This window comes from Talpa europaea (assembly GCF_964194135.1).
Source record: "Talpa europaea genome assembly, chromosome: 1".
NCBI classification, from domain to species: Eukaryota; Metazoa; Chordata; class Mammalia; order Eulipotyphla; family Talpidae; genus Talpa; species Talpa europaea.
The window spans coordinates 90,681,739-90,970,096 of record NC_140073.1 but is presented as its reverse complement, the minus strand read 5'-3'; the positions used below and the strand labels follow the sequence as shown (position 1 = coordinate 90,970,096).

Genomic DNA, 288,358 nt, shown 5'->3' with positions numbered 1-288,358 from the left:
ATTAACGTTCTGGAAAAAATTAAAAACAGAACTGATAGGATCCAGTATTCCCCTTTTTTATCCAAAAAAGAGAGAAAACATTAAATGCACACAAACACACACCATGTTCACTGCAGCATTATTCACAAGAACCAGAATTAGAAAGACCCTCAGTGCCCATTGATAAAGATGGCTAGATAAAGAGTACATGGTATATGACCATAATGGAATAGTACTTTGCCATAAAAAGAAGTTAAAATATTGATATTTGTAATAACATGGATGTAATTAAAGAGGTTTTTTTTTTTTTTTTTTTTTAAAGATTGATTTATTTACACAAGCACTGGGCAGAGTCAGAAGCGCAGGAAGGCAACAGAACCCACCAGAGCCAGAGTGGAGAGCAGAACAGGCAGAGTGACGAAACACATTGCTGAGGGGAGCAGCAGGAGGCATGAGAGGTCTGAGCAACATGTGGGACCCTTGCCCCACCTGGCGATTGAACCGGCGCGGCAGAGGCTGCGGGCAGCTTCGCAACCCAGTGCTCAACCACTGTGCCACCGGGGAGGCCCGGAACTAGAGAGTTTTATATGCAGTGAAAGAAGTCAGATGGAGAAAGACAAACATGGTATGATATGTGGCATATAAAGAAACAAAATAGGGCCTCCCCGGTGGCGCAGCGGTTGAGCGCTGGGTTGTGAAGCTGCCCGCAGCCTCTGCAGCGCCGGTTCCATCCCCAGCTTCTCCCCGGCCACAGGAGGAGGATCCCACATGGCGCACAGACCTCTCCTGCCGCCCGCTGCTCCCCTCAGCAGTGTACTTCGCTCCTTCTGCCTGCTCTGCCCCCCCACACCCCCGCTCTGGCTCTGGTGAATTCTCTCACCCTCCCATGCTTCTGACTGTACCCAGTGCATATATAAACAAAACAAACAAATAAATGAATAAATAAAAAAAATGCCTCTATAAAAAAAAAGAATTAAAAAAAAGAAACAAAATAAATGAATAAACTAAATCATACAAAAATAAACTTATAGCTGTAAGGACAAAATAGGGGTTACCAAAGAGCAGGAAGAATGGGGGTGCTAAATTGGGGTAAAGGGTTCAAGTAAACGATGATTAACAAAAACTATAATTCTGGTGATAAACATAATGTAGCATACACAGATGTTGATTTAAGGATGTACAACTAAAACCTTTATGTTGTAAACCAATATTCCTTCAATAAAATATATATAAGAGAATTACAATATGATCCAGTAATTAATTTTTGGGCATTTTGGCACTGAAGAGAAAAACACTAATTGAAGTGTTTTGCACTTGAATTCCAAGTTCACTGCAGCATTATTTACAATAGTCAAACATAGAAACAATCTCTTTGTCCAATGATGTGGAATAAAGAGATTGTGAAATAAATATAAATGATATATGGATAATTACAGATAGATGTAGAGGTGTTGGGGTGTGTGTTGAGAGAGAGAGGTATAATAGATTGATAATGTAATATTATTTTGTCAAAACGTGAAGGAAATCTTTTCATTTGCAACAACATGGATAGACCTGATATTTTACTGGCATTATGCTCAGTAAAGTAAGTCAGACAAAGACAAATGATATAACTTATCATAAGTGATACTATATGATATCACTTACACATGGACTCTAATAAATAGACAAACTCATAGATACAAAGAGCAGACTAGTGCTTGCCAGAGTGTCAGTGGGCATAATGAGAAAAGGTAGCAAAAAAGTACAAGCTTCCATTTATAAAATAAAAATATTATGTCTTTGGGACATAATATATATGGTGATTATGGTTAATAGTACTGTATTGTATATCTGAATATTACTGAGGGAGTAAATCTTAAAGTTCTCATCATAAGGAAAAAAATTTATAACAATGTGTAGTGATGAAAGTACACTTATTGTGATGATCATTTTGCAATATACACATACAATGAATCATTATACTGTACACCTGAAACCAATAATGTTATACATTAATTTTATCTCAATAGGACACTTGTAATAAAAATGTTTCTATAAATGCCAAAAGAATAAAAAAGAAACAAAAGCATTAATTAGCAAAAAGTAAAAAAGTAGTTTTTGCCAATCATTATATTTTATTCAATGAACTTTTATCAGTTTGACAGAATATGCTATTTTATAAGACTGCTTAGACAATCTACATTTAATATAATCATAGACTTGGATAAGTCTGCCATCTTGCTTATTCGTTTTCTACTTGGCCACATCTCTTCTTAAATGCTGTTCTTTTGAATGAGTTAAAATTTTCAGAACTCCACTTTCAATTCCATTGACTTATAAGCTATATCTCTTGGTTTTATGTCTTGAAAGGTTGTTACGAAGTTTAAATAATCATCATGAAACTTATCAAAGCTGACCTTGAACAGCATACCACTTCCTAATAGTGTAAAAATCTAAAGACATTACACTTCCATTTTTCCCTCCATTCTCTGCACTCTTGGCATACATTTTACTACTAAATATATTAGAAATCCACAATACTTTTGTACTTGCCTTTATTACTGTTTTTGATTTAAATAGGCAGTTATCTTTCCAAAAATTTAACTGATGAGAAAAAGTCTTGCATCTACCATTTCTGAGGTTCTTTATTCTGTGTAGAGGGTGTTCATTTAATATCACTTTTATTTTTGTCATAAGACTACATTTAATATTTCTTGTAACACACATATAATGCCAATGAATTCTTTGCTCTTGCTTTATCTGAAAATGTCATTATTTTAGATTTTTTTCTGAATACAGAATTTTTTGGCATTTTTTATTGAAGTAACATTGCATTGTAACATTATATAAGTTTTATGTACAGGAGTTTGCAGTTTCTTTTCTCAGTACCAATCTCATTCCAATGTTTTCTGATTTGCATTGTTTTTGATTAGAAATAATGCAAATATTTTACTGTCTTTTGTGTGTAATATCTCCTTTTAGTCTCTGCTTTTATAATTTTTCTTTCACTAGTGTTTAGAAATGATGTATCCTGGAAACACACACACACACACACTGTGTGTGTGTGTGTGTGTGTGTGTGTGTGTGTGTGTGTGTCTCCCCCTATTGGGAGTTAATTGAGTTCTTGGAATTTGTGAGTTGATATTTTTCATGAAATGTGGAAAATTTTTGGTCATCATTTTTTCAAATATTTCCTTCTTCTGGAAATTCCATTACCTATTTTTAGTGTATGTGATATCAGGACACTTGGGTACAGCTCTTTTTTTTCCATCATACTTTCTGTTTCATTTGGAGATAATTATGCAAGTCTACTTTTTATCTACAATGTCTAAAGCATCACTAAATCCATCCCATACATATTTATTTCAGATATGAGAATTTCTAGACCTAATGAACCTGTTTTTCAAGACTTTCCTAATAATTTTACTATTTTGCTTTTACCACTTTGAATATATGCCCAAACTGTGGCTGTTTTAGCATTTTTGCTATTTAATCACCCCACACTGTCATTTCTTAGTCTATATATATATTGGCTGTTTTTTTTTGTTTCTTTTAAACCACATGTTCCTAACACCATTATATTTTGTTAAATATTTAGATACAGTTATCTTTGATCCATTGTTAATTTGGGTAAGAATTCATAGGGGAAAAAAGGTAACTGACTTTTTTCCAAACCTCAAAAGCAAAATGATTCACCAATTAATTATCAGAAATCTCTATTTTAATTTGAGTCCATTTCTTTACCACTGTATTTGTTTTTCTTTACTCTTTGAAGACCATTCAATTTGGGTAATGTTCAGTAACCATAAATTATTTCCTCCATGATACTGCTATCAACCCTCTTGTTGACAATCTACATGGAAAAGTGGCCACTTCCATTTTGTTTCTTTCAGTTCATTCTTTACCCTATCTGACTTTCATTTCTTTCATACATCACTTAACAATGAGTATACATTCTGAGAAATGTCACCTAGGTGATTTTGTAATTGTGTGACCATCACAGACTGTAATTACACAAACCTAGATGATTTCACCTTTTATACTTCTAGGCTATATGGTATATAGCCTATTGGCATTGCCATTGAAGATGTGGTCCATTATTGACTGAAACATTGCTAATCAACACATGGCTATGTAGCAGTAAACTGAAACTAAACCAGTGATATAATTGCCAGATCTAATTATCCTTTCCCATTCCTAATTAGTCTATGTGTTATATGTATGAGCGTACATGATAAGTAAGTCCACTGCCTTATACATAAAGATGATAGAGTTAGAGACAAGAAAGTAAAATAAGTAAAATCAGTAAAATTAACTTATCACAATAATTAGTTGAAATTTACTTTGATAGAGCAATAGAAAACAATGCTAAATATCCACATGTAAGGATTACCTATGCAGTAAGTAAAAATAAATAAATAGTATAATCTACTATGATGTGTACTTTATGTTATACTGTCTGACAATTTAGATGAATTGTTTCCTTATTCTGATAATTCAATGAACATTATATATAGACCAGTAATATTTCTTTCTTCTTTAAATTCAAACTTAAAAAAGTCAAGTGAAATAATAGAGAGATCAAAGTAAATGCTTGGCACATCCAACCTACCAACCCCCATTTTACCTGTTGCTTATTTTATTAATACATATTTTATTTGCAAAATACATATTAAAATATGTATTTTAGAATACACAAGCAATATATGCTTGTTGTAGAAATTTAGGAAAGTGTAAAAAAGGACCAAAAATTAATTTATATTGAATTATTTTATAATTCATCATTTTTTACTAAAAGATAAACTCTGAACTTTGATAAATTCACTTTGATTTCTCAGGTAAGCCTGGGGGCTTTTTTACCTACTTCCCATTCTCTGAGTGTACTGAGAATGACTCGACCTGGGCATTGACCTTGCCCCAAATATAATGTCAGATAGAATAGCCATTATCCTCAGGGTAAAATGATCTTACAGGTTAAAATATCAAGACATGAGAAACACAACTATTTTTAAAGAGAAATAAAATACTGGCACACAGAATCTAAAAAGTACCGGAAAAATAAATTCTGAAGGCCCAAGAATTTAAGATTAACCTTATAAAATACTAAGAAAAATAAGGAGGGCCTCCCTGGTGGTGCAGGTGGTTGACCGCAGCGCTGTGACGCTGTTTGCAGCCTCTGCAGTGCCCATTCCATCCCCAGCAGTCACGGAGATGCTCACATGGCGTAGCAGGCCTCTCTTGTCTCACCTACTGCTTCCCTCAGCAGTGTATTTCGGTCAGTCTGTCTGTGCTGTTTCTCAGTCTCTTTCTGGTGAATCCTCTCACCCTCCCACACCTTTGGCCTGTGCCCCAGTTCTTGTATAAATAAATAAATCTTAAAAAAAAAAAGAAAAAAAAAGAAAAATAAGGAAAAGGTATTACCACATGTAATTAAGAATAAGAAAACAAAGATGTAAATAGAAATGTGAGGCATAAAAAATATTTCACCTGAAACATACTGACTGGAAGAACAGTAGACTTAAAATGAGGAATACATGATGAATTTGAAGATCAGCAGGAGGAAGTCTCAAGACTAAGGGAAGGACAGGGATATAGAAAATATAAAGAAAAGCCTAAGGGATGAACATTGAAAATATTTGGAAAATATGGACTGAGAGAAAAACAAAATATATAAAGAAAGATGTTTCTGAAGAAATGATAGAACAGGATAAAAGACCATGGATTTTCAAAGTACTGAAGAAACAAAATCTAGAATTTTATATATAACTCACAGTTATCCAAATATGAGGCTATGATAATAAATATTTTTTAGAATACAAGGCCTCAGAAATTTTTGATGAAATATAAAATGAAAAGGATACAAATATACTTAAAAGATGCATAAAGTATGCAATCAAACATCTTGGCTAAGTGTTCTTTTTTAAAAAAGATAGTTAATGGCAAAGGAAAAGAAAAACTGATTATATTAGCTTAGAATTTAAAGTAGGGAATAGCAACAAGATGGCAATGGGTAAGGTGAGGGAGACAAAGGTATGTCAGACTATTCAAGAATTATTTTGAAGTGATATATGATTATCAAGGTTATTTTAAGAAAAGAAGGATGAGCAATAAAGATATACAAAGTTCATGAGAAAAACTGAAGTGTGAGAAACACATTTAATTTTATAAAAAATTACAGTATCATTTAAAAATATTTTTTTGGCTAGTAAGTCTGTGGAGTTCCTGTTTATATTCTCTATACCTTTTCCTGTCCTTTCCTACCAGTAAGTATCTTTAATTGGAAAAATCTTTAATTTTGCTTCTGATAGATGGTTGCGGTAAAATTTCAAATGCATGGTGAAGGATTTTGGTGATGGACATGGTATAAAAACATACATTTAAAGAGGTTTATGCCTATAACCCCTGAAACAATGATGCAAAGCAACTTTATCCTGATAATCACAATTGGAAACAAAAATTTAAAACTCTAGAGGATAAAGTGACAATATTCTGGCATTAATACAACTTGGTTTATATTACAGAACACTAGACCAGATGATTGCTCATTATATTGCCAACGTTTACTTTCCTAAACATAAAGCTTTACTTATCCTTTTGTCAAAATGTTTACCTTTTACACAACCTTGACACAAGTGACCAGAAGTATGATAAGAATTTTAAGAGATGTAAGGAAGCTATCAGTATTAACCAAAATTTTTGGAAAATATAAAACTGTTGGAGTGCAGGATTAATTTAGGTATATGGCAGTGGGTGTATGAAGGTACATGTAGTACATGAAAGTACATGGGTATTTAGGTATATGAAGGAAGATTTGGAAGATCAGAGATCAGCGCTAAGGGTTAGTACATTGAATCCACAGTCAGTTCGAAAGAAGGGAGAACATTACATGGCTCAGATGTGGACACTGATACTATCTGCGTATTTCCTAACTCATAGGAAACTGGGTCTGGGTTATACATGCAAGTGAAGAGACCATTAGGTATCATGCCAGGATTCATGAGCGGGGAAGTGGAAGATGAGGAAAAACCCTGAATAGAAAGACGTAAAAAGCAGTCAAAGAAATCTTTTCAAAATCCTCAGAACCAGATAGTTCGATACATGAGTTTTAACAAACACTGAAGAAAAAGTAAACTCATATATTTTAATGTTGTTGCAGAAAACAGCAAAAGAGTAAGACTTCCCATTTCCTGTTATTAGGCTATTGTGGTCTTAAGTACAAAACCAGACAAGGAAATAAAGAAATGGACATTTGAGCACTATTCACTTAAGAATGTAGATTCCAAAATTCTAAATAAAATATTTGCTGACCCAATACAGTAACTAATTAAAAATACAGCATGATCAAGGAGAATGCAAGCTAGTAATGCAAGGACAGTTTAACATTGAAAATTCTTTCCACATAATTTGAAACTTTTATATACTGCAGGATAAATATGTTTATTTTTATTTAATATTCTTTCATATAATTTTAATAGATGCCAAAAAAGCAGTTTGTAGCTTTTTATAATTATGCTTTGCAAACAAGGAATAGAAGAACCTTTCTTAATTTGAAAAAGTTATATATTTGAAATTCTCTCCAAGTGTTAGTCTTAAGAAATTAGATGCATCTTCTTTAAGATTGGGCATAAAAGATACCCACTGTCACTACTATTGTCTAATATTCTTCCAGAAGAATGACCAAAGGTACTGAAAAAAAAAAAAAAAAAGAAGTACAAGTATAGGAAGGGTAGAAATAAGACTGCCATTATCTGTAATTAACAGACGATCATGTATCTAGGGAAAAAAGATAGCTCAGCAAAGTTGTTAGAAACAAGATCAAGTTGCTATGAATAAGTAATTTTTTGGTACTCTAGCAATAGACATCAAGAAAATATATATTTTTTTAAAGATTTATTTATTTATTATTTATACAAGCACTGGGTACAGTCAGAAGCGCGGGAGGGTGAGAGAATTCACCAGAGCCAGAGCGGGGAACAGAACAGGCAGAAGGGCCGAAGAACACTGCTGAGGGGAGCAGCGGGCGGCAGGAGAGGTCTGCACACCATGTGGGACCCTCGCCCAGTGGCTGGGGAGCAGCCGGGGATCGAACCGGCGCTGCAGAGGCTGCAGGCAGCTTCGCAACCCAGCGCTCAACCGCTGCACCACCAGGGAGGCCCAAGAAAATATTTTTAATCGCTATTAAGCATGGATGTCTACTTAGATAACATCATGCACAAAATTAAAAGTTGAAAAAACGCAAACAAATATTTTTTAATATCTAAGGCTGACAGGAAATGAATATCTACTTATATAACAAACTCTTTAAAAGCTGTAATAGAAACAGGAACCCAAATGAAAAAATAAAGAATATGAACAAGATCCAGAACAAAGTCAAAACGTCAGTAAGAATATTAGAGGGTTCAACTCACTAGTGATAAAACAATTTAAATTAAAACAACGAAAATATAAAATTACACACACTAGATTAAAAACATTAGAAAACTAGATAATGTTAAAAATTTAATGTATGGGGGTTACTGCTGGTGAAAAGTATAAACCACATTATTTATTTGGCAGAGTATCTACTAGGACTTGGTAATTAGCTATAAACACATATCATATTACTCAGCAATTCTGTTCCTGGGTATATGGCCACAAAGAGATCCTCACAGAGTTCCTGGATAGGACAAATATGAGGAAGCTCATCATAGCATTTTTCTTGTGAGAGAACTGAAAGCAATCAGGATGAAAATCATTGGTAAATATGTATAATCAAAATATGGCAGCTACTATCTATGGGATACTATGCAGTAATTAGAAGCAATGTGAAAATGGCAATGTAAACAAATCATTAAAACTTACAAAATGATTTCACTCCTATGGGATATAAAGAAAAAACAAAGAAAACTAAAACAAAAACTAACCCTTAGACAAACCACCAGAGAATGGTGTTTAACAAAAGGGAAAGCAGGGGGCATCGATAGAAGTGACCAGTTGGTTGGTAGTGGGTGGTGACTGGACATCTGGTGTGGTATTATATAAATAGTTGTGAAGTAACAAATTATATACCTGAAACCTATACAGTGTTATAAACTAATGCTATATCAATAAAAAACAAAATCAAAACATATGGTTAAATAAAAGAGTGAGAAACAGATTGAGATACACAGCACAGTACTATTAATGCATATTAAAATTTCACGCAACTACATGGGAAAAGGACAGGGTAGAGATATAGGTAAGACAAGAACAACCATGAGATATCTCTTGTGAGATGGACATATGAAGATTCATAATAACATTCTCCCTTTTTGTCTTTGAATTCTTTCATACAAAATATATTTAAAATACATGTTGTAGAAAACAATACTCAATATATTGCATACAAACAAAAGAGAAAAGTATAATAGATATTAGACTAACATTAGAATGATTTCTTAATGGTCAAAGTCAGGAGCATGGGAATAGCAAGAACAAGAGAAAATACATAAGTAAATGAGTGCCTTACATGGGCGAATGATGATAATGTACCATGAACAGAGGAATGTGATTAATTCCTTTTTCTCTATATATAAAAGGTATATTTTAAAAAAGTATGCTTTTTATTAAAATCAAAAGAATCTGTTTTAGACTGCAGAGATGAAAGAACTACAAAAATAATTATCTAATTGTTATAATTCACAAAACAATTGAATAGCTGTTCCAAGTAACTAACTCATTACATAAGGATAGAAACATATTAGAAATAAGTAATATCGTATATTTACAAGGGAATATCATTTCTGACAAGAATATTTATCACAGAAAACTAGCAAAATCACCAAGCTTCTAACCATAGGTTAAGGAGAAAAAATAGACTCCAAATACTTGTGCTCTAAAGGAATAAATAAAAGCAGAATAAAGGGGGAAAATTCTGTACCATAGGCTTTAACAGTTTTACTTGATTTACAGAGTGGGAAAAGCAGATTTTTCCACAGGTAAAATTTTATTCTAATAGTGAAAAATTAGGATATTTTCCAAAACATATTTTTCTGACTTCTTCTGAAAGGATCTTGTATGTCAAGAGAAATACTTGGGGAAATCAAGAATTAGTAAAGTTTGTTATTCAGAGCTAATACTCTGAGTACTTGATACTATGGTAGTGTTTTTGAGTGGCTAAGGAGCAAGTACTTAATATGATTAAGAAACTGATTAATGATTACACTAAAGAGAAAATAGTACATGAATAGTTTTTGTTTTCTTATTTCTTCAAGTTAAAACATTGAGTTGTGCTTCGTTTTGATGGAGCCTACTTAATTTCTTCATTTGTCTTAATTAGCTTACACTCTTCCAACACCTTGCTATAAATGAAATCTGACACTCCCTGTCAAGATGGAGCTAGGGCATGAATATTTGTGACTGACTATGAATTAATGTGATTGTGAGGTCATTTAGACAGGTCAGTGACAAAAAGCAAGCAAATTTAGCAAGTCTAATTATAACATGGCAACTCTAAACATACAAATGATATTATTTATAAGGCTGTAAATACTGCTTACCTTGAATGTCTATCTTTTAAAGATCTTGTCTGTAAACCATGTAACCTTCAATATTTACTTCCCACATGTAGAAGCTGACATCCTCAAAAAGCATCTAAAATAGAAATATAAGAAAATATAAATTTGAAGTTATAAACATTGTTTAATTTATTTAAAAAATAAAAGCAAATTTTGAAGTTATTCTTTATGATTTTTTAAATAAGTTTGGACAAAGGGGATGTGTGGAGGACACATATTATGTAAATAAACAGCAATAATACTGAGATTGTTCCCTTAAGAAGAATCAGAAAGTTCTGTGGAATATACATTTTGGTTTATGTTATAAATTTTAGTACTTTTTATAGTACTTATTTTATCTGACTACTTAGTTTCCATGAACTTTATTAAAAAATAAACAAATTGATTGTCTTAGATGAAAATTTACCCCACCCTAGAAATTTTTCCTTGTTCAAAATGGATAATTACAAAAACATCCTTGATTATATTTGAGTAGCCAATAAAAGCCCAAATTTTCTATCCTTATGAAAGGTAGGAAAAAAAAATGTCCCCTCATCGCTTAGACTGCCTAATTAGTACTTTACACAAACTTAGAAAAGCTCTACATAGATTTTTTTTAAGAGAAATTGCCACTCAAGAAAATTGAATTATCCAGAAGAAATGTTCTTTGCTTAATATAATTCTGACTTCTTTTGATTTTTAAGATCAGGTTGGACAAGCACACAGGGAAAGAGGATTTGACACATACAGTGTCATATCTTCAGTATATGTGGGTTTTGAGTACTATGGATTTCTGTCAAACATCAATAATTTTTGAATTACCAACTTCAGTGTTCTTCGTGGTTATCAGCATAGATCCCTGTTTCTCAGTTGTACACTAATACTCTTGAGATAGTTTCTAACATATTAAGATACAGCTTATTTCGTATTGTGGAGTAGGAAGTAGAGCTGGGGCCTAGATTTTTATTTTTGGAAAAACATTATGGAAAGGTATCTTCTGGCTAAGAGAAGTCTCACCGCAACTATCTTATTTAGTTTCTACAGATTAAGTAATAAGACACTAACTTCAAAAAAATACTGTCTACAGTATTTGTCCATGAAAACTACTAAGATACTTGCTAACCTGCCTATTAATTATTTAAAATTACTTCAAAGTTTCCATGACATACACATAAACACTCCCAAACCTGCATCAACAACTGAGTAATATATTAGATTACATGGATCAGGCACGCTGTAAATGATAGTTGGAATGAATCTCAAACTAAAAAGTTCTTTAGTTCCAAAGGTACCACTTTAAAAAGTAAATTTCCAGGTAGCATGCCTAGAGAGCTTGATTTTTAAAGGTATCCCTGTAATTATAATGCAAAATGTGCATATTCTGTGTAAAACAGTGCTCTAAGCATTTATGAATACTGACCATTAGACCTTTATCACTGGCTTTTGTCAAAATACCTACTGCATTTTATTCTAATATTATCTTTGAGACTCACTGCATAAGAATTTTAAATGTAGATTAAATCAGTATAGATAAATGAAAATAATGTTTATGGATTTTCTGTAATATAAGTTTTGCTATGTTCCTGAGTAAACTGTGTAGGTGGATCAATAAAATAATCATGGTAAAAAAATAAAATAAAATAAGGTTTAACCTAAAACCTCATATATAATTAGAAAGATGCCCTCAACATCTACAAGTTAAAACTTTTGGCCCCAAACTTAGTGGGGAAAAAAAAAAAAAAAAACAATCTCGGCATCATTTGCTTTTGTTTAAAAACAAAGCCAAAAATTTAAAGAAAAAATACTGACTCATTTCCCTCAAGGACACACACCACCAACATTACTTACTAAAAATACATGAAATAAGCTATGAACATTTTAGTTTTGAAAACTCTTATAAACAGGTTCAGAAACATAGTGCAATATAAATAATATATTCGTACATACTCTGTACAATTTTTCTGAAAAAGTAAAATAGAATAAGCAGAGGCAAACATCTGTGTCTCTGCTCTATTTAATAAGGATGGATGGTGAGCTCAACAACTACTAGACTTTTAAAGAAAACTATACTTATTTTCTTTTACCTACAGAGATTAGAAATGCTTCTAATAAAATATTCTTTCTACATGTATGCCATGTTAATAACTTCAGATTTTTCTGCAAGTTAACATTAATCTGTTTATGACTAAAACTGATTTTTTCACCCAGGCTTGTTACAGAGTAGCTGATAATTATGGACCTCCCACATGTATTTGCAAATAGGGAGTTATTCCATTTTTCAAGTCTGCAGGATTGGTTGCATTTCTGCCTCAGTGGTTTACCACATGAAAAGTATTTTTGATAGACTCTTGATCATTTACTATCTGACCCTAACTGCCTTTAGCTATTTATCTCTAACGTCATTGTCAATCATAATTTGGCTCAAATACTGTGTTCTTCTGAAGGAAATTCCCACCAACCTGACACCAAGGGCTCTTTTTCATATAACTTGCTACATTAAAATTGCAAATTACTTAGCTAATTAATCAAGTTCTCAGTTATGGTCCTATAATTCTATTTTTTGCTATTATTTAAGATTTGGCATGTTTCTCTTAATCCCTGAATTAGATTAAAACTTCCCAGTAAATACCAGCCTGAAAATATTTAACAGGCATGTGGAGGCTGTATTTGTGGGTCTTTTTAGTTATTTAGCATAACATTTTCCAGTGACTGTGTGAGGTATGCAGCTTTTCTACTTAATATACTTTATGGCTGTATAATATGGAAATTGTTATCTCTCTATGATGCGTGAACTTTCCCTCCCATCTGTTCTAAGACTAAAACACGTAACTCTCTAAATGGCTCATAACCAGGTAATTTTGGTTAGCTGAGTTACAGCATGATAACTGCTATTAATAACAATAGAACTAACAAGAACGAACTTTCATTTTTCAAAAAATCAAACTCTTTTTAACTATTTTTAATACAGAAGTCATGGGGAACATAGTTTAAAAGTTTCCTTAAGAAAACTACACATATCAATCAGAAACAATTGTAAATCACACAATACTCCATCAGAAAAGAACTTGTATATGTTAGTATTTAATGATTAAAGAATACTGGATTCTAGAGAACAGGCACTATTATGCATCTCCAACATTTGTCATATAAATTGCTAAAACTTCTTCCTGACATTAAAATAGAGGAATAGAGATAACATTCATAAAGTTTTAAATTCTAAGTAGCATTAATTAATTTAATCTCACAAAATCCCAAGAAGTAAGTGCATGATCATATATACTTTACAGATAAAGAAAACGAGGGACAGAGAGATTAACTTGCTCAAGGAAACACAGCAAGTTTACTGGCAGAGCTAGGATTCAAACTCCTGCAGTATACAATTTACTACTATTTCTTGAAGGTTCAATCTATTCATTAACATCTTCACTAATTCTGGAAGCCTTACCTAAAACATTTTCATATCAATTCCTGTCTTACATACTCAGAACCTTTTTAACAGGTTCCCTGCCTGAAAAACAAAAAAAGGTCATGGTGGTCTATTTCCACCTCTTCTTCACAAAAAGATAATTTCTAAGTCTTCACTTAGCTCTACATACTATTATTTCTATACAGTTTATATAATAAAGCTTCTGTGACACTAAGGGTTTATCTTAAAACTCTTAATCTTGCCTCCAAAAGTAATGTACTATATGCCCTAATTACATAAAGATTTTCATGTTCGGTTCAATAGTGAGATATGTTTGAAAACATTTTTTTTTTCAAATCTTTTACAAAAAACTGCTTCTTAAAATATTACTTCTCTCCAAAGTAAAAAATATGACTTTTTTTTAATAAAAAGAAAGCACCCTTTCCATATCCCTGAGCCATGGGACTATATATAACCAAAGATTTTATAGATTATATTCACAGCATTAACAATACGCAATTTTCAGAGCCATCAAGAGCCCCTTCATTGTGATAAGCAACCTTTAAAAAACAATTGTAATTTGCAAATTTTACATACAGCTGAATGAAAACAGACTATACCAAGAAATTAGAGAATGAGACCTCACTAAATCTTTTATTTCAACAGAAAACATTCAAAGACTGAAAAAATATTTTTAGTCTATGCTGACTTTTCTAAGGTTTCCAAACTTCTTCAGCATAACAACAGCTCTAATCAGAAAATCCATGGAAAATTTGCTTTCTGAATTGTTTTTATCACATTTAATAATCTTAGCCTTTGCATATTCAAAGTACCAGTTAGGTTTATCTTAGATGGTTTAGTGTTTCTTGCATTACTTTTATTTATGGTTTTAATGCAACTATTCTATGCTTGTGGTAAAGAGCATAGAGTTCTTTATTGGATATTGTCCTAGTTACTGTCAAAAACAAAAAACCACAGGTAATTCCAAAACCTGCCCATCAAATTAAGTCTTGTCTTTTGTTCTCTTGTAACTTGTCCAGATGATCTGGGTTCAGTAAGACACTCCATTTAAAGTCCAAAGCAACAGAAGTTCTCTCTGTGAAAATTTGTAATAACCAGGCTATTTGAGATATTGATAGTAAATGACACATTTTCATTAGAGAAAGAAAAAAAGGTCCTGTCCCCCCTCATTTTCCCCTGCCTACCAGTATTCTCTAAAAATGTCCTGATTTGTACTGGCTATCTTTTCAGCTGGAATAATCATTTGATTCTGGCAGAACACCTTAACTACATCTGTCATTTGGGGAACAAGAGTGATTAATTTTGGGGTACACTAATAAGCAAACACCTTGAAAGCTGACCATTTCTGAGAGAAAGAATCAAGCAGGATATTTTGGTAAATACAGTAGCATAACCATGCATAACAATATTCTAGCGATAATAGATAGGAACATAGTCTTGCTAATCTGTTGGACTTGCTGATATACAATTAATGAGTTAATAGGGTTGGTATGCAGTAAATGGGCTGGCAGGCAGCTCATTTACCACCCTAATGCTATGTAGTCTCTCAAACTCAAAAAACAGGTTGTTAAGAACTGCTATTAATTGAGAACTCATGGTTGAGAAAATGAGTATGCTCTAAAGGAAAAAAAAAAAGGATTGGGAGAGAGAAATAATGTAAATATGAAGATGAATGTTAACAGGATCAAATTCAATAAAACAAAAAGGGTAAAAAGAAATGATTTCCATTTAGCCTTCCATGTAGTAGAACTTTTCAAGGACTTCCTTAGTGGCAGTAATATAAAAATACACACTACAAAGCTGTTTTATATTGCTTTATTATATTTTATAGAGCTTTTGTACTTTTGGAAATAATATAGTAGTGACCTTGTTCTCTGCCTTCCTTCAAATTTTGACTCATTTTGAAGAACAGGATTGTGTTGATGCTGTATTCTTCGCATCTTCTTAAGTTCTGTCTCTTGCTTCTCCTAGTCCTGACTCAGTAGTATCTTACTTGTTTCCAGCAGTGTATTCCCTCTCTATCTTTTTCACAGCTACATTTAAAAATCACTACCATTGACATTACTTCCATTTCCTTTCTTCAAACATATTTCCCTTTTTTCTCATTACCATAACCAACAGGACTTGTTTACATTTCTGAATGATAGAAATAAAATATATTTCAATACTAGAATCATCTACAAAGGAGGAAAAAGGAAAAGAGAAGAAAAGCACAGTGACAACCATGGTTGATTTCAAGGTCAAGCTAAAAGTGTACATGGAGTTACTGGACAATAGACAAAGACATCAAAGAAAGAATCTCAGCATCAGATGGTATGCTTAAAATCCTTCTGAAATGGGATAATCTTGAAGGCCCCTTCTAATTCCATGAGTATCTGACTCTATGATTAGTAATCACAAAAAATTTTAAGAGCAAACAGGAGAAGAATGCTTTGACAAACGCACTCACTAAGTCAAATACTAGTTTTAATGCCCTTTTTGGAGGCAGAGAACAGAAATTCATAAGCAGTTATGATGATAACAACATTAATTCTTTAAAATTCTAATGCAATACAGCAATCTGTAAGTATTATTTGTAGTTATTAGCAATTTATTACCTAACATATTTAACTAAACCCAAGTTAAAGCAATTAGAATACTACACTGATGGAGGGCCAAGATAAAGAATAAAACAAAAACCCTGGGAGTGATGCTGAAACTCATACCACCAAATAAAAAAATTAGAAAAGACTTGGAATTTTGCCCAACAACAAATAATGTTCTTCTTATTGAAACAGAAAATGTGTGTGTATCTAAGAGAGAGAGAAGCACCATTGTTTCTGTGCACAAAATTTAGGTGGTCTTAAATAAGTTTCATGTATTTGCAATTACTTTAGTGATGCTATGATAAAAACTTTTGGGAATTTGACACATTTCCCACTATCATTCCAAAGAAAAACCCTACTAAAAAGATTTCATGAATATAATCATGAATCTACTTCAATGCAGGAAAAGAAATCCAGATCCAGAATATGAACCATAATGCTTTATTTACACAGTGGTAACATATAATAATAGGTCTAAAAGGGATTCCATTGTACTGAATTGAACAAATTACTGATGTGTTGTAGGAACTTAAACAGAAAAACTGAATCAGAACTCAGAAAAAGTCTTTTTAGAAGATGTTCAAACAAAAAAACAAAAGAAAAATTATGTAAGTCAAAAAATTATTAAGCTATGGTAGTCTCATGATGTAGTAGTTGTTAATTAAGATTAATTTGAGAGGAAACTAATTAAAGGGAAGATATATTTTAATTAATTTATAGAAAAATTTATATAAAAACAATTTTAAAGCATATGCTTTCAGACTAAAAACTACTCTGTTTGGCAAAGATTAAAAAAGCAAAACAAACAAACAGAACACCATCAAATTAAAAAGCTGCAGAACATTTCCCAGAGAGTAAGTGACAATGAGCATATTTTCATGTGCCTGTTGGCCATCTGTATGTCTTCTTAGGAGAAGTGCCATTTTTTTAAATTGTTACCAGAAAGAGAGGGTGCAGAGCACTCTGGAGAGAGGACACAGTGGAATATGGGTATCTTAGTGGTGGGTGTGATGTGGTAATAAACATCTAAAGGGTGTAATCCTTAAAAAAAAAAAAAACTTAAAAAAATAAAAGTCAGAACTTAAAAAAAAAAGCTATCATTAAAATGAAAAGTCACCCTACCAAATACAAGAAAATAATTGCACATCATATATCTACCAAGTATGGCTAAAATCCAAGATCTACAAAGAATTCATAAAATGCAAACAAAGACAACAAAAACCCAATAAAAAAATGAGCCTAAGAGATATACAGACCCTTCTCCAAAGAAGACATACAGATGACCAACAGGCACCTGGGAAAAATGCTCATCATCAATTATCATCAGGGAAATGCAAATCAAAACCACCTATACCCCTGAGGTACATATCAAAAAGTGGCTCACATCAAAAAGACCAGAAAAAACCTGTACTGGTGAGAGTGTGGAGAAAAAGAAATCTGTCACAAGCAGAAAGATAAATACTGGAAGGTATCACTAATATGTAGAATACAAAGTAACTAAATTAACAATCAGATAAAAATAAGTTGAAAAACTAACCCTTGATACCTGACTACAGAGCTGAGAGAGAGGGGAGAGGGGCTGGAAAAAGAGAAAGAAGGGAGGGAGGGAGGGAGGCATAATGGTCTGTGGTGGTAGAGCATGGGTGAGTTGGTGGTGGATGCATTATGGTGGTAACACTTGATGGGGATACCCCAGTATCACCTCAGTTAAAAATAAAAACATAAATTCAGGGCCTCCCGGGTGGCGCAGTGGGTTGAGCACAGCGCTTTGAAGCTGTCCGCAGCCTCTGCAGCGTGGTTTCAAATCCCGGCTGGCCAGGGAGTACCCACATGGCGCGGCAGACCTCTCCTGTCTCGCCCGCTGCTCCCCTCAGCAGTGTTTTTGGTCCCGTCTGCCTGTTCTGCTCCTCACTCTGTCTCTGGTGAATCCTCTCACCCTCACGTGCCTCTGATCTGTACCCCAGCTCTTATATAAATAAATAAATCTTCTAAAAAATTAATTACTTAATTAATTAAAACAAAAAAAGAAACCCTGGTACAATATTGATGGCACTGTACACTGGTTTAGCCTCTATGGGAAACATATAGATCTTTCTCAAAACATTAAAATAGATTTACCATATTATCCAGCAGTTCTATTCTGAGGTATCTACACAAAGAATGCAAAAACACTATCAAAGGGATATATACACAACTATGTACATTTCAGCTCTATTTACTATAGTCAAGTTATGGAAACATCTGAAGTGCTCAATAACATGAGTGGATTAAGAATGCTGAGGTATATATACACAGTATAATACTACTGAGCTATAAAACAAAAAGATGAAATCTTATCATTTTTAACACCGTGAATGGAACTAGAGGGGATGGTATAAACATAAGTCAGAAGGAGGAAGATAAATACTGGATGACTTTACTCTTATGTGAAACTTAAAGAAACAAAATAAGGAAACAAACAAAACTAAACCAAAACAAACCCTAGAAATGTGACTACAGAACCAGAGGGAAAGGTGGAGGATAGGTAGCACAGTGGGGAGGAGGCCCATTGTCTACTGGGAGAGGCCTCAAGGCAGCCATAGTGTAGTAACACACATCATAAGAGGTGAAAACCTATCATATACAGTGTTATAAACCAACATTACCTCAATAAAAATAATACAATCTAAAAAAAAAAAGATCCAGATTATTAAAATCAGCATATATACTGTGTTGGAAACATCAAACTTATGCTTTAAGAATTTTTAACTGTTCCATAAGTAAACACCCTCTTTCTAAGATTAATGACAATGATAATGTAAAGCATATTCTTTTCATATAATGTATACTTCACCCAGAGTGACTTCAAAATATCAAAACAAAACAACCCCCCCCAAAATGAAAAGTCCTTATTATGGAAATACTCAATGTATTAACCTAAGGGAAGAGATTTTAGCCAGTATAATCAACAAAAAGGCAAATAGTAGTTGCAACTCAGGAAAATATCAACAAGTTATACAAGAAAGAAATGGAGGGGGAAAAAACAAAATAAAAATTTCCTAAGTAACTGAAACAAATTCTACTGTAATTTCCAGTAGACAAAACATAGCAAGGAGAGGCCTTGGGACTCAGTGCAAAGATGTAGAGAAGTCCCCACATATCAATACACTGAAATACTAAAATGACAGCAGAGAAAATACAAGTAAATGCACAGAATATGGTAAAGCATATCTGAAAAGGAGATTAATGTGACTAGAGTTCAGTGTTTGAGGAAAGTCTAGGCTCTGACTTCCTGCAGAATTTTGGTGGGGGCACTCATAACAGCGAAAGAAGCCAAATTACAGGAGGAATTCTATGAACCAGCATTAATTCCTGATTTTATGATGTCTGAAAATAGCCATGTTTTACCAAAAGAGAAAAATATCCCAAATTCTACCAAGAATGTCTCAATATTACGTAAATCTGAAAAATAATGAAGGGTTTTGTTGAATAAAATAATATATTGACACAAGAACAAAATTCTTATAAACAGGAAAAGATTTCTGGATTGCACAAATTACCTCCAGGAATAAACAATTGCAGGGTCATTATGAACTAGATGAAAAATAATTGAGAAGTCAAAAACTGAATTCCAAATATTAGCATGTGTAACCAAAAGGAGCTTCTGAGTCATTCTTGTTTATTAGAGATTTTTTTCCAGGTTTAGAAGACTGTCTAATCCAAAATATCATTTTTTTGAGATGTATAAAAAATAAACGGAGTATCATTTTTAGATCTTTCAAAGGTGACAAGTCAGAAGCTATATAAACAAAGGTTAAATGTTTCCAGAAATTTGCTCCATCTTTTCTGTGTTTATAATGAACTGAAATGACTATGAAGAAAAATAGCTGCTTAAATGTTTAAATCAAAATTGTTGGCAATTTTGCTCATATGAATGAAGGAAGTCTTAATTCCATCTCTCATATATATTGCTTCAAAAGCTACTTAAAGTTAATCAAATACAGGATTTCCCCTATCTTGGTGGTATAGTAAGTGCTGTAGATACTAGCTTCTAGTATCTAGTGTCTTGTATTTAGGATCTTAATTTACCAGTTGGTTTTCAATTCTTTAGGTGTTCGAGGTACCTCGAGGCATTTATATTTGAGGATTTTTAAGAAATTGAGGCTTAGGGTTTTTTAAATTTAGATTCTAGATCTCAGTAAATCTTTTGTTAGAATTACATTAAATTTTTTGGTTAAAATTCATTTTTCCATATTTCCTGTGTTAAGACTTTACTATTTATAAAGATTTTCATATTTTTAAATTATGATTAGAATTTTAATAATATTCTTTTACTTTTAGTAAGATCAATTTACTTATACTACTAAATCCTAATTTGTACTGGTATTTATAGCTAGAAATTTTAAGATATTTGGGTCACAAAAAATAGAAGGGGATCTATCATACTAAATATTTTTAATCCCAAACAAATTCAAATACATCATCTTCATAACAGTCTATTCACTCTAAGAAATTTATTACAGCAGTATAAAATAAATATCAGCCTCAATGCAAAGGACCCTCATCTTTGGTTTGTTAGATAAGTAACCATCTTAATGTGGGTTCCTGAAAAGCAGATCCTGAGATTAGTCCTGAGCATACATTATTTATTTTGGAGGTTGAGTAATTGGCATAGGAGTGGAAAAGGTGAGAAGAGAAGGGCAGACAGCCAATATAGTCTACATTAATAAGCTGGCTATCAGATACCAATTGAAGCCTTAGCAAATGGTGTAAAATACATGTTTCAGAATTATCTAAGTTGGGGCCAACTAAGCTGATATTACCAGTCATTGCTTAAGATCTTCCCCCACAGTCCCCCAGATAATGGCTTAGATGCAGGTGTTGATATTTGGAATGTTGATGTGCAAGAAATGGCAAGAGGTTTCAAGAGAATAAATATAAACAGAGTATCACATTATTTCATTAGCATAATTGTTAGGTACCTTCAATCACCACAGGGATCATTCCTCAAAGTAAATTTAGCCCTGCATGTTGGTGAAATTTTTACAAACATGAAATTTTTACACTTTTACCTGGAAGGTGAAAGTATTCTGTCAGTAAGTACCATGAATAGTTAGGTAGTGTGTGACTTTAAATGCTGACAAAATAGGAGTATTTTACGAAGACACTAGGAAACATAATAAACTTAAGGAATAATATCAGTTCATGATTTAACTTTTCCAGGAAATAATCCTTACAGATTCAAGGTTCCAAACTATAACAAGGACAAGGGATGTGAAGCATTATCCTAAATAATCAGTCTGACTGTTGCTCTAGTAAATGGCTATATTCACAGTGAAACTTGAAGGCACAACTTGAAGTGATCAGTAGGATCTACACATATTTTCTCTCAGCAGACCATACGTCTTCTGACTAAGTAATATTTTTCTTATCCATTTTTGAAATCTAATTCAGTCTTAAAATCATTCTTATTTCCATCAATATTGGTTTGAGTAGCATCTTAGGGCATTTTTTTTTTGCCCCCAAATTATGTTTATTGAGGTAAAGAGGCTTTACATCTTTGTATTGACTGACTATTACAGGTTCAAACCCCTACAAATGTATACTTTCACACCCTGCCCTCCACCACTGTCCCAACAATCTTCCACCATGTTCCACCGGGTTCTTTTCTACCTTATTCCCCCTACCAACTTCCCTCTCTGGTCGCCTCAGTTTTCCAGTCAGATATTAAAAGTTTAATATGGGTTTAGTTTTGACTACTTTGCTATAAAAAAAAGTATAAACTCTTGCTATCTGTAACAACCTAGATAGAATTGGTGAAGATGATGCTAAGTGAAGTAAGTCAGGAGAAACACAAATACAGCATAGTCTCAAATGTGGAATACAGAGAAACATAACAAAAGGCGTTCTTCTGGAATATTTCATAGTATTTATATTCATAGTCAGGTAATAAGTGCTCAAGTCTACATCCCAACATAACTATAATGCCAGTGTGCCTATGGTCAATGAGCTGCCAAGACTCATGGATTATCATTTCTACATCTTCACCAAGCTCAATGTCTCATTCTCGATTAGAACTTATTGTCACTGGACAGGTAACACAGATTGGATGGATAAGCCTGGAGCCATGTGGGCCAGACAGGGGACCCTTTTGTCACCTACTACTCACTGATATGGGTTTATTAAAGAGTAGTAATCTTTCATAACTGTGAAAAAGTTAAGTGTATATAAACCAGGACCAATATTTGTAGCTGTGAAACTGATTCATAGTTTTGATTTTTTTTTTTTCAGACAACAGGGAAATAAATGTGAAAAATAAATGTGTATGAAAAAGTGATGAAATGATACTTTCGCTTAAACTGTGCTATAAGTCACACTATTTGTGACAATTTTAAAGGTATTTACTTCCTCTGAATTATATTTTCACAACACAGTTCCCAGGCACTGGCTTATTGCACACGGTAGTGTTCGAGTATTTGTCAGGGCAATTCTGTGGGTTCTGTGGCTATCAGTGTTGCTTTTAATGTGTCTATGTGTGGGTGGGGGAGGATACTAGCTATTTGAGGAGGAGGGTTGGGAGAGAGGAAGCAGGAATAAGAAGGGTAGGAGATTCTTACTTTCATCTAAGAAAATCATTAAATTTCTTCTCAAAATGAAGAAATCTGGCAAAAAAAAATCAGTATATAAATAAAGCAGTGAACATTTAGGAAAAAAGAATAAAATTGAACTTTTATATATTTTTAAAAGATTGGTTTGCATTATAAAATTATATACTACTCCTGAGTAAAAAAAAAAATCAATTTTTATATAGTATGACTAATTTGGTACCATCTCAAAGTTTAATGATAATAATAGAAATTTACAGCTGGAAACAAACTCAGCATACCCAATGCCCAAACTTTGCCTTTATTTTCAAGAATAAAACAGAGCTAAAAGCTTGAATTGTTGAAGGCAATAAATGAAAAGCTAGGATCCAGGTCTCCTCATTTCTTCTTAGATGTTCTTTTCAGAATTTAAAAATGTGTTTTCTTACTCAGAGAATAGTCAAGAAAAGATGTTCGTATATAGTTATCAAGAACTATGCCCTGACTGTTATTAATTCCATTAACATGAATTATAACTGAATTACTCAGTTTTTATTTAAATTTACATCAAGTCACCATTTCCAAAGATAGAGCCACTTTCTAAAAGGCTTATCTTCTAAAATTAAACAAAGTGTGGGAAAATGTTGAAGTAGATAAAATTATCTTTTTAAGAATTTCCAAACTCTGACCCAAAGTAATTTTTTCCCATTTTCCTCTAATGTTGTTTTTAGTTGTTTTTCACTACTCTCCAAAACTATAATTGCAAAACTACACATAGTATTACTAAACACTTCTAAGGCTATAATCAATCCATAAGGAATACTACTACTTCCTTAACAAGTCTTCTGTGGGGCCTCCCCTTGTGGTACAGCGGTTGAGTGCTGGGCTGCAAAGCCTCTGCAGCGCTGGTTCGATCCCTGGCCACCAGCGAGGTTCCCACATGGTGCGCAGACCTCTCCTGCCATGCCCGCTGCTCCCCCCAGCAGTGTATTTCGTTGGTCTGCTTGTTCTGTTCCCCTCTCTGGCTCTGGTGAATTCTCTCACCCGCCCACGCTTCTGACTGTACCCAGTGCTTGTATAAATAAATAAATAAATCTTTAAAAATAAACAAAAACAAAAACAAGTCTTCTGTGTACAGTGTTTTGACTAGGATATCATAGAAAAAGTTCCAGTTGTAAACAAAACACTAAAGAACATAAAAGTAGAGATGACAGGCCTCCATAAACTAATATAGAATCCAGCTAAGAGAATGGTCCACTTATAATAAGAAATATAGTGATTATAGTTATATTCTTATAAATACACAATTATCTAATTATGTTAAGAGTGAATTAGCTGTTAAGGTGAAACCACAACAAATTAATCGTATTTATAGGAGAGTTTCTATCAGAAAATGTGTTTTGGGTTCTTGTTTTGCAGCTGGGAGAACATTTTCCTCTTGCTAAGGATGGTGTCTACTAGCATAGACACCATTTGGATGCTCAAGGAATAAGGTTTCCTCTCTAGAGGGCGCTCCATGGGCACAGAGAAAATGCATCCTCAGGCTTTCAAAAATCAATTGCTAAGAATCCAGATTGTCTAGACTCATATTCCTAGTGAATAGAAGAAACTATAATAGTCACAGGAATTACAGGTATTAAAAGGACAAAAATCAAAGATTTTTTTCCCCCCAAACCTGTGCAAATCTGATCTGGATTCATTTAACATTTAAGTTTATAGTTTATGCCATGTATTTTCCAAAATATTATATAAAAATTCATGATTAAAATCTTAATATACAACTTTGACCCTCACTTAGCAGATGAAAAAACAGACTATGGGAGGCAAAGATCTAGCTCTGGAATGGAAAATTGCAGACCAAGAACCCAAATTCAAGTCCAGAGCTCCATTTCAGTTTTCCACATTGCTTTGATACTTCTCACAATGGCTTGTACTGTTTCAGAATTAAGATGTAGCACATTTAAAACTATTTGACTGTTTTATTAGAAAGTAATAGAGGTAAACTTATAGAATACCAGTACCATGTATAAAAATTGAAGTGAGTGAACCAGTACAAAAAAATTATGAGTGGGAAGTTAAGATTAAGAAAGAATTATAGGAAAATAAATTCTTATATATCATTATGATGACAACAGTATCTTAACTTAATACAAGATCTGCTTGAGCAATATAGTGCTTTCTTCAAAATAGCATTACCATAAGAGAAACAGCATGGGAGGCTCAACAATGTTGTAAGGTGTAAAATCTCTCCAGAATTCTCTTTTTTATGATTCTTCTAATTTCCAGTGATGTAATCAATAATGATTCTAAATCAGAGAAGGCGTCCCTTTTCCCAGGTGACTAGGCTGATGTGATCTTTAGGACCACTGTCCTAGAAACCTAGCTCCATTTACCACATAGTTTTCTAAGTTAGAAATATATTCCAAAATAGTAAATTACAAAGAAATTGTCTAACTTGGGGTTTGGGGTTTCAGTTATTTCCTATTTAATGAAGTAGTGTAGAATGCCTGTGTGAGAATAACTGCATGACCAAGAACATCTACACAGATGTTTCTGGCTCCTCACATATTACTATGAAGAAAGTTAATACAACCTTCTAAAAGGTAAACTGATCTAAAAGGTAAACTGTAAAGTGTGTCTGTCAATATTTAAATTCACTTGCCTCTGATATGAATGATCTATAAGGAAAGTACACAGGGAAAGAAATTTAACTCTGATATACTCAGATCAGCACAAAATTTGGTTTTCTGAGTTGTTATGGTTCTTTGTGGTTTACTGAAGGTTCTCTAATTCTAGACCTGTCAGTGTCAGATCTTGTGAAGGAACAGAATTACATATAAAGTATATTTTGAATTCTCTATTCTTCCCATCTACACATCTATCTCTTTTTTGTTCTGCCCTATTTCTTGCTTCAAAGATAGGAATATAGTATTCTTCCTTCTCCAAACAACTTATTGGAAATTAACTAGTTGAAATTCACATAGAAAATTCAAATATTGTAACTAAAACATACCTCTGAAGAAACAGTAATGCTCACTAACAAAGAGTATTTCATATATTGTTAATGAAAATTGACTCTGGAAGTTACAATTTATTAGCTCCAGTGGAGGTATCTCATATATTTATATACAGTTGGATTAATGTTTGTTATTTAGACTTTCATGTTGTTAGCATTTTAATACACATCATTGTTCATATACAGATAAACATTAAAGAAGCTAACTATGTCTCTTCCCTTAATTCAGTGCAGTAATGTTTTGAAACCTTACTATGAGCAAGACAGGTTTAAGGTGATCTTGGACATTTTAAGGATAACAAGGAATTAGGAAATATCAAATATGTGAAAATCATTGTAAAAGCAGAGGTACAGATGAAATACCATGCAAGCTAAAAGTAAGGAGAGAGAAATCACTTCTTTGTAATTCTTAAAGAACTGATAAAAGCAAATTAAATTATGGTGGACTAGAACTCAACACCTGATACTAAGTAGCTTGGATGCAAGCCTATCCCTAATTGTTACTTAAAAAAACAAACAAAAAACCAACCCTCTAACTCCTGAATTTCAGCCAGGGAATATATAGCTTCACAGATCATACTACCTACCAGTCAATAAACAAAACTACCTCACAAGATTTTTATGCAATTACATTAAAAACTCTTGAAAAAGGGCCTCCCCAGTAGTACAGCGGTTGAGCGCTGGGCTGCAAAGCTGCCTGCAGCCTCTGCAGCACCGGTTCGATCCCTGGCCACCGGCGAGGGTCCCACATGGCGCAGCAGACCTCTCCTGTCTCGCCCACTGCTCCCCTCAAAAGTGTACTTCATCAGCCTGCCTGTTCTTCCCTCTGCTCTGGCTCTGGTGAATCCTCTCACCTTCTTGCGCTTCTGACTGTACCCAGTGCTTGTATAAATAAATAAATAAAATCTTAAAAAAAAGTTAAAAAAAAAAACTCTTGAAGAAAAATACAGCTGGTGAACAAAAACAGGATTACAACAAAGAGAGAAAAAAGGGAAGCCTCAAACGGTAATAAAAATGTCTTAAAGAGGCCCATGACTGAACTAAAAAAAACAACATGAGAGGCTCTGTAGTAGACAAGCAGAAGTAGTGGACAGAATCAGCAAGTTTACATACACACCAATGGAAAATATACAAACAGACTAGGAGTAAACAAGTAAAAAGAGCAAAAACAGTGTTAAGACCTCCTTCGGACAAAATAAGGAGAAACAATATGCACATCAGAGGGGTACTAGACAGAGGAGAGACAAAAGGCACTGACTTTTTTTTTTTTTTAAAAGATTTATTTATTTATTTATACAAGCACTGGGTACAGTCAGAAGTGTGGGAGGATGACAGAATTCACCAGAGCTGGAGCAGGGAACAGAACAGGCAGACTGATGAAATACACTGCTGAGGGGAGCAGTGGGCAAGGCAGGAGAAGCCTGCGTGCCATGTGGGAACCTCGCTGGGGGCTGGGGATAGAACCAGCCTGCAGAGGCTGCAAGCAGCTTCGCAGCCCAGGGCTCAACCTCTGCACCACCAGGGGAGGACCCACTGACTATTTAAAGACTTACTAGCTCTGACTCTGTCTAATCTCAGAAAGTTATCTTGGTTTGTAAAAGAATGAAACTGGACCACTCTTTACATCTATAGACAAATAAATTCAAAATTTATTATAGATTTAGATATAAAATCTGAAAACATAAAATATATTCAAGAAAACATGAGTGATACATTCCAAGACTTATATGATAAAGGTATTTTGAAGGACTCAATTCCTATGGCAAGGGAATAAAGTAAAAATAGACAGTAGAGACTACATCAAATTAAAAAGCCATACACAGACAAACTAAAGTACTAGCAGGTTTAAAAGGCAAAGATTTAAATGTAAAACCTGACTTTAAACTTTGAGATAAGGAATTCTTTTACTTAATTGAGTTCACAGAACATTTATAATATCCTTTCCTTTTCTTTCTATATTATGTTTGTTTTATAAAACTTTCCAAATCTTTCATTTTTGGATTTAATAATCTCCATATGACATTTTCTCTTGAGCACTTCCCTATTTTAAAGACTTATTTTTTTTTTTAATTTATGTATGCATACAAGAGCTGGGGTGTAGGATAGAGGTGGGTGGTGGGTGGTGGTGAGAGTAAGTGAAACAACCTAAATGCCCAAAAAGGGATGACTGGATCAAGAAGAAATGGTATATATACATAATGGAATACCGCTCAGGAATTAAAAAAGATAAACTCAAGGTATTTGAACCAACATGGATTAAGCTTGAAGCAATTATGCTCAGTGAAATAAGTCAGAAGGAAAAAGAAAAATATCTGATGATATCACTTACAGGAGGAATATAGGGAAACTGAACATAGGGTTAAAAAAGAAAAAGACACAGCTTGTCGGCAACTATAGATCTGAGGCTTACAGTAGAGGAGGGAGAGGAAAAGGTATCAAAACAGGGGTGGGAAGAGCACAAGAGACAGTCGTGATGGTTCACAGGTGATGTGGTGGTGGGATATTTATGGGGACTACATGTGAGGGGGGAAATCAGATACTATAAAAAATATGAACAACAATGTAAAAAAATTAAGAATTAATGAAAGGAAAAAAATCACTTTTTATTGAACAATTATATTGCTTACATAATTGTTTTGATATTATAAATAATGCTGAACTGAATACCTCTACTCATTGATATTTGCATACTGTTTCCTTAGGATGAATATTTAAAAAATAATTTTTGAGGTGAAAAGTCATAAAACATAAAATCAACCATCTTAAAGTGAACATTTAGTACAGTGGCATTGAGTGCATCTACAATGTTGTACAAATAACCACCATCTCTACATACCTCTAAAACATTTCCATCAGGAGGAATATTTTAGGGCGTTAGTAAGTATGAACATTTTCAAATGTTCAAATGTTTCAAATCTTTCAAATGTTTTCATTACATACTATTAAGCTGATTTTCAATTTTAAAAAGACCAATTTTACATGTTCATCAGTAGTATCTGAGAGAACTCACTTCACAGCACAGATTTCTATGTGTATTGCTACTTTAAAAATAAATTCCTGACAGTAAATGAAGGAGGGGCTTCCCTGGTGGCACAGGGGTTAAAGCCTCAGAGCTATCAAGCTATCACCAGTCACTGCCACATGAACTCCATTCCCAGCCAGGGAGCTGACCCACATGGCTCAGCAGACTTCTCCTGTCTTAGCCACTGTTCCCTTTAGTAGTGTCTTTCAGAAACTGTGCAAGGCCATGGAATATACTGAGATTCCAGAAGGAAAGACCAGGTATCCATATTATATTTTTTCTTGAGTTGACAGAGGTGGGAGGAATTATGACTGACAAACTAGAGAGTAGTACTAAAATTTCCAGGGTCCTGAGAGATCTTAGCCTGTGTTAAAAGTAAGGGCATTGCCTCTGTGCACTGTCTTAGGAGTTCTGATTAATTTTGTGGACGATCATCCAAATAGACAAAAAAGATGATCAGAGTTGCTCTGTTTGTATTCCTAAATAGAACTTTAACCAAAATAATATTTCTTTTGCCTCAAAAAATGGCAAAGCTCCTTGTGAGTTAGCATATTATTTAAAGCTTACAGAGCTGAGAATGTTGGGACTCTCATCATTCAGGCTGCACAGAATCACTGTGCAAAGGAAGCAAAATATCCACAGAGGCCCAATAATCAGAGAGAGAATAAACAAACAGAATTCTGAGAACTGGGCAGCTTCTAGTGGAAAGAAATTGCTGGAAGAGAGGGAAAAAAATTAACAAAGTAATACAGAAGAATGATCAGCTTTAAAACAAATTCTACAACTTATAAATGATTTTTGAATTTTAAAACAGAAGAATTGAAATTATGCTCTTATTGAACCCACTCAGGACTACTGGCCTTGAGACCAAATGGAAGACGTATTTTAACATACAGAGGAAAAAAAAAAAAAGCAGAGGGAAAACAGACTAGAAAATAACTCCAAGAGAAATTTCAGGTGAGGAAGACAATAATCTTAAGAAAAAAAAAAAAGGAGGTTAGGAATAAAGTAATAATATAAATAAATATTCCTGTTTGAAGAAGAATTGGGTTTGCAAATGAAAGGGCTAAGTTCTAGGTATACTAAGTCATAAAGTAGACATATTTTAAGAGAAAACATTACACATTTCCAGAAAGAAGACGTTACTTTAAAAAAATCAGATTGAATCTTATTTCCTATTTGCAGTACTTAAATCTGAAAGATACAGAAATACTGGAAACAGAGATTTAAAAGATTACCAACAAACAATTCCATGATCAATAAAGTTAGCATTCATCTGGCAGCTTAAAGGAAATAATTGTGGATATGCAAAGATGAAAGGTAAAACTGCTATTCTACTTCATCTGATGAAAATACTTAAGAAAGTATTTGAATCAAACAATCCATGAATCAGAATAGAAATCTCAAGACAGAAGATGACGACTACAAAACGGTGCAAAAAGGTTTGCAATATACCTGTTAAAGTTAAATGGATAATGACTGTCTGACTGGGAGTTTGTAACATAACTGAGAAGGATTCTGAAAATAGAAGAGACATATGGCAAGCAAAAAATCTAATAAACCTGGAACCCAAAGTATTTGACTATGTTAGCTAAACTGAGTTTTAAGGGGGTATAGTAAAAGCACCCCAAAAATCTCATTTGGGAAAGGGAGTGGAATGGGGAATTAAAAAAATCTAGAACATTCACCTAGGAAAGTGAAACAGATTACATTGCGGAAAGTTTTATTTCTAGATTTCATGTAATTATGGAGATGTATTAGTAATGACTATCAAAATAAAAAAACCACAGGCTTTTCATGTTATCAAGAAACAAATGGAAATAATAACACATTTAAATAATAAACATAATGTGAAAAGACTGGTAAAAGTAAAAAAGAAAACAATAAAAATTACAATAATATGGAAGGAATATAGCATAGTAATATACTACTTAGTAATAAAATGAACTCTCTTATATAGAGGGAGTTTCAGATTGGGTTAGAAAAACAAAATCCAGTTGTATGATACTTTACAAAACAACATACTTGAAAGTAACCACCAAATGTTTCCCTTGTTTCAGTGTCAAGAATTTCAGGATAGGGCCTCCCCGGTGGCGCAGCGGTTGAGCGCTGGGTTGCGAAACCACGCGGCCTCTGCGGCGTCAGTTCGATCCCCGGCTGCTCCCCGGCCTCCGGAGGAGGGTCCCACATGGCGTGCAGACCTCTCCTGCCGCCCGCTGCTCCCCTCAGCAGTGTACTTCGGTCCTTCTGCCTGCTCTGCTCCCCGCTCTGGCTCTGGTGAATTCTCTCGCCCTCCCGCACTTCTGACTGTACCCAGTGCATGTATAAACAAAAACAAACAAACAAAACCAGCAAACAAATAAATAAAGCATGCCTCTATAAAAAAAAAAAAAAAAAAAAAAAAAAAAAAAAAAAGAATTTCAGGATATAAAAATCTATTTCCCTACTTCCTTCTTTTCTTCCTTCCTTCCTTCCTTCTTCCCTCCCTCCCTCTCACCCGCCCACCCATTTACCTGTCATCTATCTATCATATCAAAATTAAGATAAATTAAGAGCTGGTATGTGGGTATGAGAAGTAGTTGCTAAAATCAAATTTAGCAAAAGTTGGCTAATATACACTCATTTAGCAGAAAAATATTTTTTCACATTCCAGAAAATTCTAGGACTATTTCTTCATGAAATTGGTGGTAATTTGGATATGTACCCTCCTTACCATTCTCTGCAAATAAGTTTTCCTAAAGTAGTGTGAGGTTTGGAACATTTATTTTTCTTTTGAAAATGTTGAAAGTAGTGTGTTTAAACTTGCTTTATTCCTGAAAATAGTATGGTTTTATTTAAACATATTATTTTCTATATTTGACCACCAAAATGGCAAAAACAAAAAAAAAACAAAGAAGAGAGAAAAGTGGAGGTCAGGCTAGGAAAATTTATTCAACTAGAAATAAAAACTTGGGGAAACTCATACCTCAATAATCTATTGGGAATAATTTACTTGTCATGGTGTAAATTGTAAACCTAAGGTTTATAAACTACAATACCTAATCTCAAAATAAAAAAAAAAAAAAGAAAATGCACCCTACCACAAGTGATGATTAATTGTCCCAAGGTAAACTTGAAGATTGCTCTAAAAATACATTCATGTATCTTTAAGGGATTAAAACAAACAAACAAGCAAAAAACAAATTATAGTACCTCAAGAATACTTCTCATACCCACATACCCAATGATTGCATAATCCTTCAAAATTATATATTCTAAGACACTAACTGAATATGTTTCTCACATAACATTCTGGATAGTACTATCACAATTCCCACATTCCTACAAAAACTATGTTGCTGTTAAGCATGGCAGATACAACAGTATATATAGGTATAAGGAAATGTATGAACATGTAAGTTACACATTACTAAGTCATTCTTCAGATAAGAGTGAACTGTTTCATACATGTTACATGAATGAGCAAATATTCTTATGTAAATATATGCATATATGTAAAAAAGAAAGCAGCACAGAGGAGTTATTGTGAGGTTCTGGGCAAAAAGAAATTATATTAGATTTTAATATTTCAACAAAATCCAAAATATCTTAGAAAACTATATATGACTAATTTATCACTCTATCCTCACTGAACTAACTTAGATGAAGTGACTGATTAGAGTTGAAATCTCACTTTCACTCCTGAATAACTTTTCAAAGATTTGTTTGGGAACTGTCTCGTGTCATGCTTAGTCACCCTCCAAATATGATTTTTATGAGCAAAAGCAGTTAGCTATTTTTGTGTTATGCAAGATGGAAAAAGATGTATGAGTATTCCTTTTTAAGCAACATAATTTGACTTTTATGCTTATTCAATATTAAAAAAGCAGTTCATTTTCACATTTTGGAACTGCCATATGATGTACTTCAATGAAGATCCATTCCTATTGAAAGCCTGGAAAATTTTCTTTACAATAGGAGATAAAAGCAACATAGGATAATTTCTGAATTATCTATGTATACATGTACATTTTGTTTCCTTCCAGTTTTTAACAGTAAACTGAAGAGTAGATTTAGAAAAAAATCTTTAGAAAAATAAAATTGTTAAGAAGCAAATCCTAAAAAATTACAATGCATACAAAATTTCCTTTTTATCTTCTAGTAGTTCTGACTATTTATTGAATACTTTCAATGTGCCAGGCACATTGATAACTCTATGGGTTATCTAATTTAGTCTCTACACACAGGGGTCTATACAGCTAGTATAATTATTTCCATTTTACTAGAGAGGAAACAAAGTGGGAGATCACAAGGGTAGAATCTTAGTGCAAGGCTGACTTTAAAGCTCTTTCCTCTAAAATAATCTAAAGCTTATTTATCAGAAACATTAACCCCAAGCTAAGTGCAAAATAATCATTAGTGAATAGTAACTGCAATGGATTGTGTGCGTGCACACGATCACCCCACTCAGGTGAAGAGGTCATCATACTGAAAAGATACCATTAATATCTCACTCTTTCTGGAATTATCAAGGAATTAGAAACTTTAAGAACATTTTCCAGTTAATTAAAGCATAGCATACTATTTCTCATTTAAAATATTTAAGAACGTAACATAGCTAAACTAAATAATGAAAACCAGGAAAATGCCTCTTGAACATTTTTATAGTTATGATATAGAGCTTTTTTCAAGAAACATAATCTGAAGAACTAAAGTCATCTATAGGAACAGGCAAGACATACATATAAATGACACTAACTTAAAAACTTTTCACAAATTGAACATAGGTTTCTGAGTCACATGTTAACTTAATTTATAGGTGCTAGATATGTAGATTTAGATAAGTTTACTTGAATACTGACTAAGAGAAATATGTAGCACTATAAAAAATGCAAAAAACTGAGATTGAAATCAAGTTTTGAATGTTATTTTAAAAGAAATGCCTTCAAAATAAGCTGTACATGAGAAAAAGTATTTTGATTAGTTCATGCATAAATTATGTATATTTTAATAACAATAAGATGTATTGATGCTTTCAATGGGCCCAACTGAAATTATAATTTACTTGTAAATGGTCCAGTCTTCAGAAGGTCCTATAAAGTAGGTACTACAATCAATCAAACCCAATTTTGCAGATGAACAAATTCAAGTGCACAGAAGTTAGTTGTCTTAGTTCACATAACAATAAAGTAGAATCATTCTTTAATGGAAAGTAGATATTACTGAAGATTATTTTAGTTATTGCAATCTACATATGACGTGGAATCTAAAATATAAAATGTTGAATCCAGTATAAATAATGGGCCTACTGAATAATAAGAATTTTTAATTCAATAATTTAAAATAACTAAAACTAGAATGGAACTTCCTTAACCTGGTAAAGGGCATCAAAAAACCCAAAACTGCCCGCATACTTAATGGTGAGACAGCATGCTTTAACCCTAAGGCTAGGAACAAGACTCCTGCCACTTGCATTCAATAATGTACAGCAGTTTCTACTCAGGGCAATGAATCAAGAAAAAGGAAAAAAAGATGAGCAGATTTGAAAGGAAAAAGTAAATCAATCCTCATTTACAGAAGTCATGATCTTATGTACAAAAAATAATAAGAAATTCACTAAAAAAATTCAAACTAATAAACAGGATCAGTAACATATGTAGCAAGATTAAAAAATCCAATGTAGAACAATTGTATATAAATATCAATGAATATTTCAAAAATGAAATTAAGATAGCCATTCAAATTATAATTATGAACAAGAAAACACTCAGCAATACACTTTTTTTTTTTTTAAGTTTTATTTATTTATACAAGAACCGGGATACAGGCCAGATACAGTGGAGGGTGAAAGGATTCACCGGAGACAGAACGGGGAACAGAACAGGCAGACTGACAAAATGCACTGCTGAGGGGAGCAGCAGACGTGACAGGAGAGGTCTGCCGGGCCATGTGAGACCCTCGCTGGCCAGGATTAAACCTGCGCTGCAGAGGCTGCGGACGCACGGCACCCAACCGCCTGCGCCACCAGGGGAGGCCCAGCAATAAACTTCTTAAAACAAGTAAGACTTAATCTTTAAAAGTTGTAAGGTATTTTAAAAAAATCTACACAGATGAAAGGAAAGGCACAGATGAAAGGAAAGGATTTCCGAATCACAAAACAATATTGTTAAGACAATAATATTACTGAAACTGATATAGAGAGTGAATGCAATCTCTATCAAAATGCCAGGTGCAAATTTTGTAGAAATTGACAAACTTATTAGGATTTCACATGGAAATGCAAGGATAATTAAAACAATTTTGAAAAAGAACAAAGAAAACTGACACTTCATAGAATAAAATCAATATAGTCATAGCATAAGGACAGACATGTAGATTAATGAAACATAATTAACTGTCAAGAAATAAACCCCTACATTTATGGTCAATTAGTTTTCAACAAGGATGTTCAATGAGAAAGAATAATTTTTTCAACAAATGGTGCTGGAGTCAATTGGAGGTCCACTCAAAAAAAGGATGAAAGTTTACCCCCTTTCTTAAGTCATATACAAAAATTAACTCAAAACAGATCATACTTCTTAATATAAAATCTGAGATCAGGAAACCTTAAAAAAAAAAAACAGAAATAAATCTTTGTGACCTTAAGATAGGCAAGTCTTCTTGAGATATGACACCAAAATCATATGCAATAATAAAATAAAAAAACTGGACTTCATCAGAATAAAGAACCTTTGTGTTGTAAAGAATACAATAAAACAAAAGAAGTGACAAGATGACCCACAAGATGGGAGAAAATTTTTATATGTCATATATTTGATACAGGACAAACTAATGTCCAAAATTGATGAATAAACAAAATGATTGTCCAAATAAGAGAATATTATTCACCAAATAAAAGGAAAAAATTTAGGATTCATAAAATATCAATGGACATTCACTATGCTACATGAAAGAAGAGCAGATAATGTGTGATTCAATTTTTGTCAAATATCCAAGATAGGCAAATTTACGGAGAAAAACAGTAAATTAGTAATATCTTAGAACTTGGGGGATGTGTGAAAGAATAAGAGGTAATCTATAACTATATAGTGCTATTGGGGAATAATGAAGACATTCTAAAATTGATTGTTGTACAACTCTGAATACATTAAAACATCACTTTATTGTACTCTGAATGAGTGAATTATATGGTATAAATTATGTCTCAATAAAACTGTTAACTTTTTATCATTTTTAAATTTAATGTAAACTATTTGTGAATAAAGTCTACCTTAGGTGACTGGGTAAATGCTGCTTTGTGAAATACAATGACAAGGTTAAAATCCTTTTTGTCAAACACCGATGGTCTCACTCAAAGCAGGAATTTAGAAAACCTAAATAAGGGACCAGGAAAAAGACTAATCATAATAAAGTAAAAATTAAAATCAACAAGCAATTATAAACCAGAGACACACTGGGGGGGAAGCAGGGACGAGGGATTAGAGTCAAAATAGGGGGGGGTGGGAATTGAATGGGGAATATAACCAAGATGAAAATGCATACATTGTGCAAAAATGAAAAATGATGCAAAAATATATAAAATAAAAAAATAAAATATATAACATTGGTCAAATCCAGTTTGACCAATGCAGTTCCTGTACTGAAACTATTATCAGATATAATGATTTAACTTTAATCACAGTACAGCTAAAAGATTAATTTTTTTTTTTAAAGATTTATTTTTATTTATTTATTTATGAAAGCACTGGGTACAGTCAGAAGTGGGAGGGTAAGAGAATTCACCAGAGCCAGAGCGGGGAGCAGAGCAGGCAGAAGGACCGAAGTACACTGCTGAGGGGAGCAGCGGGCGGCAGGAGAGGTCTGCGCGCCATGTGGGACCCTCCTCTGGTGGCTGGGGAGCAGCCCGGGATCCAACTGGCGCTGCAGAGGCTGCGGGCAGCTTCGCAACCCAGCGCTCGCTCAACCGCTGCGCCACCGGAGAGGCCCCCAGATTAACTTTTTTTTTTTAAGGCTGAGGTCAGTTCCCTCAGTTCCCTTAAAAAAAAAAAGATTTATTTATTTTTATACAAGAGCTGGGGTACAGGCCAGAGGCACGGGAGGGTGAGAGGATTCACCAGAGACAGAGTAAGAAGCAGAACAGGCAAAGGGACCGAAATACACTGCTGAGGGGAGCAGAGAGCTGACAGGAGAGGTCTGCTGCGCTGTGTGGGAATCTCCCTGGCCAGCCAGGATCAAACCCACGCTGCAGAGGCTGTGGACAGCTTCACAGGGCTGTGCTCAACCCACTGCGCCACTTGGGGGGCCCTCCTTTTTTTTTTAAGATTTATTTATGCATACAAGAACTGGGGGGTACAGGCCAGAGGAGTTGGGGGGGGGTGAGAGTATTCACCAGAAACAGAGTGGGGCACAGAACAGGCTGAATGACTGAATACACTGCTGAGGGGAGCAGTGGGCGAGTCAGGAGAGGTCTGCTGCACCATGTGGGCTGCTCCCTGGCCACCGGGGATCGAACCTGTGCTGCAGTGGCTACGAACAGCTTCATAGGTTGCGTTTTAACCCCTTGCGCCACAAGGGAGGCCCTAAAAGATTAACTTTTAATAGTATTTCTTGAAAACACAACTGATTTGCCCCAATAATTTAATATGGCAAATTAACTCACTTTTGTAATTTGGGTTACATTTTGAAACTAATTTAGTAGGTAGAATAAGACATGCCACCCACTTTTTTTAGCGAATTATGGCAACATTACTACAAATGTCTACTCATTACCTATAAATATTTACTTTAAATATTTTACTGAGTAATGATTATGATTACAGAGCACTGTGGTGAGTACTATATATTAGTGGTGACCATTCTTTGGGGGCTAGAGTGAGAATAATGGTAATGCCAGTCCAGCAATAAAATAAGCAGGACAAAATGCTTAATAGTGGAGATTTCCCAGGACTCAGTCAACATTTTTTTTCCTCCCGTATATTGCAGAAGATCAAACTTTCAAAACTTTTGAAGGTGTAGCAAGCTGTTACTGTTTAACTCAGAAAACTCAGAACTTCATTTTTTTCCTTTTCCATGAGACATGGAACAAGTTACTTAGATTCTCTGTGCCTTAGTTCCTATGTCCACAAGCAAATTATAATGGTATCTACCTTACTGGATTATCAGATTAAATAAGATTATTTACTTAAAGTATACAGATTACTATTAACTACGTAACAGGCAATAAATATGTCAGTGACGATGATGTGATGAAGGTAGTGGCAGTGGTTGTTTACATATAGATGTTCAGAGGCAACTTTATGCACAGAAGCAACTTTTCCCTTCAGGTTTGTGTTTTGATTAGTTTCTCTAATTTTTAACAAGTACATGTCTTCTTACCTTTTGTTCAGCTGGATTTCAAAAAGACATGGCTATTTCCTGGATTGGCACTATAAATAAATGATTTCTACACAGTTTCTATTCTATATCTAGTTGCAAGAAATGATATGTAGGAAATTGTCCATTTTTTAATGTACTATAAGTACTACAGTTTAATAAAATATTACTCTCAAAAGGCTGTAAGAAATCTATTTATATAATTTATATAATGAAATTGTATAGACACTCTAGCTATGTACCTTTTCATAACCACCAAAGATGATTTCACATTTTGGAAATGCTTTTTTCCTCTTGCTTGGGTAAATAGTTTTTAAAAAATGATTTTATGGAAAATCATTTGTAAGCTATCTTTATCAAATCTCTTAGGTACTATTCTTAAATAAACTTTCACTATCAAAAGGCTACAAACAAATTATATTACCTACTTTACATAAAAAAGTATAAAGCCAAGGAATGACTTATTGGATCACTGTAATTGTATGGAAAGGAAAGAAGATCTATAAATTCATTATTTTTGGTAATCAAAATTCACTCTTTCCCAGTTCTGCCAGGGAACCCCTGCAGTTAGACTTATGCACGTGTTGAAGCAACAAAATTAAAGAAACCAACATAAATAAATATTATTATATATAAAAGGAGAATCAACAGATCAAAAGAGAAGATGGAAGTGAACCATCAGTGTAAATGACACCTAATAAAGAGAAATAATGCAAGAAAGAGGATTGGTAAATGATATTTTCTAATTTTGTTTTCAGTTACATTTGAGAATATTGTTTTGATGAATCAAGAATATACTACTATGGGAAATGAGCAATTAACAGTAAGATAAAAAAGTTGTACAAATACCCACTACCCCTGATATATGAAATTTAGAACTTCATATACTCAGGTGTTGTTACTTTTAAAATCAATTCATCTGAGAAGTAATACACAAATCATTTTTCCTTTAATTTATAATTCCTATATGTTTGGTTTTCAGATGCTTATCATTGGCACAAAGCTGTGGTAAGATTCAGGGGTCTGGCGGAATTTCCAAGTCAAGTAGAACTAAGGAATTCTGTTTTGAGAAACGTCCTAAGGCAGACATCCCCGGCCACTGACTACTGAATACCAGAAGTATCGTCTCAATAAAGGTAATAACCTAAAATGACCTTAGCATTTCCAAAATGGCCCTTGAGGGAGCTAAAAAGGGACAAGACTAGCCACAATTTCAAAAAGCAGAAGGCATGAAAAACTGGGGAAAATATTTATAACTTACAAAACAGACTAGCAAATATTCTTAAAATAATAAAAAAAAAATTCTCTTACACGTCAGTAAAAGAGAAATAATCCAACAGAAAAATGAACAGTACAAATGAATATGGGGCCTCCTCGGTGGCGCAGTGGGTTGAGCACAGTGCTGCGAGGCTGTCTGCAGCCTCTGCAGTGAGGGTTCGATTCCCGGCCAGCCAGGGAGAATCCCACATGGCGAGGCAGACCTCTCCTGCCTCGCCTGCTGCTCCCCTCAGCAGTGCTTTCGGTCTGTCTGCCTGTTCTACTCCACGCTCTGTCTCTGGTGAATCCTCTCACCCTCCCACGACTCTGGACCGTACCCCAGCTCTTGTATAAAAAAAAATAAATCTTTAAAACAACAACAACAACAACAACAAATGAATAGAAAATTCACTAAAGAAAATAAATTACAACAAGAGATATTTTAGCATTTAATGTGTGATAGGTGCCACAGGTACACAGGAATTGTATTTCATGAATTTCCTCATTAGCAGAGGGCAGAAATCTTAACTGTCCAAAAATTGACTTCCAGTATCACATCAATTTTATATTAAGGTCAATGAGCTTGCCAGATTTACACAGCATGTCAATAGTGAAGGCTGGGGATTTAAGTTCTATTACCAGAGCTCAGAGTCTCATTATTGTTCCCTACTAACAGCAAACATTTTCACCACTAAAAGTATACTGAAGTATTATTGAAATAATAGTGCATATAGATCTCTGTTTAAGATAATCAGCACTACTTGTAATAGAAAAGAATCATAAACAATCTAAAGAAGTACCAATGGGGAACTTATTAATAAAATAATATATCCATACCCTGTTATATCATGCAGGAGTTAAGAAGTTAAAAATGTAATAATACGGGAAGATGTTAGCAATACCCTGGCACATTTTTTTAAAAAGCTACTTGTATAGCAGAAAAGTATGCTCTCACTTACATAAATTTAACAAACTATATATTTTCATATATATAAACTTAACATTAGAGTATCTTTTAAGAATATGATTACTGATAGGAATTTTTACTTTCTGCTATTTTATATTTGTATACTATTAGATTTTTTAAAAGTAACTGAGACATTTTTGTTATTTAGAATAGGCCAAAAAAAAAAAAAAAAAAAAACAAAAACCCCACCACTTCAGTGAAAACTACATTAATCAAATAATTTCCTATAAAAAGCTTAGAGCCTATTTTATAGTGGTGGAATGTTCTAGCTGTTATGCAGATACAACTTTTACTTTATACTGAAAATTCCTAATATGTATAATGTTATTGCTAATGATAGTTGGTAGTAACTAACATATTCTCACCTCCAGAACATAAACCAACATTTTTACAGCCTGCTAAAAGATTTTCTAGAGGTCTCAGAAAGTACTTAAACCAGCCACCTTCCTTAATGATTTTCTCTAAAAACTCTATTAATCTATTTCAGTAAAGTGCTTTAAGTAGTTAAGCGATATAAAATAATTTAATTTTCAATATTCTTTGACCTAGCTTTATTTTTAATCATAAGAAACAGTGGCTTAAGATTTATTCCATTGAAGTCGTTAAAGCATGACTACAATAAAAATATTTAAATCAACAATAGGAAGCTGTTTAAATAAGTCATGTAGTAACTACTTAATATACAACCATAAAAAATAATAGTGCAGAAGAAAACTAAATAACCTGGAAAGATATCCACAATATATTGTCAGTGAGTACATTCAAGTAACAAAAGGGAATATACAATATTAACTCAGTAAAAAAAAATTAAAACCCCTAAAGAAAAAGATCTGGAAGTGTAAGCACCAAAATAATTATGCACGGTGCAATTATGTGTGATTTTCATTTTACTGTTTTTTGTTTTTTCCTTTATTACATTTCTTTTTTTTTTTTTTTAAGGAGATACACTGACTACACAAATCTTTTTATTTATTTATTTTTAAAGATTTTATTTATTTATATAAGAAGTGGGGTACAGGCCAGAGTTGCGGGAGGGTGAGAGGATTCATCAGAGACAGAGCAGGTTGCAGAACAGGCAGATGGACTGAAATACACTGCTGAGGGGAGTAGCAGGCGAGACAGGTGAGGTCTGCCCTGCCATGTGGGTTTCTCCCTGGTGGGCTGGAAATTGAACCCGCGCGCGGGGGCGCTGCAGAGGCTGTGGACAGCTTCACAGCACTGTGCTCAACCCACTGCACCACCGGGGAGGCCCTACTACATTTCTTAAAAGAAAAAAAAATATTACTTTGCAATAGCAAAATTAGTTTAAAAAATAGAATAGCAACAGTGAAGACTTGAAAAATAAACTGTCATAATGCAATTTACTTCGATTAACATAACAAAAAATCAAAATTTTGTGTTATATTACCCATGTGGTAAAGTTTCCTCATAGAAGAAAAAATGGGGTTAAAAAAGGAAATTAATGGAGATGTGTTTGTTAGATTACTCCTTTCTGTGGAGTAATCTACTAAGTGGATACTACTAAGTAAGCAGCAGAGTCTCCTCTTCCACTGCCCTCATTATGCGTATGTCAGAAATTCCCAATGAGTATTAGCGCCTGGGAAGCCAGTTTGAGCAACGGGGCAATGCTCACAGACTGTGTAGTTCTAAGAGTTTCAAACACCAAGTGATCCAGAGGCACTGGGTTTGTCATGTATGCCACCGTGGAGGTGGTGGATGCAGTCATGATTGCAAGGCCACAAAAGGTAGATGGAAGTATGGTATTACCAAAGAGGGGTGTATAAAATAATTGTCAAAAAGATATTTGTTGGTAGCATTAAAGAAGACACTAAAGAACATTACATAAGAGATTATTTTGAGCAGTACAAGAAAATTGAAATGATCAAAATCATAACTGATCAAGGCAGTGGCAAGCAGAGAAGTTTTGCTTTTGTAACCTTTGATGACCGTGATTCTACAGATAAAACTGTGATTCAGAAATACCATATTGTGAATGGCCACAGCTATGTGTAAGGAAAACCTTATCTAAGCAAGAGCTGGCTCCAGTTTCATCTAAACAAAAAGGATGACGTGGTTCTGAAAACTGGTGGTGGTAGTGGAGGTGGTTTTGGTGGCAGCCATGGTGGTGATGGATATGGTGGCAGTGGGGATGACTACACTGGGTTTGGTAATGATCAAAGCAGTTTTAGAGGTGGTGGAAACTACTGTGGTGGAAACTATTGGGCAAATACAACAATCTATTTTCACATTTTAGATCCATAAAAGGAGGAAATTTTTCAAGCAGAAGCTCTGGCCACTATGCTGATGGAGCTCACATGGAGCTCACTACTTTGCCAAACCATAAAACCAAGGTGGTTATGGTGGTTCCAGCAGCAGCAGTAGCTATGACCATGGTAGAAAGTTTCATTTTTTAAAATTTTTTATATTATTATTTTTTAATTTTTTACATCATTGTTCATTTTTAAGCAATGTTTGCTTCCTCCCACCCCCTCAGGTGTAGTCCCCATAGAATTTCCTTCACCAATGCACCCATGCACCATCACCTCAGTCCCTGTGCTCTTCCCTCCCTCCCTCCGATCCCTCTCCCTCCTCCCCTGCAGAATGTCTCTGATTTATAATTGTCTGTTTTTGCTTTGTTGTGTTTTGTACTGTTATTATTTTTTTACACTGATGTCTTATTTGGTTCCCCTATATTCCTGCTATAAATGAAACCATCTGATATTTTTCTATTTCCTCCTTGCTTATTTCACCGAGCATAATTCCTTCTAGTTCCATCCACATTGCTGTGAATGGCATGAGTTTATCTTTTTGATTGCTGAATAATATTCCACTGTGTATATATGTGTGGCAGAAAGTTTTAATTAACTTCTAGGAAACAAAGCTTAGCAGATGAGGAGAGCCAGACAAGTGACAGGGAAGCTACAGGCTATAAGAGATTTGTGAACTTAGCCAAGCACAGTGCTGGAAGGGCTAAGCTGATAAAAAGAAGACAAGTTTTAGAAGGGCCAAAAACTAGAGACCTAATTTTTTTTTTTTTTTTGTGGGACCCTTGCCGGTGGCCGGGGAACAAATTGGTGCTGCAGAGGCTGCGGGCAGCCTCGCAGCCCAGCGCTCAACCACTGGGCCACCAGGGGAGGTCCCCTAGAGGCCTAGTTTTTATTACTAACTGTATAACAGGTTACTTTAATTCCTGCTCTGTGAAAAGTGTAAAGAATTCCAACAATGTAGATGATAATTATATTTTTTGCACCCATGCTGCTGATTGCTAAATGTAACAGTTTGATCAAAATGCTGAAAAAATATGCCTAAAAAAAGGGGGAAAAGTGATGGACATGTAATCATCTTGTCCTCCTCTCCCTAGTAGCCCTTTCCATGATAAACACTGGCTGTTCATACAGACTAAGGCAGATAAGGCTACTCACATTCTTTCAAACAGTGGAGGTAGTGAAGTTTCCTCTAAGCATGTCATTTTAAGGTACTCTATACTCTGAGCAAAACTGGGGATGTCAACAACATTTAAATTAGAAACTAGAAACTAATAGCAAATGCCAAATATTAATAGCAAACTAATAGAAACTAATAGCAAATGCCAAAATATTAACAGTACAAGTTTGAGAGCAGGTACTGTAAATATGAAAGTATTCCACAAGGAAATATTCCCAGTAGATGAAACAAAATGTACCTGCCATTATCTAAGAATCGAAATTCATGTGCAAAAAAAGAAGCATCAATCACTAAATCATTGACAGAATTTTTATAAAAAAATGAGAATATATGGGGCCTCCCTGGTGGCAAAGGGGTTAAGGTCTCAGCGATACCAAGCTATCACCAGCCATTGCTGCATGAGTTCAATACCCTACCAGGGAGACTGAACATTATCTTACTGTGGGGCAACTTTTATTAAACCACAAAAAGGTACTTGACACATCATAACTTCAAAATTATTTCTATTTTTTAATTGATATCTTTGTCATTATAGATAAATGATGTCAAAAGGTGAATATTTAAATGATTAGATGAGAAAATATATTGTCTTAGTAATTAAACAAGACTATAATGTGGTAACCACATTAATAATTTTAAAACTAAATAAAGACAAGGAAAAATGTCAAAGAAAAGAAGCATATCACAAAACATGTACTGAATAATTTCAAATACATAAAAATACATATGCCTAAGCAGTAGAATTAAAAAGTCAATACATAAAAATGTAAGGAGTTATATTAAAGTATTAGCATTGTAAATTATTACAATTCTTACATACGAACTTATTTAATGGGATATTATCAGTTTTAAAATATAATCAGATCAATGTAAATACAAATCAAAAAAAGCATGTTTTAAAATCATCCAAAACCTAATTCCCAAAAGCTGTAACTATTCTTTTAGGATTATAGAGATACATATTCACATCATATTTAAAATTAAATTGAAAATTTTAGCTTGCAATCATTTGTTATCCCACAACAAATTATCATTCACTTCTAAGGCATAAATATACTTCAAAGAAATCTTTTAAAATTCCAATTTGCCATTTCATTATATGGATATTTCACACTCAGCTCAAAACCCATCATCTTACTGTGGGGCAATTACATGTTTCCAATATTTTAATCTTGCATAAAATGACATAATGGTAACTCTAAATTTCTGCACATTTTTCTATAAATTCAAATAAGTGACATTTAGTGTCACAAATAAAATATATATTAACTATTGGTACGTATTGCCAAAAAGCTCTGTACAGTAAGTGCAGCAATTAACATTTTTGCCAGTAAGAGATTATGAAGTTATCTGGATTCCTAATGTTTGTTAACTTGGGAATTCAAGTTCTGTACCCTTCTATGCTACTTTCCTTTCTTCCTTCCCTGCCTACTTCCTCCCCTTCTTCCTGCTCTTCTTTCCTTACCTAATTTGATAAGTAAGATGGTATTATATAGTTACTTCTATCTGTATTTCTTGGATTACTAATAATTTAAGATATTTGAAACATTTCTGTAAGAAAGTTCTCTTCATATATATATATATATATATTTAAGATTTATTTATTCATGCATACAAGATCTGGGATTCAGGCTAGATGTATGGAGGGTGAGATTTGCGGAGGGTAAGAGGATTCACCAGAGACAGAGCAGGGAGCAGAACAGGCAGACTGACTGAAATACACTGCTGAGAGGAGCAGCAGGCGAGACAGAAGTCTGCTGTGCCATGTGGGAATCTCCCTGGCAGGGCAGGACTCAAACCCATGCTCAGAGGCCGTGGACAGCTTCACAGTGCTGCGCTCAACCCACTGTGCCACCAGGGCAGACCCAGTTCTGTTCATATCGTTAATCCACTTATTTCTTGAAGCACATGCTCAAAATCAATTTGGAAAGTTAGTCTTAGCTTCTGCCATTGGTAAGCTGTGCAATGAAGTTGTAGTACTCCTGTAACATGAGTGCTACACTTTTCCTCTCTGAGAATTTGTAGCCACAAGCTAACCCTCACTGAAGTCTGCAATCTGATGCCTCACTACTCTTTTGTCCCACAAAACCTCAAACCAAGAATTTAAAGTGGCCTTATATTAATACCATCATACTAATAGTGTTCTCAGGTACCTGACAGAAACATATGTAAACCTTAGAAGTCCACTTTATCAAAGGTCTCAAAATATTTTCACAATAAATTCAAAAGAAAATGAGTAGCTCAACATTTTCTTTATTTTTTGACAAACTGCTTAAGTAATAATAATAATGATAAAAAAACTCAAAAGGTACTTTATATAAAGCAAACATAACAAATATATGGCAGAATTAGTCCTAAGTAGTTGCTGGGTATTAGAATTGTCACATACAAAATAAATATGTTTAATATATTTCAAGAAATAAAAAGTTTAATAATATTAAAAAAAACAAATTCTGAATAAGAAAACAATTTTAAGTACAAAGTAGAATAATCAAAACAAAAAATGAATTAATAAGTTAAATAGTAGCTTCCATATAACTGAAAAGAGAATGAGAGAACTAGGTTAGAGAACTGAATACATGATGCCAAATGCAGTCCTGAGAAGCAAAGAGGCATGGAAAATACAACATTTAAAATATAACTAAATTAGAATCAAACAGAAAAGGAGGTAGACACTATACTGGAAGAGATGATGGCTGCAAGCTTTCCATACCCATTTAAAAAATTAACTCATACAGTTAGGATTCCAAAAAAAAATGTAACCAATGTAAATACAAAGAATATGTACTGCACATAAGAGTAAAACTACAGAAAATACGAGAAAAAGAAATATCAAAAGTAGAGAAAAAATAAATTACATTCCAATAACTGAATTACACCAATAACTGAATCTTTGAAAGAAATAGAAGTTAGAAGACAGTGAAACAACTATCTTCAATACACTACAAAAAAATCACTAATGGAATTCTATACCCAATAAATTCTTTTAAGAAAGACAGTGGAGTAAGGTCATTAAAAAAAAAAAAAGACAAGGAAGGTTTATCATGCACATATTCTCACTGAATATATTTTAAGTAAAAAGAAATAATACCAGATGGAAGATCTGAAATTTCAGAGGAATTACAAGGGGGAAAAAGTGGTAAATATAAGCAATATTAAGATTATAAAATTTATATTTTTCTTATGAATTTAAAAATGACTAAATTAAGGCTAGAACACATATACATATTTGCACATACTTTTAATGTACAAACATCTTTAATGTATATATGTCTATACATACACATACATACAAATGGGGAAAAGTTGAACAGAGTTAAAATGTTCTCTTCCAGGGTATTTTTTTTGTATGAATAGAGTATATGTAAGTACATAATTTGACAAGCACACATGATAACATTCTAAGGTAACTTCCAAAAGTAGAGTATTGCACCCAAACTATGAGAAAAAAGACTGAGAAAAACAAATGAAGAATACAAAAAAGTAGGCAATAAATAAAGGAAAGGTGTAGAGGAGGCTGAAATGAGTATGTTGGTGGACTATGGTGTGGTAACTAACATACATCTGAAGAAGCATACACTTATACCACTGAATCACTGTTATAGACCAACATTAGCTCAATAAAAATAAAATTGCAAAAAAAAAAAAAGAAAGAAATGGTGCTAAAATAAAAACACAAAATAAAATGGCAGAAGTAACCCAAAATACATCAATAATTATAATCAATGTTAATGGACTGTATATTTCAGATAAGAAATAAAAGTTACCTGATTGGTTTCAATAATTTTTGGTTATATTGTTTTTCTTTCAAAGACACATACATGGCATTAAAAGAAATACAAGATGGAAAAATATTCCTGGAAATATTACCACAAATTATATTAATATTAGTCAAAACATGGTCACGGGCAAAAAGCATTACTAGGAATAAAGAGGATCATTTTGAAATGATAAAAGGCTTCATTCCTCAGGAAAACATAATACCCAATTTGTATGTAACTAATAATATAAAGACAAACACATAAAACAAAATTTGATAAGGAAAACAATGCAAACATCCCAAGTGTCAGATTTCTAATATAGATCAGTAATTAAAAGGTCAAGAAGACAATAGGCTTCCCTGGTGGCGCAAGCGGTTAAGACTCGAGCACTATGAAGCTATCCGCAGCCACTGCAGCACGAGTTTGAACCCAGGCCGGGGAGATAACACACAAGTTTGCAGCCATCATCTCTTCCAATATAGTATCTACCTCCTTTTCTGTTTTATTCTAACTCAGTTATATTTTAAATGTTATATTTTCTTTTTTTTTTAATAGAGGCATGTTTTTATTTATTTATTTATTTATGTATTTATTTGTTTGTTTGTTTGCTTGTTTGTTTGTTTATACATGCACTGGGTACAGTCAGAAGCGTGGGAGGGTGAGAGAATTCACCAGAGCTAGAGTGGGGAGCAGAGCAGGCAGAAGGACCAAAGTACACTGCTGAGGGGAGCAGCGGGCGGCAGGAGAGGTCTGCGCGCCATGTGGGACCCTCCTACGGTGGCCGGGGAGCAGTCAGGGATCGAACCGGTGCCGCAGAGGCCGCGGGCAGCTTCGCAACCCAGCGCTCAACCGCTGCGCCACTGGGGAGTCCCAAATGTTATATTTTCCATGCCTCTTTGCTAATCCACAATTGCCCGCTGCTGCCCTCAGCTGTGTATTTCAGTAGATCTTCCTGTTCTGCTCCCCTCTCTGTCTCTGGTGAATCCTCTCACCCCCCCCCTCACCTCTGGCCTACACCCCAGTTCTTGTATGCATAAATAAATAAATAAATCTCTTAAAAAAAAGGCAATGCTGTAAAAATACACAAGATATTAACAATTATCCTTATCTAACAGATATGTGTATGTGTAGGTTTGTATACCCAACAGCTGTAGATTACACAATGTTTTTAAGTGTGCCTTTCTAAAACAGAACATTTCAAAAACCTGGTTACACACAAAGGCCACAAAAGCAAGTCCAGCAGTTTTTAATTAACTGATATTATACAAATCACATTCTCTGACAACAGTAAGATTAAGATGGAACTGCGTAGCAAACAGATAACTACAAAAACTTTGTTTTATAAAATAAAAAGCATACTTCCAAATAACTGACAATGATTATTGGAACTATTCAGAATTAATTGACAACCAAAAATCTAATATTAAAATTTGTGGCATATAGCAAAAGCAATAATTAAAATGAATTATAAGAGTCTATAACCTTCTATGCCTACGACGGAACAGAAAGGTGAAAAACAGTGACCTGAGCAAGACCCCAAAAAGTAGTTTTGATAAGAAACAAAAAAATTAAACAGAGGACAAGAAAAAATTTTAATAAAGAACAGACACTAATGAAACAGAAAATAAAAATAAAACAGAAGTGACAGTAAAGCTAAAGTTTGACTTTCTGAAAAGCCTAATACAATTACAAACCTCTAGAGAGATTTAATGAATAGTAAGGAAAGTAAAAGGGAGAGTGAGGATGGGAGGAAAAGAAGGCAGGTATTCAGAAATGGCTAATAGAGAAAGTAGGTAACCATAAATGCTGCAGAGATTAAAGAGAATAAGAGGATACTGAAATCACTTCATGCCAATACACATGAAAACACAGACAAAATGCACAAATTCCTAGAAAAATATAGCTTACCGACAGCTTTAAGATTAAATAGAAAAATCTGAACGATCCTATTAAAGAAATCAAATCAATAGTAAAAATCTTCACACAGATAAAATTCCAGGCCCAGCGGTACAATCTAAGATCATATTTAATCTCTCTGATTCTTAGTTTATTTGTCGTAAAATGGGATATTATGGTATACCATTATATCGTGTCACAAGTATTATATTATTTCATCAGCATTTGATTTGAGGATTACATAACAAAGTGCATGAAAGCAATCTGTGAAGTCTAAAGTGTTATATAAAACTATAAATATTATTCACCCTATTTTAGATTTAAATCATAAAGTCATAACTTTGAAAATAGACACAATTCAAAGAATTAACCAAGATAGCAAGGTTTCACCATAAGGCAAATTCTTATTTTGCTATGGCATTCACTAAAAAACTAAGAACACATTCTTTGAGAGGAAAACTGGCCACAGAATAATACAAGTGTGCAAAGAATGCTGAAAAAAATTTAAACTCGGGCATCCCCTGGTGGCGCAGCGGTTGAGCGCTGGGCTGCGTTTGCGAAGCTGCCTGCAGCCTCTGCAGAGGGTCCCACATGGTGCAACAGACCTCTCCTGCCCCTGCCGTGCCCGTTGCTCCCCTCAGCAGTGTATTTCTTCAGTCTGCCTGTTTGTTCCCCGCTCTGGCTCTGGTGAATTCTCTCACCCTCCTGCGCTTCTGAATGTACCCAGTGCTTGTATAAATAAATAAAGAAATCTTTAAAAAAAAAAATTTAAACTCATTTTTAAGAAGTCAGTATTTCATGTTAACACCTTACTGAAAGTTGTAAAATAGAATATAAACAGCAACTATTTTTTTGTTTAATACAACAGGTTAAAGGTCAAAAAGAATATTGCAGGATGGGAAAAGAAAGCGTAACAAAACGCTGGTCTATTTTTTCATGGGTAATGAATAAATGGTAATTTCTTCACAAAAGACAATTATTGTATAAAAGTGTGTTTCATAAAATACCTGTAAATTCTATCATACACATTTTTGTCATGTATGCATTCATTCAACAACTGTTAGTGCCTGCTAACTATCTGGCTGCTGAGGATACAAAGATGACAAAAAGTGAAGCTTATATTTAACAGTAAGAGGAGGGTAGTGACAGATAAAGAGAAGGACCTGAGGATGCACAGTGTTTTAAAAATGTCCACAGAAGAGGTACACCTAATGCAAAATGAAAACACCTGATAATGTCTCCTGAAGGGATGGCTTTTAAGCTGTATATTAAAAAAGACATTAGAGTTACTTAGGAGAAAGATGGTCGTTTCAGGAGGAGGAAACTCAAGTCTCTATTCCCAAAACTACTCAAACTCCATCTTATAACCTCATAATACACATATGTTGTACTACATTGGTTAAGCACGGTGCATGGCATAAACATTATTTCATAAAGAGCATGATTTTTAACTTTCTACTGAATAACGGTAAAAATGAATTTTAAGTGAGTTTTATCATGTATTCAAATTATTCCAACTCTCACAAGATACCTTAAGTTCAATTTTAATCAAACATAAGCTAACCATGTCTGACAAAAATATAGTGAAATTTTTGAAACCATGCCCATCTTGTTTCAGTTTTCCACATACTGGCATAGCCAGAAATTATAAGTCAGGGGATATTATGATGGTATGGGAAATTGGGACATTGTTGTGGCCTGGAATAAAGAAAAGTGTATTATGTTTTTCTTTATTATATCAAATCCAAAGGCATCCCCAGCTGTGTTCTCACTGAATTTTTAACTTTCTACTGAATAATGGTAAAAATGAATTTTAATGGGTGAGTTATATGATGTATTCAAATTATTCACTCATTAAATTCTGAGGCTGACTTCTCAAAACCATTCTATATACTAGGGTGTCACCTTAGCATATAGCATGGGATATATTAGAACATCAATAGGCTGTATGGTTTCCTGTTGTCTCTGAACTTGAGGCCACTGTGCTGGTTCTTTCTCCAGCTATGATGGGATTTGGGGAGTTTCTTACACTACTTTTCTATGACTCCATGAGCGACTACCTTAAATATTAAAATATTTTCAAGGATAAATTGTATTCAATTACATTAATTTTGATCTGTGTAAGAAATGCAACCTCACCATTAGGAATATAAGTTACTCTGGAGAGGGAAAAAGTGTCACTGGTGGGATGCAAAATAATAGAAAGATCAAGCAGTAAGTCACAACACAGCTGGGGATGCATTTGGATTTGGTATAATACAGAAAAACATAATATACTTGGATAATGTACATTTTATTTTCTTCATGCTGCCTACATGGGTATGTTTAAAATTTATTCTAAGGCAACAGTTTGATTTCTCAAAGAATTAAGTTCTTATAGGTAATTTACATTCTGATTAAAATTTTCCATTTATCTTTGGTTAGTTGAAATGTTCTGTTCTTGTAAAACATACAATAAATTATAGTTTCTTTTGTGTACTTTTTGTTACAACAAAGATCTTAAGTTTTTTTTTAATTTTTCCAATAAACATAGGGTAAGTTCCTAATAAGCCCATGATCTTGTAAGTCTTCTAATGCTCCTGCAAATGCCTTATATTAAACAATCCTGATTTATATATACATCCAGATGAATAAAATAATTTATTTCTAACAATATTAAATCGAAAACATATTCAACTGAGAAATATTAGAGAAAAACAACATGTGCTGATAGTAAAATACAGAATTTGAAGCTAGATCTGGCTTGGAATTATACTATTATCACTTTGGTACAGCTGTACAGAGACAAGCTACTTCATTTCTTCCCTTAGACTTGTTCTCTGTGAAATAGAAGGAATAACATATAGGTGTCTGTGTTGTTGTGAGGACTAAGTTAAGTAACAAATGTATAATACCTGGCAAAATTAGTGGACACTACCATCTTTCATTCCTGCTTTTTACTGAAGTAGACCAGGAAGTCTTTTTCATGTCAGTGGCTCTCTGAGACTTGGCTGAAGTAGATGAAAGCAGTATCTTAACTTCATGCCCAGTTGAGCCTTGTTCCAACAATATTTTAAGGCAGGAAAAGAGAGGATGGGCTGGATTAGGACAGCATATTTGACTATCAAAAATAGATACATGACTTAAAAACACCCTTCCAATTTAATTCAGGTTCTCTCAGATCACTGTAAATCAAGGACGCAATGGATGGATTAAAATAGGCAAGTGAAAAAAGAAAGGACTCAATTTGAATTAATGGCTATGGATTATGTGTGTATGTATGTAATTATGTGTGCAAGTATATAATATTCAATATATTTGTGTATATATATACATACATGCATATGTCTGCACACATATTTTGTATAAATATAAACATAAAACAATTGAGAAAATCAGGGCCAATAAAAAAACAAACAGAAATGTAATGAGTTGTAATTTTAACTTTAACACCTATTTTTTTAAACACATCTTTAAAGATTTTTTTTAAATATTTATTTTTTATTTATACAAGAACTGAGGTACAGGCCAGAGGTGTGGGAAGGTGATAGGATGTGGGAAGGTGAGAGGAGCCATTCTGTGGCTCCACCACAGAGAGGGGAGCAGAACAGCAGATGGACTGAAGACACTGCTGAGGGGAGCAGTGAGTGAGACAGGAGAGGTCTGCTGCGCCATGTGGGTGTCTTCCCTGGCTGGCCAGGAATCAAACCTGCGCTACAGAGGCTGCAGACAGCTTCACAGCACTGAGCTCAAGCTGCTGTGCCATCAGGGAGGCCCTCTTTAACATCCATTTTTACTGAGAGAACACAGTAATATTTTTCTAGTTTAGTATTCTCTATATTTTAGTTGAGAATGGTATATGGTATAGTGTAACAGTGGGTTTACAAAAGTGACAAAGTAGTACTAAAGGTTCTTAAAATAACTGGTTCTGAAAAGATGTTCATTTAATTTCACTTATTTATTTCCCTAAAGAGACAAATATACAAGCAGTAGTTATAATTTTATAATTGCTTTAATTAAAAACTTTAGTTGATTTCCAATGGAATCACACCATTTTCTTAGTACCAGTTCTAGTCTTCTCTCTGCTTTTGTCCATAGGAAGAGCTATTACCATTTACAGAATATCTCAAAAGTAATGTCGAAGACATCATGGGTGAATGACAAACAGGTAAACTATAAAAGTACAATTAATGACTGTTAGTAGGGCAGTAGAACATAGATTTGTTTTTATTTGTGCATACTCTTGTGTGAGAAGTGTATCAAGATTGTACTTTCCAAAGATCTAATCAATCAATCAGTCCTCTCCGACGTTCTTCTTATAGTGGGAATGACACTCTTCCCTCTGAGAGTTAAGTTCTGTTTCCTTCCCTTGGACAAGTGCTAGGGCTTGTGACAGCATCAACAAATAGAGTATGGTAAAAATGATGCTGTGTGATTTATGAAGCTACATCATAAAGAGGATAAAGTTTACACCTAGTTTTCATCTTAAGACAGTTGCTCTTGGTTGCTGGTCACCATGTTGTGAGGAGCTTTTAAGTAATCCTTAGGGAGAAACAATATGGAGAGGCTTTTTTTGAGAAATATTAAGTGCCACCCGCCTCCATTCCACCCTGCAAATAGCCAGAATCAACTGCAAGGCAGGTGAATTAAAATGCTGCTTATGAGTTAACCCTCACAGTTTTTCAGTTCTGAAGTTGAGAACCCAATCATCCTGGAACTGAGATAAAGGATCCCTGTTGCTAAGCTTGGTTGAAACCCCAACTCAGAACCTATGAAGATAATAAATGACAGTTGTACTTCACTAAATTTGGGCAATTTGTATTACAGCATTTGATAAGTGGAACAAGGTGATTCTGCACACAGAAGTTTGAGACCCTGGCATGTAAGAGTTATATGAAGAGGTTTGTACCTGAAAAATCTAAGCCTCTCTCTCATGAGGGCTATGGGGAGTATAAGGGATTGGTCAACACATGGTCTAATTTTCCCAGTGAACATATAGCTTTTAGTTTTCTCTTGAAAGATTTCAACAGAGTACTGATTTCATACTTTTCTATTTCATTAATTTAAATTTCAATCTACATGAAATAGCGTCGTTATAAAAACCATCATATATACACATTCATGAACTGATAAAAGTGTAAGATAGATTCCAATTGCAATTTTTTTGGAAAGAAAAAAAGTGTGACTAAAGATTCCAAAATTAATGTCACCAACTCCTGCAAGTTTTAACTTCCATTCTTTAATACTGATTTAAACTACTGATTTCATTAAAACAATTAGTTCTTAACTCCTTATCAGACATAACATTTGAAAATAGCTTCTCTCATTCAGTGGGTTGTCTTCTCATTTTGGTGATGACTTGTTTTGCTGTGTAGAAGCTTTTTAGTTTGATGTAGTGCCACTTATTTATTTTTGGTTTTGATGCCTTTGCTTAAGCCAGATCCAAAAAATCATTGCCAAAATCAATGTCAAGGAACTTATCACCCTTTCATCTTTTATCCTCTGGCACCTGGCTCAAAGGTTTATCCTTCTATCCAAATATTATAGTCAATCTGAGTAACTTGAATGTGTTGCATATATGATCACATACTTACATTCTTTTATTCTCTTGGTTATTAAATAACGATTTCCATGGACATGCCCTGAATGTCATCACTGCCATTCAAAATAATAAATTTAGAATTTCTCCTCTCTGACTATGACCTCCCAACTTTCCAGCATTCTTTTATAATTATAATCCAATAATAGATTCTTAAGACAAATCACCTCTAAGTAGGATATGCAACATGATCCAGTAGAGTACAGGAGGAATAATTTAGATTTTTTTATGTTTGATAACTTCTATTTCATATTTTTATAATGTAAAAATACTATATTTCGTAAAATATATAAAGGGGAATGTAGGTTATATAGACAATTAAAGTATATTTGTCATCAATATACTTTGTATAAAAGTATAAACTTTTTATAAGTATATAAATTTTATATAAAGTATATTAGCAAGGATATAAATACATATAATTTATGAATACATATATACATTGGTGGTCTTTGAAAAATTTGGAGACCAATTTTTTTGTAAAAAATTGATTACTTTCTTCTTTTTCTCAAAATCAAGGACACTTTTTGATCATTATTTTTAATTACTTCTCAGCAGTTTTTGATTCATCTAAACACTTATTCTTTTATATTTTTCTTGGTTTAGGGATACCAGATAATTTCTCTCCTATCTCACTGATCTTAGTCTTCTATGATTTGTCTTCAGCTTCTGATTAGCTCAAAGTTTGTCAACCTTGGCTATAAGTCAGAACCATCAGGGGAACTTTTGAAACAAAGGATATTTTAGGACACACTGTATCACAATCCCCAGAGTGTGGAGTCCAGGTGCCATATTTTTGAAAAGCTCATCAGGTGATTCACATGCACTGTGAAAGTTAAGATGCCTGAAGGTCTCTGCCATGGACCATTTTCCATCCTCAGAACATGCACTTCTCACTTCCCCGACTAATGCAAATGCACTTACTCTAGTGGCTTCAGTTACACTGATATGCTGGTAAATACCAAAGCTGTATCTTCATCTCAGATCACTCTTCTGACTTCCAGACATATGTATTCAATATGATGCAAACTGAAACAATCACTCACCACCCATCATACAACCAGCTCATTTTATTACTGCATGCCCATATACTACTAAATTTCAACATATACACTTTTTAAATATTTCCCCAATTTACGTCTTTCTATTCCCATTCCTTATACATGTCACCATGACAGCTTAAGTGGACTAATGTTAGAGCTTTTAACTGGCTTTCCACCAGAATCTTGTTCTCCACAATCTATACCATGACAAATACAGATTGCAAGCTTTATTATATTACTCATTTTCCCCAAACTTTGTCACTGTTAAAAACTTCCAGTGGCTTCCAAATGCCTTTAGGGTACCTTTATATAACACAGTTTAGAAAGTCTTTCACAACTGTGCCTTTGTTCCCCATATTCAATGATTAAGTAATAAACTTCAAATTCTCAGATGAGCTATCTTCTTTTTCCTCTAGGCTTTGGCACAAGATTATTTTCACCTGAATAATTTTGCCATCTCACTCCTGATCAAGCTAATGACTTATTTTTTAGATGTCAATATAAATGACAGAGATTCTTGGGAAGACTTTCTTGAATTGTCCAATGTTTGGTAGATACCAATGACAGAGTTATTGCTCACAAAATAGTCCAAATGAAGTTCCTATTGTAGCACCATTTTTCTGTCATGTCTTCTAGGTAGGCTAAAAGAATGATGCTGATTTTCAGTCAGCAAATGTGAAGGAATAAGATGTAAACAACTCATAAGACTATCCTTAAAAATATCTCCAGTTCTCCCTTTCCCTTCATGACAACTGAAGAAATCACATGTTTCTGTAAGATGGAGGAAGGTTGCCTCGTACAAACTGGACATTATTTGAGTAAAAATCAAACTTTTTGTGTGATCAATTATGGACATTTGGGTTAATTTGTTTCCAAGATCAGTCTAGCCTACATTTACCACTAATAATACAGTGCTTATGGACTGAAAAAAATTAATATTGTTAAAATGTCCATATTACCCAAAGCTATTTATAGATTCAATGCAATCCCTATCAAAATTTCATTGCATTTTTCACAGAAATAGAACAAATAATCCCAAACTTTGTATAGCTCCACAAAAGATGCTGAATAGCCAAAACAATACTGAAAAAGAAGAATAAAGAAATTCGGGCCTCCCCGTTGGCGCAGTGGGCGAGTGCTGGGTTGCGAAGCTGCCCGCAGCCTCTGCAGCGCCGGTTTGATCCCCGACTGCTCCCCGGCCACTGGAGGAGGGTTCCGCATGGTGCTCCCCTCAGCAGTGTACTTCTGTCCTTCTGCCTGCTCTGCTCCCCGCTCTGGCTCTGGTGAATTCTCTCGCCCTCCCACGCTTCTGACTATACCCAGTGCTTGTATAAATAAATAAATAAATCTTTAAAAAAAATTCTCTGATTTCAAATAAATTATAAAGCTATAGCAATCAAAATAGTACTGGCATAAAAATGGACATATAGATAAATGGATTTGAATAGAGCCAAGAAACAAACTCACACATAAATGGTTACTTTACAGAAAAGGAATCAAGATATGTGATGGGGAAGGACAGTCTCTTCAAGAAATGGTGCTGAGAAAATTGGACAATCACTCGTTAAAGAAGTAAACTGGACACTATATTACACCACACATCAAAATTAATTAAAAATGGATTAAAGTTGAATGTAAAATCTGAAGCTATCAGACTCTTAAAAGAAGACATAGGTGATAAATTCCTTGGCACTGGTCTTGGTGATCTTCTGGATTTGGCTCCAAAAGCAAAGGCAACAAAAGAAAAATGAAGTAGAACTACAACAAACTAAAACACTTCGACAAGCCAAAGTAATCATCAACAAAATGGAAGACAACCTACTGAATAGGACACAGTACCTTCAAACCATATATCTGATAAGGGGTTAACATCCAAAATATATAAAGGGCCCATATAACTCAAAACAAAACAAAACAATCCAATTAAAATGGACAGATCTGAAGACTTTATTTTTTCAAAGAAGACATACAGGTAACCAACAGATAGCCACTAATCATCAGGGAAATGCATATCAAAATCATATAATGCATCATTTCACATCTCTTAGAATGACTATTATCAAAAATACAAGAAATAATAAATGTTAGTGAGGATATGGAGAAAGGGGAATGTGTGAACTGTTGGTGTAAATACAAATTGATATAAGTCACTAAGAAAACAGTAGGAGGATTCCTCAAAAAGCAGAACTACCATATGAGCCAGCAGTTCCAATTCTGGATGCTTATATGAAGAAAATGAAAGTCAAAGAGACATATGCATCCTTATGTTCAATGAAGCATTATATTTATAATAGCTAAGTTAAAGAAACAACTAAAGTGTCCATCAATGAATGAATGAAGAAAATGTGGATTATACAATGGAAGATTATTCAACAATAGAAAAAGAATGAAATTTTGCCATTTATTACAATATGGATGGATGTTGAGAACATTACGCTAAATGAAATAAATCCAACAGAGAAGACCAATAATATATATTATTACTCATATGAGAAATCATTAAACAAAACAAAGTGAAGCTCACAGATACAGAGAAGAGACTAGTGGGTTCCAGAAGACAAGTGATGGCAGGGTGGGTAAAATGGGTGAAGAGACTGAGAAAGTACAACCTTCTATTTATAAAATAGGTAAGTCATGGGGATGTAATGTATAATGTGGACACTGCAAGTATTAATACTGTACTGCACATTTAAAAGTTAAGAGAACAGATCTTAAAAATACTCATCACATAAAAAAATTGTCACTGAATGGTGACAGGTGTTAACTACATACTAATATAAATCATGTTGGACACCTGCAACTAATGTAATACTATATATTAGATCTCAATTAAAAGAAAAATAACAAAATAGCATTTTCAGGATAGTTTTATGCTCTTCTTACTCACTGTCTTGTCGTTAAACACTAACACAGCGTTTGAAATATTCAACACATTGAAAAAATATTTTTACATGACCCAGTAGATTAATGTAATCTAATTTTTACTAGAACATAAAAGTACCATCATTTTGAGTTTACATTACTATACATCAGAAATTTCATCTGACAGTTCTATTAAAGTATACTTTACTTTTAGCTAAAAGCAGTTGCATAAATACTGTATCCTACTTCATTTATTTCACTTAAAATTAAAATATGTACCTTTATTATAATGTTATAAATATAATTTATAATAATTATATAATTTTTTCTTTTTAATAAATATTATCATGTATGCAAACATTTCCTATTCTGAACATTTAGGTGGTTTCCTGCAATTAATTTTATATACAAGATAGCTTTCTATCCTTGTTTAACATGAATTTTGAATAATTTTAATAATTTCCTCCATGTTTTAAAGGTTTCATTTTCCATTTATAATTTATAGTTTTCCTGAGTGCTAGAATTTGGTCTGAAAATTACTATATGCCTAGGGCATACCTAGCTAGAGAGGCCTTGAATTGAATAAAAATTGTCACTATGCATTGATTAGATTTTTAAATGAGAAAAATCAAACCTACTAATTCTAAAACGAAGACTATTACTGATTGTATCACTATGACATATGAACAAACAAGATATAAGACTAATTACTTTACAGCCAGAAGAAACATAACAGAAATGGAGACACAGCAATGACTGATGATTTTCTTTCCTTTGCCCCCACCAAAATTCTCTAAAGAAAACTGAAGTTTTGATTCTAAGAAGAATGAGAACCAAGGAGAAAACAATGATTTGGGGATCTAGGCCTAAGTGTAGTGTTAAGCATAACTCTAGGTATTGCTATTATATTTGAAATGAGGGTAAGTGACCTTTTCTAAGGCAGAGCAGGCCAACCTCACACTACTGACATTCTGAATTGGAAAATTCTCTGTTGTTGGGGAGTGTCCTGAGCAATGAAGTAACAGTATCCCTGACCTTCATCCTGTAGATGACTGTAGCAAAATTCCCACGCCCTCAGGTGAAGACAATCAAAAATATGTATAAACATTGCCAAGCGTGTCCTGAAGGTCAAAATGAACCTCGATTAAGAAGTACTGTTCTAAGGTAAGGAATGATACTGCTTTATAATTTTATAGCTTTGTCATTTCAATAACTGTACCGAATTATTCCAGAACTTCTAATTACCAGGTTAAACATTTATCTGTCTGTAGTATTTTCTTTTACTTCTCTGCTCTCTTATAATGTGTTTTAAAATGGTCTAAAACATATCAAAGAAAGAAACTGACTCTATGATTTATCCTGGGGTAATTAAAAATTTATAATATCACTCTTTTAACTCTTAATAGTGTTGCAATCATTGTTTCAATATTCTCTTTTAAGAATAGGGCCTTTCAATTTATCTTCTCCTATACATAAGATCTTATAAAGTGGCCTTCTAGCTCAGGGATCCCAATTGTGTTAACTTTCAAAAAAAAGTGAACAACATCTGAAGCTGCTTCTCTTCTCAGAGCTTTTTTTTTGCAAGTTTCTTGAAGAGAGAAAGAAGACTCCAAAAAGAATCTATTTTGTAGTAATGGAATTAACTTAAAAATGAGTAATATGAATCAAAACATGCAGTATTCAAGAATCACTAATTTGTATTTATACTGTACCACACAATCTAAACATTTTATTAATGTTATATTTAATAATTAAATGATTCTACCTTTCATAAAATAGGAACGAATTTTAAGCATCTGCAAATAAAACCATCAAGTAAAAGCATCTACTTAAAATAACACTGTAGTGTTATATCACTTTAATAACAAATCAAGTGCACTTTTACTTACATACAGATTGTATATGTATTAGGGAATTAAGCTGGGCAACCAATAATATAAAATAGGACAGGTGGTCTATTATAAATCATATTCCAGAAGATTTAATTTTATATTCCCTTCAAGATCTAACATAGAAATAATATGAGGAAGCAGCTTTAATTTCTAAAACAACAGAAATTTATTCATTTTTAAATACCTTTTAAAATGTTTTATTAATGTTCACTGAGTTATTTTAGAAATCTGAAAATGGAGATGTCTATGACAGACAACATTTTCCTCCTTGTTAGAAAGAGTTTTTGAATATGCATTTTTAAATTGTGATCCAACATTTTCAAGTAATTGGACATATGCTGGATGTAATGTCAATCTTTTAACTCCATTTAGTGAGTATAGAGCAATCACCTGCCATAATTTTATTTATTATCTCTACCTTGCTAGCTTCCAACAAAGATTTCAGGTGGTTCATCTGGTTTTTATAAATTGAAGCTGTGATGCAGCACTGAGTGGCAGCAAAAACACTGGCTTTGTAGTCACTCACCTAGGTTTGGCACAGCATGTATGGAACTTTAGCCAATTCACTTATCTTACTCTCAGAGTAGCAAATTCTGTATCTATTAGCTCTAATAGCTGCATATGCCTGGTTCGTGGCTTCAGTAAGTTATATTTCTTCCTCTTTAAAAATGTTTAATTATACTTTTAGAAAATGGAACACTATTTTTCACAGTATTCTCTTCTACATGAAAAAGCAAAAGGCTTTTTTCACAAACATCAGTCTGTCAAAATATGAATGCAGATGCTATATGGCTATATTCTTTTTCTTTGGAACCAATTTATATGTATGCATAACACTAAATATAGTTAAATACTACTTAAAGGTTACCTGTGAAAATAAGTATTTTAAGACATAAAATGTAAGTGGATTTTGAAAATATTTTAATGTCTCTGAGTAAACCTTCAGTACAGAGCAGCGAGCTGCATAGAGTTCTGTATTTAAGTGTCCTTCTAAAGATTTGCTGGAGTTACTGCAGTATACTAATCCTTAGAATGCCAATGCATTCTTCTTATCAAGCTCTGACTACAACATATTAAAAATTTAATTACTCTTTGGAGTAGTTGGTCTCAAAATAGACATAAGGAGTTTCCAAATAAAAAAAAATTAGGAAAATTTAATGTAAAAATTACTTTTGGAAGTTGAGTGTGCTATTTAGGCAGACAAAATTATGTCCTCAATTAGCTGCATTGACTCTCATTACAGTTTCCATTTTTGAAATTTCTGCTTGTGTGAGAATTTAAAGAATGTATTCCTAACAAATCATGCACAGAAAAAAATACATTTTAGATATGGTAATCTGGCCTTTCTAAGAATAAACAAAATGAAACTGATAATTCTGACAATTTCTGGTGCAAACACATGTCTAAATCAGTGGTTATGCATCAGTATCACCCTTTGCAACACTTGTTTAAAACATCATGTAAGGCCCTACCCCAAAGTTTCAGATTCAGTAAGTCTTGGGTAGGTCCTCAGGAGTTTCATTTACAGTAACTTTTCTCAAGTTAGGTTAATGCTGCTAGTTACTTTAGTTTATTAGGCTGGGAGAAGCACTTGTCTAAACATTCCTAAATCTTTATTTTTCTTAGTCTCCTTTAATTTGAATAATCTGCTACATATCATAGACCAAATTAATATATCATACACCAAATTAATACATTTATTCTTACAGCTATTTCTTGGTCAACCTGTTTAAGGCTCTGCTGATAAAGGGGGGACAAGATAAACAAGGTTCTAGCTCTCCTAGAACTGATATGATAAAGGTAATATAATACATAAACATATAATACGTAAAGAAATAGGAAAATACTGGTTGATGATAGATGCCATAAACATACTTTAAACAAAAGGACTTGATGGATTTCTTTACATTTGGTGGTAACTGAAGAAGACATTTCTGAGGAGTTAACATTCAAGCCGAGACCTGACTAACCAGTCATGGAAAGACTGAGGGAAAGATCATTTTTGGTAGAGGACACAACTTGTATTAATGGCCAAAAGCAGGAGTAAGCTGGGTGAGTCAAGAAATGGGTTAATTTGGATAACAAATGCAGCTGGGTAGTCAGGGACATAATCAATCATGTAGGGTCATTTGGCCATAGTAAATAACTTAGATTTGTGCAGGAAAGGTGCTCCAATCCTTAAAAATTCTGCCATTTTTTTAATGTAAATAATGAATATTGCAATTAATCATTGGTATTGTATCCATAAGAGAAGACCCCTCTATGTAAGTAATTGGTCATAGGCAATAGCAGTGGGCATGGTCTAAGGAATTTAGAGCAGTTAAAAAAGTTAGAGGCTAGAAGTCTTTGCTACTTATTAGCTATGTGATAAAGAACATATGTCTTAAACTTTCTGGGCCTCATGTCCATATCACACATTATATGTCACATATCATATAAATATATATATATATATATATACATTTGAATGCTTAATTATACTTGTACAATAGTAAATCAAAGAATTGAATTTGTATTTTAAACTAACATACAAAAATCTATACACCAAATAAATGTTCTTCAGAGTATATGAATATAGGCCTGTAATTATTTAATAGCTTTGAAATTCCTCTTTAGAAATACTGTATAAGAATAGACCAATGGAAACCAACTGAAAACCCAGAAATAAAGCCACATATATATGGACAACTAATCTACAACAACAGAGCAAAGAATATGCACTGGAACAAGGACAATATCTTCAATAAACGGGGCTGGGAAAACTGGACCACTACATGCAAAAGAATGAAACTAGATTACTACTCAAACCATACACAAAGATGAACTCAAAATGAATAAAAGACCCGACTGTAAGACCTGAAACCACACACTATATAGAAGAAAATAGGCAAAACACTCCATGACACACATCTCAGAAACATCTTTAAAGACTCATCCCCCGAAGCAATGAAAGTGAAGAAAAAGATAAACAGCTGGGTCTAAATTAAACTAAAAAGCTTTTGTACAGCAAAAGAGACAATAATCAAGACAAAGAGAAACCTCACAGACTGGGAGAAAATATTTGCACTCCACAAAACTGATAAAGGACTGACAGTAAAGATCTACAAAGAGCTTACACAACTCAACAAAAACAAAATAAAAAAATCCAGTTAAAAAGGGGCAGAAGAATAAAAGAGACAATTCTCCAAGAGGAAATGCAGATGGCGCATAAAAAAATGCTCAACATCACTTATAATCAGGGAAATGGAAAATCAAAACTGCAATGAGATAGCACCTCACAACAGTAAGAATGACCCACATTAAAAAAATCTAACAACAAATGCTGGCGATGCTGTGGAGTAAAGGGAACCCTTTTACACTGCTGGTGGGAATGCAAACTGGTCCAACTACTATGGAAAGCTGTTTGGAGGAACCTCAAATTACTAAAAATGGATCTACCATATGACTTAGCAATTCAATGCCTAAGAATCTACCCAAAGGACACAAAAACATTAATTGTAAAGGAAATTTGCACCCTTATGTTCATTGCAGCACTATCTACAATAGTAAAAATATGGAAACAACCTAAAAGTTCCAAAACAGATGATTGGATCAAGGTGTGTACATATACACAATGGAATACTACTCAGAAATCAAAAAAGATAAATGTATGCCATTCACAGCAACATGGATTCAGCTGGAAGGGATTATGCTCTGTGAAATAAGTCAGAACAAAAAGAAAAGGATAGCATGGTTTCAATTATAGGAGGAACATAGGAAAACCATACAAGAGTTAAGGAAAAAGAAAAGACAAAACTAGCAGGCAATCTATAGATCGGAGACTTTCGTCAAGAAAGTGGAAGGGAGAGGAATCAAAATGGGCAGGAAGAGGACAAGTCTATGGTGATGGTTCACAGGTGTCCTGGTGGTGGTAATTTTATGAGGACAACATCTGAGAGGAGAAATCAAACGTTGTACAAAAATGAGAAATGATGTAAAGATATATTAAAAAATGGGTGGGAAAAAAAAGAAATACTGTGTAATCAATTTAAAAGTCCCACAAATTTTATCAATTTTTAACATTTACTTGTTTTTGACCAAGAAACAAACACAAAACAGCCTTACTCATTAAATTTAAATACTATTTAGAAAGTTTCCTGCAAGTTCAAACTTAACTCTCAAAAAAATAACTGATAGGGGATTATGCGAAGCAAAATAAAACTAAAGGAGAAAGACAAATAACAGGTGAATTCACTTATATGTGGAATATGAAGAAAGAAAAGAAAGGAACAAATGAAACTAAAATAAAACAAACCCTAGAAATTTGACTACAGAATTGATGCTACCAGCAAAATAGGATAGGGAATAAAGAGGGCAGCAGGCTCAATGAATCATAATGGAGGCCTATCGTTGCTTTGGTGGTACATTATGAGTATGAACCTTTACCCCTAAATCAAATATAGTGTTATAAAGCAATGCTATCTCAATAAAAAAATAACACAATTAAAAAAAAACTGATCAAATACAGATAACATTATAAATAACTGCAGACTGTGAAGACAAACTAAAGTTCCAAAAGTATTTGAGCAAAGCAGCAGCAGTGAAAAGAATGCATAACCTCCCATGATTACTTTCTAATCACAGACACTTGTTTGCATAGATAATATCTAGAATACTTGTCTAAAAGCAGCCTATCTATGTATACATTAGTATGAAACTATATTTTTATGAAACTGAAACATAATTTATAGAAAAATAGTCTGTGGGAGGAAACTGACTGTTGTATAAAATTAATAAATAAGCTGTAAGGAAATAAAAGATAATGAAAGACAAGCACTGGTGCTTCAAGTTTTCCTAATTTCTTTCTTTTTTTTAAAAGATTTATTTTATTTATTTATGCATACAAGAGCTGGGGTGCAGGCCAAAGGTAGAGGAGAAGGGGATGAGAGGATTCATCAGAGACAGAGTGGGGAGCAGAACAGGCAGATTGACTGAAAGACACTGCTGAGGGGAGCAGCGGGCGAGACAGGAGAGGTCAGCTGTGGCATGTGGGTCAGCTCCTTTGCTGCAGTGGCTGGTGATAGCTTGACAGTGCTGAGAATTAACCCCTTGTGCCACGAGGGAGGCCCTTTCTCTAATTTTTTGGTAGCAGAGTGCTTCTTTATTTTTTCTTCTTGCTTTCAGTTATTTAATAGCTTTAATTACCTATTATCTATTTTTGAGTACAATAGCCTTCTTATTTTTTTTTTAATAGAGGCATGCTTTTTATTTATGTATTTATTTGTTTGTTTGTTTGTTTCGTTTATACATGCACTGGGTACAGTCAGAAGCGCGGGAGGGTGAGAGAATTCACCAGAGCCAGAGCGGGGAGCAGAGCAGGCAGAAGGACCGAGGTACACTGCTGAGGGGAGCAGCGGGCGGCAGGAGAGGTCTGTGCGCCATGTGGGACCCTCCTCCGGTGGCCGGGGAGCAGCCGGGGATCGAACCGGCGCTGCAGAGGCTGCAGGCAGCTTCGCAACCCAGCGCTCAACCACTGCGCCACTGGGGAGGCCCACAATAGCTTTCTTATGAAAAGAAAATTGAGAGATATAGAGAAAAGTTTAATGGATAATTCAAAATTAAAGATAAAGATGAAGTGGTAAATAAGAGAGAAATATATCCAGTCCCATTACTTGCATATAAATATGACAACTACAAATGGTATATATAGAAAATGATTTAGACAGGGAAGTGTCTAAAGAAGAAATTAATGAAAATAATAATACAGAAGCTAGGAGAAAGTATATGTACCCTATCTCTATCCTGTATCCTGTTGGTTAAAGGAATCTTTAACCAATGTCCAGTCTGCTGGAATTCTTACTCCCATTGTATGATGGGCTAAGTGAGCCCCAAAAGACATGTGAAGGTTGTAGTAGAGGCGTGTTTATGTTTCAAGATGGGCGAAGGTAAGGAAGATAGGCACACACTAAAAATATTTTCCATAGAAATACTTTCACAAGATTCATAGAACTGTTAACATTATGACATGTATACATTGTGTATTGATTAAATGGACATACCACCATATAAAACAGCATTTCTGGAATAAACAGATTCTGAATGACAAAAATCACATACATTTTAGAGAGTACCTATAACAGTTTCTTCAGGGTGATGAAGCTTATGAAAGTTGAAGTCGCTAAATATGTGACTCTATGGTCATATATCTCTCACTTCAAACCCTTAGGGCCAACAGTATTTCAGAACTGATAGCTACTTTCTTTGTTTGAGAAAGGTAATATAGTCATAGACCATGTAGACCATGTATAATGTAACATTCCCAAGATGACTGGACAATACATAAGAATCAAACACATTAATATTTTGCAGTGATATTTAAGAATATTTACACATGGGAAACATATAGCCTATAAATATTATATATAAATTCATTTCAATAACTTCAAGCCAGATTTTGCTGCCTAAACTAAATACTCTTTTCTCATTTAAAAAAAAAAAAAGTAGGGTATGTGACTTGCCTCCTCAAACTTTTTGGAGTTCAGAATTATGGACACTTAATCAGTATTTGTATGTATTATTCTCTCAACATCCTTGTATGGATGATACATGTTCACCTTTTAAAATGAAAACTGGGGGGCCTCCCCGGTGGTGCAGTGGGTTGAACGTAGTGTTGTGAAGCTGTCCGTAGCCTTTGCAGCGCAGGTTTGATTCCCGGCCGGCCAGGGAGATTCCTACATGGCGTGGCAGACCTCTCCTGTCTCGCCCACTGCTCCTCTCAGCAGTGTATTTCAGTCAATCTGCCTGTTCTGCTCCCTGATCTGACTCTGGTGAATTTTCTTACCCTCCCCTGCCTCTGGCCTGGCCCCAGTTCTTGCGTAAATAAAAATAAATCTTAAAAAAAAAAAAAGGTTAGGGGGGGGCTTTCCAATTAGCTGGAGACTAAGTGACAACAGCTGAAAAGCTTTTAAAAGTCCTGCATTATCAGTAATTTTTTTAGTGCCCAAGGATTTCTTCAAAGATTTCCAAAGGCTTGAGGGAAAAGGAAGAAGACAAAGTTTCTTTTGGACAGGATGTTAGAATCATGGCATATTTATAAGAATAGAAACATGGAAAAAAGTGATTTGCCCTGTATTAATGTGAAACAAGGAAAAGATCTTATTTGATTTCAAATTCAATGCTTTAAAGTACCACAAAATTCTGTGTTCTAAAACATGAACCTGAGTTTTAAATTGCAAATATGCGAAATGAAAGAAATGTTGTATGATATTTCTATGCTAGGTTTTCAATTTTTTGCGTGCAATTTTCATCTAGAAAAAAATTCTCCTAGTAGGGCCTCCCCTGGTGGTGCAGGCAATTGAGCGCCGTGCTGTGAAGCTGTCCACGGCCTCTGCAGTACCGGCTCGATCCTGGCTGGCCGGCAAGAATCCCACATGGCGCGGCAGACACTTCCTGTCGCACCTGCTGCTCCTCTCAGCAGTGTATTTGGTCAGTCTGCCTGTTCTGTTCCTTGCTCTGGTGAATCCTCTCACGCTCCCGCGCATCTGGCCTGTACCCTGGTTCTTGTATAAATAAATAAATCTTTAAAAAAAAAATTCTCCTAGTAATGAAAATATGAATTTAAAAATTTGTTAATAAAAAATATAAACAATAGATAAAAAGAGAACTATCTTAATAAAGGCAGGTTAGAATCGAGGGGCTTAAATGCTCTTCTATTTAGTTATATTCTTTTAAATGTCAAGTGAATGTTTTATTGTATTTTATTTATTTTTTTAGATTTATTTATTTATACAAGCACTGGGACACAGTCCAGAGGCTCGGGAGGGTGAGAGACTCCACCAGAGACAGAGCAGGGAGCAGAACAGGCAGAAGGACCGAACTACACTGCTGAGGGGAGCAGCAGGCGAGACAGGAGAGGAATGCCACGCCATGTGGGAATCTCCCTGGCCAGCCGGGAATCAAACCAGCTCTGTGGAGGCTGCAGACAGCTTCACAGTGCTATGCTCAACCCACTGCGCCACCGGGGAGGCCCAAGTGAATGTTTGAAAGTTCAAAATACACATAATATGCATAAGGAAAACCATTATGTGTCTTTTAATCATCTCATTTAAGAAAAATGATGTTTGCTGACCCCCATCAAGCAGAAATTATGATTTAAAATCATAATACCTAACATTCAAATCTTTCACAAGAAAATATTTTCCACTTGATAGTAAATATTTCCCAGTGTTTCAAAAGTCATAATCACTTTCAGAATCAAAACCAACCAGCAACTGAAGAGTGATTTTGTGGATGTGGTTATATTTTAGTTTTTGAAATTAAGATTCTGTAACAATAGCGCAGAAACAATGGATGGTTAATAAGAGCAAATGGAGAACACAAATTTTACACATTTGTCCTTTGATTAATTTTACAAGTGATTGAAACCAGCAAACATGAAAGACAAAGGAGCCCAGGTTCTAGAAATGAACAGTCTTGGATTTGAACATTTTCTCTCAATTATTATGTGAATGACTTTGGTCAAGTGACAACTTCCTTGTCCCATTCCCATTTCTAGTTTGCTGTGAAATCATACCTATTTAGGATAAAAAGCACAATACCTACTAAATATTAGTTGCAATTATTAACAAGACATTTGTAGAAGAAAACAATGTATTTTGTTGTAAACACATTACATTCTTGAAATTGTGCCAAGTTTATCAGTGAAAAAGGCATTATTATTTTACTCCATTTGGGTTTGTAAATACATTGGCAAGTTTTGTAATAAAAATACCTCTTCTCCCTGAAATCACTTGTAGATTAAGTAACAGAAGTTTAACAGTTGTACATGTATGAGATTAAAGTTTTATGCTTCAATGAGGCAGAAAACTCCACAAAGTAGGAACCATATTTGTTCCTTTACCACTAATCCTAACACCAGGAAAAGCTTTGGTGCATAGTAATGACTAAGTAAATATCAGTTGAATGACTGACTGAATAAATGAATGAATGAGCACAAAAACACACATCAGAGATGATGAATCATCCAGATCGAGATGCTGGTGGTTCTGGGCAAATGGTAAAAACCTGAGGAGTTTAGAGAAGCCAGAAACAAAGGAGCAAAGAGATTTAAAGGAAAATGATAGTGAGGAAAATGATGGATAGGTACTCTTTAAAAAAGGAAGGACCCTAGAAGGTAAGAAGATAACTCCCAAGAATTGAAGACCCAAGAGCTCGGAGTAAGAAATTCTATCATATAAACACATTCAAACAATTATGGAGAGAATAGCTTCTGCCTTAAACTATTGTTTCAGGAGGCAGAGAACAGAAATGCAACTTTCTCAGAGCCTTAAAGATTTATGAGAAATGCTAATGGTTTTTTTCATTTGATGTGAGCAATACTTCCTCAAAAAGAAAAGTAGCAATGGAATGCTAGGGCAATCAAAAAAAAAAAATGAGTGTACAGAAGAAAATAAAGCAGAATCAGAAAAATCAAAATGATTTGCATAGAACTACAATGAAGTGAACTAAAGGAAACAATGAGTATACTGACCAAAATCAAATGGTTCACCTACTAAATTAATGAAATCACTTTCAAAATGAACAGTTACTGATATTTTGTATGGCTTGTGTTCTAAAAGACTTTGAAATACCCCAAAAAAGCATGATTTAGAGTGCAGTGGAAACAGTACAGTACAATGAAAGAAAAAGAAAGGCTGAAGCTATGATTCTGTTATAGAACCAGAGTGTGCTATGTCAGGTCACCTAAGCAAGCACAGAACCATCTGGGAAGCCTTCTGACTGGGTGCCATCTTGGGTTGTACTGCTACACAGGGTACAACTTATGGAATGCTCCAGTCCCTCTCTGACCTACTTATTTTATTCTCATTCCTTCTTTAGAGATAGGGTGTTTTGCTATTAGTAATGTTAACTACTAAGGTTTATCTTACTTGGCTCCATGTTGCTGCATTTTCTATAGTTCAAGACATCTTTAATGCTAGTAGCAAGTTTCATATTCCTCTGGTTATACAGCTTAAACCAGGTGAGATGGTGAAAAAAAAGGGAACATACTAATTTACATTGGAACTATCTGTGCATAATTAATTAGTAGCTAATTGCATATATCTGCTATTTATTCACTTATTCAACATGCTTACGAAGTTCCTACTGTGTCCTAGAAACCATCCTAAATGCCAGACATACATCAATTAGTACATCAAGAAATTAGCAAAAGAGCTAGATATATATTTATCTTTCTCCCACAGCATATAAAAAGTAAAAATGCAGTATAAAGAATAAAAAAGTAAAGAAGAGTATAAAGTATAAAAGAGTATAAAGTATAGAAGAGTATAAAGTAAAAAAAGAGTATAAAGACTCTACTTGAAATCTAAATTAGTTTTAAATTGTGGTTGAATAGTAAAGGTTATATACCTAACCAATGGTAGTTCAAAATCTGATGCTAGATTTTTTTTGAAAAGTAAGTATTATTATATATATCAAAGTGGTATATTTACATTGCTATAAATTTCTACTTTAGTTTTACTGTTAAACAAAATTAATGGCAAAATTAATGAGATCATTTTTAAAATAATAAACATTTATTTAGCAACTGGTAAAATAACAGGTTCCAAACATATAATTAAAATTTAGAAAACTAAAGAATCACACTTTCAAAAGAAAAGAATATTTACCAAATTAAACTTGTTTCGTGCATGACTCAATACTCCTCAATGAGTTTTTGAAGCTAACTGAAACTTGCTATCTATAGAAGACATATATAAAACTAAATATGGAATATACTGAATTTCCATATATACTGATTTTATTGGATTATGAGTTAAACACCTCTCGTATTACAAGATATAAATGCCTCAGTTAGACTACACAAGTTAGTAAAATTTATTATAAGGATACCTGTCTGCTATAATTGAGGATAGATCAATCACCTGTCCTAATTTATGACTCCAGATTCTATCTTAAACTTCAGCCTAAAGTTACTTTACACAGTAAGATTTTTTTTGCTTTGACTTTGTTTTAATAATTTGAAAAGATCCACTAAAGTAGCATTTATTACCATGACAACATGGCTTATTAAATTAATTAGCTTCAGGGATCTGGACTCTCAAGGAAAATGAGTAAAGGCAAGTTTTAATATGGAGTGAAGTGGGCATATAACTGTAGTTGAAATGGGAATGTAGAGGATGCAAAGAGAATGACTTGAGAATTTTAGGGCACATAGAAAATGAAGTACTTTGTATTCACCAATTAACCAAGAATGTTCTATGAAAACTTTCTCTAATTTACTATGTTTCTAATGTTTCTCTAACTACAATATTCTCAGGGGCTGTTATTGCTGTTAACAGTACACTCACCCTCTAAAATATCTGAAAATCACTAAGATAGACTGAATGAGGATATGGGCCATATCCAGTACAGAATATTGTCCATAGGCATTGGTTTTAAGATTTTAAGGCAAAGCCAAACTATTCATAATTCTGCTGAGATCACAGGCCAGCATTTTATGAATTAGAACTAGTATAGGTGGCAATGAATATATTGACACCCTTGATCATTTCATTTTTCTTTTAAAAACTTTATTTATATTGAAGACAGAAAGAGTGTGTATCAAGAATATCACTGCCAATGAGAGAAATGAGATAACAATGTTAAACATTATTCTTCTCTAAGTAAGTGTGATAAGATTTGGTATTTCGAGGTCATTTGTTCTGGTCTTAGTAGCATTCATCTCCATAAACAGAACATTTTGATAGTTAATAATTTTTTTGATATAACAATTAACATACTTATTCTTTTTATATGAAAATTTCCAAAGGGGCAGGATTACTAGTTAATTCCAAATTATAGCTATGATAACCAGTTATATGAAATTACATCTGCAACTAGCACTAACCAAAAGAAGTATCACAATTAACAACACAAAGCTAAATTTGTATAGTAGAAATCAGAGATGTGAAAGAGTCAAAGAAAGTGTGTTAAAATAAATATCATAGGATAATATATCCTTACACTGGGTGATTTATCTTTCTGCAGTAAGGGCAGCCAGTCATGTCAACTTGTTATAGAATGGTTCATTTGCAGCTCAATAGCTATGAGAAGTGAATCATGTACAATCCATAGTACATACTGGTATATTTGGTGTACTTTAGAGGAATCTGCTAGTCCTCAAACAAAAGGAAGGTTTGCCAACCTTCCATTTCCAACTTGGCAAACAAGTAAGTACCCACTGGATACAGGATCTGATTAGAGTTACTGGAATTATAGACTTGAGTCAGGTCTGTCATCCACTATATATTCAATTATAAAACTAGAAAGAATCTTAGGAATCAATGGAAAAAATTTTTACTTATTGAAAAGACACTGGTGCTTTAGAAAATAGCTAATAATGACATTTAAGAGTTCATGGTCTGAAGCATCAGATCTGAAAGAGGAATTTTTCCTACTCTATAAAATCTTGTTCCCATTAAAAAAACCTCAAGAAGATAGAAGCTGACCTTGACCAAGACTAGAGTTCTACAGGTTCCTATTAGGTAGGTTTTTTTGGAAATGGACAACCAACATCCCAAGTATAAGAAAAACCTTAAGTAGATCCCAAATTTGGTGTGGAATCTGGTAGATCAATAGTCTAGCAAGCAAAAAAAATAAAATAAGAAAAAAAAAGTGGGGCTATAACTGAACTTAGCTCTGATGATAAACAAGATATATAATCTCAAGTCATCTTTTTCTCCTGTTTCTCACCCTGCCCTCATGCTATAAAAATTACATATTTTGGAGGTTTTCTCCTCTAAAAATTACTTTAGAATAAAACCAGATTTGTTTTATACAATCCTAGTCTTCTCAAGTGACAGAATAACCTCTTTCTGTATTTTGAACTTGAGTACCACAAGTACCTTATTCATAGTCAGGACACAAAATGTAGTCTTTGAACCCCAGCCTCTTATTTATTTTAGAATTTTGTATAATCACAATTCTTAACAGAGTAGCCCAGTCCATAGTACAGAAAATAAAAAATCTACTGTTAGGTGTACTTCCATATCTGACATGATTTCTAAGGCCTACAGAGTAAAGGTCTTATTTTGAGGATAAAGAAAAAACACTGAGGAAGGAGGTAGATAACCTCATGGTTTATTTTCTGATACCAAAAAAAAAAAAAATCATTACTTAGAGGTCTGATCATACCATGCTTACCAAACTGTGCATCAAACTGTATGGGGGGGGGGTGTTTCCCTGGTGGTACAGGTAGTTGAACACAGCGCTGTGAAGCTGTCTGCAGCCTTTGCAGCGTGGGTTCAATCCCTGCTGGCCTCAGAGCAACCCACATGGCAAGCAGACCTCTCCTATCTTGCCCGCTGCTCCCCTCAGCAGTGTATTTCATCAGTCTGCCTGTTCTGTTCCCCACTCTGTCTCTGGTGAATACTCTCACCCTCCCATGCATCTGGATTGTACCCCGGCTTATATAAATAAAATAGAAAAAATCTGTATAGGGATCCCATACAGATCTGTATAGGGATCCCATATCATATCAGACAAAGGATACCCTGTTAAGAAATATCCAGAGCTTATAAGATAACCATGTATTTTTTACCTGTCAATGGACCACACAGCATTAGTTTGAGGAGCTTCAAATTTAAGTACAAATGTTACAGAACAGAGGTCAACAAATTTTTTTTTCCAGCAGTCAGAGTGAATTATTTTAAATTATGCAGGCCATTAGACCACTTCTAGTTCCTGTTACTTATTCCTTTTTATTTGTATGTTTTTTCAACCCTTTTAAAATACAAGACATTTTTAGCTTAAGGATCACATGAAAACAGGCTGCAGGTCAGATTCGGCACGTAGGTGATACTTTATTGATTCTTTTTCTTTTTGGCTTATTTCGCTGAGCATGATCCCTTCCAGCTCCATCCATGTTGCTGAAAATTGCATGTGTTTATCTTTTTTGAATGCTGAGTAATATTCCATGGTGTATATGTACCACATCTTCTTGATCCAATCATCTATTTTTGGGCATTTGGGTTGTTTCCAAAGCTTAGCTGTTGTAAATAGTGCTGCTATAAACATAGGGGTGCAGGTGCTCTTTGGAATTGATGTTTCTGTGTCCTTTGGGTAAATACCTAGGAGTGGAATTGCTGGATCATATGGAAGCTCTATGTTTAGTAGTTCAAGAAATCTCCAAATAGCTCTCCATAGTGGTTGGACCAGGATACTTTATTGATTCTTCATATAGAATTACGTGCCTCTATGTCTACCGGACAATGAGAACTTAGAAGTGTAGTGGAAGATGTTTTATTTACTTTAATATGTTCATACTGTCTAGTACAGTGACTTGCACACAGTAAACCATTTAATAAATATTTGATTAGTGAATGTCTGAGTAAATGAATGAATAAATGCTAGCAGTCTAGTAGCAGAATTACTACTTAAGGTATTAGTTATTTGCACTGCTCACCAGCAGCTGATTCTTATTTTCAATCCATGCAGACTAACTTCACAGCTTCTTTATGACTGGATGGGTGACTTCTGGGCTAGATCATTTAATTGCAGATGTGAAACTTATTTTTTTCTTTCTTTCTACTGTGATTGAAATGGTGGCTGCTCCATAAGGTCCCTGAGTGACTATTATGAGCAAAGATACCTCTGACCATGATAGACATGCACGGAGAGCAAGAAATAAACCTCTGTTGTTTCAAACCACTGAGGTTTTGTGGTTGTTTCTCACAACCTCATAATACAGTCTATCCTGACTGATATACTATCAATCATACTTTCATCTTCACGCTATGAACAACATTTTAAAACTCATACCTAGTTGTAGTACAAGGCAGAAAGACAAAGACATCTTTATTGCTCTGCTTGAAAAGCAAGTATTTTGAGTTTTCAAAATACTTCCCAAGGGACATCTTGAGTAAATCGCCAATGCAACCTATTTCCCTAACCAGATAAGATAATGTATTGTATCTAGGAGAGAAAATGTATAAATTTAGAAAGTTAAGAAATAAATCCAGCAACTGCAACGTATAGATCGTATTTAGATTCTGATCCAAACAAACAACTGGAAAAACCAAAAGCAAAAAAACAAAAATAAAAAACTCCACAAAAAGCCAAACACGACAGAATTGGAAAAACCTGCAAGTTGACTGATGTATTATAAAAATGAGGGACTATTTCTAAATTTTGAAGTTTGATAATGTTATCGTGGCTACTTTAAAAATGTGCTCTTATTTTAGACATACATATAGAAATATTTATAGATGAAAAAAATTCTAATAGCTGATGTTATAACCCTTTCAGGACATCTAATTCTATATCTCTTAGCCTAGAAAAGTAGGACAATGGGACAGAGGTCAGGTGAGGAAAAAAAAAAGGATACAGTGTGTAGGGTTGTAAACTCCTGTTACACTAATACAATCAATTAGTTTTTACCTCCATCTGTGACTATCAAAAAAAACCCTCACATTGAACATGACTAAATTCAATTTACCCCACAATGTCCTGAAGCCCTGTAACCTTTGGCCACTTCTTGACATATAAATTTATCTTCCAGAGTCACCTATAGGTTTCCTTACTTTCTTCTTTCTATCTTGGGCTTCTCCCAAAAAAAGCCATCTTTCCAATAATCCCTTTCCACAAGGTTCTGCTATGGCAACTCTGGTGCTGCTACTATAATTATTCAAAAACAACTGACAATCCCCTATGTCTCACGTACTTTTCACAAAATACTCCCTCTAGAGACCCATTTTCCTTAATAGAAACCCAGAAGACACCTTTCTCTGATGGCCTCTAGAGGAAGAAGTCTTTATTCTCCCAACACTCTGGTGTAACACTTTAAAAGAGTCAGAGAGAGGTAGGAGGTCAGCATTTCCTAAGCCACTCATGATCATTTCCAAATCATTAACTGCCATATCCTCTTGTAGAAAATGCTATTCCTGTGAGGTTTTATATTTTCCAGTTATATTCACTACGCTTTTAAAAAAGAAATAGTATACCTATAAAACTGTTTAACCAGAAAGATCACATTAGATTTTCCTCATCATCAATATTTATTAGAAATCCAATAAAAACAACAAGCAAATACTACATAGGTTTACAAAGGAAATACGAAGCGCCCAAATGAGGTGGGGGAAAGAACACACTAATTACAAATATAAAAGGTATTTCTAAAATTAAGAGACTTGATGATGATAAGCATAACCAGTGTTTTGCTGCTTTATAGAACACTGATAAGGAAGGGAAAAAACAAACTTAGAGAAGCAGAGGAGAGACTACTTTTGGGTAGTGGCTTATCTATTGTTTCCAAAATACAAGAGCTTTATTTACCTTTTATAATTAGAAAAGCATACACTAATCATAAAAAATTCATATAAGGGGAACTACTATCTGGTATCCCGTAAGCCGAAAACAATGAGGGTCAATAATTTTACTTAAGTAGTCATAGTATACAATGATTGCTATTTCTTCTGTTCATATATAAATAATGCACATTTCTATATTGGAAACTATATAACACAGTAGTTAATAGCATTAACTCCAGAATCAGGCTAGCTTTTCTTCTTAATAGCTTGAGAAATTATCTAAAACAAAACATCTTGGAAGTGGTCATAACAGTATTACCTATTTTATGGGGCTGTTGTGAGGAAACAATGAGATATATTCCATGCTAATTGCTTTGACTAATACCTATACATTAAGAATAAGTAAATATTTAAAAATAATAAAATAAATAACAGTAATTTTTCAAAAATTTATTTTAATTTTAAATGAAAGTGGTCCTCGATATTTAAATGTTATTTTGTATTTTTAATTTACTTGTAATTATTGTCCACTTATAATATTAAATTTTATACTTCAATTTTGAAAGACTGATGCATAAGCAAGATAGTATTAATATCTTGTTCAAAGTTATTTCCTTATTTTCCAATTTTAACACTTGTGAAGCTGCCAAACTTTTTTTTATAATTCTAACAATCTAAAACATGCTAGGTAGAATCAGAGAAATGGCATGAAATTATACAATGAACAAAACATTTCCAAATACACTTGTAGACAAGTTGGTAAAATGTGAACTGGTGATGTGGTTCTCAAGTTTTCATACCTTGTAGTCCACCAATTTTCCCATCAAAGATAGGTAACATTTTGTCTAAGAAGTCTTTGTTGATTTGTTTTTCCAGGGACTCTTAGAATGATTTATATTTTAACAATTGTGGTGCTATTTTTGGAAAAAGCAGTTGGGATTAATTCTTTGAACTGTTAATAGTCAACATACTATCAGCATCAAATTATTGAAATCGATATTGCACATTTTGTCACATAGAAACACCACTGAATTAACATTTTCGTACCTAGAGTGCTATGTTAACACTGATGGAGATCTTTAGACAATTGTTGCATGCATTTGTCCTTTGATCTTATTCAGTATTTTAAAATTTTAATTAAGACAGACATTGAAAAAGGAAAAATGGCATTTCAAGGTTGTATAAACAGGAACTTCCTGCTATTGTTTCCCACAGGCTCCTTATTATCCAGCCTTGTGACAAAGCAACTAAAGTAGTAACATACTATATGATGACAGTTATATAAATAGTAAGTAAAAAAAAAAAAGGACTGGCTGGCTGATCATTTACATTTATAGGAATTATTACGAGAGACACCAGCCACTAAGAAAAATTATAAATGCCAACAAGAGTGGATTTCATCAAATGAAGTATGGTACTTCCATTTAGTAGAACTCTATTCTGTATGTTAAATTTATATTGTTGAAAATATATTCATGATGAATCAGATGAAAAGGTTGTATACTAGCAAGTACATTTGATGCCATATATACCTATATATATATAAAAATCTTTTGTTTTTCTTCCTTCCTCAAGCTGCCTTTTCTCTATGTATTCACAAAGAGTAACAAAAGGTTTTGAATAAAAAAATATATATGCTGACAGTGGGAGGCATGTTAACAGTTTGAAACTTTCCTCTCATATTCCCATATAATTTTCAAAACAGAATATATATTGTTCATATACCATTAAAATATTAAATATTAAAATATTGCATCAGCTAAAAAATTGGGGCTTTATACTAAAGTTTTTTTTAATTCTTTTTTTTAAAGATTTATTTATTTATGCATACAAGAGCTGGGGTACAGGCCAGAGATGTGGGGGGTGAGAGGATCCACCAGAGACAACGTGGGGAACAGAACAGGCAGACTGAGTGAAATACACTGCTGAGGGGAGCAGCGGGCAAGTCAGGAGAGATCTGCTGTACCATGTGGGTTGCTCACTGGCAGGCTGGGGATCAAACTTGTGCTGCAGAGGCTGTGGATTGCTTCATAGTGTGGTGCTTAACCCCTTGCGCCACCAAGGAGGCCCTGTTTTTTAATTCTTAAAAATCCTTGTGATATTTTTCTCTTACCTACTGGTAACAACATACCATTAAAAAGTATAACTAGGGACTGTATACATTCCTTATAAATGACTTCAAAGATTATATTTTAAATATAAGAACTGAATAATTATATAAGCAAAATTAGGTGAAAAATTTACCAACCTGGTAGAGAACAATGACTTAGTGAAAAGTGAACTAAGGAACCCATAGAATGGTAATTACTTACATTATCACCCATAATCTCATTATTTAGTGAGTCACTAAAGCTCAAAAACAACAAAAATGTAACCTGTGGATGTATTATATGTAAGGATATTTGATGAATAAACAAATATTGCAATAAATAACCATATCAGACATTTTCCAACATAAGTTACTTGTTGGAATTATTCTACAATCTAGTGTGGACAGAAATTGTGGACTTGGAAGACAGGAGTATGATGCTCACAGTGAAAGACCACCACCATAAATTACCTAATCCAACATCTTTGCTTCTGTTCTTTCAATAGACTTTCTTAGCGTGATCTAAAAAACAAGTGTAGTCAGATCCACTACACCCAGTAAAGGAACTTCTTAGGTTCAAATGAATATTCAGATGGTCATAAGCTAACCAGGGTACCAGTCTACCCAAAATGTTATAGGACAAGGACTGTGCTTGTCAGTAGGACAGTGTCACCTGTTCATCTTCTGCAGGAATCACAGCAGCCAACACATGTAGTGGTTCATATAGTTACCTGGGAGCATTCTTTCCTAGTGTCCTAGATTATGGATCCTGTGAAGAATGAAACTTAGTATCAAGCAAATGAGGGTGTTAAAAGAGAATTCATGCCCCACCTGGAGTCAATATTTCTTGTAACAATTCCATAAAATTTCAGAATGTTTTAAAAACTCACTATATTCAGAGAAGCTCAAAGATATAACTTCCTGCCAAGTATTTACAGTACTATCAGTCCAAATGAAGTTTATTAATTAGGGGTGATTTTTTTTATGAGCAATATTGCCTAGTTGACACAGATAATATACTATCCATATCAGGTTACCAAGGAAACATAGCTCAAGTTGACACAAGGTTGAACTCTCATGCCTAAGGGAAACCTTTGTTAAATCTTTGCCTATACAGAGTAACCAAGCTTTCTTAAAGTACTGTTGAGAGATGAGAATAAGAATGACCATTCAGTTACCTCGTGATTTTAAAAGTCAGCTTTGGAGGATAGGAGGAAGGTAAAGGACAGTGTAAGATAGGAGAAAGGAACTGAAATATTTTCAGAATCAGCAATAGCATCCTATTTGTTTTAATTCTAGGAAAAGTGAGTAAATATAGAATTTAATTTCAATGTTTTCATTTTGTAGGCAAGAAAATAGAATGAGAGCCTAAATTATATTTACTTAAGTAACAAGTCATCTAGAATGAATCAATAACATACAAATTCATCTCTTGATTCTTGGCGGTATTAGAAACTTAAGAAAAATATACTTAGGTCTTGGCAAATGAAATAAGACACTGAATTCTTGAAAATTTTATCTTTTTCTAATGATTATTTATAAACAAAACAACAGGGGGCCTCCCCCGTGGCGCAGCGAGTTGAGCACAGCCTTGTGAAGCTGTCAAGAGCCTCTGTAGTGTGAGTTTGATTCCTGGCCGGCCAGGGAGATTCCCACATGGCATGGCAGACCTCTCCTGTCTCACCTGCTGCTCCCCTCAGCAGTGCTTTTGGTCATCTGCCTGTTCTGCTACCCGCTCTGTCTCTGGTAAATTCTCTCACCCTCCCATGCCTCTGGCCTGTACCCCAGTTCTTATATAAATAAAAATAAATCTTTCAAAAAAAGAGAAGTAAACGTTACCTTAAAAAAAAAAAACAACAAAAATGTTTAATAATATTGATAGCAATAACTGAATTTCAAAATGTTTCTTAGAGTCAGATATGTTTAAGGATTAGACATTTTAATGTGTTATATAATGGTATAATGCCTGGCTCAGAGTGAATGTTCAATAAATTTACTGAATTAATTAAGATTCAGACAGTGTATATTTTGCATTATATTTTGTGCAGTTAACAAAAACAATAAAAAATTTTATCAACACTAACTTTAACTAATGTTTCTTAACATGAACCAGAATATGCACAGCTATTCTTAAATCTACATTAAGTTCCACAAATACTTATTGAGCATCTGTATGTGCTCTCTGCAGTCACTGTGATATGTGTGCTAAGTACCAGAAGTACCATCTTTGCTAAGTGTTCCCAGAAAATTCTAATATGAAAGAGAAGAAAACTGGATGGTGCCATAAATGTAATGAGGATAGGCAAAAGTCTGGCATTTATCAATTTTAACTGATAAGTAAAATTGAGTCAATCACAGATAAGGGAAGTATATTCTTTATTGAGGGAAAAGTTTGAGCAAAGACCTAGAGGTGAGAAAAAACAGTCTATGTAGTAGATCCAGGAAAAAGGTTTGGTTTACTGAAATAAAGTAAGGAGGCAGTGAAAGGTGAGGTTTCATCATGATATGAACATACAATATTTACCTATAAACACAGGACATTAAAAGTAATAAATGTCTATAAATTTGCCCAGGGAAAATAATGCTGTTTCTTAGCTCCTTCCACTCACCAAGCTTTAACAGTAGCATCTGCTTAATTTTGGAACATATAAATGACAGATGTTCTATTAGCCATATGTCGATTAAAAGCTAAGTTCATCATTTTAGTTTTGCTTTGTATAGGTACAGGAAACGGCATGAGTAGACAATCTTCCTACCTTTAAGAAAACTATACAAGGCTCACAGATTACAGTATTTTTCCACTGAGAAGTCTATAATCCACAGAAAATCCAGATAGTGTTTTAATTTGTGAACATTCCTATTCCCCACTTTCCATATCATCTCTGGATTATCTAACACGCAGCCATTAATTTTAACATTCAACTTTGAAAATATTTGTATTTTATTATGTTACTATGTGACATTCCTATATTCATTTCCTTTCCTGAAATTGTTTTTTCATACATCTCTTGTTGAATGATGATTTAAATCCTCATGACATCTTTTCTGAGTTATTAATGTTAAATGAAATAGTCTGTTTTCAACTATAGGATCCAGAAGCACTTTCGAAACTCTTACCACAGAAGCTCTTCTTAATTGAAAGTTAGCTACACAGCTTACTGGTGCAGCTTTTTCAGATCTTAAAGCTGTGCTCACCTCACCCCCCTCCTCCTTTTGCCTTAACAATGCTGAGAAATACTAGGTAGGCTATCCCAAGATGAGAACACCTTATCACGGAGTATACGATTAGTAAGAGGCCTGCTCTGCCCTTCTTGGTGCATGCTTCTGAAAAGAGCAAAGTTGTTTTACCCATCCCCTATTCCTGTTTGCAGAGGTGGAACTTATACACATAAAAATTGGGGATGAAGTTGCGAGTTATCTAATCCCAACCCTTCCTTTGTAAAATGGTAATGTCTAAATTCATTTTCTCAGATGCTGGCTGGGCATCTCCATCTCAGTCAGACTCCAAAATAGTGAAAAATCTCACCTGCCTCTTTTGGCTATGGTACCTGAAGGAGGCAAGACATACAGGACCCATAACTTTAAGGGTTGGGAAATGAAATTGATATATATCAACTATAAAGCATGTTGTCACAAATATATTAATATAAAAGCAACATGTTATGTATAAGACGAATTGTTGTCAATTTTGTATTAAGCCTTTTATACATCAATTACTTAAGGAATAAAAGAAGGGATGAAGGGAAGAAGGAAGGAGAGAGGGAGGGAGGGAATCTGAACCAATAAAAAGCCTCAAATTATTTTGTAAGGTAATTACCTCAAAGCTATTGCTCCTGTGTCACTAGGTTAAGAGCAGGAAGGTGATTTCAGCTATGAGGTTTGATGGGACTTAGGCATCATGGCTGGGAATGGACAGCACTGGTCGAGGGGTATTAGCTAGCTGCAGAAGAAGATAAATAGCAGCCAACATAGTGTCAAAAAAATTATGAAGAACTTACATTTGATCCAGAATAGCACTAATTTCTAAATGATCCTACCTGTAAGAGGAATACCATGGTAGGAAACTTTGTGCAGTGGTGATGGTTGAAGATAAGTGGTAGAAGCTCAAAATTCCCTTAAGGTCTACCCTATACAATTCAGAGACTTAAGGATTCTCTGTCTAGGTATAAGGGGGCTGAAGTTCCTTTATAGATCCCCAGAAAAGGAAGTTTCCTAGAAATAAACAAAGTATCATGTCTTCAGTCTGAGCTAACTGGGTGGCAAGGTAGAAGAAGACTATACTGTGTTGGTATTCAAGCACTTATGCACCCAACCTAGGCATTTGAATATTGGGCTAAGTCAACTAAAACTTAAACCTTCTGCAAGAATGCAATCATTAAAACCCTGGCTCGGGGACTGGGTTGAATATGGTCTGTTGGTCATAGGTCTTAGATATTGGTAGACAAGAAAGTAGCAAAACTATAATTGGCATATTTATAGGTTTTTCAGTATGTATAAATTGTAGTGATGACAAAAGCTATATTAAATAGGTCACTATCAAGCATACTACTCTTTTTTTGTAATTAAGTGAGCCCTTGTTCATACACGTGCACTAACATCCAAAATATGCAAAGAAATCAACAAACTAAAGATGTTGTCTGTTTTTGTAAAAAATAAAAATAAATAAACACAGGGTGTTCATTCATTTATGTTTTTTTAATAGCTGGTTTTGCACTACAAAGGAAGTTGAATCTGCCTGAAATCTAAAGGGCCTTACTATCTAATTGACCCTAAAAAAAAGCAGCATGGTGACTCTTATACTAAGTAATATAATCTAAAATGAATCCTAAGGATGCCCAGCTTCCACCCCTACCATTTATTTTATTTTTATTTCTCATGAAAATAAATATCTGGATGTTTTTCAAAGAGAAGCTTTACAATAAAACAAACAAGAAATATATAAAGGTACTATAATTTCAGGAAAAACACAAATTCAATACACCTTAAGTGCAACTTAAATTATGAAGAAATCAAAGCAACATTGTTATTCAATTCATCCACAAACCCTAACAAAAATTCTAAATGTAAATGTACCTCAATGTCGTTAAAAACATTTCTGGTTTTCCTCCTCACTCATGATCACAATAATTATTTTCACAATTTTTACTAGAATATTGAAAGAGAGAGAGAGGCCAAGGGAATTGCTTCTCAAATAAGGTCAAAGATGCCAAGGACTCTGTAAATACATTCTCAGAAATTCTTGTGGTCTTTAAGACTATGTAATTTTTGTTTTTTAGCTTGTACTTTATTTTGTTAATGGGGATGGTGTTGGTTATAGTTATATAAGAGATATAAGAAACTGAGTTCATTCTGGGTTTATGTTTATATATAAATATACGAGAAATTTGCCAGAGAAGGGTCTAATATTTATTTTTCTTTTTAGAGAGGTAAATACAACAGCAAACTTTGAAATACCTGCATTGTGGTATGTCAGTGGCAGAAAACAAAAATGACACCAAAAATCATAACAATATATAGTTAAACTCAAGAGTGATTTATGATTCAAATACCATTAATTCTTAAAACCTCTTAAACCAAAGCTCAAACTAGATAGTTGTGTATCAAACTAATACACGTAATAATATTCACACATCTTCAAAACCAAATTTTTATGAAAAGTGAAAACAAAAAGATTTTAGCAAAAGCTTGTATATTATTCTGAATTTATGGACTACAAAGTTAAGTGTTAAATGTTTAAATTACTGAACATGATATGGAGAACTATGTGTATATTGAAAGCATGTTACAGGACTTACATTTTCTGTGACTACATTAAGGTTTAAAGAATGTATGTTAGAAGATATGCAAATTTTGAATAAATTTATATAGTTTTTCTACTTTTTACAAATGAAAATTCTACAAAATACTGTCAAGTTTTAAGCATTGTGCAACTTTCCTCTCATCAGAAAAAACTAAAGTACTATAAATGTGTGTATATACATATCATTGTATCTGTTTATCTCAAGGTTAAGAACAACCAACAAGAGAATGTATAGAATATTTTATGATAATTCTAGTTCCAATCTATTATACAATAAACTAGGAAAATACTGTCAGCCAACATGACAAAATACTAAAATCCAAAATATACAGTACATTCTTACATGTTCATAAATGAAAGTATTAAGCCCTGGATTGATGAAAAGAACAAAGAACACAATCTTTAAAACAATCACATTAAAACAAAAGCATTAAAATATTTAACTTCATAAGGACACAAATAAAAATTAAAGATTTTAAACAGAAATATAAAATTTTCTACGGTACAGTGATAACAATATATATGAATTCAGTCTCATCTTCTTAAGATGTGAATTAACAATATAAACCAAGAGCTTTAAATATTTTCATAGACTTTCAGAAATTTCATTTTCAGGAATGAAATGAACTCTATTTCTAGTCTTTGGAAATAGAGGTGTTAACAATGCCTTAGGCAAAAAAATATTTACTGCTGTGGAGTAATAATGAAATTCTAGAAATAATCTAGGATCTCACACTAAGGAATGGCTAAATCAGGATGCATATATACAAAGAAATGCTACATCTGAAAGTTCTGAATTACATGGAAATATATCTATGAGAGGTTAGAGTCCGCCTTTTCTTTGAATATGGAAATCTAGATGCACAATATTATGTCACACATAAAGGAGGGAAAAAAGAGAAAAGACAAAGAAACACTCCTACATCTTAACAGTGATTTGTTCTAATTTTATGTCCTTCTTAAATTAAAGACAAGCAGATTGTAAGAGTATCATGAACAATAACACATCAACAAATTAGAAAACTTAGATGAAATCACAAACGACCAAACTGACTGAATAAAGAGTCTGAATGTACCCATAACAAGATTAAATCAATGATTAAAAAAATTTCTAATATAGAGAAGTCCATGACCAGGTGGGTTTCACTGATGAATTCTATAAAGTACATAAAGAAAAATTAAGATGAATCCTTAAATGATCAAGTGATTCTAAAAAATAGAAAATTACATTCTGTAACTCATCTATGACAGCACTGTAGTAATGACAGCAAAACCAAGTAAGGACGTCATTAAAAAACAAAACAAAACTACAGACCAATATCTCTTGTGAATATAAATGCAAAAATCTTCAACAAAACACTAGAAAATCAAATATAGCACCATTTAACTGCATTACAAATGACAGACAACTTGACTATTTCTTAGGGGGTATATGATTAGTTCAACTTCTAAAAATTAATCTATGTAATATGGCATATTACTAGAACATGGGGGGGGGAGGAACCGTACACTCACCTCAGTAGTTGTTAAAAAAAAACTTATGTTAATACTCAATTCCCTTTCATAACCTTCCCCCCCCCACCTCCAAAGAACCCAATAGTAAACAAACTGGTACAAAAAATAAAATTTCCTCAACTTGAAGGAAAACCAACAGATAAAATCATACTTCATGATGAGACACTATAAGCTTTTACCCTAACTAAAATCAGGAATAAGAAAAAGATTTCTGTTCAGGTTTTTTCCATTCAACATGAAACTGGGAGTTCTTGCTAGGACAATTAGTAAGAAAAAAAAAGATACACATTAGGAAGAAAGTAAATTTATCTCTATTTGCAGATGACATGATCTTATCTGTATAAAACCTAAAGAACCCATAAAAAATTATTAAAGCACATGTATTCAGCAAAAATGTATAAGAAGCAGTTTATTTCTACAAAATATGGAAAAATATGAAAACTCCATAATTAAAAACCTGCCCATCAAAGGATAATATCTAAAAAGTGAAGAAATAACACAAAGAATAGGAGAGAAAACTTGCAAACATATATCTCATAAAGGCCTGTTCTTCAGAATATTAAAAAAAAAAAACTCTTCCAACTCAAAATTAAAAAGATAAATTACCCATTTAAAAAATGGGCAAAAGACCAGAACACATGTTTTTCCAAAGGAGATAAAATGGTCACTTAGAACATGGAAAGACGTTGAATATCATTATCCATCAGGAAAATCAAATAAAAATAAAATGAGATGCTACTCCATACCAAATCAGATTGCTATACTTAAGAAAAAAACACATAAATGTAGGCTAGATATGTAGATATTCAAATCTTCATATGTTGAGGGAAATGTAAAATAGTGCAACTACTTTATCAGTCTGGCAGTCCCTCACATCCTCAATAGAATTACCATATGACGCAATAATTCCACATCTAAATACGTATGTTTACACAAAAACTTGTACACAAAGTTAACAGCAGCATTATAAATAATAACAAAAAAGTAAAAGCAAGACAACTGTCCGGTCAACTGTGGATATAGTGTGGCACATTCATCGATGAAAAAGTATTCACTCATAAAAAGGGCTGAAGTACTGATGCATCTACCGCACCGATGAAACACTATACTAAGTCAAAGAATCCTGACACAAATGACCACATATTATGATTCCATTTATATGAAATGTTTATAATAAATGTATCTATAGAGACAGAAAGCAGATCACAGGTTGCCAGCGGCTGGGGGACGTGTAAACTGGAAGTGATTGTTAACGGTTTTCTTTTAACAATAATGGAGATATTCTGGAATTATACAATTGTGATGATTGCACAATATTGTGAATATACTCCAAACCACCAAATTGTACACTTTAAAATAGTTAAAATGGGGCCTCCCGGGTGGTGTAGTGGGTAAAGCCTCAGCACTATCAAGCTATAGCCAGACACGGCAACATGAATTCAATCCCTGGCCAGGGAGCTACCCCACATATGGCGCAGCAGACCTCTCCTGTCTTGCCTGCTGCACCCCTCAGCAGTGTATTTCAGTAGATCCACCTGTTCTGCTCCCCGCTCTGTCTCTGATGAATCCTCTTACCACCCCCTGCACCTCTGGCCTATACCCCAGTTCTTTTGTGTATAAATAAAAATAAATCTCTGAAAAAAAAATAGTTAAAATGGTGACGCTCATGTTATGTGAATTTTATCTCAATTAAAAAAATAAAATCCTCCTACATCCCTGAAAAAAAAAAAAAAACAACAATCACTGCTCAACATATTTCAATTCTTTTCCTCTTTGTTTTCTCATTCAAATGTTTTTGGCATAGGTCTCGATCCCTTGGAAATAAAGTGGAAGTGTAAACCCATAGCACAGCTACCTGTATATTTCCAGAAATTTTCAATGCTATCTGAATTCCTCTTTTGGTTCAAAGGTGAAGAATGGCTGACTCCCTAGGATATTTAACCAATTCACATGCCACCTGATTTCTAGTTTCCAGAGAGCTAAAATACTGTCCAATTTCTAGATACAAATCAACGAATTGCTGAAAACCAGTAAACATACCACTTTCCAGTCAAGACAAAGTTCAATCTGTTACCTATGTTGTTCCTTCAAACTTTCAGCAACTACACAAAACTATTTCTTTCTTACTCTCTCCCCACAACATAATTAAACATTTCTGCTTATAACACTTCTCAAAACACTAACATCACAAATGAAATCTTGTTGCTTTGCTCTTCCTGCCCATCTTTGACCTAGTGCTCAAAGCTCCTGTTCAGAGTACTTGCAGTGTTTTCCTAATCTTGGTAAGAGTTCATGTCAATAAGAGACCACCTCAGCATGCTAATCTGAGAGAGAGCAATTTTTCTGATAGATTTCTCTCATACTCACCTTGGGAGATTTATCACTTCTCTTTTCTCAGAGGAGCAAAGTTGTAACTTCAATCTTCGAGAGGACATTTCAACTATAGACTTCCAATTGAGCAAATTCAGTCTGCATGTTTTCTACTCCTATTCTTTTCTCTTTCACTGAAAAAGTTACCTTAATAAGTTCTTCCTTTTCCCTGGAAAGCCTTATTCCTTTCCATCCTCCAACTTCCAACCAGCCAACTGTTCTCAATCTTCAGGTCATTCTTCACTGATGAAGAATGCAGGACTTGCCTAATGCAGCCAAGTAGATTCAGGTGTTCCTCCTCTCAATTCTTATTTTCACACACAACCCCCCACTAAAACATTAGCCAGGTTATAGTTGATTCTCAATATATAGTAGGATATAGTATGACTAGTACGTATATCCTCAATGAACTACAAATTCTTCAAGGTCAGAGGTCATGCCTTACTTGTCTTTGTAATTCCAGCACCTAATAAACAGTAAGCATTTAATAAATAATTTCTTAAATAAATGAGTTAGAGAAAAATAAAACTACCAGGAGTCACAATATAAGTTAACATTGAGTTTACTGTGACATTCTTACAGACCAGGTACCATGCCAACAACTTTGAATACATTCTCTCTCTCAATATTCCTTAAAAAAATGAGACATAGGTAAAGTTAATATTCTTTTTTTTATGTATAAAATGATGCTTAGAAAGACTGAATATTACAGAACTTGAACTCGAAGTTGAAGCTATTTACATTACAGTTCAAAGGGAAAGGATAACAAATGGATTAAGAGGAATGTTTTAAGAGCACCTATTTAAACATTTAAGTTGGAGTTATTTATGTTATCTTAGTGGAGGTTCTGTAAAACTTGGCAAAATAATCCACTATATATAAGATATTACAGTGATTTCTCCAGTCTTGCTGTTTTTGTGCCACATGCCTCAGTGCTTGCTATTCTTTTACTCAACCAAACCATTCCATCTTATCCATCTGTAGACTTCATACTTTGAAAACATTGCTAGCACATCATTTTGACTTAAGGAATTTCTGTCAAAGAAGTCAGTATCACATTAGGTTTTCTGTTTCTCACAATTACATTATTAACATACATTTTTAGATGACAGAGCTATTTATATGTCTATCTTTTCTAATCACTCTGAATTTGTTCAAAGACAGAGTTTCTTTCTTACTCATCATTGTACCCCTAACGCTTATGTAGAACTAAGTAACACATATATCAAGACATTTAGTAAAAACATTGACTGAACTTTGATATCTCCTAGTTAGGTCTTCTGGTAGGTTTGAGGCTATTCCATGCCCCTAAGTCTGTCCAAACAGGAAGTAAAAAACATTGAGAACTGACAGTGCCTATCTTACTACTTTTTTAAAACTTCCCCTCTCTCCACAAAAATGTACTCCATTTCTTTTGGTTGCAGAGCCCTTACTTCAATGCTGGTCCATTTGACTCTTTGCAAAGCCCATGCTCTTAATCATTACGATAAACCTAGAACATACATGTGTTATGGCTTGGCCTATATCTGAAATTACAGCTACAAACAAAGCAAGCACTTCATAGTCTTGGGGGCAGACAGATAATACAAGTAAGAAAGATAACTACTTTAAATTATCATAAAGCTAAGTGTGTGTGCCATTAACTAAGAAGGAACAAATTCTCCCTGAGAAGCATTAGTAAGATTTGATAGTAACATCTGAATTGGAACTTGGCAGTAAATTATGTTTTGTTTTTTTTTTTTTTGGTGGGGGGCAGGTATGCGGGATGCTGGTAAAGCAAGAGGCTTTACACAAAAGACAGTACACTGTAAAGGAAAGGAGACCTGAAGAAACATAATCTTGGGAAGGAAGCACTTTGGAGAACTGCAACAAAAGAAATAAGCGGGAAAGTAATGAGATGAGGTTAAAGGTCTAACTTGTAGTAAAATAGTAAAGATAGAGACCTTGTGTACTAGACTATAAATAAGCTGAGATGTAGAGGCACCACTGAAGGTTTTAATCTAGGTAATGACATAACTAGATCTATGTTTAGGAACAACTAACTTTTGGAAAAAATTACAGACTAGAGGAGAGGTAGCCAGAGGTAGCTTCATAAACTATAGTTACTGTCATTGTCTAGCCAATGTATGAGCAAAGAAAACAACAGGCAATACATGAAGACAGAACTGAAGAGAATTAGGAATTAGGAAGAAGACAAGTTCTATAAGTGTGGTTGTGACTGACTGACTATGGAGGTAAAAAAGAGAATGGCAGAGGAATAGAACTTGAGGACCTGAGATGAACAGGGATGACATTATCGCAAAGAGTTAATATAAGCATAAGTTTGTCAGAGATGTTAATATGTTTAATTACATAAATGCTGATTTTGAAGGACCTTTGGGACATACCATTAACTGCTCAGTCTAGACTTAATTGTGTTACTAGATTAATTTGATATGTTTATGTAGATTTCTCAACCAGTGATAAAATCTTGAAGATCTTATATTTTATTCCCTTCACAAGTAAACAGTAATTCCCTTCACTAGTAAATAGAAAGTCTTCATTAAAATAACAAGAAAAATAAGCCCTTGGTAAGCTGATATAATTTATATGTACTATGAGAGTGTATATCAACACACAATTTTATTATTCATTCTTGTATTAAGAAGAAGTCTTCAGAATATCTAGATGGCTATGTATAAAGAATCTTTATACATTTAAAAGCATGCAGGCAATGGAGAAAGAAGAAAAATGACACTTTTCTATATGTCTATTAGTAGCTAAAGTATACTTTGCCACCAATTCTTAGGCTATCTACCTTTATTCGGGAAAAATTAGTCTCTAATATTAGGCTCCTTGAGAAACTGACTCAAGCCAAGTTCAGTTTTTTACTCATCAGTCACAGCACTGTGGTTAAGATATTGGCTCTGTCACATAATGCACGGCTTTGAACAAGTTATAAAAACGAACTCTTAGTTTCAATCCACAGAATAGGACAAGGCCTAACTCACAAATAAATATTAAATATCATATATGTTTAATCATATATGTTACAACTATAACTATGTCTGGTATATAATAAGGGAACAAATTAATGCTTTTACTTCATGTATTTTTCATGAGAGAAGAATCTATACTTAAAAATAATATTTTTAATGGAAAGACTTTGGCTATTTTACAGTAACCTCCAAAGTTGCAAAGCACTATAAAGAGATCAATTACTGGTATTAAACCTAGTTTAAAATTTACTAGTTATCTGGCTTTGGTTGAGTTAGTTCACCTAAATGTTTTCTCATCTATAAAATGGGAATAAAATTTGTACTTAGTTTCAAGGTGACTGTGTGAATTAAATGAAGTAACACAGAAAAGTTATGTATTTATCTTTATCTGTGGGGGATACGTTCCAAGAATCCCCAGTGGATGTCTGAAATCATTCATAAATACCTACGGATAGTACTGAACACAATACATACATATCTATGAGGAAATTTAACTTAAAAATTAGGCACAATAAGAGACTGACAACATTAATGAATAATCAGGTAAAATAATTATAAAAATACACTAGAAGTTATGCAAAGATGGTCTCTTTCACTTATTGTACATATTTTTGGATCACAGATAACTGCAACCACAGAAACTAAAATCTCTAATAAGGGGGACTGATGTATTAATCATTAGTGTGCAAATCAGAAAGTATGCTATTATAACAATTATATCCATGCTGCCAAATATGAAAAACAGGATTCTTATTGTAGAGATATAATATTTGTGGATCATATGAGGAAATGTCAAAGATAATCAAGAAGTTGAATTTAATCAACTGAAAAATAAACTATAAATAGTAGTATCCTCTTGTAGTAAAACATAAGTGGATTTTAGTCAGAAATAAGATGTAGTGGGAAAAGCAGAACTAAATTTTAAATCTTTGTAGAATAATCATATATGCCGTTATTTTTATGAATATTTGAGTGATCACAGGAGACATGAAAAAATTTTACATAGCATTTTCACACATTTTCCAGAAATAAACACCTTTGGAATAACAGATTTTACATGGTAATATTTACTGAACTATTCATATATGTTTTTAAGAAGGAAATACATGAAATACAAGGAACTTTTTAAAAGGTCATTTTATTTTACCAATGAAAAATATAATAGAACAAGTACTTTTCCTATACAAAAATGTATTTCTGACTTACTTACTAACCACCTAAAACTTACCTTTTTCCTTTTAGCAATAAAGAAGATCCTTCACTAAGCAACTTGACTCCTTGAAACACATTTGATGAGAAAGTTGACTAAAACATATGGTATAATCCTTGACAAGGGAAATTTTTCTTGTGTTTAAACAAAAAATCCTAAGTATACTAGACTCACAACCTCTCTCTAAGTGCCATGATGCTACAGTGTTTATGCATTAATGCTAAATAGTTCATTCAGACGCCTGGGTTAATTACTGCTTTGTTAATCCAAATATAAAGATCTGAAATAATGACATGTACCTATTAGTTTATTGTTCAACCACAATTTACCTGAAGGAAACTAGAAAAAAAAATTAAATCCATAACATTATTTGTGAGGAAATGTTTGGTCAAGTTTTACATATTTTCAAGTATTCTTAAAACTATTTTAGTATCATTAATTTTCATACCACAACTTAATATGCATTACAAATGAGGCTGATTCATTCAGATATGGAGATGACTATTACTGAAGACAGTTGATATTACTATATATATTTGAAGTAAAGCTGCATAATTTTAAAATAATTCTGCAACTCATGCTTTTCCAAACATCCAAACTGAATTCAACCTCAATTATTCTGAGTTAGCAGTGCTTTCAAGTAGCTATCATTGGAAATTCTAGTGTCTTATCTATTAAATACTGCAATTAACTGTATTTTTAAATACAGAAATATTTTTAAAGCAAGTAAGAATATTTTTACCAAGACTAGAACTCAGTTAAACTTAATTTAATATAATATATACTCACTGACCCAGGATCTAAAATATTTCTCACAACATTTCTTTTAATTAAAATAATTTTCAAGACAGCACACACAGCTACACTTACAATTTCAATGCTCATTATTATTAATGGTACCTAATTGATATTTTGTAGTTAGGTAAGAAATTAGGAGGTAACACATAAGACAAGTATCACTGAATTGAGAAGTAAAAAACTTTATTTCTAGGGCAAGGCAGAACTAGCATGATGCATAAAGCTCTAGATTAGTGATTCTCAAACTTTGTAGTGAACAGAAGAATCATGTGGGAATACGTGTTAAAATACAGGTTCCAGAACCCAGATCAAAGAAATTCTAAAACAACAGGTTTAATATTATAGTTCAGTAGTTTACATTTTAATAGGCAAGTAAGTTGATTCTGAAGCCACTGGTATAGGGTGTTATTAGTCTTCAGAAGATCCACAAACTCACTCACTGACACATAAATAAGATCATATATAGCATTTTTCATATATACACACATACTACTTTAAGAGTCCAATGCTCTTATTAGATTCTAATAGGGAGTTAAGAGACAAAACAGGCTAAATTTTTTGTAAACCCTAAAATTCTTGATTTCCTTGACCAACATCCAGATCCCTATGGCTTGTAAGATTTCTTACAGCATCATTAATCTGGCCTCCTTTTCCTTTTTCAGCTTTTTTTAGGCAGTAGCCCATTAATTTTTATATAATTTCCAAATGCTAGTATGGAAACTTTATTAACATCACTGCTTTCTTTCCAAGAGATCTTGAGATCTGCAACTTTTCTTACTCATACCTTTTTCAAGTTACTTCTTCATCTTCCCAAATTTGTTAAAATAAAATTTATCTTATTCTTTATTAATGTAGAATTTAGGGGAACTATATAGCTTTTTTTTTTTAATAAGGGGACCTTAATAATGTAAATTTTGAAACCTGTTCTTGTTTTTGAAAGACTGGTCTAAATAGTAGTTAGGTTTCCAAGGGCATTATAAAAAAAAAAAAAAAAAAAAAAGAAGGACTCTGGCCTTTTACTTGAAGTTCCCTATGGCTTACTCATAGTTGTGAGAAATGTTTTATCTATAAGTCATAAAAATCTTTCTTCCTCTTAGAGACATATGTTTCTCATCAGTCACATAAAGGAAGATGCAACTTTAAAGTGTTAAATAGGCACTAAAAATAAATGGTAGGAAAAATTGTCAAGAAAGGGTAGAGATGTATAATCACTGAACTCTTAGAGTAGCGGTGTCTTCTTCACAGCATGTTTAGTTATACCAATGCCTATTATGTAGGGAAAAAAAGCCATGTATTTTTCTGAACCATAATATCATCCTAAAGTTCTTATTATAATAGTACTTACTGTTTATCTACATAGATTCTTATAAAAGAGAAATTCTACATTTTTTAACAAGCATTACTATGGTAGTCACTTACCTGCAACTAAATTTGCCCAAGGTTTAGTAGGCTAACAGTATTTTTATATCTTTTATGTATGTGTTAACAATTAAAGGTAAGTAGCAATCCACCAGGTCAGCTATCCCTTTAGATGGCCAGAACTTTACTGTCCTTGTCACTCTCAGATTTAAATGCAGGAATAGATAAATATTTAATTTGATAGAAGACTACACCATGCAATTAGGAAATTTCAAAGTTATTTCCATGTAAATCTTTCATCTGTGACTATTTAAGGAGAGACTCCCTTAAGAAATTTCAAGTACAAGTTTATAGGTATTAAAAGTTCTTGTTCATGCTTTTGGAGAGAGGGATGATAAAGGAAAAACAGAAAAGAGCCAATAGGGACAAGACAGAATCTTCTTTTGCTTCAGTAATCTTCTCAAACATTATTATTATTATTATTACATGAGTAATAACACTCAAACATTTATTAAGCACTTTTTAATGTGCCAGGCGTGGTGCAAGGCGCTGGGCATAACAATGATTAAGACAAATTCCCTCAAGGAGCTCACAGTCTAATGGTAAACTACTGAGTAAACTGAGGCACAGAGTGGTAAAGGACTCACAAAATGAGGTAGAAATAGCTGGGAACTCGGAAACATGGGACTAGAGCCGGAGAGAGCAGGGGACAATAAATGCGTCACCGGTGACCCCTCTGACAGAAGAGTGGGGCTGCATCCAAAATCTGCTGCATAAACGTTAAGATCGCTTTCACCACAACAGAGTTCGTGTCCTGCGAGGCACGAAGCTGCGAGGTGGCGGCGTGTCTGCATCTGCCTCTTGGTCCCGGGCAGGGCCTGCCTTCTCGGATGCGTAAGCACAGGGGCGGGAGTGCGGGTCAGCAGAGGGGCCTGAGACACCGCAACCAACCCAGACACGAATGCGCAGCACATCCAAGGACACGCGACATGGAGGAGTCGGGGAGAAACGCTGCTCTAACCCTACGCAGAAGATTCTAATCTTCATCAAAACATGTGTAACCTTACTTGCTTTAGAGTAACTGAGTGTGCATAATGTACATGAGTGAGCATGTGTGTGCTGTGACAAGAGGGCATACTATTAAATTCTCTGTGCTTGGGTTTTTCCCAAGAAAAACTATGCTTGGTGGCAGGACGGTGGCTCATTTGGACCATTTCAAAGCACTTTAGGACATGAATGGCTATAAAATCTGCTCTTTTTAAAGTATTACTTTCCTAAAATATATGAACCCACTTCAGTTTCACCTAATCAATCAGAAGACCCTTCTCCAAATTCTTCCCTGGGCTTAGTTAGCCCAGGATGGCTGCTCTTCACGATCTTGTTGTATCCTCGGCAACTATAGGTGAGGATCCAGAAGGTATCCTCAAAAGAACTCATCACACTTTATTGTCACTTCCAAAACAAGTTAATAGAGTCAGATTCTGCAGTGCTATTAGCCCTCCAGCATGCTCTCAACCTGTATTTAAGAATCTCTTAAGTGCAAAGCATGACAATTTTAACATAGTGAATCTTAGCTCACAATTCTTAATAGTGCCTGCACTTTAACATCATCTGAAGAACTTTTAAAAATAACAATAAAAGTTAGGAATTGGTCCTGGATACCTTTCATGTTTGCCCACTAGAACCACTATGTTAGGCCTAGGAGAAAGGAGGACATGCACAAACAAAAATTACTGCTTTAACACCATGAAATGCTAAGGATGGTATAAAAAATTAATAAATCAAAATATATAAATATTCAATTACATGTGTTATCAAAACTGATAATGGAATTTTAACAAATTAAATAGAAAAACATTGGCTGCATTTAAAAACATTGGCATTGTCACTAGCATTTGCCTGATTATCATGAATTTGAACAATGATCATTCTATACAGCAAAGATGTTAGTTTTATTTAGTTAGATGAGGGAAATACAGAAACAGAGAATCACACAACTGGATCCTCAATTCTGTTCATGTATTATAGCTCAGATTTAATGGACATGAACTTATTTATAATTTTTTTATATTAAAGAAGATATTACCAATCATTAGGGTGCTCTAATTAAACAGAAAACTAAACAGTAGCCCAGTATGATAGGCCATTGGGTTCCCTTTTACTAGAAGAGGAGCAAGACCATTACTGACAGATTAATACTCTTGTACTTAATTGACAGTCACATAATAATGTCACTTTTACATATAAAACTCCTTACTACATGAATTATTTTCATACAGACTATAATTAATTCCAAAGATAATAAAAATAATATACAGTAACTCACTTAATAAAATGAACATATTTAAAAGTTAGGTGCAAACCCAGTTTCTATATGCAGAATACTTTTTACATTAGTTAAAATTAAAATTTCATAAATGCTTTTCCCTCATTCTGATTACTATTCAGAAGCAGTGGCTTCTGACATTTCATCATTGAGTTTTCATGCACCTCTTTTAGCCCAGGGTAGGAAATGATTTTACAAACACTTAAGTACATCAGAAGAGCTTTCTATTTAAAGGAATTCTTTAGTGAAACGTTTTTCACTACTTACTTTACCACCTTAGTATGTTCAATTTTTCATGTAACAAATTGTTTAAAATCTGGCACAACAATAAATTAAAAATAGTATGCATTCCTAGGAGACAAAATCATAAATATATACCAGAAAAATCATTAAGTTAAAAATAAACATGAGACATTATACTCTAACTATAAATGATGTGTAAATATGAAGCGGTATACTTAGAGAAAAAAATTCTTATAAAGTATGTTCATATTATCATAATCTATCTGAAATAAAGATTCAGTCTCTTTATTTCTGTGATGACAGATCTAAGGTTGTAAAGTGGAATGTGTTTTTAACTCCCAGCTATTATTTTTGTCTGTAGTCTGTTGCACCATCTTTCTCCTTTGCCATATGCATTGTAGGTGGGATGTTTCCTGTTGTTACTATGTCTAGCTTTGCAGACTCAACTTTCAGTTTATTTACTTCTCAAAATGTGATCCTATAATTGTCCTTTGCTGTCCTCAAGTCAAAGTAAGTTACTAGGATGCATCACCGAGTTTTTCTATTTCATATCCTTTAAAAAAAATTTTAGACTCTCTCTTACGTAAAGGAATTTCAATAACTGCAAAAATCAAAACAAAAATTATAATGGAAACAAAAATGAAATAATGACTTTTTTAGAAATCATTTTATCTCTCTATGAGTTCAGTGAAAATTCTTATATAATAATTGGAATACCCATTTGTAATGAAGTCTTATCAGACACATCCAAGATTAGCGTATAGTAACAAGATATCAAATCAATGTTGCATCCAAACCATACCAGAAAAAGTGTGTCCTTAATCTTCCACTGTTCTTTTTTCCTCTTTTCCAGTAACAAGCAAAACAGAGCTTAGTAAATTCAAGACAATTAAAGAAAACAGCTTGCTTTACTGAAAAAAAAAAAAAAAACTAAACTAAACATATACTCCTGGAAAGCAGCTTCAAAAAGCACACCACCAAAAGATACTTGTCTTCTAGGAACACAGAGCACACTTAAAAACTTTACACAAATATGGACTGAGCAAAACCCTGAAGTACTATTAGCAAATGACAAAGAAGAAAAGGAATTTAAAGAACTGCAAATAAAATAAAAACAATCATGGAAAAATGAGTTTAAAAAGTATAATCCCTGAAATATTAACTGTGCTCAAGTACAAAGTGTCTGGTTTAATTTCCTAGAAAGCTTTTTCACTTACAGTTTCCTGTTTTAAATCCACATGATAAATAGAAGTAGACCAGAAGGCAGGGAATCTTGGTCCTAGATGTATCACTTGCTTTATGACGTTGAATAAACCATTTACCTTTTCTCAATCTCTATTCCCTCATTAATACATTTGAAAAATTGAAAATTACATACCTTTCTTATTATCACCTGGCAATGTCTAAAAACTCTTATCTCCATTCTGTAAGTACCTGAAAGAACTGCTAGTCATTCTGAAGCTTCATGGTGCATGCCCGTTTGTTGTTGAATATCTTGCTGACATCAAGAATGGAGTATTTGTAGACTAAATAACTGAATGAAAGAATATTCACATTTCTTTTTACCACTATGAAAACTGAGATTGCTTCTGAAGAACCAGAACTTTTATTTCCCTAAGCTCACATATAATAAAAATACACACACAAAAACATTGTTTTTTTCTTTTTTGGGCAAAAATGTCTGCCTATGAAAATAATACTATTTCCTTAAGCAGCTGATGTTAGCCTCAATAATAGTCTAAAACATGTACAAGTGTCATTTATAGAGAATAATCCTTTTCATAAGCCATAATTTGAAAACAGACTATTTAAAATACCATATTTTTCAGCAGAAACTTAAAGTGGCTTAGTTACATCAGGACTTAGAAAATATCATTTTCAAAGTGGGGTGATTAAGTGATTTAGGTTCCCTAAGTCTGTGTCCTGAGTCAAAAACAAGACATTTGTAGAACTTGTGTACAAAATTTGAATATTATTTCATGTAGAATATAGCAAGGGCATTTAAAATAACAGGGCTATTTTAAACAAGAATTATGTTTGTTTAGTTTTCTATAGTAAAATGGCATTTACTTGAAATCCCCATAAATGTCTGTACATTAAGAGTAGAATTCCAATTTAAGTTTTGTCATTTTTAAGAAGAAAATGTATAATAAAGTATTTTACATAATTACCCTACCTCTTAAGCAGCTATGAACAATAAGCCAAACTTAGAGACCATTATTTGTTGAAGCAACTATTTACAATTCTCTCTTTAAAGAGATGATTCTCTCTGAGTCTTTTTGGTCATCAAGATTTGTTATTTTCTAGATCCCAACTAAACTGTTCATCACTTTCTTACAGCGATAAATTGTATGCAATATTTTGAACAGTATGCAATATTTTAAATAAGAGAAAATACATATCTAAGGCCTCCCTGATGGCTTAGGGGTTAAGTCTAAGTGCTGTCACCACTATGGTCTGAGTTCTATACTGATCTGGTCTGGGAGGTGACCCACATGACACAGCAGACCTCTCCTGTCTTGACCTCTGTTCCCCTCAGCCGTATATTTCAGATCTCCTGTTCTGCTCCCCACTCTGTCTCTGGTGAGTCCTCTCACACCCACTCCCACAACGCCCCACCGCCACCTGCACCCCAGTTCTTCTACATAAAAAGATAAATCTTTAAAAAAAAGATATCTATTTAAAATGTTTCTCTAATGTGTCTATAAAAATATACACAGTTTTTATAATTCTAGTTCTCTTTAAAAGTTTGTTGTAAAATAATTTATTCTCTGAAACTTGAAATTACTTTTTACAGAGACTATTAATAAGAATGATTATATTTCTAGGATGCCTCACAAAAGCAGACTGAACCCAAGCTATATAGTACCAAAGTGCTAATTATATGAGAAACTGAGTTTTTTTTTTCATAGTTCATCAAATAGTGGGGAGAAAGTCAGTTGTTAACTAAAGATAGTCAACTCTTAAATTTTCTAAGGGATACAAAGTTAATATTTAGCCTTAGTCTAATTCCATTTAAAAATTTTCATCACAATCTTACCTTTAGTAAGAGGACACTTCCAAGTGAGACATAAGCTAATGAAATTTTTGAAGACCAGAATAAGAAACCCTTAATATTTATTTTGCCAACTAATAGGTTTATTGTTCGAATTCTTAAGAAGTAGGGAGTTTAGCTTTACATAACGACATGCAATATTTTAAATTCTAAATTTAGTCTTTCTCATTTTTCTACTGCCATGCTTTGAAAAGGTTCTGAACTTTACATCTTAGTGTATTTTATGTTGCTTTGTAAATGCCAGGCACTTTTAAATAACCTAGGTGGGCATGATCATTATATCTATTTACTAATGTGGAAACTGAGGCCCAGAATGTCATATAGCTAGTAATGGTAGAGCAAGGCATCCAGACAATCTGATTCTAGAGTTCATACTTTTAAGTTTTTTACAGTATAGCTATTTAATGTGGGAAAGCTAAGACAGAGAAAAGAAACCTATTAATATATTTTTCACTTTAAGTTAAAAATTACTAAGTGATGCTGCAAGCTAAGAGTAGAATATTTACATTAATGAAGTGTGACCATTTATTAAAATTTATCTAGGATCTAAGTTCCATAAAATTTGTAAGTACCCATTTTATTAGCAAAACACAAGACAGTAAAAAAGATAAGCAGATCAGGTCCTTGGCCACAGGATGCCAGGAAAATTTTAAAAATAGTTTGAAGAGAAACAGATCATTTTATTTTTAAAATTAACTTTTTAATTTAGAATTTTAATGCTTAATATAATTTCAAAAGTTTCCAAAATGTGGGCATTACTAATAATAGAAGCAGAGAAGATAAAGGAAAGGAAACCATGTTTTTTTTCAATGTCCACAACATGCTAATGCATTTTATCATCTAATAACAACACTGTAAGATAATCATCACTATAATCATTTTACAGATAAACTGAAGTTTAGAATCTTCACAGTTCATCAAAGATTTCATACTATGGTGTTCAGTATATGGAGTAGGTCCTCAAACGCAGGAAATGTTTCAAAAACTCTTAAGGTTGTCCCCTATTAATAAAAAAATGCATATAGTGCTATCAATGCTCATTTATGACTACTGCTAGTTAGAATATAGAACTAAGTAAGTTCAATATTTAACTTCAGGGATAAACTTTATGCTTTTTTCCTAACGCTACATGGTATACAAGAGAAAGTAACTTTTGCCTTACTTTTACATTCCTTACAAAAGTTTTTGCAAAGGTGTTTGTAAGTAGTGAAATAATGAAGAAACAGTTCCTGAAGTGTTCCTCAAAATGTTTCTTTTGATGGCTAAAAGGATTAAATAAAAGAATATATGCAAAATGCTTAGCACAGTTAGCAGAACATGCACTCAATAAATGTTAGTAATTACACTGCCATAAAAATTCTGTCTGGAATTCTTTAATCATAATCATGTTTTCTAAATTTTATTTTACAAAGAAACTTCATTGCAGGTGGGGTGTGAAGGTGTGGTGTCCTATCTATTAACATATCTGGAAACTAGGGAACTTTAGAATATACTTTGATAGCGATAAGAAGCAAGCTGTAAAACAAATTAATTCCTGAATAATTCCCAAGTGATTATTTCTATTTAGAAGGTACACTTATTCCTTTGAGTTATTAGATAAGTTTAGGGAACTGTCTTTTCAAATACTAGTAAATTTCCCAAACACTGATGGTCTAAGAGTTATCAGAGGTTTGTAGCCATCATATGAAAAATAAATGACAGTGATATTGTTTCAACTAGAAACTTTTGTAAGTAAAAAAGCAAATAAAGAAGCAAACACTAAATTCAATTCTGTAGATCTTAATTTTAGATGTTAACCTGCTTTAAAATCATGGTCTACCAGATGAGAATGCCAGAAAGTTAAATTCAAAATCACTTGATGAAGGAGGATGCATTGGCAGAAAGCATCATCCAATAGTAATGTGATGTGCCCTGCCTGAATGCTGATACATATTTTACCCTTTCCTTACAATTTAAACCTTTACGATATTTGGGTGCTAATCAAATTCAAATGACAATACTTTTTTTATAATACTCTTACATTTGGGGTATTTCCTGAAACTTTAATTATTAGCAGTTTATAACTTAATAATATACATAGAAACTAGTGTCTGTGTATATTAACTAGTTTGTACTAGATTTCACATTGTTTTATATCCAGGTGCCTGGCAAGGTGGGGCTGTCTCAAGCTGTCCTTTTGAATGTTCCCTTTAGCATTGTTTGTTATGATCTCCTACAGTGATCTAGGACACTTTATTTACAACTTAGTTAACTATACCTAGAACATCCATTTGAATGTCATACAGCTATCAATTTTAATAGCTTTTGTTGCTTTTTTTCCTAGCCTCTATCTGGTTATATTGAGAGACAATGTTACATTCATAACATTCATTGTTATCTGTGTTTAAGGGGTTATAGGACTTAATGGTATCATTTATAATTAATCATAAATATTCAACATTATAACAATTGTTCCATAGGAAAAAGCACTGTGAGTTTTAAACTGAAATGAAAATGAAGTCTTAAAACACAAATCCTCTTATATGTACAACAGTAATAAGTTTTTGCATTGAGCATTAAGAAAATTAGTCCAATTTTCAATATTAACCCTAAGGATAAGAAAAACCTTGGCCTATAACATTCTGTAGTTTGGCTCCTACATAAATCCCTAAAATCACCTTCTACTATGCACCCCTCTAGTTCTTAACTCATGTCACTTTGATCTTCATGTAAATGGTAGGTTCTATGCTCTTCAACCTCTCATTCCCCAACCAGGACCTTAGCACATACTGTTCCTTAAAGAAAAGTTTTTCTCCCTCTTGAGCAAATTAACTCTAACTCATCAAGACTTCATGTAACTAAACACTTTCTTAAAAGAATAGCTTCCCTTGGTTCTACTTATTAAATTTTCCTTCTTAATGTCTTCATTTTAAATATCATGCATCTCTGTACAGTAACTGGAACAGTTCAAACTTTATTTTCTTATATAATTACTTGATTAATATGCTCTATCTCCAACATAAAAGTATAGAATAGCAAGACTCATGTCTAATTTTGCTCATGATATCAGTTACACATAATGGGTATCATTGTATATTAGTTGAAGAAAGGCATCAACAAAACACTAAAAAAACCATTAAAAAAAAAGAAATAACGAGCACTGACTCAATGAACACCACAAAGATTAAAAACAAAAATCACTGAATTTCTGGTGAAAATAGAAAGCATGGTCATATTTAATAGAACTCTTCATACTTGCAGTTTTTCAGAAAAAAAAATTCAATTCATGGTTGTAGGGGTAGGTGATATAATAATTTACATGATAGCTCCAACTACAAATAGAAGGGAGAATACATGTTAATATCTTTTTTGTTATTTTTAGAATTTGTTTATATATAAGACTTATAGCTTAAGTTGTATGCTATTTACAACTGACAGGGACCAACCTGGATATGAATTATAATTATGAAAGTAAACAGAACCTCAGCATTCTTAGATATTTTCCCCTTTTAACTATAGAAACATATTCAGAACATACTTGCTTCAGTGGATTTTCTACTTTTAATAGCGAAGAGTTCTTCACTTCCTGTTTTCTTACACAAGTTATCTTTTTCCCTATTTCTTTTCCGACCTGCATTCTAGTAGTTCTCAAACTAGTAAATGTAAGCTTCATCAACCCTTCATCCCATTGGAAGCTTGTCTTTACACCTGAATTACTCCGTTCTTTGTTAATCTAGGGTCTCTTTTCTACCTTAACTTTTCACTTGTCCTCTCAGGAAACCCACTGAGTTAACACTGAAGAATCTAATTGCTTCTTTATTCGCCTATTTACATACTCATTTTGATGTTATTTTTATTAAGACTCCTAAAGTGTATTACAAGTACATGTTTCAGTCACTTACAAAGAGGATTTCATCTTAGAACCTATTTTATTTTTATCTTCATTCAAACCAGTACCTAAGTACAGAAAACATCATAAAAATGTTTAGTAACTATGCCATCCCTATTTTGAAAGAGCATACAGTAATTTGGATCACTCATTAATAAAAGTTCATCTTAGGCTTATGTATTATACATCTTATGTGCATCACTTTATGACTGACATTCATCATCACCATTTCCCCGTCTAAATTTTCTCAGCATAATGAGAAATGCATTTTGCAATAAGCAAAATACTTAAAAATCAGGACAAACTATATCTATTGTTCCTTCCAAATTGATGACACTTCCACCATGTTAGATTAGATCAGTCTAACATTAGTCTGTGTCAAGCTATGATTATCAGTTCATACTCAATTCATTTCAAGGTTTTCAAAGATATGTTCATGTGACCATTAGGGTTGGGCGGCAATTTTCCTGGGTCACTCTTTTCTCATTCTTTTAGTACATAAAGTATTTTCATTATTAAATTACTAAATTAATATAAACTTATTGATAAAAAACAAATTCAAGTAATGCTAAAGTATAGAAAATAATAAGAGTTGCTTAACTTTCCATCATCCTTCATACATACTTTCTACACAACAAGGATGTTAAGTTGGTACATAATTTCCCAAATTTTTATTATATTTACATAAATATAAGGCATATGCTTTATACATTTTGATTAAGTGTGTGTATATATAGCATTATATAAATGTATGCAAATATATAATCTTAAACATGATTACTATTCTGTATTTTTTGTTACATATATGGGATCACACTGCATATTATTTTGTGACTTTTTTCAACTTAGCTTATTTTAGACATTTTCTACTTTTTTAGCTTACAAATTCAAATTTTGCAGTTAGTTCTTCTTTCTAGATATCATAGATAGTATTTCCAAACCTTCTATCCAAATATTCTAAATTAAATTGATCCTTTTCTTTCATTACCCAGGAAGATAAGTAATGCAGATTTTCCATTGTTAATAGTTCTTAATTGTTTTAACAAGTACTTATTCAATTTAATGATTTTTCAACTATAAAAATGTTTACCTGCTATAATTTATATTTCCATAAAAACATATGTATATTCATTAAAATATGTACAATAAAAATAACAGCTAAAAAAAAGTCTCTAAATTTCTTTCATTACTGCAACTTACATTTGACTTTCTAAATGTTTTAATGCCACTTAATATTCATTAATGATAAACTTTACATTTAACTTTTTAAATAAATCAAGTTGCAAAATTAATAAAAACTGAAATTTAGTTTTATAAAAAGAGAAAGCAATACAATATAGCAATCTGCTAAAGAATTAGAAAAATTAAACACACACAATTCATTTGCTGATTCACTAAGGTTAAATTTTGTAAAAACAAAAAAGCTAATGAAGAAATGCTTTTAAAGATCTTTTAGCAGCTTTGGGAAAAAAAAACAAAAAACATTTGAAACAGTTTACCAACATATTAGAACAAAGAAAACACAAACAGCAGGAGCAGCAGGCCAGAAAAGCAACTTAAGATTCAATTAAAATCTATACTAAGTAGGTATGGTCTCCTCTCATACATATAACACCAGAGTAATGTGACCAACTGTTACTTCTGTTTTCTAATAGGCAATATATTGCTATGTTCTTCAAAACAGAAACAGGAGTGAAATCAATGGGATAGTAAACTGCCATAGAATCTACCATAGTATTAATTTAAAACAAAAAACTAAACTGGACCATTTAAGTAAGATATGCATATTATTAGCTGTTAAGTTTATTACTATCAAAAGAAATTGCTAAAGAAAATACATACTGCTTATGGTAAAAAAAATATACTTCATTTTTAGACTTCTGTGAAAAAATGAAATGTTCATACCTTCTAAATAAAAATGGTTATTTATAGAGAGTGGCATGATTTAGGAAAGCCCATGGCTACACAAACTTATTGCCATCATGACTGGTGGTATTTAAAGCTGATACAAGCTTTCTGACATACAGTGAACTAAAGCTTTAACTGTAGCTTTAACTGAAATTTGAATGTTATAAACAGTTAGATGTCTGGCTCTGGCCTGCATTCTAATACCATCAGCAGAACAGAGATGGGAAGCATAAACAAACCTTTTAACTAAATTATAGTCTCTAAAATGGCCAAGAAATCCTTCAGCATAAACTCCTGTGTGACAAATGTGAAAGAAGAAAGATGATTTTGGAATAATGCTAAAAAAAAACAAAAAAAAACCCAGTCTCTAAATTTCTTTCATTACTGGAACATACATTTGACTTTCTAAATATTTTAATGCCGCTTAATATTCATTAATGATAAACTTTACATTTAACTTTTTAAATAAGCAAAAAAATCTATCTTATATAACAGCAGTTTTTTTAGATCAGAGTATATCCCAATTAAGAAAGCCATTTAAAAATCAATACTTTGTTTTGCTGAATGTGGAATACTTTCCTCTCCCATCACCACTGAGTGTATACACAGTCTAGATAATTAATTTTAGATACCAAAAATATTAAGAATTAATTAATGGCCAAAAGATTAGTAGATATTTCTGGAATTAGGTGCAGAAAAAACAACAGTTTTTAATACAAGAATAAATCTAAGTTAGTACTCACGCAACATTAAGAAAAATTTTAGGTTATGTCTAACTTCTGAGATACAGACATTTAAAAAAGGGTGGGGGGGGGGCAGCACAAGAACTTTAGTTCTAACAGTAGCACCAGACAGAAACTGTTCCTGTCAATGGAATCTTGGCTGACTGGTAAAGAATTCAGAGAAGCAAAGATGGGCAACAATTTTTCATTATTGCAACTTCAGTCACTGCAATTATATAGCTCATTTAAGACTCCACTATAATACAATTAAATACAATTTAAGTACAAGTTCTTAAAGTTATATAGGTCACCTGAAATAAGGACTCAAAATGAAAATCTGTCACATCCAACTTTGAAAGAAATACATGCTTTTTTACCAGGTATGATATCATTAGTGATTTTCTTTTTCATTATGCCTTGCTACCATTAGAAGATATATTTTCTGATGTTCCCTTTTCTCTCTGAAGAGTATACTAAGTCGGGCCTCCCTGGTGGCGCAAGAGGTTAAGCACCACACTATGAAGCAGTCCCACAGCCTCTGCTGCTTGAGTTCAATAGCCGGCCAGGGAGCAACCCACATGGCGCAGCAGACCTCTCCTGTCTCGCCCACTGCTCCCCTCAGCTGTGTATTTCGATCTGCCTGTTCTGCTCCCAGCTCTGTCTCTGGAGAATCCTCTCACCCCCCTCATTTCTGGCCTGTACCCCAGCGCTTGTATGCATAAATAAATAAATCTTTTTAAAAAAAGAGTATACTAAGTCATTTCAAGTTTTGAGATCATATTGAATATAGAAGTAAGTCAAACAAATGCTGAATTTAGAATCTTTACTTTTAACTAAATCACCTTTAGGTTATCCAAGGTAACTATTTGGACCAAAGATTTATTCTATTGTGACTATTCTTAAAAGCAAGAAACCAGATTTGTTACAAACTTTCCTTTCTGAAGATTAGCAGATGATATAGAATCATTAGTTAGCATTTAAAAATATTTCCGAAGTCTAATGCTGGCAGGACCATAGAGTCAACGTAAGCACACAGGATGAACATATATTTACTTAGGATGCACATGAATGTTTTGATTAATAGATTAAAAAATTACCCTTTTCTCCTAAAACCAGAGGATGTAAAGGTCAACTCTAGTAAGTTGTGTCAAAAGGTATTTTAATTCAGCAGATGTTTTTAAAAATAACTATATAATAATTCAGGTATCTAGTGAATCCAACAATTTGTGCATGCTTATACCAAAAATATTTGACTTTTAGTCGTAAAGAGTACATTAAAAATAATCCTATGTATGAATTGTAGTCATAACGAAAATATTGTTAAGATAGAGTCTAGTAGGTATGCGTATATACACATCAAAGCAATAAGCAATAAAAACTCCCTTAGAGATTTCCATTTAACAACATAAGTATATATAATGATTGACAGTAAATATTTATTGGGTCACCAATTATTGGAAGCTCCAAACTTTATACAACAAAATGTAAATGTAATCCCATACAAGTTAAAGGAAGTTCAACATGTCTCTGTTGCAAAAGCAAACTACTTAATGTGCATTTTTATTTGCACACTGATCTGTACCTATGTTCCTTATAAAGCATTAGGGTTTTATTTCTTGTTCTTTGGTCCTCATAAACTTTGAGAAATTGCCTTTTATTTCTATCAGTAAGCTACTGGGGCCATGATTTCAGTGAATGAGGACTGGTAAAAACCCTTCATTGTGATAATGTCTTGAATTAGAAAGTATAATGAATTTACTGTGATGGAATAGTTTGCTGGTTTATAATGATAAAATTCTGTTTTGTAAGTAACGGGTTTCATATTTACAACTGGAGGACAATGTTTTAAAGTTCACATGACCACTGTAAGGGCTGACTGAAACTGATATAATTATTAATACTAAGCGCTTACAATAATCATAAGTAGAATTATTAAATAGAAAGTTGAGAATGAATATGGAAGAATCAGAATTGACCATTCAGCTGTCTATATACCTTTATTAGATACTGTACTAGCTTGGGAAACCCACTCCTTCTTTTATATTGTGAGTCAATATTATTCTAAAGTTACACATTAAGGAGGACAAAGAAAATTTCTTATCAAAGATATTTTTAAATAAAATATGAAATCCATGGCAAGAACTAAGATAGTACTCTTTTTCAAACATCTACTAAGAAACTAGCCACTCATTTTACTAATGTTATGGAAACAATATCACAAAATAAAAGATTTAAAATTGCAATTGACTTAGAACTAGAACTGGGAATTTTCTTATGAGGATAATGTGGGAATACATCTAGTACATATTAAAAATGTCAAAACCTAGTGTATACTAAAATTATTCCATAATTAAATCATACTGTCAGCTTAAACTACAATAGAAAATAACTAAAAGCTCAAATGTGATAATGTACAATGTCTTCCAATGAGCCAACAAATTTAATCTGCTATATGTGATGTTAAAAAATACTTTTGAGAAAAAAATGTTTATGTTTAGAGAGTTTGGGGTTTTTTGGAATAATGTAATAAATCGTTGAATAACAGAGTTGGTCATCTTCAGGTAAAAGTATATAGCAATAAAATACCAGCAATGATAGACTATTTTCATGGTTTAAAATTAGTGAATTATATACAGAATAAAAATCTTCAGAATACATTATTAAGTGGAAAATTTTTCTTTATATTTTTCTGTTTTAATAGAATACAGCAATATCTTACTTAACATGCATTTTTCCACCTAACAGTATCCATTTAGTTAATATAAAATTTATTTAGGCAGAAACATCAAAATAAAGATATGACCAATATGCTTCTGGAATACAATTAAGATATCTCTTCACATTAAACTGTAGGGACCATCTTTTTTTTTTCCCAGATGCCTAGCACAGTGCCTGACAGACATGAGTAGATGCTCAATAGATGTTTAATAAAAAGCTAAGTACAATCTGTTTTGCACATACATTCATAATCCAGACAAGTTTGCAATGGTACATAAGTTGGACATAGGCTTTCTGGCTGACTTCATGGGGTCCCACTGAAGACTAGCAGTAAATCTTCATATCCATAGAAAACTGGAAAGCTGATAATTGTCTGGGTAAGGACCAAAAAAACAAAGTCAGGGAAACATGTCACCTAAGTAACAGTTGCTTTATAGAGCTGGTAAAGTGGCCTAATCATTCCAATAACCTATTGTACTAGTCATTCAATGAAATGAAATTTAAGTGTATCCTGTACATTTGCTAGTATATTTTTAATTGGAACTATTTTCATCATCCCTTATTTAAGATAAGGCATCTTTGTCAAATTTCATCCTATACATGGTTTGGAGGAATATGTTTTTACTTTTTTTTAAGTATTGAAAAAGTGAGAGCCACAGTAGAGAAAAAGTAGAAAAAAAAATTCATCGTAGTGAAGAAACTGTAGCAGGGGAAAGGACAAAGGAGGAAAGGGAAAGAATCCTATGAATGGAATAAAAAATTTCAAACATACCTAATTCTATCATCGATTATTATGACAACCAGTAGGGCCTACTGTGCACCAGACACTTCTGTGAATGATATAAATATTACAAGACAAAAATCTTTAGCCTTAAGTAGTTCATAGACAAGACTCACAATTAAATATTTATAATACAATATACATTCTTCTTATATATAGGAGACCTTAATACAAAAGTAAGAAGTATATTCACTGATTAATTGGAAGTGCTGGGGAAAACAAGCATTAGGGAAAGCTGAAATAATTCTCAAAACAGTAATAGTCCAGAATGAGAGAAATCAGTACCTCTTCCAAAAATAACGCAAAGATTACTGAATTATAAATGGACAAAATTATGGTTTTAAAGCTGTTTATCTTAATATAAAAATATGCCTCCATAGAAAACCCTTTAATACTATACATAGAAATGTGCACAATAGTTTTGTATCTGACAAAGGAAAATAAGGTAGTATAGCACAGTGAATGTCAGGAGACCTGAGTTATCTGGCCCATGCTGTGCCCACAGATAGGCCCTGGAACACTGGTCAAGTTCTTCAAGCTCTCTCTGAACTTCAGCAACATGGGAAATGAAGAGTTGGATAAAGTGACCTCTAAGATAACAGCTAGTTTAAAATTACAGTCCTAAAATATGTCTCAATATTTAAATGTTTTTTACATGTAAATCATTATCCAACTTAAAAGTCTGGAATCTTCAAACCATAAAGGGTTAACACTGGGGATGGTGGGTTAAGGAATGTTTCCAAAGGAAAACAGAAAACTAAGTAAAGGTATTACACTCAAGACAAAATTTTACTGGGCCACTACCACCCCAATTTCTACATAATTCACCTCACTCAAAATTGATTTCTTCACTAAGCTCCACTTTGAATCTTTTACATTAAGGCTGCTAAGGTAATAAGGTGAGGACAAGAAATCCTAGGTGAGCCTGGAATCATAGCATTGATGTTGGGAGAAAAACTTGAACTTGGTATAGACTTTTACTGAAGTGCAGCAATTATACCTTAAAAAAAGGTAAGAAACTACTCAAATTTTTAACAGAAAGGAGGGAAATAAGGCCATATTGTTTACTGCTACACAGCTTTTTCTTTTTTACAGCTTTTTCTTTTTGCCCTCTGTAATTGTCTACTTCTGCACACAGTTGGTAATTAAAATTTCACAGAACAAGTTTTGACATAACCAACGTTTTTCTGCCACCAAAATATATTATGTTTTGGCTTTATCAGCAAGAAAATAAAAAAATCAAATTACTATGTTTTTATAATATTTATGTTAAATATTCTTCTAGATTTATTTTTCTTCAACCCTTTCTAGTTGATCAAATTGCTGTTTTTACATTTCCAGTCTGATCACAAAATTGCTGCTTTACAGAAGAATATTTTTTGCTGACATAAATTATGGGATCAGAGATACCAATGCATTTACCAAAAAGAAAGGGAGGGAGGAGGACAGGGAGGAAGAAAGGAAAGAGGAGAAGGGAGAGAGAGAGAGAGAGAGAGAGAGAGAGAGAGAGAGAAAGTATCAATGTGTGCATCCATCTTCAAGGAAAGGATAAAGAAATGTATGTATGAAACAAAATACCACTTTCCAGTGTAAGCCCTAGTAAAAGGCCTACATCAGAAACATACTTCCTAGCATTTCTGAAATAAAATACGGCAATGAATTTGAAAACCATTCACTGAGAACATACTTTGTAGAAACAGGTATTAGTGATTTTTATCATGACTTAATTCTAATATATACAAATCTGGATTTATCTTTAATTTTTCATCTAACTGCAATCAATACACTCTCTTCAACTTCATGATTTCTTTGACTCATGAAAACATATTTTAAAAATCTATCTCCATATATATATGTGTATGTGTATATGCATATATACATATAGAGAGCAATTTGGTTCAGTACCCCCAGAGATGAAAAACTCATCTCAATTTACACAAGTAAATAAATAATTCAGTTAAAACTGAAAGTGCTACCAAATCCAGCAAACTATTGATGGAGAGGTTTGGCCTTCCATGAAGGCAGAACAACATAAAGTTTTCAATGGGGATTACTTGTGCAGACAAGTTACAAAGATAAGAAAAATACCCAGATAAATTATGAAATAGCTAAAATTCTCATCTTATATAAAATAAATATCAGGAACATGTGTGCGGAGAGACAATACCACTAGTATTTAAACTTAAGCATTTTAGGCTTGGAACTTTATATATTGATATACGAAACAAACATTTAACAAAACAAAAAACAAAAAACAATAATATAAGTCAAAACCTAGCCAAAGGCCTCAATCAACTAAAAATTTGAAATCTTCTATGCAAGTCAGACAAAACGAAAAAAAGGAAAATTAAATCCAGAAAGCAAAAACCAATCAAGTCTGTTCCAACACTGAAGTCAATAGCCAAATCACATACAGAACCAAAAAGGGGAAAACACTCAGGTCTACAAATGGATAAGCAGTTCCAATACAATCCAGATCCCGACATTTTCCCACTCAGAAACAAATGCAGTGGAGCTTTCCTGGGGAAAGAGGAAAAAAGCTAGCCAAATGATTTTTTTAAGTGACATCCAGAAAGTGTCTGTCTTTCTCTTTCCCTGGTGCCTCATTGGAGGAAGGAGGGGGTTGTTTTTGTATTCTCCCCCACTGTAGCAAGACACAATCAGATGTTAGCTGGAGGAGAGAAACCAGTTTTGACAACAGCAAATAAAAATAAAAGTGCCCTTCCTCCTCTGACAGGATGGGCACCCCACCACACACACCCCTCCCCACTCCAACCCCTCCTTCACTCCCCACCCCCCAGCACCACCCCCTCCTCACCCCGGAGCTCCACTGCGTATGTGGTTTGGTGCTACTGTTGCCCCGGAGTAAAAGTCAGAGCCAGAGGAAGGCAACGAAGCCCCCACAGACACACTTACCTTTCCTGCCCCCCACTTTTGAGTGCCTTCCCTGGAGCTGTGGAGGATGACACAAAGGGTAATAAAGGGGGGGAGTGGAGGAGGAGGAGGCGAAGGAGAAGGAGCTGAGCTGGGGAAGTGGCTGCTCCTGGGTGTAGTGAGATGTCTCCAGCCAGGGCCAAACAGCAGCAGCAGTAGCAGCAGCAGCAGCAGCAGCAGTAACAGCAGCAGCAGCAGCAGCAGCAAAGGGTCTGTGTTGCTAAGAGGCTTTTGGTCTCTTTCTCTCCTCCTCTCACGGCCAAAGAGGAGGAGGGTGGAGGGGGCTCGGGAGGGAGGCTAGTGGTGGGGTGAGGGAGTAGGAGTCGTGGATGGGGGTTTTCGAAGAAGAAGAAACTCCTTCTCCTTCTCTCTCAGGCTCAATCCCCCTCTCAGGCTCAGGGCTGGAGGGTGGGGGAAGGAACTCTGCCGCCTTTCCCCCCACCCCCCTCAATTCAAGGTTGAAGTGGGGTAAAATTAGTGTCCTGTCTCTTTAAAAATAGAAATAAAAGGTGCCCCCCCTCTGCCACTGCCTCTCTCTTCATCATCAGCTGCTGCTGCTGCTGGGGTCTCTCTGCTTGGGGGGGGAGGGGGGGTTCGGGTAGAAGAGACGGGAGGCACTCACTGCGCATGTCCCTCTCTGACGGGAGGCTGGTTGGTTGAAGGCAGGAGGAGGGGGAGGGGAGGAAATGAGATGGTTTCCCAGAAGGCGCCGAGGCTCTCGCGACCCGGAAGACATTGTAGCAGGGGGTAGAGGGGGCGGGGACGAGGAAGTGGAGGAAGTCGCTACTCTCTAACACCTCCAGCCCCCTCCTCCCTCCTAAGGGAATGTGGAGGAACGGAAATGGGCGTGGCTAGAGGGGGAAAGCGGTCACGTGTCCGGCCGGGAGGCGGGCCTAAGGGAGAAGCGACGCGCGCGCGGTGCACGCTGGGAGTAGTTGTGCACCGTTGGTAGCGGCAGGTGAGGACTAGCGGATAACGCGGCGAGGTGAGCTTGGAAATTGATTCCCGTGGTCGCAGGATCTCTTTGCAGCCTTGTTCAGGGCAGGGTTTTCTGGGAGAGGTAACATGGAATAAGCTGGTCTCAGAACGAAGGCCAGGGACGCCGGGGCGAAAGACGGATCGGAAGGGCGTTGGAGGGAGGCTGAGCAGTCGGGGGATGCGGGCGGGGGCAGGACTGTGTAGGCCGGGCGGGCCGCGGCTGGGGGACTCCCGGACTCCGGCCTCCCGGCGAGCCTGCTGACAGATCCCGGGGGGGAGCACACGGGGGCTCCTGAGAAGTTAGGTCTGTGGCAGTCAGCGGCTGCACGCTGGGGCTGCGGAGCGTGGTGGTGCTGGTGTGCGGGAGAAAGTGATCTCCGGAGACTCGGGCTCGCTGGTGACCGCCGCTTCAGCTCCGGGGCCCCGCCCGGGGAGGGAGCCCATCTCCCTGCGAATTTTGACAGCTTGTAGCTTCAGATGCATTGCTCGTATTGGGTATAGTTCCCACCAGTGCTTACCTCTCTGTACTCTCCGGAATTCTGAAACGGCTTTGGGGAGGAAGCAGGAAAAGCTTGAGTGAAATTTCCCTCACTGGCTGGCGTTGTTGCTGCAACCCAGTGCCTGAGCCTGCTTTCGGAGAGGGCGATGGGGCTGGGAGGTCCTTGAGACCGAGTTTTAGGATTGGTAGTTTCCCTTTCCTCTGCTGTAACTGAGAGCTTCTTAGTGGGTATTTTAAGTTTGTTTGGTTACTGGACTTGGATTGACACTTTGGTTTCTTAAATGCTGCCTCTCTTGCAGTCATGTTTCACTCAGAAGAGCAACATTCATTCAAAATATGAGAAATCAGTCATGAATTTCCATTAGTAAAACTTTTAGTAAAATAGCAATTTTTTTTGCATTCACTCCATACAGTCTTAACTGGAAACGTCACCATTTTTTCACTTACCTTCTTTTGTAAAAGGCCTTTAAAAATTAATCACTCATTTATGGCTTCTTCTATTACGTTAAGAATTTAAAATTGCTTGTGTTTATTATGTTGTTGTTTAATTCTGTAATAGATCCTTAGGAGCACACGATCAATTAAAGGTGCTGTGTATTTTCTAATTCTTAAATGTTTTGGCATCATGGCCCATTGCTTCTTTTCGTAGGTGCAGGTGGAATAAAAATTAGGTTCCCGTACCATAACATTTTCTTTATATTGAAACCAAATGAATATTACTTTATAAAACAATTAAAGCAAAAACGTAAAACCTTCGTAGCTAACGATCAACAAGTGTTCATAACTATGTGGTATGATTAGTTATAAAGTGAACACTGTGATCGCTGTCAAAGTTAAGAACTAGAACATGGCTGGCACCGGACACATATTCTTCCATCACTCGTCACCCATCCTCCTTCCTCACCACTTCCAAAGGTTAACCCTAAATGGATTTTTATAAGTATTGCCTAATTTTCTTTCAAGTGTTTTTTTTAAATCACCTATGATAACAATCTTAAACAGTATTATTTTTGCCTATAGGTAATCTATGTATAATTTGCCTGTGTGTACATGAAATATACATTAGATATAATTTTTCTGATGTTGTTAACATGTTTCTCCTGTTGTTAACAGTATTTAACACTGTTAGTACATTTGGCTTTATTGAATATATTTTCATTCCTATATAGTAATGTCTGTAGTACAGTAAGTATAATGTAGTAAGTCGTTTTATGACTAAACTGCAATTTACTAGTGTAATGTGCATTTGCACTGTGTCTTATTTAGAATTATGAACAATGCTACTATGAATGATCTCACAGATGTATTTTTATGTACATAACATGCATTTTTTACAGTTCATATCTATCTATACGCACACGCATGCCAATAGATTGTGCCAAACTTTTCCAAAATGGATATATTAATTTACTCTCCCGCTATATGATAGATAGTTGTGTTCTACAGTCTTACTAAGAGTTGATAGTTTTCAGTTTTTGCCAACCTAATAAATGTAGCTTTATGTCATTGTTTTTAGTTTCCATTCCCCTTGTTCTTAGGGAGAATTAGCTCTTTTTTGAAAATTTATTGCTACTTAGACTTCGTGTACAATTTTTCTATTTGGTTGCTCATTTTACTGAAAGATTTGAGCAGTATGGCCACTTATTTCTCAGTGCTTAGAGCTTTTCTCTATGGGTACTTAATAATTACCTCCATTTTACTCCTTTCTGTTTTTTATGCTGCTGTTGTTGCTATTTGAATTTTAACTCCAGAAGAAGTTTCTGTACCTGAGCTGTCCAAATTAGATGCCACACTGAATGTGGCTATTGAACACTTAAAATGTTACTAGTACTGTTACTAATAGATGAATTTTTACCTATATGTATTTTTCTAATTTGAAAATTGATATTTGATTCAGTTGTTGGAAAATCTTTTAAGTAAAATCTTCAAGTTGTTTGCAACACCTAGAGTATGTAGATTTACTTTCTCAGCTGTTAAGTTTTAATAAAAATAAAGATCGGTGACAATTTACCAACCTAATTGTCATATTCTGTAAATGTCACACACCAGATTTCTAAGACATTGTATGAAAACAATGTAAAATACTTCAGCTTTTTATTGTGATTACATGTTGATATTCATAGTAACTTAATTTTACCTTCTTTCACTTTTTAATGGGGATACTAGAAATTAAAAATTACATGTGGTATTGTACTTCATTAGACAGTTCTTTTCTCATACATCATTGTTTAATTTCTTGTTCCTTTGTTCTTCATTTCTACATGAATTCTGCTTTTTTTTTTTTTGTGGATCTTTTTTTCTTGTGTTTGAGTATACTCATTAGAACTACCTTAATGCAGTTCTGCTGATAACCAGTTTTTTGCTTATGCTATAATGTCTTTTTTCCCTTCAATCTTGAAAAATGTTAGGGGTGTTAAATTTATAGCATTGTGGTCAGCTATTAACCTAACTCTTGTGACTTTGAATTTTGTCTTTGCCTTATGTTTTCTGCTATTTTTTCTTGATATTTTTATGTGCAATTCTTTTCCCTCTTTGGGGTTTGAGTCCATTGAGTTTGTGAATTAGTGTCTTTTTTTTTTTTTAAAGATTTTATTTATTTTTATACAAGAACAGGGGTACAGGCGCGCAGACCTCTGCTGCCGCCCGCTGCTCCCCTCAGCAGTGTCCTTCGGTCCTTCTGCCTGTTCTCCCCGCTCTGGCTCTGGTGAATTCTCTCACCCTCCTGCACTTCTGACTGTACCCAGTGCTTGTATAAATAAACAAACAAACAAACAAATAAATAAATCTTTAAAAAAAAAAAAGAACAGGGGTACAGGCCAGACACTGGAGGGTGAGAGGATTCTCCAGAGACAGAGTGGGGGAACAGAACAGGCAGACTGATAAAATAGACTGCTGAGGGGAGCAGCGGGAGAGACAGGAGAGGTCTGTGGTGCCCTGTGGGATTCTTGCTAGCAGTCTGGGATCGAACCCGGCTGGAATTGAACCCATGCTGCAGAGGCTGCGAATAGTTTCACAGTGCAGCGCTCAACTGCCTGTGCCACCAGGGAGGCCCCCGAATTAATGTCTTAAAGAAATATCACCTATGGTTGTCCTTATTCTTGCAGTTAGGTGATAAAAATTAAAATCTTGACTTTTGTTGATAATGGTATTTGTAGTTAACATGTTGTCTATGATAATTCACATTTTGGAATTTTTTTATGTTTGTGCATGTTGATGACTTTTTTGTTTGTATGCTAGTTGTTCTGTTTGAAAAATTAGAGGCATATGTAAGTACTAGCATAATGGTATCTTTCTCAGGAAGTTGTTTTCCCAGGAAAGATGCCTGGGGTACTATCAGACTCAACTCACTTTAATTCATGTTCAAGACCTGGAATCCCTTCTATGTACATATCATTTTGAAATTTGGATTTCAAGTCATATGAATTCTCTTCTACTTCTAGTTCTCTCTTATTTTAATGATGATGCCTGTATGTTTTCAACTTAAGTTGACAATGGTTTTTTTGAGTCCCCAGGGTTAGCAGATCTTGCGCTTTGATTTCTCACCTCCCCGCCCCCGTAACACAAGAAAATAACCAGTAGCTCAACCTTTCTTGTTTCGCAGCCGTTTTTTTCTGATAGATGAAAATTGTTAGCCTGTAAGTATTCCTTTCGGTTCTGTTTTCTGTCCGAGGTTGTAGAGAATGAATAGCATATCTTATTAATATTGGAGTTCACCAGTGAACAAACCTGGCCTTGATGTTTTCTGTTTTGGAAGGTTATTGTACTGATTTAATTTCTTTAATATAAATCTGTTGAGATCGCATGTTTCTTTGTGTATATGCTTCATAAGATTGTGCCTTATAGAGAATTGGTTCATTTCATTTGGGTTATCAGATTGTGGGCATATAATTTTTCATAATATTCCCTTATTATGATTTTCATGTCCATGGGCTTAATAGTGATGATATTAGTCATTTGTTTCTTGTTTTTAATCTTTTGTTCTTAATATTGTTCAATTTCAATTTAAACTGAAAGTTTTTTGTTTTGTTTTTCCTGATTTCTTTCTTTAAGTTTCATTGGTTTCTGCTCTAATTTTTATTATGTTCTGCTTGCTTTGGTTTGCTTTGATTTGATATTTCCGGTTTCCTAAGGTGGAAACTTGGATGATTGATTTTAGATCTTTTTCTGTTCAAAGTCATGCATTCAAGGCTATTCATCTACTTCAGTGGACCACAATTATTGCTGCTCTCTCTTTTGTTCTGTTGTTTTTTTTGTTTTGTTTTGTTTTGTTTTTGTTTGTTTGTTTTTTACTCTCCACTCTTTTTCTGCCTTTTATGATGTCCACACAATGACAGAATCACCTATCAAGACATTTCCATCAGTATTGTCATCCTTAAGTAATGATACAATTACAAGCAATTCCAGTCCACTTTCATGTTGCACTATACCATTTAGCAGGGTATTCCTAATTCCTCACTCCCATCCATTTCACTCATCTGTATGCTATAATTATTGACTCATTTTTTGCTTTTATTTTGACCAAATTATTATGTTAGCTCAATTTAGATTAATGAAAATAAGGCTTTATTTTACATTCATTCCTTCTCTTACATGCTTGCTTTTTTGAGAGCTTGTTCGGAGGTTCTAGCACGGGAGCACAGCTACTTGTATACCCTTGACTACAGGTCTTTGTTCAGGAAAGGTCTTCCTCTTCAAGCTAGTGCACAGCTTTGGGAAGGACTCACATGGAGCTGTGGAAGGGGAAAAGGGTACACCTGCCTAGCCACCCAGATCAACCAAATCAACCCTGGTGAGCAGTGGGAAGTCAGATGTTGCAGCCAGATTACCTTCACATTCTACATTTTCTCTCTTTATGGAAATTTGTGTTTTTAACCCCTATCATTTTCATTATTTCTGAAGGACTTGTTAACTTTTCTTGAGAGCCAGGTTTACTGGTAACAAATTCCCTCAGTTTTTATTTTATTGAGAATGTTTCTATTTTCCTTTTACTTTTTGGAGGATATTTTTGCTACACATGTTTTGTGTTTATTTAATTTGAATATTTTATATACGTTGCTCCGCTTTCTTTCTTCCTTTAATGGATTCTGATGAGAATGCTGATCTAATTCTTATTATTTCTTTGTATCTGTCATATATATTATATGTATCACATATTCTTTGTAGGTGTGTGTGTGTGTGTGTGTGTGTGTGTGTGTAGGGAAATGCAAATCAAAACTACCGTGAGATACCATCTTACACCAGTGAGAATGGCACATATTAAAAAAAAACTAGCAACAACAAATGTTGGCGAGGATGTGGAGAAAAGGGAACTCTCCTGTACTGTTGGTGGGAGTGCAAACTGGTCCAACCACTATGGAGAGCTGTGTGGTGATTTCTTGACCTACTAAACATAGAACTTCCATATGATCCAGCAATTCCACTCCTATGTATTTACCCAAAGGACACAGAAACATCAATTCCAAAGAGCACCTGCACCCCTATGTTTATAGCAGCACTGTTTACAATAGCTAAGCTTTGGAAACAACCCAAATGCCCAAAAATAGATGACTGGATCAAGAAGATGTGGTACATATACGCCATGGAATATTACTCAGCATTCAAAAAAGATAAACACATGCAATTTGCAGCAACATGGATGGCGCTGGAAGGGATCATGCTCAGTGAAATAAGCCAGAAAGAAAAAAATACCGGATGGTCTCACTCATAGCAGGAATCTAGAAAACTTAAATAAGGGACCAGGAAAATGAATAACGATAAGAAAGTGAAAATCAAAATCAACAAAAAAACTATGACCTAGAGACACTCTATGGGGGTTGGGGGGCGGGGAGGGGAGGGATTAGGGTCAAAATAAGGGGGTTGCAATTGTATGGGGAATATAAAAATAAAATTTATTTAAAAAATAAATCTCAGGCTTCATCATTTTCTTTGTCTTTGACCTATAGTTTACATATGATCTATAATATGCCTGAATGTAGATTTTTGGTATCTAGCTTGCTTGATATAATCTCAGGTTCGTATGGTTTGGTATCTTTAAGTTTAGAAAAATCTCAGTCATATTCAGCTGTTTCTCTGATTCTGTTTCTCTACTCCTTCTGGCGTTTATATTACATGTTACACCTTTTGTACTTACTCCACAATTTTAAATATTCTGTGCCATGTTTAGCTTTCATTTTTCTCTTTATATTTCAATTTTGGAAGTTACTACTGATGTAACTTAAAGCTTACTGATTCTTTCCTCAATCATTTCTACATTATTCAGCATATCAAAGCTACTCTTTATTTCTGTTGTACTATTTTTAATTTCTGACACTGACTTCTTAATTTTTTTCTTAGTTTTCATTTCCCCGCTTACTACATTCCCATCTATAATTGCATGTTGTCTGCTTTACCACTAGAGCCCTTAGCATATTAATCATATTTGTTAAAAATTCACAGCCTGTTAATTTCAAATTTTCAGCCATATCTCGGTTTTACACTATCTTTCAAATCTTTTAAGCTATGAGTTTTTTTTCCCCCTTTACGTATGCCTAGTAATTTTTGTTGAAATCTAAACATGATGTAAAAGGCATGAAGGACCGAGATAAATAGATCTTTAATGTGAAATTGTGTTTAGCTCAAAATTGGGCTGTTTATTGTATTTGTTGGTGTCATAAACTAAAATTTTCTCATGTCTGCTTTTCCTCCACTGTTTTCTTTGGATTTTCCTAGAGATTCATAGAATTAAATCTGAAATTTGTTCTTTTACTTGTAATTCCTGTTTATTATTTAAAGATTTATTTTATCTATATATGCATATAAGAGCTGGGATGTAGGCCAGAGATGTGGGGAGGTAAGAAGATTCACCAGAGACAGAGTGGGGAGCAGAGCAGAAGGATTGACTGAAATACACTGCTGAGGGGAGCAGCGGGCAAGATGAGAGAGGTCTGCTGCATCATGTGGGTTAGTTCCCTGGCCTGGGATCAAACTTTGGAACTGTGCTGCAGTGGCTGGGGATAGCTTCGTAGTGCTGTGATTTAACCCCTTGCGCTACCCTTGGAGGCCCTGTTTGTTTAAAATAGGAATCCTACTGAAAGGGGAGAGAGTAAACATTCCATAGTCCTATGACATGGTCTCAGTTTCATGTGTCAGAGAGAGAACAATCAAGAGACTGTAACCCTATGGCATGGTTGTTTTCTCAGCATCCCCCAAACTTACCCCTTTCAGTGTGTCAGGAAGGATAGAGGTAGTTATGTGTTTGTGCTATTGTTGTCTGTTAACCAGAATCTTACCAACTCTATTGTCTTAACTAAAGCAAAACATTTTACTCTTGTAAGCCAAAAAAAGTTGTCTTATTTATTCTTTTTTGCTTTCTTGCTAATGTGGAAGAACTACATTTTAAAGATTTATTTTGTTATTTTACTGTTATTTTGTATTAACATCAGAATATTACTTAATTCTACTTACCTGTGATAGTAAAATAGGAGGTTAAACAGTGGTACTTTTCAGCTTAGTAATAAAAGGTACTACACTCATTAATCATTGAAATAATAGCTATATACAGATTTTTAATGAAACAGTAAGCTCCAGTTCATAAATTTGTATAGTTTCATCAATAAACATAGGTACTTTAGAAAAGACAGTGTAAACATGCTTTTCTAATGGTTAAATTGATAGTTTGCAAAGCAAAATTGAGCATTTTGCCATTTGACTAAATCTTGTAGTTTTTTATTGAGAAGAATAGTGTTGCTATTTATTTTCTTTATAAGTACCACATAAAATTGGCATGGTGAGATTTTTCTGTTGCTTGGTTTCTCTACAATCTTAATAGTTTTGGTGGACATTTTATGGATGATTTTATTTCCAGTGTCTATGCAGTTTATAGTGGTTTTTTGGTGACTTACATATTTCAAGTTAAAAAAGCAAATTCTGGACCTCCCTGGTGGTACAGGTGGTTGAGTGCAGCGCTATGAAGTTGTCCACAGCCTCTGCAGTGCAGGTTGGATCCCAGCCGGGCGGGGAGATACCTACATGGCGTGGTAGACCTCTCCTTTCTTGCCTGTTGCTCCCCTCAGCAGTGTATTTCAGTCAATCTGTCTGTTCTGTTCCCCACTCTGTCTCTGGTGAATCCTCTCACCCTCCCGTACATCTGGCCTGTACCCTGGTTCTTGTATGCATGAATAAATAAATCTTTAAAAAAAAATAAAAAAGCAAATTTCTAGCATTCTACTAGATGCTGTTTCTCATCTACATATGCTATTTGCTAATAAATGTTTGATTAAGAATTTTATGAATTCTGTGTGAGCTTCATCTGGCAAGGCGTCTTTTACTCTATTTTCATTACCAAAGGTTACATCAGGGGTGTAGAATAAAGTCAAAGCCTTTAGCTTTTTTTCTAGACTTTATAGCTGTTTAAATCTCTTTAAATGCTTTTAAAAAAATTTAGCTATAAATTAATCTGGGGCTCTGATTTGAGGATCCTTTCCATTATATTTGTAATGGCCGATTTGTTCAGATTTTCTGCTTATACTTTTCTTAGTATTCATTATTTATTTTCATAATAACTATTTCATCTTTTTTTTAATCTTGGCCTTTATTTTTTGTTATGCATTCTTTTGGTTTACCTAATTTCTAGCTTTATAAGTTATGTATTGCAAATTGAATGTTTTCTTCTTTAATAATAAGTTTAATACCAATAATTTTCCTCAAAATTTTATGTTGGTCACATCCTCTTGATTTTGTGATATTTTGTATTTTTATAGAGAAAGTTTACAGTATTCAAATTAGTTCTCAATATTGATAATTGAATGATTAGTATTTACTGGGTTTTTTAATAGTAAAGAACATGCTATCCATTGCTGCATACCAAACTATAATACTCCAAAACAGTTGCAACATTAGAGACGTAAAATAACAAACATTAATTTTCTCTTAAGGTTTATGTGAGTCAGGAATTCAGAATCACCCTACATGAACTGCTGTAGTTCTTAGTCCGTCAAGAGGTTACAGTCAAGGTATTAGCCGGGATTCCAGTCATCTGAAGGAGCTAGAGAATCTTCATCTGGTGTATTAGCTGGTACACTAATGTTCTTGGCAAATTACTACTCTTTCAAGATGCCTCAGTTCCTTACAGCATGCATCTCTTTATAGGATTGCTTCATTATTTTCATTATATGGCAGGTGATTTACCCCAGAGAAGGTGGTCCGGGAAAATTACGCAACTATCTTCAGAAGTCACATAATTTCCATAATATCTTGTTGGCTATGCTATCTTGTTCATTGTTTCTTTAGTATGGCGTGTGAATATTAGAAGATGAAAATCATTGAGGACCATTTAGGAGCCTTTTTAAAGTAGCAATAGCAAGTTTGGGGGGGGGTTTGGATGTCAGAAAATCTTGCATTTTGAGTATGAAACCACCTTTTTAGGACCAGAAAGTTATTTGGGATACTACCTCCCTTCTCAGGCCTCAGTTCATTCTTTAGATGTCTTCTGAAATAGTTAATTAATTTAGGTAGAGAACTATACTTGTGGACTTCAGTTTGGATAAATGTCACTGCTGAGCATTCAGAATTAAAGCACTCCTTTATCATTCATTTTCCTTGTCTCATAATCTTTAGTGTGTTAATTTAGATCTTAGCTATTCTAGAGTATGCCTAGAGCACTTATTTTTTGCCGAAATCATCTTTTACAAATCTTGGTTTGTAACCTCTATTCTAGTGAATTTTGAGCCTATATGCTTTATACTTTCCAGAATTATTCAGCAATCTGGTCATCCCAACTTTTTAGCTTTCCAGATGACATAGCTTTAGCATTTTTGTTGTTGTTTCTTCTGTAATGCCAATGACATTTCTGAAGAAAGTAAAGGTAAACTGGTGCTCTGTCAGGTTGACTCACTGTTGTGTAGTCTGCCTTGCCTCTGAAAGAAAGTATGAGAAGACTGTTCCTTCCCATGTGCTTTCTCTTCTGCTAATTTAGGAAGGCCCTTGGTATTTTTTGTTTGTTTGTTTTAAACAAGGAGATTGCAAAACAGATCCAGTGTTGTAGATCCTGTTGCCTTTTCAAAGGAATAAGTTAGCTATCATGAGCTAGCTTTATTTATTTAAGTGTTAGGAAATTGATTGTTGGAGTATAATTGAATTTTTTTTCCAACTGAAGGTTTGGAGTCTCACTGTATTCACTTTATTGGATTGATGCTTTTGTTTATTGTTTTGGGGGAGTTCTGTTTCTCTGAGGGTGATTTTGTATTTTCCGTACCTCAATAGTTGTGGAATAGCATTTTCTTGAGACAGAGAATGACATATACATGGGAAAAGATGTGTGAAGAATGGCATCTATATAGAAAATAGTGTATTTGAACTTGTCTTTTCATAATATTGGGTTATTGGAAAACGCCATGATGCATATTTGCTTGAAAGACATAGAAAAAAATAGCATCATGACATTTCCAACAACCCAGTAGATCATCAGTTACATCGACAGTCCTTTAAAGTTGTTGGGGGTAGAGGGGGAGATTTGTAGGAAAGTGACTATATTGTACCCAAGTTCTTAACCTGGATCTGCATGCAACTGGGTTTGTGAATAAATTCGTATTTCAGTTACCCTTTGGTGACCTTGCTAAAAAATAAGTGAATCTATAACTTTTATGTAGGTACTTTGTATATTTTATTGTCTTGAAGTCATCATGATGACCAGTTGTTGTTCAGTATAAGAATAACAAGTTTTTTGAACATTCTCCTGGGTTGAAGTCAGAAAAGGATAATGTTTTCTTTTGTATGTTGTTATGCAAGAAAAAACTAACTTTTTTTTTTTTAAGATTTATTTTATTTATGCATACAAGAGCTGGGGTATAGGTTGCGGGGTGGGAGGAGAGGATTCACTAGACACAGAGTGGGGAGCAGAACAGACAGATTAAATGAAATACATTGCTAAGGGGAGCAGTGGGCAACACAGGAGAGGTCTGCTTCACCATATGGGTTAGCTCTCTGGCCTGGGGTTGAACTTGTGCTGCAGTGGCTGGTGACAGCTTCATAGTGCTGAGACTTAACTCCTTGTGACATCAGGGAGGCCCCTCTAACTCATCTTTTAAAGCAAAAAAAAAAAAAAAAAAAAACCAACAAAAAAACATTACTACCGCTCCCTTTAAAAGTAACGTCTATTTTAAAATATTATATTACAACATAAATTCCAGTTTTCATGGCAAAGTTTAGTGGCATAGTTACCTAACTAAGGATGCTGATAGGTAGAGGTTTGTATTCATTAATAAATAAAATTGGAGAACATATTTCTTTGGTCCCAGTACTCAAATTGTAGGAGTTTGATCTCTGCTTCGTGCATAAGCTGAACAGTCTTATTAAAAACTACTGTTCTTAAAGGTTTTAGGAGAAATTCTAAGATTTTAGGTTCACATGAATAATTGTTAGAAATTCTCAAATGGTTTCTTTCTAAGGCAATGCTATTTTCAATTTTTTCCTTCCAAAAATAGTTTAATTAACATTTGCTAATTAATTCACTGGAGTGGCAGCATATCATATTTACATTTACATAAATTCAACTGTGTGAACATTTCAAAGGGAAAAATTATTTAAAAGTGGGGAGGATTCTATTCATTATTCTTCTCAAATGTGCATATGCCCTGGAGTAATTGCTCCTGCAAGAAAGTGTAAGAATTCTACTTTGTGGACTTTCCAGAGCATTTTAAAGAAAATTTGTCAATGTACACTCTCTCCTTACTCAGTGACTTCAGTATTAAATCTTGGATCCTATGTATGATACCTTCCTCTGTCCAAAAAATGTTGTTTCTCATCTTGTTTGCCGTTATTTATCTATCCAAGTAAACACATTAGCTTTCATCCACAAGCTCAGTTCCTCCTCCTATTTAGATTCCATGTGCTCAGAGAATGTATAATACTGTTTGGCCAGTGTAATATTTAAGTTGTTGTAAGATAAATCAATGCCAAGTAATATAATACATTTCAAAAGCTGAAAGGATTTTTAGTTTGCAAATTTGTGTTGCTTTTTTCATTAGCCTATATATTTTATAAGTGAATATATTTTATTTATAGACCTATGTTCTAAAGAGCAGTCCTCCAAGTATTATTTCTTTTTTATTTATTCTTTTACACAATGTAGAATTAATACTTAACATTTTTAAAGGATATACCGTGGTTAATAATCACAAAATACTGTAGTAACTTATAAATGCCTTTTTCTCTGAAGATTTCATATTATTAAACCTTTGATTATCCCACTGAGAGTATTTATTTTGTGATTATTATTTCACCGTTTTCTTATAAACAATTCCATGGGCAAATTTATTAATAGCGGAATTCTAATTTGCCCTTCACAAAGTTAGATACATTTTCTAAAGGACGTATTAATGTATCTTTGCACATTTAAGTATGTGTTTGTATGTGTGTATGTGTCTCTTTTGTGTATGTGTGGTTCCAGGTATACCGCTGTGCAGTGATGACATCTCAGAGATGAGAGAGCATAGCTTTTCTGGAAAATTTCAAACCTTTCAATAGAAATTATTTGATCCATTTTTTGTATTAGATATTATGAATTATTTTTCTTCATTTTAATATCACTAAAGAAAATATGTTTCATATGATTAGATTAATGATTATTAAACTTTGGCTATATTTGTCATGAGTGTTTTGCTAAATATATTGTGTTCTTTTTATTTACTGGGAACAAATGAGAAGAAAGTGTGTTGTAAATTGTTAGCGATTAGCACAGTTATTCTATTGTGAAAAAATTTAACTCAAAAAAACACATGAAGCAATTATTTTATATGGAATTAATGCTTCAGCTCCAGAGAGCTCAAACACCTCAGTGGAAACTGCCCAGCTTACTAAAGTCACATAATTTCATAGATATTTTCAGCCTGATTAGAAAGTAGTTAGAAATATGTTTGTTAGCTGCAAAATTACATCAGTTTTGTCCCTTATTTTTCTTACCATCATTTCTTGTAACTCCATTTTAATTTTTACCTTACTACAAATACTCCAACTGAAAAGAGATGTGTGAAAACTATTTCTACCTGTGAAAAAAAAAAAAATTTTTCCTACCTCCCTTTCATTCACGAAACAATCATAGACATGGAAACCATCCATAGATTTCTCCTAAAATACCTTTTGTTTTTTACATTATTTTACTTTTCTAATTAAGAACTTTTTTCTAACTAAAGAAAGGGACAGTTCTTTTTTTATTCTTTTCTTTGAATAACATCAGTGATACAGATTTAGAACATAGATAATGTAGAATTTGCGTTTTAACTTTTTTTTTTTCACTTATGCATACAAGGACTGGGGTGTAGGCCAGGGAGTGGGGGCTGAAAGGATTCACCAGAGACAGAGTGGGGAGCAGAACAGGCAAATCTACTGAAATACACTGCTGAGAGGACTAGCGGACAAGCCAGAGAGGTCTGCTGTGCCATGTGGGTTAACTCCCTGGTCGGGAATCAAACTCATGCCACAGTGGCTAGTGATAGCTTGATAGTACTGAGACGTTAACCCCTTCGCCACCAGGGAGGTCCCTTCATTCCTGCTTTAATTTTCAAGTTCTACATAATTTTTTTGTTTTTGCCTACTAAACAATTCACCTTTGACAGGCAACCATTTTTCATTTCAGAAAGGATCCATAATTTTCTAGAACATCTGAATTATTTCTTCATTCATGTAAAACATCACAGCAATATCTTTAAATTTAATAAGATAACTGGTTTTCATCAATTCCACCCAACCTATACTTTGTGTAGTAATATCCTGAAAGTGAAAAACATTTGATGGTACCACTTGTAACACCTATCTATCATTGATCTCCCACTCTTTCCTTTGGAATCTTGAGTTAATGATGCAAGGTGACCTGCTAACGCAGAAATTAAGTGACTGTGTTACTATTAATTTATTTAGTAAATATTATATAAACTTGATTTTGTTCTTATTTATTAGGTAAATATAAGTTTTAAAATACTTTCTTCACCTGAGAGGGTTATTTTGCTCAAACTACGTTTGCAGGCCATTGAATTGTAGTATAGTCAAGTTCACGATTTTTCTTTGACTTTTTCCTTAAGCCAAGTGCCTAAAGTTTTGGTATATTGTGTTTTTACTTTTCATTTATCTCTGAAGTAATTTTTAATTTCCCTATGCGATTTCTTCTTTGATCCACTGTTTATATTGAGTATATTGTTTAATTTCCACAAATTTTTGAATTACCCATATTTTCCATCTGTTATTTCCGACTTTCATCCCATGTGGTTGGGAAAAATATATTTTACATTGCTTTCAAAATCTATCAAGACTTAATTTGTGTATTGGTGTATAATAAATACTGGAAAAATGAACCATGTATTGTGTATTCTGTTTTTAGATAGTGTTATGCATATATCTATTGTATCTAGTTGGTTTAATGTGTTGTTCAAGTCCTCTGTTTTCCCAATTCCATGTAGTTTTACTACCCACTATTGAAAGTAGGATTGTAAAGTTTATATTGTAGAAATTTCTATTTCTCCTTTTATGATGGTTATTATTGATTAATATACTCTGATGATCTGTGTGTAAATGTTTATAATTGTTATAATTGTTTATAATTGTTGAACTTTTGTTAATATATAATAAACTTATCTGTCATGCTTTAACACTTTATTTTTTATTTATTTTTTTTTAATTTTTTTAAAGATTTATTTATTTATTTATAGAAGCATTGGGTACAGTCAGAAGTGCGGGAGGGTGAGAGAATTCACCAGAGCCAGAGCGGGGAGCAGAGCAGGCAGAAGGACTGAAGTACACTGCTGAGGGGAGCAGCAGGCGGCAGGAGAGGTCTGCGGCAGGAGAGGTCTGCGCGCCATGTGGGACCCTCCTCCGGTGGCTGGGGAGCAGCCGGGGATCGAACCTGCGCTGCAGAGGCTGCGGGCAGCTTTGCAACCCAGCGCTCAACCGTTGCACCACCAGGAAGGCCCCTAACACTTTTTATTTAACATCTAGTTTGTTTGATAATAATATAGCCACCTGTTCCTTTGTTGATTAGGTGCATGAAATATTTTTTTTCTGTCCTCTCACTTTCAAATTACATTCATGCATTGCATTACCACAGAGATCAATGAAATCTGCCATTAGACAATTTTATTGTTGTTTAAACATCATAGAGTGTAATTATACAACCTAGATGGAATAGCCTAACTTTACATCTAGGCCATGAAGTATAACCTGTTGGTACCACCATTGTGTATGTGTTCCATCATTGAATGAAATATTAAGTGATGCATGACTGTATATGTACCTTTGGGTCTAAATTGAGTCTTTGGTAGATAGCATATGATTGCATCATTTTTTATTTATTCTGCCAGCATTTGTCTTCTGTAGAGTTTTATTCATTCATATTTGAACTCATTACTGATATGAAAGGAATTGATTTTTGTTGCTTTGCTATTTGTTTTCCATGTCTCAGCGTTTTTTGTTTCTCATTTTCTACATTAACATCTTTTGTCCTTAGTTGGTTGTTGTTTTTGGTAAGGAAACATTTAAATTCCTTTCTCATTTCCTTTTGTATGTGTTTATTCTTTTTTACTTACCTTAAGATTACATTTAACATTCAATAATTGTAACAGTCTAATTTGAATTTATGCCTCTTTTTATTCACTAACCAAAAAATAGTGTACTCATCTATTCTTGATACCACAATTACATTGTTAACAATTTTTAATAATTATTTTAATGCATTAGTTTCTTAAACTGTGCTGGAAACAAAATGTGAATTTAAAAACCAAGTTATAGTAATACTAGTTTTCAAAATTACTCATGTACGAATGTGTTTATTGAGGTATTTATCTCTTTATCTGACTTTGATTTATATTCTAGTGTCCTTTCATTTCTCCATACAGGATTTCCTGGAGCATTTCTTGCATTGCAGATCTTATCATAACAGACTTTCTTAGTTTTTATTTATCTGAGAATGTCTTTGCCCTCATTCTTGAAGGACAGTTTCGCTGGACAATAATTCTTGGTTGACGTTTTTGTTGGCAATATTCTCTTTCTTGAATTGAGTGGTTATCCTGGTGAACTGAAGTTGTTGATCTCAGTTTTGTTTGAATCCAAAGCCCAAATATTGGTAGGTGTGAAGACAAACACAAAAATCTTGGCAGTCATAGAACATTTTTGTTTGATCAGCATAAATGGTTTGATTTTGAGAACATAGACAACTATAAGTTAATAAACCAATTTTGCACAATTCAGAGAGTACATTTGTCCGGAGCCATCCGGAGTATGCGCAGTGTTGCACAACATGTGCCATCAATTAAGTTTCACTTTACAATTTCCCCTGCTGAGAAACCACAGGTTTTTCCTGTTAATCAAATGAGACTGGGAGGTACGATGGGAGGAGCTACCAGGATATAAGAAGAGAACCAGGAGAAGGTCAGGAGGTTATTGGGAGGGGTTACTGCGAGAGGAGCAGAGAGAAGGCCAGGGAAGGTAGAAAGACAGGGAAAAGTAAGAGAAGGTAAAGGAAAAATAAAGAAGCAACCGCTAGCGTCAAGTTGTCTCAGCCCCTCATTTCAATCCTCAGCCCTTCTATTTTCGTGCCTACGAATCCCACGGGTTGGGACATACATTTACCTCATGTAAATTGTTATCCCTTGGTATTGATTACAGTGCTACATAAATGTTCCTTTAGAATTGGGTAATGGGAGGACCCTGAAAAGTAAGTGACAGATTTATGCACAAACTAGTAAAATGTGATAAATACAAAATAAATACAAAATAAAGGTTTCTGTACTTCAGAAACCCAAATCCACCTTTGAGACCTTTTGAAGTGCCTTTCCTCTTTTTTTCCTATTTTACAGAACTTATGAATAACATGCAGTACTTTATGTCTGTTAATTTATATATAAATCTTTGATGTTTTACCTGGAAAAAATAGAATACACCGAATTATTGGACTTAGAGTTACAATTGATGTTTATGTTTGGCTTCAAAGTTCAAAGGAAAAATCCTTGTCACATGCCCATGCAGTCAGCAAACTAAAAACAAAAATTCATCGTAATCAGAGCATCTCCTCACTGAGTTACAGAAAATGATATTGTGGGATGTTGTGATATATGTATGCATATACATTCATTGTTATAGAGAATAAAATTACTATGAAGTGAAGATTTTGATGGCTTTTTTTGATGCTTGAAGGGGTTTTCTTTTGGTTCACTTGAGATTAACTGAACACAAAATTGGGTGTCACTAGATCTAACGAATACTGCTCTAAGTAAGCTGTGTCATCATAGGCAATGCATTTAAAATCTGTGCTTGATTTCCACTCTTATAAAATGTGGACTTTATTAAATCCATGACTGTACACCATGTTTTGTATTTCACTGTCTTTCTGCTTTTATATTCATTTCTTATTCTAGTCATGTTTTAAGCTTCTTGAGGATAGAGGCCAACCTTTTATTTATATTACTTATAGTACATTCAATATGTAAACATTCTCTAAATACTTGTTAGATTGAGTTGATTGAGAATCTTTGCCATCAACTTGGACTTCTTACATCTACATGATTTTCTTACTAAATATAATACAAGTTGGCATTTATACAGAATTAATATTCAATCCTTTTTCAGAATGCATTTATTTTGTAATGCCATTTGAAATGTCATAGCAGTAACAATTTCTGTTTGTGTAACAGTACAGCAAAAGTGAAGCTGCAGACATGAATTAAAATGTGTGTTTATGTATGTGACTGATACACCTATCACCCATAAACATATACATATATAGATAAAAGTATGTTTATATCTATATCTCTTTCTGTATACAGAAACTCACATACATATACATGGAAACTGAAAAATACACCAAAGATATGTTGTGTGATCAAAGATATGTTGCTTGGACCAACAATACCACTAAAAATTTATATGTGGTTTATACTGCTGACTATAAACTGAGTGCCTAAAATCTGTGCCATAAAGGATTTGTAAATGTCTCAAGACAACAGTATTATATTTGTGAAGCAATCTGCTGCTGACTTTGAAACATTTAACTCAATTCAGTAATTTATTTAGCAGCTTATTTTCAGATACAGCTGGTAATATTCCAAAACCAGTCTCTGTGCCCTTTTAAGATTTGATAATTCTGTGTTCTTTCAGATGGTAATATTCAAGATTAGGTGTAATCTTGACATAATGTAGTTGTATGGTGTTGCTAGTCAGCAAGCTGAAAGGTATTTCTTCACTGGAGCCATACCAAAAAAACAAAACAAAACAAAACACCTCCACTTGAGGGACTGTCCCAGTAGTTTATTCACGTTGGTTTTCCCTTGATGGTTAGTTTGAAAGAGTGGTTAAAACCAGCCTAAAATGAAGAGGTTAAATGGGCTCTCTATGTTGAGTAGAGGTTTTTATTTAGCATCCCTAGAATGGGGAAATGCTTGACATGTGGCCAAATAATGAGCTGTATGTGGGAATCAGTTATTTGCATCTCTTTGTAGTTATTTTTAAAAGTTAAGAGTTTTTCCTAAGTAAACATTATTGGTTTGGGCATTTTGGTTAACTTAAAATATACCATTTGGAGACAGTGGAGTTAGAATCTCCATGTGAGGGATTGGAACTGAGGAAGGCACAGTTATGACTGCTCAGTGCAATAGAGTAGAAGACAGAGTAGAAGACATTTTTCATAATTCTCAGGAATTTATCAGCATGTAGATGGGAGTGTGTAATTAACATGACAGAGAAGACATTTTAGTTGGTATGTGGAAACTATGTATATACATGGTTGAGTCTTGAACACATATTTTAAATGTCTAAAATTCCAAATACAGTTATGGTAAGAATGATCAGTTAATATAGTCAATATTTTAGTTAATAGTTAATATCCCTTCATTTATAAAGGTGTAAATTGTAGGGGAATTATTGTCATGGGGAAACATAGACTGAGTTAGACTGTTCTTAGCTTAATAACTTCAGGCAATACAGTCTTATAATTCCTGTCATTTTTTTCTTTGTCAATGCAGAAGTAAATTTTATTTTTATTTATTTTTAATTTAATTTTTTTTTTGAGATGTTGGTTTACAAACTGCATTATTTTGTAATACAGGCTCACATCTCTTCATATGTATAACCATACCACACCCACCACTAAAGCACAACCATAATTCTCCCCATAATCCATTGGGCCACCCCCCCCACAACCTTTGTTCCCCACCTCCCAGCCTATCCTTCTGGGAGCCTGTTATACAATCAAATTTCTAGGGTTTGTTTTGGTCAAGTTTTTTTTTTTTTTTTTTTTTAATTTTCTAGAGGCATGTCTTATTTATTTACCTATTTGTTTGTTTGTTTGGTTTATACATGCACTGGGTACAGTCAGAAGCCGGGAGGGTGAGAGAATTCACCAGAGCCAGAGCAGGGAGCAGAACAGGCAGAAGGACCGAAGTACACTGCTGAGGGGAGCAGCGGGCGGCAGGAGAGGTCTGCGCACCATACGGGACCCTCCTCCGGTGGCCGGGGAGCAGCCGGGGATTGAACCGGCGTAGCAGAGGCCGCGGGCAGCTTCGCAACCCAGCGCTCAACCGCTGCGCCACCTGGGAGGCCCTGTTTTGGTCAAGTTTTGTCTGTCTCTTTGTTTTGTTTCTTTATATTTCGCATGAGTGAAATTTTTTTTTAAAGATTTATTTATGCATACAAGAACTGGGGTACAGGCCAGAGATGTGGGGGTAGGGGGCTGAGAGTAATCACCAGAGAGAGTGGGGGACAGAACAGGCAAATCTGCTGAAATACACCATTGAGAGGAGCTGCGGGCGAGTCAGGAGAGGTCTTCTGCACCATGTGGGTAGCTCCCTGGCCAGGGATCAAACTCGTGCTGCAGTGGCTGCGAACAGCTTCATAGGTTGCATCCTAACTAGCCCTTGCACCACCAGGGAGGTCCCATGTGAGTGAAATCTTGCAGAATTTGTTTTTCTCCTTTTGAATATTTCCACTTAGCATAATCTTCAGTTCCATCCATTGTCACAAAAGACAAGGCTTCATCTCTTCTTATAGCTGAATAGTAAGGAATAAATTTTAAGTGACAGATTATTTTCTGACTTAAAATATAGAGGTGTGCTCTTGGATTATAATAGTGAGAATCTTTTCAACTATGTATGTGTATCCACCCTTATGTTTGTGTTGGAAATGAATAGAATGACATAAGACAGTAGAAAAGTCAGAGCTGCAGGGAAGATGGTGTCAGAGGAGGTTCCTTGTTCTGCTCCCAGGAGAATAATTTAAAGTAGTCCAGACAGGCCCTTCACTCAGAGGATTCCATGACTTGAAGCAAAACTATACCTCCTGCACATCAGAGAGCAGTGCTAACTGTATGCAATAGAAGTGGCACTGAAGGAAACTCAATGAAATAAAAGGTGGGTGGGGAGAGAATACCTCAGGACATCTGATGTTTATTTCCAGATGTTTAACTATTACAAGTATATTTGTTATGAAAATTCACATTCCAGTTTTTCTTTGAGCTTTCGTTTTCATTCATTTGGGGTAAATACCCAAGATAATTGCTATGTTGTATAGATAGTGTGTGTTTGGTTTTTCCAAAAAAAAAAAAGCTACAATGCAACTTTGTAGAGTGACTGTATCATTTAACATTTTTACCAGAAATTTGCAGTTTCTCTAGATCTGCACAGGCAGTTGATGTTTTCTTTGTTTGATTTTGGGTGTTCTCAGGGGTGTGTATTGATATCTTATTCTGTTTTTGATTTGCATTTTCTTAACATCTAATGATGTTAAGCATCATTTTGTATGTTTGTTTACCATCCGTATACTCTTTTTGGTGAAATGGTTTGTTTCTTTGTTAAGTTTTGACAATTCAATTGTGCAAGATGTGTGTCAGAAATGCGATTTGCTGTTATCTCTCAGTCTGAATATTGTCTTTTCATCTATTAAATTTCAGTTGTTTTTAAAAATATCTTTTGCTATAGAGATTTGAGTATTGGAGGAACAAGCTACATTTAAATTAATCTTTGAAGTAAGGCTTAATTTGCAGTCAAAATTTGTGTAAGTTAGGCACTGAAGTAGTGTGTTTATTTTTTTCAGGAATGGTCCCCAAAGGAAGAAAAATGTATGGTTCTAATAGTTTGCCTGATAACTTAATAGCTTACCTATAGTTAATGTGAGGAGACAATTAGTCACTTATCTCAGGACCTCAGACATTTCATTTAGCTTTTCTAAGCTAAGCTTTCTTAATCCATGAAATGAGGGGAAAGAAGCTTATTATAAAATGTCTCCTCCACTTTTTAAACTTAGTCTTCCTTATATCAAGGAGCAGTTCTTCCATGGCTACCTGTAATATCAGATGTTAACTTGTAGACTTTTTTCAGTCAAGACTGTCTTAATCCAGAGCTCGGATATTATTTTATGTTGTTGAATGTGTTTTTCCCACCCTACAACTCATTTAAGGAGGAAAAAAAACTAAGTAAAGTAAAAATGAATGTCAAGAGTCTCAAAATTCTCAAACAACATGCTTATATGGACGAAAGGCTTCTGGAAGGTGCCCTAGAGCAACAGAGAATACCCTTTTCTCCTAAGCAAGAAGATTCTTCAGGAACAAAGAATCATTTGAATGTACTGTTCATAAGTTTTCAGTTTGGAAGCCTGGAGCCAGAAGCCCAGGGTTTTACTTAAGTTTTGATGTTTGGGTCAGGAAAGGGGAGGCAAATTTGCTTGCTATCTAAATAGCTCAACTGCTGTTCTGTTAGTATTTCCAGAGGAGAAAAAAATGATATTCTAGGAGTTGGCATTTATCAGTATGTGAAATTAATAAAAATGAATATAAAAAATAATATTGCCACAGTGACAATTTCCATCAAGGTATTAAAATTTGTACTTTTTAAAAACAGTTGGCCAGGTTACAGTTCTTATGTATATCCAAATATATACATTTACAACAAAACATATAATATGTATTGTTTGTAGCCAGATATAACTGTTCACATTTAAATTCTGTCTTCTGACTTACGTGTGATTTGATTTTTGTCAAATGACTGTTTTCTAATTGTAAAGGAGGATTATAAGATATAAGCTCACTTAAGTGTTTACAGGTATTAGCTATGACCTATACTTATATTGTGTTAAAAATAACTGCCTCAGTGTTATTTTGAGGACTAAATGAGTTAATAAGTGCAAAGCCCTTATAACAACAACTCCTGGAACATAGATTTAAATACTGTTTAAGCCTTATTACCTAACTAATAAACTACTCCTGTAGGAAATCAGTGCTGAGGAAATTACTCCTTTTTGACAGGTGTTTTTATGTGTATATTGCCCTCAGGAAGAATTTTACAAAGTTGTGCATTTTTAATTAGTGTGTGTTTGTATGTGTGTGTGTATATATATATTCATTCCATTTACTGTTGTTAATTTTATTTTGTACAGTATGTTAAAATGCTTGGAATTTTAAAATATTCCCTTTTTGGGGATACTGACAACTTTATTTAGTATAATTTGAATATAGATAAAGGGAAACAAAGGGAGTAATGGGTGCTCATGGATGAGGCATTTAATCTGGTATTTAATGTCTGTATATGACTAAGGAACAAGAAAGTGAAGACTTAATGGAAGGGATGATCCTGTGGGATAGATGTGGTGAGAAACATTCTATGAATGAAAGCACATAAGTTTTTGTCTTGTCTTGTTTTGGTGTTTAGAAGTCAGGCAAGGGAAGGTGCATATGAAATTGCAGGGAAGGGTAGTGAGAACTTTGTCTTACTTGTCTTGTAAGAACCATATAAAGTGTGGCATGGGGAGTGTCATATAAAAACTTCATCAGAGAAGAGACATTGAGAGTTTTTTTCAAACTTGAATATTTGTTCATGTTTTAAGACTTGTATTTATTTTGATTTTCTAACAGTAAATTCTTAGTGTTTATTCTTAGTGGCTTATTCTAAGCCAATAGTCTCTATTGTATTCGTACTAATTTTTTTTTTTTTAAGGATTTCAGTTTGTTGAAATGAGCAGTCGTAAATCCAAGAGTAACAGCTTAATACAAACTGAGTGCCTTTCACAGGTGAGTATGTATTTTCATTAATTTCAAGGTCTGTTAGCATACAATAGTGATGAGAGAAATTGTCATCTTTTTAACTTGAATTTTCCAGTTAGCACTGATGAAGAATCTTTCCATTCATAAGGGGGGAATTATCTTGTGCTATTCTTTTATTTCATCCTTTTAAAAAAGTGTTTGGGTAGTAGAATCCTAACTTGGGTTTTCCTCAATGGGGTGTGATTTCAGTTAGTTTAATATTATGTTCAGAGTGTCTTCAGTTTGAAGTTGTATTTAATTTCTAAGTATTTTGTTTTTTGATGCTGTGACAAATGGAATTTTCTTAATTTCATTTTGGGCTTGTTCATTATTTTTGCATATAAATCAGTTGATTTTTGTATCTTAATCTTGTATGTTGCAGCCTTGCTCATCTCATTTTATTAGTTCTAATAGGTTTTTAATTTATCCCTTACCTGCAAACAGAGTTTTACTTCTTCCTTTCAGTACAATACTGAACAGAAGTAGCAAGAGCAAATATTCTTGATTTTTTTTTAAAGACTTTTTTTTAAAGATTTATTTATTTATCTATTTATTTATTTATTTATACAAGCACTGGGCACAGTCAGAAGCACGGGAGGGTGAGAGAATTCACCAGAGCCAGAGCTGGGGGCAGAACAGGCAGAAGGACCAAAGTAACACTGCTGAGGGGAGCAGCGGGTGGCAGGAGAGGTCTGCGCGCCATGTGGGACCCTCCTCCGGTGGCTGGGGAGCAGCCGGGGAGCAGCCGGGGATCAAACCGGCGCTTCAGAGGCTGGAGGCATCTTCGCAACCCAGCGCTCAACCGCTGCGCCACTATTATCTGTCTTACTTTGTTTCGGGCCTCCCTGGTGGCGTAGCAGGTTGAGTACAGTGCTGTGAAGCTGTCTGCAGCCACTGCAGCGCCACTAAATAAATTTTTTTTTAAAGATTTATTTTTTTATTTATTTATACAAGCACTGGGTACAGTCAGAAGCGCGGGAGGGTGAGAGAATTCACCAGAGCCAGAGCAGGGAACAGAACAGGCAGACCGATGAAATACACTGCTGAGGGAAGCAGCGGGCGCGGCAGGAGGGGTCTGCGCGCCATGTGGGACCCTTGCTGGCAGCCGGGGATCGAACTGGCGCTGCAGAGGCTGTGGGCAGCTTCGCAGCCCAGCGCTCAACCGCTGTGCCACCAGGGGAGGCCCCTAAATAATTTTTTTTTTTTTAAAGCTCTTTATTTCATCTTGAAGGAAAATGTTTAACTATTTCAAAACAAGTTTTTTTTTTTTTTAAGATTTATTTATGCATACAAGAGCTGGGGTACAGGTAAGAGATGTGGGGGGTGAGAGGATTCACCAGAGACAGTGGGGAGCAGAACAGCAGACTGACCTAAAGCACTGCTGAGGGGAGCAGCAGGCACTACAGGAGAGGTCTGCTGCGCCATGTGGGCTGCTCTCTGGCCGGCTGGAGATTGAGCTCGTGCTGCAGAGGCTGCAGATTGCTTCATAGTGTGGTGCTTAACCTCTTGCACAACCAGGGAGACCCCAAAAAAGTTTTTAACAAGTATAATTGCATATCTTCATAAAGTGCACAAATTTTCCCTGTATATCTGTATACCTGTTTAACCTCCATCCCAGATCACTTTTAGATTTTGCAACTCTTTGACTACACCTTCTTCACTTTATCCTTACCTTATATTTATAATACATAGTTGTTGCCTATCTAATAGAGTTTATGAAGTTTTAAAAAAAGGACTAAGATGTCTTTATTTCTATGATTTACTGAGGAATTATGATTAGTCAAGTATATTTGCTCACTTAAGTGTTTTCAGTTACAGCTTTTACTTAATAACTATTATTGTGTTTAAAACAAATGTGTCATTTAACTTTTGAAACAGGCTTAACTTAAAGCAGAAAGGTGTTATTGTCTCCATATTACAGGTAAACAATAACAGTTCAGATAAGGCTACCTTTAAAATTCATGTAATTAGTTCTTCATGCTGTCAATCTGAGAAAAACAAATATTCTTAGAGGCTTCTTTTTTTTATTATTTAACATCATTGTTCATTTTTAAACAATATTTGCTCCCCCCCCCCCACATAGTCCCCCTAGAATTTCCTTCACCAATACACTGGTACACCATCACCACAGTCCCCTGTGCTCCTTCCTCCCTCCCTCTGATCCCTCTCCAGCCTCCTCCCCTGCAGGATGTCTCTTGATTTATAATTGTCTTTTTGTTTTGTTGTGTTTTGTATTGTTGTTATATTTTCACACTGATGTCTTATTTGGCTCCCCTGTATTCCTCCTGTAAGTGAAACCATCTGATACTTTTCTTTTTCACTGAACATAATTCCTTGTAGCTCCATACTCCATCCACAAGCTGTGAATGGTGTGAATTTATCTTTTTTGAATGTGGAGTAAACAACTAAGTCTAAGCCCGTCATTCTAAGGCTAACTAAGAATTTAACACCTTATTCGAATTCTAGAATTTTATTTTTAATTTTTTTCCAGTGATACTTATTATTTAGCATAGATGAATGTGACTTCCTCCATACCATTGAGCATTTCCTTATATGCTGAATTACTACTTTGTTGATTGTTTATTGAATGTGTTTTTTATTTCTAATGTATTTGCAGCATTTTTTAGGTATGGATTATGACCTTTCAGTAGTATTGTGCGCCACATCTAATGGGGCCTGCTTAGATTTCCTTAGAATCCTGACTTTTATGATACATACAGATTGGGCTTGAACTGAGCAAATTTAGATGTGTTAGTCTATGGAGTTGTAGTACCTGAACATTATTAAATTAGATTACACTGTTACATTCTCTTTTCTGTTCCTTGACTGACATACAAAATGAGGTATTCTTTAATTCACATGCATAAAAAAAACCCTCCTATAAGCCCTTAAGTAGCTGATATGGCTAAAATAAGTCATTCTCCCTCTGTGAAACCTTCACAACTAAGTTCTCATCCTTTCTCTGGACTTGAAAGAAGTAAAAAGAACTATTTTATAGAAAATTGTAGAATTCTTGAAGAACATTCTTTAAGGAGGGTTGAATTGCTTCATTAATACCTAAATGTGATTGTTATATGTCTGTTCTCATTCATTTTTTTATTGCATGTATAGTAGTTTCATTTATTCACTTTATTTTCATCAGGTACACAGAATTTTGCGTGAAAGATTTTGTCATCAGAGTCCACATAGTAATCTATTTGGAGTACAAGTGCAATATAAGTAAGTTTATGAACCTGCTTATAGATGTCCTTTATCTTAAACAGTGCTAATGAACAATTTTATAGAGGTAAAAGCCCTTTGCTTTGTCAAAGAAACAAGCGAAAACAGAAATAAATATTTCTATAATGAGAAAGTCCTTTAATTTTAGAATTGTGTAGTTTTTGTTATCTTGTATTATAAGGAAAATTCTGCACTTTTTACAGCTATTGTTGTCCCTTGAGCCATAACATAAAACCATGATATTTCCTCTTGAGATTTTCAGAGTCACTATTGGCCTACCATCTTTTCGGTATACTTCTGTGTAGGACTATTTAGCGCATGAGTCAAATGCCCAAAGGGAGAGAAATAAGGAATGCCTTTTTCTGTGCTTATTCAATTTCAGATTTAAAATGTATCTCTCTGCAAATTATTGCAGCTTTATTAAATTTTGGTCTATTTTTGTTATTTCAGACACCTTATTGAGCTGCTAAAAAGAACTGCTATCCATGGAGAAAGTAACTCTGTTCTTATTATTGGGCCCCGAGGATCTGGAAAGACCATGGTAAAAGTTGTTTATTATGGTAGTTTTTTTGTTTTTGTTTTTTGCTTTGGTAGACAATTATGTATTGTATGATTCTTATGGAAAACAAATGTTTTATTTTGTTACTAACTTTTTTTTTCTGCGTATCTGTGAAGTCGTGTGAAGCCATGTAATGTTGGTATTAAATATACTTCTTTTAATCTTATTTTTCCCCACAATAACAAATTTTCAGCGATGTTTATTCTGTCATGGTCTTTTACCCTTCAAGAGTTAGTGATTGCCAGTGGAAAAAGCAAACTAACATTGACTGAGCCTATACTTGACCCTTTTATCTGTGTTCTATCATGTATTCTTTACACTAACTCTGCAAGTTATTTATTGTTCCTGCTTTTCATAGCTTAACTAACTAAGCTATGCCATGCATTCTGTTTTTCCTATTTTATTATTGTTTAACCTTGAGTCAAGCAATTTTTTATTTGTAACTAATATCTTCAAAAATGATCTGCTTTCCTTCTATAATAATTTGCTTAGTTACTTCAAAAAGATATCTTTGCTTTTCCCCTTATTCTTTCTTTTCACATTCTTTATTCAATTTATAGGCTATATTATGGCATTACACTGAAAGTATTACTATTCTAAATAGGTTCTATGCTGTCTGTTTTCCATTATATTCCATTCAGTAGATTTAGATTTCTCAATTTTAAATCATGATGTGTAATGAAGTAAAAGTACGCTTTTATTTTTTATGTCGACTCTTCATTATGTAAGATGGATAAATTAAGACTTCAGGATTATACTGTTCTACCCATTTCCCGTGATTCTAGGTAACTTCTTTTTCAGTAGTTTAAGAAGTTTTCACATTTATTTTGTTATCATAATACTTAGAATAATTTTTTATTATTAATAATTTTTTATTATTAATAAGTTTAGTTTGGTTTAGTGCAACTATGCCCAATAGTTCCACAATCACTATTTATTTTTGAGTTTTTAATCATGACTTTTCCTTTGTTTTTGGCTTCAGCTAATTTGGGTGATTTTATATGCTTTTGAGCTACTAGAATATTTTAAATTATTAACAGTAAGTCTGTTAATAGTAGAATTAATGAGCAAAGGCTATGCACATAAAGGTTACAGAAAATTAAATACAATTCCTTGTAAACATTGAACTCTCACTCATAGTTAAGTAAATTAAATAAAAAGTACACTAATTTTCTCTATCCAGAAACCCCAAAACCCCTTAAGATTGATAACACAGAGTTTGTAAACTTATAAATATGTGCCTGCTACTTATAAACTTTATGCTGCAACTAAAATTAGACAAAAATATATAACCAGTTACAAATGCACATATCCTTGATTTCTAGCAACAACGCTTCTAGGAATTTACATTGTGAAATAACATATATATAGAGTTATTCCTTGCAGTTCTATTGTCAACCATGAAAGATGAGAAGCAACATAAATACCCATCAGCAGGATACTGGTTACAATATCATGATTTTTTTTTTTTTAACCATGCAGTAGACTATTATGCAGCAGTTGAAAAGAATAGCAAAACAAAATTCATATTTCTGTTGATTGGTACAATAACCAAAAATTCCCTGTTGTATTAAGCAATAATACAGTGTTGGGTTTTTTGTTGTTGTTGTTGAGGGGGATAGGACATAGGCAAATTGAGACTAGATGTAGAAGTCCTTTCACTGTGTCTTTTTGTACTTTTTGATGCTTGGTCTGTATGATCATACAATATTATTTTTAAGAGAATGAAAAATTAACCTAAGGCAAGGGAGAAAAAAAACCCAACAAGCTACTTAGCAGAACCTTCTAAAATCATCCAGACCAAAGAAATATAAAAGGAAGCTTACTAACATCAGGGAACTTAAAAAAACAAAACAAAACATTATTTTAAATATACCAACAATTATTTTTCACATAACTTACAAGATGGCTGGAAGTTGAAACTCCTGGATTACAATTTTTTCCCCGTTAGAATTAATATCGATTTTGTTTATGTTATGTGGGAATACTACAAGGGCAGACTTTTCTCTTTTGCCTTAACAAATTGCTGTACCAACCTGGATAGTGTATATTATGCTCTCATAAGAACCCCAAATCTCAGTATCTAATTACAAAAGAAAGTTGTCATTTAAGGGGAGTGATTATCTCAACTTTTTTTCCCATACAAACCCCACTAAGGGGAAGGAGCATGATTAGTGATGGATACAGAAAGTTCCTACCCAAAGGTGATACAGATCACATCTCCTTACCATTCACTGGCCAGAGTGATTTATATGGTCACCACTAATTTTAAGAGAGCAGAAAAGTGCATTTCTCCTATATGCCTACAAAGGAGGTTCACCCAAAAGTATTTAGTGAATGTCAGTTGTGCCTACTACAGCTAATTTAATATGATTTTTGTGTGTGACTTTTCCTGTCTGGGTGCTTCTAGAATAGTAGCACATTGAAAATTTCACAGGCTGTGCCTAACTACTAGTCATAAGAATTGGTACTCTCTAGGCCTTTTTAATATAAAATAATATCTTTCTTCAGTAAAGTACAATTTTCTTTTTTATCCCACTTTTCATTACTTTCATAAAACATCATGTAAATGTTCAAAGAACATTTTTAGGTAATATTTTAATTCAGAGTGGTAGTCTTTCTATCAGTAAGAAGAGAAAGTGAGGTCTAGGAAATCATTACATTAGACCTGTTATTATATTATAAAACCTTATCTTCAAATAAAATGGCAGTACATCAGAAAGGTTGAATCTTCAAGATTTGTACATCAAAGTATCAAACCTAAAAATACAACTTGAGCAGTTAATGATTGAATTTATTCTGAACTTCATCTTAGAAGTTCATTCCTAGCTGTGTGGAGAAAGTTCAGAAAAAAGTAAATAACATTCCATTTTATTAGCAAATTTGCTAAAGTATGTATATTTTTTACAAACAAAAGCAGATCCTATAGCATTCCTGTATGCCCCTTCCCACTCTTCCACCTTCCTCCGATCTTATCTTTAGATAGTTCTCTATAAAGAATGCCACTTCCTACCTGGTGTTTAGCTCATAGTATGACAGTTGATAATGTTCAGATTGTCTCTTTTTAAAAAACCTAGACTACCTGTAATGATACCATGATGACTAGAATGTTTGATGTCTTGCTGTAAGACCTAGTGATTTAAAATGAAGCTATTCGCTTATTGCACAAAGATATTACAATGACAAATGGAAGTAGACTATTCCAAGTATCAATACTTTTATTTTGTTTTTCAAAATAGTTTACCAGTAGTCCCAGTGCCTTTGTTGAAGTTCTTTTTGTCTTCACTAATTTTTTTTTTCTCTTTAAGATTTATTTATTTATTTATACAAGCACTGGGTACAGTCAGAAGCGCGGGAGGGTGAGAGAATTCACCAGAACCAGAGCAAGGAACAGAACAGGCAGACTGACGAAATACACTGCTGAGGGGAGCAGGGGCGGCAGGAGAGGTCTGCGTGCCATGTGGGACCCTTGCTGGTGGCCGGGGATCAAACCGTTCCTACAGAGGCTGCAGGCCGCTTCGCAGCCCAGCGCTCAACCGCTGCGCCACCAGGGGAGGCCCATCTTCACTAAATTTTGATGCCATCTTTACTAATATTTTTTTACCTACAGCCTCTTTTCTTGGACCATTTATTTTGATTGTACCCTTTTAATATTAATTTAATATTAGAAGAAATAGTCCAACACTGTTCTTCCTTTGTAAAGTTTTTTGGCCTTTCTTATTTCCATTTCTTTACATATTTTAAAGGAACACATGCAGTATTTAATATGAGGAGATGTTATATGATGTGGCAAAAAAGATATATTAAAAGTACATCAAAACACAAAAGTTATGTTGCAGGGAAATCTGTAATTATAAAAAGGAGAGCCTTTATCATTGAATGATTTAAAGTACTGTAACTCTTCTGAGTGCAACTGTAAGTATTTATATCCAGTAGTAATTGTTATCTTGAGTAAATTACTACTGGCAATAATTTATTTTATAGCAACTTCTAAGTTTGTTTAATATTTTCTCTATTTCCCTAGCAGTTAACAGAGGGAACATGTCTTACTCAATTTAACCTCTTGTTTCTTTTTATGTTTTCCTTTCATCATAACATACAGTATAGTTCATGCTGTAGCATAGAAATTGATATATGTGGGTAGATTTTTTGCAACCGTTCAGCATTGTTCTGATATATATTTTTCAATGACTTTTAACTTATTTCAATGATATTTTAGTAAAGTAAATTTTAAAAACATGTAATGGTCTATGTTGTGAGGTTCTTAAGAGGTTTTGTGTGACTTGGAGAGAAATATTTTTTTGAAAACTTGAGGGTTTCTTCTAAGCATCTGTTAGAGGCTTGGGTAGAAGACTGAAAGAATGTGTTATTATTCCTGACTCCAACATATGAAGAAAACTCAAACATTAGAGCCTTATTTAAACCTTTTATCTGTAAGAATTTGCAAATGTATTTGTTAGTTTAAAAGCACAGGCTAGCTATTAATATTTTATTTCCATTATTCATAGTTTAAAATGAGTATGGGCATATTTTACCTGTTAAATATTTGGTACACTTTTTAATATTATCTAGTTAATAAACCGTGCTTTGAAAGAGCTCATGGAAATTGAAGAAATGAATGAAAATGTATTACAAGTTCACCTAAATGGTAAGTATGCCATCATTTTGCTATTGGATATGATATAAGCCATGTGAGCATTTTATATTATGATACCAAATTCACTTGTATGTTTTAAATCTGAATTTAATAACTAGATCCATGTCTAACAGCTTTCAGTTTAGCACACCATGCACAATACTTTCAGAAACTGAAAATATTAAACAATAAAGGAGGCATAAAAGGACTCTACTGTTTGTCGCCTTTTTTACTTCGTAATAACACCAGCTGCAAGATAAATGGTTCTTTGAGCCTACCAAATGTCTTCATGCTGAGTTTTAAAGAGGAAATAATGTAAACCGACAAACTATTATACTTTCTAGAAAGTTTAAAAGCATTTGAAAAATATTTGACTGGAAAATGATCTGCATTTTATCAGATTTTTTTTAATTAAATACTTGTAAATGGACTTTATTTCAGGACTGCTACAAATCAATGATAAAATTGCCCTAAAGGAAATCACAAGACAGTTAAATCTGGAAAATGTAGTTGAAGATAAAGTTTTTGTAAGTTTCATTTCTATCCTTTTATTAAATGTGCGTGAATGTAAAGTCTGTAGCATAGTTTCATAAATTTGGAAGACTTGGGGAAGGGTTCAGAGATTTTGAATTGAAATTAGCAAGATTCTTATGGAAACTTTATACTATGGTGTATTCATTCATGATATGTTTAGCATTTTTTAAAGTAAATTATACTAGCTTTATCAAATACATAAGTACATTTTGGGTTAGTGTGAATATTATTTGAATTTGTTTCATTATCTGTAATAAAAATAGTTGATTTTGTATCCTGGAGATTTATTAATATAATTATTAAAATGTAGCATTTTCTAGTCATAAGAGACTTGAGTAGCATAAGAGAAGTGGGAAATATGCTAAATTTGAAGCTACAGAAATATAGACTTAGATCTACTCTTTCAAAAATTGGCTACCTGGTAATATTTCAGATTCTTCATCTGTTAAACGGACATCCTTTTATTACACTTCTCAGATCCATTCTTTAAAAAAAGCATTAAACATCATTTATTATTTTTTACTTTTTATGCTGTATCATATATCATAATGTATTACACAAATTTCTTTTATTTCTTACTACTAAAATGTTTTTAGAAATGTACCCATACTTCATGTAACAGTTTGAAATCTCAAAACAGTGAACATCATTAACTTAACCTGATTGGAAATGTTTGTAACTTTTATTCAACTTTACCTATCACTTGATTTATAGGACTCAAGGGAAGCATAATTAACTTAATTTATAACAGTTTTAATTTTCATGAGGAAATGACTCATTCTCATATTTCTTAGGCAATTGAATTGGGTTATATACCCAATTTCATTTTCTGGTCACTAGTGAGCATGCACTTCTATCACTTTAATCTCTCATCTGTGTGCTCTATAGCCATAGTTTATATAAGGCTAGCATTTAGGAATTTCATTTTTTATTAAATACCGTCAAATTTTTTTACCTGTATATATTATCCTTCCATTGTCTTTAGATCTTTGAAGTATGAATTCAAAATGTGTCTCCCTCCCCCCTTGCCAGTAAACTGAAATTCTACTTATGTTTTTTAATATTTTGACTTTTTTTTTTTTTGTAGTGAAGTAGCATTGGTTTGCTCTGTATAAGTTTCAGAGCTATAGGATACACCTCTTCAGCTATATGTTACTACATCACACCTACCACCAAGGCATCCGTAATACTCTGCCATAGTCTATTGGGCTCCCTCCACACTTAGATTATATATCTAACATTCATGCTCTTCTTCAAAATATAATGTTTAAAATAATGGACTATGTGGTCAGAAGAGTTACTATTATATAGCTAATTTTCGCTTTGATTTCCAGTTGATCTAAATTTGTGTTTCCGACTTTCCTGAATGGGCCTTTTCATATTAGATTCATATGACCTAATGAAAGTTACAGTTGTTTATCATCCTAGTCTTCTTATAACTATATAGAGAGATTGTAAATTTATTTCTATGTTATATAGATTAGACACCTAAGTCTCAGCATAATTAGTTGCCGGTCTTCATAAGATTACAAATGCTGGACATGAGGAACCTGTGACTTAACCCAGAATCTTTTTTTTTTAATACACACACACACATACACACACACACATATATCAAGTAGCAGAGTGTATCAAGTAGCAAACTTGTATATTTTTACACTTACATGAATTTATAAGTATGTATTTAAGTACATTTTTGAGTGTGTATGTATTTATATTATTATGTACTAAATGTCAGTTAAACTATTCTTTATAAAACACTCACAAGATAACTAATCTTTGAGGAATTTTGACCACTAATTTCTCAAATCTCTTTCAACCTTTTTCTCTTTCATCCTTTGTTTAAGTTATAGTATAAACCTTCTCTCTTTCATCTTTTGTTTAAATTATAGTATAAACCTTTTGACCTATCTGCTTTGGAAACAGCACTGACTTGACATCATATAATTGTCATAAAATATGTAGAAACACTTAAAAACTTAAGCTATTTTATATCAGTTTTCTTGATTGGAAAACAAACAAGTGGGGTTTGGGTGTTTTTTTTTCTCCCTTCTCTACATCTTTAAATTTTGTTTGCAGGTTCTTTAAATTGAAAAATATAGAATTAATGATTTTAATGAAAAGTATGTTTAACAGGGACTGTACCCACAAACTAAAATATCTAAATAAAGCACTTACTACTCTTAATTTCTATCTAGAATAAGTTATATCCAAAAGTGTTTAGGCTATCTTCCAAGTAGTCATAGTAAATTTGATATGCTATATACACATTCCATAATAAGCTCTTGAATACAGATACTCTATCGTAGTATCTAATGGTTGGGACAGATTTCTTCTCCCTTTTCCTTTTAGGTCTCATTTACATTTGTGACCTTTTTTTTTTTTTTTTTTTTTTTTTAGCAGAATAAATTAGAGTCTTGCAAGAGACTAATGTCTTTGAAGGTACAAAATCAATGGATTTCTAGTTTCTCTGACTAGAATATATGACCTATTCAAATCTACCTTTAAACGAAGTTGACATTTTTCCACATTTTGTCTGGAAAATAAAAAAGTAGAGCTTGATGTGTTAATGACGTTTTCTGTGCTGTGCTGTCCCTGCTATTGATATTTACATTTCTGATTGAAAGCATAGCGATACCAAGCTGAGAATTTGGCCAGTGACTAGGAGAAAATACATAGTGTCTGTATAATGTCTAATGGTTGATAACACTCTTATTTTTTATTTCACTGAACTTCTAGTCATGGTTTCTTTTCTTTTTGTTATTCAGGGAAGTTTTGCTGAAAACCTTTCATTTCTTCTGGAAGCTTTAAAAAAAGGTGAATATTTGCTTATTTAATAATATCAAAAGAATAAGATTGGCTCACTAGCTCCATACCTAAAAATTAGTTGGATTACTAAATATATACATAAAAATATACATAAATATATACATAAAAATGAAAGCGCTAGATATAATACCTGCAACAATAAAATATAATTGAAGAAAACACTGGCAATATGTTCCATGACATCAGTGATAAAGGTGGTTCTCGAAATTCAGCCCCTTTGACAAGGGAAATAAAAGCAACAATCAACAGTTGGGATTATCTCAAATTAGAAAGCTTTTACATAGTGATTAAAAAAAGAAAAAGATTTAAAAGACTTCCTACTGAATGGGAGAAAATATTCACAAGGCATTTAACTGGCAAAGGGTCAGTATCTGAGATATATAAAAAATTTATACATCTTAGCAGTAGACAGTGAACAACCCAGTTAATAAGTGGGCAGCAGATGTTAGGAGATAATTCACCAAAGGGGATATCGAGAAGGTCAAATAGATACATATCAGTAGAGAAAAATGTTCATCATCATTTCCAATAAGAGAGACACAGGTCAGAACACAGGCCTCACCTCACAACTTCCAACAAGTGCTGAAGAACATGTGAAGAAAGAGCAACACTATTATACTTTTGGTCAGATTGTAAACTGGTGTGACCATGTAAAAAGCAATTTGAATTCATCTTAAAAAACAAAAAGCAAAGATTGTACTATCCAACAATCCCACTCTTTCACAGAGCATAAAATCATCAACATAAAAGAACTATGTGTACTACAGTGTTTATTGCAGTACGGTTTAAAATAGCTAGGACAAGAAAGCAGCCTAGACACCCAATAATTGGATCAAGAAGATGTGGTATCTCTATACTATGAATTACTGTTCAGACATAAGGAAAAATGAAATGCAGCCATTTATAGAAAAATGGAAGGAATTTGAGGGAATTATATGAAGTGAAGTAAGTCAGATTAATAGAACAAATAGGGTATATTTACATAATGATGATTTGAAAATATACAAAAACCAGCACACATTAATGAGCATATTGAAAAATGAGAGGTTAAAGGAGGAAATACATGTTTTATTATCTCTTAGAGTAAGTCTCTTTTATCTGGTTCTTTTCATCATTTATGTAACGCTAATGCCTTAAACCTTAAGGTATAGTGATTGTCCTGCTATTGTTTTTTCCATTGTTGTGAAAGACAAATGAATCCATAGCCATGCTGAATTTTCTGATATTGTTAAAATAATAAAATTTGTGATTAGGAGTTAAAGTGACTTTGGTTTAGAATTAGACATTCTGATCTAACCAGTATTTATAAACATAATTTCTATGGGAGGTATACTTTTCATTTGTACCAACTAAACAAGTCTCTTTTGAAACAATAGTTTTGTTCACAAATTTTGATTCCCATTTAATGCCAAAGTTCTGGCCTATGTAGCTATTAAAAGATCTTTGTCAGTTTGCTGATGATGGAAGAATGTTTCTATAATTTTGTCTCCAATCATTCTTAATTTTTCATCAGTAAGCTGCTAGAATCTAATAATTAGACTTTGAACTATTTGAATGTAATAAAAGCTATCTTTGCCTTGAGAATAATTCTTTCGTTTTTGAATAAATGTATGCATCAGTAAATGCCTCATCCAAAGTAGGTTATCAATATATGTTTGTTGAATTGAGTTTTAAAAATGGAAATTTAGTAAATAGTTAGGAAATTTAAGAAAGGTTTATATAATTGTTTGTTATTGTGTTTTAGGAGACCGGACTAGTAGTTGCCCAGTGCTTTTCATTTTAGATGAATTTGATCTTTTTGCTCATCATAAAAACCAAACACTCCTCTATAATCTTTTTGATATTTCTCAGTCTACACAGACTCCAATAGCAGTTATTGGTCTTACATGTAGATTGGTAAGTATTTCTATTTTAAAAATTTTATTGTAGTGTTTAGAAAATTAAAGTTTTAAAACTGATAGTTTCTTTTGTAGGTTTGGCATTTTATTTTATTTTTTTTAAGATTTGTTTATTTATTTATTTATACAAGCACTGGGGGTACAGTCAGAAGCGCGGGAGGGTGAGAGAATTCACCAGAGCCAGAGCAGGGAGCAGAGCAGGCAGAAGGACAGAAGTACACTGCTGAGGGGAGCAGCGGGCGGCAGGAGAGGTCTGCGCACCATGTGGGACTCTCCTCCGGTGGCCGGGGAGCAGCCGTGGATTGAACCTGTGCTGCAGAGGCTGAGGGCAGCTTTGCAACCCAGCGCTCAACAGCTGTGCCACAGGGGAGGCCCTGGTTCGGCATTTTAAGTGTTTCACCAATGTCTGGCTCATTTATCCCACTTTTTAACTCTGTTTAAGGAAAACAAGAAAACGGTTATCATACATACTCCTAAACTAATCCCTCCCCACCTCCAGTGTAATCATTGAAGAAAACATGTGAATTTACATTTTACAAATAAATATAACTTCTACATTAGGTATAAAAGAAGTTAAATAATCTCACAAGTGTTTTATAAAAATCACTAATAGTTTCTACTCTTGCATTTAACACTCTTCAGTTTTGAAAATGTTTCGACTCGACTCAAAATGATATTGCCCTAACTTTCTAAGTATACATTACTAAAAATGGAATGGAATGGATTAGCTTATCAAGCTATCACAGTAGATCATGGCTCCTTTGCCTTCAAGGGATTTTAGAATGATATTTACCCATGGTTTCAGTGTCACTGTCTCATTACTTTGTGAAGACTGTGCATGTTTAATCTTGTGAACCTTCAGGTAGCTACAGAAACTTTCTTGTGTTTCTGCTTTTTAGTCTCATGGTATGAATTTACAATTCAAGTAACACTGATGTTTGTTACTTATCTTCATACTGTGACTGCTATGTGTGTATAGCTTTCCTTTTTCCCTTCTCCATTCCTTTGGGGTCATTTACATATTTCCTACAGCTTTGTTTTCAAAGAAAAGTGAGTCTCTACTAAGTCATTTTTTTAATAATCCTCTCTCTAGTGCTAGTTTTTTTTTTTTAATGGTGTAATTTTCTCTGACATTCTCTAGTAATCTGGAAATTATATGATGTATGCTTTCATAGTAAGTATCCCTAATAGAACATGTGACTGATTTCTTCACATATCTTTATTCCTCTTTGGGAAAAGCTACAGTTTTATCACAGGAATTAAGGAAGCATCTTCCTCATTGCTAAAAATCTTTTTTTGTAGAGTGGCAGTGGGAAATGTTACAGACCCAGTGAAGGATCAATTAAAGTGGTCAGTCTTCTTTAGCAGTATTATCTGAGGCTCTTTTCTGTTTGTATAATTCTTTAACTGCAGTTCTTTCAGGTGTAAGTATATCTATGTGTCCATGTTTATTGGGAAAGAAAAAAAGCATATATGTAGTGGAGACTTTGGCAGCAAGCAATCCTTTTTCTTTGGAAGTAATTTTTTAAATATTCATTCTAATAAAAAAGTAAATATTCATTTTAGCCCCATATTGCCAATTTTTGTTTACTGTCTAGCACCAAAATATCTTTTACTTCACCTCTTTGCAAATCCAAATTCAGGCACTTAATTATTGCTTGCATAGATTGCTTTAACTACCTTCAGCAACCTACCTAAACGTGTGATCTAGAGCTGCTCTTTAATAGAAAGTAGATGCACAATATTTCTCTCTCTGAACATAACTTTTTTCTTTTTTCTCCTATGTTGACACAATACTTTCCTTTAACCTATATAAACATTTCATGTTTTTCATTAATGCTTCTGCTTTTGCCTCAAACCAAGCTATTAATATTTTCTGTCTTCCTTCCCAAACTAGCAATGATTTTTTGATCACTTGAATACTCTTCTCCTATATGATTATTTTTTTAACCTAGCTATTGGGAAAAATCAGTGGGTAGGCTTAAAAATCTGTATTTTTAAGATATAATTGTTTGTTATTGTAAAAAAATTCTTGTAAAAAAATTCTTTATTATTACAGAAAATTGGCAGTAAACTTGATTCTCAACTTTTAAGAAAAACAAATATAAGTAGCTTCTAAAATAGCACTAAAAACAGACTTAGTTATTTCATGCTCTATTCCTGCCACTTTCCTCTTCTTGTTTGTTACTTGTGTCCAGCATGACTTCAGCTTAAATATGTGGGTAGTTCAGTGAACTGCAATTTTCTCTACTACACATGTTGCCTCTTGAGTGTTTGCTACATAAAACAATGAAGATATTTAAATTTTTGTCTATAGAATAAGTCTCACTACATTTTCTATCTTAATTTTACCTTGAAATCTTCATAGAATATGTGAAATTCCTTAATCAAACTGTTGATGCTACTGTGCTATAACTTTAATAATAGTTGTAAATTTTTCAGCATTTACTTTAGGTCATTGCAATTTAAAGATTAATTGAGAGTAATATTATAGGATAAAGGCATGACATCATCAGGATAACAGTTTATTTTTTTTTCTATGTAGCATTTTATTTTATTATTATTTTTTAATAATAAATTTTATTTTTATATTCCCCATACAATTGCAACCACCCCCATTCTGACCCAATCCCTCCCCTCCCGCCCCCCACCCCCCAAAAAGTGTCTCTGGTTCATAGTTTTTTGTTGATTTTGATTTTCACTTTCTTATTGTTACTCATTTTCCTGGTCCCTTATTTAAGTTTTCTAGATTCTTGCTATGAGTGAGACCATCTGGTATTTTTCTTCTTCTTTCTGGCTTATTTTGCTGAGGATGATTCCTTCCAGCGCCATCCATGTTGCTGCAAATTGCATGTGTTTATCTTTTTTGAATGCTGAGTAATATTCCATGGTATATATGTACCACATCTTCTTGATCCAGTCATCTATTTTTGGGCATTTGGGTTGTTTCCAAAGCTTAGCTATTGTAAATAGAGCTGCTATAAACATAGGATAACAGTTTAGAAGGGGACAAGTTACCATTTAAAGTAGCTTACATGAAAAAATTTTGTGTACTCTTGGTTTATTTGCAAGCCAGTCTTACTTCTATTGTCTTATAATTCTAAGGAGATCAAGGAAATCATTTGAATTTTTAAACACTTGCATAAATATATTTTAATGTTGAATTGTATATTTCAGGATAAGAATTGCTTAATTTTAGGTGATGGTTCGAAACCTTAAATCTTTAATATTTGTGTATGTGTTTTTTTAACACAAATCTTATATGTTTGTTTTTAAGGATATTTTGGAACTCTTAGAAAAAAGAGTGAAGTCACGATTTTCTCACCGTCAGATACACATAATGAATTCATTTGGTTTTCCACAGTATCTTAAAATATTTAAAGAACAATTATCTCTGCCTGCAGAATTTCCAGACAAGTTTTATGCTGAGAAGTGGAATGAGCATATTCAGGTAACTTGGAACAAAGGCAATCAGATGATTTTGTGTATTGCTGTACCATTTGAAAATAAATTTTTATGAATAAATTTATAAATTAGTACAAAACTGATGTTACTGTGGCATAAAACTGTAGAAATAGAAATTCTACAATTTTGTGTGTTTTGATCTTAGGAAAGAAAATTGAAATGTTCTATCTCCTAATTTTTCTGTCAAGATAACTTTAATGAGGTTTTCTTTTGTTTAGATTTAGCTTATATTTTAGATTATTTCATAATGAATTTCTATCATTTTCTTTATAAATTCAGCAGTATTTTAGCATAGTGGTTCATACTCGCCTGTCCAGTGTATTTTTGTTTTTCTTTTTTTCCAATTCTCATGAACAAGTTCATCTCTTATCTCATTGGGGCCATTTAAAGGCAGTGTAGACTGTGAAACCTCTGATTATATTATCTACATATGCAAATTATGTCTTGGAATCCTTGGAACCCAGAGGGTAGGGATATAAAGGCACATTGAAATGTTGTTTTAAAGATCTTGTAGACTCTGTAAATTTACCTATACTTTATTTGAGCATTCTTATTTATACTAGTCATTGTAATATCAACCCAATATATTAATCTGTTTATCTTATACTGACAATAAATTTTAATTGGTAGAAAGAAGAGAGTGTGAATATGTTTAATAACAAATGAAAAGCAGTGTTAATAAATCCTACATGGTAGAATCTCTTTTTAAAATATGGGGCCTTGGAAAGTGGGAAAGAATATAAACAGTCCTTGGTTTTGAAAGAATTGGGATAAACTGTTGTATAATATTAAACACTAATGAGTGAGGATTATCCCTGGATGATTAGTTATTCAGTCTGTATTCACTGGTCAAAACAAAGACTGCATTATGTTAAAACCATAATGATAGATTGTACTTATAAAACCTTTTTTCCCCTAATCTCCCTTTTTTCTTGCCCTCTCATACTTACTCACACAACCAACATGTTCTGTTTTGTTTTTGTTTTTTTTTTTTTTCAATTGAGGTAACATTGGGTTATGTTGTTCATGTTATGTGTATAGAATCTCCCCCTTTGGGTGGTGTTACCAAACCACACACCATCAAAACACACATAATCCACCACCATAGTCACTTGTGCCCCATTCCCACTTTGTTTTTACCTCTCCCTCATCTCTTTCACTAGTAGCCTCAGTTGTGTGGTCAGATTCCTAGAATTTGTTATCAGTTTGAATTTTTCTGATCCTTTGTTTGGTTTCATTAAGGTCCCCATAGAAGTGACATCATCCAGTATTTGTCTTTCTCCTTCTGACTTATTTCTTTTCTTTTTTTTTTTTAATTTTTTTTTAAAAGATTTATTTATTTATTTATACAAGCACTGGGTACAGTCAGAAGCGCGGGAGGGTGAGAGAATCCACCAGAGCCAGAGCGGAGAGCAGAGAGCAGAGCAGGCAGAAGGAGCAAAGTACACCGCTGAGGGGAGCAGTGGGCGGCAGGAGAGGTCTGCGCGCCATGTGGGACCCTCCTTCGGTAGCCAGGGAGCAGCCAGGGATCGAACCAGCGCCCCAGCGCTGCAGAGGCTAGGGGCAGCCTCGCAACCCAGCGCCCAACCACTGCGCCACAGGGGAGGCCCGACTTCTGACTTATTTCACTTAGCACAATCCCCGACAGCTCCATCTATCTTGCAGCTAGTGACATAAGTTTTATCTTTTTTGATTGCTGAACAGTATACCACTGTGTATAGATAACATATCTTCTTGAGCCCCTCATCTGATTTTGGCCACTTAGGTTGTTTCCCATAGCTAAGCTATTGCAAATAGTGCTGCAGTGACCATGAAAGTGCAAGTTTCCCTTCAACTTAGTGTTTCTATATTTTTTGAGCAAATACCAGAAGTGATTGCTGGGGCATATGGTAGATCCATTTTTAATGTTTTGATGAATATACTATTTTCTGTACGGGCTGGACCAATCAACATTCCCACCAACAGTGTAAGAGGGTTCCTTTTTCTCCACATCCTTGCTAACACTTGTTTGTGGTATTTTTGATATGAGCTATTCTCATAGCTGTGAGGTTGTATCGCTTTTAGTTTTACATTTCCCCAACAATAAGTGATGGTGAGTATTTAATTTGCCTGATAGATATTTGTATGTCTTCATTGGAGTAGTATCTATTTAGCTATTCTATTTTCTGATTGGGTTGTTTGTTTTCTTTTTGTTGTATGAGTCTGTGGTAGATATTGGATATTAACCCTTTGTCAGTTGTATAGTGTGCAAGTATCTTCTCCCATTCAATAGGATGTCTTTTCTTTCACTGATAGTGTCTTTGCTGTGCATACAGCTTTTTAGTTTGATGTAGTTATGTTTCTTTGCTGTGCATAGCTTTTTAATATTATATGGTTCTGTTTCTTTGAAGAATGCCATTGAAACTTTGAAAGGAATTGTATTGAATCTATCTATTGTTTTGTGTTATATGACCATTTTGATGATGCTAATTCTTTCAGTCCATGAGTAGGGAATGTCTTTCCATTTCTTTGTGTCTTTTAGCAATGTGCTTTTAGCAGTGTCTTTACAGTTTTCTTTGTATAGATCCTTAATCTGATTTGTTAACTCTACTCCTACGCATTTAATTCTTTTTTTTTTTTAAATTTAATTGTAAATGGAATTCTTTTCTTGACTACTTGTAGGTTGTTGTTTGCATATTGGACTGATTTACTTATTCTTTCAATTAGTTTCTTTGTGAAGTCTTGAGGTTTCTATATGTATTTTCATGTCTGCAAATGATAGCTTTACTTCTTTCTCAGTTTTGAATCCTTTTATATATTTCTCTTAACTGAATGAATTTCATTATGTTTCATTTCCAGTTTTTCAAGGATTTTCATCGTAAGTGTATGTTGAACCTTACCTAATGCTTTGTCTGCATCAGTTAATATGATCATGTTGTTTATCTTTCCTTTTATTAATGTTGTTAATTACATTGATTTTCAGTCATTGAACCATCTTTCTGTCACTGGAATAAGTTCCAGTTGGTCATGGCATATGATCCTTTCAATGCATTGTTGAACTTGAGTTGCAAATATTTAGTTGAGCATTTTTGTATCTATGTTTGTTAAGGAAATTGGTCAGTAGTTTCTTTTTTCTGTGTTCCCTATACTAAATTGTGTTTAAACATGACTGACTTTATTCTTAAAATTCAGGTATTGTGCCTTTATATAAATAGATGTGAGTCACCTCCCGAAATTAATCTTGCCTGGGACTCAGATATCTTGTTCAGCTCATGTAATTTTCCTTTGGTACTATATATAATTATAAGTTTCCATTCTTTAGAACCACTTTATAGTTTATACTCCCACATTGTCCCTTCCCTTCCCTGGGACTGAGTAGCTCAGAGCGTCTGTGTCTTTGGCCTCTGGATCCACTTTTCAACACCTCATGAACTTTTACCTTCTACAACTCCTGAACTAATTGTCATGTTATGGCAGTATGTTTTTGTTTTGTTTTGTTTTTTGCTGTTTTAGAAATCCAAGTACAGTCTTTCACAGTATCGAAATATCTGTGCTTTCCTAGGGCATAAATTATTTCTACTCCTGCTCACTTTCTTCTTCAGGTTATATTGTCTCATCCTCCATCTTTCTGTTCTTCCCAGCAGTGTTGCTGTATGTGCATCCCAAAGTGAATATATAAAGGAGAAACTAATGGGGGTTATTGGTGAATCGTAACTCTCAATGACTTGGGAAATGGTAGTCATGAGGTAGTAGAGTGACTTAGGTTTTTTGGTTCTCTTTTGCAGATCCTATATCCCTGAATTTAGATGCCAGTGGTGGGAATGAAATGTGAAAATCTTGCTTTTCTTTATAAGATAGCACTAGTGCTGCTTGAGTTTGGATGTTCAGTTATAATATTTTTTCCTTTATCCTAATCTCCATTTACCACCTCCCTTTGTTAGACCAACAATTGAACTTCATTTGAAAAAGTTGTCAGCACCATGGCCAGAGATCCTGTCCTGGATGTGTGAGGAGGAAGCATTGAGGGAGCTATCCTTTTTCTCAGTGCTGACTAACTAGCAAGTTTTTCTTATTCCAAGATTAAACAGAAGCACTGGTGTAGATATAGGAACCTATGGAAGTCTCATCTAAGAAATATCTTCATGATAGGGTGAACTTAGACATCCTGCCTAATTTGAATGTTGTTTTAGCCCAGCCCCAAATGAGTCAAATAAATAGGCAGAGGAGACACCTTTGTAGCATGGCATTGTAAGAGAAATCCATTTCTCTTAGATTGAGCATTTAAATTCATCATAGTTAATTCTCCTTGAAGGAAATTCCCCCAGAGCACTATAGCTAAGATTAAGGAAGATTTACCTACTGTCTTAACTGTCCTTTCTTAGTGAACAGAAGATGAAAAGGTTTAGAAGGAGCCGATTAGGAAATTTAGTACATATATTGCTATCTCTAAGTTATCCCTGAAGCAGTATGAGTCCTGAGGTACCGGGGTTATTTTGCTTAGACTCTACCTGTGAAGACTTACTGGCCAAGCAAACTATGTTACCAGCACATTAAGAACTTGCTTTTGTGGCTGCTAGTCATATGTTCAGTGAAAAGGGTTGGTGTTTCTGTATGTAATTGATTTCTTACAGAGAAAATTTCTTTCATCAATATTTTTGTCCCAGGTTACTGTCTTTTGTTTTCCTAAGTGCTCTGATTTTAATACATCAACTTTATAAATTACTTGTTGAGTCAACGATTTTAGAAACCAGAACTACAATTAATTTCCAAGAGTTTTTTAATACTTGGCTTTATTACTTGAAGTTCATCCTGTGTACATCTAAAGGGTATTTGAGCCTGTTTATGATGATAAAATGATGTATAGTACCAACAAGTCCATTTAAAATTAAAAAAAGAAGAAGACTAAAACAATAGCAAGGAAATAGGGACTATAGTTCAGATATTGTATTTACTGAACACATGATGCTTCATTCTATTAGACTAGAACTTATTCCTAAGTTGGATTTTGTTGTGGTAGAAGAAATAAAAGTACAGTTTTAGCACTAGAAAATAGAGATATTTGTTTTTTTTATACAAAGAATTATTGTTCTTTGCAGATGACTGAAAAATTTTGTTCTTCCCCAAACCAGAATGTCTCTGCCACTTCTGAATTTATTCTTCTTTCATTCAATGTTTTCCTCAATGTCAAGTGTATGCATTTTTCATTAATCCTAATTTACTGCAGTCATTTAGCTATTTCAAATACTACTTTCTCAAAGGGTCATATTGACTTCTGAATTTCCAAATCTTTAAAGATTTACTTGTTTATTTATTTATACAAGCACTGGGTACAGTCAGAAGCGTGGGAGGGTGAGAAAATTCACCCGAGCCAGAGCAGGGAGCAGAGCAGGCAGGAGGACTGAAGTACACGCTGAGGGGAGCAGCGGGCGGCAGGAGAGGTCTGCGCGCCATGTGGGACCCTCCTTCAGTGGCCGGGGAGCAGCTGGGGATTGAACTGGCGCTGCAGAGGCTGCGGGCAGCTTTGCAACCCAGCGCTCAACCGCTGCGCCACCAGGGAGGCCCAAAATTTCCAAATCTTTAACTTCATCAAATACATCTCAATTTTTCAGGTTTCTATTTTTGGTTATCATGTCCCTCTTGAAGCTTTTTTCCCTTGATTTTTTAAACCAAGACAAACCATTTTTGTCTCTGATGTAGATTCTCTTTCAGTCTTCAGTATCTTTTGGAATCTCTTATTTTATTCCTCTTTTTCCATCTATTTCTTAAATATTGATAATCCAGGGTTTATTTCTTGACCACATCTCACTCTCCACCCTTCCGGGACATTATGTCCATTATAGTATATAATCTTTGATTTATTTTCCTCTTCTCAAACTTCTCACCTGTTGATTGTCCTTCAAACATATCTTCTATAGACATCTTAAATCTCTCTTTTCTTCACACCACTGTTAATTCAGACCCTCTCCTCTCTTGCCTCTATTTCTTTTTTGCCTTTGTCTCTCCTTACATGTAACTTTTGCTAATAATAATAGAAGCTCATGCATACATAATTATTCACCTTCTGTTAATATGCCACAATCTGGGTCTCCCTCGTGGCACAGGGTTTAAGTCTCAGCAATATCAAGCTATCTTGCAGGTCACTGCAGCATGAGTTCTGTCCTGGCCATAGAGCTAACCCATATAGCACAGCAGACCTCTCCCGTCTTGTCTGCTGCTCCCCTTTAACAGTGTATTTCAATAGATCCGCTTGTTCTGTTCCCCACTCTGTAGTGAATCCTCTCAACTCCTCGCAACTCTGGCCTACACCCCAATTCTTCTACGCAAATAAAATTAATCTTTTCTAAAAAATGCCACTGTCTTCCTACATTGCTCGTACTATTCCCCATTAACTGGAGTGTTTTTTCCTCCTGTTTGACTCATACAGTTTAACCATTCTTTGTAATACTTTACCCTTGCTTTCCCAACTTTTTAAAAACTCCTCTTGTCTGTCATATTTTATGCTCTCTTTGATCATCCCATGAGTAGCAGTACATATTTTCCTTTTCTAGGCTTGAAATTTGGGGATAGGAAGGATTATAATTAATCTTTGTGTCTGTTGATTTAATGTAAAGAGATAAGAAAAGGTAGACTGGAAATTTGATTTTGATTTTTGTATTCTATAACTAAGACTAACACCAATTAAATAATGAATATCAGATAAATTTATTGAAGTATATTGAGCAGGGAGGCATGAGATTATATTTAGATTTTAAACTGTTCTTTAACTCTGTTTTGATATATTTTTTGTAGTGTCTCTCAGAAGACAGAAATGTGCAAGAAATATTAGAGAAGCATTTCAATGTCAGCAAAAACTTGCGTTCATTACACGTTCTACTGGTTTGTATTTTCATTTTTATCACTCTCTTTCACTGGGTAATTATTGTCTAATGTGAATTGATTAAATCTATAGTTAAACTTTTGGGAAATGAATATGTTTTCTACATTGAGTCTTCCATTCTCTGAATATTATTTATCACACCTTTTATTTAGTTCTTTGATTTTTGTCATCACTTCATAATTGTTACCATAAAGACCCTTTACATGTTTAGAGTGTATACCTAGATACACTTAATTAATACACTTAAATTAATACTTAATTTCCTTTGGAGTAATTATAAATGATATTTTGTTTTAAACTTTGATTTCACTATGTTCATTGTTAGAATGTAGAAATGTAGATTGATTTTGTGTATTCTGCAACCTTGTTGAAATCAATTATTATAGGAGTTATTTTTCATAGATTCCATGGTATTTTCTGCAGAGGCATGATCTGCAGATGGAGAGGTGTTTTTTTCCCCCTCCCAATCTGTTTTTCTTTCATATTTTACTGTAGTTGCTAGATCTTACACTGTGTTCCATAGATGTGAGGAAGGTGAACATCTTTGCCTTATTCACGGTTGTAAGGAGAAGGCATTCAGTCTTTTACCATTCAGTATAATAAAAGTTACAGGTTTCGTACATGGTCATTAACAAACTAAGGTACTTCATTCCCTTCTGTTCTTCACTTGCTGAGTTTATTATGTATGGGTATTGAATTTTGTCAAATGCTTATTCTGTTTCAATGAATATAGTCATGTGATTTTCCTTTGTTAGCCTGCTGATATGTTGGTTTTTGAATGTTGAATGGGCTCTGCATACCTATAATAAACTCCAGTTGATCATGGTCATGGTCTTTTACCAAATAAGTGTATCTTAAGCTTCAACAGTATCAATAAGGCATATTTAACTGTTGTGTAAAAAACTTCCTTCTCTAAGAGTGTTTGATATTATCTAATCTTACTATAATATGATTTATGACAGGCACCTTTCTAGGAGAAAATACTTTTGGTTTCATGAATTTCTTCTTGGTCACTTTCATTCATAATAATAATAGTACAGGTACCATTTATTGACTAGCACATGAGTCAGATAATATAATTGCTTTACCAACATTATCCCTAACCTTTTCAATAATCCTAGTTTTCATCCTTGAGTGTTTTTATCTATAACTGAGGTCAAATATTTATTGGTCACATAGCTACTCCATGGCAAACCCACTACTTACTTCAAGACTCTCTGGCTTTAAACTTGGGTTTTACTTTTCTATATGGTTCTGCTATGTTTATTTACAAAATCTCCTTCACTCCTATTTTTGCTGAGGAAATTTAACATTTTTTTCACCCTATGTGCTTTCCCTCTTGTAGCATATCTTCCCTCTAGTTATCAAAAACATATTGCTGTTTTCCAGCAACAGCTCTTTGTCATAAAGAAATATTGGAACTAAGAATTTTTAGAGTAGGGATTTTACTTATTTATATACTAAAATCAGACTTTATTTACTAACTTATGGTATAGAAGATATAGATACACATACACAAAAACATACACTCATCTCATTGTGGGAAACTAACCTGTTTGCTTTGTTTTTTCCGATAAGAGCTTAAGAATATTTTTGTTTTCTTATTAAATTTTTAATTCGAGGTATAATGGCTTGACTTCTATTTGGTGTTTTTTCTCATAAGTTTCGAAATTGGTGGAAATCTTTAAGAAGAGTAAAAGACTTGGCTGATATTAAATATAGTTTGGATAATTTTCAACAAATAAGAGTTATACACAAAGAAAAATACACTCGCATTACATACCAAAAAGTAAATTCTAGGTTGATAAATGGAAATGTTAGGTAAAAAATTTACTAGAAAAATTTAATAGAATATTTCTGAAATATTGGGGATACAGAAAGATTTTGGGGGAAGATACAAAAATCAAAACCATTTTAAAAATGTATAAATTTAATTACATTGAATTGTTTAGTATCTGCACACTAAAAAAGAGAAAAACTAAAGACTAATTGGAAGGGGATATGTGTCTTTCATGTAATCATCAACACCATCCATAATATATAAAGAACTTCTACAGAAGTCAGTGAAGATATGTGCTAAGAATATGAGCAATATATCAAGGTATATTCCCGCATACCTATAATATGCAAAGATGTTTAACTTCTCCAGTAACTAGGGAAATTTTACAATTAAACCTTTTCTGCCTTTCTGTTATGTATCAAAATTTATGTCTGATAGTATGGTGTCTGTGATTATTAAAGTTTCTTGTTGCTGGTGTACAAAGATTTGCAGGTACTTTGGAGAGCAATTTGTCAAATTAGGTATTTAGAGAATCTCTGATGCACAAGAAGACATATACAAGATTGCTTTTTTCATCCTTGTTTATAATTGCATTAAAGGATAAGACAGATATTCATCAGTAAGGAAATGAATAATAATTAAATTGAGAAATACAATGATATAAGAAAAAAATAGACTAAAATTGATACGTCAGCGTGATAAATTCTCTTAATAAACACAGTGAAGAGAGAATTGTGCAAATATCTTATAGTATTTTACAAAATTTGAAAATTGCGCTATTGTTTAGACACATATGTGCATAGTATAAAGTAGAAGTATAAAGATATTAAACATGGTTTCTTTGTATGGAGAAGAGTAGAATCCAGTCAGGTGAATTGATGGGCTCCAACTCAGTAAGATTTTGTTTCTTTAGCTGAGGAACTAAGCATGAATCATGTGTGTTATATTTATCTCATGCCTTTTTATAGCAAAACTTTTTTTTTAAGATTTATTTATTTATCCATACATACAAGAACCAGGGTGCAGGCCAGATTCGCGGGAGGATAAAAGGATTCACCAGAGACAGAACAGGGAACAGAACAGGCAGAATTACGAAACACACTGCTGAGGGGAGCAGCTGGCGCGACAGGAGAGGTCTGCCATGCCGTGTAGGACCCTCGCCGGCCGGCTGGGATCAAACCAGCACTGCAGAGGCCGCGGACAGCCTCACAGTGCTGAGCTCAACCACCTGCGCCACCAGGGGAGGCCTTTTTTTTCTATTTTTGTGTAGAAGAACTGGGGCGTAGGTCAGAAGTATGGGGGGCAGGGGGACTATGTGAGAAGATTCACCAGAGACAGAATGGGGAGAACAGGCAGATCTGCTAAAACACACTGCTAAGGGGAGCAGCAGGGCCAGACAGGAGAGGTCTGCTGTGCCATATGGGGATCAAATTTAAGCCATAGTGGGTCATAGCACTGAGACTTAACCCCTAGGCTATCCGGGAGGCCTTCAAAAAAATGCTACAATAAAAGGAAAAGTTAAGAGGCAGGGAAGGAGTTACCATGAGATCCCACCCATTAGGACAACGATTGCCACATTGTTCTGTTCCACTAAATAACCTGGACCTTGATTAAAATGGAGGCGTTTCTAGTATAGTATGGGCCAAATAATGCATGATATGTATTTACACTAAAAACTATTCATTGTTTAACTGTATTACAATATAACGATGTCCTGCATTTTTATCTGATAAATTTAGTCCACTATATTTAAATGTTACTAAAACTACAAATAAATAAATCTGCATATATGGGGATTGTATTAGGTGTTGGAAAGACCACCAGCTACATGAAGAGTGAACACTGCTTTCAAGAAATTGTTTCTCTGTATAATTTTTGTTTGTTTTTGTTTTTTTGGTGGGGTTTTTGTTTTGTTTTGTTTTGTTTTTTTGTAAAATTGAACATAGGGGCCTCCCTATGGCGCATTGGGTTGAGCACAGTGCTATGAAGCTGTCCGCAGCCTCTGCACACAAGTTCAATCCCCAGCCAGCCAGGGAGCATCCCACATGGCAAAGCAGACCTTTCCTGTCTCGCCTGCTGCTCCCCTCAGCAGTGTATTTCTCAGTCTGCCTGTTCCGTTCCCCACTCTGTCTCTGGTGAATCCAGTCACCCAGCACCTCTGGCTTGTACCCCAGATCGTGTATATAAATAAATAAATCTTAAAAAAAAAAAACGAACTGAACATATTGTAGCTAACATCTATTTAACGCTAGATTTGGGTTTGGAGTGTTTAATAGTATTCTCACCCACTCTTGCTCTCTTTTTACAGTGTTTTACTTTTGAGAAATAAATAAGCTAATGGAATTGGGTAGAGGGAGTAGCAAGAACTCTTCGGCTTTACATTAAGAGAGTTAATGTTGCAGATGAATTGAAATACTGCATTTTAATAGAGCTGAATGAGAGAATACCTTTCCTAAGCATTAATATTTACTCAACCTTTAGGCTCCAAATTAACAACTTTTGTTTAGCGTTATGTCCAAAATGCCCAAATAAATACGTATCTTGTAGAAACCTAGTTTTGGCAAACTACTTCAGATTGTTTGTAGGGGAATGTCTTAATTTCTCATTCATGTCTGAAATAGATCTTGCATGATTTAGTGTTCTTGACTGTTAGCCTTTATCTTTGACTGCCTCATTCCTTTTTCTTGCATTTGAGAGTTTCTATGAGAAGCTGATGTTCGCCTGTTGGGAGTACCTTTATTAACTTACCTGTTTTGTTTTTTTCCCCTAAGTACCTTCAGTATTCTTTCCTTGTCTTCTGCTTTGGGTAGTTTCATGACCATGTGTCTTGATGTAGGTCTCATTACATTTAGATAACTAGATATTAGTTCAGTCGCATGACCTTGTCTAGTTCCTTCTCCATGTTTGGGAAGTTTTCCTATATTATTTCTTTGAATTAACTGTTCTCCCGCTGTCTCTTTCCCTTCTGAGATACCCATTATGCTTATGTTGCCTTTCCTAATGGAGTGAGTTCTCAAAGTGTGATTGTTTTTCTGATCCACATTCTCTAGATGCTTACTTTAAATCGTGTGACATCATCACACCCTTTTATGACAGCAGCAGATCTGATGGAGGCAAACCAGCTGTGTAGCATGGATTCTAAAGCAAATATAGTACATGGTGAGAAACCTGTTTTATTAGTTTTTTTTTAGACGTTTGAATTTAAATAATAGAATGTTTTTCAAAAGTATAACATTAGGTATGGTGCTTTATATACAGAATAATTTTATATCTATACCACTTTTAACTCAACCCATTAAAAGCAATTATGACTCCCTTAAAAGTGAAAGATATTTGACATTGAATCTCCCTGTCTCATTGGAAATCCAGCTAAAACTATTGTTGGTGTTCTCATTGCATCAAATGCTATTGAAGAACATTGGTGTTTAGCCATTTTGTATTTACTATCCCTTTTAAGAATCTAATGAACCATAATTTCCAAATAAAAATTTTAGATTTAATTTCCAGTAGTTTAGGGATTCTTTCAAAAATCAAATACCATATGTGATATAAAGTTATGTAATTGCAGCATTAGCTTATATTTACTATTAACCATATGTGTAAGTGCTTCGTAATGTTTTCTCTCATCCTTTTAACACCTAAATTTAAAAGGGTCTTTATTTTGCACATAAAAAATTAAGCTCAGGGTGGTTAAGTAACATTAAGATTATATAAATAATAGTGACTGAAACACTTGTTTTCTTTAATTTTTTTTAATTTTGTATATTTCTTACATCATTTCTCATTTTTGCACAATGTATGCATTTTCATCTTGGTTGTAGTCCCCATACAATTCCTACCACCCTTGTTTTCATCCTACTCCCTTCTCTCCCCACTGTCGTGTGTCCCTGGTTTATAGTTGCTTGTTGATTTTGATTTTTACTTTATTATAATTAGTTCTTTTTCCTGGTCCCTTATTACCTGCTATGAGTGAGACCATCCGGTATTTTTTTTTCCTCTCTCTGGTTTATTTTGCTGAGCATGATCCCTTCCAGCTCCATCCATGTTGCTGCAAATGGCATGAGTTTATCTTTTTTGATTGCTGAATAATGTTCCATTGTGTATATGTACCACATCTTCTTGATCCAGTCATCTATTTTGGGGCATTTGGGTTGTTTCCATAGCTTACCTGTTATAAATAGTGCTGCTGTAAACATAGGGGTGCAGGTGCCCTTTTGAATTAATGTAAAACACTTTTGAAACTGGGCCTGGCCTTGACTTCCCCCAGCCCCTTAAAACCATGATCTTATACTTTATCATTCTTTAGAGGACAGTTGTTTCAATCTTATGTATTAGTAAATAACTACAACTTAATATAGTTTATTTTTTACTACAGGTTTGTCTGTCTTGGAAATCTGTCTTATAATAGCAATGAAACATTTAAATGACATTTATGAAGAGGAGCCCTTTAATTTTCAAATGGTGTATAATGGTGAGATTAACCTTAGTTTTTTTCTTACCTCTACCTATCTGCTTATTTGAATGAAGTAATGTTGCCTTTGCCTTCTGTTCAGAATTTCAGAAGTTTGTTCAAAGAAAGGCCCATTCTGTGTATAATTTTGAGAAACCTGTTGTCATGAAGGTAAGTTGTAATTCAATTATTGTTCTGCAGATATGTACTTTTTTATCAAATCTGATTATATGTTAGCTACATTTGCATTAGCTTTCAAATATTATCCTAGGAATTTGTTTCCAAAAACAGACAAAAATTATCTAGAAATGAAATGTTTAATTTCAGAGAAAGCGCAGTTGTTTTAGTTTATAGAGGTATACTGCCCTCTACTGTTTATTTCTAGCACTTACATAGACTATCCATTACAGTCTGTTAAATATTATCAATATATCCCTTAAGCCTTGATAGCCCAAGGGTCAACTTTATCCTCTCAGCTGTAAAAAAAAAGACAAAAATGCAGATAAAAGCCAGTAAGAATCTCAAGGACAAATATTGCATTGGCTGCTCAGGACATACAGAGAGTTTTATCAGTGTTTGGGTGAGGCATGTATTTTAAAAACCTGAGGAACTTTATTCTAGCACACCATTTTCTAGTATAAGTATATGATATGAGCCATATAATGTAATTTTAGAATTTCTAACAGCAACAAGAAAGGAAAAAAGTGAAATTAATCTTAAAAATAAATTTAATAATACATGTTTGTAACCTAATATAGAAAATTTTTGAAGTATTTTCTTTCATGTTAAGCCTTTGAAATTTGGTGTAGTTGTACTTAAAGCACTTCTTAATTCACTAATTACATATGGAAAATAGTTGTTCTTTGGAGGCCAAAAAATTTTTAGCTGTAGATTTACTTCCACAGTTTTTCTAAACATACTGAAGTTTTCTGACTCAAAATACCTGTTTATAAACTGACTCAAGTATCACTATTAAATTAAATTTAGTGAAAATTAAGTAAAATTACAAGTTGAGTTCTACATTTCAAATGCTTATGATAAGCATGTATGGCTAGGTATTACCTTTTTAAACCAGTGCTGCACTGGAGGATTTTATGGAAACAATTTTTTTTTTAAGCAGTGAGTTTCTCAAGTCTAATAGTATTCCTTATAAGACTCAATAATCAGGATGTTATCTGTTATAGTAACCAAAAAATGTGAGGAAAAGGCAATGTCATTTCTTCACATTAGCAAGAAAAGTATTTAGCATACCAGAGGGTGGTTTTATCTCCCTTCCTAAGTCTTCATCCGTCTGTAAGTATGATTGGAAAGGGTTTACCTATTTGAATTCTTAAGAATAATTTGTAGCATTTCTTCATTTAAAGAAGAAAGCATTTTGCTGCCTAAAATTATTTAAGTCTCCTCAGTTTTACCCAGTCCCAATACCTGCAGCCTCTGGTATTTTCTTTTTCAGAAATGGTGTCTGGGCTCTTTCTATTAAGTTTTGTTTTCTGGCATTCTATATTGTAACTGAATTGATTTAACTTTGCTACTTACTCCCGCTAGTCAATCTTAACTGTCTGTTTCACCTTTCAGGCTTTTGAACACTTACAGCAGTTAGAATTAATAAAGCCCATGGAAAGAACTTCAGTAAATGTACAAAGAGAATACCAACTGATGAAACTTCTTTTGGATAATACTCAAATTATGAATGCTTTGCAGAAATACCCCAACTGTCCTACGGATGTTAGGCAGTGGGCAACATCCTCATTAAGCTGGTTATGAATATACCCATTGCTTCAGTGGTTTCAGTTATACTTCTTTGAAGAACTGAAAGCTGTTATCTTTTAAAAAATGTTGTTATATTTTCTTATATTTATAAACATATATTTTTGTATATATGGGGCTGTTACATATATAGTATCTTAGCTGTGTCTTGCATTTGAATTATGAGCAGTTATAGGTTTTATAATTCTAGTGATTGAGATTATGGTGTAAGTAGCAGTTTAAAAAAAATGTGACTATTTTAGGGATTGAACCATGTGCTTAACACGTAAGTGGTACATTGGAAGAATTATTTCAACCCAGCAACCAGGTGTTTTTTACAAAACTTTCAGGTGAATAATGAGTTATTTTTTGATTCAATAGTAAATGCTGAAATTTTTCTTCTTAACCCATGGATATTTTGGATTCAACTCAGTCCCAGATATTCTACTTGAGGAAATTGGCCATTGTGACCAGAAGATGTTTTGGAAGAAAAAGGCCAAAAGTTTGAATATTTTCTTCCAGACATCTCAGAATGTGTTATTCATATTCACACCATCTACATAGGAATGCTTGTAGGATTATTTTTTAAAAAACAGTCTTGGATCTGCTCTAAGCCAAAAGGATCAGAATTTGTCGTCCCCCCCCCCCTTTTTTTTTAACAAGCACTTGATGAACATTCCTGGAAAACCAAGACCACAAAAAATGAGTAGTGTTTTGCAGTGTCAAATCTGTTTGTATCACAAAGTAAATGTCCTTTAAAGGGAATGAGTAAATGTCAGTCACCTTACAAATCCAGTAATCTGAACTAATACAGGTATATGTTTACAATTAAATTTAATAATCATTTGTTGTTAGTGACTTCAAGAATATTTGCTGGCTGTGATTTGCATGGCATAAGGTTTACAAATGACTTGAGTGTCCGTTGTTTTGCTGTTTATAATTCCCTTCACTCTCAAAACCCCTCTGTTTAGGTGCTGTTATTTACAGATGAGAAAATAGAGTATTGCAAGTGTCCAGAATTATATATTTGACACCCTGGAATTTTCTCAGATACCTTGCTATTGGGATCTACAGTTCAATAACTGGTTCTTTACCAGGTATTGGTAAAAGTATCCTCAAGCAATCATTTAGTCCATTTTTTAAGAAGTATGGAATGTGAAGTGGAATATAGTGTCTGAACATAAAAGTAGCTCTTAATTAACAACGTATTCTTTGGCATAACCACCCTGCTGTGCCTTCTGAGTCCTCATATCACTGTCATTTACTTCTCAATATCTCATAAAGCAAGCCTTGCACACTGGTTCTATATGTAAGTTTAGACAGTTTTTTTGGGTGTGGTTTTTTTTTTTTTTTAAGGGAGGATAGATATTTTGCTGAAATACCTAACATGGTAGCATGACCATTACTTGAAATAGAAGCAAAGATTTTACACTTGTGCTTATACTTAGCCCTTTAAAAAATGTATCTGAACTATTTTAGGAAAGTACTGTTTGCCTAAAAGGCATTGACTATGAAAGCACCTAAAGAACTCACTTGATGATTGTTTTGTTTTGTTTCCATTTAAAATGCCACTAAAAGGCCAAGTAACATAAGACCTATAGAAGATCCATCAACATCCAGGTATACAGATTAAAATACTGAGTAGTAACTACGTGAGTTTTTCTTTACAGTGAAGCATTTTCTACAGCAGATTTTTAAAAAATAAGTTAGCACATGTCGTACAAATGAAGCGTATGCCCAAATTCCAAAGGCATTTTTTTGAGGGGAGTAGGGATGTTCATGGTTCTTTTCCCATATTCCCTAATACAAAATTTTTTAAAATAATTTCATCTCTTAAATGGCTTAAACCAGTAACAGACCCTAGAAATCTGACTGAAGAACTGAGACTACAAGAGCGGGACGGAGAGAGAACAAAGTGGGGAGGAGCACAATATATTATTATGGGGGAGGACTTTGGTGCCCTCGTGGTAGGTGTGGTGTGCTTAGCACCTCAAGGAGGATGTCCTGTACCTCTAAATCATATCGCTGTTGTAAAGCAGTGCTGTCAGAAAAACAGTAATAATCAGTTGCTTAAAGGACAAGGGTAATCAACATCAGTAAAATAAAATCAAGTCTAAAAAGCCCATTTCAAGGGTAATGTAAACAAATACAGCTTAAAGATACTTTCACTTACTAAAGGAGAAATGTAGTCTTTCATAAACACAAGCAAAAGCCTATGAACTCCTTGGCTCATCATATTGGAGATGAGGAAGAACATTAGAGACGTCAGTGTAGTTGTTTTGTGATCTCCATGTACTCTACCAAAACCAGGATCTTGTGAAAGATGAAAAATTTTCCAGGTCCTTTACACATGCCTATGAATGGCTGTGAGGAATCAAAATCTGTGGATCCAGAGTTGCTATGTCATATACTCTCTATTAACTCTTGAAGAATCAGTGGCTTGCAGAACACACCGAGGAAAAACAATTTCCGTCTTTCTGTGGAGATTCCATGCAGTCATTTTCATTTAGTTTAGAAGGCAAAGCAGGTTCTTTAAAGGACCTAACTGCATCATCACTCTAAAAATTGAGAATCCATTGTGCGAACTGTTGACACTCCATGTGATGTTGTAAGGCTTTTTTCCACCCTGTTTTCTTTGAAAACTGCAGTGTGAACAAAAGCCTTTGCAATACTAAAAATGTCAAGGAAAGCTAGCTTCCTTGATGACTACTCTTACTGTTAGACCTTAAGTGGCAATACCAGAATTTTCCATTCAATTGGCAAAGTAGTCATATAAGTTGGGAAGTACAGTTTGTATCTTTGACTATTAGCTAAGCCTCATTTTTCTACTGCCATGTGAAAAGACAAGCTCGCCTCATACTTCCTAAACTGCCAGGACCAATATAAATACTGTAGTGAGAACATATGGACAACAGAGGAGGAAAGTGCCACAAATGACAGACTTCACTTTCAACCACTGTCTCCTCTCTTGCAAATCTCAAAGGTATAAGCCTTACTATAAATCACAGCTACTATATTCCCCCTATATAGCTAAAGAAAAACTGCATATGCAAATCATAACATAGTCATTTTTTTATTTAACTTGGGGATGTAATGGGGATAGCATACATTTTATTTGTACAATATTTAACAATCACTTATCCAAGGTGGGGTTTTATGGGGCTTTTTTTTTTTTTTTTTTTTTTTAGCTTTTTGTTAAATACTTGCAGAAAAAAATAGCAAGTACAATTTGACAGTAGTACAACAACCTGTGCCCAAAACACTGACAAGAAATACAGAGTAAAGCTAAAATAATTGTTTTACCAATATTTTGAGAGGTAACAAATAGAATATGGATTGAGACTGCATAAAAAATGTACTGCTGGTTGAATATCTGAGGTAAATGATGTTCAATCAAGATGCTACTTTTATCATTTTGCCCATAATTCAGTAAATAAATTTATGCACATTTTATCAAATGTTCCTAAAAAGTAATTTTTTAAAAAGGTAAAAAAGAGAAGCTGGAAAATATCTGTGGGTGAAGCGCTTTTTTTTTTTTTTAAACAGTAATCAGTTTATTCTAAACTATCATCTAGCCAGGGATTTTTTTCCTCTACCACCTGCATTGTACTTAATTGTAGCTGTTACTTAGAAGTGAGGAAGGGGAAAAAGAGATTTTTTTTTAAATTTCATGATACTAGGATTCCATTTTTTAAATTCCAAACTTGGTGGTGGTTTTTCCTGATTGTATTTTCAGAACATTACCATGAAAGATAGTGCAAGTTCATGGGACCAACAATTGTGAGGCACAGTCTCTGTTCTGGAATTCACAAGGTACCTGTAATAAAAACATTCAAACAAGAATCACACGTCACATGCTTAAAAACTTCCTAGCATCTAAAATACATACAAGAGCTGTGCAGGGCATAGACTTCGAATAAAGCCATACACTGGTTAATCCATCAGTCCTATGGCAGTTGATCATAAAGCATCCCTTACACGAATGTGGGCCAGGTAAGAAGTGTAAGTTAGAGCAGCAGTTCTGATGGGTATCAGAAAGGCAAAATACAAGATAAATCATAAGCACCATACACATGAGGAAAAAATTCTTGGGGTCTCAGTTAACCCAAAAACAAAAGAGCCATTTTTCTCATACTTTGATCCTTTTTTTTTTTTTTTTTTTCAGTATCCCAAGCGCAAACTTTTTGTGAACTTGCCCACTCTACACTGACTGTAAACCAAACATGAAAATGCCCTGCAAAAGAAAGTTATAACAAGACTAGGTATCAGGACAGGTAGTAACTGGAACATTCTTATTTTACTGCTTATAAAAAGTGTTTTTCTATTAATAGAAGTCTCAAAGGGATACAAGTTTTAAAATTGGTTAGCTAGTTAAATACAATACCCAGCATTTCTAAAAATTTTCTCTAACATGAGGAGAAAACTTCATTTTGTGAAGAAATTTATGTTTTTATAAAATTTCTCTCTAATGCTCACATAAGCCAAACGGGATATTCCTTGGGTTCAACTTTTAAAAACAGGGTCAAATGTTTAGAACAGATAGAAATTAGTTTTCAGGAAAGTAACAATTTTTACATATGCATATCTTGTTATTTTCCCTTCTTGATTACTTTCAAAGTAGAACAAATCAAGAAATTGTGAAGCCAAGTACTTTTTGATAAAGAGGCGAACTCAACATTGAAATAGGAATTCTTAAGAATACAGTGAAACCGTGGGCACGTATGTCGCCAAGAACATAAAGTTCTGTATAGTGTGTGGCACACAGACAACAATGCTATTTACTCTTCTTTCCCTCCCTGTTTAAGAATCTGTTCACCTATGTATTACTTATAAATAATACAGTATTCCCAGAGATTAAGTGCATATTATATGTAAAATGTAGTGTACTGTGTGGTTAAATAACCATTTGAAGATAACACATTCACAGTGAGCTCCTGATAGTGACGTGTAAAAAGTTATTTTATAAAATTAATGTATGGATTTTAAAATGACCTGACAAAAGTACGTAGCATAATACTGGCTATTTGTTGGTCAGTAATCTTGAAATTAAGGAAATTAATGTGTTGCTTTGGCCTATATAAATTTGAGGAAGAATCCAATTATATTCTAATGTAATTGTTTTGAAAAGCACTTTGGCACCTACCTACCATCAATTCCATTTTCTTATCAAGGATAAGGCATGAAGCATCTTAAATTAATATCAGTTAGTTATGAAAGCAATTTGCAGGAGGAGGATAGGCTATGTTACTTACATATCAACATCGGTTACCTCTAAATGTCATTGCATATTTTAAGTTAGAAGTTTAACTTGTTATCCCTGATTTGTTTTAAAGCAGTAACATCTGAAATCTGTGCTTAAATCTTAAATCTCTGTCCTAGGATAATTCTTTACAAAGCACAGACATCAAATATTAATCTTGACAGGATGGCACCAAGCAGAAATAGAGTGATAAAGTTACAAGTCTCAAAGCAGAAAGTGAGGAATTTGGGTAATGACACTTCCTGAGGTGATCCTAAAACAGTGATAAAGAATGTCCCACACTGTTTAGTGAAAAGAAATAACTACAAATTTACATATATAAATAGGAAAAAAAAATCTATTTTAAAAGAATAAAAATGAAGAGCTTTCCAGTGTCACAGCTCACTTAAAAAATGTAAATCATGCTTTAAATTTTCAAATATTCCCCAAACACAGCACACCTTTTAAAAAAAATTAAAAAAAAATAAAAAAACCTTAGGTAAGTATGCAATATTTTGGGAACTGGATATAAGATGAAGCTTTTAAAACATGAGAAGGGGGAAATTATACCATTTTTTCATTTCAAAAAACAGCACTTTTTCCCTTATTACAAGCTAGCACAAGAAAATCTAAAACACTGCTTTACAAATGGCCACTTACTCTTGGCACTAATCATAGCTTACCTTTTTTTTTTCTTAAATAACACAGTGAATATGTAATACCTTGTTACAAAACATGGATCAATTTATTATTCAAATTTTGTTAGTGTTTTCAATTTTATAATTTAGCAACCGTGGAACTGAGGTATACCTTGTTGAGGGAGGTTAAAGTAATGCTTGGAAGCCTCTTTACTGTACCCCACTTTGATGACTTTGTTTATGTACACAGAACAGCAGCACACTAAACATTCACAAGCTGTGTCATATTGGCATTACAATAGTCATTTATAGAAACACAACAGCAAATGCAATAAAAACAAGTTACCCTTTTCAAAATCTGAAATGAAAAGTATTTGATTTAAAAAAAAATAGCAGTAGTTCATTTAAGGAATTAGTGTCTTCTGACAGACATTAAGAAATCTGATGTCAGTTTTCAAACACTTGATTAGCCAGGTCCAAAAGATCCTCGATTTGGAGAGGGCCACATTCTTCATGTACACTTTTTCCAAAAGTTTCTTTATAGAGTTTGCAACTTTTCTCTTAGTCTCATGTCCTTCATGTCTCTGTTGCAGGCAGTGCCTTCAGTCTCCCAGAGCCACATTTTTAAATGAGGGTCGTCTTTCAGACGTGTCCAGGAGACAGCCTCCTCACTTCACACAGAAAATAAACTGTAAGCAGTTCTGTTAGCTCAGCAGCTCCAGTTCAGAGTCCTGTTTCTCAGTGTGTACACATGGTGCAACCATCATAGACTAGATTCTTTGGGAGGAAAGTCAACATTTGTCACCATTGTGACCACTGTTACAATGTCCTCTGTGGTAATGATATTTGTTAGTCTTTGCATCTGGGTAATTCTTTCACCTACACATCCAGCTGATAACCTGGCTTCTGCGTCGTGATCCCAACATTCTTCTATGGTTTCACAAAGCATTGCCATTCCCTAGGAGGGAAAAACATTTTTAAATACCACAGCAGTTTCTGTCTTCTATTAGAAAATAGAATTTTTATAGAGTAATTGCTATTTTAATTCCAAACGTCCCTAATACTTTTTTTATAAATCAGGTCATCTCAATGCTAACCATTGAACTGCATTCAAAACCAAGGTTAAAAGGTCAACTAATTTTTGTTTTCTTCGTATCAGCATTTCTATCTTTCAATATATTTTAAAAAAAGGGGGGGGGAGAAAAAACATCCTCAAGGATTCTCTGCTTGGTTTTATCCTTGTTTCTAGTTACATCTAGACCAAAACAACAAGGGCAATATTCTTTTGTTCTCTGCCTACCTAGTTTCTAGTTTTGCTGCACTTTTAAAAATGGCACATGGGAAGATAGCAATCAGCCAAGTTACCTGACAACTGACAGGCTCAAAGCCAGGTGCTCCTTTTCCTGGAAAGTCTTCGTAATAGGAGACACTCGTCTATACAGGACTACAGAGATGACAGGCCTGTAAGGCTTTATGACTTTACCATACCCTCATCAGCATACAGGAATAGCCCTAATTCTATTGTTTCTAGAACTGAGATACAGAATATCCTGTTTCACCTTCCAGTAGAAAAAGAAGTGTGCGGAAGTATTCCTCTCAAAAACATCTTATTGAAATTTCAAATGAAAAACTAACTTACAGCATGTTTCTGCCAATAATCTCTTAAAACAGGCCTCTTTTTTTTATGCACAACAACTTCCTGCATATCTTCAAGAGATGGATGCTGGCCAATTTCCTCCTCAAATGGCAACATGTACTCATCTACAGGTCCTAAAGTGTAAAAAAGAAAAGAAAAAAACTTTAATTCAAATTTTCCTGACTTCCAAACTGGAACTTGCTAAAACACATTCTGTATCACCTTTTCCCAAATGTTACATGTTAAAATGACAGAGCAAAATAAACTCCAAACTGTACTTTTACCACATAGTGACCCAAAATCTAACTTGGGGAAAATTTAAGTCTAATTTGGTGTATAACCTCTCTTGAGGATTGTATAGGAGCTTTATCTACTGTAGAAGTGTCTGTCTCCATCTGTATATAGGTCAGAGAGAGCCATAAATATTTGCCAATCAAGACATCCCTTTAAGGCACCCACTCTTTGAATTCAGATCAAACTAAACATTACTGAAGACTTTGAGTTTAATCTGTTATAACCATTATTCTGTGACACATCAAAACTCCTTTCCTGTTCCACATGAGGTAATGTGCCCATTAGAATCACACCTCTTCTCTACCCTTACAAGAGCTGCCAAAGATATGTTTAGTTGTAAAATAAGAACCATACTCTCCAAACAGGGTTCCCAAGAAGTCAGAATATATCTTCACAGATAAACAAGAGTTATTCAGGTGATACTTTTTTCCATAGGTATACTCGGATAAATGAGAAAATGCTGAGTTTAAATACCTGATGAGCACTTAATCCTGACCAGAAACTTTACATATACTATTAACTTCCATTTTATCTTCACACAGTGAAGGTGGCATTACCATTGTTTTACAAGTAAGAAAGAAGCTCAGAAATGTTTGCACAAGGGCTTACAGAGCTGGAATTGGAAATCACCTCCCTGAATGACTCTAAAGTCTGTCCTTTCAGTCAGTGTACAGACACCAGTCACTAATGAACAATTTCAGGAGCCAGATAAGTGTATATGTAGACACAAACCTTATACAATTTCTTGAAATGCATTAAGTAATCCTGGATAAAATGTTACTAACAATGACTGGAAGAGACCATCTAATTCAGCCCTCTCTAATTATAAGAATTGTCTCTGCCTTGTCAGTCTCTGAACATTTCCAATGATTGAGTTCTGACATTATAAGGTGTCTATTCAATCTGTGCTATACCAAGTGGAGGTGAGCTGCACTGGCACTAACTGGCAGCTTTCAAGAAATTTATCAGGCCATAACCCAGACTTACTGAGCCAGAATCTAAATTTTAACAAGGTTCCCAGGAGTTTGATATGTATATTAAAATCTGAAAATCACTGAACTGAACCACCAACAAATTTTAAAGCATTCACTTTAGCAATGTTCACAATGTCCTCTCTACCCCAATTTCTGATTTAAGAGTCAAAAACCCTGACTCTGCAATTAAGTATTTCATCGCACTTGTAGAGCATTTTAAAAATCTCCGATCCTTTTTCCATGAAAGCTTCCCTGATAATAACAGCCCCACTAATAAAGCCATTTTGCAAAACTATGAATTCCCATAAGACTCTAAATTTCTCAAATATATTCCTTCAAAAACATTTACTGAATATACCTATGTACCAGCACTAGACTAGATAATTCAGATTTAACCTTACTCTGTCCAAGATACATTTATCATCTTAACTTTGCATATCCTCATAACATGTAATCCAAGGGATTGCTTTGGAAGTTCTTATTAATGAAGTTCTTATGAAATATATTTTCCTATAATATCTACCATCTGACCTACTTCTGCTTCCATAAATGCAAGTAATAAATATACTTCCTCTTCCGCTTTGAGCCAAAATACAATGAACAACTTACTTTTCTTCACAAAGGCTTCTAAAGTTACAGCCAAATACTTCAACCTTTCTTAGGTTCTGGGTCCACTTCTTACCAAATCCCCAATCTTAAAAGAATGAATGGTTGTCCACTCCTGAGCACTGTCCACTAAATTTCTTTAAAAACAGTACCCCAAATTAAATATCTTGTATCAAATGTAGTCTGCCCTGAAGTGAAAGACAATTATAGTACTCAGAAAATTTTCCTGTTAACATAGGTTAGGTTTGCTATGTTTTTAAATATTCAACACAATTTAGTCTATTGTCTTTCACAATCCATGGGAAGTTTTTAGATAAAATGAATGGAAATAAAACCAATCAAGCTAATTTACATTTGTTTGGGAGCTTAACAGGAAGTTTCTCTTATATTCTCACATCCAAAAAAGTGCTGTAACATAAATGAACACAATAGAGACCTTTCAAGGAGCACTAAATACTAAGTTCCTAAAGCACTATTTATAATTTGTCACACCAGGAATGCAGTGTGCAGATTTGTAATTACTCAATGCCAACATTTATAAGGCTTGAACAAAGACTTCAATAACATAAACAGAATAGGAATCCTTTAGAAGCTAGGTGCTATGCTCAGGAATGTAATGTTCACAATAATGTCTGAATCAGATCACACTTGCAAAGATTTAAGGAGGCAAAATTTAACCTGGGATATATAACCAGTTGCACCTCACAGTTCAATGTCATGGAGGATAGACTGTAAATTCAAACCCTTTACTTAGGTATATGTTGACATCACTGGAGTGCTGAACAGACAGCTTGAGTATCCTGGTTGGGGCAGCGGGGGGATGGAGGGGGGAGTCCTTGACCTTACATCTCTCAGACCCCAAGAGCTGACTTTAGAACCTGCAGGCAGAACCCATACAACCTAATCAAGTAGCAGCCCTCTCCCTACATCTGGATCAGAGTTTCAAATCTAGGTTCACTGGCTTAAAGTTAAAATAGGCAAGTCATTTAATTTCTACTTAAATTTTGATCTTCAAATTCCTTATCTTTAAAACAGGTAATACTACCTCCAAAGTTGTTTTAGGAAATAAAAGGCATGTGAAGTACCCAGAAAAACATCTGGCAGTGGTAAAGGATCAATACGTATCAGTACTTTTCCTCTCCTACTGCCCTGTTCCTTCCTTCTGAATTCTGTTTAAGCTACCGTGACTTAAAAGTCTCTTTTTTAAATACATTTTAAAATACTACCTTTGACACTAATCATCTCTTTTCACACATGTATAGTAGGTATGTATGTCTTTCTTAAAAATACTTTTTTCCTTACCATCGGCAGCAGTACAGCGAGAAGCCAGTTCCCACAGGACCAATCCCATGGCATACATATCTATCCTCAAAAATGCATCCCTTTGGAAGTTTATAGCACCCTCCAATACCTCTGGAGCCATATACCTCCGGGTACCAACCTAAAAGAAGACGGTAAAAGCAAACAGTATTCATTTGTTAACTTTACAAACATTTTATGGTTTTCTAAAAAAAAAAATCCAAACTAAATGTGGTCTAATATCAATAAGTAACCAAATTATGATCAAAGGACTGTAAGATCAAGTAGAATCTTAGTCCATATCAAGTACTAAAACATCTGAGACACTGAAAACAGCAGAAGTGTCCGTCAGGAAAGACTGCTTAAACAGGAGTACCATGTAGCTCCCAGTCATGAGGTAAGTCTTGAGGACTGATATGGATGGGCTTACAAAATTGCTATAGGATGAACAGCAAGGAACAAAGCAACATACATACTAAGAACTTTTCTGAGAACACTTAAGAAATTATTTCTACATTACATTAGTATAAACTTAGAAATTTTTCCCCCTTTGGAAGTAATCGTAAAACTCTGAACAGCAGCTGTTTGCGGGGAGGTACAGACTACAGCTAAAAGTTCTATACTTTCAAACTATCTCTTTTTTTTTGAGGGTTTCTCTCTTCCTGTATATCAAAGGAAAAAAGCTAATCGTTAAAAAAAATTAATAGAAAAAATTTTTAAAAAGCCATATTTATACAAAATACTCATTTACTTGTGAATTCTGTCTTGAAATCCTTTATATTTGTTCCTAACAACTTAGCATTTCTTAGTGATGTAACTATGGTTAATAAGCTAGTTTTAATTGCTGCTTGCCAACCTTCATATATAAATGCTTAAGAAAAAAATTTTGGGATAGCTGGCTAGGTCACAATCTACTTGAATTTTAAGCAGACAGGAAACAGCCCAGATACTAGTATTTCCAAAATGATCCATCCTCAGGTGAATGTGATCTCTTACTCCAGCAGCTGGGCAACTATCTGCAAATAAATAATTGGGAGGCTGTTTTTAATAAAAAACAAAACTAAAGTTTTAAGTTTTTAATTCCTTTAATATGGAGAACTTTTTAAAAGAGTGCTGCTTTGCTACTTTAAATAACTTCACATTTTATTTGTCATATGCAAGCATTTTTTAAGTCTACTATTCTAAAGATAAATGTATGCCACCTAAGTACTTTTATTATGAAACTGTGACATATTTACTCCCTTTAGTGTAAAATGTTCTGTTTTATAAATTAATAACACAAAAATCTTACTTTTCCCCCAGTGTTCTTTCTTAGCTAAATATAAAATGTGCAGTAAACATGGCATTTTGAAATTTTCTGGTCCATGAACTCTAAAGTCAAACTGCTTATATAAGTTATTTTTACCTCATGTCACCTAATTATGAGGGCATTAAAAGTTAAGTATGCATTCCCCAATTTTCCCTCAAAAAAAAAAAAAGTAGTGTTACGAGATACCAAAAGATTACTGTTGCCAGTATTTAGTCTTATGACAGCCAATCATACTTAGAAGTCTGTCCCTAGGCTTCCTACACAATCTCTGATCTTATTAATAATATTCTCCACAAAACCACCTGTATATCCAAATACATTTGGTATCAACTTTTTAAGAATTACATGCCTGCTAACCATTAATCTAAACTGAATGCTCAAATTGTCAGTCAAGGGCCTCCAAGGTGGTGCAGCAGGTTGAGCTCAGCACTGTGAAGCTGTCCGCAGCCTCTGCAGCACAGATTCGATTCCTGGCCGGCCAGGGAGATACCCACATGGCGAGGCAGACCTCTCCTGTCTTGCCTGTGCTTTCGGTCCGTCTGCCTGTTCTGTTCCCCGCTTTGTCTCTGGTCAATCTCACCGTCCTGCGCATCTGAGCTGCACCCCAGCTCTTGTATACATAAATAAATCTTTAAAAAAAAAACCTGTCAATACTGCCAAAATGTTCTGTGCATGATTCTTTAATAACTGCTTTTGGAGGTCAACAGAATATACTGGGGAAAAAAGAAAGCTGAGAATTGAGGACCTAATAATTTGCAGGACTTGAAGGTGAAAAAAATGATAATGCCAAAATCTAAATCAATTGGCTTTGTAAAGTAATAGTACCTTTCAGATCAAACTGCTTTTCTTGATTAAAAAGTAATCTTGTGGGAATGAAAACACCTTTCTTAGCTTCATAGTTTCTAAGTAAAAATATATAATTTTTTTTTTCTTCAGCCTTTTTTAAGAGGCCAGATCTATGTATATCTTGACCAGAGTTAGGCACATCACTCAGCACTTAGAAGTGCTCTGAACTCTGGAGAGAATTCAGAGAAAAGCTATGAAGTTGACTAAAGGAGTTAACAAAGCAATAAAGATTAAAAAGCAAGAAACTATCACTGCCATTTTGAAAAATGGGCAATAACAAAGCAGATACAACAACAATGTAAACCTACTTTACCTCAATAAACAGAAAATGGAAAAGAAAAAAAAAAGAAAAATGAGCAGTAATATCTCAATACATGGTAGCATGAATAGTGACTGATTATTTTTCTGTTTCTCCTAGTGAAAGAATTAACAAGTTAAAACTACTGTGATAATACTAAGAATTCCCTAAGATGAAGTCTATTAAGAGGTGAATTCTGTACCTCCCTATTGTTAGGGATTAAGTCTCAGCACTATCACCACTACAGCCTAGCCTGAATTCCATCCCTGGCCAGGGAGCTGACCCACATATGATGCAGCAGACCTCTCCTGTCTTGCCTCCTGTGCCCCTTAACAGTGTATTTCAGCAAATCTGCCTCTTCTGCTCCCCATTCTGTCTCTGGTGAATACTCTCATGACCCGCACCTCTGTTCTACACCCCAATTCTTCTACACAAAAATTGAAAAAAAGGGGGCAGGCGTGAATTCACTAGTATCCCATGACATGCATCTAGGTTGTTTCATGAGTTGCTTAATCTAAATCACTTGAGGTCCTAACTATCCGTCACCACCATTTGAAAATGTCTTCCTTGGCAGTTTTAACATATTTGAGAGCCATTTGGTATTAAATGCTTATAAAATAATCACCACAATAATCTTAAACCAATTCAATCCAGATATGTGATTCTAAAAATATGAAAACATTGTTTTTCGATGAGTTTAGTTATCGTACTTACCTGTCCATGGGTATCACCTGCAGACTTGCCAGCCTCAAACTTTAATGCCAACCCAAAGTCAGCAATGCAAGCTGTCAGATTGTTTTTCAGCAGCACATTTTTACTTTTGATGTCCCTTACAAATAGAAAGATAGACATGTTCAAATTAAGTTCAAATGAGTTATCTTTAAATTTTTTTTACTGAAAGTGTTAGGGGACAACTACCAAAGAAAGTGTGAAATTGAGAGAAAGAGGGAGAAAGAGCGTTAAGTCTCCAAATAACCTGAGGCACAAGAGTACAGTGACGAACTCCCATTTATAACATGGGCAAGAGGAATTCTCTCTAAGAAGGTTTATAATAAAAAAATACTGTCCAGCCTTTAGGTATGTTATCTATATCATTTCTACCTATCAATCATAAAATTGCTAGATTTAAAGATAATGAGAATATTTTGGAGTCTATAGTTAAAACTCCCATTAAAATGGAAATTAAAAAAACACAATAAAAAAATTTCTAATAGCAACTGAAGTGGTTCTCTTGCCACTGGTTTTGCCTACATTTTAGAATGGTTCCCTATTTTAGTGATTTTTTTTTTTTTTTTTGTGGGACCCTCGCTGGCGGCCGGGGATTGAACTGGTGCTACAGAGGCTGCAGGCAGCCTCACAACCCAGCGCTCAACTGCTGCGCTACCAGGGGAGGCCCTATTTTAGTGATTCTTATATTCATCAACCTAGTTGTAGAAAAGCATCTCTGAGAATGTATAATAGGTTGAAAGTTTTCACCATAAGCATATACTACTCCACTTACATCCTGGTGTTCTGAAAGAACAGCCATTTTAAGGCACTCAAATCTATACACTAGCCTCAACTGGTTCATTTCAAAGATTGCTGTCCCCTAGCTAAATATAATCTGTGCCATGAGCAATGGTTAGTTATATGTACAGAAAGAAGAGCAGAATAGAAGAGGAATAGGTAGACACGCAAAATGCTATAAAAACCAATCAGTTTTAGACTCAGATTGTTAGTGTCCCTACTGGTAGTAATTTTAGAGGATTCCAAGGGATTAGTACCCTACAGAGCTAGGTAAGGCAACCAAAAACTCATTAAGAGGCAGTATGTACCAAGGTGAGAAGAAAGAACTATTTCTGGGCAGAGGTGGTTTAGGTTTGCAAAATCAAATCTGTATTAAAATTGGATTAAGTGTAGTCCCTCCCACCTCTTGCTGGCACTCATGTATGAGTTAAATGAATTTTGGCCTACTTTTAAAACCATCTTTTCTTTTTTCTTAAGATTTATTTATTTATGGATCCAAGAACTGGTGCCTAGGCCAGAGGTGCGGAGGGGTAAGAGAATTCACCAGAGACAGAGTGGGGAGCAGAGAAGGAGGATCTATTGAAATACACTGTTGAGTGGGGCAGTGTGTGAGACAGAAGAGGTCTGCTGCACCATGTGGGGTAGCTCCCTGGCCAGAGATCAAACTCTTGCCACAGTGGCTGGCTATAGCATGATAGCGTTTTTTTCCCCCTCCACAAACACTGAAAGGACAATTTAGTAATAAACGCAATTGGTTCAAAGGATGCCTCCCTCAACTTCAACTCAAGTAAAGGTGATAGGATATTCAGAACACAAGCAAAAATAAACTCAAAGTTCCTCCTTGATTACATCCCCTCATACCATTTAAATCATCTTTGAATTTGTTTTAAGGTAAAACCAATTTCTCTGAAATAGAGAAAATACACTTTTATTTATTAACCATGCTTTCAGAAACGAGACAAACTGAAATATAAATCAATAATTAAATTTGTTAAAATATTTGAAAAATATGAAAATCAACTGCCTCTTACATAGCATGATTAGATAGCCAGGGAAAATATTTCTCAGGAGATTAAAAGTTTAAATAATAAGCAGATACTGAATTATTTGGGGGAAAAAATAAATTTAGTTCTACCTGTGAGATATGGCGGGTTTGTGGCCATCTTTTAGGCCAGGTATATCCTCATGTAAATATGCCAATCCTCTAGCCATGGTTTCTGCAATATGACACAATTCATTCCAAGAGACCACATTAGCCTTAAGAAAGTCTGACAGTGAACCCTAAAGAAAGGGGGGGAAAAAAAACAATGTATGCTCTTGACAAAGCTGTATGTACATGGAGATTTTCCTTTTTCCTTTTAAATAGTTATGGAAGGCAACATGTCTGTCTTTTTGATAAATAACATCCAAAAACCAATCTTTCTGGAATGATTTAAGTTTCACATTAATAAACATTTGACTAGAAAGTAATACCACTAATCCTTTAAGGTCTACTATAAGCAAAATTGGTCAGTGTCCCGCTATTTAGAAGCCAAAAGTTACTAAAAAAGAATAGTCAAGAGGGGAGCGGAGCAACAGGGCGGCGAGGAGACGCTGCGAGTAAGATCTCCCATTAAAAAAAGTTAATAGGGAGGAAAAGCGGCAGGTCCCAGTGAGAACTGGGACACGGAAGATAAACGGGTGACTCCAGCAAACCACCCGAAGAAGAAAGTGGCCATAAAAGAGGACCAGAAGGGAGGGAAGCGCAGAACCCTGCTCCCCTCCCCTGCCCACAGAGGCGGCACTCTCCGACCAGCAGAGAGGAGGAAAACAACAAACCAAAACGGCCAACAAGAACAAAGGACGCAGCAAGCGGGACTGTGAGTGGAAAGGAACTATTGCAGCCACCACACCCCGTGAATGGGAGCTGAGGCGAACCCTGCAGGATTCGTCGCGGCGGTGAGCGAACGGCTCCGGGCGCCATTATTGAAGAACAAAGACCCCGGGAAACGCGCACACAGCCCGGGCTGCTGGTAAGCTTGCGTGGAAAAGCGGCGCGCTTGGCGCGCTTGAAAAGCAAGTGCAGATCGCGGCTGCCCAGGTCCCCGCGCCTGTGACCTAGGCTTGCGGGGAGACGCGCGGAGGTCCTCACTGAGGTGAAGGTCCCTCCCTGAGTAAGCAGGAACCAGGCGCCCAGGCACGGGAGCAGTGCAAAAGGCGCCATTCCCGCGCCACTGAACTGGGCTACAGCCCGCGTCCTGGAACTGAGGGCTTTGAACTGAGACCCGGGGCACGAAAATTCGGGGCGTGGGTTCTCCACGACGGTGGGGCACAAGGCAGACACAGCACCCCAAAGCTGTTGAGGTGTACCCTACCATTCCCGCTCTGTTCCCTGTCCCACGGGGTGGGGGGAGGCGAAAAACAGCCCCCCAAGGACAATAGGAGAGATCTCTGGCGCCACCTAGCGACCCGGAAAAAAAAGTCATAAACACCCCATAGAACAGGAAATTTCTTAAGACTGCTTGAAAAGGGCACAAGGCTTCTGGAGGACCCAGTGGCCAGCCGGGAAGTTTGCCCACGCCAGGCCCCTTCCGACCAGCAGTCTGAGCCCACAGAGGGAGCAGGCACCCACGTCCGGGGCAGACCGGGTGCGCAGAAGAGTGTGCCTGAAACCGGAGGCGCAGGGACTGCATCCCGCTTCGCCATTTTAGAACAGGGACATTTCTTCAGTAAAAACTGCCTAAAACCAGCAGAAAGCTCCCCCAGAAGACAGAGATGGCTCCTGGAAGAGCCAGAGGGGAGCGGAGAAGTTCACCCAAGATGCCAGTCAGTCCGAGCAACACAGTGTCCCAACGCATATGACAAATTAGAAAACAGACAGTAGGGAGTAGAAGAACCACACGCAACCTAACAACTCCTCAGGAAAGAAGCACACCACAAAAAGAAAACCACTGCCCAGATTGCAACGACATCAACTTGGAAGAACTTCTGAGCCTTCCAGAAAGAGAATTTAAAATTGCCATGATTAAAAAAGTGATAGATCAGAAGAAGGAAATTGAGTCCCTAAAGAGGGAAGTAAAAGAAATGCAGGAGATCAAAGAATTAATGGAGGAACTAAAGAACTCTGGGAAAAGCAAGGAAAGCAGAATAGATGAAATGGAAGAACGAATAAGTAATCTTGAAGACACAGAAAGGAAAAGAACCAAAACAGAAAAGGAAAGAGAAGTACGAAGGAAAAAGAATGAAGAAAGACTTCAGGAACTATCTGACTCCATGAGGAAAGGAAATATAAGAGTTATAGGAATTCCAGAAGGAGAGGAGAGAGATGTAGGAACAGAGAAAATATTCCAGGAGATAATTGAAGAGAACTTCCCAAATGCGAAGAAGGAGCTGAAAATTGATATACAAGAAGCAAGAAGAACACCAAACTTCCACGACGAAAGGAAATACACAGCAAGACACATAATAGTAAAGCTCCCAAGAATCCAGGACAAGGAAAAAATAATGAAGCTGACAAGAGGGAAGAAACAGATAACATTCAAAGGAAAACCAATCAGGCTGACATCAGACTTCTCTGAAGAAACACTACGGGCAAGGAGAGAGTGGAGGGACATAGTCAACAGACTCCAAGAAAACAGATGCCAACCAAGAATACTCTATACCGCAAAGCTCTCTTTCCTCCATGAAGAAAGAATATGGACCTTCCCAGACAAAGAGAAACTCCGGAATTTCATTACGAATAAACCCCCACTCCAAAAAATACTACAAGGAATCCTAAAACCAGAACCTCAGAGGGACGAATAACGAAAGAAGACCAAAAAAAAAGTTATTAAAAGAATAAATAAAATCAAAGGAAAGACAAACATAATGGCAAATACAGATGCTAACATATCAATATTAACTCTAAATGTAAATGGACTAAACTCTTCAATAAAAAGACACAGAGTTGCAGCCTGGATTAAGAAACAAAACCCAACCTTTTGCTGTCTCCAGGAAACACATTTAGCTACAAAAGATAAAAATAGGCTCAAAGTCAAAGGATGGAAAACAATCCTACAAGCAAATGGGCCAAAAAAGAAAGCAGGAACAGCTATACTTATATCAGATAAAACAGACTTCAAACTCAAAAAAATAAAAAGAGACCCCAATGGTCACTACATTATGATTAAGGGGACAATACTTCAAGAAGAAATAACACTCACTAACATATACTCACCAAACGAAAGAGCACCAAAATATATCAGACAACTGTTGTCCTCTCTGAAAACAGACATCAGAGAAAACACATATGTAGTGAGAGACTTCAACACACCACTATCAACAATGGATAGATCAACAAGACAAAAAATAAGTAAAGAAACTAAAGCTCTAAATAAGGACCTAGAGCATTTGGGCTTAACAGACATCTATAGAACACTAAACCCAAAAAAAACGGAGTACACATTTTTCTCAAGCGCACACGGATCATTCTCCAGGATCGATCACATACTGGGGCACAAGACAAACATCAACAGATACACCAAGATTGAAATCATACCAACCATCTTTTCTGACCACGAAGGCATCAAACTAGAAATAAATCATAAAAAGAAGGCAAGGAACTATCCTACCTCATGGAGATTAAAAGCCACACTACTGGAAGACCACTGGGCTAACGAGGAGATCAAAGAAGAAATTAAAAAATTCTTTGAATTGAACGACAAGGAGGACACCAATATCCTAAATGTATGGGATGCAGCAAAAGCAGTAATAAGAGGAAAATATATAGCAATAGAAGCTCACATCAAAAACAAGAAAGAACTCAAAGAAACAACCTAATCTCGAAGCTCAAAGATCTAGAAAAAGAACAACAAAAAAAACCCAAAACCAGTAGAAGAAAAGAAATAATAAAAACCAAAGCAGAAATAAATGAAATTGAAACTAAAAAAACAATCCAAAAGATCAATGAAACCAAGAGCTGGTTCTTTGAAAAAATAAATAAAATAGACAAACCCCTAGCCAGGCTCACAAAGGAAAAAAGGGAGAAAGCACAAATACACAGGATCATAAATGAAAGAGGAGAAATCACAACGGACACAGCAGAAATCAAAAGAATAATCAGTAACTACTATGAACAGTTATATGGAAACAAGTTCAACAATCTAGAGGAGATGGACAAATTCCTACAACTCTACAATCACCCAAAGCTGGATAAAGAAGAAATAGAACACCTAAACAGACCAATTACAAGCAGCGAAATTGAAATGGTAATCAAAAACCTCCCCAAAAACAAAAGCCCAGGACCTGATGGATTTACAAATGAATTCTACCAAACATTCAGAGACGAATTAGTGCCTATCCTTCACAAACTCTTCCAAAAAATTGAGAAGGAAGGGACAATACCAAACACGTTCTATGAAGCCAATATTACACTAATACCAAAACCGAATAAGGACAACACAAAAAAGGAAAACTATAGGCCAATCTCCCTAATGAACACTGATGCAAAAATCCTCAATAAAATTTTAGCTATCAGAATCCAACAATGTATCCATAAGATAATTCACCACGACCAAGTTGGATTCATTCCAGGGGCACAAGGATGGTTTAACATCCGAAAATCAATCAACGTTATCCAACACATCAACAAAAAGAAATATAAAAACCATATGATAATATCAATAGATGCTGAGAAAGCTTTCGACAAAGTGCAACACCCATTCATGATAAAAGCCCTTGAAATTCATGGGATACAAGGAACATACCTCAACATCATAAAGGCCATCTATGACAAGCCAACAGCCAGTATCATTCTCAATGGTGAAAAGCTGAAAGCAATTCCATTAAGATCTGGAACAAGACAAGGATGTCCACTCTCACCACTGTTTTTCAATATAATACTGGAAGTCCTAGCCAGAGCAATAAGACAAGAGAAAGACATCCAAGGAATCCAAATAGGAAAAGAAGAAGTCAAACTATCAGTATTTGCAGATGATATGATAATATACATAGAGAACCCCAAAATCTCCACAGAAAAACTAATTCAACTCATCAATCAATTCAGTAAAGTGGCAGGATACAAAATCAACACGCAAAAGTCAGTAGCCTTCCTATACACAAACAATAAATCTGAAGAAGAAGAAATAAAAAAAAACACCCCTTTTATTATCGAAACAAAAAAAATCAAATATTTGGGAATAAATCTAACAAAAGAGGTAAAGGACCTATACAAAGAAAACTATAAAACACTGTTAAAAGAAATAGAAGAAGACACAAAGAAATGGAAAGACATCCCCTGCTCATGGATTGGAAGAATAAACATTATTAAAATGGCCATCCTACCAAAAGCAATATACAGATTCAATGCTATTCCAATCAAAATCTCAATGGCATTCTTCAAAGAAATAGAACAATTATTGATGAAATTCATATGGAATCACCAAAAACCCCGAACAGCCAAAGCTCTACTGAAAAAAAAAGAAGGAAATGGAGGCATCACACTCCCAGACTTCAAACTATACTACAAAGCCATAATCATCAAAACTGCATGGTATTGGAACAAGAACAGATATACAGACCAATGGAATCGAATAGAAAATCCAGAAACAAACCCACAGATTTATGGTCAACTAATCTTTGACAAAGGAGCAAAGACTATGCATTGGAGCAAAGAAAGTTTGTTCAATAAATGGTGCTGGGAAAACTGGGTCGCTACATGCAAAAGAATGAAGCTTGACCACTACCTCACACCATACACAAAAATCAACTCAAAATGGATTAAAGAACTAGACATAAGACCTGAAACCATAAAATACATAGAAGGAAATATAGGCAAAACACTACGGGATTTGCACATCAAAGACATCTTTACAGACACATAACCCAAAGCAGTGATAGTGAAGGCAAAGATAAACAGCTGGGACTACATCAAATTAAAGAGCTTCTGCACAGCAAAAGAGACAATAACAAAAACAAAGAGAAACCCCACCAACTGGGAGAACATTTTTGCACCCAACACTAATGATAAAGGACTGATCACAAAAATCTGCAAAGAGCTGATGAGACTCAGCAACAACAAAGAAAATAACCCAGTCAAAAAATGGGCAGAAGAGCTTAAAAGAAACTTCTCTGAAGAGGAAATGCAAATGGCCAACAGCCATATGAAAAAATGCTCAACATCACTTGTAATCAGGGAAATGCAAATCAAAACTACCATGAGATACCATCTCACACCAGTGAGAATGGCACATATTAAAAAAACTAGCAACAACAAATGTTGGCGAGGGTGTGGAGAAAAAGGAACTCTTCTGCACTGTTGGTGGGAGTGCAAACTGGTCCAACCACTATGGAGAGCTGTGTGGAGATTTCTGGACCTACTAAACATAGAGCTTCCATATGATCCAGCAACTCCACTCCTAGGTATTTACCCAAAGGACACAGAAACATCAATTCCAAAGAGCACCTGCACCCCTATGTTTATAGCAGCACCATTTACAATAGCTAAGCTTTGGAAACAGCCCAAATGCCCAAAAATAGATGACTGGATCAAGAAGATGTGGTACATATATACCATGGAATATTACTCAGCATTCAAAAAAGATAAACACATGCAATTTGCAGCAACATGGATGGCGCTGGAAGGGATCATGCTCAGCGAAATAAGCCAAAAAGAAAAAGAAAAATACCGGATGGTCTCACTCACAGCAGGAATCTAGAAAACTTAAATAAGGGACCAGGAAAATGAATATAAGAAAGTGAAAATCAAAATCAACAAAAAACTATGAACCAGAGACACTTTTTGGGGGGTGGGGGGCGGGAGGGGAAGGATTGGGGTCAGAATGGGGCGTTTGCAATTGTATGGGGGAATATAAAAATAAAATTTAATATTAAAAAATAGTCAAAATCTAATATTCTAGAAAGTGTTTTAAAAATTAAAATGCACTGACTATAGAGACATTCTATCATAGGAGTAGCAGTAAACTGAGACACATAACAACCAACATAAAGAATCTATAGATTGCTGCCATACTCTTGGTTAAGAACTAATAAAAGACACACTTATATCTGACAATGAAGAAACAAATTACCAAGGACATTACCAAAATTTCCTATTTCATTAATGTGTACTACTCAATAGAAAAACTGAGGAAAAAGCATGTGTGCTTTGATGATAATTACCTTATAAATTAGTGATAGACCAAAGATCAGAGAAGTTTCGTGAGTCTACTTTTGTTGCTAAGCTACACTGATTAAAAAGTTTTCAGCCACAACATTCAAAGTGGAAAAAAAAAATGGTTCATGTTATCAAAATGGATCATAAATGGAAAATTAAAATTACTAAGCACTGGCTATTCTAAAACAAATACATGTAAGAGAAGCTAACTGCAGCACATAAATTTAGGGACAAAAGAATGATATTGTAAGTAAAGGATTAGGTGAAAAAGCTGCTAGCTCTGCTCTTTCATTAAAATAAATTATCTTTTTAAGAAAGATTTTTATTTCCTATAAGATGTCTAAGGAATTTGTAGCCAACATGAGGTAAGTCAACCCTAACTTTTACTGAGTTAAAATGGAAAGTAGTTTTACCTTTTCATGAAATGCTGTGATTAGCCAAAGATCCACATCAACACTAGTGCCTCGTTTTTCTGCCCCAATGAACTGTAATATGTTCTCATGTTTCATTCCAGGCAAACTATAGACCTCATATTCATTTTGCCATGATTGTTTGTCCTAGAGTTTAAAAAGAAAGAACAGTAAGAAAGCAAAGAATACAGGCTAATAAACCACATCTAAGAGATTACTAAAAGGTAAGTTCAAAAAGAACATTTAAAAATAAAGCTAAGTACTAAAAGATTCTTTGGTTTGGTTTTGTAGTTTGTTTGTTTGTTTGTTTGTTTGTTTGTTTGTTTTTAGTAAAAGGAAACCCTTATAATAGTCAACAGTTTCATACCAAGTGCCTGCCCTGTGCCATTCCCTCCAAACATACTTTCTGTGTCTCTGAGTTTGTAAACATATGAGCTGATCAGAAATGCTGCATTTCTGTATGCGCAGAGTACATATAGTTAGTACTACAGTGTAATTTTATCAACTGAAAAGTTACTTGTCTTACCAGAATAATCTCCCTGAGAGATGAAATTCCCTGAGAAAGAATAAACCTCATCTAAGGATGAAAAAGTTTTCTTTATTATATCAAACACTTTCAACAAAATGTTTAGAATACCCTACAAAGACAAGATAACAATGTGGTAAAAAAATGCAATGAAATTATTTAAAATGCAAAGTACTCATTTGTGCTTGCAAAGGCTAATGAAAAGGGGAAGGCAATAGCACATAAGGGTTAGAAACCTTCAAACTTTTAAGTACCTTGGACAAGGTACAAAATCATTCAGTTTCCTTACTAGCAAAACAGGGGCTGTAGTGTCTGCCTCATAGGACTGTTGTATTAAAATGTATACTGCTTGTTGGTACATATATACCATGGAATATTACTCAGCATTCAAAAAAGATAAACACATGCAATTTGCAGCAACATGGATGGCGCTGGAAGGGATCATGCTCAGCGAAATAAGCCAGAAAGAAAAAGAAAAATACCGGATGGTCTCACTCATAGCAGGAATCTAGAAAACTTAAATAAGGGACCAGGAAAATGAATAACTATAAGAAAGTGAAAATCAAAAGCAACAAAAAACTATGAACCAGAGACACTTTTTGGGGGGCAAGGGGGGGCGGGAGGGGAGGGATTGGGGTCAGAATGGGGGGGGGGTTGAAATTGTATGGGGAATATAAAAATAAAATTTATTATTTAAAAAAATAAAATTGATCTTCACGACAAAAAAAAAATGTATACTGCTTGTTATATGTCTGGGTAATATATGAACACATTAATAGTGAGTACTCCCATGTAAAGTATTTCTATATGACCCAGTAAATCATTCAATAAAATGTCAGCTACTGTTATTACAGTTGTTGTTGCTCTTAATATCATTTAAATGCCTTTCTCTGATTTTTAAGCTCCTTCACACCCTGATTGTATTTGTGAATCTTAGCACAACAGAATAAACTCTTCCTTGAGAACTAAACTACTGCATAGAGTATCTGCAGTGCTACCAAAAAAAAAAAATAATAAACTTCACAGAATCTAGGAAACAGGCTTTAGAGGAAGCAGGAAGGCACAAATCTACATATATTAAGATAAATAGGATGATTATACTGTATGGGTATCTCTGAATTAGAGAATCCAATGTCTAGGTGCAGTGGTGAAGCCTGCACCACAAAGCATAACAACAACTCAAAGGCTCATTAGACCTGGGTTTCATGAAGTAAGCCTCCTTTAAAAGAAAAACAATACAATAGTAAACTAACTAGACTTGATTTTCTGTCTTTGAAAATTCACCCAGGGCCTCCCTGGTGGCGCAAGGAGTTAAGCACCACACTATGAAGCAGTCCTCAGCTTCTGCAGCATGAGTTCGATCCCTGGTAGGCCAGGGAGCAACCCACATGGTGCAGCAGACCTCTCCTGTCTCGCCCACCCACTGCTCCCCTGAGTCGTGTACTTCGGTCAATCTGCCTGTTCTGCTCCCCTTTCTGCCTCTGATGAATCTTTCACCCCCCACATCTCTGACCTGTACCCCAGCTCTTATATGCATAAATAAATCATAAAAAAAAAGAAAATTCACCGAAAAAGTCTGAAATGATTACGTAAACACTCAAGGTAGAACAAAAACAAAGCAGTCCAGTAATATACCTTCAAAAAGCAATTCTGAAACAAAGCCCACTTATTCTTTCCCTGTTCTGTTTGCTTTTTCTGATAAGGTCAATGAGATGTAAAATTTTAACCTATCAATGAATTCCATTTTTCATTGGCATCCTCATCTTCACTTAGCATTTCTATAGAATTTTTATTGGCAGATCTTCTTCTTTAAGCTAATTTATTGTAATTTCACCATTCTGAGCAATGATTTTTGTACCATTAATGCCATTTCTCAGATGGAAAAAACACATATAAAAGAGCTAACTGCTTTTTGCAGTATCACAGAGAACCACCTTGAAACATACAGTTTGTTTTCAGACTGATTCTGAATTACAATAACCTAGCCAATTGTGTATTTTTTAAAAAACATAGGCAGATTAGGAAAATGCAGTAACCATACCTGTATCGGAAATATTTTGACAGCTACATATTCATTAAGCAATTGGGCTTTCCAAACACAACCAAATCTTCCCCTTGCTTTCACTTCTAGCAATTGTAGTGGCTTCAAACCTAGTAATGGAGAGGGTGGGGGTGGTCCTGGGTCCTATAGATAAATAACAACATTATTATTAAAAAGCAGCACATGATAAATATGTGTATCATTCAAAATATAAGAAGAAATAGTATACTGAGGAATCAACTGACAGAAACAGTAAACACAGTTGACATTAACTTCAATCTAGCCAAAACAGTTCTCAAGCATTACTAATTATATTGTTCACAAGGCAAGCAATTTGAATTGAGATTTTTAAAATAGCATTCAGGAACAACTACTATATAGGTATCACATGAGAAAAAATCTAAATTCTTTCTGATCTAGTCTCACTAACTTTTCCCACTAAGATTTTCTGTAACTTCTAGGATACTGTACAAGTATTTCATTGGTTTCATCAGTTGATACTCTCTTACTTGATGAAGATTTGAAAAGCACCAGAAACAGAACATTATGGCTATATGTCTCAAAGAAAACTGCAAAATCTACTTTCCCCAGTGACTTTCAATCTCTTTTCATTCACCTCAGAAAATACCCATTCTCAAATATATTGTAGGTAGATATATTAAATACAAGCTCATAAAAGACATTGATGTTGCTATAATCAAAATGCTCATCCATTCTAATTTTTCAACCAATTAATAATTTATCCTTTCCCAAAATTGAGATAAATATTTTTAGTGTTCTAAGGCTGATTGGCAAAGAGGAAGTACAAATAACCCAAAAGTGAATAATCATCATAGTAGATGAACAGGTACTGTAAATAAATTAAAAATATGCTACTATAGTTAATATAAAAATTGGAACAAAGACAGCGTTTACAAATCACAAGGGGACCCTCCCCATACAAAGTAGAATAGCAAACCTTCACAAAAAGCATTGTATTAGTTTTGTATCTGCAACTAAAGGGAGATATTGGAAACCTTTGGAAACCTTACAGAGAAAAAGAAATAAAAATGTTTGAAGGACTGTATAATGAGTACTATAATGAGGAACTAAACTTCCTGTGCAATAACAACAGATATTATGACACTGGGTGGGACTTAAGAAACTTGGAAACAGCATGTTACCTCTTTCTGACTTTCCTCCACCTTTTTTTTTTTTTTTAATCTAATGCCTCAAGACTTAGTGTAGGTATTATTTATTCACCGGTACAATTCAAAAGTTTTAAACTTGATATCTACATTAAAGATACTCAACAATAAAAATACTGCAAGGAATTAAACAGGGAAAAAAATGTAATTTCTTCTTCTAAACTAGACAATATTATATTGAGATTGCTATTTTAAAACAGTAAGATAAACTAGAAAACTTCTTGTGACCTATTTTAATCTCAGGTGTTTCTTTCTAAAATGTCTATAAAAGTTGTTTTTCCTTCACACATTGATACATGAAAGATTAACACAGCTAAAGAATGTTTAGTTAAATAGAGTGAAAGGTCAAGGAAATCAGATACAAATGTTATAGAAGTATGATTCTTAAAGTCAGGACGTTCAGTGAGAAGGAACACAAGAATCTAGAGAGTTTTGATCAAAGCTACACCATCCCTATACATTCCTGGACAGATCATTTCTATCTGTAATAAGAGATTTTACTGACTGGAATAGTATATTGCTTATGTGAATGTGGAGATAACAGGGGGGAAAAAAAGTTGAAAACTACTCTTCAACAGACAAAGCCACTCAATCTTCACAGTCCAGGAATTATTAGATAACTACATAAAAATTATGTCAACTAAACAGAAAACATTCAATTAGAAAAACTTTAACTATAATGTGACTGTTAACGCTGTCTTCTTTAACAAAGACATTATAAAGTAAAAAAGTTCAAAGCAGGGATGCCAAAAACTAAAGTATTCTACAAATAAGGGCTGAAAAACTGAAAAGGAAAAATAACCAGGTAAAAAGTTGTTGGCTCTAAATGTGAAACACTTAGATTTTTAATAACTAATAAAAATTGATAGATCTCTCTCCAAATAACAAACACATTACCCATTCTCTATTCTAAGGAATACAAATCATATGGTTATAATTCAGTCTATAAAATAGGATTTAGATAATTTAACCCACATCTCAAATTAAGAGTATGCTGAAAGTTTGAAATATAGTTTCAGTATAATATTAACCTAAATTTTAGGAAACACAATAATATCTATAAGAAAATAAATCACTGAATATTTTCCAAATGCAGAGGCTAAGTTCTCCTAAGTTTCAAGGCTCTATTCAGCAAGTTTCTAAGCCTCTGTTACTTCAGTAACAAATTTTAAATCACTCTCCTAATGATATTACCATTACATACAACAGCCTATAAACACACTGTGGTTAAAACTACTTACAAGTGAAAATTTTAAAAAGAACAATGACATTTTCAAAAGATGAGAAAAAGGTCTGCTAAGGTATATTCCTATAATGTCAAAACCTAGAGATGGTAGCATCATTACACTAATTTACCCACCAAAAAAACTCAATGCTTGATTCTAAGAGTAAAGATTTTAAAAATATTTATGCTTTTTAAATATATGAACACCGGGAAAACACTTCAGACTTAAGCTTCATAATGACAGCAACATTCTGATGGTAACCACAAAACATGGGTTTGTCCCACTACACAGAAAAACCACTTCGGGGTGGGGAAAAAATTATAAGGACTTCAGAATTCCTGAAAAATTTTCTTAAGTTTTCAGTGGTCTTGCAATATCCATGCTATTTTGCACAATTAAAAAGGCATGCATTAGAACACCGTTACAGGTATGTATCTTCTTGACCTATCTGTAGGTGAAAATCATGGCATTGGAAGGCATGATGTTGAGAAGCGACAAATGATAGTAGCTAGAAATTGTGCCCCCATGCAGCACTACTACCCTACATCATTAATATAACAACACAGGAATAATTATTAGAAGAACCGCAAAACAGTTTGTGATCATTTTACTTATTCTAAGTTCTCCACACAAAAGATGAATTCTAATCTAAATAAAGTCTTACACCTCCAGACAGCAAGAGATCAAATTAATACTTCTCCAGCTAGTCCATGTGCTAAAGATTAAAGATGCCAAAGATGAAAGAAACTATCTGAAAATACAGCTTTCACATTAAAAGATAATGCTCTGACCCAAAAGTCAGCCTATTAAAAATAAGCACATGCTGACATTTAAGCTAATGACATACTGTAAAATTTAACCAATACAAGATTTTTAAGACAAAAAAAATCTAGCTTTTAGGTGTTGACGTCTAATCAACTGAAACAGTTGCTTCTACATTCCACCTTTGTTAAGTATAAATACTATTAACAATCCTTCAAAACCAAAAACTATTACTATGGCAAATCAATCATATTTTTATGTTTTAAAAAAGCCTTCAAAACATAAATTTATAAACTATAAAGGATGCACAAGAAAGCAACAACAACAAAAAAATCTAAGAACAAAATGTTTAATATGCATCCACAAAAAGTTTCACAACCATAAAACAAACATCAATGCATCTTACCTCTATCATTATATGAAAGGCGTGCTTGTGAAGAAAAAACACAAGGCAAAAGAAATTACGATTTATATCCAGAATGAAATGAAAAATGACACATCATTTACAAAAGTAAAGAAAGGAGAATAATGATTTAGCTTGCTAAAAGTTGGCAATGATCCAATGTACAATATTTTTAATAATAGGATTGGGAACATTTGCCTTATGAACAGAGCAAAGTAATATTTAAAAAAAAAAATATCTGGGGTATTACCTATCAGATAAGGGGTAGTAATAAGTAGATGACTCTAGTATGTCCCCAAATTACCTGAACCATGGACTTCAAGCAAATAAACTAACCCAACTCTTAAATAATCGTTACTTATTTTTCTAAGACGTTCTAGAGTCTAAAATCTAAGAGCAAAAGAGCATTTTGAGAAGATGTGTTGGAAGTGGCTTCTAGACACCAGAGGGCAGTATTGCCTTTACTAAAAACTGTAAATACGGCAGTGAATTTTTACATAGCTAGAATTAAATTTCTCTGAGCACACTTTCTGATAGTTGCTTAAGAATCTTTAGGAGTTTTCTCCATCCTTAACTGCTTCGCTTACTTCCCTCTCATGGAAGGCAACAGAATCATAACAGACAGAACAGTGTTTCTGGTGTCTGTATGAATATGTGTAAATTGAGACTGAGGAAGAATACAAAGATCATCCAAATTAAACAGAACATAGTGACAGACCAGAACTATTGTTATAACCTACTTCCTTAGCCACATCAAGAGTGAAGAAATCAAGTAATAGCCCTGGGAACAAGTATCCATAAATACCTTCAGTCTGAGAATAGATACTGATTGCAAACAAAAAACTTTCATTTCCCAGTCTTCTCCCACATTGGTAAGGGTCTGAATTTAAAAATACAAAAAATATTGTAACTAGTATAAAGGAAGGCTAGGGATCCCTCCAATCACTGATTACTTCCACCAGTTTCCAACTTTTCTACGTTATTTCTACAGAGAACAATAGCACTGACAAAAATATATATATATGACAACTCATTTCTCTGTACCAGTTGCTTAACTAGTTTTTCTTCCTTCTTGATTTTTTCCCTGTGATAACAATTGAGGATTATTTTTAATTCATCTTAAAGGCTGAGCTAATCCTACTATCAAAACACCTTATCATGATGCAGGAGTAAAATTCATCCCTTAAAAGATACACATGCCAAATAAACAATAGATGATAGTTTCCTAAAGCTAATGGATCCTCTCAAATTTTGTTTTTATTCAAGTGCTTTCAGAGATAAAGATGCCACTGTAATAACACTGCAAGTAGGTACTATCCATACATAATCTTTCCAGAAAGCATACCTTTGCTCAAAATACTTCTCAATAAATGAACATTAGAACAAACTATAGCATGATCCAAGCTACACAAGAAACACCAAGAAGAGACCTCAATGTAAAAACTGTTACAAAATAAGAGACAAAACACAATCTTAAAAAATTCATCAAAACATAAAAAGTAACCAAACAAAAAAGTCTGGATTCACAATTGGAAAAGGTAACTTGAATAGCATGAGCTATTAACTGGCGATTATAGTAAAAACCAGATCAGCACATTAATGTCAAGCAACTAAGTTGCTGAATGTAAAAGAGGTTGCTGCTTATCATTTAAAGGGGGTAGGGATTAACTATATATAGCTAAACATCACAAAAGAACAAATAGTACTTCCTTATTCATTCACTATTTAGTAAGAACTTTGTAATAGGCACTGACTATCCATGCTCTCATGATTGTCACTATAAGGAAGAAAGACTATAAAGAATCATAGTAATGAATACATAACTACAAGAGCAACAAGAAGGAATTCGGTACCTTAAGCACTGGCAGGTAAAATGAAAAGATTTTCTTCAGCACCCATGAGAAACGGAGAAGTACAAAAGGCGGGCATATAAGACGACAAGTAGTACCGGAAAACATCCTAAGGTTCTGGAAGGCAATTGTGCTCACTAAACCACCAACATATACAACACCTTAAGTTCCTGACTTGTACAACCAACTGGGTACTGATTCCAGTTTTTGAAAGCTAGATTTGAGAGAGAAGATCATTACCCAGGAATGTGAAGTGCTTGGAGACAGTTAAATGGATACATTTAGGTATATAGATGGATATGCAGAACTAGGATACAAAGAAATCTTTTTAGAAATGTGAGTTTTGATTTATTTATATACTATAAATATATACATTGAGTCGTCAATCAATAACTGATAGGCTCTTGGAAAACTGCAACTTTAAGCAAAATGATCTATAATGAAACCAGTTCCTCAAATAATGTAGTTCTGCTCAACATCAGCAGGGATATTTTTTTCTCATTAACATTATAATGAAAAGACATTTGAATGAAACAATATTTGGAGGCCAGGTATATATTATATGTATTACAAATTTTCTCTTTATTACTTGAACCACTGCAAGATTTTTACATACTGTATGCAACCATTCCTATAAACATTATTATAGAGAATCTACATATATTTATTTTTTAGATACCTCACTCAAAAACTCAGAACTATCAACAATAATTAATGTCTCCCTCGCTGAGCACTTGAAAAGCGACAAAATCTGAACTTGTCTCCTCTTAGTTACTATCTTAAATTTTGAGAAACTTTACAATGCTAATTGGAAAAAAGAAGACTATTGGCAGCATATAGAAGCAGGTATTATAAAGAAATAATATAGTATATGTATAAGGACAAATATTTTTGAGCTAAGGACAGCAAGTCATTATATATTAATGTTCCATAACACTGATACTGTCAAATGCACAGCCATTGATTCTATTCAATTATATCTTCAAAATTCTTTTGTGATGTATAACTCTGAATTCCTATAGTTTATCTCCTCTAACTCCTGAAAGCAAAAACAGACCAAAGTATATGAAAAAAGGATTCTCGATAAGTTCCCTAAGACATAATTAGCACCACAAGGTCATCAATACTGGAGTCAAAAATCTGGAAGAGATGGAGGCATGCTCATTCTCCTTTTGGTTGCTACTCAGAAGCATCAGATTTATTATTGGGTACAGAAAATTTTTTTTACTTATTTTAGCATTTATATTCTGTAAGTGAAGTTATTAAAAAAATGGAAAAGACATACTATGTATCAATAAATTGTGATGTGGTAAAATGATTATGTAAAACCTTTAAATTAATTTATATACTGATCCCTTTATCCTACTTTAGTTTCCTTGTAGCCCACCTAATTATTTAGACAACTGAATTAAAATTATTTCAATGTATAATTCTGATTGGATATAAATTCCCAGGTTTTGCCACTAACTAGGCTGACTCCAGGTCAAGTCACTTCATTTATCTGTACTTCAATATTCTTATCAATAAAATGGACTAGGTAAAACAGAACCTCTAACATGGAGTGTTGAAAGATTAAATGAGTTAGTATGTCTAAGATGCTCTATTGTACGGCTTGACAAAGTACTTAAAATGAAATCTTATTACAGTAAATTAATTTCAAAGCATTGACTTAAAACATACCCAAAATAATTTCAATAGAAAGTATTCCTTTTGAGTACAATTCTGAAATTGTTAACTACTCTGTTAGAAAAAGAGTTAACACTTAATAAGCACTTAACATTAGCTGAGGACCCCAGATACAGCTCTTCTCCCAATTATGGAACTAGAATCACACATTTCTCCTCCTTTCCTCCACCCTTTGTCCAAAATTGTTGAAGCAATCCCTTTCTCTCTTTATCTTTCGTTTCCATGCACAAAGTCAACCAACCAAGCTACCAACTATTTTAAGTTCAACTACATGGTAACCATGGGTTCTAATAAGGCCAGCAAGGACTGTTCCTTTGCTACAACATAGGCACTCAAGCACTAGATGAGTGGTTAAGCAAAAACAAATAAACCTGAACATTTTCCAGTCTATCTCATACAAGCAGCTTTCTATAACAAATGGACTATTTCATTTTTATTATCTCAAATTAATGAAAAAGATTTGACAGCAATGAAGTAGCTACGTGTGAAGGAACAATTCTATGATGAGGTCAAAGAAATAAAGAAAAGGGAGAAAAACAAACTCATTTCTTCCTATCTACTGCTTCTTTGCCAGACAAGAAAAAGGAGACACTATATTCTGTGGGCTACATGCAGCACTCACATTTGTTAACCTGGCAGACAGGGCCCTGCACAGACCACGGAAAAACTGAACTCAAGATTTTAAAATTTAAATGAAGTTAGGTGCTCTGATTAATTTTAATGTGCCGCTTTATCTTATTTTAAGCTTTTGATAAAGCTCATATTTGCTGTCCCTTCTCCCCTCCCTTTTGTTTTTGGACAAAGAATTTCAGCCAATTTCAAGTATATTTATAAGTGGGACAACTTACACAATGAAAAATAATTTTTTGTAAAGCTGTATATCCATGGATAATTTATGACACTTCTTTCCACAATTAACTTATAAAAACATAAGTTATAATTTAGGTTACCAATAGAGAAAGAATCATTAAAAAGATGTAACATGGAAAGAAAAATATTTATAGTACCATTTCTTAGGTCTATACTAAAAAAAAAGTAAAAAGATGCTAAATAATCCTAACACCATTTTTTTTTTAAGATTTTATTTATTTATACAAGAACCAGGGTACAGGCCAGATGTGCAGGAGGGTGAGAGGATTCACCAGAGACATAGCAAGGAACAGAACAGGCAGAATAACCGAAATACAATGCTGAGGGGAGCAGAGGGTGAGAGAGGAGAGGTCTGCCTCGCCATGTGGGTTGCTCAGCGGCCAGCAGGGATTGAACTGGCATTGAAGAGGCTGCAGACAGCTTCACAGCGCTGCGCTCAACCACCCGCCTGCGCCACCAGGGAAGCCCCTCCTATCACCATATTTTAAACATGCTAAAATAATAGTTTTTAAAATATAGATTCCAGCTCATAGCAGAAGCCTAATAAGCACTTAGCTAATAAAACATCAAAATTTCGTTTTTCATGAGAATATAGATGTTCTGCTAAATTTTATTTAGGAACACATCATTTAATCAGAATGAGATAGATTAAAAATGTAGAGCTGAACCTTATCACCATGTAGTTACATCAAAAAATCAAATTGTGGAATAACATTTTATAGTTTATAAATTTACAAACCAGGTTAGAGAAAGGTGTCAAATGATACACCCCAATCTGTTAAAATTGGTTGTTCTAAGAAAGTGACAAAGAAAAAAGAGTAAGAACAAATGATTCTCTTTCTTGGACACACTTCCTTCTGTATAATTTGTCTTATTACAACAGGCAAGCAGAAGAGAATCTCTAAAAAGAAAATGGAAATGTGAGACAAAGCAAAAAGAGAAACGTGTTCATAACTTCAACAATTTATCGATCTATCAATATTTTAAGATGTATTTCTATGGATGCAATATTTATTTTGCAAGTATTGTTTAATATGAGCATATGAAATTTAGTAAATTTCTACTATGCTTTCTGCAAATAAGGAAGCAACACTTTCCTACGCTGGCCTGGGTAAATGATGTTATACTACCCCCCTTCAGTGTCTTGTTAATTTTTAATGGGTACATATATGGACTCATATCCAACAGGAAAATCCTACAAAGTATTTTCACAAATGAATGGGTTTCTCAGTGGATGGTAATTTAACATAACGTGAAATGACAACCTATTGTTGCTTTAATATTAAAGTCAACAGGATTATGTATGCTCAACTCAGGTATCTCAAACATCTTCTTAGTCTTTAGTCCTTATCAAAGGAAAACCTGTAACAGAGTGGTCCCCAGGTAAAGGGGAGGTTCCAGGTTCCCTGCCTTACCCAAGGGAGGGTGGAGATGAGCAAGGAAGAGAAGAAGCTGGAGAGGAGACTGAGGAGGAAGGAAGCAGGATGGAGAGCTAGGAGACTTGAAGGAGGCACAGAGAGCAGAGACACATGTGAAGCAAGCTGTGCTTGCTTCTTGGTCTTAGACTGGTCGAAGCAGATGTGGGTGAGAGACCCATGGTGAGGTTAACAATGGCAATGGCATCTTTTATCTTGATTCTGATTTTGCTCTTTTCCTGACAGACTTGTTTGGCTGTTTCTGACCCTTTTCTATGGGTCGCCACCAAAATGTGCCTTAGACTTGTGACAGACTTTCATGCTTCGGTGGCCCTGGTTTGGACCAACCCTGTTTGGCTATTTACCCAAGAGTGGATGGGTAACTTTAAGTGTATGATTTGGAACCTATATCCTTTGTCGCACACTAATTGTTTCTTTGTACAGTGCACTAGAATATGGTTTGTTTTGATGTGGTGGATGGCCCAACCTATTTAGAAAGTGCAGGTATGGGGATTCTGGGAACCCCTCTCTCTATCTGTAACAAACCTAGACAAAATGCCATGATGTAGGAACCAGGAGACTGATATCACCTTTAAAAATTATTTTTACTATTGCAATATTATTAATAGCTTTAAGAATGAACAAGCTACTTGGTTAAATGTGGGTAATTTCTAGCCCCTAAAATCCATTTCCTCATCAATTGGTATTTTTTAATCAGCACAGATCTCATAAGCAAGAAACGTAGGCCCACAAATGATTATGAAAATGATGCAAACAGTTTTACTGAAAGCACATTAACCCTAACGACAAGACTTCTTAATAATAGAGTCAATGCATCAATTCCCTCATAGTCATGACTCACTGGCACTAGAAAAACCAGTTAGTGCTCAGTTTACTCACTGCAGTTTATAAGAGAATTCCGACACGTGGAGAGACAGTTTCAACACAAGCAAAAGAGACAGGACAGAATGAATACAAATTAAAAGGATGCTTCAAGGTTGTGATTACAGAAAGTATTAAATAATGGCATTAAAAGCATGGAATACCTCACCTTATTTTACCTCAAAATTAGGGCCTCAATATTTTATCTTAAGGCACAGTCCCAAAGCAACTAAATGTTTATTAAAGGAACTGTGGGCATACTGGACTATCATCTCAATATAACTCTAAATACAACAAAGCCAATATAGTAATTAATGACTTACAGAATGATTGTTACATACAACACTATGTAAGACAGAGTAATGATTAAATATATTCCTTGTCTTCAAGTAGCTTATAATCGTGGGAGAATGGCACATGTACACAAGCATTTCTCAAGTATGGAAGATTATATGTTATAATCTAAACTTCATAATTTTTTTGCCGTGGATGATGAGAACCCTCAAATATTTTTAAGCACAGAAGTAACACAGACAGGAAAATGCTATTTTAATGAAAGTACAGATGGAGAAAAGTAGAAGCAAGACCAGCTATCAATTATAGAAATAATCTCAGACTTGGTGTAACAATGTCCTGAACTAACAGGATAAGGAAGGAAGAAAAGGTAAATTAACAGGAACTGGCAAATGACAGGGCCAAGAATAGGAAAAGGAGTTGTCTCCAAGACTTTCACCAAGATCACTGGGAACACAGTGATGTCATAAGACAGTTACAAAAATAGTAGTTTAAGGTTAGAAAGAAAGAAGAAATAAAGAAAGGAGAACGGCTTAAGTTAAAGGAAAAAAACATCAGATACTTTTTTCTATGCTTTTAACTAATTTTAGAGTTGTTCTAGAATAAATATTTATTTTTTATTGGCTACTAAGAACCTTACCTAAACACCATATTTAAAGCATAAATATCCCTAATATTGCTTCTTCAAAATAAAATACTACCAAAACCAGAAGAAATCCTAAAAAAAATGATGTTTTACATATAAAAGGATCCTACCACTTAACTGCCAGAATTACCTTATTAAGAAGAGACAGACAGATAATCTCTTAGTCCTCTAGAGTGACCCACAGGACTGATCTTCTTTTCCCCAATAAGAAAATAAGACTAAGACTAACAGATAAGCACAATATATGTAACTTGAGTATGCTCTCCCGAAAACCTCTGCAAATGCTCATCAATATCATTGTTGTTGTAGGAATGACTCATCAATAAGTTATCTCCATGAAGAGACTAATGTCTTTCAATAAACCAGTTAATTCACAAATCAGTCTTTAGCTAAAGTTTTAAAGAAAAATGTCCCTAAGAAAAGGAAAGACAGATATTAGATCACCGTTTAAAAGTATATAAAGAATTTGGAGGACAAATGCTCCAGAAATCAACAACCATTATATAAGTCTAGGTCTGATCCTGGAGTTAAACTTCAAGTGTGGGGACATGAATATGGGATGAAATACAGAAATCAGCTGTGTACTAATATAGAAATTCAAATTGTATTATATCTCCCCTCTCTACTTCTTCTGTTCCTCAAAAGTCTTGAACCAGCAGGCATTAGCATTATCAACTCAAGGAACAGAGGAATCTACCTACAACACAGTCAAATGTTCATAAAACTTATTCTAAATGTGCTAAAAAAATTAATGGAAAATACATGAGTGTGTCTTTTTATACATTTATGACTTGTTTCTTTCCCCTTTTTTCTGTCTCCCTATGTGAGACAATGTGATGATGCTATTGCTCGCTTTAGTTGTCAAATTATCCCACATCCAAATTAGCCAACAGAATGATTTGAGATGCCATGATGTTCACTGAATTATCTGAAAAATCAGAGACATCTTTCTGGAAAAAGAAAGGGAAAACAGCAAAAGGGAAAGACGCAAAAGTTTTAGTTTCAGAGAATCCTTGGTTTAGTCTCCGAGATTCCAGCTCTGACCTAGCAAGCTTTGTTGTATTTTCAATTTCGTTATCTATAAAATGGGGGTTACACTATAAGCAACTCTATGAGGTAAAATCAAATCAGTGTTTTCAACATCTGATCGGTCACCAGAATCACCTGGAAAATTAATTAGAAATACAAAATCACAGGCCCCATTCCATATTTTCAGTACTGTATTTCAGTAATTTGTAATTTTTTAAAAATTTACAAGTGATCCTTTTCTACCAGTCACAATTTGGAAATCCTTGGGGAAAAAATTAAGCATTTTAAATGCTCCTAAATATATTCTTATATATTCTACATATTTTTATATGTGTAATTTACCAGTACCCTGGTAAGAAATAGTTGATGTAATTAACTTAATTTGAAATGAGAATTAAAAATAAGGACTGTGTAATAAGATGGTCACTAGTCTTGCAGAACTAGTTTGTATAAACCTGTCACCAAAAATGAGGCTTAAAGTATGTCATTATACTGTTTGAGACAAGGTGAAGGTGACATAAATGGAGTTCCACAATGATGACAATGCCCTTTTCTACAAAATAGTTTGACCATTCATTCCAAGTCACTCCATCATAAAACCTTTAAATTTATTCCTTATTCTTCAGTAATTCCTAAAGCTCATGCAAATTCACCACACAGCTATCAAGTACTAAAAAAACTTGTACAACAACATTAACCATGCCCTCAAATTTCTAAAACTACAGAGATGGCTACTTATTAAAGATTCCGGTTTAATTTATGAGTAATAATTCATCTTTTCTATTGAAAAGTCTAAACCCTTGAATTAGTACTTTAAAGTGGTGTCATATGTAAGATATCTGCCCCATAAAAAATACTCAACTGTACACTGTAACAATAGTAATGAATGTTATCTATAGGATTACATTATTATTTTTAAACTTCCATTAAGAACCAAACAAATTTGTTGTTAATGTAATCTTCCACTTGTTCGTATTACCAAAAATCTACGGTAAAATCAGATACCACTACAGTATTAAATACTCTCTTTTCTACACGCAGATATTAAGCAAAGAATATTTATCACCAACAGAAGGTAAAGTGTATCCTATGGCCATTTAAAATAAACTAAAATTTGTTATTTTAGAATGTTTTAAAGATCCTTTAAAAATAGCATATATCTGCTCACATAGCTCACCTGTAAATGCTCTCTCTCTCTCTCTCTCTCTCTCTCTCTCTCTCTCTCTCTCTCTCTCTCTGAGTATGTGTGTGTGTGTTTGTGTTTAGAGAGAATGCTTAAGATCTACTCTAAGCAGCTTTTAAATATTCAGTGACATATTAATGATTCCCCAATGTTTATGAATATCCAATCAAAACTGTATAAGATTATATTCTTCAATTTCCTCCTCAATAAAGTTTAAAAAAATCCTTTAAAAAACCCACAACTTACTGTCTGAAAGCTAAAATCTTCCAGCTGTACCAAATGGCATGTTTACCTAATTTACTGAACAAGGTACTTTTTACCTTTGAGTTTAATACTAACAGATTGCTACAAATACTGAGAAAGAAGTGTTTATAAATAAAGCTTAATAGGAAAAAGTTGTTTTGGTCATTAAATTATAGGACTTTCCCATTTTCTTCTATCAAGTTTTAACCATTAATCCTACTGGTATTAGAGAAACAAAGTTAAACTAAGAAATCCAGAAGGTCAAGAATATTTGATCTTAAAAGTTAAAAGAAACACAGTAAAAACTAGAGTTTAGAGATGTCTCAAGCAAATATAACCAAAATCTGTCACCTTTCCATAGTCTGTAGAATAGTAACTCCTAATAGTAAAGATCCCTGTAAAGCACCGGAGCAGTGGCAGCTGTCTACATGATAGCAAATGAGGGAAATTTCATTAATTTAATCTGATTATACTTCACCCTATATTTTTTAAGATATTTGGGGTATGGGTATTCAGAATCAAGGGGATTAGGTTTAGTAGTCTGTACACACTTAATATGCTTGGAACTACCTGCAACACATGATGAGAAATGTCACTCTTCACCACTCTTCCCAAAAACATTTTTATGGAATATCTTCCTGATACCTTTACAAAAACTCTTTTTTTTCCATACTTTCTTGGTTATTAGGTCTCTCCCCATAGGTTAAAAAGATGTTCTGGCAAAGGGTCTTATAGAAAGGCCCAAAATTAAGGAATGGAGGAAAGAAATAAATGGGAAAGAATTATAATATCACTTCTCCAACACCAATTACTTCTAAAAAAACAAAGCATGGTGTATCTCATACATAAAAATACCACAATGACAAAGAAGAACAGGAATGGGAATGCCTTGCATTCTACTCTAATTCAACCTTTATGTGAGAATATTAACAAATTTTCAAAATTAGCTATAGTTCTCATGACAATAAGCATTCAGAAATTAAAGGAAAATGATTTTTTAACATCCTAGTGGGTTTTACCACAGTAAAATTTCTTTAAAATACAGAATTTTAAATAACACAAAGTATAAGACAATAACTTACTTGAGTTGGAACAAGTACAGGAGGGTAAGCCATCTTGTGATGCCTATACACCCAAAATGCACAAATGACAATTCCAGCAATTAACATAAGTGGCACCAGGGAATAGAGCAAGATGTTGTAATAGGGTGGCTTAGGTGTAACTGGATTCGAAGTAGCTGTGGAAAGGGGAGGAGAAAAATAATTCACATTTGATCTACAAAAGTCCACAATAACTATTTATTAAAGCGTAAAATTTTAAGAGAAAAATAAGAGTAGGAGAAAGCAGGAATAAATTATTCCATCAATACAAATATTCTTGTTTTCAGTCTACTAGTTGAACAAACCTATGTATTTTCCCTGTGCACTTACGCTGTGTGACTTCCATCTCCGGAAAATAAGAAAACCTTTCGTTACACATATTGCCCTCACAGCAACAAAAATATACTTCAGGGCTGTCTTTTTTTTCTATACAATCAGTCCTATAAACAAACAAAGGAGGAATAATTAAAAAATCAGCATTATCACACTGAATCAATGATAGGTGTTTTTCTAAAGTTTTTCTCATAGTAAGTTATTTATAGTCAATTTCAAGATTTTTCATTAATACCTAATGATCCCTTTTTAAAGGTCAAAATGTTCATGGAATCCTGCTTTTTAATATCAGAAAACAAAATTAACTGCTGATTTTATAACAATCGCATTGGCCCTTGAGACTATGCTTTAATTTGGTTTTTAAAAATGAATCTAAAGTAACCTTATCTTTTTTTTCTTTACTGGAAAATCTTAAAGAAGATCATAAAGCCAATGAAGAAACTGATTCAAGGAGCGTTTTATCTCACAGGAAATACCCATTTCATGAATACAAAAATAACACTATATATGAATGTACATATAAATACACATGTGTATACATATAAATACATATACACAAAATGAGGTAAGCTCATGTCTCATGAAAGAATGTATCGAAACACAGGAGACTCAAAGTAGGCTTGGAATTAAGAATGTCATTTTTTTGTAATAGATTTAGATTCCCTGAACACAATAAATAGGCAAGTACAGAACAATTGTTAAAAATAAATATATAGGACTTAGTAACTAAAAAACAGCCTTCTATATATGACCTAAATAGTGGAAAATTTAGGAATTCACCTCTAGAACAAATCCAAACCAACACAAAGAAACAGTTATGCTATTAGGGAGAAAAATTCAAGTATTTATATATTGCTAATAAACATCAGGGAGGACATTATCTTACAAAAATAAAATGAATTTTTGTGATGGCTGTTATAATAAGGTTGAACTTAACTTTAAAGTGAAAAGCTCAAGAAAAGTTAGAAGGCTGTAGTTTTAACAAAAATCAAACCTTAGGGCCTCCCTGGTGGCGCAAGGGGTTAAGCACTGCACTATGAAGGAATCCACAGCCTCTGCAGCACGTTTTGGATCCCAGGCCGGGCAGGGAGAAACCCACATGGCACAGCAGACCTCTCCTACCTTGCCTGCTGCTCCCCTCAAGAGTGTATTTCAGTCAGTCTGCCTGTTCTATTCCCCACTCTTGGCTCTGGTACCCCACACCTCTGGCCTGTACCCCAGCTCTTGTATGCATAAATAAATAAATCTTTTCAAAAAAAATCAAACCTTAAAATCAATATTAATAAGTACTAACTAGGAAGTTATGGACAAATGAAAGTTGTTTTAACAATTTATAAAGAGATGTAAACATTTAATATTTCGACTCATGCCTCAATTAAGTTAATGTGATTAAAAATCTAGTTTAATTAACTCAAGAAAACTACTTTTCTCTATCCAATTTCACTATTTTAGCATTGTCTTTTCCCTCACACCTTGACATTTCTTGACTCTTCCTTCTCTTAGTAGTCTTAATATTTGTTTTTGAGTCAAATTCATAATATAAAAGCAAAATATCACATACTCTTAAATTAACATTAACCTCTGGAAACAAAGCTGGTGTAGTAATTATCATTTGCATTGAACCACCCAATCCCCAATATCCAGTGATACTGGTTTTAGATGAGAAGCACTATAGAAAGAACAGGGATTCCTAATTTCAACTAATACAAGTTTTGGATAAAGATGATTCCCCCAAACTCAGTTTCCCCCCAAGCTCTTCTTAGGTATCTTTCTTTAAAAAAAAAAAAAATTGATTATATAATTGCTAGAACATTACATTAATTTCAGGTATACAACCTAATGATTTACTATGTGTATACATTGTGCAAAGATCACCAGTGATCAAATTTTTGGGGGCCTCCCCTGTGGCGCAATGGGTTGGGTGAAGCGCTGTGAAGCTGTCTGCAGCCTTTGCAGTGAGGGTTTGATTCCCAGCCGTCCAGGAAAATACCCACATGGCACGGCAGACCTCTTCTGTCTCACCCACTGCTCCCCTCAGCAGTGTTTTCAGTCAGTCTGCCTGTACTGCTCCCCACTCTGTCTCTGGTGAATTCTCTCACCCTCCCGAACCTCTGGCCTGTACCCCAGTTTTGTATAAATAAAGAAATCTTAAAAAAAAAAAAAACAACTATTGGTAAATGGAACAAAATTATTTATAATTCTTTTTCATGCAGAGAACTTTTTAGACCTACTTTCTTAGCAATTTTCAAATATTCAGTTATTCAATAAAGTTTTAATAACCATAGTCACCATGATGTATATTATATACCTAAGACTTACTTGCTTTTTTTTTTTTTTTTGCATAGAAGAAATGGGATATAGGCCAGAGGTGGAGGAGATTCACCAGAAACAGAGTGGGGAGCAGAACAGGCAGATCTACTGAAACATTGCTGAGGGGTGCAGCAGGTAAGACAGGAGAGGTCTGTTGCTTCATATGTGGGTTAACTCCCTGGCCGAGCATAGAACTCAGGCTAGGCTGTAGCAGTGATAGAGCTGAGAGTTAATCCCTAGACCAACAGGGAGGCCCAAGATTTTAAGCAGGACTTATTGTTTTATAACTGGAACTCTGAAACTTTTGACCACTTTCACTCATCTTGCTTACCCGACTCCCAGCTCCTGCCTCAGGCAATCACCTATCTGTTCTCTGTAACTATTTGTTCAGTGTTGCTTTCTGTATTGTGTTTTACATTCCACATGCAAGTGAAATCATATGCTATTTGTCTCTCTCTGTCTTATTTCATTTAGTATAGTGTCCTGTGCATACAATATACACACACGCCCGATTTATGTACATATAATATATACACATATGTGCACCTACAATTGATTATGTATGTGTGCATATATACATATCTATTTTTTCTTTATGCATTCATCAGTGGATACTTAGGCTGTTTACATATCTTGGCTATTGTTAATAATGCTCATATGTAGATAATATTTCTTTCTGAGTTAGTGTTTTCCTTTAGATAACTATCCAGAAGTGGAATGGATGGTAATTCTATTGTTTGGGGGGGGGGGACCTCTGAACATTTTTCCATAGCAGCCCTACATACTTTTCATAATAGTACATGTCACCTGATGATAGCCTCTGTTAGTAGAGAGGGTAAGTAAGTAATGCGGCTAAAATGTATTAATAACAGAGAAATAATCCCTGGAAAATACACAGATTTAGAAATATGCCTTGAATACTAAATATATACCTAAATAACTTTTAATTTCTCATGAAAAGTAAAGTTAATTTGAATAAACATTAGTTTATTCAATACATTCTGCTATTATGGCAAATCAATCACAGATTCATGGTAATTAACTGAGATTCCTAACTGTGAATAGGTATCTAGTATTCCATGAGTGTATGAGTATACTCCAAAAAGTCTGGTTATCTAGGACTTCACAACCCCTACCAACCACAGCACCAACCACAATAAAAATCCAGCAGCCCAAATAGTTTAAGTAATCAGTCCAACATCTACAGTACTCCTTACAGAAAGATCACAGGCAATCATAAGATGTCTATTGTATTTTATTTCCAGTAAAGAATAAAACAATTTAAGCAATATCTTTTAAGTAAAATGTAGCTTTCTGTTAGGACTGTGTTAGTTCTGATGTAATTCTGACCATTAAGCTAAAATGTCTCTTGGGGTAAAGAACAAAGGGCCTACTTTACAAGAAAAAAAAGAAGGAAAATGTAATAAGATCAATTTCTTCCAGATACATAAAGAAGGAAATGCAATACTACTATTAAGCTTTCCTCTCCTTGAAGATAGATTTTCATCAGATATAATCTCTTTTAAAGCAATTTTTTAAATCCTTACATTTTAAACTTGGTATTTATAAAAAAATGTATAATTCTAACAACATAAGAAATTATTTTCAATCTACAGTTCTTACTACCTGGTAGATTGTTCAAAGAATATCAAAGATATAACAAAAATGCTGTATTTATTTTATTATTTTAAAATATGTATCATGTGATTAGAGCATGTTATAATGGTCTTTAAAACCCCATCATAAGAAACATTTAAGTGAAAATTCATGCCTTGATCTTTTCCCCTTTTAAAGAGAGGGAATGATGAAAATTACTCAACACTATCAAAAAAAATAAAATGTTTCTTACCGGTCATAGCAGTTGATATCATCCAGCCAACAACCTTGTTTCACTATTTCAATGGAACCAGAAATATTCTTCCACGTCGCAAAACAATGTCGCCGTTTATCTTTGTCACCATAACAGGGTTCAACACCAGTTCGATTGGTTCTATCTCTTTCCCAATTAGCATTATAGAAAATACACTCCTGAGTTTCTGATCTACCAAGTATAGCACCTATAAGACAATAAAACAACAACTCAATGGAACTATTAGCTTTTAAAATAAGAGATATCCCAGTATTGTACCTTTATATACTCCTAAAATGTCAGTAATTATACTGTCTTCCTAGTGTTTTATAAACATTAGGTTTAGGTTTCCAGATCAATCTCTGTACTATGAGAATAATGACAACAATAGAGATATACATATTTCAAGAATTTTCTGGAAAAAGTCTTTCACTTCATATAATGTCCTTGATAAAAGACAGTAAAATTAATTTTATTAAATCTTGACCCATGAGTAGAGTTGTTTATAATATTCTGTGACAACATGTGAACTAAGCAAAAGCACTACTGAAGTATGATGGTGGCTCAAGAAAAAATCCTTGCATGACTGAACAGTGAACTAAACCAACCATGGTTATCCAAACTTGGTAACTGACAGATGTCATCAAAAATGAACCAAGCAAATCTGTTACTTTAAGAAAAACAACTGACAGTATAGTATGCATGGCCAATGATAAAATTTGAGTTTTCAAGCCAAAATAAGAATTTTGGAAAATCTGTATCCACTACCACCAGCCTGACACCTTCCCAATACTTGAAGCATTGTCTGATGAGATCAGTGGTGATATTAAATAATGTGACTTTTAAATATTGAATAACAAGTGCCAGTACTTAGAAGGTCTATATAATTCAGAGAACCAATATTTTCCAAATAAATTATGTGTGATACTACAAAAGTATTCATGGGTAAAAAGATCCATTCAATGTTCAATATAGCCCAAAAGATTTTAATGTTACATAAAAGGTTCATTAATGATTTCAGATTTTACACTGTAACTAACTTTTAAAAACCTATCTCTTGTCTTATGAGGAAAAGCAAGGGAAATGGAATACCCAAAATAATTCTGAAAAGGATATAAAAAAGAGATTTCATATGACCTGTTTTTAAGACTTACTATAAAGTTTCAGCAATCAAGACACTGTAGCCTTAATGAAAAAACAGACTCATGCTTCAATGGGATAGAACAGAGAATCCAGAAATATAGAAACATATATGGTCAACCGATACACAAAAAAGATGCCAGGCCATTTCAGTAGAGAAAAAAGGTGTTTCAGTAACTAATACTAGCACAACTGGATATCCATATGCAAAGTAAGAGAGGTTCAACTCATCTCATACCACATACAAAAGTTAACGCTAAACTCAAAAACCTAAAATAAAACCTAAAACTATAAAACTTCTAAAAGAATTCATAATAAATCTTTATGACCTTAAATTATGAAAGATTTCTTCGCGCATGCACACACACACATGAGCTACAGAAGAATGAACTGGTAAGCTGAACTTCATTAAAATTAAAACTCTGAAAGTTAAGGGAAAAACATATCACAGACTGGGAGAAAATACTTGCAAATTTTATATTAAAAAAGGACTTGATATTCTGAATATGGAGACCCCTTACAAGTCAATAAGACACAATATCTAATTTCTAAAAGCTATGCAAAGGATTCTTATAGACATTTTGCCAAAGAGATATGAACAGAAGATATTTTTCATTATGAATGGAAAAAGGTAATTAGGTAATCTAATACTGATTAGAATGACTAAAACAAAAAGGGGCAATCTCAAGTTCTGGTAAATATGAGGAGCAACTGAAACTTTCACACATTAGTGGTGGAAATGCAAAATACTCCAGCCACTTTTGGAAAGTAGTTTTATAGCTTATTGTTAAACATAGACCTACCATGCTACCCAGCAATCACATACCTAGTCACTTTGTAAGAAATGAAAGCATTTTGCATACATCTATGCAAAAATCTGTATGTGAATGCATAGATGGCTTTATATATAATCACCAAAAAACTAGAGATTATGCTAAGCAAAATAAGTCAGAAGGGAAAAAACAAATGCCAGGAGATTTCATTCACATAGAATTTATGGAAACAAAACAAAGGAACAGACAAAACTAAATCAAAGCAAACCCTAGAAATATGACTGGAGAATTGAGGCTACCAGAGGGGAGGTGGAAACAAAATTGGGGTCAGGAACGGGCAGGCAATGGACTATAGTGGAAGATAACTGGTGCTTCAGTGGGAGGTGTAGTAGTGGTAACACACATTAAAGATCTGTGGACCTATACTGTAAATCGTATTTAGTATTGTAAAACAGTTACCTCGATAAAACATTACAATTTAAAAAACTGGAAACAACCTAATACCCAAAAATAGTTAAATAAATATACAACAGAAAGGAAATGAACTAATGATAACTGTAGCATGGAAACCTTCAACAATTTAGCAAACACATTATGCTAAGGGAAAGAAGAGAGAATTAAAAGAGGTTGTGTATTATATGAATACATTTACTGAAAATCCAGGAAAGGGGACAAACTCAAATCAGATGTTGCAGAAGCTGTAAGTGAGGGAAAATGACTTATTACAAAAGGTATGAAAAAACTTTTTGGGATAATGTAAGTGTTCTATACCTTGGCTATGTTGGAGACTATACATCTGAGTTAATAAAAACTCACAGAATTGTATATCTTTAAAAATTGTATATCTATATAGTTTGTACTTCAATAAACATAATTAAAAAAAAGAAACTACCACTTGAATTTTGGTACAGCATCAGAGAAAAATATCAACAATCATCTGAAAAAAATATTAAAAATATTCCTTCCTTTTTCTAACCCTGTATCTGTGATGGCCATTTTCTTCAAATCAAAACAACAAATCACAACTGACTAAATGGAGAAACAGATACAAAATCCTGTTGTATTTTACTTGAATAATCATTAAACAGATTGGCAAAATTTTCTCTCTTTTTTTGCTTTGGAAATATTTTTCCTAAAAATCTGTTCATAAACATAAATTTTTATATTATTGTTCATTTTAAATAAATATTTTTATATTTTGTCTTAATTTCTAATATGAAAAATACTGATAGATGTAACGCACATAAAAAAGCTATTTGGGATCATAAATTTTTAAGTCCAAATAATTTATTGAAGTTTGAGAAATGCTGCTTTACAGTGTACTAGGACAGAACCTTAATTAGAAACTGTTATAATCTGCGGCAGTAATGGCGCTATGCACTTCCTTTCAACTATGGAAAAAATAATAGCATGAACTGATATACTGTGAACTTTAAGTCCACTGGCAACGGGGTGACTACTATTTATCCACATATAAATAGTAGCTATTTTCTAAATTATTCCTTTTCAGAAACCTGCTGAAAATATCAGCAAAGTAAGTTTCTCCCTTATTAAGTAATCCAAAAGCAATCATTCACTGCCCACATTATTAACTTAAAATGGGATGGCAAACTTTTTCTGTAAAATATCAGACAGTAAATATCCTGGACTTTGCAAGCCATATGGTCTCTGTTGCAACTACTCAATTCTGCTATTGTAATACAAAAGCATTCATAGGACAGTAAATGAATGGGCATAGTTATGTTCCAATAAAACTTGATTTATAGGAAAAGAAAACTAAATTTCATGTAATTTCTATGTCACAAAATATTATTTTTTCATTTTTCTCTAACTTTTAAAATATAATAATCATTTGTAGCTTGCAGGCTAAATGTGACCCACAAGTTGTATGATCAACTAACTCTAAAAACAACATCCTTATCCAACAGCTTACAACATGTAATGGATGTCAAAAACAGTAGTAATTATTTTCATTATCTAAAAGAAGGTATCATTGGTGCATAAGAAAATACTACTTAAACAAAACAAAATTGAAATATATTCCCTAGCACAGAAGCCAAAAGAGTTTTAGCTTTGATGTCAATTCCAATCACTCAGATACTATAGTGAGAGGTAAAGGGTCTTGAATGAAAGGAGGGGGAACAAAACTAATGCCTTTTATTTGCCCTGTCTGTTTTAGAAAAAAGATAAATTAATGACCACCTTATTTTTTTTTAAAAAAAAAAGCTTTTAATCAATTTTAAAGACAAATACAATTTCAGGATTATTTTCTAAATCTACATTATCATTTGATTGATACAGAAAGATTGCTTATGGGGAAAACTGCAACAATCTTACTGCCCCTTCCTCATCTGAGTCTAAAATCAGCCTCTACCAAACCACATTTCTAAATAAACAATAACTATAATAATAATATTAATGTCATGTATTTTTATGTTCTTAAGCTCATGTGAGTCTAAAGTTCTACAAAGGATGGCAAAAGTTACTCATATGCTAATTTTTTCACCATTTCAGGGCCACCAAACAGATTACGAAAAATGATTTGCACTTTGTAAACAGATGAGTGAAAGTTGAAATCACACTGATAAAAGCAGAACACAGCATTTTTAGAGTTTTCCATTGATCAGTGTTATAACATTTATTAACATGAACAATGCTTATTTCCTGCATTATCCAAAGTTTTCTGGAATTTTTAAACTATATTTTAATTATCTTTACATTATATATTTAGCTTAAATTTAAATCATATCTTATTTGTATACATTTTGATATTATATATCATTAAAATTCTCCATATTTAAATGTTACCATATTTATTTAATTTATTTTTATTTTAATAGTACCTTCCAATTTGAAATTTTCTGAAACTTTACATTTCTACCCATGGGTTTTTTCTATCAAAGTAACTCCAAATTAATATTATTTTCATAATATTATTGACATAAGAGAACCGAGTACAAGGTTCATTATAATTGTTCCTAAATAATGATGTGCATCAGACTCTTCTGTGTGTTTTCTCAAATTCATGTTTAAGTACATTTTGTAGACTGAAGGAATGGTAGCAGAAAAGCACATGGGGTTAATGGGGGTGAGGATATATTAATGTGTTTTCTTTTTTCATTTTGGCAAAGACTCACTGGCAGTCTAATGTTCTTCCCTTAGTAAGTACCACTGGCTTAGTAGACTGTGACGTAAACTGGGAATTTAGTTCACAAAATATGACTCTGAGCAAGTTACTAAACCTTTCACTACTTTATTTCCACATCAGACTCAATTTTCATAACCATAATTCCCAAATTATTATGGAAAATCCATAGTTTCATAATTCACATTCCTGCCTCGTATAGGAATCAACAAATCTAGTTACGGAATCCATTATCAGAGTTACTTTAGAGAATGTTCTATTTCCAAAGTACTGCTTATGCATTAATGTACTGCTGGTTTCTATTTTCCCACCATTTTTTAAAAAGGTATATTACATCATCAGAAATTTGATGTAACATTTGACCATACAATAGCCCTGGCAACAGTAATATTCAAATCTAAAATATTCCCACCATGAAGTAAAGGTAAATTACACCTAAAGAAACTGCATCCAAGGACAATTAAGGTTTTGTATTTTAAAAGTGTGAAGCATTAAAATAATATACCAACAATAACCTTATACACACAAACTTTACACAATGTTTTCCAGCAACAGAATAAGAGAGACTATATTCACAAGTAATTTTATAAGGCCTATATTACTTTGATATCAAACAAGACAAAGACAGCACACAAACACATACACAAATAAGATACAGACCAATATCTCTCATTAACATAGATGTAAAAATCCCTAACAAAATTTAAGCAAACAGAATTCAACTATATATATTTTTAAAGTAATATATCACAATCAAGTAGTGTATATTTCAGGTAGGCAAGGTTTGTTCAATAGTTATAAAATAAATCAATTTAATTACCATAACAACCAAAAGAGAAAAATCATATGGCCTTATCAATACACCAAGAACAGAGGGGTACATCCACAAACTCACAAAGAGAACCCATTTAAAAAACAACAGCTAACATACTCAGTGGTGAAAGTAGGAATGCTTCCCTCTAAATTCAGAATTAAGCCACATAGGTCTGCTCTCACCACTCTTATTTTAACATAGTACTAAAAAGTACAGCTACTGTACTAGGACAAGAAAAAGAAAATTGAGGGCATACTGATTATAAAAGAAGATATAAAACTGTTTCTATTTGCAAACTGCATGACTGGCTCATAGAACTTCCTAAGGACTCTTCAAACAAACAAAAAAAATGTTAAAAAGTTCAGTAATGTTACAGGATACAAGACCAACACAAAGTCAATGGCATTTCTCTGTACTTAACAACGAACAAGTACTGAAATCAAAGATGTAGTACCAGTTATAACTGCTTCTACATAAATAAAATACTAAGATATAATCAATCAGAACATACATAGTATCTATATGATGAAAGTCATAAAATGCAAATGAAAGAAATCAAATAAAACCTAAATACTTCATGAACTGGAAAACTCAGCAAATGACAATTCTCCATAAACTGATGAGTAGGTTTAATGCAATTCATATAAAAATCTCAGCAAATTTCTTTGTGAACATGAATAAATGTATAAAGATTTTTGGAAAATAAGAACAAAGTGTATAAATCACGCTTTCTGATGTTAAACCTTGCCATATAGCTGCATTAAGCATGACTGTAATATTGGCAGAAGAACAAACACATAGATCAATGGAACAGAGAGAACGCAGAAATAGATCCACATATATATTCCAATTAATTTTTAACAAATGAGCAAAAGCAATTCAGAGGAGGAGGGGCAACCTTTTCAATAAATAGGGATCTAGTTCAAGCAAATATATCTTGAATGCCACCCCTCTTACTATCTATTATCATTCTAGTAGTTCCTAAAAGACCAGCTCTTATAAAAAACCTCCCAAGCTAAATCTCAAATATGTGATAATTTTCAAGTGTGCTCAAAGTATATTACAAAATGCTAGAAGCCCTTTAATCAGGACTCCTTCCCCAAACGCACACTTTACTGACAGTCCAATATAAGCTGTTTATTTCATATTTATTGTTTTTAATCAGTTGTTGTCTACATATGTCCTTATATATATCAGGATGCCATTTGTTTCAAGACCATCCATCTTACTCTCCAAACACAAATAGCAATTAACATCAGTGATAAATGTAGAAATTCAATTTAACAACAACTGAATAAAAACCCACCATATTTCAAGTTGGTCAAATTTTTTTAAAATCTCAATAAGAAAAATTAAAGAATTCTTCATATCAAGGATTGCATGATACTTATTCATTTATAGTAGCTTGCTGGTTTCTGGGTAGTTGGATGACCATCTAGCATACTGAGATACTATTAAACAGTATCTGTTGAACTAATAAAAATCTGTGACCGTTTACTTATTTTAGGGTTTCTTGGTGCCATGAAAGATTGCACTATACCAGAATTTCCCAGTAACTAATTTATCTAAAATCATCCTTTTTTATAATTCTTTTGATGCCTTTTTTTTTAATTAGTCCTATAAAGTTTTCGATCGAAAGCATCATTCAGTTTGAGCTGCCTTCATAGATGATTGTTTTTGGACATGTGTTCTACCCCTAAAGTGTCAGGAAGCAATAACATTGGAAAGGGAAACAAGAATTGCTTTTCAAAGTGGGCTGCTTATTTGTGAAAGTTCCTTAGCCTGTCCTACAAGACTAAGTTGCCTCTGGGAGGCACAGCTACTGCTTTTCCCACCCTTCCTTGAAATAAGTAAATGGAATTAAAGTATCTTACATAATCATAAATTATATTAACTATTTTCTTAAGATTTATTTATGCATACAAGAGCTGGGGTACAGGCCAGAGAGGTGGGGTGTGAGAAGATTCACCAGAGACAGAGTGGGGAATAGAACAGGCAGACTGACAAAATACACTGCTGAGGGGAGCAGCAGGTAAGGCAGGAGAGGTCTGCTGTGCCACATGGGTTACTCCATGGCAGGCCGGGGATCAAACTCATGCTGCAGAGGCTGCAGCTTGCTTCACAGCGTGTTGCTTAACCCCTTGCGCCACCAGGGAGGCCCTATATTAACTATTTTCTAAAATATAAATGTTTTCCATGGTCCTGTGACCAGCTTATTCTGTCACAATGTCCTACGTATGCAACCAACATTAAACAGAAGAGAACTGTTTTGACAACTTACCAATCTGAAGCTCACTTCTGGAAAAATACTTTAATGCTGTCTGAAACTATCAACAAGTCATTAAGAATACAGTATAAACAGGCATGCAAACTGAATGCCTTCCCTAAACCTGTGCCTCCCAGAGGCAACTTAGTCTTGTAGGACAGGCTAAGGAACTTTCACAAATAAGCAGCCCACTTTGAAAAGCAATTCTTGTTTCCCTTTCCAATGTCATTGCTTCCTGACACTTTAGGGGTAGAACACATGTCCAAAAACAATCATCTATGAAGGCAGCTCAAACTGAATGATGCTTTCGATCGAAAACTTTATAGGACTAATTAAAAAAAAAAGGCATCAAAAGAATGATTTTAGATAAATTAGTTACTGGGAAATTCTGGTATAGTGCAATCTTTCATGGCACCAAGAAACCCTAAAATAAGTAAATGGTCACAGATTTTTATTAGCTCAACAGATACTGTTTTTTAAAAATATTTTTTACAACAACTCGGGTACAGGTCAGAGGCACAGGAGGGTGAGAGAATTCACCAGAGAAAGAGCAGGGAGCAGGACAGGCAGACGCCCGAAGACACTGCTGAAGAGAACAGGGGGCAAGGCAGGAGAGGTCTGCTACGCCATGTGGGTTTCTCCCTGGCCAGCCAGGAATCAAACCCATGCTGCAGAGGCTGTGGATAGCTTCATAGCACTGTGCTCAACCTGCTGCACCGCCGGGGAGGCCCTCAACAGATACTGTTTAACAGTATCTCAGTATGCTAGATGGTCATCCAACTGTCCAGAAACCAGCAAGCTACTATAAATGAATAAGAATCATGCAATCCTTGGGCCTCCCCTGGTGGCGCAGCGGTTGAGCGCTGGGCTGCGAGGCTGCCTGCAGCTTCTGCAGCGCCAGTTAGTTCCCTGGCCGCTGGCGAGGGTCCCACCAAAAAAAAAAAAAAAAGAATCATGCAATCCTTGATATGAAGAATTATTCAATTTTTCTTATTGAAATTTTTAAAAAATTTGACCAACTTGAAATACGCAAACACTTCATATGTATATGAAACAGTCCAATGTGTATTTATTTTAATTCATTAGTCTTATGAGTGTTTTAAAATCATAAAGCACACAAATTTTATGGAACAATTTTGTTAACATACATCTTGCAACAAATGTCATTTCATTACTTTCTTTGGACTTATCTTAAAGTATCAAAAGACAAAGATATCTGTATTTCCACTGAAAAACAGTAATTTTTAAGACATGAATTTTGTCTTGAAAATGTTTTTCAAAGCCACAAATATCCATTCATATAAGTAAACTAAGTTACTGACTTTCTCATGTTCTATTGGGATATATTGTGATCTTCACATAGTAACTACTTACACATTGTTTTTCAAAGTCATTTTTTAAGTTCTTTTTACAACCTTCATAAATAACGTAAACAAATCATGATATTAAACCCCAATTCTGCAAGAATGGTTTCTTTTTTTGTTTAAAATGTTTATCACCTTCTACCTATTCCTTCAGGAAATCTCCATAAACATTCAAAATTAGCACTGACTGTAATAATAACAAGTTTGTCTGTGTTCTTCAAATACAGTCAAAATAAAATAAATGATAGTGCTAAAATATGGAAAATTTTGTTAAGGACAAATATGAGAAATGGCAATTTTTCTGAGGAATAATCTATTAGAGGAAATACTGAACATATAACAGATGAAAGAATTGATAATATACTTGCACTGTAAATTAAAACACCAAGATGAGGTCTATAAATAAATGCAGAGAGAATTCAGAGATGATAACCTAGGAGCTCCACTGGATTATTAGCTTCTTAGAAGAAGCCCTGTTCTCATCTCGGTATCACCAGTGTCTGGCACAGTACAGGAACTCAATAAATGTGCACTAAAGCAATCAATTCATATGGAAAAGAAAAAGGTTTTAAGGCAGGACTATTAAGGAGAGAGAGAGAGAAGATCATGGCTAAATAAATAGGGTTGTTGGATAATCAGAATGGTGGGCAAGATTGTCAGCTAATTTGAGTATTCCACATTCTTTACTATTAGGTATTATTGAGGTAGATTTGCAAGATATCAAAAGCTAAGACAAAGAAGATAAGTGATTATTTTAAAGAATAATCTGAAAGCAATGAGTAAACTGTTTTTGGAATGAAACTCAATAAGCCCCACCACCTACCCAGTAACAACCAAGAGTCTACACTATTCAAACTCAACAGATAGCCACAGGGTTCAAAAGGATGGACAAATTAGAATACAGACAATAAGTCCATGCTATCCATTTGGTCTCTTGAGTATAAGTATATGATAAAATTAATTTTATTTATAAAAGTGATTGGGGTTATTGAAAATGCTTATCTTTTTACTATTGTTTCCTCATTTTTATATCCTTTGTTTCTTTTTATTGCTAACCTTCTTACTGATATTTAGTCCTACTGTCATAAAAGATAATACTGTCCAGGATAAATCAGGTATCTTCCAACATAAGATACAACAAAAATGTATGTTTGCCTACAGTCACAAAATGTGTGGGATATCTATAAATGCCCAGGTCTCAAAGACTGTAATAGTTATAAGCAGTTCTTGAGCACTCATTCAAAATATGAATTTTATCAAAACAAGTACAATTATATACAATTATTATTTAAACTATGTAAAAGAGATTTCAAATGCTAAATGTTCATTTTCTGTAGGACAGAATTAATGAGCTATCTTATAATGTGTACAAAATCCACGATTAGAGATAAATTTAGGAAAGAAAGGTAAATTCACAAAATCAAGTTAAAAAAAAGTTCCTAAAACACACACACAGAGAGAGACTGTGTGTGTGTGTGTGTGTGTGAGAGAGAGAGAGAGAGACAGAGAGAGACAGAAAGAGAGGTGGGGTGGGGGGATGGGGGGGGGAACAGACCGACCTAAAGAGTACCAAATTTGTAAGTCTTACTAAAACCAACCTATAAGTCTGAATTACATTGGAAAAACACTGCCTACATTAAGGTTTGTTTACTGCTTTATTTACTGGGAAGCTGAAACACACCTTCTTTCTTGTAAATCATCAAATACGATAGTAAAACAAGTAAAAGTGACCACTTTAGGCTGCTATTAAAAAGCAATGTAAACTATCACCCTTAAAAAAGCCACTAGATATCAAGAGTGAGAACTTAAAAAATAATTCACCACAAACATTTTAATCAAAGTAACATCTGGCATTTTAAAACCAGCAATTGAAAGAAATTAGCAATATTTATTAAAGTAGCTTTAAATAGCAATACACTCCTATTAAAGAAAAAGAATGCAAACTAACTCACTGCCATTAAATAACAAAGGTCTAGATTCACTAGACTAGCCTTATTGAGTCACCAACAGTCTTTCTTTTATTTATAGCTAAGATTCCCTACATTAGAAAAGCAAACTCTGTAATTGTTTAACAGATAATTTCACTCATGTGTAGTACATAAAGAAACAAATGAATAAACTAAATAAAATGAAAATAAACTTTTAGACTATGAGACCAAATTAGTGACTACCAGAGGAAGGGGGAAGGAGGTAAGAAGAATGAGTAAAAAGGCTCAATTGTATTGTGAAAAATAATATGAGACTTTTAGTGGTTAACTTAATATAATATAAACAGATGTTGATTTATAATGATGTGCACCTGTACCCTATATACTGTATAAGCCAACGTTACTTCAATAAAAAATATATGAAAATTGAAAAGAAAATTAAAATTCTGTTGATTACTTTAGCGTATTATGTAATTTCTTTTAAAATTCAAAATTCATTTTAATCATTTGTTTTTATATGACTCTAGTCCCATCACAGGCCTTCTGATAGCTTTTCTTTTCTATATTGATACATATCATAGAAGACAAACCACCTTCCCTACTTGGCTGCCACGGGCAGCATCAAAACAAGAAAAGTTCAAAATGTCCCAAAAGACTTCTGATAGACTAGTTAGAAATATGAAAAAGGAGAATAAATATTCAAATAAAATTTCCAAATGGCAATGCAGCATTTTAGACCCTGTCAATCTGATTTTTTTTTTTTTTTAAAGAAACAAGTCACCTTCCTTCCTACCACTAAACAATTACGTTTAAAGGAAAACACAAACAGTTTCTGGCATTCTTCCCAGAAATTTTTTGCCTTGCCTGTTAATTCCATCCATCCAGCTCAAGTAATGTAAAGTTAAAAACACAACAAATTCAGAATAAACTAGAGATAAAATATTTACGGGGACACTAGATACAGTATGTACTCACAGGTATAGCATAAGAAGAGTGAAAGGACTTAGAAGTCAACATTTAACCACTAATTTTAAGGACTCCTAAAGTTAATTCCTAACAAATTCCAAAGAAAATCTCCTAAAATGCATTTCAATAGTATTAGCTCATAACTGACTCATTGCTCCATATAGTTTCAAAATAAGGACGTATCTGCTTATATATAGACCAAGGTTTGAAGAACAATTTTCTTAATTTCTTAAACCTCTTTCTTAGGAAGCCTCAACATAAAATCTTTGAGTCCTAAAGACAGTACCAAATTTGTAATGGTGCAATTTTCTTTTGTAAAAGAAACAAGCAACCTCCTTTAAAAAATGCCTTACCTAAGGAACAGATGAGTAGATCAACAAGATATGGTATATATGCATATTGGAATACTACTCAGCAATCAAGAAGGATAAACTCATGCCATTTGCAGCAACATGGATGGAGCTTGAAAGGATAATGTTCAGCGGAATAAGTCAGAAGGAGAGAGATAAATACCAGATGGTGCCACTTATATGTGAAATATAAAGTAATAAAACTAATAGTCAGCAAAGACAAACTAAAAAACAAACCCTTGGAAGCTGACTACAGAACTGAGACACCAAGAGAGAAGGGGTTGGAAGAGGGGAGAGAACAGGGTGGGGGGGGATGGGATGGGAAGCATAATGGTCTGCAGTATGCAGTAGTGGGGCATGGAGGAGTTGGTGGTGGAGGCACTATGGTGATAATACCTGATGGGATACCCCAATGTTACCTCATTTTAAAATAAATAAATGGGGGGGATGAATAAGTTAATAAACTAATTACCAAATAATTTTTTTTTGCAGTTTGCTTTATTTCTTAATCACTTAAATGTGGGTCTAGTTTAATGCAAAAAGGTGCGTTTCTATGTTAGCAACTTTCGGTGCACCTCATTTCTTAAACTCTTATTGAAATACTGAAGATTCTCTACACAGGGCTTGCCAATTTAAGATTGAAACTAACCTTCCTCAATTGCTAAACTACTGAAAACAAAAAGACTCCATCATAATATTTTCTTCCAAAGATCCAAAAGAAAGAAATTTTTTTAAAAAAATTATAGATGCAGATAAACTGACAAAAGGGCAGATAAAATTCAGTATGAAGGCATTAGATTCAGAGAGCTTTAATCTTTACATGTAATCTTTCTCAGACTCTTGAATGACTTAATATCTAGTTGGACAAAATATGCTCAACATCACTTATCAGGGAAAAGTAAATCAAAACCACAATGAAATAACACCCCACATTTGTGAGAATGACCTGTATCAAAGAGGCCAGAAACAACAAGGGTTAACAAGGGTGTAGAGAAAAAGGCACCCATATACACTGTTGGTGGGAATGTAGACTGGTCCAGTCTCTATGGAAAACAGTATTGAGGTTTCCCAAAATGTTTACAAAATGATCTACCATAAGATCCAGCAATTCCATTCCCAGCTATCTATCTGAAGAACTTTCATGAAACACTAACTCAAAGGAATATATGCATTCCTGTGTGTATACAGGTGTGTACTTCAACACTATTTATAATAGCCAAAGTGTGGAAACCACTGAAGTACCCAATAACAGATAAGTAGATTTAATAAGATGCAGTATACATACACAATAGAATACTACTCAAGTATAAAAAAGGTGAAATCTTGCCATTTGCCATAATATGGATGGAACTGGAGAGAATTATGCTAAGCAAAGTAAGTCAAAAGGAGAAAAATAAATACCAAATGATTTTACTCTTATATGGAATACATACAAAACAAAGGAACAGGAAAATCCAAGCCAAAACACACCCTAGAATTCTGACAACAAAAATGAGGCTACCAGGTGGGAGGAGAGAAATGGGGGAGGGATCAAATGGACTGTGGAAAAGGATTGTTGGTGCTTTGGTGGTATGTGAGTATGGTAACATACATCTGAAGAGAGGTTAACCTATACCCCCAAATCATAAGTATAAACCAATATTACCTCAAAAATAATATAATTATATTTATATATATACTTGAATACACATACATATATATATGTATATATTTTTTAAATTGGCACACCTGTTGGCATTCATATAATTACCCACTACCAAAGAACTTCACCTTACTGAATACATAATATTAAGAGATTATTAAGAACAAGGGGGAAAAAACACACAAAACACCAAACTTCTCAACAGCACCTGGAACCACATTTAAGATTACTTTTCTAGGCCAGTCCAAGAAATTTTGATAAATTTCCAGACCTCAACTTCAAAATGCCCTTTAAATAATTAAAAGGGGGGAAGGGAGAATGGTTCTAAGAAAAGATCAGGTTGGGTTTTTTTTTTGTTTTTACAATTTTAGCCAATTTAAGTAGGCTTCTTCAACATTATGAAGGAGAGAATTCCATTAAACAAAGAACTGGAAAAAGTCAGAGCCCAAAGTTTTTTAGTATAAGGAAATTTCATCCTTCTACTCCTTCCACCCCTGGCAGGACACATTAAAGTCTATGTTGGTGACATGCTAGAGAATACAATGTCTTTTACACAGGTAGATATTGGCTTGTCTGGATCCTATAAAAGAGCAGCAGCAAGAATAATAAAATCAAATTAACAATCTTTTTTTTAACATCATAAAGCATATTTAATCTGAATCTTTCACATCAACAATTTTTAAACATTTCCTCCAAATCTAACGTTAATCTTTATACTCTAAACTGATAGAAGAAACTTTTCTTCAACATTCTAATACTGCTCCATATCTAAGAATTTTGTTCTATATTAACTATAACAAAAGAATTACTCTAATATATCTCAATAGATTTTCCCCTCTACAATTTAACAAAGCAAAATATAGATACCACAGGCAACAGCTTATACTGTAAGTATTCATGGTTCTCCATGTAATCAGTCAGTGGTAAAGAAACAGTTTTCAAAGAACAAAAAATGCAGCTTGATGAATGTAACAGTTTTAATCAAGGATCAAAGTTAAAGGAGAACATAGTCTAGACTAAACTACTTCAGAAAGCTTTCATATAAACATCTATAAAGCATATTACTCACATTTAGTGCACAAATTTTATCACCTTCGCTAATATAACTACCACTTGAAATGCCATGTTTACACCAAAAATAAACCATGTTTACTTCAACAATAACCAATAATTGGTAAGTTTCACTGTCTATGTAAATGATTAAACTATTTTCTAATATCCTACCACCTGTATCTCATTAATAAAACCAGAAAACTCCTCTTCATTTAATAGTAAAAGGAAATTTCATGTTTAGGAGTATGAGAGACAATCCTGGAAAAGTAGAACTTAAAAGTGAGTTAAACTATCTACCTTTAAATTCAATGATAGAAGAGTGATTAACAAATTTATATATCCTTGTTTATTATGTGATAAATTAAATTTCTTGAAAAAGAATTCTGTTAGCACACGCTGAAGGCCATTCCACCATTTCTGCAATATCCTCCCACCCAGAAATGTTTATATCCATCATTCTGCTAAAAAACAAAGATCCAAGAATCGTAACAATTATTGAGCTGTTTCTAGTCCTGTCTTTGTAAAACATTTAAATATGAGGCAAAATATTCTTACTAATAAGCCACTGAAAGATACCAAAATGAGTTCCAAAAAGTTCAAATATAAGACATTTTCCTCTAAGTAAAGGGCTACTTTCCAGTGCCAGAAACTAAAGCCACAGCTAGTCAATGTTCAGGTTCAAATCTACCATCGGTAAAGAAACCTGGGATCAAGACAGATTTAATAGAAACAGATTTAATCAAAACAGATTTAATACGAAGTCTGGAGACAGACAGACTTTAGTAACAATGCCATTATATAGATACCCTTTTTTCATACTCAATGATGTATTTATGCCCTGAAGAGATGGAGCAGGGCAAGAGCAAAAGGATAACAAAAAGGATGGAGACAAAAGCAGCTGAAAGGACAAGAGAACAACTGCATCATCCAAGTTGTTCTCAATTAAGCAGCTGGCTGACGACTTGGGGGGTCAGCAATTCTAATCCCTGGCCTTCCACTGAGTCTGAGGACCAATTCCTAGAGGAATTCACACACACTCTTCCCATCTAGCACTTATGCCATCTACCCTAACTTTCTGTGAAGAGCAACTCTGATTTTTAAAAATAAATTAAGAACATGGAACAACAAGAATATAAATTTGAGTCCAACAGGAACTTACATATCTATAAATAGTACAAATCTCATAATCTGAGGAAGAGAACTACAATGACAATGCTGATGGTAATTGAGTCTTGGGTGCGACACAACCCAATCTCTCTCTTTAATATTAGCAGTTTCAAATATAAATAAGCACTTAGGGCAAAAAACTAACAACTGAGGATAGGTTTGGAGGTATACACCTTGAGGAAAGACAGCAGCATTGATATGAGTAAAGAAAATGGGTTTCATCACACAGAATTTTAATTTTTTAAATTTATTTTGGTACTTAGGAATTTAAATTTCCTTTTATAAACCATTTCAATCATTTTATAATGATATCATACAGTAAAAAGGAAAATGAAGAGGTCAGGGAGAAAGACAAAAAAAGTGAGAGACATTAACAAAAAAACCATAAATATCAGTTAATGAGCAGAGTATTTAGATGAGAAACAGGAAAAAAGGAACCCAAACTGGACTGTTCATAGGAATGAAGGTATTTAATCCTTTTAAGAGGTGAATGCTAGGGTCTCCCCAGTGGCGCAGCAGTTGAGTGCTGGATTGCAAAGCTGGCCGCAGCCTCTGCAGCGCCAGTTTGATCCCTGGCCTCCGGTGAGGGTCCCACATGGTGCATAGACCTCTCCTGCTGTGCCCACTGCTCCCCTCAGCAGTGTATTTCGTCAGTGTGCCTGTTCTGTTCCCGGCTCTGGCTCTGGTGAATTCTCTCACCCTCCCATGCTTCTGACTGTACCCAGTGCTTGTATAAATAAATAAATAAATCTTTGGGGGGGGGGAAAGAGGTGAATGCTAGTGCTACAGAATATGACTGCAGGAACATAGTACTAGCCACACAATAAAGCTCAATATGCTTAATAGTTGTTCATAACAGAAGCACCAGACACCACCCATCTATTCTATCTTCTGCTTCCCTGTTTCTTTTGCCACATAATCTTAACAGTTTTCACTAATGACGGTAACTGACTGAATCCCCGAAACCCATTTAAGGAGGAAGGTTGTATAGACTCCTTCTACAGTCAGCCAAACTCTATGATTCTCTTTTATATAAAAATGTTTCCTGGGATACTAAATAGCTTTAATCAGCAGGTGGTAGGATTGTCCCTTCATTTGACATCTACACTAATATCATCTTAAGTCCCTATGGAAAACACACACACAAACACACTTCAAGTTCCAATGTGCAACATCCTTAGGTCATTTTCAAGCTGGAAGCATATCACTCCGAATGTATGCTATGTATCTCATACCTACAATTTATGCTTCTGGAAGAAACAAGAAACTCAGACCAACATTTCTCAAAGTGTGGACTCTGTACAAACTCCACCAAAGTCACCAAAATGCTTATATTTGACCCCCAACTTAGATTTACTAAATCAAAATCTCTAAAAATGTGATACTTGCCTGGGGCTCTGCATTTAAATTATGTGGAGAAATTAGACATAAAAATGGATGTTTTTAGCATGAAACACTCTAACTACCATAAATTAGATGTTCAATAATAAGCCAACCCTACTTCTAACCAAATGATTAAGTCATGTGGCAATGCTGGGACTCAATTACAGATTTCTGTTCTAATTTTCACTATACATATCATTCACAAAACAGTATTTAGTATTTCTTCATGTAATAAGAATTATGGATGAAGAGATTTTCAACTGTTAAACAAGCAGAACTGTGAAAAAGTGTTTTAAGGGATAATAGCTTAAAAGATGTGCTATGAGCATGTGTCTAGGAAAACACTGTAATAGCTCTTTTTTCTCCCTCTGAATATTTCAACCTAAGAAAGTGACAAAAAGATGTGGCATACAGGTCATGGGTCACAACATGCATAATCTTATTTAATCCACATAACTCTATGAATAAAGATAATTTTTCTACCCATTTTATGGGTGAAGAAACTGAGGTTTGGGTGATTATAACTTGCCAAGGAATACAAACCTGTAAAGCCAGAACTGGATCAGTTAAAAAGTTTGGATTCTTAACCTCCCTGCACTAGGTTCCCTTATGCATAGCCTAAGCAATAAATTTTGATACAGTACTCTGCATAATCTCCCATTTCTCTTAAGTCACTAAGAATTTTGTCTGGTTCTTATTTCATAAAAAATCAATCATCTATCTCAGGCTCTTCTTTATATTAGTGTAGATATTAGTGTAAATCATCCTCCCCTGCCTTCCTGCTACCCACATTATTTCTCTGCAATCAATTTTATCTGCTGATCTCCATGGTTTCTCTTGGGTGTCATCGTGAGTAACTACTACTCTCTTCCAAAGCATGTAGTAACATCCTATGCTAAAAAGCCTTTGGTTGGGAAATGTTTTCCCTAAAATGATAATCAATTACTTTGTTGTTGTTACAGAATACTGATGATGGTCAAGTCCTGTCATTTTCTATTTCCATCTTCTTTCAAATCTGCCGTTTTTATCTTCCAAATAGCTTCCATGCCAGTTTCTTAGTCTGACTCTCCTAAAATGACATATCATTTCATAGAGAATTCCCTGCATTTCTCGATCTCAAAGACATTTATGCCTCTTATGCCTTCCCCAATTTCCTGGTGTCACCATAATTTCACCAAATATTTCAGTTCTAAACTGTTTAATACAGCAGTGGTCACTACATGTGTAGTTCTAAGCACTAGAAATGTGAGTAACCTAAATTAAGATGTGCCATCAATTTAAAATATATACCAATTCAAAGATTTGGTACCCCCCCAAAAAAAGACAAAAAATTTCATATTGATTGCATGTTGAAATATTTTTAATACTGGGCTAAAAAAAATTATTAAAATTAATTTCACCTATTTTTAAACTTTTTTAATGTGGTTATTAGACTATGTAAATTATATTTTGTGGCTTATATTTCTGTTGTAGTACTGCTTGCTAAACACTCCACCATCCAGAGTCAGGCCTAATGACATTATAACACAAGCCACTTGAGACCTTCTTAAAACATGGCAGTTCTTTCTGTTCAATCATCTCTTCAATGCTGTATCAATTAGTTCATCCCATTAAATTTCTTTGACAATATTTTGTTACAAATACATATGTGCATTTCAAGGCACCCTATCTGGTAATGAATGTCTCCAAAGTAAGAGCTACAAGTGAGGTGGCAGACAAATGAACTATTCAAAGGCACATAAACCACACTGACTACTCTAAAAATAGCCCTCTCTTATACTTGGAAATTATTCTCTGGAACTTTTATTATTGTTTACTTTCCTGTGTCCTCAAAAGGTGCCACAAGAAAGTAAGAGAATAGCTACTTCTAAGAAAGGAAAAGAAAAATTCTAGAGACCATGGATTACTATAACTTCAATTATCAATTGTCAAATATATATGACATATATAAGGTTCTGGGGGTTAGAAGATATGTTAAGAAAAATCATTATAACTTTCAGAAAGGATGGATTTCACAGCATCTGCCATAAATTCTACTCAACCAGAAGACCTAGAGAACAGTTGGTGGGTGACTCAGACTCCTACCATGGTTATCTAGTAAGCATTTTAGTCAAAAGAAGTCATCACACCAATAGCTATTTAATTGTGTGAGTCAAGTGGTGCATTAATGACAACTTCCCTGAATTTTCAGAAGTGGAAGTGATAAACCGAAACAAAAGATTGGCAGTCTGTCCATTTCAGACTTAAAAAGATACAAAAGAGAAAGATTTCTATTGAGAAATACTCTGAAAATATAAAGTAGAACACAATGTAAGCTATCAATATTTTAAACCAATTATTCAATATGTTGAATATCCACAGAACCCAAATTTCTATTGAGACTTTTTTTTTTTAATTTCAAGACATATTTTACTTTTAATTGGGCTTTACATAGTATATCCACTGTATGGGGGAACTATAACTCTGATTGGTGGGACCTATTTAAGAGTTAACTATCCAGTGTTAAAATTTCACTCTGGTAGAATATAAACATATCAAACTATGGGCTCATGTTTTGAATGCTAATTCAGAGGTGGAAATGGAAAGTACACTGGTCTCCCCTTATGCACAAGGGATAAGTTCCAAGATCCCCAGATGCTGGATGCCTGAAACTGAGGATAGCACCAAACTAACAAATCCTATGTTTTCTCCAATATATACATACCTAAGGTAAAATTTAATTTATAAACTAAGCACAGTAAGAGATGAACAATGTAAAGGAAAAACAGAACAATTACAGCAATATGCTGTAATGAAAGTCATGTGAATATGGTTTCCTTCGGTCCTTCTCATGCTCCACATCCCAGCCCCCATCTCTTGACTCGCAAAATAACTTATTGTACCTAATATTTTCATACTGTGGTGGACTACAGGTAACTGATTGCAGAAAGTGAAACTGTAGATAATGGGGGAACTACTATATGGGCTTGTGTTTGCCATGCTATGTAAAAACAACTTGCATTAGCAAGCAATCCTCCATCCATGCAAGTCCCTAATGCAGTAATGCACTGGACAAACTGTTTTTCTCCTATTCATGTCAAAGACCAACAAACAAACAAAATCAAGTCACAAGGATGTAAGTGGGAGGAATTAACAAGAGAATGGGCAAAAGAATTAACAAAATGTCAACTTGAAGAAGATGGCAATGTGAGCAGCAATTTAAGATGATCACAAAAAGCAGGAGGAAAGTTTGCCTTTTCAAATGAAATCTTAACAGATGGTTAAATAGGGGAAGTTGGGGATTAAGTCCTCAGAATATTTATAAAATGAGTTTGTCAAGATATATTTGTTCAATTTCACTAACACAAAAAGACAGTAAAAGGCTTACAATCAGTTGTTCTACGCTTGTTTGTATGATTTACCTGCATCAGATATCACAGCTTTTTACTTTTTTCCATAAAATATTTATATATAAGATGTGAAAAATTATTCACAATTAAGTACATCACATATGTATAAATTACAGGCTAGATATTCTCCAAATTTTCTCATGAGGAATAAGATACGATTTTTTAAATTTAAATAAAACCCTGACTTAAAAGCAGAAGAAATAATTTTTTGATAACTCTTCAGAAACTTAGAATTTAGGTATTAAAATTCAAAAAAAAGTAATTAGCAGAAGGTAAGTGTAGGAGAAAGTTTATCTAACAATTGATTTAATAACATTAATTCATTGGCATTTATTCAAAATTGACCAAAAGGGAGGAAAAAATGTTCTCCTAACAAAATTTTAACACCATAAATACTACAAGTATAAGAACTAAGACCTACAACAAAGCAAGAGACACCTACCTACATATGAACTCTGGTCACTGCAGAGGAGTACCAATCATCACTTTATAACCATATCTAATGAATCACAAGGAATAGATTTCCTTATGAATGATGCAAAATCAACTTTAACATTTTTACAAATAACTTGGAAAAATCTGAATAAGGGAAAACTTCCTGACTCAGGATTTCACCAAGTATTAGAGGAAGCAACTTACTAAGCCCAAAAGGAACAACTTAAGAAAGGTCTCTACAAGCAAACTACCTTTACCAATTGATTGTGTCTGAGGAAAAACCAAATTCTAGAAGTCATCAAGGATTCTACCTAAAGATATTGAAAGACAATGACAGAAAGTACTGATATATCCAAAAAGGGCAGTAGCTTATCATCTCTGCGAAAGGAACTAAAAAACAAAACAAATTACTAAAACTTGCATCGTAACATCAAGATAATACAGATTCTTTACTCAAAATTCAAAGAGTTGGTGTTGTTTCCTCGTTTAACAATCCTCAAGGGTTGTTACAGGGGAAAAAAGAAAAAAATCCTAAAGCATAGGGTCTCCCCAGTGGCGCAGCAGTTGAGGGCTGGGTTGCGAAGCTGCCCGCAGCCTCTGCAGCGAGGGTCCCACATGGCACGCAGACCTTTCCTGCTGCGCCCACTGCTCCCCTCAGCAGTGTATTTTGTCGGTCTGCCTGTTCTGCTCCCTGCTCTGGCTCTGGTGAATTCTCTCACCCTCCTGCGCTTCTGACTGTACCCAGTGCTTGTATAAATAAATAAATAAATCTTTAAAAAAAAAAATCCTAAAACATAGCATCCAAAGCTCTGTTTTATCTGCACCCAATTTATTTTTCTAATCTTATCTCTTAAATTTTTTTCTGACTCTTTTCTTCTAAAGGGGTGTTCAACAGTATATAAGTTTTAGCATATTTACTACCTCAATGCTCTTGCATATGTTAGCAACTTTGGATAGAAAAAAAATCTTCCCCACCGGGAACCTCAGTAAAATCCTACATTCTGCCCAGGCCCAGTCAAATGCCAGTACTACTAAATGTAATCCTTTTGACATTCAATCATTAATAGCAACAGAGCACCAACTCCACCAGCACCAAGCTAGGAACCAAGAATTAAATGATGAATTAGACAAACCCCTTACAGATCTAATTCGAGGAGAGAAAAGTTCAATTCAGGAATGAAAATGGGGAATGGATGAATAACATACTCTGGGAACACAGGAAGGAACACTGAACCACTTGCTAGGAAAGGGGTGGCACAGGAATTGTAGGAGGTACAAAATAAATGGAATTTGGGGGCAAAAAGCAAATGTATGGGGGAAGGAGAGAGTTTAAAAACTTTTTTAGTGTTATAGAGTCAATGTTGGAAGCAGCAAATGGCAGGAAATAAAGTTGAAAAGAAACTTTTGGGGGAGGTAGTACTATATGAACACTGGATGACCTTCATCCTGTGCAGGGGGGTTTTGAACAGTTGAGGGTCAGTTACATAAGCACATTCATTATACCTCTCTTAGTTTCTGTAATCTCCATGGATTCTAACAGAGTGTGGAAGACAGATTTTCTTTTTCCTTGGTGTGTGTTTGTTTACCTTGGTTTGTTGGGGATTTGGGGAACGAAAGTACAGGTAAGGGATGGTAAGGGGTAGAATTAATTCACACTGTTAGGAAAGGACAAACAAAAAATACATTCAAGGTATATACTCAGAAGGTAAAATTTACAGGTTTAGTAAATTCGTGGATTTGGTAGAACACTAACAAGTAAGCACTGAAGATGGCACCCAAATTTCTGACTCCAAAAGATTTGTTTTAATCATCCCTTTTCTATAAGCTCCCTCCTGAACCAAGTTCTCATGCACATAGCAAGTTGATTTTAGCTTTCTTCCCAACTCTTTTCATCACTTCTCAGTTAATGTTTTTTAAGTAATCAAGTACAGCTGAACCCATTTCTTCATCTACATTTTCTCTCATCATCTATAACATGGTTCTTATCCACCATTCCACTGAAATGCCTCTTGCTAAAGTTACAAATAATCTCACAATCAACAATCTAGCAATGACTTTTTAGACCCTGTCTTAATTTATCTCTCTTGCCCTACTGAACACTCCACCCCTCTATTGAGATTTCTTGCAGTGACACTAGACTCCTACTTTTCTAGCCATATCTCAGTCTCTACCATCTATTGCTCAGCCTCTCCCTACCCTAAAAATGATAGTGTTTCCCAGAGTTTTCTCTTTTTATTCTATTTTCTGCTTAGCTGATTTCATGCCTATTCATCTATTGGCTAAATGCCCTCCAGTTCAGATCTGTATTATCAAATATTCAACAACTCTATCAAAGTAAACAAGTACTTTTACTCAATCTGATGAAAAACATAAACATCTCTTTATGCTGAAGCTCAAATGTGATGAGGTACTTTGGTTCAAAATGTCACTTCTGCATGAACTAACAGATGTGTAGGCTAGTTCTACTTTTACCATCCCTTGCTGGACTCTTAAATGGACCTTTCCCTCTCCAACCTTCAGCATGAAGGGAACACCCCTTAGTAAATCAAGCCACCTCATGATCTGATACCTAACCACCTCTGCAGACCCATCCCCCAGAGGCTTTATGCCTCATAATCCTCACTAATCTAAGTCTCCTGAATTAATTCCAGTTACTCCAGCATGTCATAATTTGTGTTCCCATATAAATTTCCTCTCCATTTGGCCATTCTTGACTCTTTTAATCCCTTCTATTCAAAAATACAAGAACTGACAACATGCCATCACTGGGAGTTTATTAGGAATGTCAAAACCGAGGTCTCACTCCAGACAAACTGATCAAGTTTTGCATTTTAATATTATCTCTGAGCGATTTATATGCATAATAAAGCCTGAGAAGCACTGTTTTACTTTATCTTAACAACTACCACAAAACAAAAACAAAAACAAAAACAAAAACAAAAAAACAGGTATTAGAGAGAAGGACACATCATTGTCACACCATTTTCAGAGCCTTATTCTATATCATTCCCATAAACTCACTGCTTTTGATTGAGTTGTAATAATATAGGTTTTGTTATTAACTCTCTTAACAGTCACCTCTCTTCTTCTGGATTTAACGCTTGATGCCATTTTGCTGGCCATGATAGTGGCTGCACTGGAAAAGGACTCACATTCTCTGCCCGGAGGCAGGATGTCACTTAGAGACTCCAATGGGCTATCCCACCACCAGGAAACATATTCACAAAACTTGATAAAGTCAATATAAAATATTCCTTGTAACTTTATTCATCTGGTGAACCCCTTAACATCTCAAAAGATCACCTCAAGCATCATTTGAAGGAAAACAGTACCTGACACCCTCTAAACTGAATTAGGCCTTTTTCAATAGTTCCAAAGCACTCTAATATAGATATAATGTGCTGTGTAATTGCTAGTTTACTAAACCATTCTCCTCCAACTAGGGTCCTCTAGGGTAAAGACTGTAATTTGTTCATTGTCATATTCCCAGTACTCATTTAGTAGCTTTCGGTCATACTTCATAGTCTAAGAAACATAGAAATAAGGATCTCCCTATTTATTTTATCATCTTTCAGTTTTTTGCAAGCTAATCTACAATATAAAAGTCACAGTACAGAAAACAGAAATTCTTGGCTTAGAAGACATATTATGTGTCATATCTTTTTATCAATCTGTCTTAATAGGAATGTGCGCAAGGGACCACAAATCCAAATGCCATTCATATTATCCAGCATATTCTCCCTCACCCATCCAGCACAGGTAACAGGCACCAAGTGAGCCATTAATAACTGCTATCGTTTTCCAAATATGAGTCAAAATTTGTTTTCTTCTACAAGAGCAAATTTCAATTAATTCAACTTCTCTGAATCAAGATATAATCTTTTTTAAAATATGCATTTACTTTAATCATTGGATTCACTAATTACTCAAGTGGTGATCGGAGCAAATGAGTTCTGACCTAGTTCTGATTCTATAACAAAAAAGAACTACTTCTGTTTCTCAGTCTTTAAACAGCCATGAACAAAAAATTAGCTTTATTTAAGAGGTGGAGAAAGCTCTACTATATGGAACCAGGGTAGACTATCAACACCTTAATTTGGTAACTCAGCATTTTTTACTACATCATAGGTTTCAAGTGGTACTGACAACAGCTGCTACTATCAGGGAATGGACAGAGGGAATGGAACTTGGCAGAACAGGTCAAAGGAAAGTCACACTGGCCTGAAATTGTTAAACTCCTATTTTAATATACATTTAAGAATATTTGACTTAATAGAAAGAATTAAGCCCTGCAGAACTAGGTTATACACCCTGAGCTCTGCTTAGGCAAGTCACTGAATTTCAGTTTTTTCATCCATCAAATGGAGAGAATATTTATCTTACAGGGTGAGTCATACACATTATCACTAAAACTTAAGAGCACTTAGCCCAGAGCATGCAGCAAGTGGGGGTTAGTAAAGAATTTTACCAAATGATAATCATTTATAATATTATTAACAATATAAACACTAATGTATTACTATTATACTATATTATTCAATGTAATTAATAAAAATTAATATTAATTTTACATAGTGTTTGAGCTGTGACTTAACTTGCCAGTTCCAATATAATGTAAAATTCTTAAGTGTTTGTAACAGCACTCTCCTATTAGGAAAACAATTTAACCATTCTCCATCAAAAGTAAAAGAAAAGCACTTCAGTAGCAATCCAAGACAGAATTTACCAATAAATTTCTTTCAGCAACCATTAACGTATGTGGATTTATGGTTGCCATCAAGCTATCCAAGCAAGGGCAAAATAACTACACCTCATTTTGTACTTCCTATTGCTATATGCTATGTTCAGCTTTTTCCTTCCCCATCCCTTTCTCCCAGAATGGATGTCTCAAAGTATGGTACAAGATTACCTCCAAAGCAACCAACTCTACCAATGACTGCAAGTACTGAAAATTCCCCCACTCATGGTGGGAGATGACAGAGGAGAATGAGAGAAAAGCTGTTAAGTACTCTTTACCTTTACAAAAGAACACTGAACTTAAAATGAGGGTTTAAGTTTAGTTTAAGTTAAATCACTGATTAGTGACTTAAGACAAATTATCTCAGGGTCTGAGTTAAAACAAAACATGAAGCCTATTTCAAATAGGATCAAACAGGAACACACACGAAGTCACTTAGAAAACTATAAAGCATCTTCACAGAAAAGTTGATATTCAATTTCTGAGAAAATAAAACACGATACACTTTCAAAAATTTCAGTTATTCTCCTATCACACCCACTCTCATTATCTCATTTTGGAAGGAAGAATTTGGGAATACAACTACTGATATCTATTTTGATAATTTTCTGAAAAGATGTCCCCAAACCTCTATATTACTTTATATAAACAATATAAATAATAATACAAAATATTTATATTAAATATCACTTAATTACATAATTATAAAATGTCAGTATTCTTCCCTAAAAACCAACTGATGTTCTAGAATTAAATCAGTTCAATAAGAGTATACATAAATATAAACATAATAAAAGATTACTGTATCCTAAACAAACCAGCATGGTGATCTGCACAAGTAGTTTCTCACTAAATATAATGGAATGCCCTCAAGTTTTAGAGTCATTCACATTCAGTAAAGCGTTGAAAGTTAAACACAATGCTCGGCAAAGACAGCAAGCAGCATCAGTAACTAACTAGAAACTTAGAAACTTTAGTTTGAGTAGTTTTAAGTGCAAAACAAAATTGAAAGGAAGACAGATTTTCCATATACCTTCTGACCCCACACATGCATAGATTCCGCCATTACGATTATCACTCACTTAAATTCACACATCATAAAGAATTGACTTCACACATAGTTACCCCAAGTCCATATTGTGTTAGGGTTCACTCTCCGTGTGGCACATCCTGTGGACTTGGACAAATCTATAATGAGATGTATCCATCATTATAACACTTCAGAGTATTTTTACTATCCTCAATGTCCTCTCTGTACTGCCTATTCAACACATCCCTACCCCTAACAACCATGTTTTACCCCAGTTTTGCTCTTCTCAGGCATCATATAGCATGTATCATACAGTATGTAGTCCTTTTAAATAGATATCTTCCATTTACCAATTCACACTTAAGATTCCTACATGCCTTTTCATGATACGATAGTTCAATTGTTTTTAGTGTTGAATAATAACCCATTGTCTGGATGCACTGTAACATTTTTTTCAATCATTCATCTACTGAAAGACTTCTTGGTTGCTTCTAAATTTTGGCAATTATGATTAAAGATCCATGTGCAGGGGTTTGTGTGGACCAAACTTTTCAATTCCTTTGGATGAAAATCAGGGAATATAGTGCTTGCTTCAGCAACACATATACTAAAAACCAAGGAGTGTGACTGCTGAATGGTATGCTAAAAGGATGCTTAGTTTTGTAAGAAGCCACCTAACCGTCTTCAAAGGTAGCTATGCCATTTTCCATGCCCACTAGCAATGAATTTCCACTGTGTACATCCTTGCCACCATTTGGAATTGTAAGTATTCCACACTTTGGGCATTCTAATAGGTGTATAGTTGCATCTTACTGTTGTAATTTGCATTTCCCTGATAAGGTTGGGAGCATCATCTGTCACAAAAATCACATTCTATATCATAACTGCATAACCATTATCTTTTTTTTTTTTTTAAGATTTATTTATCTATACAAACACTGGGTACAGTCAGAAGCGCGGGAGGGTGAGAGAATTCATCAGAGCCAGAGCAGGGAACAGAACAGGCAGACTGACAAAATACACTGCTGAGGAGAGCAGTGGGCGTGGCAGGAGAGGTCTGTCGTGCCATGTGGGACCCTCACCTGGCGACCGGGGATCAAACTGGCATGCTGCAGAGGCTGTGGGCAGCTTTGCAGCCCAGCGCTCAACCACTGTGCCACCAGGGGAGGCCCCACAACTAGTTCTTATACAACTGTACAAATTGCACAAGGTACCTTTATAATTTCATTTTCCAGATGAGGAAACAGTAGAACAGATAGATAAAGTAACTTGCCCTAGGATATAGAGCCAGAAAACAATAGAACAAAGATAAAACACCAGGCACTCTAGCTCTAGTGCTATCAACCTACACCAAAGCTAACAAGACACTGAAAGAATCTGGAAGAACTCAAGCAATTATAATAATATAGAATAAGGTAAGCCGCACCATGGTGATAGGGCTAAGTGATAGGGCTGAAAGATAGTAAGTCCAAGTCTTTCGATAGTGCTAGTTGAAACCAATACTTATGAATTAGTTATTTCCATTGCAAAAGCAAGAATCCCAACACAACCTGAGAAAGACGAACACGTTATAAGGATCTGTCATCTTTCCATTCAATTAACCAGGTATCTATTATGTTTTTATCACTTTTTCTAGTTAAGAACAACAGCTTTCCTATTAATCTTTTTCTTCCCAAGACTATTTCAAAGTCAGAGATTAGAATCAGCATAAATCAGCTTTCACCACATTTGCTAATAACGCAATACATAAGAAAGAAAAACAGATATCTTAGACATGTATTGTTTTTTAAGTACTTAAAATAGTACTTAAGTAAATTAATATGACTAACTGTTGTTTAAGAAAGGTTTTTCCTTAGTAACTAAAAAAAAACAATTTTCAATTAGAACACCAAAATTACAAGTCTCCAAATTTAAGACTTCTGTTAAAAGTAATGGTAGCCCTATTTTATCTACACCCATTTTTAAATGACCACAGGGGAATAGTCATTCTATCTAGGTGGTGAAGTGGCCCATGTACTTGGTTTCCCTTTCTCATTCTCCTTTCACTTAAAGACAAGATTATATTACTCTTCCTTACTATACCTCAAGCTGAGTCCTTATTGTTTCTGGTTTGAGTTAAGAGCCCATAATGGTGGTAAAGTATGAAGGAACACAGATCACAATACAGATAGAAAAAAGAAAAAAAAAAGGCAAAATGATATGGGCTCTCCTTTCCTACACCTCATGTCATTCTTCATATACAACTATTTTCTTCCAGCAGCCCTTTCTTAATAGTTAAGTCAATGCCTTGTCTCAAATAATCTGGTGAAGTGCCACCAATGAGGCATTTTTTTTGTCCTTTGAAACAATGGAAGTCATAAATGGCTTCTTTTCCTATAGGAAAAACAACACAGTAAGATGGACAAAGTGAATATACTAGAATAAAGTAAGCATCTCTTTGAATCTCAGTTATAAGGCTTATTATGTGTTTTCTCACCTGTAAAACAGATAACTACTTCATATAAGGCAGCCAGTTTCAGAAATACACTCTAGCAAGCAGTTAAAAGCCTTCCTTTAGAATTAATGTTTCTGTGTCCTTTGGGTTAATACCTAGGAGTGGAATTGCTGGATGATATGGAAGCTGCATCTTTAGCAGATTGAGGAAGCTCCACACAGCTCTCCATAGTGGTTGGACCGGTTTGCACTCCCACCAGCACTTACTCACCAGCAGTGCAAGAGAGTTCCTTTTTCTCCACATCCTCACCAACACCTGCTGTTGCTAGTTTTTTAATATGTGTCATTCTCACTAGTGTAAGATGGCATCTCATGGTAGTTTTGATTTGCATTTCCCTGATTACAAGTGATGTTGAACATTTTTTCATATGCCTGTTGGCCATTTGCATTTCCTCTTTGGAGAAATTTCTTGTTAGCTCTTCTGCCCATTTTTTGACTGGGTTATTTACCTACACCCCTATGTTTATAGCAGCACAATTTACAATAGGTAAGCTATGGAAACAACCCAAATGCCCAAAAATAAATGACTGGATCAAGAAGATGTGGTACATATACACAATGGAATATTACTCAGCAATCAAAAAAGATAAACTCATGCAATTTGCAGCGACATGGATGGAGCTGGAAGGGATCGTGCTCAGCAAAATAAGCCAGAAAGAAAAAGAAAAATACCAGATGGTCTCACTCATAGCAGGAATTTAGAAAACCTAAATAAGGGACTAGGAAAAAGACTAATTATAATAAAGTAAAAATCAAAATCAACAAGCAACTATAAACCAGGGACACACTACAGGGAAGGAGAATGGGGTAGGATCAAAACAAGGGTGGTGGGAATTGTATGGGGACTATAACCAAGATGAAAATGCATACATTGTGCAAAAATGAAAAATGATGTAAAATATGTAAAAGAAAACTTTAAAAACTATATAAAACAATTTTGAAAGCAAAAACAAAAAGTCTTCCTTTATATTTTTTTTTCCTTTGGTCTTCACATACAATAAGAAGGCAAAAAGATCTCAGGATCAATATCTCAAACCCTTGAAACACACTCTTTCAAATTTTCTTTTTTTTTTTCCCAACTTTTTTTTTTTAAAGATTATTTATAAAAGAACGGGGGTACAGGCCAGATGTACAGGAGGGTGAGAGGATTCACCAGAGACAGAGTGGGGGAACAGAACAGGCAGACTGAAGAAACACACTGCTGAAGGGAGCAGCGGGCGAGACAGGAGATGTCTGCCGTGTCATGTGGGATTATCGCAGGCGGGCCGGGATCGGACCCACACTGCAGAGGCTGCGGACAGCTTCACAGTGCAGTACTCAACCGCCTGCGCCACCAGGGAGGCCGACACTTTCAAATTTTCTGACCAAAATCACAGTAATAAATACATGTTGCATTGTGACCCTGCATGTATATACGTGTATCTACATATGGTATCACAGATACTATAAATTCTATAGCTTTTATACAGATACACATACACACAATCAACGTTTTGATTGGTTTGGTTTCACCAAACTATACTAAGCTTACCTTGTGTGATTCATTCTTATATTTTCTAAGTCCCTTTCTTTCTCCCCTCTCTACCTTCCACATACCCCTTCTCTTTCCATGTTTTCCTCCCTAATCTCATACAGAAAGCTCTTTAAAATCTTGATACTATACCAAGTGTCAATACTGCCTTCGTGTTCACTGTTAAGAAATAAACAATCCTCAAATATTCTATTCAGTTGTTTACGGACCTAACCCCTTAATTCAAACACAGTTTAAAGATAAATGCCTACTGATAAAGAATTACACATTCTGAATTTGAAGTGTTGTTACTGTTCTCTTGAACCTTTCCTATTCCTCTCACCTCAGGAAAAAAATATCACTGCATTAATTACAAATATTTGGAATAGAATTTCAAAGCTGAAAGTTTCATGTATGTATGTATGTATATGTGAAAGTACTTATGTTTCTGTATGTAGCCTTTAATCCTCACTGTAATCTTGAGCAGGTATTATAAACTCCATTCTACATAAGAAGAAACTAAGATATGAAATTTTAACCAAATTCACATGGTATATCACACTATGGTAAAGAAAGGACTAACTCCTAAGTTTGCTGCCTACAGAATGTTTGCTTTCTTCTACAGCATTCCAAGAACTACATAATTAATTACTTCCACTGAATTTGAAGTGATGAATGTTCTTACTAGTAATTTTTTTGTTTGGTTTGGAGAAAACCATTCTTGCCAACAAATAGCTATATATGTGCCAACAAGATTATCTTTTATTTCTATTACTGGCCAGCCATGTTGGTCCAATGGCAAAAATTCTATAGTCTGTACTAGGCTTATCCACATTCTGTCATCTGGTTCAGTGAGCTGACTTCTTCCCACATCATTGGAAAAAAAGAAAAGACTAATATCAATTATAAAAATACTGCTCAACTGGGCTGCTAAATATTATGTTCCTTGACTAAGAATTACACGATGTGGGGCTATTCACAGACTATCCTAGAATAAGATCTCTGGATGAGAGATAAAAGCCATATGTCACTGATCCAAAAGGAAAATAAATGTAACACTAACAACTTTCTTCTCTGGTCCTAACTTTTTAATTTTACCCCATCCTTCATAAATGAGGATCATCGAAGTAAGTTTTCATAAAAATCATTTTCATATAAGCAGTTACTGTAGAAAATAATATCTGACAGTATATTAGGTTCTCTCAGCACTTAAAGTCTCCCATTAATTACTTCCATTATTTCAAGCCCTCTCATGTAATAGTCAATCTATTTACACTTCCAACAAACATTGTAATCAGCAATTAATTTCCTAATTCAACACAAAAATCAGGTCTATGTATTTCCAAAAACTAAGTAAAGGAGAGAATAAAAATACATTATTTGGCTAGATCTGGCATATAATATTTATATAAAATAAAAGGATCGTCAGTATTCAATCTTTTCTATAAATTATCTTGCAACTGCCCTTTACTTATTATTTATCATGTTCTTCTATAATTTTTTACTGAGGTAACACTGGTATACAAAACTGTATGTGATTCAGGGGGATAGTTTCACACTTCTTCAGATGTATGCTGCCACACCACATCTACCATAAAGGAACCCATAATCTTTCACAATAGTCCAAAAAGCCCAATTCACACTTTGCACCCACCCACAACCCTCACCTTCTGGTAGCCTCAATTCTAAAGTTAGATTTCAAGGGTTTATTTTGGTTTAGTTTTGTCTGCTCCTTAGTTTTATTTCTCTATATTCCACATGAGTAAAATCATCTGGTATTTGTCTTTCCCCTCCTGACTTATTTTGCTTAGCATAATCCCCTCCAGTTCCATCCACGTTGCTGCAAATAGCAAGAGGTTATTTTTTTTTTCTATTGTTGTGCAGTAGTCTATCATGCGTATATATCACATCTTCCTAATCCACGCATTTACTGTTGGGTACTTAGTCATTTCTATAGCTTGGCTATAGTAAACAAGGTAGCAGTGAATGTAGGAATGAGTGTATCTCTACAAATTAATTGTTCTTGTTGCTCTGTTTTGTATTCTTTGGGTAGATACATAGTAGTGGGATTGCTAGACCATTTGACAGATCTGTTTTTAATATGCTGAATAAATACTGTATTCCACAATGGCTAGACCAGAGTACATTCCCACCAACAGTGTATGAGGGTTCCTAATTCTTCACATCCTCACCAACATTTGTAGTTTTTAGACTTTTTGATATGGGCCATCTAACAGGTATGAGGTGGTATCTCATTGTGGTTCTGACTTGCATTTCTTTGTTGATAGGTAATAATGAGCATTTTTTCATGTGCTTGTTAGCCATAGGTATATCTTCTTTCAAGAAGTGTCTATTTAAGTCTTGTGTCCATTTCTTCATTGGGTTATTTGTTTTCTTTTTGGTAAGATGTATGAGTTTTTTCTGGATCTTGGATGGATACACTGTCAGATATATAATGTATAAATATTTGCTCCTATACAGCAGGGTGTCTTTTCATTTTAACTACGGTTTCTATCACTGTGCAAAAGCTTTTTAATTTGATGTAGTACCACTGCTTATTTTAGCATTTACTTCCCTTGCCATTGGAATCCAGCACCCAATACTGTGGAGAGTTTTGCCTGTTTTCTTTTATCTATTTTATGGTTACGTGACTTACACCGAAGTCTTTAATTCATTTTGAGTTCATTTTGTATGTGGTGTGAGCCAGTGGGCTAGTTTCATTCTCTTGCACAGAGCTATCCAGTTTTCCCAGCACCATTTGTTGAACAGACTCCTCTTCTTCATTTTATACCCTTAGCTCCTTCACCACAGATTACCCACAAAATGTGAACTTATTTCTGGACTCTCAATTTTATTCCACTGGTTCTATGTGCCTATTTTTATCACAATACCATATTGTTCTGACTACAGTTTTACAGTATAAACAATATAGTGTAGTACAGTCTACAAATGTCATACCTCCATTCTTTCGGCTAGTCAGGGTCTTTTGTAGTTCCATTATATAGTCCAGTAATGTTTGCTCTATTTCTTTTTTTTTATTTATTTATTTATTTATTTATTTATTTATTTATTTATTTATTTATGCATACAAGAACTGGGGTACAGGCCACAGGTTTGGATGGGGGTGTGTGTGAGAGGATTCACCAGAGTCAGAGGGGGGAACAGAACAGGCAGATTGATTAAAATATACTGCTGAGGGGAGCAGCGGGCGAGGCAGGAGAGGTCTGCTGCTCCATGTGGGTAGCTCCCTGGCTGGGGATCGAACTCGTGCTACAGTGGCTGATTGCTTCATAGGTTGCGTCTTAATCCCTTGTACAAGGAATTCCACGACTCTGTATATTGCTTTAGCTAAGAAGGTCATATTAATAATGTTAATTCTTCCAAATCATGATCAGGGAATAGGTTTCCTTTTCTTTTGAGTCTTCTGCTACTTTCTTTTAATATTGTCTTAGTTTTTATTGTACAGGTCCTTTGCCTTCCTTGCTAAGTTTATTCCCAAGTGCTTAACTGGTTCTGATGGGATAATATTTTTTTCAGCTTTTTCTTTCCCTTCTTTGTTTGTATATAGAACACAACTTATTTTTGTATATCAACATTGTAGTCTGTCACTTTATTGAACAGATTTATTTTTCTAATACTGTTTTAGTAGTGTGTTCAGGGTTTTCTATGTGTATTGTCATGTCACGCAAATAGTGGTAGTTTACTTCTTCCTAGTTTGGATTCCTATATTTTTTTCTCTCTTAACTGCTCTAGCTAAGATTTCCAAATCGATGTTGAATATCAGTAAAGTGTACCTGATCTTAGTTTCCCGTTTCTCATCATTTAGATTGATATCAGCTGGCCCTTATTATGTTGAGGTATACTCCTTCTGCCCCCATTTCTTTGAGAGTTTTTATCATAAATGGATATGGAATCTTATTAGATGTTTTCTCTTAATCTACTAACAGGATCAGATGATTTTTATCTTTACTTTTGCTGATTTGGTAAATTACAATGATTGATGTTGTAACACCCTCGCATCCCTGGAATAAATCCCAATTGGTCATTATGTATGATCCTTTTGCTGTGTTGTTGAATTCAAGTTGCTAAGATTTTCTTGAGAATTTTTGCATCCATGTTCATCAGGAACATTGGTCTGTAGTTTTCTTTTTTTATCGTGCCTTTGCTTTTGTTAGCAGAGAAATGTTGGCCTTGTAAAATATGTTCCGAAGTACTTCTTCTTACTCAATTTTTCAGAGTTTGAAAGAGAGAGGTATTAGTTTGTCTTTGAAGGTTTGGTAGAACTCATTAGTGAAACTTGTCCGGTTCTAAGTTTTGGGAGACTTCCGATTACCACTCCAATTTCCCTGCTTGTGGCTGGCTGTTTAAGTTTTCTATTTCTTCCTGATTCAGTCTTGGAAGGTAGTATACTTCTAAGAAAGCTGTCCATTTCTTCTAGTTATCCAACTTATCGGCATAAATATGTATAGTAGTCTCCTATGTTCCTCTATATTATTGAGATGTCTGCTGTAACTTCTTTTTCATTTCTGATTCTATTTATTAGATTTTTTTAAATCTCTCTTTTTGGGGGGTGAGCTTACCTAGAGGTCTATTTTGTTTATTTTCTCAAAGAATCTCCTTTGGATTCACTGAACTTTTGTTCTGTCTTTTATTTCTATTTCATTTATTTTTGTACTAATTTTTAATAGTTCCTTCTACTGGGTTTTAGTTTTGTCTGCTCTTTTTGTAGTTCATTATGGCATGAGGTTAGATTACTTATTTAAGATCTTTCTTCCTTCTTAACATGGGCCTGTGTTGCTCTACACTTCCCTCTTAGTACTGCTTTTGCTGCATCTCATAGGTGCTGGTAGTTCAGATCTTTATTTTCATTTGTCTGAAGGTCTTTTTTAATGTCTCCTTTGATTTCCTTGCTAACCCAATATTCTTTCAGTAGTGTGTTGTTCAGTCTCCACATTTTAAAGAAGTTGCTCCTACTTTTTTTCCGTGGTTGATCTCAAGTTTTATGCCACTGGATCAGAAGATACTTGATATGATTTCAATCTTAGTGAATTTATTGACACTTGTTTTGTGACCCAAAATGTGGCCTTCTTGGGATTTCTTCATGCGCACTTGAGAAGAATGTGTACTTATGTATCAATAATCACCATGCATTTAAATGTACTGAACTGATCAATAAAAAGGCACAGAGTGGCTAGTTAGATGAGAAAACATAACCCAACCATCTGCTGCATCCAGGAGACCCATCTGAGCAACAAAGAAATGTACAGGCTCAAAGCAAATGCTTGAACAACAAGCCTACAAGCAAATGGCAACACCAAAAAAGACAGGGACAGCCACACTTACATGGGATAAAAAAGGCAGTGAAACAGGATGACCACTACATAATGATAACGGCATCAATATATCAGGAAGACATGACGCTCATCAGTATATATGCACCAAACAAGGGAGCATCAAAATATGTAAGACAACCATTATGCAATCTAGAAACAGACAATGGCAGCAACACAATAGAAGTAAGGGACTTCAACACCTCACTTTCATCAATGGACAGATCAACCAAAAAGAAAAACAAAGAAACAATAACCTTAAAAAATCAATTAGACTACACTGGCTTAACAGACATTTAAGGGCACTATAACCACCCCTAAAAAACTGAGTGTCATTCTCTTTTAACTTTAAGTTTTCAATTTCTCCCCATTCCACTTTAAAGTGTACTTATGCAAGTAATTTCAAAACTTAGTTTAAGAAAAATAATTAGCAAATTCTATTCACTAATCTGCAGTATGAAACTCTACTACCAAGTATCAAAACCTGACAACCAGTCCTTTTTCTGGTCCTTTATATATAGTAATAATAAAATAGCGTATAATGTCTATAAGGTGAAACTATACTTTTTTTATAGACTAATTTACCAATTTACTAATTTACCTGCTTCCAAAATGAAAGAAACCAAATAAAGAGTCACTCATTAATGTATTTTCAATTCAGTCAAGTTTAACATCTCTTCTGGTGTTATCTCTGTAATAATGCAGTTTTTCCTAATCAAAGATGTTGCTGCTGAATTTCTGCCAATATAGTTGATTTCTCAGTGCCAAGTACCACCTCCCCTGCATACCAACAATAGAGGCTTGAAAACTTTCTGATAAAATTATTCAAGCTGACTTAGAATTAAAGGCCAGAGCCCTGAGTAAAAATAATAGCCCATAGTATTAACTATTTATCCTTTCAGCCTGTACTGTAAGATCTTGATAGCCTTTGTAAAGATATCAAATTTCTAAGAATTAAGATACAAATTATGCTGTATTTCTACTTCTGCTTCAATCACAGCAATAATATAGTATATTACAAGTTTAAAACAATAAATAAGTTATGTTAAAAAAACAGACATTTGAAAAGAAGTAATGTCAAAATTTCAGAGAAGTAGAAATGTTTAGTAAGTCTGTAAATTGGCACATGTACAAAATCTAAGCTAGGAATTTGCCACAAAATTCAATAATAATCTCTGATCTGTGTTTTATTGTAAGGGTTTTGTTGTTGTTTTTGAGATACTGTATTCAAAGTTCCAAGTGCACAATAAGTCTACTCGTTTTTAAAAGTAGTAATAAGGGGAAAATATAACTGTTCTCCTCTCTAAATTCCTATACACCTGCAATGTTTCCCAAATGACTGCCAAAAAACTCTGCTTCCTACTATCCTTCAGATTTTATTCTAACTCCTTTCCATGTCAGAACAAAAGCTCTGCTTGATCTTGTTCCCTTCTGTCTCTCCAGTCCCACCCTACATTCATTCCTTCAGGTACCCAAACATTTATTGAGGTTCTATTCTGCCAGAAGCTGTGCAATGCCCTGGGGGTACTGTGGTAAGAAGTGAGATACCCTCTCTCAGAGAACTGACACTTCAGCAGTGGAAAGGAAAGGACAGATAATAAATAGGTAGGTAAAAAAAATTAAGTAATTGGTGATTGTGTTATGTGATGTGAGGCTTTAAAAAAGAATTATCCTCCCTGGGACCTAGTCTGTTTATTTGTTCGTATGTTTGTCTTTCTGTCAAAAGTACATATGACAATCTCAAATTATTTTATTCACTTGACTACTTTATGAATATAAGTTCTATGGGGCTACAATCATGTCTGACTTGCTCCTGGATGCAGTCCAGGCACTTAGCACAGTACCTAGAGCAAGTACTTCAATATTTATTTATTAAATGAATGATTATTTAATCTTCCTTACTTCAGAGATGAAAAAAAAAACAGTGGTTCCAAAGGTCAAAAAAGAATCAGTAGGAAAGCAAGAATTTTAAAGACTTACAATTTAGTTCAGAATATTATACCATACTGATTTCAAAACTCAAATGATCATGTTTTCTAGGCTTACAGCTGGTGCCAAAAACAGACTGAGAATCTTTCAAGACTTCACTTTTACATGAAAAATTTCAAAACACTTAATATTTAAGTGAAATTGCCTAAGAAAAATATTTCAAATCCCAAGCAAAAATAGGGAAGATTTACACCAGTGTTTCCTTGTAATACATGCTGTACCTTACATAATTCCTTGTAAAGGAACCATGTTATCTGAATTTTCTAAATATATCCTGATATCTATTTGGCACTCTATTGGTGTTTCCCTTGGCTGAATTATTTAAGTCAGAAATTTATTTCATATTAATAGAGAATTTACCAGCAAGTTAAAAAATAACACCCCCCAAACAAAATCAGTGTTTTAAAATGTTTTAGATACTACATTTTTAAAAATAAGACTTGAAGGTAGGTTAAAAACTAACGTATGTATATAAGGTCTACTATGAACCTACTATTTTAAGTCATCTAATACATCTTTTTTACAAATTAAAAAAATTAATCTCAGTTTCAGAAAATTGCCAAGATCTCTTAATTTGACCAAGTCCCTTCCTCTTAAACTAACATCTCAGATCAAGATTGATTTATCATGTATAATCATAAAGATGTGAAGACCCAACAGATTTTTCCTAATAAAGATCTCATCTATGTAAAACATAAATTGCGGTTAGTAAGTACAACTAGGACAAATACTCTCTCTAAGCTTTATATATATAGAAAGGCTTATTTCTATCACACCATGTAAAAACAGTTCAACTTTTAAATCTTCTAAGAGGCAATATCTTCCCACATGTGTTCTTCTAATAATCTTATTGTTTTACATTTATCTTTTTCAGGAACATTAGAAGAATAAACTGATTACCAATGTGACTATAGCTACTAAGAAAACAGTTAACCAAAGGAAAAAGTGTTTTAATCTAGTTGAATGAATTGAAAAGGTTTATGATTCAGGCATGAATATCATATACCAAGTTCAGAAAGGGTTCTAAATTTACTTCTACAGGCCAACAGAATTAACTGTACTTTACACAGATTTCAACGAATATAATCTGGATGACCAGTATGATTAATTACTGGAATTGACCATTACTTAACCACAATCAACATACTGCGCTACTAGTACTTAGAATTCTTTCATTTAACATTACAATGGAGACAGATTCATCATATAGTGTCTGCCCTGGTAAAGGAATATTACATGCTCTCATGTTCCTTATGTATTTATTTTTTCAAGTCTATGTCTATATTTTCACTCATTCTTATAATCTAAATCTATGTCTGTTTGCAGAATATCTTTAGTTAAGAATGTGCTTCCTGTTTTCCTCTGACTTATTTCGTTACCCATTTAGTAATGTTACCATCCTACCCTTCTCTTCAAGCTGCTTCTCTGTCCTATATTCCACATATATGTATTTGGGACATTCATCAGGATCGGTATCACCCACTCTTAAACCTCCTTTCAGTTTTAATTACTTTTCATTTGGATTTAACTCCTTCAACTGAGTTGACTGTTCTTCTTCAAGCACTTTTAAACAACTTTTCACCACATAAATCTCTTCCTCAGATTTAGTCAAAATTCCTCCACTCCACTCGCTTTCCAACACTGGTCAAGTTTACTCTCAAATACTCTATGTGTTCCTGATTCTACTTTGTGCCTTTTCTTTCATATTTAGACACATATCCTTCTCAAACTCATGCCAAGATATTTGTTTCTAGTTTTAACATCTACTTCCTCCAGTAAAGTCTTCCTAAATGAAGAGATTTGAACTCTTCAAAATTATGATTTAATTTTGTTTTAGTAATATGTGTGTGTGTCACACACTGTATTGTAGATTAAATAATGAGCATAATTATCAGTGCATATCTTTTTCAGTGCATATAGTTACTTACACACTTTTCCTTTTCTAAGAGTATTGGGGTGGAGCAAATAGAGACTGTTGAAGTACATCAGCATTGTTTTAGAAGTTTACAATTTAGTTGTAATTACTTTTCATCTGGATTTAACTCCTTCAACTGAGATGATTATTCTTCTTCACGCACTTTTACACAACTTTTCACCACATAAATCTCTTCCTCAGATTTAGTCAAAATTCCTCCACTCTAGTTGCTTTCCAACACTAGTTCAGTCATTGAACTAATTAATGGGTCATAATCTACTTCAGGTTTTAATGAAATAGAACATAAAACTAAATGTGACCTATACAGTAAGAGTTACTTCATGAAACTGCTATTTCTGATACATACAAATTTATGTATATGGAAACTGAGTCATAATACAGTATACATTTTCTATTGTGGGTTATGATTAAAAAAGCTGAAAACCACTGAACTTGAAAACCACTGATCTCTAAGATGCCTTCTAAATCTGTACAATTCAAAGTAAATTAAAAGATTTAATCTAAGGATCAGAGACACAGCAGTTAAAAAGAAGGAAAGAACTTAAGGATACCAAAAAAAAAAAAAAAAAAACAAACCCGCAAACAGCAAAAAATCACATTTTCTTAATAAAATATCATTAGTAAACTCTAACCTTAAAATTAAAGAATCATAAAACTTTCAAAGTAGGAAAACAATTCAGAAATCATCTAAACCAACCTTCTCATTTTCACACATAAAATGAAAACTCAGTCCCAAAAAATGAAAAAAAAAAAAAATCCACCTCTTTCATTCAATAAACATTTGCTGAGCACCAACTTTGTATCAGATTCTAGGTCTGGATCTGGGGCTGTAACAGGGTAGTTCCCAGGAAAGGGTTGGGCAGGGAACCTGGAACCTCCCCCTTTCCTGGGGACCACCCTGTTACAAGGTTACAGAGAAGACTTATGCAAAGAAGTGTCTACTACGCACGGAAAGCAAGTAGATATTTACAATAATTACTGAAATCAAGGTCATTTATAAGGTGTTTGTTATAAGAACGGATGGCAACTTATTCAATTTTGGTTAGTGGCAGAAAAAAAAAATGTTCCTAACATCTAAAATGGTAATACATCTCAATCATAAAAAAGTTAGCCAGGAAAAGGAGGAAGGGAAAGAAGAAAAAAAAAAAAAAACAAGTACAAAGGTACTACACTGACAATAATAAAGGAAGACACATCCAGGAAACTGCAAGTCAATTTTACATAGCTGGAATATAGGACTCATGCTGAGGAGGAGCAACAGCAGAGTACCTAACAGTTTTAGATGACATTTAATCTTCAAACCACTCTCTAAGTTATACACTATTAGGATCCCCATTTTGCAGACAACAACTGCAGCACAAATGTTGAAGTAATTTACCCAAGGTTAAGTTGTGAAGCAGCATGTAAACTAAGGCATTCCATCAATAACTCCAGAACTTATATTCCCAGCCACTACACCAAGAGGTTAAAGAAAATAGAAACCAAATGAAAAAGACATTATATGCCATTCTAAGACTAGATTTTATGCTACAGGTGACTCAACGTCAATGAAAGGCTTTAAGCAGGAATGACATATTCAAACTTATTTTTTAATGAGGCCAATCTGGCAATTATATGGATGGAATGGAAGAGGAATATTTAGTCATAGTTAGAAAGGCATTATAATAACTCAGGTAAGGGAAATGGCAGTGTTGGCACCAGAACTCAAGTCTTGTCAACTGACCATCACAAACTACTCTTGTCCAGTATCCACAAGAATCTCCTGATTTTTTCCCCCTTAATCCCACTGTTGTGACAGTTTGAGAAATCCAGCCTCACAGACAACAACATATTCCCTATAGATCTCTTTATGAAATAAAACTTGAGCACTAGGTCCCTTTACGAAACAAAACTTGAACACTAGATACACAGAGTATATGAAAGTGACTAACAAATTTAGTTGGAGAGATGACAGAAAGTCAATTGCTTTCTACAGTAGTTTTCTTACCTTCTGGTTTCTCCTCCTTCCTCTATACACTATTCCTGGAACTTTCATATTCAATAGTCAATTTGAAATCAATGTTCTGTCTAGACATGACTATTAAAACTTAACAGAATTAAATCTACCACAGAGGAAGTCTAATGTGGTCCCAGCCGTGGCAATAAATAAAACCTATAGTCTTGTCAAATTTTGGCTTAAACAGAGACCATGAACATATAATAATGAGGCCATACATATATATATATATATATATGAATAAGATAATCTAAAGTTCACACCATTTGATTCCAAGAGAGTAACACTATCCCCAGGAATGTGTGTGGTATTGCAGAAAACAACAAATGAAAAAGAACAGTGGGAAATACTACCTGGTCAATTCTCAAGCACTCTAAATTCAATCTGTTTCATTTAAACCATAGGTGAGCCCTCCTGAGCCGCCCTTCAGGCTAAGCAATGAGTGGGTTCCAAAAGCAAGCAGCTACAATTATAGGAAAGTAGAGAAGGGACAGAGTGGGAAAAGGAAGGCAAAGAATGGAGGAAAGTGGAAAGAGAATCATAATGAAAGGGAATAAAAATCACAAGTGATAAAACAGAGAATAAAAGGTGAATGAGACCCCAATATCAAAGGCTGTCAATGTTACCTAACTAATATCTGAGAGGCACCGTGACATGTGGCAACAAAAGTGAGCATGAAAAGACAGATTTACATCAGAGATTTATGAGACACTGAAGATATGAAATAAGTACTTTCAAAAGAAAAAAATAGTTTTCTAATCTAAAGGGGCCATTTAGAGATTAAAATCTCGTTTGATTTAATTATGCTTTATTTCTCATGAAACTGAATCTGGTGGACCCAAAAAGGTGATAATGTCAATAGTATCTGAGAAATGTGTGGGGAAGTGAGTGAGACAGTATGAGTCTTATTTGCATACTTTTCTGAAGGAGTGACAGGAGAATTTTTCCTCTCAATAGTGTAGTGCTGCTCATTTTAAGAGTTTCACTGTAATTCTTATTCTGGCTGACTAGGTTATTTCTTTAAAATCAGAGTTCAAAACAAGGTAAGCACTTGTTAATTATGGTCAAATTTTAACCTTAAAAGGACAAGGGTCCATGATAGATCATAGAATATTACTTAGTATTGCCTAAATGACTCCTATGCTAACTAAAACCCAGCTAATGATTCTCAAGAAAATGATGCAATCTAAAAAGTCACTTTAAAAATTTCTTTAAAGTTAGTTATACAAAAGAAATATCTTTTTTTTAACACTGATATTACACCCTGAAATCATTCAGAGAACATGCAATAAGGAAATTATTTCTTCCATATGAACGAAATTTTCAGCACCATGTTAAACACACACACACACACACACCCCCACCCTGTGCTGCCATACCACTCAGTGATTTCAATAATGATCAAAGGAAATATCCTTAATGATGATTATTAAGCAGAGATATTACTGGATCATAAGCAAATATAATTAAACTTGATACCTTGACCAATCATTCATCTTATGCCTGAATATGCAGTCTTTATGAAAATGCCATCACAAGTGACTGAAGAGAGTTTATACATAAAAGTCAGCAAAATATTTTTATTAAAGCCTAATAGGATGAAATAATGTATATATCCTTTATGCATCTGCCAAATTTCACCACTCTCATTTTAAAAGATAGTGGAAAAAATGGAAAACTCTCAATACAATGACCTGGAGATCATCAATACCACACACTTGTAAAAATCAGATGAATGACAGGGTAGAGGAGAGAGTTCTTTTACTGACACATTAATGCTTTAAAAAATTAAGGTTTTAGAATAGTACTTCTCAGCCTAAACACTATTGTTGACTCCACTATATGTGGAGTCAAATAATTTTGTGGTGTAAGGCTATTTTGTGAATTATACAATGATTAGCAGTATCCCTGCCCTCTACCTATTAGATGCTAGTAGCCCACACCTTCCTCCCCCAGAGCTGTGACAACCAAAAATGTTTCCAAGTGTAGGGATTGAGTATGAATGGGGAGGGGGTACATATGTGAAGGGGGATCAGGAAGCAAAAGTCATCTAAGTTTGAGAACTACTAGCTTATTATAAATAGAGAAAAAAAAATCAAAATTAATTGGGGAAAATGGGTAGGTTTTCACTCTGATTTTGGTATATTTGAATTTGATCACAGAATGCATTTAGAACACTCTCTTTTAGGAAACAAAGCATTTAATATCTCTCACTTATAGCCAAAGTTCAGAAGAGTCCCAGAAGATTCAGTGTACTGCCAACTCCCCCTCCAACCACAAACTCACAGAAATGCACATGCTGCTCACACAGTGCTTCCTAGCTGAATTGAAGAAAATATGATTATCACTTTATTTTTTATTTCATGAAATATATGGACCAGACAGCTCCAGCTCTAAAGGAGCAGTCAGAATCCAAAGGAAATTCAATTTTACTCAATGCAAATCAAATACCACAACAGCTCCATCATTAGGTAGGATAAACCTAAATACTTGAGCAACTAAATTCATTCTCACATTTTAGGAAATTGTGAAGAAAGAATTGTGGAGAAAGAGATCACAACGTTTTAAAAACAAAACAAGCAAACAAAAAAAAAAACCCCAGTAGAAATAGATTTGTGTTTTGAAACAGAAGCTGAAGGATAAGAGGACTGAAAAATTCAAAATCAAAAGGAGCCTGAAGGCACTTCAGGATGAAGGCAAAACTCAACAATGTTTCCCCTGGATAAGAGGAGGAAATTACACTCTTGGCTATTTCCTTCAGCAATAGCCTACAAAATCAGTCTTCAGAACATATCGTCCCATGCAAACTGAAAAATCAGAGTCCACAAAAAACTGTAAGCATTCATCCTAAACACCTGTAATTAAATGCTCTTTACTATTCTTCTTCCCACTTGATTTAAAAAAAAAAGCACATATATAAAGAAAAATAAAAAGACAACTAGAGAAATATTTTAATTTTTATAAAACAGCCACACAGGTTACATATTACATAGAAAAATCAATTTTAAAAAAACACATAATTATCTTGTTTAAGAGTGCATTTAATTTCTAAGAAAAGCCCTTTAAAAAAACAGACATTTTAAGTACTAAAAATCCTTATGTATAAATATGGATTAAAGTCTTAAAGATTATTTCAATATCTTCAACTTGAATCCAACTATGAATGTTATTTTTAAAAACTATGTAATTCTGTGCTATTAGTTTAGTGTAAGCAGGAATATCTATATGCTCTATGGCAACAAAATAACTAGTTCACAATTTTAATTATTAACCTCCTGGCCAGTGAAAATAATCCTACAAGAAACTAATGCTCCAGCAGAGGAAGCTGTAAGATCTGTAGCCTGCTTTTCCAGAAGTAATACCCTGAGACTGCTCAAGAATAACCTCTTCCACCAATTAGGGTGACTCAGGTGGGTTAGGGGGTGTCGTCGGGGGCAGAAGTAATGTACACAATTCCTTGGTCAGTGGCCATGATGCCCCTCCTCCTCCAGGGCAGGTCTCAAAAAGGGATTTGAACAAGAGGAGCCACCACCAGAACATATAGGGGCAGAGGAGAAAGAGTACTACAGGAAAAATAAAAACTAAATGGCTAAGACATGTCACAAAAGCAAGAGATTTAATGGTATTAAGGTCTTCATTCATTTCAGAGACTCCATTGTTTTATCTTCCTCCCCAAACCTTGCACAAAAAGAACTGTCAGCCTGCCTTAAGCATGTTCCTTCTTCCATTTAAACAGACATGATTCTTTTGGTTAATCTCTGGCAATGATCGCCATTTCACAACACATTCAGCCCACCCGGAACTGATCAATACCACTACAGACATAAGACTAGACTTTATCCATTTATTAACCACAAGGAAATGTACCATTCAGCAAAATCCTATACATTACAAAAGATTCTATTAAAAAGGGGAGATGGGAGGACGGAGGGACATACACACGGGGACACACGCGCGCGTGTGCACACACACACACACACGCATACACACACACACCCCACAGAGGTACACAAAGAAAAGACTACCACCCTCTAATTTCCCTGTGGCAAAAGAGATAAAGGCATGGCCATAAAACCTGTCAATTTGCCCCCCTTCCCATCCCCCCCATTCGTCTATCTCACAGCCTAGTAACTGATTACCGAATTTTATGATAAATAGAGCCATTGTGACTTTTAAATTGTTTCATATACCTAAATTTGTTACATACATACGCATACCTTTGAGCCAGATGCTGTTTTAATTTACAGAATTTCAAACACAAAAGACTACAGAGTTTTCCAACCACTGGTTGCAACCATAGAACATTCTCACAAAAATCAAATTCTCAAATAATAAAAAGGGATCAGATTCTGCTTCCAACCTTGGGTCAAAACCTGTTTTATGACTGTAGCATATCTGACAGTCTGCACAAAATCAAGCGGGCTGTTCTAAACCGAAAACAATGCTTCAATACAAAACGTTTAAAATAAGTATTCCGTAGGTAAGCAAAATCTATGCCAAAAAAGAGCACATAAATGGTGGTTGAAAGCCAGCACATTACCAACACACAGCAGCATACATCTCCTGCACTGGGTTATAGTTAATACTCTGACAACAACTACAACTATTTTTAACACTGCTGGACACTGAAGTTGAAGAAAACGTGAGGGGAGATGCAGCCGCAATTGCTGATGTGATGCATTGTTTCTCACGGTCAAAATTAAGTAGCAACTAGGCTGATCTCTGACTTGATCTCCAGTCACGAGAGAAGCACTAATTAAAAAGACGACCCACCCCCCCCAAAAAAAATATGCATATATACACACAAAACCCTTATTTAGGAGGTAACCAAATGACATTGTAGAATAAGCCTTTCAGGTCCAACCTTTGCATAAATTGTCACTTGTGGTATTTGCGGCTTAATTGCAACCCAACCGGCGCTGTCATCCAGGGTGCTGGCCACAAACCATGACTTTCTCACTTCCACAACAGAGCAATCACTCATCAGTGGGCCACCCTAACTCCAAACGAGAAAAATGCACGGGAGTGCAGATCACGCCGAAACCTGGGAGGCGGCAGCCGCGGGGCGCAGCTCAGGAGGCAGCCCCCGGGCCCCGCCGACCCCACGGCCACCCCGCGCCGGCGCCCCGAGCACCTACCTGAAGAACAAGAGATAAGAAAGACGGCGAACGCCAACTTCGCGGCGGCTCCCATTTTCCCGAGGCGCCGGGGAATCCGGAGGAAGTTCTCGCTAGATATCCAGTGCCCTGGGTCTTCCTCGGAGACAAACCTCCTGGTGTAAAATCAACCGTCATAAAACATATTCGGAAGCCCCGACCAAAAAAAAAAAAAAAAAAAAAAACGTTGACGGGGTGTTAAAAAAAAAAAAACGTTGACGGGGTGTTAAAAAAAAACGTTGACGGGGTGTTAAAAAAAAAAACGTTGACGGGGGTTTAAAAAAAAAAAAAACGTTCACAGGGCTTAAAAAAAAAAAAAGCACAACAATAAAAAAAAAAAATCCACCACGGGGGAAAAACCGCCACACACAAGCACAACACACAGAACCAAGGCACGGGAAGCCAACAACAACAAAAGCGGCTCAAATCACTGTCAGCGGCACTGTCAGCCCCGCTCGCCTCTCGGGTCTCTCGCCACAAAACGCCCGGCGGAGGCGACGAGGCGGCGGCGCGCGGCGTCCGCTGCCGCCCGGACCGTCCGGGAGCCGAGCTGGGTCCGACGTCCGGACCGACCTTCAACCCGGACACCCAAAGTCCGCGGACCACTGGCGGCCGCGCTGGCGGCGGAGGCGGCCGAGGCAGCCGCGGCGCGGGGACGGAGCGGCGGGCGGCGGCGGCGGCGGCGGCGCAGGCGGCGGCCAAGTTCTGGTCCAGGCTCTGGCTCCGGCTCCGGCTCCGGGCTCCGGGCTCGGCCGCGTTTTCGGTCCCCTGGGCTCGCGGCCCCGCCCCCCGCGCTTCCGGTTCCGGTCCGAGGCTGGGAGCCGGGCTCCGCCGAGGGAGCTCCGCCGCGGCGGCGGCGGCGGCGGCGGCGGCGGCGGCGGCAGCGGCGGCGGCGGCGGCGGACGGGCGCAGCGCGCGTGCCGGGCCGGGAGCGCGAGGAGATTGTCGGGGAAGCGAGGCGGGCGCGGGGAGGGGTGAGCGCGAAGGCGGGGCCGGCCGCCGGGCGAGGGGGCGGGGCGGACTGAGGCGCGATACCGCGAGGCCTCGGCGTCCGGCCTGCTGGGCCTGCTGGGCTGTGGGCGCGAGTGGGCGGCGGGGGCTGCGGCCGGGGCCCGGGGCGCCCGCCTTCTCGGTCGCGCCCCGGTCGGGGGGAGCCCCGAAGGGACAGGGCCCCAGGGCGGCGGGGGGTGGCCACTGGCTCGCTCCTCCGAGGGGCGTCTGCGGCGCCCCGGTTTTCCTCAGGGGGGACGCCGCGTCCGCTCGGAGGCGCCGGGGGGAGGCGGGAGCGGGGCTGCCCCGGCCGGCTCGGAGCGCGCGAGCCGGTGTCCGGCCCCTGCGCCCGCGCTGCATCCCGCCCGTGAGGCTTTTGCCTGCGCGTGTGGTCTTTCGGCGAGAGAGAAAGGGAAAGAAAAAGCAGCCCACGAGGGGAGGCCGGCCACCGGGCAGGAGCCGCGCGGCTGGCACGACCCGCACTCTGAGTCCGTCCCCACCTTCCCTTCACACACAAAGCGTGGTGCTAAGGGCTGTTCTGCAGGAATAGGTTCGAAAATATTTATTACGCGGTGAAGAGAAACCTGTGGGTTTCCGTGGAGAGGTGTGATGGTCAGACAAGCATCTGCTTCTGCAGATTTTAGTGCTTGTAGACCCTGTGTTTAAGCTCTTCATCCGAGTGGATGGCTGCACAATGCGCGATGCCAGGCACGTAGTGGGATCCAAAATGTTAATATAGGCACCTACCTGTTTCACAGGAGCTCGCAGTATTTGCTGTGCTCGAAGTGGGCTGCGGAATACAAAATAAAGGCTAAAGTTACTACTAGGTTTTTTCGTTTGCCACAGGTCTGCGAGCTCCGTGAAGGTAGGAATCTTCCCTGTCTTCCCCATTTTATCCAAGCACTCGGTGTCTAGCATATATAGGTGCTTAATAAATTAATTGTATAAGTGACTAGGGGCTTGCCGTGTTCATAAGCACAATATTCTTATTCTACGCATTCTTGTTTTTATTAATTAAAAAGAAAGCAACTATACTGTATGTAATTCAAGTTTTTCTTGTAGCTTACTGATTCCCACGTTTCCCACACAAAGCCAAGCCTTCTCCCTTGTATTTATAGTGTTTTATTTTTCTCTTCCTCTAAATTACTCTGTATTTCTGTCTATTAAGTTCATCCTGTAATTATCTGCCCATTTCTACAACTTGTCAAGGTTATTAGTAATCATTGTGGCTCTTTAAACTCTCTCCAAGATTTCCAGTTCTCAAGTCGTGGTGCTTAGAATCTGACTGAAGCTGTGCAGCAGTTTAGAAAAGTCCCAAGTTGGTCTTCAAGATGTCTGAATGATCTCGTATTATTTCATTCTCGGGATTTCATGAGCTGGTCAGAGGAATAAATACAAACCTCCCATTCTCTGTTGAACTAAGTTGCCACTGACACTTCAGCAATTCAGTTCATTCAGTAATTTGCTGTCGGTTATACCCTGGATCAGGCCCCACTGTTGTCTTACCTCTGCATCACTTCAATATTTTTTGAATTGTGAAACCACAGCAAGTGGAATAACTGGAATAACCGGTAATCATACTGAAACTTGAAAAGACATTCTTTATCTTACCACGCAAATTTGCCATTATAAGAATGTGAAAGAAGATGAATATTATTTTTCCATAGTATAAAAGAAGTGACAAAAATCTTCAATACAATATTCTTTTCAATTAAAGTTCAAGTAACGCCACAGGTGTTATTAATATCCAGTAACAGTAGTTATCCATTTTGTGCACAAATCTGTGTTTCTCCTCACCCTGTGCATTTTTTTTTTCAATGCACAAAAATAATTCAACCTAGTGAGACACGAAAGTTATGTGACTAATTCCCTGGAATCACAATGCTTAAAAAGAAGATGGGCATAACTGCAGCTAAGCCTACTGCCCTTCTTTCCTTTTTATTTCCAAGAATCACTTTTTCCTCTCTACAAATCCAACACCTCCCTAACTCAGTGCAAACTGTACAATCTGGATTTAGGGAGAAAGTGAGAAAGGAGAGGAAAGAAACATGAAGCATGAAAGGAATTCTGGTCTACCAGAGCAATAGACATGTGTTAAACAACTTGAACGAATATCACTCAGTCCGCAAACCTGACATATGGCCCTGCAGCCACCCCAATGCTAGAGTTTCAAGTTTAGTGTCCTGATGATAAGTTCAGTTGAAATACAAATTATTCCCTTGAGAAGCCTGCTTAATCTAAAGATTCAAGTGTGTGTGGCTAGATGAGGATACAGGTAAACAAGTGTCACAGGCTGTTCCCAGAAACTGGTAAGACTCAAAAGGGTACGGACTAGGTTTAAATCTTCAACTCTCAAGCAGAGCTGGAATTCAACTGTGCTGGAATCCAACTTGCCTTTGAGATCGGGTAGTATGCCATGTGTTGTGAGAAAATTCACTTTAAGGTATTCACCTGTCTGGATATATCAGCAGTCTCATATAAACAAGAAATGCCAAATCTCTTAAGATGACTGAATCCCTTCAGGGTATGAGGAGCATTGAGTTCCCTTAGATGAAGGACTTAAAAGTATGTCTGCTACTTTCTAGCTACTATAAAAGTCTACTCCTATGTTGAAATAACAAGGGCATTCCTGAAGTGGCACAAGTAATGATTTTCTTATCTACCAATGCTCTCAGTTTTAATACATGCAGAACAAACTTGGTAAGTCAAAAGAGACATGTAATCAGTATATCTTCCCTGAATACCCCCCTCTCCCTGCATCCTCGAGGTATGAAGAAAACTCCCTATTATAAGCCTACCTTTTGGTACCGTAATTCCTCCCTTTCTGCTTAGGTCTAGGCATAGCATTGCACTGTGCCAATGAGTTGATTTGTTTTTTTGTTTTGTTTTGTTTTGTTTTTTAAGACAAATAAGGATGTGGGAAGAGCTGAGGGATAAAACATTAAGGGGGAATAGGACAAGAAAGTGAGAAGAATTGAAAGAAACTAGCTCTGATGGAAATAATGTATCTAATATTTTGATTAAAAGGTTACACTAACCCAGTTAGTAATATAAATCTCAAGAAGTAATTGGTTTTTCTGTAACACCCCAAGGGTAACATTTGATCCCCCACCCCCCACACTCTCCATCACCTCTTTCAAAATACAATAAATGCGTGGGAAACTAAGGAGAATAGGCTTGATTTGGGTTTTGTTTTTTTCATGATCACAGAGGCTTAGTTTTATAACTTCAGTTTCTGATAGTTGTAGAATTATTTTACAAATAATATTTATACATATTTACAGATAGTTTATATTGTATAACCTCTGAACTGAAAGCAGAAGCAAAATAAAATACTTTTGATCCTGCATTCACCTTTAGCCACTGCCCCATTTGATTTTTATAGTCACATATCTTTAAAGAATCTTTATATTGCTTCCAGGTTTTTATTTAGCATTTTTATTTTTCTTTCCTCTCCAAACATTTAAATTTGCTTTTTTTGCTAAAGCTACTCTCAAGGACATTGATTCTCTCCAGGATATCACATTTAATCACCCTTGTTATTTGGTTCTTCAATTTACTAGATTCAATATTGTTCCTATCATTCTTTTGTAAAACATTCTAATGTATGACATAGTTCTATCTTGGTTTTTATCTCCTCTTTCTAGCTGCTACTTTTTCATCAGTTTTCCTAACTTTTAATCTATTCCCCAAATTTCTTCTGTCTACTCCACATTCAGATATTTTCATTCATTTCTATGGTATTAAATAGCATTTTATACAGGCACTTACACTTGTATTTGTAGTATTAAGTTCCCCCAAACTATAGTCACCTACATCCAATTGCTTATTTTATATCTCCCATTTGAATATCTCATAGGTATCTCTCAAATTAATATTCACTATTCATCTCTCCACTCCTCCCTGTCATATATCTCTCCCTCTAAATCTTTCCCATCTCAGTGAACTACTTCCTCACATTTGCTTAAGAAAAAAAAAGGGCCATCCAACTCATAAACAAATTCTGTCACTTATATTGCCAATTACATCTTGAATTTCTCTACTTTCCATTAATTTACAGTATGATAACCTCTTGCCTGACTTACTGTTAACACCCTTTAGCTAGTTTCTTACTTTCTTTGTTAATCTCTTACAACCTGTTCTCCATATGATAGTGAGTAAACCTTTAAAACATACCCTATACCACATAATTCCCTTACTTAAAACTCTCTCCAGTAGCTTAATGCTTTACTTTGAATAAAATCCAAGGAACTTTCTTTGGCCTGTAAGATCTTGCATGGTCTGGAACCTCTTTTCCTCCTCAGAATTCTGCCTGGTAATGACAGTGACCAAGGATTTACCATTGAAATGATAGGAAATATCACTGGCAATGAAAAGAGTCAAAAAACTGGATGTCAAACCATTCAGGAAGCTAAATAGGTCATTTTGTTGCAGCCATCTAAAATGGTGGCAAAGATTAGGCTAGTCAGTAAAAACATTAAGACTTCAAGGATACAGGGATATATAACTTAGAAGCTGTTAGATGATGCCATTCCTTATGTTATCTGTAAAAAGATAAGTGGCTTTCAAAATGTTTTCATATATGTTCATACTTGATTTTCATGGCAACTTTTTGAGATAGCGCTGGTAATACATTTACCATTTTATAGGTAAGGGAAAGACCTGAATCTCAGAGAAATTATAAATGTACTAGTATTTATAAAGAGACACATGTTAAAGAGAGTAAATTTATTGTCATCTATTTTAAAATAAACTCAAATTTAAATAACAAATATTTAAAGACATTCTTTTAAAGGCTTCTTACATACAAGTATATTTTAAATTCAAACTTCATTTTTTCAGAAGCATATATCGAGCAAAGTAAGATAAAGTACCAGGAAATGGTATCACATATTTCCTCCCTTTTATGATATAGTGAGAACATTTGTTAAAAATCTGTGAGGAGATAGAATTACAAAATTCAGGAATAATTATTTAAAACTCCATTTCTAATGAAAAATAAGGAAAAGAGTAGGGGCAAGTGTGATTTACACTTTGACACAAATCACACAAATGTGATTTATACTTTGACAATAAAGAAAAATACATGTATAAGATATATATTACTCTTTACTATCTTCAACAAAATCTGTGGGGGAAAGAGAGTTATTTTCCTCTCTATTTAAAAAAAAAAATTTGTTTTCTTAGGCTTAACTACACTGGATTTTCCCACCTGTTTAAGCATGCAAATTAAACAAAACACTTAACTGCACTTTATTGTGCTTCATTTTAACTTAGATCTGAAGAATTTTAATCAAAACAGTACTGAGGCTTTAGGGGAAACTGAATTGTAGGAATACTTGCAGTAATTTTAACTGGTCAAAATATATTGCGTACATTTCCTTAAATTCAAAAATCAGTTATTACTAGCTACTGCTGCAAATAACGGATAATTTTATCCAATTTTTCAGGTGAACAAATACAAAGGTTAAATGGCTTGCCCAGGGGCACAAATTGAATCAGCAGCAGAAGTAGGATTATAACTCCAAACTACTGATTCAAAGCTTAGTCCAATGAGCCATGCTGTTTCTCAAGTAGTAAGCATATTAATTGTCCCTCCAAGCAGGAAACAGTTCTAAATGGAGCATGTCCCATCCAGAAGACCTATGCAACATAGTAAAGAGACCTACTTTTTTCACTTCAAAAAAAATTACCCACAAAACTGTCAGTTACCTTTTTGATCAAAAGAGGCAATATATATTATAAATTCAATAAGTAATACAAAGTATCTGTAACAAAGTATCTGTTACTACACTGAATTTTATACTCATAAAACCAAAAGGTTGTTTTGATTTTGATTTTTGATTTGACATTAAACCTGGAATATACAGAATGGTGAATTTTCAGTTTGAGGCAAACACCTATATAATACCACAATCCAGTCCCATCTGCCCCTTTGGGTTTTGTGTGTGTGTTTTAATATTTTATTTTATATAATTCTCACATCATTTTTCATCTTTGTACAATGTATGCATTTTCATTTTGGTTATATTCCCTATACAATTGCACCGCCCCCACCCCCCTTATTTTGACTCTAGTTCTTCCTCTCTCCCCCCCTTCTTAATCCCCCCCCCCTTAGTGTATCTCTGGTTTATAGTTGCTTGTTGATTTTGATTATTACTTTGCATTGATTAGTCTTTTTCCTGGTCAACCCCTTTGTTATTTAGGCGAATCACAGAGAACTAGAAGTTGTACAAATTTTATTTAATATTTGCATCAATACTTTCCTGCCTCATTTTTTTATTTCAAGTCTACCAAGATACATAATTTTTCAGACTCAATTTAAACTGCAGTTTTAAAACCACATATGAGAAGACTATATTGAAAGTGGAAAATTGCAAATTAAATTATTCAACTTCTACTTTTGGCTATTATAGAATAGTTTTTATTACATTAACTCAATGCTTGAGATAAACCATTTAAAAATAATATGTGCAACAACTGAAGTCACTAGAGAAGAACTATGGAAACCAGTACTAAAGGAACTAAGATCCCTCCTAATGAGGAGAAAACTGTAATAAATTGAGTCCCACATTCAACCTCAACTTTTCACTTATGTATTTGTAGTCAGGTATTCATGACACAAACAATAGAGGCTAAAAAGAAAGTGTCAGCCTGGCTTCGTGCCAGTCTCACTTGTTTAGGATGACAGATACTGGATTTTGAGACTACCTAAATGCTTAGGACTTGAGAACCTAAGATCCATGAATTGAGAATAGCATAGAAGAGCTAGCCCAAACTTCTGTTCCATAACCTTTAAAGGATGTCCTGACTCCTAAACTGTGCAGGGTGAAATGCAGAAAAACTAAATGTAAAGGAATAGCCAGGAGGTTAAAAAGCTAAGCAAAGATTTTTGCTGTCTTGGAAGATAGAGGTGAAAGTTCATTTATTTATTTAGATGAAAGTTTAGATACCATTGAGGCTCTCGAGTCCAAGTAAATAAATACCTCAGGTTTTCAGAGGACAACCCAAGAAGGATTCTCCTTAAAAATTAAAAACCAGTCTTTAATAGTTAGAACCAACGGGGGACTGAAGAAGTTAACTAAATCTGAAATTGAGCACTGACTGAACTAATGAGGTCAGTCCATATTTTATATGACTGGAACACATTAAATCTGTTCTGGAAAAAGATAATTTCATGTTGGGTCTGCAGTTTTTCACACATGATGGTTGACATCCAATTTAAATATTACTCAGTATGTAAAAAACAGGACAAAGAAAACTGCTAGAACCAAAAATTGAGGACTAAAACAAATTAAAAGATGGATTTATTAATAGATCACAGTCTATAAAATGGGTTTTATTACAGGCCCACTATAGTTCCTTTTCCCTCCCCATTTTTTGTGCTATTATTGTCATACAACTATATTTTTATGTATTAAAGCCCATCAAACCAGTTCATAACTTATGTATAGCTCCTTTAATTTATAAAGGGGAAGAAAATTGCTATAAATGTAGGTTTTTAATCTTTGTCTTTTGACAATTTAATGACGATTCTCTTTATGTTCACCATACTTTGGGTTGTTGAGCTTTCTGAGTCTATAGATTATTGATTTTCAGCCAATCTGGAAGGCGATTGTTTATTGTTTCATCACATACTTTTTCTGTCTCTCTTCGTCTTTGACTCCTATTATTCATGGTTTTGTGCCATCCCTATTCATTTTTATTTAAAAAAATTTGTTACACAGACTTGAGAATCTCTAATTTAAATTCTTTGCCTCCTAAGTTCAACATCTGAATCACTCAGGGTCAGATTCTTTTTAACTTCTATTTCTTCCTGTGTAGGGGCTATACTTTTCCGGTCCTAGCAAGTCTTACAATTTTTTTTTAATTTTTTTTTAAAGATTTATTTATTTATTTATACAAGCACTGGGTACAGTCAGAGGCACGGGAGGGTGAAAGAATTCACCAGAGCCAGAGCGGAGAGTAGAACAGGCAGGGTGACGAAGTACACTGCTGAGGGGAGCAGCGGGTGGCAGGAGAGGTCTGCGCGCCATGTGGGACCCTCGCCTGGTGGCCGGGGATCGAACCAGCGCTGCAGAGGCTGCGGGCAGCTTCGCAGCCCAGCACTCAACCGCTGTGCCACCGGGGAGGCCCCAAGTCTTACAATTTTTGTTATATAAAAAAGGACATATATATATATACATATATATATGTATAGTGACATCACTATATATATCATCACTTCAGAAACCAGAAAGAGTCTCCCATGAAGGGTTTATAGTTGTTGCCGTTATATATTGTTTAGCAATGTTCCTGGGTTAGTTCTGTGAAATTTTTAATTTTTGTCATATAATAAAAATGAGGTCGCTCTTCAGTTAGGTTATTGATCACCTAACAGTTATAGGAAGAGTTCCTTAAATTCCTTGAAACAATAAGTTTCCAAAATTTTGTCACGAGGTTCCGCATGTGTTTGTTTGTGTTCAGATATGCCTTTATTTTAGCATTTTATGTCTACTTTGGTTTTCAGTTCCTGTTTGTGCAGGTTGTGCTTAAACGAGAGAGAATAGGGCCTTCCCTGGTCTTTCTGGGTTATGTACAAAGCCCTGCACGTACATGCCATCTTCTTGAACCCCAGGAATATGTTGGGGCTTTTCAAACCCACTAAGAACATCTCATATTTCAGATTTTACTTTAAAGTTTTTTGGCAAGCCTCTTGTTTATGTCAGATGGTATCTGTGTTTTAGATGGGCTTAATGTTAAACAATTGCCATTGAATGTTTTGGACAATAATGTGGGAATGAAGCTCTCTTCATTGAACAAACACTGGGACAGGTAAAATAAAGACAAATCTTGTGAATAGGAATTTTCTGGGGTGTTGATATATAGGCCCAATAGTGACAGCTGACTGAGAATTTGGGGGGGCAGCTCTAAATCCATTTTGCTCCTTCAGTGTGTCTGCTAGGGTGGATATTATAGCTACGAAAGCATGAGGATGCTGATTTTCAAGGCCACCATGGATCTAGGGAAAGGGTAATGGAAATACAAGTTAAAGGAGCACAAACGTACTGTTTTATATCAAAATTCAGTTATTTTTCTTGAATAAATGATACTTCATTTAGGCTTTCCTTCTGTCATTTGCTAGACATTCACACATTGATTGAATTTCCTATCAGAAAAGATCCTATGCTTTATCCATCAAGCAAGATTCTAAGACCTGGCCAGTGATCAATGTAAGTTTTTGTTGTTTTGTAGTTTATGGTCTGTCATGATTAATCAATAATTATTTTTTCCATGTTTATATAAACCCCTAACATCTGTTTTTTAAATTTAGGTGATTTAACCAACATTTGTCCCCATTAAATGTCATTGAATTTGTGATGATGGCTTTGAATTCAATTTATTTTCTTACGAAATAGGCATGCCAGCTAACTTTGCCTCTTTGGCTTTCTTAATGAAATTCCTGATACAAATTTTGAAATAACAAACAAGAATAATAAATAAAGCAGACCTTACAAAGTTGTGATATATTTTTGTGGATAGCTACTAGAAAGCCTTAATTTGCTTTTCAGGCAAATGAAGAATAGCACATACGTGAGAAAGTGTTTATAAAAAGAATAAAGGGCTTGGGAAATTTATTTATGTTTTTGCAATTAAATTCTAAATGGCTGATGAAACATCACTCTCAGATCCCAAGGAGAAAGCAACTTTAGTTGAATTTTCTCTGCCTCTTATCTTTCACAAAATACTTAGCTTCTCAATTAAAGATTCACGCAGGGAAGGTTTCTCCTCCAAATATCTCTCTACAACCTGGCACCCTTTCCCTCTCTGGAACACACCATTTTTTAAATTAAATCCATCAAAATACAGTACATACAATCTTTTCTATCCCAAAACTAATATTACTATCCTCTTGGTAAATTTCAGGCAAAAAAAAAAGTATAGCTGGGATTAGTGAATTACAGGTGTATATTGCTTCATTAGCTCAGTACAGCCTATGGTAAACCATCTCTTCTAAGCTCTCTCACTTTTTTCATTTCTGCCTTTCATTGAATCCAAAGCCTTTCTTCCTAGTTTTTTCTATTTCCATTGTCATGTTGAGGTAGGTATACCTTTTTTAGGAGACCGTTCCTGGAAGGTACAAGATCGTTTTCTCTGCCTGGATCAGTTTTGCATTAAAAACTGAAGTCCTTATATGAGCTTAGTGGTCAGCCTGTCCTGTTCGGGCCATTGGGATTGAACCCAGAGAAATCCCATGCTCAGGGCCTCCCCGGTGGCGCAGCGGTTGAGGGCTGGGCTGAGAAGCTGCCTGCAGCCTCTGCAGCACCAGTCCGATCCCCGGCCCCTGGCGAGGATCCCACAAGGCGCGCAGACCACTCCTGCCGCGCCCACTGCTCCCCTCAGCAGTGTCCTCCGACTGTCTGCCTGTTCTGCTCCCTGCTCTGGCTCTGGTGAATTCTCTCACCCTCCCGTGCTTCTGACTGTACCCAGTGCTTGTATAAATAAATAAATCTTTAAAAAAAAAAAAAATCCCATGCTCAGTCTTCTTTCCTTTATTCTGGTAAGTGATAATATGCAGAGACACCTTGCACTCAAACTTGACTTCTCAGCCCTTCCTGGGTTTGTAGTTTCCCATCTTGTATTCTTGTATTCTTTATCATCTCCACCTGCGTTTCTTAAAAATGTATTTCCTAATAGCACCCTTTGTAATTCCACATGTCCCTCTCCCCCTAAATCTATATAAACAATATCAACAACCTACCGAGTAACAGGCAGATTTCAACATTCAGGAATGACCATCACTTTGCTATTATCTCTCTACTTTTCTCATATTATTATTGTTTTTTAAAGATTTTATTTATTTATACAAGCTCTGGGTACAGTCAGAAACACGGGAGGGTGAGAGAATCCACCAGAGCCAGAGCAGGGAATAGAACAGGCAGACTGAGGGGAGCAGCAGGTGGCAGGAGAGGTCTGCGCGCCACCCTTGCTGGCGGTCGGGGATCGAACCAGCGCTGCAGAGGCTATGGGCAGCTTCGTAGCCCAGAGCTCAACCGCTGTGTCACCGGGGAGGCCCTCTCATATTAATAACAGAGTAAAATAATAGTAAAATTTCCTCAATTATTCTCTAATCTCTGTCCCTGGATATAGATCAAATTGCGGGACAAGGCCAAGTATAACTTAGGGTGTACCTGATGAGATGCACCACAGCAAAAAGAGAGTAAGAAGATACTTTGAAGTTTACTTATTTTAATTTTTGTTATAGAAAATGTTCAAAATATACAAAGTAGAAGAGTATTAAATTGAACATCAAAATAACCATTACCAAACTTCTACAATTATCATTGCCTGCTTATATTATTTTTAAAAGCAATATTTTAGGCTGCCATTTTGTATTAATATTGCTTTCCCAAGAATTATTATCCCCTAGGACCAAATATGCTCTTAAATATTTTTTAATTAATTTGTCATTTACACATCTATATAACTTTGGAGTCACAGTTTTACTCTTCCCCATGTGCTCTTTATTCTAAATCCAGTTCTGAAATCAAACTAAAACACAGTGGGAGGGGGGAAAATGTAGTGGGGGGAGAAAAACAAACCAACTAACACAGTTCTTTAAATTCCAGGAGTATCTCTTTCTTGCTATCTTTACAACATAAGGCAAGTTGCAACACAAAGTATGTTATAAATTCTCCTTTGAAACAATGGCTCAAGGGAATTTTAGATTATTGGAGTTTACTTTTCTTTCATTACGCTAGTGTTGTCATAGTTACCCTACATTGTATTCTTCAGTGAAACCTCTGGACAAAGTATTGAATCAGTTTCAATCTAGGCAGGTAGGATCTGGGGATATCTATTTATGAAGAAGTATTAACAACTGCGGCATCTGCAAGAAGAAAGAAGCTTTCAAAGAACTAACGTATTACCATCTGGTTTATACCACTTCTGGGTTACCACTGAAGTCTTTGCTGTTTTTCTACATGAGGTGAATTGAATAATAATTAGTGGACTCTGCTACAAGGATGGGTTTCTTCATTGATGGCCTAAATAAAAGAATTTGGTGCATATTGTTACACTTATAGGGTGCTGGATTAAGTGACTTGCTAATACTCCAGGTCAGAGAGAGAGATGAATCTGAAAGTTGGTAAAATCTTTGTCTGCAAAGAGGGCAGGATCATGGGTGAAACATATAAAGGTGAGGTTTAAGTATAGAAAAAACTCTCTTGAATTCAGTTTGTAATGTTCCCACTATGCTACTCATTTGACAGAGTTGTATTAAAACAATGTCTCCATCTGGATGAGAAAACTTTAAAATTCTGTGGACAAACTGGAGGAGTTTCCAAGATTAATGACCAAATTCATAGAAGTAGAGAAAAGCCCAGTTTTACAAAGTTAGATTTTAAAAGTATGAATTATATAATGAGGAATTCTATGGTGGGAGTATGTGCCTCCCCAATTCTTATGTTGAAATTGTAACCCTCAAAGATAATGGTGTCAGGGAGGTGGGCCTATGGGAAGTGCTTAAGGGTAGAGGGTAGAGTCCACATGAATGGAATTAGTACCTTATAAAAGAGGTCTACCAGTAGCCCTACCCCTTCTATCCTGTAAAGATGCAACTAGAAGTCTGTGGCTTGGAAGAAGGACTTCACTGGACCATGTTGGCACTCTGATCTCAGACTTCTAGCCTCCAGAACTGTAAGAAATAAATTTGTGCTGTTTATAAGCTATCCAATCTGGGGTATTTTGTTATAGCCGTCCTAAAAAACTAAGGCAAGGAAAATACTGAATGGTTATTCTTTTATGTTTAAAAGAAAGATTAAAAGATTAAAGGAGGACACACTACAATCTGGACTAGTTCCCTTTCTCTTGGGTAAAGCAGCCACAGAAAGTAGAAAAAATGTTTTTACTTATTTCTTTTTACAAAGTGTAAGTTTAATGGTGTACTTTTTAGTAGGTAGTTTTAATTGACTCTCATGCTCCCTGATAACAAATGGGTTGTTTGTGACTAGGGCTGTAAAGGAGCAGCTCTTCCTCTTATGCAAGCAGACTTCCTCCTCCCCTGCCCTAAAATATCATATATTCACATAGTTCAAGTTTTAAAAAATGTCCAAAGGCAAGCAGTGCTAGTTTTGCTCTTACCCTTTCCAACTTACACAGCTCACACATACACATTTAGCCATAATTACTTATTATTTTCTCGTATATTCTTGCAGAGCTATGCATCTCTCAGAAACTACAAATACAAAGTTTTATTCCTCCTCTTTTTGCAAAAAAGTAGCACATAAAAACTGTTTCACACATTACTTTTTTTTTGGTGTTAAACAATACATCAATACTAATGATCTTCAGCATTTTTTTTTTTTAAATCACTGTGAAATGCTTCACTCTGTAAATGTTCAATAACTTTTTAACCAGTCTCCTATTGATGGACATGGGAGTTGTTTCCCACTTTCACTCCAAGCAATACTGGCATGTATAATATTACAATGGACAAGTTTATCTGAAGGATAAATTCCAGAAGTACAATAGTGAGTCAATGGGTATGTATAGTTTCGATAAACCTTGCAAGATTTCCTTCCATCAGAGTTGCGCCAACTTCAACTCTCCTAAATTATGAGAAGGTCCATTTTCTTACAAACAATAAAAAGTATTATCAAGCTCTTAGGTCATTGCCAATCTTAAAAATGAATTATCAGTTTGATATTAACATGTATTTCTCTTAGTAAAATTTGGTTTTTCTTCTGCTTATATTTATGAGCCACCTAGATTTTTTTTTTTTAAGATTTATTATTTATTTATACAAGCGCTGGTACAGTCAGAAGCACGGGAGGGTGAGAGAATTCACCGGAGCCAGAGCAGGGAGCAGAGCAGGCAGAAGGACTGAAGAACACTGCTGAGGGGAGCAGTGGGTGGCCGGAGAGGTCTGCGCGCCCTGCGGGACCCTCCTCCAGTGGCCGGGGAGCAGCCAGGGATCGAACTGGCACTGCAGAGGCTGCCGGCAGTTTCACAACCCAGCGCTCAACCTCTGCACCACTGGGGAGGCCCAAGCCACCTAGATTTTTCTGTAACTTGAATGTATATTTTTCTGCCTATTTTTCTATTACGTCATTGGTCTTTTATTGGTTTCTGGTAGCTCTTCAAATATTAGGGAGCTTAGTATCTGCCTTTGATATTAGTTTCTCAGTTTTGTCATTTATCTTTTGACTTTATAGATTTTCAGGTTGTTAAATTTATTATTTTCTTCGGTTTTATGAATTCTGGATTTTAAATCATTAATATAAAGACCTCTATTGCAATGTTAAACAGGAACTTCTTTGCTTTCTTCTAGTATGTTCAGGTCTCAAGATTTTGTATATAAAACGTGGATTCAGTTGAAATTTATCCTGGTTGTACGAGAGTGTGGTATCTGTCAGGTAAATATAGAATACCTTTTCCTGCAGATCATCTATCACCACTTATTGAAGTGCTTATATTTTCTCCACTGATTTTTAAATGCTATTTTTTTTTAATGTATTGAATTGTTGTAATGCATTTGGAATTATTTTGGATTTTCTATACTGTGGTCAGTTTGTTTAATGATTAACCAGTACCATAATGTTTTTATGTTTGGATTTTTATGTTTTGATATCTGATAGTGCTAACTACCCTTTCTTTCCTCCTCTTCCCTCCCTCTGACATTTTCCTGTCTATTTCTGGTTAATTATTTTGCCATATAAACTTTATGATCAGTTTGCAAAAAAAAACCTTTATGATCAGTTTGAAAAAAAAAAACAACCCAGTATTAACACTTTTTTATTGAACTCATGTTGAAATTATAAAGGAACTCAGGAAGAATCGATGTCCTTTTGATGCTAACTTTACTAAGTATGTCTCGTTTTTCTCATATTTCTTGTTTGTCCTCTAGTAGTATTTTAGTATTTCTTATTAAGTTTAATTCTGTGCATTTTATATTTTTTCAGATTAAGTGGGTGTTTCCGTCCACTGTATATTCATGCTATTTGTTTTTCTTTTGTGTATTAATTTTGTACACCATTACTTTGAAGATAATTTTTCAGTTGAGTTGCTCGAGTTTTCCAGGTATACAATTATAAGCTGGGCAGGATGAATGCTAATACAGCTGCAGATGGGGAAAAATTGTGCTTTTGGAGAGTAAGCGAATGAAAATTCCTTCTGACATATTTCGCAAGGCAAATATGGTCATGTATGGGTTCTTTGGTACTTTATATCAGACCAAGTAATGTCCAGTGCCCAAAAGCTATAGCATCATTTTAGGAGACACATTGGAGTAAGGATTATATTAAAACATGTACTTCATTATTCTCTTAGTCTCAGTCATCATAATTTCCATGATGTCTTACATTTATATAGCACTGTTTAAAAAAATAACAAATGCAAAGTTATCTATTTGTTATTATTAGCACTGTTATTACCAAAAATTTAAAAAATAAATTCTGGATATGCACATCAGGGTCAGTGGAGTTTAATGATATAATAAGATAAAGAAAAGAACCAGTTTTATGCAACCAACTACCCATCAGTTAGTTGTGCAGTAGGATTTATGTTTAAGTAGCTTAAGTGAGCTGCTTAATATTTGTGATGGGCACAGCAAATCCTTCTTGCTGAAGTTACTAAACCCTCCTTACCTAACAATGATCTCCTTTGTTGATCCCCAGGGCATGGAGTCTCATCTGTTTAGTTTGGCCTTTTATTTGACTTTCATTGAGTTTGTGGCCAAGCCTGCTTTCTTTGTTGGTTATGTTAGCTCAGATATGTAGGTGAACTCAGCCATTTAGTGATGGGCATGTAATTTTTAAAAATAATACATACTGGACTTGATGAGAGAATGTAATTTTCCCAAGCAAATGGAGAAACGAATGTTTGACTTTTCAGAACTATTTGTCTTTTAAAGGTGTTGTCCAACTGTCTTATGCTAGGAGATACAGACTGGTTGCTGAATTTTGCCATTTTCTTTCCCTTACAAATAGTACTCAACCTTAGATTAGATAGAGACAACTGTAAGTTCTCTTTAAGTGCTTCCTAGGATTTTAGTACCTTTAAGTACTAGTTTCTGGAGAGCCACAGCTGTCACCCGAGCCTCAACATTGAGCTAGCCATTATAACATGAAATTTCGTGTGTTACAGTATCTTCTCGTTTAAGGTACACCACAAGTTTTATCACATTTCTGTTAGAAAAATATATCAATATACATATTGGGCAGTATGTCAATGAATTGAAAAAATATACAATAGAGAAACCAAAGATTGTGATACATAGATTGTATACCTGTTGGTACTAAAATCCTGATTTGGTATAGTAAATTCATCTTTAATGCTTTGTTTCTGGTGCCATTGAATCTCAATATTTTATCTCTAATCTACAGAATTTTCTAAAGAAATCCAAGATATAAAATGCTTTTAATATGTTAAAGAAATTAAATGTAAATTGTAGTTTCCTTGAGCCATTACTCCTGGAATAAAACCAGTGACACTTCAGATCAAATAATGTAAGGAGAAAAGAAAAAAAAATACGTAAAAAATAAAAAAAAATTAAAAATAAAAACCAAAACAGCTAAAAAAGAAAATAAAGAAAATGCTAGAAATAAAAAATAACATGAGGAATTGACATCCTAAGTTACTGTGTATATTGGAGATGCTGGCAATTGGAATACTTTTCACACTCTAAGTGTGATTACTTACATTAGTGTTACTTTAAAATCTACTTATCTGGTAGAGACCACTGAGAATGTTACAAAGGTCCTTGTCTTGCTTTGTAGGCCTTCTGATTTGCTAACATACCTGAAGCTTCAATATTAAAGAGACATTCATATAACCTCTTCTTTTATTGATGTAATTTTAAAATTTCAGATACCTACTTGCAAATAGTCCCCAAGAATATATCCATATATCTAGGGTAGGGTATGACTTTTATCCTCTTTTTCTTTTTTGCATTATTTTTTAAACATAGAAGTTGTCAAATGTACTTAATCTTTCAGAGAAAGAAAATTCCGAGGAAGTCCATATTTCTTTATATGCCAACAAAATGACAAAGGAAGTTTCTCTCTACTATTCTATAATCGACCAAGTGAACTCTCTAATAAAGAAGTCCCCAGTTTTATTCCTGGAAGTCTTTGGTTATTTTAGTCTTCAGTGCAAATTGATAGCAAATCAATATTATGAACTTGAAGCAATTTCTCACCCTTTAGTACAGCTAGTGTATGGGACAAATTCTGGGAGAGAATAGGGATAGGGTTGAGGAGATTAATTTTTTTCATTTCAGCAGTATTATGTAAAGGTTACATATAAGATTACTTATTCCTGTATCTTCTCAGTTGTTTTTTTTTTTTTTTCTTGTATTTGTGCTTTTTCTTTTGACTTGGCAAGATTTGGCTTTATATTTCAGGATCTTTTTGCTGTCTTTATACAGTTTTAGCATGGTAACCACCACCTTACAAGGAAGAATTACCACCGGGACAGTTGTGTTATTAATTTCTCCCACCACACCACACATTTCTTCCTGTGAAACTAGCTGCTTTGCTAGTTTGTTGACTTTTGTAGTGTCCTCACACAACCTGAACTTCATCATTCCTTCATATAGACGTGGATTGAACATTGTGGTTCTGTCTCAGCTCTTTTGGAAAGAGGAAAAGATATAACCTTCCTATGAATGTGGGAAGGTACTTGAAATGACTTGAATGGTTCTTGCTTTGGCTAGAAATTGTAAATGTATTGAATTTCTTTTTGGCCATGACTCTGAAGTAATGGTACAGAAGAGAAGAGAAGAGCAAGTTTTCAGAGCAGTTTAACCATAATCCCTGCTTGAGTGTGCAAGTCTGCCTTTCCAATCTCTGCTCACTCTTTTGTCTGGCCTACTCAGTGTTTTTTCTTCTAAAAGCTAGGATCTGTAATCTTTGTTTCTTTCTTTTTATTTATTTATTTAGATTTTATTTTTATATTCCCCATACAATTACAACCCCCTTATTTTGAACCCAAGCCCTCCTTTCCCTACCCCCCACAGAGTGTCTCTGGTTCATAGTTTTTTGTTGCTTTTGATTTTCACTTTCTTATAGTTTTTCATTTTCTTGGTCCCTTATTTAAGTTTTCTAGACTCCTGCTATGAGTGAGACCATCCGGTATTTTTCTTTTTCTTTCTGGCTTATTTCACTGAGCATGATCCCTTCCAGTGCCATCCATGTTGCTGCAAATTGCATGTGTTTATCTTTTTTGAATGCTGAGTAATATTCCATGGTGTATATGTACGACATCTTCTTGATCCAGTCATCTATTTTTGGGCATTTGGGTTGTTTCCAAAGCTTAGCTATTGTAAATGGTGCTGCTATAAACATAGGGGTGCAGGTGCTCTTTGGAATTGATGTTTCTGAGTCCTTTGGGTAAATACCTAGGAGTGGAATTGCTGGATCATATGGAAGCTCTATGTTTAGTAGGTCCAGAAATCTCCACGGATCTGTAATCTTTGTACCCTTAGAATCCTCCCCAGGATTTAGCTGCTCTTTTTATTTTTATTTATTTATTTATTTATACAAGCACTGGGTACAGTCAGAAGCACGGGAGGGTGAGAGAATTCACCAGATTCAGAGCGAAGAGCAGAGCAGGCAGACTGAAAAAGTACACTGCTGAGGGGAGCAGCGGGCGGCAGGAGAGGTCTGCGTGCCATGTGGGACCCTTACCAGGCGGCCAGGGATGGAACCGGTGCTGCAGAGGCTGCGGGCAGCTTCACAACCCAGCGCTCAACTGCTGCGCCACCGGGGAGGCCCTAGCTGCTCTTTTTAAAACAAAGGTTTGATTTCATCTTTCTTTTTTGTTGTTGTTATTGATTTCATCTTTTTTATTGATGCTGTTTTTTTATTTTTTTTTACTGTTTTTAAAAATTGATATATAATTGACCTTATATTAGTTTCCAGTGTACGATATTATTAGATTGATATTTGCATATATGGTTAAAATGAGTATGATAAGTCTAGCTAATATCTGTCACCACACAGTTACAATTTGTTTGTGATGTTTGCTGATTTTCCCTAAATTTAGAAGTATGTTTGAGTCAGATTAGAGAGAAAATGGACTCTGATAAGTTCCAAATCCTTATTTCCATATGTACTGACTTTTTTACTTCTTTAATTATATAACATCACTTCTGTCAATTGCTTATAATAAGATGGATCACCTATGAAAATTCACTGAGATTATACTTGTAAAGTATGATCCAGAGTCCAACAAATGGCTAGCACTGTACTTATGAGTTTCTCTTATACTTGAGATCTTCTACATGCCTATTTTCTTTTGTGAACGGATATATATTTCAAAAAATTTAAAAATTTACTTTTATTCTTTCATAAACGGTATTGTATGCTGTCTGTATCAAGCATAGGTTTAAGAACTAGGGGTATGCAGTGAATAAAACTGACTCTTCAACGAAAAGTAAATATGTGGGTCTGCTACTCCTAAGAGGCCTGTTAGGTCACCATTTTGTTACCTGCAGTTCTGCATTCCTATACAAGGTCAGAACTGCCTGGTCAATCAGTCATAGCTAAACCTTCCAAGGTGCCTTTCAAATCAATCAAGAGCAGAAAGCTTGATGACCTTGGGAAGGGTATGCTTCATGAGGTATGACCCGGATGCCTGGGTTGGGGGGTGGAGTGAGGACCCCAGAAGGTGATCAGTGGAAAACCTTGTTAGTAAGATTGAAACCATGGCTGGGGAGCTACAGCTTGATCTCAATTATAATACCAAGTCATCCAGCAGATGAGAAGTGCCTGGAGGGCAGACTCACACACAACCCCTAATGCTATAGATGACAGAGCACATTTTCTAGTTTCACCCCTCCCTTTTCTTTTTGTCCTCCTTCCCCTCACAACTGATGATGTATAATTAGTCTATCAATAAAAAGACCAGGATCTCACTCTTTGACAGCATCCTGCATCCTATAGCTTGCTCCACAGCTCCCATTTGTGAGCGCGGTGTTGTCGACACAACATAAATATATACAAGATTTTGCATTCTTATGGGAAGACAGACAATAAGCAAAGTAAACATGAAATATGCTGATAACTACTCTCGGGAAGAGGGTTGCATCCTGAGTCGTTAACACTAGAGCAAAAATTTGAAGGTGGTCAGGGAGTTAACTATGTGGGTATTTCAGGGTGAGGGGATGGCAGGTATATTATCTCGAGCCAAGGAGACCAGTGTGTCTGGAATGGAGATGTGGCCAGACTAATAACAGCAGGGATATCACATGGGACCTTGTAGGCCATATGTAAAGACACTGAGTGAAAGTGAAATCAGTGGAGGGATTTGAACAAAGGAATGACATGATCTGATTAAGATTTAAAAGGAATCACCCTGGCTTTTCTTTTGAGAAAGGAGTATTAAAAAGACCAGGACAGAGGGCCTCCCCTGGTGGTGCAGCGGTTGAGCGCTGGGCTGCGAGGCTGCCCGCAGCCTCTGCACTGCCGGTATGTTCCCTAGCCACTGGTGAGGGTCCCACAAAAAAAAAAAAAAAAAAAAAAAAAAAGACCAGGACAGAGGCAAGGGGAGGTCAGTGAAGGGATTCTGGTAGTGAACTGCAATGGTCAGAACCAGAGTGGGAGGTAACTGGGGAGGTGGTGAAAAGTTGTTGAATCTGCATATATTTTGCATATAGAGGTGACTCCTTAGAGTATTTTTGTAGGATATGAAAACAAAAAGATGAGTAAAATTTTTATATTTAAAATGTCAATTTTTGTTCTAAGAAACTGGATTTGTTGATCACTGAGAAAACCAGAATATTAACATATTTGGAGTAGCAGTGAATAAAGACATCAGAATATGTTATATTTGAGATTAAAATGACTATTAGGGGCCTCCCTTGTGGCTCAAGGGGTTAAGATGCAACCTATGAAGCTATCCGCAGCCTCCACAGCATGAGTTCAATCCCTGGCCAGGGAGATGCCCACATGGCACAGCAGACCTCTCCTGACCCGCCTGCTGCTGTCCTCAGCGTTATATTTCATCAGTCTGCCTGTTCTGTTCTCCACTCTGTCTCTGGTGAATTCTCTCACTGCTCCCCCCCCACACACACCTCTGGCCTGTACCTCAGCTCTTGTATACATGAATAAATAAATCTTTAAAAAAAAATGCCTATTAGACTTGGAAATTTTGATTACATTTATAAATTAATGAGACTGGATGAAAACTACCATCGAACAGTATATGTAGACAATATGCTAAGTCCTAGGCCTCTCTAGCATTAAAAAGTACTGGGAGTGAAGAAGAATGAGCTGATTTGTGAATATGTTCTTTGTGGTGAAAATATAGTTTGGGGAATACATTTGGAGAAAATGTATCTATATTCACCTAGTCTAACAATTCAAACCTTGTTATTTCTCCTAGAAATAACAAATATTGCATACCTATTGCTTTAGAAACATAGAACTCTAGAGATATTTAGGAAATTTGTAGAGAAAGTAGACCAAGAAAAATCATCTTCACAATGGATACATTAAATTCCCTAAAAAAAAGTCTAGAGCAAGCAATGGTAATTTTAGAAATGGCTTATAAATAGATCAAAAGATCAAAAGTGTGGTAATGGCTAGGACTGGGATATGATGACCAGTGTTTATAGGAAGAGCTGATTTAGAAATATTTTAGTAAAGATACAAGGTTTGATCCAAGTTTTGGAGGATGAAAACATGGATTTGTGGAAAGGAGAGAATTTCAAAATTGAGAATGACTTATTTACCATTAGATTAGTAGGACTAGTTTTTTGGTGAATGAGTCATTTCTTCCATATTTTATCTCTCAGGATTCTGGAAACAAATGACTCACTTAACTGGAACAGTTGAGGAGAATTTAATGAAGGAACAATTTATGAAGGCATTGGCAATGTTAAATCAATAAGAGAGGTTTGGCTAGATTTTCTTTAGCCCCATGTAGCAGGGAAGGCAGCTGGGGCTATAGCTGTAGGAGAAGACCAGATGACAGGAACTGAGCCTCCAGTAGAGGAATACAAGCACTGCCTGCCAACAGTCTGGCACTGGGGGAGATGCGAATAAACACCCAACCTTACCAACTCCTCCATTGTCTGGTATCCTGTTGGAGCCTCTCATTGGTGGGAACCAGCAAACAAACAAGAAAACCTGGTGATACAGTCCATACATAGAGAAGACATAGAGAAGCTGGAAAAGTATGGAGAGTGGATCTAAGGGACACACTAAAAATATCAATAAAATTTAATAATAAGTTTCTATAAAAAGTCAGAAATGTGAAAATTTCAGCACCAGTAAGAACTTAATAAGTTGAACGGTATGCTCCTAGTCCTCCAATGTTTACACTTCAAAACAAAAATTATTCACATTTTCCCATTTTTTAAAAAGATTTGGCATTGTTTTATTTGCTTCTGCAACGTTCTGTCCAATTTTTTGGTTCAACATTTATAAAGACCTTGACATGCCTCTCCCCATTTGAGAAAAACTGCTTTTAAGCAAGATATTAGGTTTTAAGCTAGACAAAATCTCACTTGACTGTTGCACTGTGCAAATAGTTTATAAATCTTAAGTATTGATATTCTGGCTTCACTTTCCCCCCTATTAATGGTAATTGGTTATCTTGTCATCAGAAGTAGGGAGTTAAATGCCTCATTCTGTTCACTCCCCATATTGTTTCCTTTTCACAGTTTCCTGTTGGCCTCAATATTTTCAACTATTCTCCTATGCCTCTAAAACCTTTTCACTATAGTTATCTAGTGAGTATATTTAGGTGACTATGTAAGTAGAGTTAGCAGTATGAGGTAGAGTGAAAAGAAAGCAAACACAAAATTAATATATTAAGTATATGTAAAGTTATCTTGAACATTATCTTAGAATAAATTTCATAATAACTAGAAATATCCAAATAATTTGCAAATATTTATTACTTTCTCTTAAGTGCAGGCAACTTCTGTCAAGGACTGCTCAATGTCCCCTAATATCACTGTCTCCTTTCTTTAGTAATAGAATTTTCAACATTTAGCTGAGCCCATGGCTGCCAGGATAAAGTCTACAATTCCCAGTTATTCTTGAAGATATGTTTGATTATATATTTTAGGACCCAAGCAATGGTATATGAGCAAAAACAGTGCTCACAGTGGTGAGAGCTGCAAAAGCAGTGAATGAAAACCACATCTTGAGGATGATAGAAGAATGAAGTGGAAAGTGTTTAAGTCCTCAAGGCAATGGAGCTACCATATGAACCCTGAATGACTTTTGCTCCAACTCTTACATGAGAAAGATACCAATGTCTATTTGTTTAAGCTACTTTTTTCTTTGTTCTTCATGACAGCAGCAAGACTTATATCCCACATTACTCATGATCCCTCTAATAGAGGTCAGTACATTAAAATAAAATAGCAATTGTATTTTATTATCTGTTTATAGGAACATACATAATGACCAAAAGGCATTCTTAATGAAGGAAGATTTTAAATAAATTTTTATGGAATCTAACAGCTGCATACATTTGAAAAACAATAGTATTTACCAAGGTAAGTTATATTACTTATTCACTCTATTGATAATGCTTGGACTGGCATGTGGATTTAAAGGGACACTTTCCAAACTCCCTCCCCCAAATTACTTCTTGTAGTCCATGAACTTAGGTCTTAGAGTTAAACATGAAAACAGGCATTATGTGATCCAGCTCAGAATAAACAAATAAATCTGAAATGCCATTCAACTATAAAGCTGTTAACTATCAGCAGGTAAATGAAGAGTGTAAATGCCCAGTATTTATAGTGGACACTGTAGTAACCTTCTCAATATCACTACCCCATTTGCCCATTGCATAGCAGCCAT

The 288,358-nt window shown here is 34.6% G+C and overlaps 2 protein-coding genes across 3 annotated transcripts; one reads left to right on the top strand and one right to left on the bottom strand.

Annotated features, from left to right (window-relative positions):
• Nucleotides 1-114,048: 114,048 nt before the first annotated feature.
• On the top strand, nt 114,049-170,568 carry ORC4 (origin recognition complex subunit 4; the record flags this gene model as incomplete). 2 transcript variants are annotated; one of them, XM_084239466.1, is made up of 14 exons in its annotated part: nt 114,049-114,118; nt 138,493-138,566; nt 141,721-141,797; nt 142,248-142,338; nt 146,929-147,004; nt 147,434-147,519; nt 150,295-150,343; nt 152,100-152,251; nt 155,531-155,704; nt 162,487-162,573; nt 167,405-167,513; nt 168,730-168,825; nt 168,908-168,975; nt 170,380-170,568. In XM_084239466.1, the coding sequence occupies exons 2-14, from the start codon at nt 138,510-138,512 to the stop codon at nt 170,566-170,568; spliced, it is 1,311 nt and encodes a 436-aa protein (XP_084095592.1). In that variant the 5' UTR covers nt 114,049-114,118; nt 138,493-138,509. The 2 variants fall into 2 exon arrangements, with proteins under 2 accessions (XP_084095592.1, XP_084095591.1); XM_084239465.1 differs by lacking the exons at nt 114,049-114,118; nt 155,531-155,704 and having other exon boundaries at nt 138,253-138,566.
• Nucleotides 170,569-177,190: 6,622 nt separating this feature from the next.
• ACVR2A (activin A receptor type 2A) lies at nt 177,191-264,288 on the bottom strand (the record flags this gene model as incomplete). Its single annotated transcript, XM_084238196.1, has 11 exons — nt 263,547-264,288; nt 215,572-215,779; nt 211,410-211,519; nt 211,062-211,216; nt 196,304-196,447; nt 193,740-193,883; nt 186,331-186,476; nt 184,404-184,518; nt 181,240-181,378; nt 178,067-178,197; nt 177,191-177,385 (listed from the first exon to the last, which is right to left on the bottom strand). Exons 1-11 carry the CDS (start codon nt 263,599-263,601, stop codon nt 177,191-177,193), a joined length of 1,542 nt encoding a protein of 513 aa, XP_084094322.1. The 5' UTR covers nt 263,602-264,288.
• Nucleotides 264,289-288,358: the final 24,070 nt, after the last annotated feature.